This window comes from Hemiscyllium ocellatum, chromosome 8, assembly GCF_020745735.1.
Source record: "Hemiscyllium ocellatum isolate sHemOce1 chromosome 8, sHemOce1.pat.X.cur, whole genome shotgun sequence".
NCBI lineage: Eukaryota > Metazoa > Chordata > Chondrichthyes > Orectolobiformes > Hemiscylliidae > Hemiscyllium > Hemiscyllium ocellatum.
Window position 1 is genome coordinate 96,779,741 of NC_083408.1, and position 288,358 is coordinate 97,068,098.

At 41.0% G+C, this 288,358-nt stretch overlaps 2 protein-coding genes across 2 annotated transcripts; one reads left to right on the forward strand and one right to left on the reverse strand.

The window, feature by feature from the left end:
* Positions 1–40,425: 40,425 nt before the first annotated feature.
* si:dkey-288a3.2 (protein phosphatase 1 regulatory subunit 37) lies at positions 40,426–137,886 on the reverse strand. The gene is made up of 11 exons (XM_060828996.1): positions 137,784–137,886; positions 126,243–126,340; positions 95,774–95,819; positions 86,353–86,453; positions 83,452–83,571; positions 72,235–72,385; positions 71,411–71,566; positions 69,059–69,171; positions 50,513–50,654; positions 46,102–46,268; positions 40,426–40,563 (listed from the first exon to the last, which is right to left on the reverse strand). Exons 1-11 carry the CDS (start codon positions 137,884–137,886, stop codon positions 40,426–40,428), a joined length of 1,335 nt encoding a protein of 444 aa, XP_060684979.1.
* Positions 137,887–150,686: 12,800 nt separating this feature from the next.
* On the forward strand, positions 150,687–232,344 carry vrk1 (VRK serine/threonine kinase 1). Its single transcript, XM_060828562.1, has 13 exons — positions 150,687–150,803; positions 164,629–164,788; positions 175,889–175,944; positions 182,200–182,269; positions 182,927–183,014; positions 186,831–186,939; positions 188,489–188,581; positions 190,712–190,844; positions 201,936–202,056; positions 203,043–203,101; positions 204,802–204,980; positions 229,224–229,314; positions 232,157–232,344. Exons 2-13 carry the CDS (start codon positions 164,629–164,631, stop codon positions 232,273–232,275), a joined length of 1,278 nt encoding a protein of 425 aa, XP_060684545.1. The 5' UTR covers positions 150,687–150,803; the 3' UTR covers positions 232,276–232,344.
* The last annotated feature ends 56,014 nt before the right edge of the window (positions 232,345–288,358 follow it).

Here is a 288,358-nt window from a genome sequence, read left to right on the forward strand (position 1 = left end):
AATACCCCCAATTTCTGTGTTTACTTCCAATATCAGGTATTTGTTTTCTACATTGCAAATGATTTCACTTGCATTAGATTTGTTTATAGTGAATCATTACATATACTGTAGTGCATATATTTGAATATCTTGAATTAAGTGCCACATAATTTGCTGCAAATGTTGCAGGTAAACAATGAATGGATTATATTTACAATAACCAAATGATTCTAAGATCAGTTCTAAAATGAAGCAGAGCTCACCACCAAGGATCCGGACTATATTTATTCATTAAGAAAATACTTGTGCTTAATTTTTCTGACTTAGCACTGCAGAGCCAATGAAATAATTGTGTAGTACAGTTAATAATGTAATGCAAAAATTATGTGCACTAAAAGATCCTGAAAATGCACAGACACAAACACAGGTAATCTGTTTTAGTAGTGCTGCTTTAAAGGTAAATGTTGGCTATAAATAGGAAAATCAATACAGCAATGATTTTGCTCTGAACACAGGAGACAAGTGATGTCTCATCAGAGAGCTAGCAGTTCCAATAGCAGAGCTCTCCCTTTGGACTGCTCCAAAGATTATATGATCAAAGCTTTGTAATGGTGTTGATCTGATGGGGCTAATGTGAAATCCTATTTACACTATAAACTGAAAGTTGAAAATGGTAGAGACATATTAAAATAGATGAATTTCCAATTCAACCAGACTAGATTAAACTGTGCGTAAATGTGCTCAAATGTGCATGGGAATAGGTGGGAGAATGTGTGGAATCAGGATAACCGTTCACATAAACAAATATGCACTTCCTACAAGTTGAGCAAGATTAATTACAGAAGCACGAAAGTTGCAAGTTTTCTCGTTTGAAGGCCAAGGAGTGCATACCATATCACTTTTCTTCATTTTAGCAAGCTCCTACCTGATTCAACAAAAAATTTAACTCATTTGCCCAATAATTATTTCTGAAATTATGAAAAAAACATGAACTGCACCTAATTCCTGAATGCTTGAACTTTTCTTCACCTCCATGATTAACAATGCTGCACAGTCCCAGAACAGAGTGTGACCATTTGGACTATTGATGCTTGACCAGCACTTTTGAATTCAGTTAGCAATCCAGTTAGCTTCAGTTTCCTACTGTTTCTCCATATCCCTTTAACTTTTTCTAATCCTTCAATTATCAACCAATTGCTTTTTGAAGGCTATTATTATATTTGTACCCACCAGTCAACTTTCAAATCTGAACGTAAAAACATTTTCCCTCAGGCTTCCTCTGATTGTTTTGCTGACCACCTAAAATGACACCTCTCTGGATATTGACCTTTCATGATTGGAAATTGTTTCTCTTTTATTTGTTTCTATTAAAAGCCTTAATGGTTTTAAATATTTCTATCAAATCTTCCCTTAGCCTTTCCACACTGAGAACAACGTGAGATTTCTACATTAATCATAAATTCCTACAGTGTGAAAATAGGCCCTTTGGCCCAAAAGGTCCACATCGACCCACCGAAGAGTAACCCAATCAGACCCATTCCCCTGCCCTATCATCCTATGTTTTCTTCTGACCAATGCACCTAACCTACACTTCCCTGAACCTATGGGCAACTTAGTATGGCCAATCCACCTAACCTACACTTCTTTGGGTGTGGGGGGAAACCCACGCAGACACAGGGAGAATGTGCAAACTCCACACAGACAGCTGGAATCAAACCTGGATCCCTGGCGCTATGAAGCAGCAGTGTTAACCACTGAGCCACCGTGCCAACCCAAAAATATAATCCTTCATCCTTGGAACCATTATCAGAAAACTCTTTTGTACCCTCTCCAAAGTCTTCATATTTTTCCGAAAGCAGCAAATTTAGCAACCTTACTTTCAGACCTTTATCAAAATTATATAAAATGTAAAATGTTGATGGGTTAGCAATGATTCCTGGGACACGTATAATGAAAACAGATTGTAAACACAAATTATTCATTGGAGCACAGGGGGTTGAGGGGTGACTTTATAGAGGTTTTTTTAAATTATGAGGGGTATAGATATGGTAAATGGCAGCTATCTTTTCCCTAAGGTTGGGGATTCCAAGACTCAGGGGTATATTTTTAAGGTGAGACTAGAAAGATTTAAAAAAGGCACGAGGGACTTTTTTTTTTACACAGAGTGGTTTGTGTGTGGAATGAATTCCCAAGGAAGTAGTGGATGTGGGTTCAGTTATAACGTTTAAAAGACATTTAGATGAGTACGTGAATAAGAAATGTTTGGACGGAAATGGGTCAAGTGCAGGCAGGTAGGACTAGTTTAGTTTGGGATTAAACCAAAGGGTCAGTTTGTGCACTGTGTATATATATATAGTTCTATTAAGTGTTTTTAAAAGGAAGGTTTATAAGCCAAAAGATGGCTACAGTAAATTCAGTAGCTGTCTTAAACCCTTGATTTGATATGGAATGTCACTCTTGATGGGTGCCAAGGGAATTTCTCACAGCAACACTTCAAAGGGATGGATGGATGCTATTCAAAATAACTGAACTAGGATATCCTGTGGTAGACTATGGACAAAGTTGAAAGAAAGACAGTTTTGAGCAAAGGATATATTTATGTTTCATCCTCCTAAGAGTATGCAAACAAAGTGGTCAAGAACCAGTTGCACCTTCTGAGCCTGTGCACTAATTTGATTCCCGTTCTACTGTGCTAAATAGTGGTGTGAAGTGTCACATGAGCATGAGCAGGTAAAAAGAAATAAAGTCTTTCTGACTGGAGAATGCTAGTCAGTACACCCACTGTTGAAGACAACTGGAACAAACTTGAAAGATGTTTGGTACTCTACAACTAAACTCCTTTCAGATAACTGCAGAATAAAGAATCTTCAAAATCAGTGCTATTGAATTAATGGTTGCATCTTTTCATAATCTATTTATCATGGACAAGCCAAAGACTGACTGCTATACATTTTTCTTTTAACATTTTGGACTTCTCTCTTATTTCCATTTTGTGAATAACATTTTATTATCTTGTATTTTAGTAGCTGATAAACTTAACGGCCTGGTTAAATTGGCTTCCTGGGAAAAGATATCCACAAGGGAAGGGTTCCTTTTAATTTTAACATTGTTGCAACAAACTGAGGGAAGGGGCAAATAAAAACTTTCTTTCTCACCCGGGATCATAACAAATTAGGGACTCTCCCTCGGGAAGGATCACACTATTACTCATGCTACTCATTTTATCTTGCCAGCCAGAAAATAACCCATTTTTCCCTATGCTCTTTCCTGTCAGCTAGCTAATTGTTTAGCCATGCTATCTGCAATAACCTTTCAAGTTGTACCTTATCAAATGCCTAATGGAAATCTAATATTCACTGGTACACTTATCAGCAACATATAGTACATATTCACTACAAGCTAAACAATTAATTCTATTTCATCGAACAATACCAGATCTAGTATAGCCTGCTTTCTGATAGGCTCCAGAATATGCTGTTCCCAGAAACATTCTATGAAATCTAGATCTAGACTACCACTGACCAAACTACTTTTTGAATTTACTCGTAGATTAAAATCTCCCACAATTATCATTGTATCCTTTGGACATTCTCCCTTTTTCTTTCAGTTAAATTGCATATTACCATTCATTTAATGTTAGAGAACCTGTACATCAAGTGAACTATCACCTGTATCATTTCTCATTTCAACAGATGCCACTTCTACATTCTGGTTTAATTATATATCGTTATTTATTAACAGAGCCACTCCATCACCTTTTATGCACTGGTTATATTTCTTAAATGCCATGTACCCTTCAACATTCAGCTCGCAATTTATGTCTCTACAGTGGTTATCATATTGTAATTATTTACTTCTATTTGCATTATTATTTAATTATTTTAATCTGTTTTGTTTTTCATGTTAATTAAGACCCCTTAATTTTTGGCCCTTTATTATGTTTGTAATCCCTAACCTGATTTATTGATTCATTGTCAAATTTGTATTCGATCCATTTTATCATTGTTTATTATTTCCTATATTAATCACATTTTCTTTTGCATTGTTTTTCATCTTTAAACCATCAAATTTGCATGTGCCCCAGGTATGACCTCAGAGATGCGGCTTTTTAATTTGATGGCTAGCTTCTCCTACTGACTATGCAGCCAATCGATTCTTGCCTTGCCTAAATCATTGGTACATACAATGACCACAATGACAGGATTCTCATCCTTAAATTGTAAGTTTTTCTCCATCCCTACGCAGATGTTCTGAACTCTGGCACCAGGAGGTAATTGTACACAAAGGGCTTTGCTTTGTGCTGCAAAGTCATGTTTATCCAAAAACACAATTTTTCTTCCTGTAAATTATAAGTGGGCATTATATTACAATTTCTCTGTTTCTTTGACAGGGCATTTATTTTAGAATTTCATTAGGTCATATTACACAGTAGCCCATTCAAGCCACCATGCCTGTATTGTTAATGATAACCATGATATATTTGTTGTTAAATTGCTGTAAACTGGGAAATTCTGCTTTGTATTTGCAGAATCATTTAAGGTGTGAGATTAGGAATGCACTATAAAGCAAGCTGTAACTGTTAAGGCAAATGCAGCAAGGATCAATGATGTAGCTTCACAAACCATGAACAAGAGACTGCATATTTTTTCAGATCAATTAAAAATGAAGGTGAAATACTACTAAGTGCCAACACATAAATCTGTGAATTCTGCCAAGACATTGTATCAAGGGTTTAATTTTCAGAATGTCTCCTATGTTTGTTCTGGCATTGTAGCAACTCCCATTGTGTTGGTGATAAAGTTGCAAAATCTTAATTGTGTTCCTGTAAAACAATTAATACGGATAAAGAGTTATTAGTGAGAGGATTGCCGAAGGATCCATACCCCTAAGACAACAGTCACACTATCATCAAGGGCAAAAGGAAGTTGCTGAGCAATAAAGTACACAATTTTGCAAAAATTACTATAGTCCCTCCAGACGTGCCACTGAACTTCTAGCTTTAGTTCATTATCTTGGTTTATTCAAAGAAAATTCTCCATCAAAAGGGATTGATCATAAAATAGATCAGCATTCATTTTAATTGGGGGGGTTGTTATGGGGGTGGGTGGAAATGGGATGAATAAATTAGTGTGTCAGCACACCAAATTACACCCAAGTCCTTGAGATCTTACATTTTATAACAAGTAATGATATCACATAAACAAATTTGTGAATAGAAGCTGCAAATGTTTTCTATTTAGTTACTCCCTGCTGAGAAATTGGGATCTTGCTATCTCGTTCCCATCAAAGGGACATTGTGACTGAAAAATTCTTTGAAAAAAATATTTTTCAGGACCTTAGCGGTATGCCTGAGGTTCAAATCAATACTGTGTAGAAAAAATCGAGACTGAGAGCAAAGAGAGCGTGAAATTTAACAGAATGAGAAAGCTTCTGCCCTGAATGTTGGCTGCATAAACCGTTCATGAAAGTTTGTATAGCAGTAGCCATGGTCAGGATAATTTTATGAATTGGCATTCCTAGGGTAGAGCCCCACCCGCAGAGTGTGCATGTTGGGAATTCAGACAGACAGCGGAAATCTTGGTATGCATTCCCAGCTGGTGAAACCCCATGAATTCATAAAATTACCTCATAACCAACATATGATACCAATGTATGAGCACTTGACGCTCTGTATGAAATTCTTTTAACTGCATATGAACTCAATTGAAAAAATTAAACTGAACTACACAATGCTCTGTCAATAATAAAGACAAAGCTATTGCACAAATATAAAATAGAAAGATGCACACTATATCATTTAATGTTAACTCTGTTGTAGAATGAATTTTGTTGTCTAACATGTCACGAGAAACTGTTAGTCATAAGCGATGCAACTGGTGAGAGATCCTGATCTTTATTTTACCTTTACAAATGGCCAGATACACTGTCAGGCATAGCAATCAATGGTAATGCCCTTTTAAAACCATTCTTGGATCCAAGATCAGTGTGAGAACAGCAATAGAAATCTGGCATTTGTTTGAATGCTAGTCAGTAATTTCTCATGCAAATGTGAGCATTGATGAGAATAATATTTAATGCCTGCTGTTGTCATGAGTTTGGTGACTAGCCTTTTCGCCTCCAGATAAACACTAGGAAAAAAAATAAAGTGCACAGCTGTGAGCTGCCGATTCAAGGACAAACAACAATCCCACAATCCCCTGTGTTGGGAGTTGTGCCCACAGGTAGACATCAGGTGTGTGGCAAGCATTGTGACAGTAATTACTGCAGCCTCGAGTGCTGTCGGCAACTCTGTGGCCCTGCCACACCACCACCCCCTCCCCTAAGTCTGTCCAAGGCCATATGTAATGGCCAATGCCCATTAGCTGAAAGCCCCATAGGACAGCGCAGCACAATCTGTGCGTGTTGCAAATGCCCTGATAACAATAATGACAGGGCATGGCTGTCTAAAGCACTCAATTAGATGCTAATGCAGCAATGTGTCTGTATGCCACATTCCTCTTTCGAGACTCTAATAATCTTTAATCCTCGGACTACAGCCTATCTTTGAAAATACATACACCTTCTCTAGCACTTTTAAAACGGAAATGCTTCTTTTCAGTCTTAAAATAGAAATTATATGTGCATAACTGGCCATGGAATTCCTCATCTCAAGCAGTTCACAGTGCTCAGTGAATAAAAGCTTATTCTGTAGTAATTTAACAAAAACATTTCCAAACAAATTTTAAAAAATGTAACTGAGGTTGGGCTTAAGGAATCAAAATGAAATATGATAGATACATGTTATGCATCACACTTAGGATAACAGAATGAAATACAAATATAGGCCAGTGAAACACTCGATTAGCTACATGAGTAAAGCATTACTCTTTTAAGAATATCAATTGAACTTTAACATTTAAAGACTTCTGGAATCCCTATAAGAATATTTTATATCCTAGGTAACATAAAGACACAAAGGTTACGTTGAAAGGAATCCAGTCAGTTATTTTAATAGAGCGCTTGAACAGCCAAGTTAAAGTAGCTTGACAGCTTCTCTCTGAGTGGGGGAATAAAGAGAAAGATGGCTGGATTTTAACAGGGATAGATGTTGTCAGGATCTGGGCATGGGGTCTCGATCCGGGTCCATCTCGTGCTTCGGCTACCATTGTTTTCAATGCTCAAGCCAATTATACACTGGGGACAAGCCTTGCTGACCAGCTAGGGATGATGGACAGGTTCCCGACAGTAGAGGAGGTCAAACTACACCAGCAATAGCAGACAAGGCTACCATTCTGAACGTGACTGTAGTGGAGGTAGCTGTACCTTGTTTTTAAAAAAGCTGCAGTTGCATGGCCGTAGTCCAGGAGGAGCATTTTCCTTCGAGAGATGGCACATATCTACCGTGGTAGTTTGGTGGTCAATGGGTCTCTGACAAAGCAGTCACTCATGTGGGAGATCATCTTCGAGTAAAAAATGAGGTCTGCAGATGCTGGAGATCACAGCTGCAAATGTGTTGCTGGTCAAAGCACAGCAGGCCAGGCAGCATCTCAGGAATAGAGAATTCGACGTTTCGAGCATAAGCCCTTCATCAGGAATAAGAGAGAGAGCCAAGCAGGCTAAGATAAAAGGTAGGGAGGAGGGACTAGGGGGAGGGGCGATGGAGGTGGGATAGGTGGAAGGAGGTCAAGGTGAGGGTGATAGGCCGGAGTGGGGTGGGGGCGGAGAGGTCAGGAAGAGGATTGCAGGTTAGGAGGGCGGTGCTGAGTTGAGGGAACCGACTGAGACAAGGTGGGGGGAGGGGAAATGAGGAAACTGGAGAAATCTGAATTCATACCTTGTGGTTGGAGGGTTCCCAGGCGGAAGATGAGGCGCTCCTCCTCCAGCCGTCGTGTTGTTGTGTTCTGCCGGTGGAGGAGTCCAAGGACCTGCATGTCCTCGGTGGAGTGGGAGGGAGAGTTAAAGTGTTGAGCCACGGGGTGATTGGGTTGGTTGGTTCGGGCGGCCCGGAGGTGTTCTCTGAAGCGTTCCGCAAGTAAGCGGCCTGTCTCACCAATATAGAGGAGGCCACATCGGGTGCAGCGGATGCAATAGATGATGTGTGTGGAGGTACAGGTGAACTTGTGGCGGATATGGAAGGATCCCTTGGGGCCTTGGAGGGAAGTGAATGTGGAGGTGTGGGCGCAAGTTTTACAATTCCTGCGGTTGCAGGGGAAGGTGCCGGGGGTGGAGGTTGGGTTGGTGGGGGGTGTGGATCTGACGAGGGAGTCACGAAGGGAGTGGTCCTTGCATGTGGGAGATCACTTCACCTGTCCTGCTATTTGTTGAAGATTTTCTTGTTTTGTTATTTCTTCCAAAATACATTCCCTCACACTTATCAGGATTAAATTCCATCTACCAATGAGCTGTCCATTTGACCAATTCATTTAAATCTTCCTGTAACCCAAGACCTTCTTCCTTCCTGTCAACTACCTGACCAATCTTTATGTTGTCCACAAGCTTACCTATTATCCCCCACACATTCTCACCTATATGCTTATAATATATATATATCACAAACAATGAGAGATCCAACAATGATCCCTGGTAGGCCATCAAACACCAGCCTCCAGTTTCACAAAGTGTGCACCACCATGATGCCCCTACACCCTCTACTATGATGGCTCAGTCCAATGTGGGCTTCCCATGTGCCAAGTGAAAGTTCTCATCAGAGCCTTAATTGGCCATTTAATTAAATACTGTTAGCCTTAATTGGTTACCCACCATTTGCCATCAGACAGCTGATCTGTCAGAGTTTTTTCTCAACCCATGCTCCTTTCAAAATACTGCACTGAGCAGTGAATGCAGGAATGTTGGACATATCCTTTACTGGAGTTACGTTACAGTTAGCAGACTGGACAGGACAGTGGACAGTTTTATTCCTGATGAAGGGCTTTTGCCCGAAACGTCAATTTTGCTGCTCCTTGGATGCTGCCTGAACTGCTGTGCTCTTCCAGCACCACTAATCCAGATCCTGGACAGGATCATGACAGGAAACTAACAGGGAGGCTGTACAATCATTGTGTACAACTACCTTCCTCTTTTCTAGGGCCTGAACATTTCAATAATTGAGTCTAAAAACTCAGCAAGAGACTTACTGAGAGTCAGCAAAACCTTATTAGTAAAGTATGAAGAAGTAACGTTATGGGTGGCACGGTGGCTCAGTGGTTAGCACTGCTGCCTCACAGTGCCAGGGACTCAGGTTCAATTCCACCCTCAGGTGATTGTCGGTGTGGAGTTGCACATTCTCTTCATGTCTGCATGGGTTTCCTCCAGGTGCTCAGGTTTCCTCCCACAGTCTAAAGATGTGCAGGTTAAGTGGCTTGGCCATGCTAAATTGCCTTAAGTGTGCAGGCAAGGTGGATTAGCCATGGGTTTCAGAGACAGTGTAGGGGGGTTCACCTGAGTGCGATGCTCTTCAGAAAGTCAGTGTTAACTTGATGGGCTGCATGACCTGCTTCCACGCGGTAGGGTTTCTATGATGCTAAAGAGTCAACACAATCCTGATTGAGAGAATGAGAGTCATTACGATCCTTGCTAAAGTAATGTTTCAACATGGCACTTACTGACATTGTATGATGGGGAGAAAATCATCATTGTTCTTGATGAGCTAGCGTGGAGAATTGTAAGGTTGAGGTAGAATGGGTTATATGCTTCACTATGTAGTGGCACCAAACTGATGCGAATGCAGTTCATGATTCAGAGGTATTAATTACTTTCTTCCAAACAATAACCAATGTTACTACAATTCAAATCATACAAATTGATTGTGACACCGCTGTCCATTCTGGCACTTGAATGTACCATATATTATGAAAGCAACTCAGCTTTAAGTATGCTTATTCGTGATGCTGATAAATTATTCTGGGTTTCTTTGTACAGTGTTATCTCTTTCTATCTGCCAAGTGCAACATAAACTCTAGTAGAGGTTATACTTAACAATCCTGAACTCACAGCTCAGTGCAACACTCTAAAAGGAGAATGAGATATAACAGGGCTGTGCCAAATTTCTGACCTACAGTCCCTTTGTGTGCAACTCTTCACTGTGAACTTAACTTCCCTCCTATGTGTGATATCATTTTGTTTCATTGCATACATTTAAGTTTAGAGGACATTAAATGAGTGGCAATTGATAGCAAATTGCTTCCTATTGTCAGACCAAAACACTGACTATGTTGTTACTTCAGTGTGAGTATGATTGATACACTGGCAGTATTAACAATGCTTTACCCAATCTTTTGGTGTAAAACATCGAAACTTGGAGATGAGGTGAACCTTTATTAAGAGCAAGAGCTTAATTTAGAAGGTTTATGATATTATCACAACTCCTCGTTCAATCTCCGCCTGCGAATTACTCCTAATCATCAATGGTTTCAATCTTTTCCACAAAGAATTACAACACTCACAGAGGCCATTCTGTCCATGATGCTTGTACCTGCTGTTTATGAAGGATTTGCAATTATTCCCAATCCTATGCACTTTCTCCATCTGAAGTGTTCTCCTTCAAGTGTGAATCCAATTCCCTTCTTCGAGTTCTTATTGAATTTGCTTCATTCACCCCTTCAGATAATAACAATAAAGCTGCGCAACATTAAAACAAAATTGCTCATCCGAGCTCTAGTCCTGTTTACCATTATGATGCAAGATCTCAAGGCCTGTGACTATGTATTTTTTGCTACCCCTTCAGGTGTCTACAACAGCCCGAACCTGAAAGTGCAGATTCAGTTGTTTGTTGCGCGATCAGCACATCTGCCACCATCCCAAAAATTGACCAACGACAAACTATTGGGGGATGTCGAAAAACTTGTTGAGAAAGAATAGCAAATAGTTGGCAGTGACACTAATGTAATAATTCAGTCCTGAGCAATGCATAGTTTATGGCACCATCAGCGCCACTGTGCTGAATTACTGCGCTGTAATTCACTGCTAGTCGCCTCTTGTCCTCTTGTTTGTTCTGCAGTTTTGCTGGGAAGTTATTGCCAACCTTGTACATATTATAAAACAAAGCTGTCGAGAGCACATATTAACTGAGCATTTTGGATTACTGATGGCATTTACTAGAATACAGCAGTTGTTATTTAATTTGACTACACAAAGGATGCCAGCACAGGCCACAGTTAAGGGGAAAAAAAAGCTTTTTTTTATTATTTGATGTAAAAAAGGGGAAAAAAGTTAATTGATTTCATTACAACTGTGAGAACTTCATCTCTTTCTCCACATAACTTGTTATAATGCAAGTACATTTTAAAAAATAACTTAACCGATGCACTTCGGGAATTGAAACCTTTGTTCCTTGCATAAATATATTTCAAATGTTATAGAAACCTCAGTTGGCTTATTAGCCCAGCTGAGAGATTAATCTGTGGGCCAAATGAAGGGAGATTTGAGAGCAGGGCATTGAATAGCATATAAATATTTGATAAGGTAGCACTGGTGTAGATATATTTCAGTTCAAATGTCTTGTGTACACGTTTCTGATAAAACAAACAAAATAAATGTGTCGGCTGAAATCTTCATCACCTATTAACCTGCCACATCTATGAGACCTGTTCAGACACCCACTCCATGTGATAACAATTACTTCGTCTCCCTCCCATATTACAGTCATTGAGCCAGAGCCATATTGCACAGAAACAGGCCTTTTGACCCACCTTGTCTATACCAGCAAGCAACAAACTACACTAATCCCATTGAACTGCATTTTGATTATAACCTACTCTGCCCTGGCATTTTAAATGCTCATTTAGCATTCATCATTCTTACATTTTTAAGCATTGTTTTTATAAAATAGTGCCTAATTGAAAAGATTTCCACCAGAAAGCTACAGTCCTTCTTTTTGTGCCTTGGGTAGCTAAGAAAAATTCAGTAAATTGCTCTTGGTAACAGCATGGGAAACAACATTTGTGTAGCACCTTTCCAGGTATCAGCCATGACGTTGGGTCAGGCAGCATCCAAGGAGCAGCAGAGTAGACATTTCGGGCAGGATCCCGAGTCCTGATGAAGGGTCCTGCCTGAAGCATTGACTCTCCTGTTCCTCAGATGTTGCCTGAACTGCTGTGCTTTTCCAGCACCATGGTCTATTGACTCTGACTCTCCAGCATCTACAGTCCTCACTAATCAGTCTCTATCTCCAAATAGGTCATTACTTAGTTACTTGCACTAATACCATTGAAACAGGAAGTTTTGAATTTGTCATTCCATTTGAGAAACTCAGCATAAAAATTTAGGTTGACAATTCAGGGCAATTCTTAAGGAATGCTAAATTATCAGATGTACATTTTTGCTGATATATTCTCAAAATAATTATGTCTGCTATCTCAACTGAATATAAAAACAATCCCATGGGAGTTTCACCGAAGAGCAGGGGTGGTATCCCCAGTATCCTTGCAAATATTTATACTTCAATGAATATCACAAAAAACAGATAAACTGGTCAATATCTCCTTGCTGTTTGCAAGGGTTTAGCATGCTCAAATTGGCTAAGTTATGACACTGACTGCACATTAAAAGCATTTCATTGGCTATAACGTGCTCTGGGACCAGTGTTAGGCAAATTGCTATACAAATGCAAGTCTTTCATTTCTTTTTGCATTAATCTAAGAAAACATCACAAAGAAGAACATCAGACCATGTTTTATTGAGCCACATAAGAGATACTAAGATGTATAAACGAAGGTTTGGTCAAAGAAGTTTTAAGGAGCACCTTAAAGGAAGGGAGGTAAGATCTTGCAAAAGTATTTTGGGGCTTAGGACTTAAGCAATGCAAAGCATAGCTACCAATGGTGGAGCAAAGCAACTTGTAAATGTTGTTCTAAATAAGTTTCATCCACAGTCTCAATTTATAATATAATATTGAAAATTTGCAAACCTTTTAGATATAAGATTTTGCAACACAAAGGAGAATGGCTACAGCACAATGATGCTGCAGTTACAAGGAATAAACTGCTTGAAATAGGAATACCAGGTCGACAACACCTTCAGAGAGAAGTCAACCATCCCACTTTGTGAGTGAGAAAGTATTTTGAATTTAAAACAGAGGGTCACAGATAATTTGCCTGGAGCAATAACCTTTATTCTCTCTCTCTCTCTCTCTCTCTCTCCCTCTCCTGCTCTCTCTCTCTCTCTCTCTCTTTCTCTCTCTCTTTTCTCTGCCCCTGTCAAAGTTAAAGAGTTGAAAATTCAATGAAAAACCTCACCACTACAGGTATGGAGTTCCTAAGAGAGAATTCAAAACCTGTGGCAGTGTCTCCAGAGAAGTGAATTCAAACAACCATGATTGATTCAGTGAGATGCCCCAGTGCCAAAGGTTAATGTATAAGGTCACTATGACTATAGACCATCATTGTTGTGTATATGTAGATAGAATAATAATCATAGAATCCTTACAGAGGTGAAAGTAGCCATTTGGCCCATCAAGTCCACATCAACCCTCCAAATAGATAAGATATGGGTTTAATAAATGCGTCCTGTTTTACATTCGTTCTTTATTCTGATCAGTGGTGGAGTGGTCATTCATCGTGATATATAAGCAGCCAGAATTAGAAGAATGCAGAATTCCCAATGGGTTATGAGTTGAAGGATATCTCACTTTATCATATGGAGGCAAACACTATTACAATTTCCAAAATATAATTGTGATAGCATATTGTAGCTTGCCTGTTTTTTTCAAATTGTAATCACTGAGCAAGCTGCTTATGGATAGTTAATGGTTCTGAAGGAGTTTGTTTTCAGGTTACATTGATTTTCGGTGAGTCTTGTGATATCATAGAGTTATTAGGTGAAGCCAGTTAAACTCTGGCACAATTATCCTGGAGAGAGCAGATAAGTTTGGTAAGCTCCTGAGAGTCCTAAGGAATTATATTTAGCAAGTTGTCCTGCACTAAGTTATCCTGTTAAATGAGACAATGCCCCTTCTTTGTAGACTTATCAATAATTTATCTTCTAACATTGACCATGAGGTCAGCCCTAGACACTGTATATGGATAAAGAGAACTGGTGGCAGCAAACAACAAACTGGCAATCATCATATCTGAAAAAATGGCACCACTCTGATGCTATCAGAAGCCAAGTGCAGGCGTTGAAGGAGGTTGCAGATTGGTGGGTGTTTGCAAATTCTCAATTGTATAAGATTGTATACAACACTTGTTAGACCATAGATGGAGTTTTGTGAGTGGTTCTGGATGCCACACTATTGGAAAGATATAAACACATTAGAGAATGGTTCCAGGGATGAGAAACTTCAGTCATGAAGATAGGTTGAAGAGATTTGGTCTGTTCTCAATGCAGAAATGAAGGCAAAAGGGGGATCTGATATTTTTCAAAATCAGGAGACGTTGGACAGGCTAGGTAAGGAGAAACTGTTCTTGCTTATTAAAAGATTAAGAACAGGAAGACACAAGTTGGAAGTGATTTGCAAACATAGCAAAGGGGAAATGAGAAAAAAACTTTTTCGCACAAGTGGCTGAAGTTTGGAAAGCATTGCCTAAACGTTTGGCAGAATCAGATTCAATTGAAGCAATTAGGCAAGCTTAAAGAAAGCAAGACAATGACAATAAATCATGATGTTCATCTGTAGAGCCAGTGCATACATGATGGACCAAATGGCCTCCTTCGGTACCATAATTGCATTTCTGAGATTCAATTTAGAACAAAATTATGCACAATGAGTTCTTTTTATTTAAAATAGTTTTGGAACTCCTCTGAAATTTGCTGTGTGAAGTGTGATAAACACAACCATAAACCATAACAAAACACATTTAATCAAAATCTTTCATAACCTTAGGATTTTCAAAAGGGCTTTACTCAATGCATTTCTTTTGAAGAATAACCATTGTTGTAATCTAGGAAATGGGATAGCCAACATGTAAGCAGTAATGGCATTAGTGACCAGAACACATTCTTCCTCTCAGACCTGGCTAAGGAGTTAATTTTAGCCATATCACTAGGCAAAACATCCTAGATCTTCTTCAAACAGTGCAATAACAATGTTTTTTTTTCTGATTCCTTTCTCACCCTAAGACTATAAGATATAGGAACAGAATTAGACCATTCAGCCCATTGAGTCTGCTCTGTCATTCGATCATGATTGATAGGTTTCTCAACCCCATTCTCCTGCCTTCTCCCTGTAACCTTTGATCCCTTTACTAATCAAGAACTGACCTATCTCTTTGTTAAATACACTCAATGACTTAACCTGCACAGCGTTCAGTAGGAATGAATTCCACAGATTCACCGCCCTCTGGCCAAAGAACTTCTTTCTCATCTCAGTTTTTTTTCAGTTGTGCCTTTACTCTGTGGCTGTGCCCTTCGGTCCTAGTCTCTCCCACTAGTGAAAACATCTTCTCTACATCCATTCTATCCAGGCCCCTCAGTATTCTCATGTTGAGGATTGGATATGCAATAGTAAGCCAGTTGTGTCAATTGTTAGTTGTTTTCACTACCTCTTAATAATGCATGCTTGCCAATTCATTACTGCTTCATCATTTCTTCTTACCATTGATTTGAGAAGAAACATTGTTCAGTATATTCACATTTCAGAGACTAGGAGAAAATGAGGACTGCTGCTAGAGATCAGAGTCGAAACATGTGATGCTGAAAAAGCACAGCAGGTCAGGCAGCATCCGAGGAGCTGGAGAATCAACGTTTTGGGCATAGGCCCGCTATCAAGAGCGTGGCGAGGTGGAGGGAAGGGGGTTTGGAGACAAATAGGAGAAGTGGGGTGGGGTGGGGCTGGGGGGAAGGTAGCTGGGAAGGTGGAACCTTCACCCCCACCCCCCTCCCTCCCCACCCCCCCCCCCCACCTGCGTATCGGCACCATCCTCTGCTTTGACCTATCATCATCATCCCTCCCACCTGAGTCTACCTATTGCCTTCCCAGCTACCTCACCCCCAGCCCCACTTCCCCTCCTATTTATCTCTCAGCCCCATTTCCCTCTCCCTCCACATTCCTGATGAAGGGCGTATGCTTCTTGGATGCTGCCTGATCTGCTGTGCTTTTCCAGCGGCACATTTTTTGAAACATTTCAGAGACACTGAGTTTTTTGATCATTTAGGTGTCATCACTCCATGTTTCGCAGCCATGGAGAAACGTTAAAACATCAAATTGGAGCAAATGATATCCTATATGCTGCTTTTCTCCTTTTATTACTAAAATCAATTTAATTTGGTTGTAAGTACCTTTGCATACTTCAATTCTTCTAATTAATTTCAGTGTTATATTTAGCATTTTCCATAAACCCAATAAACACACATTTATGCACTTGCAATAGGGTTAGGGTTAGGATTCTGTCATTCTGGACAGTTACCTTTGTTTTGTAGACTTCTTAAATACCACCTTAAATTGAATATTACTGAGAAAAGACACAATATGTTCGCGCTTTTCAAATTGCACTAATTAGGACAGTTGCAAGAAATACTAATGTAAAGAGAAAAAAAGCCTTTTTATAGGGCATTTGGTTCTGCACTACTGTACAGCCTTGTTTGAAAATAAGCTAACTTAAAATGTTTGTGGGATTTGTGCAAGAGTAACGAGCTGCCAGTTGATAGATGAATTCTTGGATGGCTGTTCACAGCACACGCGCCAAAGACGAACTGAATGAGATCACGCAGGGCCCAAGAGCTTTTGCGTTCAACAACCATGTAGCAAAACAGAACAATGAAACCACATGGTCACACACGGGTTTTTTGCGATCATACCTTTGTTCGTACCTTGAATTTCATACGTACATTGAAGCAAAATTTTACGTACAGTCCTGTTCGTAAACCGATTTGTTCATGAACGGGGTCCTTCGTATGTCGAGGCGTGACTAATTACAGCTGGTGCAGAAATTGAACTCATGCTGTTGGCATCAGTCTGCAAAGCAAACCAGCCATCCAATCAACTGAGCATTGTTGATGACCTGGTAAATACTGCCCAAGTCATTTGTTCATGGAACAAGGTGGATTCTGAAATAGGGCATTTTGAAACCCTTAAGCTGATTAATGGCAACCCTGATTAGATCATTTCTGGCTATATATTGTACAAAGTCATCAATGGGCCTAAGATAGTCACTTTATATCTTGAAAACGTCAAGTTTACCTCAGATTTCCAAGAGGGATGCTAACTAAAAGGTTGGAGGCAATAGGTGAAGCTCGCTCTTTCCTACTGCTACCATGCACGACAAGTGGTGCTTACAATGAACGGGATGCTGCCTTCAAACCAAAAGAACATTCTGTATATCACACAAATGAACACTGTTGTATATGAATATCAATGCTGCTGTGATGCCAGTTATAGAACATAGAACATTAGAGGGCAGTACAGGCCCTTCGCCCCTCGATGTTGTGTCGAGCAGTCATACCAATCTGAAGCCCATCTAACCTACACTATTCCATGTAGGTCCATATGCTATGCAGGTCAGGTACTGGCAGATTATGTCAAAGAACTCTATGGACTTCAATAAAGTTTTCAACAAGGTTGCCCATGGGAGACTGGTTAGCAAGGTTAGATCTCATGGAATACGGGGAGAACTCGTCATTTGGATACAGAACTGGCTCAAAGGTAGAAGACAGAGGGTGGTGGTAGAAGGTTTTTTTCAGGCTGGAGGCCTGTGACCAGTACAGTGCCTCAAGGATTGGTGTTGGGTCCACTACTTTTCGTCATTTATATCAATGATTTGGATGTGAACATAGGAGCTATAGTTAGTAAGTTTGCAGATTACACCAAAATTGGAGGTTTAGTGGGCAGCAAAGAAGGTTACCTCAGATTACAATGGGATCTTGATCTAAGGGCCAATGGGCTGAGGAGTGGCAGATGGTACTTAAGTTAGACAAATGCAAGGTGTTGTATTTTGGGAAAGCAAATTTCAGCAGGACTTATACACTTAATGGTTAGGTCCTTGGGAGTGTTGCTGAACAAAGAGACCTTGAAGTGCAAGTTCATAGCTCCTTGAAAGTAGAATCACAGGTAGATAGGGCAGTGAAGAAGGCATTTGGTATGCTTTCCTTATTGGTCAGAGCATTGAGTACAGGAGTTGGGAGGTCATGGTGCAGCTGTACAGGAAGTTGGTTATGCCACTTTTGGAATATTGCATGCAATTCTGGTCTCCTTCCTATCAGAAGGATGCTGTGAAACTTGAAAGGATTCAGAAAAGATTGACAAGGATGTTACCAGGGTTGGAGGATTTGAGTTATAGGCTGGGGCTATTTTTCCTTGAGCATCAAGCGCTGACGGGTGACCTTATAGAGGCTTATAAAATCATGAGAGGCATGGATAGGATACATAGACAAAGTCTTTTCCCTGGGGTGGCAGAGTCCAGAACTGGAGGGCATAGGTCTATGGTGAGAGGGGAAAGGTATAAAAGGGACCTATAGGGCAACTTTTTCACGCAGAGGGTGGTGCATGCATGGAATGAGCTGCCAGAGAAAGTGGTGGAGGTTGGTACAATTGCAACATTTAAGAGGCATCTGGATGTGTATACGAATAGGAAGGATTTAGAGGGATATGGGACAAGTGCTGGCAAATGGGATTAGATCAGGTTGTGATATCTGGTCAGTGTGGATGGGTTGGACCGAAGGGACTGTTTAGTGCTGTACATCTCTATGACTCTATAAGCTGTTTACAGCAACACAGGTACTGACTATACTTCATCAGTCCACATATGCAGAATTCATACCAGTGTCCTACATTAAATGTGATTCTGTGATAGGACAACATTAGTTAAATAGTTCTGAGTATGCTCATAATTAAGTTAACAACCAATTTTAGATTGTCAATTTTGCTCACAGTGTGGCACACTTGATTTGACTGGTAGCTGCACATATTAATATATAAGGTACATTTTTTGTAAACAGAGAGAACATATATATAAATTGTACATGTTTCAGCTCACAAAGCAGGTAACAGCCATTCTCTAATTAATTTCTTGTCAAAATTAACCTGTCTGATTTAAAATTCAAACAAGGTTTGACAGTTAACTGTCAGTTGTCATCTAATTGGTGCATTATTCATGGCAATATCATGATCAATCAGAATACCACTTGTTAACCAATCAACACTCTGTTATATTGAATAATTATGTGATTGAGAAAGCTTGTTTTTCTTTTACATTGTTATTCTTAAGAATTATCCTGATGAGTGCAAGCTGAAAAATTTTAACGAAATGCATTTTCTTTCAGCAACATTAAATTCTGTATATTCAAATGACTACTAATAACTATTATTTTGGATAGCACGGTGGCACAGTGGTCAGCACTACTGCCTCATAACACCAGGTACCTGGGTTTGATTCCACCCTCAGGTCTGTTAAGAGCTTGCAATTCTCCGCATTTCTGCATGGGTTTCCTCTGGGTTCCTTGATTTGCTCTACTATCCAATGATGTGCAGGTTAGTGTGTTGGCCATGCTAAATTGCCCATAGTGCCCAGGGATGTGCAGGCTAGATAGATTAGTCATAGGAAATGTACAGTTGCAAAAAGGTTGAGGGGTGGGGATGTGTCTGAGTGGGATGTTCTTTAGAAAAGTTGGTGTGGCCTTGAAGGGCTGAATGGTCTGATTCCACACTGTATGGAATTCTATAATTTTTGTTGTTCTTGACATTCCTTTTCATACTAACAAATGTTGTCAAATTGCTCTCCGATCTTTGTAATCATTTATTTTTATGTCCATTTATTGTGATAGATATAGGATAGATGTCAGAGGTAGTTTCTTTACTCAGACAGTAGTAGGGGCATGGAACACACTAACTGCCACAGTTGTAGACTCGTCAACTTTACGGACATTTAAATGGTCATTGGATAGGCATATGGATGAAAATAGAATAGGATAGGTTAGGTGGGCTTCAGATTGGTTTCACAGGGCAGCGCAACATCGAGGGCCAAAGGGCCTGTATTGCGTTATAATGTTCAATGTTCTAACACAAAGTCAGGCCTCATTTTACTTCGTCTTCAGAATGATGGCATCCCCAACAGTGCAGCACACTTCAGTGATGCACTAGACAGTCAGCCTGGATTTAATGCTGTTCAGTGCAATCTTGAGACAAAATTGACAACAATGAACCAAAACTTCCACTCTACGCAGATGATGTGTTGACTCGAGGTAATTTGGATTCCTCAAATTGTCTCCAGTGATCTCACTAATATTTGCTATTTACAAATATCAAAAAGTATCCTGTTTATAGGGCATCTGATCAACAACAGAGTGCTATTTGGATAACAAATGAAAATGAACTGAGGGCAGTTATTAAATAATTATTATATAATATAATTATATCCATCTATGAGCTCAATACCAATGTATGCAATAAACCCACATATGTGGAGAGGTTTAAATAAGCCTGCACAATAGCTGCTTTTATATTTTAAGACCTGAAGGCAAATTTACTTCTGTCTTTTATGATGATTCACCACAGACCAACTTCCAGAAAAATTACAGCATTATAGAGAACTGAAAGTGTGGGCCTTCGAATACAGCATTCATTATGGCCATTTGTCACTGTGAAGTAAAAATGATGGGGTGAGCCTTTGTATTTGTTCTTCGGGTCTCAATAATGTGCAGTAGAATCCAGGAAGGTCTTCACATAGTCTCATAGTGTGACATGCCAAAAAGAGGAAACTAGCATTCAAATATTAATCTCTAAAAATTAACTAGAGTCATAGAGTCATATAGATGTGCAGCACGGAAACTGACCCTTCGGTCCAACCGGTCCACGCCGATCAGATATCCCAACCCAATGTAGTCCCACCTGCCAGCACTTGGCCCATATCCCTCCAAACCCTTCCTATTCATATACCCATCCAAATGCCTCTTAAATGTTGCAAATACACTAGCCTCCACCGCATCCTCTGGCAGCTCATTCCATACATGTACCACACTCTGCGTGAAAATGTTGCCCCTTAGGTCTCTTTTATATCTTTCCCCTCTCACCCTAAACCTATGCCCTCTAGTTCTGGACTCCCTGACCCCAGGGAAAAAACTTTTCTATTTATCCTATCCATGCTCCTCATAATTTTGTAAACCTCTATAAGGTCACCCCTCAGCCTTCAATGCTCCAGGTAAAACAGCCCCAGCTTGTTCAGCCTCTCTCTGTAACTGAAATCCTCCAACCCTGGCAATATCCTTGTAAATCTTTTCTGAACCCTTTCAAGTTTCATAACATCCTTCTGATAGGAAGGAGACCAGAACTGCATGCAATATTCCAACAGTGGCCTAACCAATGTCCTATACAGCCGCAACATAACCTCCCAACTACTGTAATCAATACTCTGACCAATAAAGGAAAGCATACCAAACACCTTCTTCACTATCCTATCTACCTACGACTCCAGTTTCAAGGAGCTATGAACCTGCACCTCAAGGTTTCTTTGTTCAGCAACACTCCCTAGGACCTTACCATTAAGTGTATAAGTCCTGCTAAGATTTGCTTTCCCAAAATGCAGCTCCTGGTGTTTATCTGAATTAGACACCATCTGCCACTTCTCAGCCCATTGGCCCATCTGGTCCAGATCCTGTTGTAATCTGAGGTAACCCTCTTCACTGTCCACTACACCTCCAATTTTGGTGTCATCTGCAAACTTACTAACTGCACCTCTTATGCTCATATCCAAATCATTTATGTAAATGACAAGAAGTAGAGAACCCAGCACTGATCCTTGTAGCACTCCACTGGCTACAGGCCTCCAGTCTGAAAAACAACCCTCCACTACCACCCTCTGTCTTCTATCTTTGAGCCAGTTCTGTATCCAAATGGCTAGTTCTACCTGTATTCCATGAGATCTAACCTTGCTAATCAGTCTCCCATGGGGAACCTTGTAGAACGCCTTGCTGAAGTCCATATAGATCACATCTACTGCTCTGTCCTCATCAACCTTCTTTGTTACTTCTCCAAAAAATCAATCAAGTTTGTGAGACATGATTTCCCACACACAAAGCCATTTTGACTATCCCGTATCAGTCCTTGCCTTTCCAAATACATGTGCATCCTGTCCCTCAGGATTCACTCCAACAACTTGCCCACCACTGAGGTCAGGCTCACCAGTCTACAGTTCCCTGGCTTGTCTTTACCACCCTTCTTAAACAGTGGCACCACGTTTTCTAACCTCCAGTCTTCTGGCACCTCACCTGTGACTATCGATGATATAAATATCTCAGCAAGAGGCCCATAAATCACTTCTCTAGCTTCCCACAGAGTTCTAGGGTACACCTGATCAGGTCCTGGGGATTTATCCACCTTTAACCATTTCAAGACATCCAACACTTCCTCCTCTGTAATCTGGACATTTTGCAAGATGTCACCATCTATTTCCCTGCAGTCTATATCTTCCGTACTCTTTTCCACAGTAAATACTGATGCAAAATATTCATTTAGTATCTCCCCCATTTTCTGTGCTCCATACAAAGGCTGCCTTGCTGATCTTTGAGGGGCCCTATTCTCTCCCTAGTTACCCTTTTGTCCTTAATATATTTGTAAAATTCCTTTGGATTCTCCTTAATTCTGTTTGCCAAAGCCATCTCATGTCTCCATTTTGCCCTCCTGATTTCCCTCTTAAGTATACTCCTACTTCCTTTATACTCTTTTAAGGATTCACTCGATCTATCCTGTCTATACCTGACATATGCTTCCTTCTTTTTCTTAACCAAACCCTCAATTTCTTTAGTCATCCAGCATTCCCTATAGCTACCAGCCTTTCCTTTCACCCTGACAGGAAGATACTTTCTCTGGATTCTTATTATCTCATTTCTGAAGGCTTCCCATTTTCCAGCCGTCCCTTTACCTGCAAATATCTGCCTCCAATCAGCTTTCAAAAGTTCTTGCCTAATACTGTCAAAATTGGTCTTTCTCCAATTTAGAACTTCAACTTTTACATCTGGTCTATCCTTTTCCATCACTATTTTAAATCTAATAGAATTATGGTCACCACCCCCAAGGTGCTCCCCCACTGACACCCCAGTCACCTGGCCTGCCTTATTTCCCAAGAGTAGGTCAAGTTTTACACCTTCTCTAGTAGGTACATCCACATACTGAATCAGAAAATTGTCTTGTACATACTTAAGAAATTTCTCTCCATCTAAGCCATTAACACTATGGCAGTCCCAGTTGATGTTTGGAAAGTTAAAATCCCCTACCATAATTACCTTCTTATTCTTACAGATAGCTGAGATGTCCTTACAAGTTTGTTTCTCAATTTCCCTCTAAATATTGGGGGGTCTATAATGCAATCCCAATAAGGTGATCATTCCTTTCTTATTTCTCAGTTCCATCCAAATAACTTCCCTGGATGTATTTCCGGGAATATCCTCCCTCAACACAGCTGTAATGCTATACCTTATCAAAAATGCCACTCCCCCTCCTCTCTTGCTTCCCTTTCTATCCTTCCTGTAGCATTTGTATCCTGGAACATTAAACTGCCAGTCCTGCCCATCCCTGAGCCATGTTTCTGTAATTGCTATAAAGAGCTTATTAGAATAACTAACTGTATTTTTAGGTTAGTGCAGTGATTGGAATGAGGTTGATCTTGTTGAATATGAGTTCTGTGATTGTGGCTGTTAACCTGGACCAATTAGGGAGTCCTGGCTCACAGATATAGATGGGAATGTCAGGGGTTCTGTTCACTCTGCCTCTGCGTTAGCTGGTCATAGTCCATGTACTATGCACATGCAAATAAATGGCGACTTGGTGACGGGACACCAGCCTCAATGGAGTTATTTCAGTTCGGAATGAGGTTAAGTAATTCTAGCTTTTGTTCAATCACAGCAGTTGGAAACATGACATTCTGACAAGCCAAACTATAATGTTGAAATTCAGCTGTCAACAATAAATGCCTAATAAAACAAGTCATCAATGAAACAATAATTTTGGTATATTCATCACCTGCATCTTTGCATGTACTTGAATTGAGCACCATATAATTTGAAGAGAAAAAATATGAGATCACACATTTTTTTTTCTCTCAGCTGTGTGTGAACGACTCCAAGCAGACTATATTTTGAAGAAGGTTAAGGAAATTCTCCCTGATATCATCAATAATATTTATACCCATGACAACATCACTAAAATAAATTAGCACCTCTTTGCTGTTTGTGTGAACTTACTGTGTGCAATCGATTTCTGTATTTTCTGCATGAGCAACAGGTTCTCTATTTTGATTTTAGAAAATGAGAGGTTGGTCTTATGAAGAGAGATGGAGAATTTAGGTCTATACTCTCCAGAATTTAGAAGATTGAAAAAAGATCTAATTGAGGTACATAAGATGCTAAAGGGGATTAACAAAGTATATGTGGAACAGATGTTTTCTTACGTGGGCCAATTTGGAAAACATAGCTTTAGGATAAGGGGTAGCAGATTTAAAACAGAGATGAGGAGGTCAATGTGGACTCGATGGGCCAAATGCTTCCACACTGTAGGGATTCTATGAATCAATGACGAGAATGTCTTCCCTCAAATGATTGTGAATCTGTGGAACTCACTACTCCAAAATATGGTGATGTTGGGACATTGAGTAAATAATGGAAGAGACAGACAGATTTTTAATTAGTAATGAGTACAAGTCTTACGGTCATTAGGCAGGAAAGTGGAGTTGAGGCCAAGATGAAATCAGCCATGATCGTATCAAATGGTAGAGGGCTTGAGGGCTTGAATTGTCTACATCTGTTTTTAGCTCTTATGATGAGAATGACTACACTTTAGAAAAATCCTTAATTGGCTGATAGTTTGGGAGACCAGGAGATTGTGAAATGTGCTACAGAAGCCACCAAGAACAGCTGGGTAAGAATCCAACTCATTGACTACAGTTCAGCATTCAACACTATTATCCCCTTGAGACTGATTACTAGACTTAGTGATCTCGGACTAAGCCCCACTCTCTGCAACTGGATCCTCAGTTTCCTGACCCACCAGCTACAATCAGTGAAGATTGGGGACAATATTTCATCCTCACTAACACTCTTCACTGGAGCGCCCCAGGGGTGCATACTTAGCCCCCTATTATGCTCACTCTATACCCATGACTATGTCGTCAAATACGAGGCTATTGCCATTTACAAGTTCACTGATGACACCACCATAGTCGGTCGAATCTCAGATGGCGATGAAACAGACCACAGAGGGGAGGTGGAAGGCGTGGAAAAATGGTGCACTGCGAACAACCTACCTCTCAATGCTAGCAAAACCAAGGAATTCGTTATTGACTTTCTGTAGGATGTTACTCATGCCCCCGTACACATTAACAGCACAGAGGTGGAACGAGTGGAGAGTGTCAAGCTCCTGGGAGTGGTCATCCACAACAAGCTTCCTTGGATTCTTCGTGTGGACGCACTGGTTACAAAGGACCAACAACATCTCTTCTTCCTCAGGCAGCTGAGGAAATTTGGCATGATGGCAAATACCCTTGCCAGATTTTATAGGTGTGCCATTGAGAGCATTCTGTCTGGATGTATCACTACCTGGTATGGCAACTGTACCATTCAAGATCGGAGACGGTTACAAAGTGTGGTGAACTTGGCCTGGGCAATCACAAAGGCCAACTTCCCAGCTATAGAATCCATCTACCAGGCCCGCTGTCAAGGAAAGGCCGTCAGCATTCTCAAAGATCCATCCCACCCTGGCAATGATTTTCTACAACCTCTACCATCGGGGAGAATTTACAAAAGTCTGAACACATGCACCAGCTGGTTTTGAAATAGTTTCTACCCTACTATTGTTAAATACTGAATGGACTCAAACTCTGAACATTCGTCTGTACCTGTATTTTTGTTTTTGCCGCTGTTTACCTATTACTTACTTATCTATGTGATCTGCCTGTATTGCTTGCAAGACAAAGCTTTTCACTGTGCCTCAGTACATGTGACAATAAATTCAATTCAATTCAATTCAATTCAATAAGTACAAGTCTTTCTTCTATCATAGATCTTCCAGTGCAGTTGAGGTGGTCATGCAATCTTGTGAATCTGTGTCTTTACTTACACACACACACACACACACACACACACACACACACACACACACACACACACACACGTCACCATCTTCAAGAGGTGACATCTGGGAAATCTGCTTCTATTTTTTTTGTTTACAGAACCGAAAATTTCAATATTGGTAAAATGCAGTGAGTTTCTTGTATTGTAATGAACTAAGTAAACATAAGTGACTTAAACCAATGTTTCACAATTATTTTGCAATAACACGGAGACTTGCGATCATAAAAAGGTATGTTTTCACTTAAGTCTGCAATTTCCATTTTTATAGTGATCTATAAACTCAACAATAAAATCAATTTAAAATTGAGCATTGGCATCAATGTACTTTGATTACTCAAAACTCAAAACTTATTTAAGTACAATACTGGAATACGAATAAATATGACTCCAGTAAAGCTATGGGGAGTCAACTGTGGCAACACTAAATGCCATTTGGTGGCGATGTGGAGAACAGTAGTTGCCAAAGCTTCAACAACACCACTACCAGGCATGTCATGGTACTGCGCTTGTTTGAAAGCAAATACCGTATTGTTCTCATTTTTTACCAACAGCCTCCTCTACAGTGTAACCAGATTGATATGTTTTTCTCCCTTTTCCTTTCTGTTTTCCTCTTGATTACATTTCAGAAATCACCAATTAGATGTTTGATGAGGGGTTTGCTTCCAGCAGAGTGTCTGTACTGAATGCGGAAATGCTCTTGTAACCTCTCGTAACATTAGAACCTAGGCAGAGATAACATATTATTGAAAGATTCGACTGGCATGTATTTCAGTTGGATTTTTATATGCAATAATTCAATTGCATGAATGGAAATATTTGGGCTACTAATAAGTTATTTGTTCACAACACAGAAACATGTTTTGAGGAGTTCACCATACTTTAAGAGATTGCCAGTAAGATGGTGTCTGAGACTTTTATACCCTTAGGTCACATGCTATGATACAGTGATGATAAGTATGCTTCTTAAAGGTATACCCACATACTTAATGTGCAACATGACATAACTACATTAAATCAAAATCCTATCTACTCTCTCAGGTTGATGAAAAAGATTAAAGAAGGACAAAGTCGTCACCCTAGGTATATTTGGGACAATACTGATCACACACATAGTAGCACTAAAAACAGATCATCAGCCCACTATTGCTTTGTGCTTGTAGAAACTTGCTGTGTGCAAATTGACACCTATGCAGAAATTCAGTAGTTCCTATAATTCAGATGTACTTCATTTTGGTAAAGCTTGTGATGCCATTTCATCACATAAATGCTATGCAAATGCTAGTCTTCCTTTATTTTGACCACTTACCACTTAATTACTGAATTTCTTGTACTGTAATGAACTAAGTAAATAGAAGTGACTTAAACCGATGTTTCACAATTATTTTGCAATAACATTGAAACTTGTGATCAGAAAAGGGTATGTTTTCACTTAGACTGCAATTTCCATTTTTATAGTGATCCCAAATTTTATCTTGCACCTGATCAAATCATATCCAAAAAATCCCACAAATGGTTCCTGTGAGAATGATGCAATGATAGTTCCTCAGTCACCCCAAATTATCCTGATAATAAACTTTTTTCAAGATAAATACGTTAAAGGTTCATTGAAATGACCCATAAATCTGACCTCTACAGATTGCTTCAAAAATATCATACCCTGCTGGATTTCTCAAGATCATTGGCCCTGGATACACAATTTATTTCCATATTCCAGTCACCAGCTAACTCTACATAGTCAGAAATTTGATAAAGACATACTGTGAAAAATTACAACTCCCAACAACTATAATATGACCCATGGTACAAGAAAGGTGCACATTAACATGGCATATATTTCATATAACTATTGGTGGTCCTGATATGCACTTACATGACAGGCTGTTTCTGATGCATAAACAGCTGATTAAGTTGATTTTTTTGAAACTATAATGTGCTGGGAGGGGTGGAGGGGGGAGAGAGAGAGAGAGAGAGAGAGAGAGAGAGAGAGAGCCTGAGCCTGAATAAGGTTTTACAGGATGTTGATGAAGTCATTTTTGGAGTACTTTGTACGTTTTGGTCTTTCTGCTATGGGAAGGATGTTTTTAATTTGGAGAGAGTGCAGAAAAGATTTGCAATGATATTACTGAGACGGGAAGGTTTGAGTTGTAAAGGGAGGTTGGATAGGCTGGGACTTCCTTCACTGGAACATAGGAGATTGAGAAGTGACTTTATTGATGTTTATAAAATCATAAGGGGCATAGATAGCAAAGGTCTTTTCCCTAGGGTAGGAGCGTTTAAAAAGTAGAGTGCATACTTTTAAGGTGAGAGGAGAAAGATTTAAAAGGGACCCGAGGGAACAACCTTTTCACACAGAGGGTGGCTTGTATGTGGAATGAACTGCCAGGGGAAGTGGTAGATGCAAGTACAGTTTTAATACTTAAAAGATAGGTATATGAATAGGAAAGCTTTAGAGGCATATGGGCTAGAAGCAGGCAAGTGTGACTAGTTTAGTTTGGGAAACTTGGTTGGCGTGGACTAGTTGGATCGAACATCTGTTTCCATGTTGTATGACTCTAAAGACACAAGCAGCACTTTCCTGTTTTTCAAAGAAGCAAATGGTTTCTTAGTGTGCCAAAAGTTTCTATGATTCCCTGATAAAAACATTATTTTGTCCACAGATATAACAAATGCCTCTGAAAATAACAATGACATTTTCAAAAAAATCACGAATCTAACAATCTTAAAAGACTTATCCATTTGTAACTTTCCACTGCACGTCACAAAATTCATGATATAGCGTGCCATGTTTCAAGAGGAACAAATATAGAACAGGAGCACTGACGCACCCTATTCATTGTGAATGCAAGAAAAAGAAAGGGAGGGAAGTGTTACTGGCAGGTCCATGTTGACTGACAGGTAAGGAGTGGGTAGGATATACATTTAAAATGATGACCTGCATCGTCACTCCTTGTCATGTGATCATCGTATCTCCAGGCTATTTACCTGGTATTATTCTAAGCAAATACATTTTTTTAACAACATCCTTACAAGCACGGCAGGAGCCACAAGACTTGAAATCCTTCATTAAATTTCCACGAACAAAACGAACGTTCTGACTGGCATCCCAAACAGCAATTAATCTGTGACTGAAGTCATTCAGTGTATATTTACTGTTTGTTCGATTCAAAATTTAACAGTAATGCCTTAGCTGAAGGGCTCTTGTGGTGCAATGCAATCACTATCTTTAGGCCAGAAAATCCAAGTTTAAGGCTGGCGACGGAGATGTGCTATTGTATGCCTGTAACTAGTTTTTCTTTTAAAATGCCTTAGCAGAAAAAAAGGATGCAGTGTGCATTTAATTACATAATGTTTATCTCCTTTTGAAATATTTTAACAACTGATGGACAATGTGCAGTGCACTGGACATTCAGTGTACCGTAGATGAGAGAAGGAAAGAAAGAAATGTAAATTGTGATCCTGCACCTTCCCTAATGCTTCTGCCCTCAATTTAGAGTCACAGAGCTGTAGAGCATGGAAACAGACCCTCCGGTCCAACTTGTCCATGCTAACCAGATATCCTAAATTAATCTAGTCCCATTTGGCCCATTTTCCTCTAAGCCCTTCCTATTCATATACCCATCCAGATGCCTTTTAAATATCGCTACTGTACCAGCCTCCACCACTTCCTCTAACAGCTCATTCCATACACACATGAAAAAGTTGCGCCTTAGGTCCCTTTTAACTCTTTCCCCTCTCACCTAAAGCTATGCTCTCTAGTTTTGGACTCCCTCACCCCAGGGAGAAGACTGTGTCTACTTACCCAACCATGCCCCTCATGATTTTATAAAACTCTTCAAGGTCACCCCTTAGCCTCCGACTCTCCAGGGAAAATAGCCTCCAACCCTGGCAACATCCTTGTAAATCTTTTCTGAACTTTTCAAGTTTCACAACATCCTTCCCATAGCAGGAAGACCAGAATTGCATGCAGCATTCCAATAGTGGCTTAACCAATGTCCTATACAGCCGCAACAGCCTATATCTCCCAACTCCTATACTCAATGCACTGACCAATAAAGGCAAGCATACAAAGCGCCTTCTTCAATATCCTGTCTACCTGGGACTCCACTTTCAAGGAACTATGAACCTACACTCCAAGGTCTCTTAGTTCAGCAACATTTCCAGAGCCTTACTATTAAGCGTATAAGTCCTGCCCTGATTTGCCTTTGCAAACTACAGCACTTCAAATTCATCTAAATTAAACTCTTAAATTTTTTGCATGACAGGCCTTGTGTGGTATTCATTCTACTCTGCTCCATTTTGCCCTGCCTCCAGGTCTTGTATGCAGTGATTGATAGTACAAAGGAAAATAAAACATTATACAATGAAGTGTGAGGAACGATTGGTTAATCTGAAAGAGTCAAGGAGATACTAACAAAATTTGCCATAATAGTTCAATACCATTTTCCTGAGTTGCTGAAATGGTCAGTTGGGACAGTGACTTAAAATCCATTGATATCATGCAGCCTTCCCAGGATACTTACTTTCTGACTCCGTGCACACTCAATAGGATAGAGATCCGACACCACTCCAAACCACCACATCTCCTGCACCTCTCCATATTTGCCTCAAACCAGCTGCCCTTGAAATCATTAGCCAAGCACTTAACAATTCCAAACTCATCTGTTCCAACATTCTTCTGTCCAGTATTCCCACCTTCAGATCATTCAACACTCTGCTGTCTCTGTCCTATCCAAACACAAGTTATAAGCACTCATCAACTTTGTCTTCACTGACCTCAAAAGAGTGGACCAAGGACAAAGGTTTCTCATTTTAATCTCTCCTCGGAAGATGATAATATGCTGTAACTCCAATTAGAATATTGAGTTGGATGTTTGTTCGAGTTATTTTATCAGTTTTAGAAGTGAACTTCTTTTTTTGACCTTTGCACTCACTGGTCTGATGCCTTTACCTTCTAACAAGATGGTGGCAAAGTAGGAAACTCCGCCAGAACTCCACTGCTCAACCTGTTCTTTCTCTTCTTTTTCATATTTTTCCCTCTCTCCTCCATTCTCTCAGCCTCGGATGCCTGGCCTCCAAATCCCAGCCTCTGAAGCAGGGACACTGGCGATCAGCAGCCAAAAGTGGGGACGCCAGCAGCCAGAGCATGGTGGTAGCTGCTCAGTGCGGAACAGAGGGGTTGCGGCCTGGTGCAGGGTTGTGGCTGAAGTAGCCAGACATGGACATATCAGCCCAGCACACAGCATGACAACTGCCGGTGATCAGACCACATAGAGGCGCTCTGCGCTGCTCTGCTGCAGAGAGCCTTTGGAGAGAGTCTGTGATGTTTGTCTTTTTAACTTCACTTCTTGGTTTATTCTGACCTATGGTTGTACTATGTATAACTGTAATGTAACATTTTTCCTTCATTTCTCTATTCTGTAACTAGGTACATTTGTACCTAAGATGGCGACTTATAAACTTTTCACTGTACTTATTTGAGTACATGTGACAATAAAGCTAATTCAATTCAATTCAACTCTGTTAATATGATCAACTGAAATCATGGGTGACACATGCCATGCTCATATGAGACTTCCTCTAACATCAGAAACAAGGAAAATTACCTTGTAATTGGTCCAAGGTCCAATGATGCTACTATTCAGTTCAGACCATGTTGTGAAATATAGTTTCCATTCAATGCATGTTCATCATCAAAAGGCACCTTTTTTTTTAAACTGAAATTCTCCAGGATTTCTTTCTTTCGGGTTTTCCTTACTCTGGGTAAGGCTTGGCTCTATCAATATAGGAAACCACCAATACATCATCCAAATCACCACCTCCATCGAGGTAGTCTCCATTGGCAGGCATTTTTACTGTAGAGGTCATCACAGCTGAAGTTTTTCCAGTCTTCACCTGATATCCAATCTTTAGTGGAATGCAATGAGGAATTGGCTAGCAGCTGACTTATGCCCTATCTTTGCCCAACTCAGAGGCACCTACACAATCCCAATAGTTGCTTTGCCTGAAACCAACTAAAGAACCACACACCACTTCCCTCAAGAAGAACAAGCACAGCAGATACATGGGAATTCCAACACATGCAAATTCTCTTCCAAGCCATTCACCATCTCCTGATTTAGAAACATAACACTGTTCCTTTACTGTTTCTGGATCAAAATTCTGAAATTCCTTTCTAAGAGCATTATGGGTCAACTTACAGCACATGGCCTACAGTAGATTCTAGAAGGCAGATCACCACTACCCCCTGAAGGGCAACTAGGGTCAAAAAATAAATGCTGGCCCATATCCCATGAATTTTTTAAAAAAATTCTATAACCATGTGGACTGTGTACTGCTGCCCAGTGAAGTTCACGTACAAATTGTACCACAAAGGATGATGAAGTGTGCCTTGTTAAGGACTGAAAGATGTCTCATTGAAAGGGGGTTCAGGTTTAAGAAGCTAAATGGCCTCAGTCTGTTCAATTGTTCCTGAAGGCTTTACAGTGAAAAGGCTCCTTTCAAACAAAACTGGGACCAAAACTCCTTTCTTTTGTAAATTCAGCAGAAAACGTAGATGTGAGTGGATGGTAACTGTGTTTTGAACAATCCATAAATTTTTGCGAGGAGTAATTTTGATAGATATTCTGGATCCGAGCTTGTTATTAGTCACTTAACTGAGACCTTGATGTAAGGAGTAAAAATTGATTTTTTTTTCTAAACCTGTCATGATAGCAGTGCCCGAGTTTCTGCATCTGGCTCAATGACAGGCAATTCAGAGAGATCAGACAAGACACTTCAAAGAGACGAAAAGTACAAGTATGGAGTCATATGCAGTACAGCCCCTCAGCGTCTCGGAACAAAGACAACTACAAACTGCACATGGTCACTACTAACTCCAAGAGACCAGCACAAGGCGCAGGATTCTACAGGAATGCACCAGAGATTGGTCCCAAGCGGGCACCATACTAATTATTACTGCTCTCACACACATGCTCTCAGGAGCTAATTAGACCTTTAATATGCAAATACATGCAACTGCATATTAAATCTGGATGACAGAAAAACAGCTGGCAAAGAGGTATAAAAAAAAATGTCCACCTTAGAAGAGTTTTTCTTTTATTGTTGAATAGCTGCGATATTTAATGAGGACTCTGAAAGAGTACATTAGTGATGGGTCAGGGGTTTGCATGATTGTTTTGTTTCCCAATCTCCCACCCTCCACTTCTCCTCTCTCTCACTTCTGACACTACTATTTGTGCCTGTCCCTGTTTGAAATGAGATTCCAGCTGGCAACGGGGAATGAGTACCTTTGTCTCCTAGAGCTCCTAGGTTGGGAGACAAAGTCATGGTCTTGCACTCACATCTCAGCAGTTCACACAGTGGTCCAGGCAGCAGTTATAGAGCAGCCCAGAGTCTTCCAGGCCCTTAATAGAAGGAATAGCATAGTGGTGCCCATTGTTCCTTATTTTGCACACACTGATGCAGCCCTGCACTCTGTACTATGCTGACACATTGCAGGGTTGATGCTGTGGGAGTGCTGTCAGAGGTTCAAGCTGAGATGTTACATCAAGTTCCCAGCTGTTCTCTCAACTGAACATAAACGATCCCACGGTACTGTTTTCATGTGGAGCGAAGTGCTGTGTAAAGGTAGTCCCTGGTTACAAATGGGTTCCATTCTAAATTATGTTTTTAAGGTTCAAAGTCAGAACACAATACATTACAATATAAAATAGCCACTCATACATACAAGCAAACATTCACATATCGGATTGTTAGAATAAATATTGTTTATCAATAATGGTGTATGTATAATGACCAAAACTAATCCCTGAATGGGATCTTTGTCATATGTATGAGTGTTCATAAGTCTGACATTTGTAAGTTGGTGACCTTTTGTATTTCTGGAAGTATGATGGACTGTCACTTTAAGAGTCTGATCATGTGATGCATTCATGATGTCATCAGCCACTTTGGGTGGGAACAACTGAATCTAACCTTGCAATCTCCATAATAAAGTTCTTGCTGTTAAACACTTCAGCCTCCTGGACCTCCTTGGAACAAAGTTTATAGGAGTTACTCCTGGTTCATCTTTCATAATAGTCCTGACTTAAAATCTTAACTCTATTTCTCTCCACAAATGTTGCCAGACCTGCTGAGTTTCCTCAACATTTTCTGTGTTTGCTTCAGATTTTCAGCATGCACAGCATTCTGCTCCTAATGGAAATGGGCACAAAATATATGACTTGGAAATCCAAGACTATATTTGTTTTTTTTTGCCATCTTTTTATATTTTTACACAAGATCAGATGGAAAACCTAGGGTACTATAACCCCAAAAACGTATGGGTCTGGTTTGGGTGAAAGGTTAAATAGCTATAAATCTGAAATAGGTACTCAACATATATCAAACTCCATGACCTCTGGTTTTATCAGAGGTGGGGTAAGTTTGATTGACGATCCCACTGACAGGAGGCAGTGTTATATTGTTATACTGTTGTTATTATAGTATTCCAAAATGATTTATTCACATGTATACATGTGTATCTGGGTTGCACATCATTTACTGCTGCTCTACAGCATATGTACCAAACCAACTTTGTAACATTTCATTACCCACATGGAACAATGTGAAAAATAGACTCAATGTAAAGTCCAGCATCTGTGTAAGAAAAACATGTAATTCAAACATACTAATGAGGAGCAGGAGTAGGCCCCTTAATTCTGACTCCACCATTCAATCAGGCCATAGCTAAGCTGCTTACCCAACAATCCCACCCAGCTCCTGAAAAGTTTTCACCCTTATTGCTTATTAGAGCCTTAGCTATCTCTGACTTTAAAATGTTCAAAGTCTCTGCTTCCACCATATTTGAGGAAACAGAGTGGAATCTGGAGAAACTTTGCAAGTCTGACAGCATCTGCAGAGAGAGAGACAGAGTTTATGTTTCACGTTTGGTATTACTCTTCCACACAATGTAACAGGCAGTATGGTTATTTCAATGAGATTGTGTTGCTGTCATTTAAGCAGTGACTGCTGATGTCCCTGGTCTCAAGAAAGTTGTCAGGTGAAAGGAGGCCAAGAAGTTTTGGTTCCATTAAGTACATTAAGTGACTTTACAATATTGCTTCTGTGTCAGGGGATCTGCAGTTTTCCCTCCACACTTACCATCTGCTCTGCTCCTGCCCTGCAAACAGAGATTCAGTACCACGATACTAACCTCTCCCATTACCAGACATTCCGTTCGTCTCTGGCTCACTCACTAGCCCCTCTCCTCCTCCATCTCCCTACAGAATCCCTCTGACCAAGACTGTGTCTCCCCACAATGTGAGAATCCCAGAATTGTTACGGTGCAGATGGATGTCACTTGGCTCATCACATCTGCACCTCACACTTCACATGCTAGATCCGGGGTTCTGTCCGATTTGAGCCCATCTCGTATCGGATTTGACTTGGTGCTGTGGCCTTCCCAACAAGCAGCCAGTGGCCTGAATAAAGCTGACTATTGTTCGAAAATCAACAGAGCAACATTGAAAAAAAATGAAGGGCTCTTTGGAAAACAAATAGTTCTTCCTTCCAATGTCAATCCATAAGACGTAGGAGCAAAAGTAGGCTATTCAACCCATTGAGTTCACAGTGCCATTCGATTAGATCATGGTTGACCTGATCATTCTCAACTTCGCTTTTCTGTCTTTTCCCTATAAGGTTTTATTCCCTCACTGATTAAGAAGCTGTCCCTCTCAGCCTTGGATATGCTTCACAACCCAGCCTCCACAGCCCTCTGTGGTCAAGAATTCCACAGATTGACCACTGTCTGAGAGAAGCAATTCCTCCTCAGCTCTGTCTTAAATTGGCACCCATTTTACTCTGAGATTATGACCTCTGGTCCTAGAATTCCCCACAAGGGGAAACAACCTTTCCATATCTACCCTGTCAGGTCCCCTAAGAACCTTGTATGTTTCAATAAGGTCACCTCTCCTTCTTCTCAATTCCAATGGGTACAGGCCCAATGAACTGAACATCCCATACCAGTGATCCTTCTCTGGGCTGTCCCCATTGCCAGTGTTTCTCTCCTGAGATAAGGGGCTCAGAACACTTCACCGTATTCCAGCTGTGTTCTGACAAATGGTTTCAACAAAACCCCCGACACTTATATTCCATTCCCTTTGAAATAAAGGCCAACATTTGATTTGCCTTACCTGTTATCTGCTGAATTTGAACACTAGTGTTTTGTGATTCGTTCATTAAGACGCCCAAATCTTTCTGTTCTGTAACATGCTGCAGTCTTTTTCTATTTAAATAGAAAATATTTTAAAAAATTCAATTTCTCTATTCCTTCTGCCACAATCTCAAAATTTCCCACATTGTATTCCATGTGCTAAGTTTTTGCCCTACTGATATCCCTCTTCTGATTCTTATCTTCCCATCTATTTTTGAGTCATCCATTACCTTGGCTGCAGTATATTCACTTCTCTCATCCAAGTCATTTATATATTTTGTAAATAATTGCCCCCAACATTAATCCCTGTGGCACTTTACTCGATACAGGTTGCCATCCTGAAAATACCCAGCTTAACCCAACTCTCTGTCTTCTAATAGTTAGCCAATCATCTCTCCATGCTGATATACTATGCTCAACACCATGGTTCTTAAACTATTAAGGAGAGAATCCCTACAGTGTGAAAGCAGGCCATTCAGCCCATCAAGTTCACACCAACCCTCCGAAGAGCATCCCACCCAGACCCAGCCTCCTACCCTATTCCTGTAACTCTACACTTCCCATAGCTAATTCACCCAGCCTGCATATGTCTGGACACTATGGACAATTTAGCATGGCCAATCCACATAACCTGCATATCTTTGGATTGTGGGGGGGAAACCAGAGCACCTGCAGACATGGGGAGAATGATTGATTGATTGATTGATTTGATTTATTGTCATGTGTACTTAAGTACAGTGATATGCTTTGTTTGTGAGCAGTACAGTAAGCAAGGACATACAGATCTTAGCATGATAAAAAACTTGGACAGAGTAAGGCATACAGGTTACACTGCACAGGACATGCAGTAGGCATGGTCAACATGAGCAAAATCAGCATTATTTGAAATTAGAGAGTCCATTCATCAGTCTAATAACAGCAAGGAAGAAACTGTTCTCAAACATGTGTGTGGGTGTATGCGTGCATGTGTGCGTGTGTGTGTGTGTATTCAAACTTCTGTATCTTCTGCCTGATGGAGGAGACTGTAGGAGAGCATTACCGGGGTAAGATGGGTCTTTGATGATGTTGGTAGCCTTTTCATTGCAACAATACGTATAAATGGAGTCTTCTGATGGGAGCTGAAAATGTGTTGCTGGTTAAAGCACAGCAGATTAGGCAGCATCCAAGGAACAGGAAATTTGATGTTTCGGGCCAGAGCCCTTCATCAGGAAACATTCCTGATGAAGGGCTCTGGCCCGAAACGTCGAATTTCCTGTTCCTTGGATGCTGCCTAACCTGCTGTGCTTTAACCAGCAACACATTTTCAGCTCTGATCTCCAGCATCTGCAGACCTCACTTTTTACTCTACTGATGGGAGGTTGACTTCTGAGATGGTCTGGGCTGTGCGCACAACCTTCTATAGTTTCTTACAGTCCTAGGCAGAGCAGTTGCCGTACCAGGCTTATGCACCTAGACAGTATGCACTGTAAAAATTGGTGAGGCCAGGCCAAATTATGGACAGGCCAAATTTCTTGAGCTGAGGAAGAAGAAACGTTTTTGTGCCTTCTCGATCGTCACATCCACGTGGGAAGCCCAGGACAGATTGTCAGTTATCTTCACTCCTCGAAACCTGACACTGTCAACACTTCACCTCAGCTCCGTTGTTGCAGATAGGGGCATGTTCTTCTCCTTTCTTCTGGAAGTCAATGATCAGTTCTTTAGTTTTGCCAACATTGAGAGAGATGTTGTTATCATTGCACCACGTCACCAAGCCTATCTCCTTCCTGTATCCTTTGAGGGCTTTAACGTTGAGTATTATAGTGGAGGAGGTGCAATTGTCTATCTTCACTGATTGCAGTCCATGGGTCAGGAAGCTTAGGATCCAGTTGCAGAGGGTGGAACTGAGACCTAAGTCGTGGAGTTTTGAGATCAGTCTAGAGGGGGTAATGGTGTTAAAGACGGAGCTGAGGTCAATGAGCAGGGGTCTGATATAGGTGTACTTTTTGTCCAGATGTTCCAAGGATGAGTGCAGGGCTGGGGAAATGGCATCCACTGTGGATCTATTTCATTGGCAGGTAAAATATAGGGGATTGAGGTAGGCTGGGAGACAAGAGTTGATGTAGGCCATGACCATCTTTTTGAAGCACTTCACAATTATGGCGGTCAGAGCCATTGGGCAGTAGTCATTAAGATTAGATTCCCTGGAATTTAGATTAGATTCCCTACAATGTAGAAACAGGACCTTCGGCCCGACAAGTCCACACCGACCATCCGAAGAGTAGCCCACCTAGACCCATTTCCCTCTGGCTAATGCACCTGACACTACGAGCAATTTAGCTTGGCCAATTCACCCAACCTGCACATCTTTGGACTGTGGGAGGAAACCGGAGCACCCAGAGGAAACTCATGCAGACATGGGGAGAATGTGCAAACTCCACACAGACAGTCGCTTAAGGCTGGAATTGAACCCGGGTCCCTGGTGCTGTGAGGCTACAGTGCTAACCACTGAGTCACCATGCCACCATAAGGCATAGGTACGGGGATGTGTGGTCTTCTTAAAGCAGTTGTGGGTTTCGACTTGTAGGAGGCAGAGGTTGAAGGTGTCATTGAGTATCTCCACCAGCTGGTCAGTACAGATCTAGGGACTTCGTCTGCACCCGTCGCTTTCCTTGGGTTGACAGACTAATTTGCAGCGGTGATGTTGATGAACATGTTCATCCAGGGCTGTCTGGGAAGGTAACACTGCGCTGCTGGCATTCTGCTTGAACCGAGCATAGAAAGCATTGAGTGCATCAGGGAGGGAGATGTCTTTGTCCATTATCTTGCTCTGTTTCATTCTGTATCCTGTTATGTTGTTTAGGCCTTGCCACATGTTGTGGGAGTCAGTAAGATTGATTTGTACCTCTAACTTTGTCCGAGTACTACCTATTGGCATTTCTGATGGCTTTGCGGAGGTTATATCTGGATCTCTTGTACTGATCTGGGTCATCTGAAATGAATGCTGCATGCCTGGTCTTTGACAAGGAGTGGATTTCCTGTTTCATCCAAGATTTCTGGTAGCGGCACACTCAGATTGACTTCTTCAGCATGTAGTCTTCCATGTATTTATTAATAGAGTCTGTTATAGTGGTGGTGTACTTGACTCAGTTTCCCACTGAGTACTTGAACATGACCCAGCTCATCGACTCCAAGCAGCCTGAGACCAGCATTGTATTTCTTTCTGTGAAGTGTCCTCCTGTTTCAGCTCTTGTTTGTGGGCTGGGAGGAACACAGTGCTGATTTTCCGAAGTTGGGCATGGGATGGAGCAGTTGCCATCTTGAATGGTTGTGTACCAGTGTTCCAGGATGTTCAGTCCTCTAGCTGGGCCGATGTGTTGGTGGTGTTTTGGCATCATCCACTTGAGGTTAGCTTGTTTGAAGTCGCTGGCCACGATGAATAAAGCCTCGGGGAATTTCATCTCTACAGTGTTTGTGGCAGTGAAAATTTCATCCTGAGCATTCTTCACATCTACCTGGAGTGGTATGTAGACTGCTGTCAGGATGGTGGAAGTGAACTCACCTGGTAGGTATTAGGGATGGCATTTTGCTGTGAGGTGTTCTAGGTCCAGGGAGCAATGGCTTGTCAGAGTCGCCACATCTGAGGACCAGGAGATGTTGATCAGGAAGCATACCCAAAGACATCATGCGGTTCACGTGACGTATAGAGACCTTCTCAGCTTGCAAGGCCTAGTCAGGTATGGCAGGAGTGAGCCAAGTCTACATGAAACAGATCACACAACAGTCTCAATTTGCACTTTGTGCAAACTCTACAGACAGTTGCCCAAGGCTGGAATCAAACTTGGGTGCCCTGGTGCTAAAGTGCTAACTACTCACTGTGCCACCCTATGGTATGTTATCAAACATCTCTGAAAATCCAAATATATTAGATCTTCTGCATCCTCTTTACTTATCCTGCTTCTTACCTCCACAAAGAATTCTTGCATATTTGTCAGACATGATCTCCACTCGGTGAAGCCATGCTGAATTTGTTGATCTTATTGTGTATATAGCGATTGAAGTCTCAGTTGCTGCTGAGTTGACGACATCACAGCACAGACATCGATTTAATCCAAAGTACTGTGTATTTGCTGACCTGACCAATGGCCTTGCATAATGTGGGACTGCCGCAGAAATAGTTAAAGATATATTCAACTGATCAAGCACTACCAGTTGAACCCTAGTTAATAGTCTACTTCCAGGTCTGTAAAGGAAGAATTCCATGTCTAACTAATTAAACCAATGTACAATTATAGTGGAGCAAAGCTGTCTTTTCATTTTTTTTCTGATCTCGTGAATTCACTTGGGGCTTTCTTTATTGGGTCAGCTTGATGTTTAACTGCTGGTAATATCCTAGCAGTCTTTGGGGAGGGCCACAAATCTAATTGTTCAGAGTTTAGGTTGCTTGGCAACTGCAAGTAGAGAAGTGTAATTACTTAAATTCAATAAGTCTTTTTTTTGTGTGTAACAGAAAGGACAGTGGTGGTCGACTGGTGTGTTCATTAAGACATAGGGTACAGCTGTGAGGAAACCACTGCAAATTAAAACATGTGTAATGATAGCTGTGAGACTCAGTCTCTCATGAGGTCTGTATACAGCTGTACAAATCTGAAGAAGAACAAAATATAGTCGGGGCCATATTTTGCAGATAAACATTTAGCCACCTCAGTTTGACAGACTGGGGTGTTTGTCATATTGGTAACACAATAAAGGAGATTGCAATCTTTTCTAACAGAAAAATGTGGAGATTGCTGAAAGCACATGGTCTAATTTTCAATCAATATTGTTGCTGCTGAACAACAAGACAATTTATTTTTAATAGCATTTAATTTCCCTTTTTTCGATCCCTCCTCTAAAACATGTGTACTTCTTTCAAGCCAAGATAATGTGGGCAAGCAAATTTTCAGTTGTGTGAACCTCAAAAAGCTATACCAGGGCAGACTGAGGAATATGCTCTTTGATTAATTTTCTTCTCACACTCTGTGCCTTGCTTTGAGGCACTGCAAACCCAAAACTGTACCCAAGTCCATCAAATCTAAACAGTCACCCGTAGCCCTTATTTTCAATACTATACAATTACAAGTAATTTGAGTTATCCTTGTGGGCAGAAAAAAATGCATTGTTAAAAACATACCCACCTTAAAGAGTAACTTAAGTAATTCATGTAAGGAAAATAGGTGTCACAGGTAGGTCTGCATGATGCTGAAATAGCCAAAGACGAGAGAGCAGTACTGGATGCAATTGGTAACAAATCCAACCAGTGCAGAGTAGCAACTGACCAAAGCTAATATATTGTTGAACCCCATAGCCAAAGCCTTCAACTATAAGATGGAGAAACTTGTAACCAAACTGCACTTACATTTTGAACACTGCCATCTCAAATAGAGCGAACTGGGTAGACCTTAGGATCCTTCTGGGTGGTTGACAACATATTGGAAGCTTTTAAGGATTTCCTCTGCTCCATATTAAAATCAGAAGGCTGGAACCATGAAGTCTTGTAAAACATCTCAGTAAAGGAACTTAGACCAATAGCACATGGACTGCAACAGTTAAAGGGGCAGCTCACCGCCACATTCTGAAGAGCAAATAGGTGCAGGTAACAAATGCTGGCCAAGATAGCAGTGTCCATATTCCATGAATGAACATAAATAAAATGCAGCTCCTTAAATAAATTGTAACACCAAGTTTTAACTCGTTTGAAATTTAAACAGGATATGGAATGTTGAAACAAGCCAGTGATCTAACATCAGGGACAGAAATTACCCCAGAAACTTGATTATCTAAGACTGTTGTATAGTTGTGGAAATGTACAACAATTACATAGTTTTGTGTAGCAATTTGGCATGCACACCATTGAGACCCCAAGGCATGGAAATCCATTTGAATCACATTTGACATTGCTACAGATGTTTGTAATTGATTCAGAGTAAGTACACTTTTGCATCAAAATTTATTATGCACTATCAGTCATTTCAATCCTTAAATTAAATCTGCTGTTGCTGGCTGGCTGCTACCTTGCCACTATTTAATCAAATGCAATATTTTAAAGAAATACTCCAGGATGATGCTGAAATTCAAAAGCATGTTGGACTGCACATATTTCCCCGCCTATTGATTTCTTTACATCACCGAAGAGATGTCAATAGCCCAGGCAGATCAAAAGAATATCATTCTTCAAAAGCCACATGCAGAAACACAACAAAATCTATGAAGGAACCTGCTATTGGGCAGTAAGGTTTGTTTGTGGTTCAAAAAATATGATCTATATTTCTACAGCATGTCTTGTGTACAGAAAAATCTTTTGAATTATTTTGCAGAACCACATAAACAGCAAATTTTTTTTTGAGTTACTCTTGAAGATATGGAAAATATTGTAACTTTCGTCATTTGACTAGACCAGTAAAATCAAATCTGTGTAAGGTAAGCTTCACTGTGAGATTTAAAACCTAAAGTGGCTCAAAGGGTGCTATGAAGTACTGTCATTTAAATTGTTCATCTCACCAAAACACTTCAATTCATCCACATTAAGACTCACTCTCAGCACATTATTCTAAATAAGTAGTGCCCAATGAGTACATAGCAAAGCACTTCAATAAGATAGATCAGTATTAATTGGGATGGATTTAACTGTAAAAGAATTAGTGAGGCTAATACTGTACATGATTCTTTATATGAAAATCGAACATTGTAAGTCAGTAATGGCATTTATGCAGTTAATGTGATAGTCAAGAGGTGTGGTCCAGCCACTTCAGGAGTTGAAAATAGCATTATGACATTTGGCTCATTCAAATACATTGAACAATGTGATATTTCTGTAGTTTGCTCATGAGTACCAACTAGTCTTACCAGTAACGTATGTGTTTCCCGTATATTAAACCTTTAATAGTTTACAAACTGCAAAGCAACTTATTTGATGTTGAAAGTTACTTTTATAAGTGCTAATAACCTGTTGCTTCAGGTTTTCATTTTTGTTGTAAATTTAAAAAGAAATATACAGGAGTACAGAATATGGAATATATGGCAAAGAAACTTTATGGGCTGAATCTTTTTTTTTGGCTAAGTCCAAGTTGCTCAGATTTATTGCAGAGTTCCTTGCTGCAAGGTCCAGTGAGTTCTCTTGCCTTGTTTTACCAAACTCATCTTATTAATTACCTACCACACCCCAACAGCATCTCTCACATCTCATTTCCATCCCATCTTACCTGGTGCCATTCCCAAAACAACTCACCATTCAGTAGGCATCTAATTATCACCAAAATCCCTTGCACCCATACCATCTTAAAAGCTCATTGTGCGCATGGTAAAGCACTTTCAGGTTGTCAGATGCAGGTTCAGGGTTCTTGTTGAATGTGAGGGATATCAAGCTTGTTTGGTGAGTATTTAAGGCTGAATATTAATCTAGCAAGTATTGCTTTTTACTTTTACTTTTTCATTCTATTTCTTTAGTTTCTTCTAACAATTTTTCCTTCTCTCACTTATTGTATTGGATTTGCCTTTGAATTCACTATCTTAACTGACAGTTCCTGATTCAGACTGTACTACGTATTAATGATTCTTCAAATTGATTGATTCAGGAGATACTCAATTGTTCGCCCTGTTCACCCATGCCCCAGATCTCCAGAGAGGACACTGCTGTTTTGGATGGTTGGATCTCAGGAATCTTCTGTATAACACCTCAGTGGATGTCTGTAGGCAAGTAAAAGTCTAATGTGTCATTTATTCATTGCTCAAAGCAAGATGTTTGGTGGCATTGGTTGTTCATTAAAAGTTAGTCATGACATGCAGAGAACTTCCTGATATACTTCAAACCCTTCCATGGGATCTTTAATGTCTACCTGACCAGACAGGAATAATTTAGGTCACACTTATTATTTCTTTTTTTCCGTGTGTTAAAGTTAATACAGTACCTGTGTCTGTGAGCAAAAATGACAGCTGGATGTTTCAGAAACAGGAGGAATGTAGGAACAAGGGTAAGCCACTCACCCCATCCAGCCACATAACTAGATTGTGGTTGATCTCAATATAAAGTTCCCATGCTGTCTCCCAATCCCTTTACAAATCATTCTGCTGTTACGTGCATTTCGTTAACACGAATTCGCTGTAACAAAATTGATGAACTGGGCACAGTGTTTCTAAAGCGCAAACTTTTAAAGCATGTATTGGTTATAATACATTATAATGTTCCAGCACCATTGGTTTAGTGTGATTTTCTAATAACACAAAATTACATGAGAGCAGAACTACCACCTTACAGCAGCACCGACTGTATGTCTTCAGCAGACAGAAACTTATGAATTTGAACCTTGAGCATGATCAATGGTTGAACTTCCACAGCCCTCAGGGTAGAGATTTCCAAAGATTCACCAGTCTCTGTGTAAAGAAAATAGCCTTCACCTCAGTTCTATATGACCCCTTATTCTGAGGCTCTGCCCTCTGGTTGTAGATTCTCCAGCTAAGGGGAGCATCATACCTACATCCATCCTGTCATGCTCTATAACAATTTTGCAAGTTTAAATGAGACCACCCCTTGTTCTTTAAAACCTGAAAGAACATAGGTCCCATTTCCTCAATCTCTGCTCATTAGATAATTAGATTAGATTCCCTACAGTATGGAAACATTCTCAGCATTATTCTGCTGAATCTCCATTGCACTCATTCTACTGCAAACAAGAACTATTGTTGGATTATGTTTTAATATATAAGATTCATACAGCATATTCTTCATATAACATAAGGGGATTCCTCAGTTTGCACTACATATCCTTACTTAACAAAGAATTTCTTTTGAGATGAATACGAAAACAAAAACAAATGTTAGAAGTTAGCAGCATAGAAGTGGACCATTTGGTCCTTTGTGTCTGGTCTGTTAATGTAGTCCTGTACCTCTATCTTCAAATATCTATCAACTGTTCCCTTAAAAGGTACAAAGGTCTGTATCTCAACTACTGTCTGTGATGAACCACTTCATTTTTCAACAACTCTTTATGTAAAGGTACCTCTTCAATACACTAACCTCATTTTCTTAGTAACAGGAATTGATAAACTATTATCTTTGGTTTCCCAAAATTTTAAAGTGGATTTTCTCTGGTAACACATAAGAACTGTATTTGTTTAAGTCTTCCTTTAGCCAACTTGTACCTTGGCATCATCCTGGAGAATTAATATTGAACATATTATGGTACACTTTATGGTAAGTGAGACTTGGCACTGGACATTCTGGCACAGAGGTAGGGCACTACATTGTGCTATAGACCCCAACATGCTTTTTTAAATCATCTTTGAATCAACGATCAACACAGTTTATATCAGATCACCAAGGCAGCTGGGACTTAAAACACCAAGCTCCTGGCCCAGGGTCTAACAATTTTCAAGTAACTTGCTCAGACATGGTACGACATATCTCCAGGGTGAGTTGATCTTGAACCCAGACCCCCAAGCTCAGAGATAGGAATGCTACCACTGCACAATACCCTACCTTGACTGTAAAAAGATACCTCAGTTGATAGACCCCAGCTGGAGTGCATAAAAGTGCCTGTCAGTTAAGAAAATGAATGGTTTGCCATTCAGCGTTTATGACAAAACAGTTTGTGTCCAATGTACACCACTGAAATTGGTATCTCTTGAAATGTGCCCAGCACAATTCCATCACTGTGAGAAGAGATGTAATTGGCAGAAAGAGATTTAATACTACAGTAACTCCATCAAAGGCCATATCATATTTTATAGGCATCTTTATCTTTGCATCTCATTAGGAATTTTACCAATATGCTGTGAGCTATTTCAATTTTGGCAAAGCTTTCATCACATAATTGGTCTCACTCTCTCCTTTATCCAGGTGGCATAAAGATATTGTTATTCAAGCTACTGTGAAGACAAGTGTGCTGAGTGAATTTGCAAAAGTAATAATTCACCTAAAGCAGTTACTCGCTGACCAACCCTTGCCTACTTACTGTCTCACCCATTGGTTCCTTGTCCAAATCCAGTCTGACCAATGAATGATTTAGTCTCAGTGCGAGAGATAGGGCCATCAGACCTCCAGTCCTAATTCTGTTCCTTCGTAGATCCAGTCTTAGAATCCCAGCACTCTCCACTATAAACTCAGCAGTGGTTACTGCACCTAGATATTGATAAAAAGAAAAATTAATGCAACTCATTCCCTATGAATAGATTCAGAATAGATTCAGAAAATTCAGAGTCTATTAATGTCATAACTAAAAAGCAAAAACCCATAAATGATGAAAATCTGAAGTAAAATAAGAGAAGGCTAGAGATATACAACAGGTCGGAAAGCATATCTTGAGAAAGCAGGAGACAGTCAATATTCTTGTTATAAAACCTTTTATTCTGCAATAAAACTTTACACCTGAGACATGAATAGTTTTCTTAGTATATTAACCTTATTTGCTGAGTATCTCCAGTGTTTCCTTTTTTAATCTCCAACAGGTCTCATTGCAGAGCTCATTGCAAATGACTCAACATGTTTATATGAAATTCCTCTGTTCAGTATTTTAAATAAAGCACTTAACCATTCATTTTAATCTAGGTAAAGCTGCACTTGCAATAATGAATAGAGTAAGTTAAAATGAACATGTTACCAAATCATGTGGAACAATTTCATAAAACCTACGCATATTGCTTGTTTGAAAGTTAAGATTAAGTAAGTCTGATAATGGGCTACAATATTTGTTTCTAGATGTAAGGTTCCAACATTAGGACTGGACAATTTTAGTTTTTCTGCAGTATTCCAAAGTGAAGCAACTTGATTCTAAACAGCACATCACCTATTGAACCATGTGTAGACAGATAATATTTAAACAAACAGGTTTACGCTTTAGGTGACATTAGTAATTAAACCCACTACAAACTGGCCAGAAAGCAAAACTTCCTTCTAGCTGCAGGGCCACTTGTCCGTACAGCCGCATGAATGTTCCTTTGCAAGTCATCTCTTTTATTTTATTAAGCATATGGGGGCCAAGCAAATAAAATGTAAAGGACCCATGCAATTCAATGCATCTGCCACATAACGTGAAAAACTTAAATTATAGGGCAGATTGGAGTCAGGATATAGTTTGTTCACACATCCTGACTAATTTGTCAGTGGTCAGATGTTTCTAGTCCAAAACTCACATCTTCAAACTTTTCATCAAAAAAGAGTATAAATATTTATACTAAGCATTTGTAAATAAGTGTGTTGCTCTTTCAACAGATTTTGGCCAGAATCATGTACAACATAGACTAATATATCATAGACCCAGAGAAATTAGGCAATGGGCTGAATCTTACAGTTTTTTGGCTTTTTACGAATCATGTTGAGTTGGGTGGAGTGAATCTTGCAGCAAAGCTCAATGCATTTTCTCTCATTATTTTATCAAACACGCTGCCATATTGCCATTTCCGCCCTATGGCACATACGGCATTCGATTTCCGCCTGCTCTTTCAATGTGCTGTCCCCAGAGCATCTCCACCTTTCACTGGAGATTGGAGAATTGAGTATCATGCCTGGTGCTCACACCACATTTAAATGGCTGTTACTAAGCACTGTTAGACCAGAGCCACCCTCCACTGACTTTTCCTCCAAACATGGCAAATGGGAAAATAGAATATGCAATATCCTAGAGCTCCTATTGGATGGAATGGTGCATGAGATGAGATTGTCTCTCCCCTGCCGGGAGCAGCATTAAAGGCCATGACACCAGTCCATGCCATTCTGGTCTGAAGTTGCCACACAGGTTAGACCAGCCATCAGCACTGTTGAAAGAAGTGAATGTCCATCATAAGTGCCATGTTCTTCTCTTCAATACCTCATGTTCACTCTATACCTACTACTGGATCCACCTCCAATGAAGGTTCGTGTATGACCACTCTCGCTAAAGCATATAACATCTTCCCCCACTCACTCTCACCTACCTCAATCTGCAACACCACTAACACTGCATGCCCTCTGTGTGGCCTACACACTCATTCACTCACTCAGGAAACCTCTCGACCATCAGCAACTTTAATAGCTGTGCCATGCACTTTCAATTTACATAATTCTTTAATCTCTCTCACACTCTCTCATTCCAAGAGAAAAATAGCTCATAATAGGGGAGAAATAGTCAGCTTGGGTGATGTGGTGCAGGTCATTCAACTCCTCACCCCTTGTTCAGAAGATGATCCTGACTCTGATCATTTCAAGCAGGGCCTGTACTGGTATTGGAAGTTGCTCTTGACTTATTGTGTTGGGTTCTGCTGAGTAGAGGTTACCCACCTTGACTGGAATGAGTCCTACTGACAACTGTGGCAAGCTTCTTGCCTTGTGTCTGCACTAAATGGCAAGATAGTCATAATATGTTCCTGATATCTCTGGGTGGGGGGCAATGGTGGGGGGTGGGGAGGAGGGGGGAACAAACAGGATGCCACAAGCATCCATGTAAACACAGAGCTGTGATGAGTGAAGAGCCTAAAGATGCACCTTGGTCCCTGCATTAACTGTGTGAATCTGAACATACAATTTTGATTGCGACAGCATTATGATGCTAGTTGTTGGTACAACCCAATTGCACCATTGAAGTATTAAAGATTCCTTTAAATGGGTTAGACATATAATGGTTCATAGAGGTTGGAATCTAACTTGGATGTATGCGGACGTGGCATGCATGTGGCCAGTGTCCGTGGAGTGAGTACCAAGATGTTGGTACCTGGTGTCCAACGTAGAGGTGTTTTGGAGGAAGTGGCGAGTTGAACCTGCCGAAAACCTGCTCTGGTTTTCCTAGTGGCTAGTTTGTATGGTAAGTTTGGTAAGTTCAACCGAGAACTTACCAATGCCTAGTGAGAATCTTGTATCACGATACGATGAAATGATCTCTACATCCAGATGGATCTTACCAAATAAGTTGCCTGAATCTACTACATATCTCACCACTGTTGAGTGCCTGATAAAATTCTGCTCCAACATCTAGACTATTTTCCTACATTGAGATGTAGGTAAGACTGCTAGATTCTTCTAGATCTATATTTGACTCTGTTTAAAATTCAACAGGAACATAGAGGCTCAGATTTTGCAGCAAGCGGCAAATGAAGCGGGGTTCTGACTGGCCTCAAAGAAAGCTAGACTGACAGATCTGGTGATCTCTGTGGTGGGAACTTTAATGTTGTACAGTTGACATTAATGTAACCTACTGAGGATTCTCAGTGTTGAATTGTACTTCACTCCTTGCAACCCAGGAGCATCAGTCAAGTCTCTGTGCATAACCCCAACGCAGCCCCGGAGATGTGAGAGACCAGGCGAAAAGCAGTGCCACAGCTTTGTCAAAATGTCTCCCACAAGATTCTCCTGAAGGTTGTGCATGTGAGAAGCCAAGTTCTTTTCCCTGCAGCTGGCAATAAGAGGTCACCCCGACTGATGAAAGCAACCTGGACAGAGGTGGTTTCAGACATCAGCACCTGAGGTTGGCTCAAATGGGCTTGGCTCCAATGCCACAAGAGGATGAAAGATCTGTGCTCTGCTAGGGTACATGCCATTGACTACTCAATGCTTCAAACTCCTGTGAATGTGAATTAGAATTGTAAGGTTGTTACGTCAGAGGACTGTCTCACAGGATGTTGGGTGCCACCAGATGCCTCTTGTGAAATCAATGTCTGTCAGTTTATTGCAGCTACCAATGGACCATAGTAGTACTGCCTCTCACACATCTGCCAGAGTTTATACTCAAGACATAAAAGGAGTTCCAACACTCTGGAGCTCACACACCATCAGGGCACTGAACTTTCCTCATAGCAAGGAGACCGTATACTGATAGCTTTTCACTGAAGGCTTATGTGAACAATGTAATACAAGGTGGCTTTTTGAATCAAGCTGAGTCAGTCCACTTGCCTTCCCCAGTAGGTTTGCTGACAGTGCTTGGGTAGGCTTGTTAGGCAAGTCGGACATCACCCCCAGTACCATCTTAACAACAATAACAAGCCAGTCAATATATGATTGAAACTTCTCATGAATTGATCAGCATACAGAGGCTTCATCATTATTTTCAGGGCCAGATCTTTCATTCAGCAATAGTTATTCTTAAAAAGCTTGTTACACCTAAGGAAACAAGGATTTCGGTTTTTTTAACACTGATATTCTCATCATGTTAATTGATTTCACTGAGTGCTGGCTCAGGGATTGACAGGGAGGGTTTGGGAGCTGGGGTGGTAGTGGTGGGGTCATTGTGGGGGTGTCATGGTGAACTGCCAGTGGCTAACAATGAATAGCAGATTGAAACTTCAGGATTCTTGTGTTAATGTGAGTTTGCGCTAAATCCTTAAGTTCAAGTCACATTTGGGGGATACTGATGGCACACACTGACAGATCATGATCAATATAACATTTCAAGAAATTACCTTCACAAGTTATTGCTGTTGACACCAGCCCTAGACGAATGACTGATCGATTAGCTATCAATGCTTCTTTAAGTCTATGGATTCCTTCATTGTTCAATGGATTATGACCTAAGTTCAGTGTCTCCAGACAAGTTAATTTAGGCTGAAAGGAAAACAATGAAGAGTGTTAAAACTGTGCCATACTTTCTATCGGACACAAGTGCTAATGATAAAGTCAGATCTATGGGCTTCATTGGTATGAAAGTACTCAGCAGGTCAGGTAGTGTTAAAAAGTATTGCTGTTGCTTTGGGCTATATCATAACTGTGAGAAAAATGTCTTAAACATTAACTCTGCAAAGTGTTCTGACAGTTTCTGCCTTTGGGAGCTGCCAAACTGTTTACATAGCTCACTGACAGCACTTAATGGTAGAAATCAGGTACTGCACTAGTTCGTCACTGAATCGACCAGTAAAGTGAAGATTTCAAAAACTCTGCTTTAGCCCAGGAGGGAAATCTCTGACTCCTGTCCATATAACGAGGAGGGAGGGAGCAAGGGGGAACAAACAGTCAGCAAAACCTTGAAGTCCAGAAAAATCCTATACGTGCACAGTTGGAAGTTTACAAGTTTTGTTTAAAATCCATATTGCAAGCTATAGTGGAAGAGTGTGGTGGGAATGAGATTTACCCAGTGCCTCAGGCTGGGAATCACTTCTGCACAAACAAGCTTATGAAACATGTAACATCAGGTAAAGAGCTCACTACAGGAGACAACACTTCAGTTATTATTGTCTCAACACGAACAAAACAACTCTGCTTACAGCATATAACAAACAACAAAATCAAACCTCCCCCTGAGTACACTGTAGTTCTGTTATGCCAATTCGCCCCCTCTTACTGTCAGACCTGGCAACTCCTCCCAGCTATCTTTTTCATGTCATCCGGGCTGTTTTGACACAAACACCCAAATATCATTTGAAGGATTCAGTTCAAAACCAAATTACTTTGTGAATTAAAAAGGTGTGAACGCAAGATATATTCATCTGAAATACATGCTTGACATTTTAGTGGAGGCAGTGGCACATTTAAAATAAATCTTTTATTCAACCCCCAATTCTCCTATTTTCTTCTCCTGAAGGCGGGTACAGTTTCATATACATTTTATAAATATAATATATATATTCAAGCGGGGGTATAGTTTCCCAGGTGCCATTGTCTCCATTAACACCATAATTTAAAGCTAAAGTCGGTCTGGAGCATCTGTGGGGAGAGTAAAACAAAGACCCAATGGTTCTTCTTTGGAACCTGAACATTGGTCTTAAAATGTTAACTCTGTTTCCCTTTCCACAGATACTGTGAGACCTGTTCAATTTCTCTTCCACCTTCTGCCTCTGTTACCTCAGCCAGGTCATGCTTGAGCATGGATCATAAATGGTAGCGATCAACAGTTGAGGACAACACCAGTGAGCATAATCTTCTCCTCAGCCAATGTCTATACATTAAGGCTTCTATATCAGGTACACTGGATAGCAAGTAAGACATTTTCCTATTTTCACTCCCTTAATGCAGTCATGTTTTTCTTTAAACCATTAACACAACTTATGTCAACCACTTCGTAAAGGATAACAGAACTGACCCTCAACATCCTTGTCCATGTAAATCACTACACCATGAACTAATTGATCATGATCTCCAACTATAGTTCTTATTCTTTGGTGGGTGTGGAACTAATGAAGACACCTTTTCTCCATAACAATAGCTAGCTCGGTCCATTATTGCTTGCATTATCCGCCGAGCAAAGGCTCACATTTAAATAATACCTTTCATGAGCATATTTAATGAATGAAACACTTTTAAAGTGCAGCCACTGTTCTGATGTAAGGAACAGAGCAGCTCATTTACACACCTTGAGCCCCCACAATTGGCAAATGTGATAATGTTTTAGTGATATAGTTGGGGGATATATATATTGGCTAACACAGCTTATATCAACCAATTCATGATTGATTGATTGGTTTGTGATGCAGCATGAAGGCAAGGTGTAAGTTCAATTCCAGCACTGAGTGAGGTTACCACGAAGGACTCTCCTTCTCAACCTTGTCCCTTGCCTGAAGTGTAGTGACCATGAGTTTAAACTACCACCAATCACCTCTCTCTAATGAAGGAGCAGCCCAATGTGACGATGGTGAGTTTGTGTTTATATATTGGGAGGAAAGTGAGTGTTGTTTACCTTTCCTTTTTCAAAATAGTACATAGGAATGTATAACATTTGCCCGAGCAGGCAGTGGAGCTTTGCTAGGACTTTTCATGTGAAAGACCACACCAACAAAGCAGCATGTATCAGTACTCCATTGAACACTGTGCCTACATTCTTTGCTTGAGTTTCTCGAGTAGGATTTAAACACACTAGCCTCTAATTCAGAGATGAGTGAGCTACCAACTGAGCCACAGCTGATAACATTTCACACATTATCTTGTACTATCTTGCAGACTGCTGGCACAGAGCTTCAGGTACTGGGAATACTATGCTTGCTTTGTGGGTTGTGTGATTCCTTATCCATTGAGGGGGCCATAACCTTTATCTGGAGTTGTCTTATCATGTGAAACTTTGGTTTGAGAATATTGAAGTGTTAAAAGTAATCCTGCCAGTTTGTTTCCCATGGCCAAATTCAAGAAAAACTTTGGAAAATCCCTTCGTCTACCATACACCAATACAGCAAACATGAAAATATACTAGCAAAAGGTAAATAACCAATGTGAAACCTACATACCGCAATGTCCTTCTCGCTCAGTAACTCTTAAGGAGAACAATTTCAGACGGAATGCAGCTTACATGATTTTCTTTACAGCCTGGCTATTTAGAAGTTTGTTTAGATGATATAATGATACATTAGCACAGTGTTTTTGTTTTCTTTAGGGAGGGGGAGAAGGGTAAACCAGACTTTTCTGTCTTGGGCATTAATTGGAAAAAAGAGGTTTTGAATAATTATTTTTGTGCACTAAATTACCACTCTAGAACTAATTACAGGCATCTAATTTGCATTAAACTGGTACATGTGGAATATTTTGCTTTTGCGAGCAACGTTTAGTCAGATTTACAGCCTGTTTTGAGTGCTTAACTTCTGAAAGCTGGGCTTGAGATTCAGAAATTTAGCTGGAATCGGAAGACTAGAAACAATCAAATAGTTACTGATTCAAAACATTCCAACGTTTACGTTATATATGCCGGGGAAGACGTTGGACTTTATCATAGCTCCTGCTGAATGACACAGTATTTATTTTAGTCACATAACCCCCTTCAAGGCTTAAAACCTCATTTCCTCCTGTTATGTCCTGGGGGCAATTTTAGCAGTCCTTAGTACCAGCAGGTGCCCTCGCCCGCCTGTGGTGGAGACTCATAAAACCATCCCTTCCACTATAAACAGAGCGCGCTTGATGAAATATATCAAAAAGAAACTGCAAATGCTGGAAATTAAAATGAAACCAGAAAATTCTGGAAACACAATGCAGAACCATCAGCACTCTGTTAACATTCCGGACAGAGCGTCTTCTCAGGATGCTAATCTGTCATATCAACACAATATCAGTCCAAAGTTACTGGAGTGTACACACCCAATTATTTTACATTTCCCCTCGTCCTTCAGTTTTATTATCTGAAAAGTGTGAGCTGGTGGTAATGCAATGAGGACAATGGATCTTCATGGGCCTTGGTGGATGGTGGATTCAATAGTCTATCTCCATAAATAATGAGATTTGTTTCTTTAATTGCCTGATGGAGGAAGATGATGAAGTCAAGTCAAATGAAGTCCAGAAAGAGAGAAAAAGAAATGAAAGACGAGATTGAGAAAGATGGAAAAGAAGATGGAAAGAAACATGGAAAATAGGAGCAGGAGAAGGCCATTCAGCCCTTTGAGCCTGTTCCACCATTCAATATGATGATGGCTGATCATCCATCTCAGTACCCTGTTCACACTTTCTTCCCATACTCTTTGATCTCTTTAGCCTTAAGCACAAAATCTAACTCCTTCTTGAAAATATTCAATATTTTGGCTTCAACCATGTTTTGTGAGGGAGAGTTTCTGAGGATTACCATTCTCTGGGTGAAGAGTAAGTATCTAAAAAAAAACACATATTTTAAATTTCAGTAATCTCTGGAAAAAATTGGGATCTGTTAGCATGAGATACCACAGTTCAAATGATTCCCAATTTACATGTATAGGTAGACTGATATTGCTGGAACTTAAATCACCTCATCAGAAAGGTTCTTACATTGCTAAGTACTAATCTTAACTTTCTGCAATGGGTTTAACGGGCCATTAAGCCATTTTTGCAAGGCTAACTGTAGAGCAGTACAAGTTGATAAGCAAATATGGCAATTTGTGAATTAGAGGATATCTCATCCTCACCAGGAGTTGCTCAAGAATAATTACATTGATGACATAGAATGAAGCTTTTCATCAGTGAAAGTTTCTTTGTAATCTGAATACAATTGATAATCATCATGCTAGCCATAAACTGTCAAACAGACTGGAAGAGTGTTCCATCAGTAAGATACACTGGAGAGCCATTTGTTCAATCCTTCTTGAATAACTAGTGAACTAGTACTTGCTGGGATTCTTGAAAGGTTTATGTTACACAGCTAGTGTAACGCTATTGATCTAGGCTCACTCATAACACTCATCATTAAGTTAGGCGATTGTTCCTGAGGCCACAGCAAGTAACACAGTACTGAGAGAATCTTATGCTGCATTGGTATCATCCTTAAAACTTCACAGATTTGTAATTTCAGGGCAGAAGATGGCCATTTGGCTTTTTGTTTCCATGTTGGCTCCATGTCTGTTCAAATATGAATAAAAAGATCTCATTGTGTTTGGGTGAAAAAGAAAAAGGTGCTGTCTTAACCAACATTTGCCGTTCAACTAACACAAATGACATTGACAAGCTGGCTATCTCATTGCTACTTATGGAATCTTACTCTATATTTGGCTACAAGATAAAAGTTCATAAGTATTTTCTTTCGCTGTGGATGGTCAGGGATGTGAAGTTTGCTTCATAAACTTATTTATTTTTTTAGATTCCCTCTAGCGTGGAAACAGGCCTTTCGGCCCAACAAGTCCACACTGACCCTCCAAAGAGTAACCCACCCAGTCCTATTTCCCTCTGACTAATGCACCTAACACTATGGGCAATTTAGCATGGCCAATTCACCTAACCTGCACATCTTTGGACTTGCTATTGGTGAGGCTACTGATGACAAAGGTTTCATTAAACTACACCTCACCATCACTATTAGCTGCTTCCACAGTTCCAGGCAGAATGCATTCTACTCCCATTCTCACCCACAGCCATGCATTCAATGTGGAGCATGACAGGCGGGAGTGGAATGCATAGATCAGGCTGGGAGCTCATTCCTGCAATGCAAAGATGTCAATTCCAGCTCCTTCAAAAGGCTCAAATACTGCTGGTTTGCAGTGCAACAGTCTCACTGCTTCAGTGCAGGGAAAGATCAATCACTCTACTTCTTACATACTTCAGCAATGATATCACTGCTTGGCTTCAGATTAAGATTTCCACAATTCAAAGCAAAATGTTTTTCAATTTGTATTTATTGGAGTCCAATGTTCTTGATTGCAATCTTCTACGTGAACAAACACTGATTACATCCAGAGCTCCTGAATGGCACAAAAAACTTTGTCGCATGTACAGTATCTCAGTTTTTCACAGTTAGTAGAATCCTGCTTCAGAGACAGAAAGTCAGGAGTTGGAGACCTATATCAGGATTGTTAATGCATAATGCAGGTGCAACAATGAATTTATTGCAAGCTTATTGTCAGAGGTGCCATTCTTCAGATGAGATATTAAACAGAGTTGCTGATTGTCTAAACTAAAACAAAGACAGCAGATGCTGGAGATCTGAAATTAAGACAGAAAGTGCTGGAGAAACTCATGGCACTCAAAACAATAACAGATACTGCTAAAAGTACTGAGTTTGTCCAGCACTTTCTGTCTTTATTGCTGGTTGTCTAATTCCGATCAATATTAAAAATCAAGTAACAGGGAGCTACTTTGACTCAAAATAACAGCCAAAAGTCATTCAACTCAGTGCTGTCTGTGATATATTTGGATTCTGGATCAGTGGTGCTGGAAGAGCACAGCAGTTCAGGCAGCATCCAAGGAGCAGCGAAATAGACGTTTCGGGCAAAATCCCTTCATCAGGAATAAAGGCAGAGAGCCTGAAAGGTGGAGAGATAAACTAGAGGAGGGTGGGGGTGGGGAGAAAGTAGCATAGAGTACAATAGGTGAGTGGGGGAGGGGATGAAGGTGATAGGTCAGGGAGGAGAGGGTGGAGTGGATAGGTGGAAAAGGAGATAGGCAGGTAGGACAAGTCCGGGCAAGTCATGGGGACAGTGCTGAGCTGGAAGTTTGGAACTTGGGTCTGGTTTGCCTGATTATTAGCTAAAAGACCCTTTACATTCAGCATTACTGATGTGATGATCAATAGACATTAAAACATGAGTATTCTCTTTCTGATTTTAATTCAATAAATAGCTAAGATTATTAAAGCCTCCAATCTATCCTCTCTGATTCATTATAATAGTTAAAAATCACACAACACCAGGTCATAGTCCAACAGGTTTATTTGGAAGCACTAACTTTTGGAGCGCTGCTGCTTCTTTGAAAGCTAGTGCTTCCAAATAAACCTGTTGGATGATAACCTGGTGTAGTGAGACTTTTAACTTTGTCCACCCCAGTGCAACACCTGCACTTCCAATTCATTATAATAGTTGGGTGTGCAACACATTAAAAAGCATTTAATTGCAATTCAAGAGTTTCTCCAGCAACACCTCACCTCATTTAGAGTTTAGATAAACTGTCCACGGATTTTGGTTCACTAGGAAAGTTTTCCATAGAATGTAGAAGCAGAGGACTTGATTAACCAAAAGACCTTAACTCATTTCAAAATGATCTTCTTATGAAAGAAAAACAGTAGCAATTAGGGCAAGACATATTTCCTGTTTTTGTCTTCTTAGTCACTCTAAAGTTCTTGCCACCAAGAAGCTAAATACAGTATGTGATGGTTTAATATATAATAACCTACAAATACTTAGTTACCACATGTCATTTCCAAATTTCACTCTCTGTTGTAACAAGATCTGCATTTTCATCACTATCTGAGGATAGAAATGTTTTCTGAATTCTTTACATAATTTCTTGCTAACAATTCTATTCTTTTGGTTTCACTCTTCAATAAGTGCAATCACCCTATCTTTTTTATGAAAAGCATTCATGATTTCAATCTTAGGTCACTTTGTCTCTTTTTCCAAGAGATAAATGAACCAATTTGATCATTTTTTGCTGGTGCTTTAATTTTTTTTCTGTAGATTGGAAATCATTAACTGTCTTTTCATACATTTTATTTGAATGAGACCAAAATTTGAATATGTAATGGAATGATATCTAAAGCAAAGCATAAATAACTTACAAATTCAAGAAAAAAAACATTTGTTCTGTAATGGTAATACATTGTGTAACTGTGATGATACCCTCTCTAAAAAAGATAGAAGCCTCCCATGTGTAGCACGCTGGGTGAAATTTTAAATCATCCACCCATTTACACAGAGTTTAAGAAAAATGTACTATTCTACTGCTGAGGTTAAATTTTGTATTTTAGAGATTAAATGTTTAATTGCTTTTAATTGCTATAAAGTTAAAAAAAGGTTAAGCCCATTCAGAACTCAATCTAGTGAGTCTGCTGGTCAGAACGATAGTTCCATTTGGCTTTTTGTTGACTGTGAGTGGTAGGATCAACTAAGAAGCAGCAAACATTCCAGGACAGATTTGCTTTTGCAATGCCTAGCCTGAGGAGCTTATTCCAAATTCAGACAGAAGCTGTTCACAACTTTTGGCAAGTAAGAAAAGAAAAACTCTCAGAAGGCTTCCATTAAAGTAATAATGTGCCATATTCCAGCTGATGGAAAACAATGTTTCATTCCCTTTCGCTCGTTATTTGACTTATTTGTTAAACAAATTCTCATAAAGTCTTAATTGAGCACATCTGCTGCATGTGATCATCACTCGCGGAGCACTGTAAGCGTGCTAATTATACAAACAGGAAAACACAGTGCTGCAAACTTAGATATAAGTAAACGTCGCCTGAGAGACCTTACATTTGAACTTAAACATAGAGTTACACCTGTAAAAAAATCTCTAATTCAGACATGTGCAAGTTGGGGTGTCCAGCAGTTGTGAAATAGGTACATAGACAGTTGTATTAATGTTGGCATTTCAGCGTTTTTCCAAATCCAGAGAAAAGTGGTGGTGGTGGTGGTGGTGGTGGTGGTGAGGTGGGATGGGGAGATTGTTGGACAGGGTTAAAGGAGCAATGGGGTGGACAGAATCAGATCAGGGCAACTATAATAGTAGCATCATGGTTAAGTCTGCTTCTTTTGTAAGGATACCTTTAACATAATATCTCAAAGATATATGCAGACAACGAAATGGAACACAATGGTGACCTAGCTCAATTTTCTCCATTTTCAGGGACAATTTAAGGAGATTGTAGAGGGGGCACCTCCAAGATAAAGCACCTTTACAGTTACCATTAGTTATCATCAGTTCCTTCCTGAAAACTGAAGACCCCTCTGATTAGCCTCCAACTGCGAGTGCCTATGGGCTGCACTTAACTGCACAGAGAACCTATCTCCATTCCAAATAAAGGGGTGTTCTTGTTGAAATTCCAAGGAGTGTCTCCTACTCAATGAGTTGCAAGTTCTGAACCCAGAAGCAGTTCCGACTCCCAGAGCCCACAAATTAATGGGCTTTTCCCCTAAATGCCAGGACCCTCCAACGGGATCTATTGGATCATGGGGAAGGTTCCTCATTATCATGAACCTGGCAAAAACTCGCAACACAATGGTAATCTGGGGAGCCCATGAGACAAAGGAGATTTGGTGAGTTGGCACTGGAGTGTCCAATGCTCTTCATCTGCATTATTTTCTCAGGATGGCTCACAGACCTTCATTCCTGATGCCTTATGTCTTTCAACTACTAGATCCTTGCCTCCAGTAACCAGGTCGAGGTTCCATGTTGGGACTCCACCTAGGTTGCTGAGCAGGTCAGTAAGTTTTATTATACCCCACCGGAACTGTCCCTCAGAATTATTGAGGCAAGGTGGGTAAGGAAGGTTCCAGCCTTGCAATTTTCTCCTTCAACCTAAGTCCAGCTAATATCATGGGCCATGTTTGTGACAGATAGATTCCTGCTGACACAGCCAGCACCTAATAGACTCCAAAGTCTCAGTCCAATTCTGAGGCCTTCTGCCGCACTCTCAGGAATGGAACATGAGAGTTGCTGAGCAGAGAAGAAACAGAAGGTAGGAATAAATCGGTTTTTCACAGATTGGAAGGTGGTGACAACTGAGTTACTGCAGTGATCAGCGCTTAGACACCAGCTATTTACAATATGGACCAATGGTTTGCATATGGAAATCAAATGTATTATTTCCAAGTTTGCTGATTACACAAAGATAAGTGGAATTGTGTATGCTAAGAGGTGAGGAGGAAGTAAAGAAGCTTCAAGATAGTAATTTGAATGAGTGGACAAATATTTGTAATATGTAATATAGGGAGTTAGTTAGCTCAGGGAGAAAGTGAGGACTGCAGATGCTGGAGATCAGAGTCAAAAAATGTGGTGCTGTAAAAGCCCAGCCCGGTCAGGCAGCATCTGAGGAACAGGAGAGTCAACGATTTGAGTATAAGCTCTTCATCAGGAGTGCTCTTCACCTGAGTTACTTTCTTAGGATAGGTCATAGACCTTCATTCCTGATGAAGAGTCTATGCTCGAAACACTGACTCTCCTGCTCCTCAGTTAGTTAGCTCAGTTAGCTGGACAGTTAGCTCACAATACAGAGTGACGCCAACAACATGTGCTCAGTTCTAGCAGTGGTTGAGGTTAGCATGGAGGAGCTGAAAATGTGTTGCTGGAAAAGCACAGCAGGTCAGGCAACATCCAAGGAGCAGGAGAGTCGATGTTTCGGACATGAGCCCTTCTTCAGGAATCCTGAAGAAGGGCTCATGCCCGAAACGTCGACTCTCCTGCTCCTTGGATGCTGCCTGACATACTGCGCTTTTCCAGCAACACATTTTCAGCTCCGATCTCCAGCATCTGCAGTCCTCACTTTCTCCTGTTACCATGGAGGACTCAATCTCTCCCCTCAGCTGAGGGGAGAGGACTCAACCTCTCCCCTCTCCTCTCAGGTTAAATCACCACCAGCCATCTCTCTCTCTCTCTTCACTACCTCCCTCTCTCTCTGACATGATTTGGAGGAAGTTAGTTACTTCTATCGGAAAAATGACAGCAGTGTTACTTAAATGGCAATAGATTGGGAAGTATTGACATAAAAAGGGAACTGGGAGTCCTTGTACACCTGTCACTAAAAGCAGGCATCCATGTGCTGCAAAAAGTTCAGAAAACAAGTGAAGCGTTGTTCTTCATTACAAGAGGGTTTGAGGACAGTCATACAGGAACTGTACTGTCCAAGTTGAGACCACACATGTAGTATTGTGTGCAATTTCGAATCCATAATTAAGAGAAGATGCACTTCCATACAGGGAATACAGAAAAGGCTCACCAGACTATTTCCAGGGATGGCAGATTTATCATTAGAGGAGAAATCAGATCACTGGATCTTAGAAGAATTAGAGGGGTTCTTATTGAAACATAAAATTCGGGCTTTATGAATTTGATGCAGGCATGATGTTTCCACTGGCTGGGGTGGAATCCAGAACAAAGAGTCATAATCTCAGGGTGTGCAGTGAGCCATTTTGATCTGATATGAGGAGAAATTGCTTCACTTTGACAGTGGTGAATACATGGAATTCCCTCCCACAGAAGGGCTGTAGATGCTGAATCACTGAAGGTATTTAAGAAATAAATAGATACCTTTCTGGGAAGAAAGGTGATGTATGGCATTGAGATGGAGGATTAGCTGTGATTCTGTTGATTGGCAGTGTGGGCTTAATGGTCTGAACAACCTACTCTGCTTTCATTTCCTGTGTTTCTCTCTTCCTAACTTAAGCCTCCATTGCCTCCCTCTAAAAGCAATGTTTTAATCTTGAATGAAGGAGTTGTCTTACTGGCCACCACAAAAATATATACTGGAACGGCAACTTCTATGAAATCAATGTCCCATGTCAGGATGCTGGGTTTGTTCCATAATGAAGGGGACCTTGGAAGTTGCATTGAGTCTGAAACCTACCCCAGAATAGAAATTGAACCCTGATCAACACAGGCCAATCAAGGAATTGAAGCTGCTGTGGCAATATAACTTTTTTGAGATAGAACACAGATGTTCTGCAAAGCAATCACCTCATCTATGTTTCATTTCCCCAATGTAGAGGAGACCACATTCTGATCAGTGCAAGAGGTAGCATGTAGCAATGAATAATGATGCTAGCTACCCCACCTTTCTTTCAGTCAGATCGTTGACCACAAATCCCTGCCACTCTTAATTATGCTATTAGCATATGTGGAAAAGATTTACAAGTTTTTACTCAATGGTTTGGCCACATTATGAGTATATCTTTCTTGGTCATCAGGTTCCTCAGTGCAACATGGATCCAAAGTCAGGGCGGCACGGCGGCTCAGTAGTTAACACTGCTGTCTCATAGCGCCAGGGACCCGGGTTCAATTCCCGCCTCGGGCAACTGTCTATGTGGAGTTTGCACATTCTCCCCATGTCTGCGTGGTTTTCTCCGGGTGCTCTGGTTTCTTCTCACAGTCCAAAGATGTGCAGGTCAGGTGAATTGGCCACGTTAAATTGCCTGTAGTGTTAGGTGGATTAGTCAGGGGTAAATATAGGGGGTGGGTTTCTCTTCGGAGGGTCGGTGTGGACTTGTTGGGCCAAAGGGCCTGTTTCCACACTGGAGGCATTCTAATCTAATCATAACTAGGGATACTACGCTCCTGCACTACTTTGCTATTGAATTTTAAACTAATCACAAAACCATGCTCTCTTGTATGAGCTCTGTATTTTCTGCTTCAAATATTTATTAAGTTTCGCTCGAAAGTTGCAAGGGAATCCCAGTCACCTGTTCTTAATTAAATGTTCAAACAATTCTGTATAAAAAAATTTCTCTTTTTTTAACAAACAGAAACAGAAGTTGCTGGAAACGTTCAGTGGGTCTGATAGTAACTGTGGACAGGAATCAGAGTTAATGTTTCAGGTCCAGTGACCCTTCCTCAGTACTGATGGTAGCTAGGGAAATGTTAGTTTTTTTTGTGCAGAAAATAGGTGGTGGTGAGGGGGCGAAGAAGTGAATGATAGAGCCCAAAGTGACAGAGGAACAGTTGGACAGAAAAAGGAGTGGACTATGGTCAGCCTAGGACAATGAATAACTATTAATAGGGACTACTTATGGTGAACAATGGGATTGTGTGTAATAGCAGACCATATGATAACAATGCCTAGTGACGTGTGTGTGTGTTGGGTAAGGGCGTGGGAGACAGTGCCTCAAGCCCTAAAATTGTTGAATTTGCTATTGAGTCCAGAAGGTTGTAGAGTTCAGAGTGGAGAGAGAGGTGCTGTTCTCCGAGCTTACAGCAAGCCTGAGACAGAGATGTTGGCCATGGAACACAATGGTGTATCAAAGTGGCAAGGATCTGTAAGCTCAGGGCCTTTTTTTGAGACAGAACTTGGGTGTTCTGCAAAGCAATCACCCAGGAGAAAGTGAGGACTGCAGATGCTGGAGATCAGAGCTGAAAATGTGTTGCTGGAAAAGCACAATAAGTCAGGCAGCATCCAAGGAGAAGGAGAATCGACGTTTCGGGCATGAGCCCTTCCTGAAACTTTGATCCTCCTTCTCCTTGGATGCTTCCTGACCTGCTGCACTTTTCCAGCAACACATTTTCAAAGCAATCACCCAGTCTACGTTTCATTTCCTCAATGCAGAGGAGACCACATTGCGAGCAACGAATGCAGAGACTAGATTGTGACAAGTGTGGGTAAAGTGCTACATCACCTGGAGGGTAATTTTGAGCCCTGGGATACTGAGGAGGGAGGAAGTGAACTTTCTGTAGTTTCAGAGGAAGGTGTTGTAGGGGATGTTGGCAATGAAGGAGAAGTGGTCCGGGGTGTCCTGAAGGGAATGGTTCCAAAGAAAACTGACAAGGGAAGGGATAGAATATGTATCTGCTGGTGGTATCCCACTGGAAGTGATGGTGATAGTGGCTAATGATCCTCTGGATCTGGATGCAGGTGGGATGGTGCAACTCTTTCATTATTATGGGGAGGAATAGAGGGGGTGAGGGTTGAAGTGTGGGAAATGGGTCAGACCCAGCTGTCAACTATAGTGCTGGGGAATCCTCGATTGAGGAAGAAGGTGGACATTTCGGAAGTTAGCATCATCAGGACAGATGCAACAGCGATGGAGGAACTAGGAAAATGGAATCAGGTTTTTACAGGAAGCAGGATGTGAGGATACATAGTCAAAGTGATTGTGTCCTTTTTTTTCTTTATTTCCTTCATGATGACTTACACAGCTGTCATCCAGAGGAAAGAGATATTTTTCTTCTCTTGAAACAGAGTAAATGCAAACAAAAACTTAAAAATTCAAGTTACTATAAATAATACCTGATCGTCTAAAGGGAGCAAATGGCATGACGGTAGGAGCTATACTTGTTCAACACATTCGTATATATATTACAACTGAGAATCTGAACTTAGGAGTAATCTTTGTCATAGATCACGTTCTTACTGTCAAAATGCTGGACATGCAACTTACCATTCAGCACAAGTCATTTCTATCTTCTTTTAGCTCCACCAAATAACAATGATTTGTCTGCAACAGCCAACGAATTAGTCTGCTAAACAAATGCAACTATTCTTCATCTTCTAGCTGTCCTCAAGTGCAAGAAACTGTACTGATATTTTTCATTACTTTTTGACTTTTATCAGACTTTTGCCTTTATTGCATTCTTATTGTTGTTAAGAGCTTTCTAAATTTCACACATGTAGGCGAGATATTAAGGTTAATATCAGTCTTGCAAACAGGTTGGGGCGAGTCCTTTCAGGCCCTATTAAGACTGAAGAAACATTATGAGAAAAAAATGATATGAAATAAATATATCCTTGCTTTAAAAAAGGATTCTTTAATAATACGAGAAACCTTGTCTGGCTCTTGCATTAGAAGCAGGAGGCATAACTGTTTATAAGGATAATAAATGCCTTGGTAACACTTTACAAGTGTCATCGTTTGAACTCAATTGACACTGCGAGCTAATTACAATAATCACAGCTTTAAGAATGTCTGCTTATCTCTCCTAATCACATAGTACAAGGTTGGCCTTTGACGCTTTTATATGAGGCATGTATTATTTAATCAAAATCTTCACAGGGAAATGGCACCCGCACGGAAGAGGGCTGCTCTTATTTTGTGTTTCTATGTGCAAGCCTTGCAATTTAATGTTAAAAAAAAATCAGTACTGGGTCTTTAATCTGTCTCCCTTCCACCTTATGTATTGTCAGATTACATGGTCGTTTTTACCTTATCAATGAATATTTTTAGCTGGGGAGCGGATACTGTCAGAGATTCTACATGAATGTCGAATAGCAGCAGGGGGTCTTCCAATATATCGTTGATGTGTTACTTTTTGGCAGTGGCGATATCACCAAAATTACAGTACTTACTGTTTAATTGCATGAGGTCAGAACCAGAGGCTTTATTTTTGCAAACAAGCAGGTTGTGTGATTAATCAATCAGGCTGTAGTGAACGGGCAGATCAAACTAGTTTGTACAATCCACAGAACTGGCATTGGAATATCAGTATGTGTCCAATTATTCATAAAGGAAATGAAACAAATTAGTTCAAAAATTTGAAGAATGAACATATTGACATTTGATTGTGCTTCATTTTTCTTGTCTTTCTGTTGATTTTGATCCTAGTTAGACTTGGAGCGAATCAGTGCTGAAACACACAAGCGTGTAGGACGAGATAAACAGTTTATGAATACAAGTGTATCGAATAAATACTGCAGAATTTCATGAAGGAAAATGCAGCTAAGTATTTCAATCATTAAGGAGAAATATAAGTAAGCAAAATCATTCCTTTGACAGATTTTGGGGTTTATTAAAAAGCAAATAATGCAAATTGATTGTTGGCAATCCTGTTGAAACTACACTTCTGAATCAACGGCCCAAACGTTGCTGTCAAAATAATGGTAGAATGAATAGCTGGCAGCATTATTTAAATGCAAATGTCTCAACAACTTCAGAAGAAAACAGATGCATGATTAAACCTGGAAGTGAAGAGTTTGTTGTTGGCAAAGAAACACTTCCCCATTAGCTTGGCGAAAATGCAACCTGCCCACTGTCTCAAATGCAATGAATGCTGCGAAGTTCCTGTAATTGCACAGTAAGCACAAAGGAAACTTGTCTCAGAAAGTTAAAGTCGTTTTTCTCAAGTCTCAGTGCCTGTTTCCCAAAATGTAAATGTTCACTACTACGGGTCAAACTCTGAAAATTAGTTGCAAACTACTTTCTGTTCCTTTCGTTTTCTCTTTTCAATCTAGTCTGTCTTTCCCTCTCATCAATTTATTTCTGCATCTTATTTGACAACAAATTCCCCATTCCTACAAAGCCACAATATGACTAGTTAAGGAAATACTTCAGGTGTGCTTGCCCAGTAAACTTAAAATTCCTGATGTCCTGTCAAGGGTCCTGCAATGTTTCCATCTCACACTTGCAGCTTTAAGCTAAATGGAGGGCAAGGTCAAGTTTAGTTAAAGATGGGTGCATAGATTCCTGATGAAGGGCTTATGCTCGAAACGTCGAATTCCCTATTCCTGAGATGCTGCCTGGCCTGCTGTGCTTTGACCAGCAACACATTTTCAGCTGTGATCTCCAGCATCTGCAGACCTCATTTTTTACTCGCCATTAATTAATAGCTTACAGAAATTTTGTGGCCATTCTGAATTTTCAAAGTGCTTTGTTCTGTATTATTTATTTTCACACTGGTTCAATGCAAGACATAAGGAATCATCTGCAAATATTGACAAAGCAAACTAATATTGTTCGAAACTGGCAGCTAATGTCAAAAGAAAACTCAGATTATTTGAAGTAATACTGAAAGATTAGAATAACACAACTTGTGGTTCATTGAGGAACACCCAGCAATGAAACAACTCTTTGAATGAATAAAACGCAAGTATTTCTGAGCCTGAAGTTAAATTAGACTCTGGAAGACAGCTTTATTTCCAGACACAGTTGTTACTTTACTGAGGAAAAGTCCAACTTGCTGTTTAACCAACACTTAGAATGAATGTTTTCAATTTATAAAATCATAATATAAATATGGATGAGGACGACCATTTGGACTATCATATTTTATCCATTTGGAAAAACACTCTGGTTCTTCACCATGATCTATTGAATTACTTCCAAATTGCTGCTTTGACAGTATAACTCAGGACATATTCCTGCCAGGATTTTCAGAAACTTATTACAATGCATGTTCTTTTCTTTTTCAGAAAGATCCCTGTTACTTTATCATGTGACATTGAACAAATCCTGTCTCACATTAGATCTCGCTCAAATATCACCTCTCTTTTCACTGCCCTCCATTGATATCACTATTCTCCAAAACATTCCCTTTAAACCCCTTGTCTACAGCTGTAAAACTCATGGCTTTGCCATACTCACTTCCAGAATGTTCAAGCTTCCTCTATCCCAACTGAATCACAATATATCTCCACCAACCCTTCTGGAACACCCTTTCCCTTGATTTCAACTGTTCCTGCTTTCAAAGGTGTTCATGAAAACCACCCTCTCAAATCAGCTTTGGTCACTTGCCTTAACTCTTCTCTCAATCAGTGTCTGAGTCCAGTGTTTCTTCTATAATATATTTTTTACTTTGCTATTTTAAGTTATGTTTGTTATGAGCACCATCCTGACTTGGAGTTACAGTCCATTGTTTCATTAATACTGAGTCAAACTCCCTTCCTAACACCACTGTAGATGTCTCTACACCCCAGGTTTAAGAAGACAGCTCATCACCATCTTGTCTAAGGCAATTCAGGGTGGACAACAAAGACTAGCCTAGCCAGCGATGCCCATATCCCATGGACAAATAAAGGAAAAGCTCTGAGAAGTTCAAAGATAGAGCCTGGTGAAATTATTAACTCAGGAAAAAATGGTTTGCCCAAAATAGTATATCTAATTTCAAAGAGGAATGCCAGATAGAGGGTTGTTTTTCAGACTAGAGACCTGTGACCAGCAGTGTTCCACAGGGATCAGTGTTGGGTCCACTTCTGTTTGTCATTAATATGTACGATTGGATGAGAATATAGGAGGCATGGTTAGTAACTTTGTGGATTACACCAAATTTGGTGATATAGTGGACAGTGAAGAAGATTCTCTAAGACTACAAAGAGATCTGGATCAATTGTGTTAATGGGCAGAGAAGTGGCAGACAGAGTTTAATTTGGATAAATGCAATGTATTGCATTTTGGTAAAATAAACAGGGGCAGCATTTATACAATTAATGGTAAGGCCCTGGGAAATGTTGTCGAAGAAAGAGACCTAGGGATTCAGGTACATAATTCTTTGAATTTTGCTTCACATTCCGAAACGGTGGCTAAGAAGGTGTTTAGCACACTTGCCTTTATTGCTCAGACCTTTTAATATAGGAATGGGGCATTATGTTGAGGTTCTACAGGAGATTGATGAGGCCTCTTCTGGAGTACTACATGCAGTTCTGGTCACTTTGCTATAGGTAAGATATTATTAAATTGGAAAGCGGTCAGAAAACATTTACCAACATGTTGCCAGGAATGGAGGGCTTGAATTATCTGGAGAGGATGGATAGACTGGGACTTTTTTCATTGAAGCATTGGAGGTTGAAGGGTGATCTTATAGAGGTTTATAAAATCATGAGGGGCATAGGTTAGGTGAATAGCAAAAAATGTTTTCCTAGGGTGGGGAGTTCAAAACTAGGGGGCATATTGTTAGGGAGAGAGAAAGATTTCAAAAGGACATAAGGAGCAACATTTTTTCACAGAATGGTTCATGTATGAAATGAACTGCCAAAGGAAGTGATAGATGCAGGTACAGTTACAACATTTATAAAGCATTTGGATAAGTACATGAATAGGAAACGTTTGGATGGATATGGGTCATGCATAGTCTAGTGGGAGTAATTTAGTTTGGAACATGGTTGGCATGGACTAGTTGGAACAAAAGGTCTGTTTCCATGCTGTATGACTATAATTCCATTATATACCTCCTCTCACTGCTTGCTTTCAGGTACTTTGAATTGTCCCCTTTGTCCATGAGAACAAACACCAATGTAGAATTTGATGTAAATCACCAGAGAGCAGTCAGGGCTTCAGTTCAAAATCTCATCTGAAAGACAGCATCTTGACAAAACATCTCTTTTTCGCTTCAAGTAATCCTGAGATTTAAATTCAGTGTTCAAAATTTAAGACACAGCAAGTAATCTCATCAATAAGCAGATCTATTGTATGCTGTCTATATACAGAATATCACCATTAATGTTAAAATGATAAACTTACGAGAATAGCAGCTAGGTGACTCATCCCTTTATGAGTTAGTTTGTTGTTCCAAAGTATAAGTGTTTTCAGCCCTTGCTTCTGTCTTTTTAGACCTTCACAGATATCTTTCAGTCCTAGAAACAAATGCAACTAGTTAACTCTCAGAACTGCCTTGTAACCTTTATGTTGTTTCTAAATCTTTCAAACGTGCCCTGATTCAGTTCTCAATCACTGTGAAATTTGGACACATGGGTACTCAAAAGGTGAAGACTACCAGTGAGGTACTTTCATGAAAAAATGGTACTGATCTATTTTAGGTGACCTTGAATGCACCTCCCACCACTCCTTCTGGCAGCACTTTGCTCCCATGATTCAGAAACTTTGTTTCACTGATATGTGCCATACGTGTGGTGACAAGCATAGAATCTGATGATGAAAGCTCATGGCACAGTGGTAGTGTCTCCATCTTTGAGTCAGCAGGCCTGAGATCAAATCCCACTCACTCCAGAGGCCTACAATCATACAAAAGTGTCAACAATTTGATGAATCCCACCTTGATATCAGGGATCTTGATAGATTCTGATGTAGGAAAGTTAAAGACTAAACATTGCTATACTGTGTCTCAGACTGTGAGGTATCATGCATCGTAGGTGTATACATTTGTTCCTGGAACTTTACACATTAACTATGTACCAGAGTTAGTAAATGTCCCAATTTCAACGCACTGGAAAATATAAATACAAACTGACCATAAATGCACTAAGGAAAAGGAATACTGTGAAAACAATCCTGTGTGAACTGTTGGCCTTGGCCCAGTGGCTGCATTCTCTTCACTGGAACATAGAAGGTTGAAAGATGATCTTCTGGAAGTTTATAAAATAAGGAGGGCTATAGATAGGGTTAATGGTAGTTGTTTTTTTCACTAGGATGGGGGAATTTCAAGGCTACAGGGACATTTTAAGATAAGAGGAGAGAGTTTTAAAAAGTCATGGGGGCAAATTTTTAATACATAGGATGGTTCGTGTGTGGAATGAACTTCCTGAGGAAGTGGTGGATGTGGGTACAAATACAACCTTTAAAAGACATTTGGATAATTCCATGAATAGAGTCATAGAGTCATAGAGATGTACAGCGCGGAAACAGACCCTTCGGTCTAACCCTTCCATGCCAACCAGATATCCCAAACCAAACTAGTCCCATCTGCCAGGACCCGGACCATATCTCTCCAAACCCTTCCTATTCATATACCCATCCAATTGCCTTTTAAATATTGCAATTGTACCAGCCTCTACCACACCCACTGGCAGCTCATTCCATACACGTACCACCCTCTGTGTGAAAAAGTTGCCCCTTAGGTATCTTTTATATCTTTCTCCTCTCACCCTAAACCTATGCCCTCTAGTTCTGGACTCCACGATCCCAGGGAAAAGACTTTGTCTATTTACCCTATCCATGCCCCTCATAATTTTGTAAACCTCTTTAAGGTCACCCCTCAGCCTCCGACGCTCCAGGGAAAACAGCTCCAACCTGTTCAGCTTCTCTCTATAGCTCAGATCCTCCAACCCTGGCAGGAAAGGTTTGGAGGGATTTGGACCAGGAGCAGGCAGTGAGGACTACTTTAGTTTGGGATTATATTCAGCATGAACTGGTTGAACCGAAGGGTGTATTTCTGTGCTGTGTGACTCAGAAGGTTCTAGGTTAAAGCCCTGATCCAAAGATGTGTGTGTGTAATTGAGACTGGTACAGAAAGAGTTGGAAACATATCATAATTAATTTCAGTGTAAACTATATTCCATTCAGGAAGAAGACCTAAGAAGACTTGTTCTACACTGTTAAATAAAATGTAATTTTTATGGTAACTTTTACAACCTCACAGAGTCGTACAGTGGCTTACAATAAATGTACATCCAAAACACTGAATTTCCATTACAACTATTTGATAATGGTGAGATAATTTATTTCAATGATTTTGATTAAGGGATAAATATTGATTGGGACATTAGGATAATCCCCCTGTTATTTTTCAAATAGTAGTGCAAAAGTCAGGGCCTCAGATTAACAATTTCAGTGTTAACACTTTTGACAATTAATTGGCACATCAGCCTGGATTTTATTGCTCAACTCTTTGGAATGGGACTTTCTCAGACCTGACTCGGATGTACAAGTGACCCCAAGCCACAAGTGACACGGTCAGTCAATTCCAATATTCCGTACTGGTCCTGGTTATTGCATAGCAAATGCACCCAAAAACAACAAATGATTGCGATACAGGCCAGTTTTAAAGTGGAATCAAAGTGACCAGAAAATGAAACATGTTCCAAGTTACTTAATCCATTGTTAAGATTCATTGTGTAGTGTACCACTCCTATTTACCTGTGTCGAAGATGCAATTGTTTTTAAGGTCTAACAGTCTTATGGTACAGTTAGATTGCAACAGCTCTCGCAGGTACATGGAGTCCTGAACGCTGTTCAGGTTGTTGTCTGCCAAGTAAAGTTCCTGTAGCATTTGGTTCACATTCAGGGCAGAAACTGTGGGAAGTCAGACAGGAAGCAACAGATTCAGCTGCATGAAATTAGCAAAATATGAAGATGAGTTCTCAAGAAGTCTGGGCATTGATATGAAATCTCACGAGGTCTAACCTGCTTGGATCTTACATTTCATAATACAATCACAGAAAATTCCATTCTGCATATTTCTAATGGAATCATTAACCCAAGGGTTAACAATTGCATTAAAATAACACAAAGAATTTTACGTGAGCACACTCAGTAGTGTGTTACTGGAGTTAATTATATTCCTTAATGTTCTACTTATTCTTTACATCCTGTGTAGAAGTCTGTACTTTTATGATTTGGTTTGATTTGAAGTTCTGAAAGATTGATATTTTAATGATAAAGATGCAAAAGGCTAATCCAAATGACACTCGTCTGATTTATAAGCCATTTCAGTGATATATCTCCCCCATCATAGCATTCCCTCCCACCAAGCCTCACAGCAAGAATGTTATTTTTACAGGCGGCATCAATATAAAATACTCCACATTAAAGGCTAGTTCCAGGAATAATCTCTTTAGTGAGAGTCCCAGCCCCAAAGTAATGCAGGCACCATTCTTCCAACATGGTCAAATGGTCCTTTTCTCACAGTACACTGTCTTTACAGCCTGTGAAAGCAAGAGTAAGAGGAGACAAAAATGTACCTAGTAGCATCAGAGGCCGCCCACTTAAACTGGCATTATCCAAACGTAAAACCCTCAGATGACTGTTGAACTTCAGGCCTTGTGCCACAGAGCGTGCATTGTGCTCCATCAAGGGAATGCCACAGGCCGCAAACTCTTTCAAACTGCTACTCTAAGGAAATAAAAATATCCTGTTTATTTAAACTGGCAAAATGGTCTGAATCCAGATTGTACATATTCTGGTTTAGCCCTAATTGGCAAACATAACAACTGTATAATCAGCAAATTGTTCGAAATCTGCCCATGATCTTCTGGTAAAATGGCAGCACAGTAAGATGCTCCAGCTGAAACTCGTTCATTCTGCGTAGTGGAGTGGGGGTTAGTGTCCCGCTGTGGGAGTGGGGGATAGTGTCCCGCTGTGGGAGTGGGGGTTAATGTCCCGCTGTGGGAGTGGAGGTTAGTGTCCCGCTGTGGGAGTGGGAGTTAGTGTCCCGCTGTGGGAGTGGGGGTTAGTGTCCCGCTGTGGGAGTAGGGGATAGTGTCCCGCTGTGGGAGTGGGGGTTAGTGTCCCACTGTGGGAGTGGGGGTTAGTGTCCCACTGTGGGAGTGGGGGTTAGTGTCCCGCTGTGGGAGTGGGGGTTAATGTCCCGCTGTGGGAGTGGAGGTTAGTGTCCCGCTGTGGGAGTGGGAGTTAGTGTCCCGCTGTGGGAGTGGGGGTTAGTGTCCCGCTGTGGGAGTAGGGGATAGTGTCCCGCTGTGGGAGTGGGGGTTAGTGTCCCACTGTGGGAGTGGGGGTTAGTGTCCCACTGTGGGAGTGGGAGTTAGTGTCCCGCTGTGAGAGTGGGGGTTAGTGTCCCGCTGTGGGAGTAGGGGATAGTGTCCCGCTGTGGGAGTAGGGGATAGTGTCCCACTGTGGGAGTGGGGGTTAGTGTCCCACTGTGGGAGTGGGGGTTAGTGCCCCGCTGTGGGAGTAGGGGATAGTGTCCCGCTGTGGGAGTGGGGGTTAGTGTCCCGCTGTGGGAGTAGGGGATAGTGTCCTGCTGTGGGAGTGGGGGTTAGTGTCCCACTGTGGGAGTGGGGGTTAGTGTCCCACTGTGGGAGTAGGGGATAGTGTCCCACTGTGGGAGTGGGGGATAGTGTCCCGCTGTGGGAGTAGGGGATAGTGTCCCGCTGTGGGAGTCGGGGATAGTGTCCCGCTGTGGGAGTAGGGGATAGTGTCCCGCTGTGGGAGTGGGGGTTAGTGTCCCACTGTGGGAGTGGGGGTTAGTGTCCCACTGTGGGAGTAGGGGATAGTGTCCCACTGTGGGAGTGGGGGTTAGTGCCCTGGTGCGGGAGTGGGGGATAGTGCCCCAGTGTGGGAGGGGGGGTTAGCACCCGCCTTGTGAGTGTGGGGGTTAGTGGCCCGGTGTGGGAGTGGGGGTTAGTGCCCCTGTGAGGGAGGGGGGGTTAGTGTCCCGCTGTAGGAGTGGGGGATAGAGCCCTGGTGCGGGAGTGGGGGTTAGTGCCCCGCTGTGGGAGGGGGGTTAGTGCCCCTGTGAGGGAGGGGGGGGTTAGTGTCCCGCTGTAGGAGTGGGGGATAGAGCCCCGGTGCGGGAGTGGGGGTTAGTGCCCCGGTGTGGGATTGGGGGATAGAGCCCCTGTGCGGGAGGGGGGGGTTAGTGCCCCGCTGTGGGAGTGGGGGATAGAGCCCCGGTGCGGGAGTGGGGGTTAGTGCCCGGCTGTGGGAGTGGGTGTTAGTGACCCCGTGCGGGAGTGGGGGATAGTGTTCCAGTGTGGGAGTGGGAGTTAGTGCCCCAGTATGGGAATGGATGTTAGTGTCCCGGTGCAGGACTGGGGGATAGTGCCCCGGTGTGAGAGTCGGGGGGTAGTGCCCTGGTGTGGGAGTGGGGATTAGTGCCCAAGTGTGGGAATAGGGCTCAGTGCCCTGGCATGGGAATGGGGGTTAGTGCCCTGGTGTGTGAGTGGGGGTTAGTGCCACAGTGGGGAGTGGTGATTAGTGCCCCGGGGTGCAACCGAGGTTTAGTGCCACTGTGTGGGATTGGGGATTAGTGCCTTGGTGTGAGAGTGGGGGCTACTGCTGCGGTATGGGAGTGGGGGTTAGTGCCCCGGTGCAGGATTGAGAGTTAGTGCCCATTGTGAGAGTGAGGGTTTTTGCCCCTGTGTGAGAGTGGGAGTTAGTGCCCACTTGAGGGAGGGGGGGTTAGTGTCCCGCTGTAGGAGTGGGGGATAGAGCCCCGGTGCGGGAGTGGGGGATAGAGCCCCGGTGCGGGAGTGGGGGTTAGCGCCCTGCTGTGGGAGTGGGTGTTAGTGACCCTGTGCGGGAGTGGGGGATAGTGTTCCAGTGTGGGAGTGGGAGTTAGTGCCCCAGTATGGGAGTGGGTGTTAGTGTCCCGGTGCAGGACTGGGGGATAGTGCCCCGGTGTGAGAGTCGGGGGGTAGTGCCCTGGTGTGGGAGTGGGGATTAGTGCCCAAGTGTGGGAATAGGGCTCAGTGCCCTGGCATGGGAATGGGGGTTAGTGCCCTGGTGTGTGAGTGGGGGTTAGTGCCACAGTGGGGAGTGGTGATTAGTGCCCCGGGGTGCAACCGAGGTTTAGTGCCACTGTGTGGGATTGGGGATTAGTGCCTTGGTGTGAGAGTGGGGGCTACTGCTGCGGTATGGGAGTGGGGGTTAGTGCCCCGGTGCAGGATTGGGAGTTAGTGCCCATTGTGAGAGTGAGGGTTTTTGCCCCTGTGTGAGAGTGGGAGTTAGTGCCCACTTTGGGAGTGGGGGTTAGTGCTCCAGTGTGGGAGTGGGGGTTAGTGCCCCTGTGCGGGAGTGGGAATTAATGCCCCACTGTGGGAGTTAGTGCCCTGCTGTGGGAGTGGGGTTTAGTGCCACCATGGGGGAGTGGGGGTTAGTGACCCCACGTGGGAGTGGGGGTTAGTGCCCGGTGTGGGAGTGGGGGTTAGTGCCCATTGGGAGTGTGGGTTAGGGCCCCCATGTGGGAGTGGAGGTTAGGGCCCTGGTGTGAGAGTGGGGGTTAGTGCCCACTGTGGGAGTGGGGTTTAGTGCCACCATGGTGGAGTGGAAGCTAGTGGCCCACTGTGAGAGTGGGGGTTAGTGCCCCGGTGTGTGAGTGGGGGTTAGTGCCCCGCTTTGGGAGTGGGGGTTAGTGCGCTGGTGTGGGAGTGGGGTTTAGTGCCACCATGGGGGAATGGGGGTTAGTTCCCGGCTTTGGGAGTGGGGGTTAGTGCCCCGGTGTGGGAGTGGGGTTTAGTGCCACCATGGGGGAATGGGGGTTAGTGCCCAGCTTTGGGAGTGGGAGTTAATGCTCTGGTGTGGGAGTGGGGGTTAGTGCCCTGCTGTGGGAGTGGGGGTTAGTGCCACCATGGGGGAATGGGGGTTAGTGCCCGGCTTTGGGAGTGGGAGTTAATGCTCTGGTGTGGGAGTGGCGGTTAGTGCCCACTGTGGGAGTGGGGTTTAGTGCCACCATGGTGGAGTGGAAGCTAGTGGCCCACTGTGAGAGTGGGGGTTAGTGCCCCGGTGTGTGAGTGGGGGTTAGTGCCCCGCTTTGGGAGTGGGGGTTAGTGCGCTGGTGTGGGAGTGGGGTTTAGTGCCACCATGGGGGAATGGGGGTTAGTTCCCAGCTTTGGGAGTGGGGGTTAGTGCCCCGGTGTGGGAGTGGGGTTTAGTGCCACCATGGGGGAATGGGGGTTAGTGCCCGGCTTTGGGAGTGGGAGTTAATGCTCTGGTGTGGGAGTGGGGGTTAGTGCCCTGCTGTGGGAGTGGGGTTTAGTGCCACCATGGGGGAATGGGGTTTAGTGCCCGGCTTTGGGAGTGGGAGTTAATGCTCTGGTGTGGGAGTGGGGGTTAGTGCCCCGCTTTGGGAGTGGGGGTTAGTGCCCCGGTGTGGGAGTGGGGTTTAGTGCCCAGGTGTGGGAGTGGGATATAGTGCCCCGGTGTGAGAGTGGGGGTTAGGACCCTGTTGTGTGAGTGGGGGTTAGTGCCCCGGTGTGGGAGTGGGGATTAATGCCCTGCTGTGGGAGTGGGGGTTAGTGGCCTTCTGTGGAAGTGGTGGTTAGTGCCCCGGTGCGGGAGTAGGGGTGAATGCCCTGTTGTGGGAGTAGTGGTTAGTGGCCTTCTGTAGGAGTGGTGGTTACTGCTCCAGTGTGGGAGTGGGGTTTAATGCCCCAGTGTGGGAGTGGAGGTTAGGGCCCTGGTGTGAGAGTGGGGGTTAGTGCCTGCTGTGGGAGTGGGGTTTAGTGCCACTGTGGGGTAGTGGGGGTTAATGCCCGCTGTGGAAGTGGGGTTTAGTGCCACCATGGGGGAGTGGGGGTTGGTGCCCCGGTATGGGAATGGGGGTTAATGCCCTGCTGTGGGAATGGGGTTTAGTGCCACTGTGGGGGTAATGGGGGTTAGTGCCCCACTTTGGGAGTGGAGGTTAGTGTCCCGGTGTGGGAGTGGGGTTTAGTGCCACTGTGGGGGTAATGGGGGTTAGTGCCCCACTTTGGGAGTGGGGGTTAGTGTCCCGGTGTGGGAGTGGGGTTTAGTGCCCAGGTGTGGGAGTGGGGTATAATGCCCCAGTGTGAGAGTGGGGGTTAGGGCCCTGGTATGGAAATGGGGATTAGTACCCCGGTGTGGGAGTGGGGGTTAATGCCCTGCTGTGGGAGTGGGGGTTAGTGGCCTTCTGTGGAAGTAGTCGTTAGTGCCCCGGTGTGTGAGTGGGGGTTTAGTGCCCGGTGTGGGAGTGGGGTTTAGTGCCCTGGTGTGGGCGTGGGGGTTAATGCCCCGGTGTGAGAATGGGGGTTAGTGCCCTGCTGTGGGAGTGGGGGTTAGTGCCCCGGTGTGGGAATGGGGGTTAGTGCCCTGCTGTGGTAATGGGGGTTAGTTGCCCGGTGTGGGATTGGGGGTTAATGCCCCCTTGTGGGAGTGGGGGTTCGTGCCCCGATGTTGGAGTGGGGGGTAGTGCCCTGCTGTGGGAGTGGGTATTAATGCCCAAGTGTGGGAATAGGGCTTAGTGTCCCGGTGTGGGAGTGGGGGTTTGTGCCCCCGTGTGGGAGTGGGGGTTTGTGCCCCCGTGTGGGAGTGGGGGTTAGTGCCCGGATGTGAGAGTGGGGGTTAGTGCCCGGATGTGAGAGTGGGGGTTAGTGCTCCAGTGTGGGAATGGGGATTAATGCCCCATTGTGGGAGTTAGTGCCTTGCTGTGGGAGTGGGGTTAGTGCAACCGTGGGGGAGTGGGGGTTAGTGCCCCACTTTGGTAGTGTGTGTTAGTGCCCCCATGTGGGAGTGGGGTTTAGTGCCCTGGTGTGGGAGTTGGGGTTAGTGCCCCGGTGTGGGAGTGGGGTTTAGTGTCACTGTGTGGGAGTGGAGATTAGTGCCCCGGTGTGGGAGTGGGGGTTAATGCCCCGGTGTGTGAGTGTGGGTATAGTGCCCAGTGTGGGAGTGGGCATTAATCCCCCGGTGTGAGAGTGGGGATTTGTGCCCGGTGTGGGAGTGGCGTTAGTGCCTGGTGTGGGAGTGCGGTTTAGTGCCCCGGTATCAGAGTAGGGATTTGGGCCCTGGTGTGGGAGTGGGGGATAGTGTCCCAGTGTGGGAGTGGGGGTTAGTGCCCTGCTGTGGGATTGGGGTTTAGTGCCACCGTGTGGGAGTGGGGTTTAGTGCTCCCACATGGGAGTGGTGGTTAGTGCCCCGGTGTGGGAGTGGGGTTTAGTGCCCCACTTTGGGAGTGGGAGTTAGTGCCCCAGTGCGAGAGTGGGGGTTAGTGCTCTCAAATGGGAGTGGGAGTTAGTGTCCCCGTGTGGGTGTGTGTTAATGCCCCGGTGTGTGAGTGGGGTTAATGCCCCGGTGTGTGAGTGGGGGTTAGTGCCCCAGTGTGGGAGTGGGGGGTTAGTGCCCCGCTATGGGAGTGGGGATAAGTGCCACCGTGGGGGAGTGGGGGATAGAGCCCCGGTGTGGGAGTGGGGGCTAGTGCCTGGTGTGGGAGTGGGGGCTATTGCCCTCGTGCGGGATTGGAAGTTAGTGTCTGGAGTGGGAGTGGGGATTAGTGCCCTGGTGTGGGAGTGTGGGTTAGTGCCACTGTGTGTGAGTGGGGGTTAGTGCCCCGGTGTGGGAGTAGGGGTTAATGCCATGTTGAGGGAGTGGGAGTTAGTGGCCTTCTGTAGGAGGGGTGGTTAGTGCCCCGGTGTGGAATTGGGGGTTTAATGCCCTCCTGGGGAAGTGGGGGTTAGTGACCTTCTGTGGAAGTGGAGGCAATTGCCCTGGTGCAGGTTAGTGTCCGGTGCGCGAGTGGAGGGTAGTGCCCCAGTGTGAGAGTGGTGGTTAGTGCCCCGGTGTGGGAGTAGGGGTTTGTGCCCAGTGTGGGAGTGGGGGTTTCTGCACGGTGTGGGAGTGGGGGTTAGTGCCCGGTGTGGGAGTGGGGGTTTGTGCCCAGTGTGGGAGTGGGGGTTTGTGCACGGTGTGGGAGTGGGGGTTAGTGCCCCAGTGTGGGAGTGGGGGTTAGTGCCCGGTGTGGGAGTGGGGGTTTGTGCCCAGTATGGGAGTGGGGGTTTGTGCACGGTGTGGGAGTGGGGGTAAGTGCCCGGTGTGGGAGTGGGGGTTAGTGCCCCAGTGTGAGAGTGGGGTTTGGGCCCTGGTATGGGAGTGGGGGTTAGTGGCCCAGTGTGGGAGTGGGAATTAATGCCCCGGTGTGGGAGTTAGTGCCCTGCTGTGGGAGTGGAGGTTAGTGCCCTGGCGTGAGAGTGGAGGTTAGGGCCCTAGTGTATGAGTGGGGATTAGTGCCCTGGTATGGGAATGGGAGTTAGTGCTCCGGTACGGGAGTGGGGGTTAGTGGCCTTCTGTAGGAGTGGTGGTTAGTGCCCCGGTGTGGAAGTGGGGGTTAATGCCTTGCTGTGGGAGTGGGGATTAGTGGCCTTCTGTAGGAGTGCGAGTTAATGCCCCGGTGTGTGAGTGTGGGTTTAGTGCCCCGGTATGGGAGTGGGGGTTAGTGCCCCGGTGTGGGAGTGGGGGTTAATGCCCCGGTGTGGGAGTGGGGGTTAGTGCCCCGGTGTGTGTGTGGGTTAGTGCCACTGTGTGGGAGTAGGGATTTGTGCCCCGGTGCGGGAGTGGGGGCTATTGCCCTGGTGTTGGAGTGGGCGTTAGTGTCCGGTATGGGAGTGGGGGTTAATGCCCCGGTGTGGGAGTGGGGGTTAGTGCCCCGGTGTGTGAGTGTGGGTTAGTGCCACTGTGTGGGAGTAGGGATTTGTGCCCCGGTGCGGGAGTGGGGGCTATTGCCCTGGTGTTGGAGTGGGCGTTAGTGTCCGGTATGTTAGTGGGGGTTTGTGCCCGTGTGGGAGTGGGCATTAGTGCCCCAGTGTGAGAGTTGGGATTAGTGCCCTGATGTGAGAGTGGGGGTTAGTGCCCCGGTGTGGGAGTGTGTGTTTGTGTCCGGTGCGGGAGTGGGCATTAGTGCCCGGTGTGGGAGTGGGGATTAGTGCCCCGGGGTGGGAGTGGGAGTTAGTGCCCTGGTGTGAGAGTAGGGATTAATGTCCCGGTGTGGGAGTGCGGTTAGTGCTCTGTTGTGGGAGCAGAGGCAGTGGCCAGCATTCAGACCACGTGGAGGCTGAGTGCCCTTGGAGAGAGATTGGGGATGTTTATCTTTTTAACTTTGCTTCTTGTTTTTCTGACCTATGGTTACACTGTGTACTGCTGCAATGTAACATCCCTCCTTCATTTCTCCATTATGTAACTATGGATTGTACTTAGGTACCTGTAACCTGAGATGGTGCCACATGTTGTTGACATTGTTACACTGTTATTAATCTTGTAACTGCAGAAGCTATACCAAGGTACATTTGTACCTAAGATTGCGATGTACATAGAACAATAAAGCTAATTCAACTCAATTGATGATCTCACCATACATGTGAACAATGGATGACAATTCTAAGATAGACAGAAGAAAGCATCTTTCAATATTGAGTCAGGGTGGTGGACAAAGAACTGAGCAGCAATCCCAAGATTCCCTCCTGATTACCCAATTGAAGATGGCAGTCAAGAAGACTGGTAAACCAGGAATCTTGCAAAAGTAGGTCAAGCATAATTTGGAAGTTCCAAGAGGCAACAGGGTCAAAGTTTAAATATTTCCCCCTTTAAATCCAGAATAGTGTTGGAGAACAAGGAGCAGCCCAGACTTGGAAGAACAGGGGTGCACGTTCATGTAGATTCAGAGAGCTCCAGGTGGAATAATTCAAGGCTGACTTCACAACTGGGAGGACTTTGAATTTGACTTGCTTGGAACTTTGCTTGACAAAATTGACAGACGTGAGACTTTGTGTAGGAGACAACCAAATTGCTGGAGGCGGTGAAAATGGGGAAGCTGCGGTGGACAGTTATTTTCTTAAGCGGTTGATGCTTGATGTGATAGAAGATGGATAAAGCAGCCAGGAGGAGGAGGGAATGGTATCAGTGCCAATGCTCCAGAAGTGGAATTCAACAGATTGGCAGCAGGATTAATCTGAGCATGATGGAGTCACAAATCACAATGCCAAACAAGATCGTTTCAGACTTGTTGAAGCTGACCTAGACAATACTTTCACCCATTCAGCATTTGATAACAGCCTAATTATACAGCTGCAACCCAGAAGTGAATGGTGAAGTGATGTAATTGCATAAACTGAGTGTGCATGGAAGATGAGAGTCTACTTAAGATTAGTCTCAAAGATGACTAGTGAAAAAAATGATGATTTGGAGTGAACTGAGGATGAATGTCATCATAATCCCAGAGGTGCACTGGATGCTCCCTCTTTGGAGTGGTGACTGGTGTTAAACTTAATCTGAGGACCACCATGCCTCAGGTGATGGACAGAGTTAAGAAGGTACCACCTTTATGGTGAACTGAGGATGCAGCATGAGGACAAATCAGAGGTGATCATTTGGGCATAGAAAAACAAAATGCAGTGAACTGCTTCAAGATAAATATGAGAACAACTGCAAATCAAAGAGTCACACTTGTGTGGTGAAAGGCTTTTAATAATGTCCCAATAGTAAAAGTAGCAAAAGTAAGATTCCATGGGATCAAAGGAGAGTTGGCAAATTGGATTCAAAACTGACTGTGTGGCAGGAATCACAGGGTAATGGTCAAGGAATATTTTTTTGTGACTGGAAGGTTATGTCCAGTGCTGTTCCATTCTGTTCAGTGTTGAGACCCTTGCTGTTTTTTGGCATTTATAAGTAATTTGGAGTTGAATGTAGGAGGGTTGATTTGTAAATTTGCGGATGATAAGAACATTAGTGCGGTGGTAAATCGTGGGAAGGATGGCTTTATCTTACAGGAGAATATAGATGCTCTGACCAGATGGGCTGTTCAGTAGCAAATGGATTTCAAAATGGAAATTGATGAGTGATTGGGCAGGCCAAACAGACAAGAGAATACTTGACAAACGGTAATACAGTGGGGGCCACTGAGGATCAGAGTGATATGTCCGTCTTCACCTTAAGATGGCAGAGAAAGTGGTTAAGACAGTGTATGGGATACTTGTCTTTATTATTAGCCATGATATAAGGTTTAAACACAGTGAGGTTATTCTGGAACTGTATAAATTAGGTCACAGCCAGAGTATTGTGTGCAGTTCTGGAATCCACATTATAGGGGGCATGCAGAGAAGATTTACCAAATGAAGTCTTAGTTATAAAGAGAGATTGGAGAGAATTGGGTTGGTTTCCTCAGAGCAGAGGAGATTGCAGAGCCATGATTCTGATTTATAAAATCATAAGGGGCATAACTTGAAGAGACAGGAAGAGATTCTTTTTCCTTTGTTGGAAGGATTAATGACTGGGGACATAGATTTAAGATAAGGGGAAGGAGGTTTAGATGGGATGTGAAGAAAAAGAATATCATCCAGAAGGGTGGTGGGAATCTGGACTCATTGCCTGTAAGGATAGTTGAAACTCTGAAGACATGTAAGAAGTATTTAGATATGCAGTTGCAATGCCAAGGCACACATGGCAATGGACTATGTGCTGGAAAATGGGCTGAGAATAGTTAAGTGGTTGTTTCTGACCAGCACAGAACTGAAGGGCTGAAGGGCCTTTTTCTATGCTGTAGACATCCTTGACTCACTGAGAGAAAAAGGGAGAGCAAAAAAGAAAGAAAGAAAATGAGAAAGAAAGCGATAGAGAAAGAAAAAGAAAGAGAATGAATTTGTGAACTGTATCAAAAGAATTGTTTTGCATTTATATGCACCTGTCACATCCAAAGAACATCCCAAAGCACTTCACAATTAATGAAGCATCTTGGAAGTGTCCGATAGAAATGGCAACCCATTTGCTAACAGCTGTCTCCCACAGCCAGTAATGATATTGATCAGATAAAAAATGTTGTTGTGATGTTGATTGAGGAATATTTATGGCCAAAACAACAAAGATAACTCTCTTTCTCATCTTTGAAATGATGCCAACGTTTCCTTAACATGTGTTGAGAGAGCTGTAGTTTGACATCTGATCTAAAAGCCAGTGCCTCGCGTGCTTTCTCAGTAGTTTATTGGAATTTCAGCCTTGACTTTTGTGCTTACATTCTTGATTTTTTTTTGTTTTATTCACTTATGGGATGTGGGCGTCATTGGCTGGGCCAGAACTTTGTTGTCTGTCTCTAATAGGCATTGAGAAGGTGGTGGTGAGCTGCCCTCTTGAACCGCAAAAGTCCACAAATTGATCTTGAATACATAATGTTCTGATGCAGAGACGTTTGTGCTATCAGCTGAGCCAGATCTAACAACACCCTAACATCATTGAGAACTAAGGGGGAACTAGTGAAGCAGTGTTATACTGTCATTTCTTCTATATTACACTTCAAGGATGCTTCACTGAGTATAAAGTACTTTGGAACATTCTATAGATGTTAGTGATGCATACAAAGGTAAAACATTTTTCTTTTCACAGTTCACAATTTCATTCTCTTCTGCTTTTCTTTCTTTCTTGGTCTTATTGTTGGCTTGTATTTGCCGCGAGAGAACCAGAAATTAATTTGAACAGGGATTGGTGAATGAGATGATCATATAGCATTATGATCATAGTGAGTGATGGAGCAGGACTTGAAGGGCCAAATGGCCTACTCCTACTCCTATTTTCTACATTTCTATGTAGTTAAGTGGGGTGGATGTCTTCAAGGATTGAATGAAAACTAAATGTGCTCGACAAGAATGACCAAATATATTCCACAAAACTGATCAAGAATTTTCTCTAAAAACATCACAAAAAATAAGAGAAATATAAAGTGCCATTACCTTCCTAATCAGCTGAGCTGCTGCCACCCAGCCTCCGCTTCCAATATGTTTGGTGAAGGAGATGTTGAGATGTACTGCTGAGTCATAGTATTCCATTATATCAAACAATGCTGAAGCCCCCTGTAATCAATTTATTGGCACATTAATCAGAGACGTGAATACTTTAAACATCTGTTTCTGCTGGACTATAACTTGCTTTATTGGGTTGTAAATTTGAGTTGCATTGTTCCTTATGGACATTGACACCAACTGGTAGTGCAGTGCCTTGTAAGAGCATAACAACTAGAATCAGTACAATGTAGAAGCAGGCTATTTGGTCCAATGAGTTCACACTGACCCTCCGAAGAGTATCCCACTCAGACTCAGCCACCTCCCCAATCCCAATAACCCAGCATTTCCCATGGCTAACCTACCTAACCTGTACATTCCTGGATACAGACAATGTAGCATGGCCAATCCACTTAACCTCCACAGTTTTGGATATTGGGAGGGAACCAGAGCACCTAGAGGAAACCCATGTAGACACAGGGAACTGTGTGCAAGTTCCACACAGACAGTTGTCCAAGGGTGGAACCTAACTCAGGTCTCTGGCACTATAAGCTACCAGTGCTAACCACTGTGCCACCAGGAGCAGGAGTTGGCAATTCAGCCCCTTGAGCCTGCTCTACCATTCAGTACAATCATGGCTGATCAGGAAATTCAAAGATGCAAATATTCATTTGTTCTGAGTTAGTTGATTTCAGGTAATGGAATTTAAATTTGGCAGGTTTCCATAGTGGGTGGTTGATCCATAAAGTAAGGGAAGTAGGAATAAGTAATTAAGCTTTTTGGGTTCTGTCATCTGTTTGCTGCCTTGGCAATTATTTCTTAACCCTTCTCCCAGTCCAACAGCAGACTATAATGGAAAGTGTGAATATTTCTCAGAGCTTTGCTAATAAAGCTGACTAAAGGAATAGTACTGGCATCAGCTGAAGGTTACTTGAATGGATGGAAGTCTTCTGTTAGAACACTTTCAACAGCCTTGCCCATAGAAAACAGCCTAGATTTTTAAATCTTAATTTCTCGTGCCGCTGAATGGCATAGATAGAATTTCTTAATAATCGTTCAAATAAGGTGGAGGTTATATGTAACAGTTCATTTTGCAATGAAGAATCAAGTATGCGATTGTAATTGGAATCTCTTCAATCCATGTCCTAAGAATGATTTAGGTAGGATTTACAGGCAATGTTCTGTGTATTAACTACACCTGTGGTGTCAAATAAAAATAAACTTATCTCTGTACAGCATGCTCCACCATGTGGAGCCTTGCTATATTGTGAAAACTCTTCCTGTAATTTTCATTTTCAAACATTTTGCCCTTGGGCTGTATACCTGTCATGGGACATACACTGTAAACATTAAGATTATTAAAATTGTATTCATTCACCTCAAATTCAAACAAGTTGAATTTTATCACACTTTCTATAATTTTCAGGTCCATGTGCTTTTACAAATTCTAAGAATAAAGTAGAGGGCCACCTGTGGTGTCAAATCTAATACATTCAGCCATCCATCAAAAACTCTTCATTTCAAAATAACTGGTTTCATCTCTAATATTACTTGTTTGGTCACTACTTACTTATTCACAGTCACAACTGTTTACATAATTTGGATTGCCAATTGTAATATTTCAAAATTTGTGATTGAAACTGACCTGATTATGAAGTTGTTATGAGGATGATACACGAAAGCTTTAAGAGACTTGGACAGGCTATTGAATTGGTTGAAGTGAGGAGGAATATCTTCACTAGGAGGATGGTAAATGTTTGGAATTCTCCATCAGCCAGTGGTCCATGGAAGCTCAGCATGTTCAAGATAGAATCAATAGATTTCTGAAGGCTCAGGGCATCAACGGATATGAAGGATAGTATAGAAAGTGGCACTGAGGCAGATGATCAGCCTTAATTGTATGGTAGAGCAGGTTAAAAAGGCTGAATGGTCTATTTGTGTTTCTATGTTCCCACGTCATTGCTTATCACGCTATGCACAGAATCACAGATATTTCAAGTTAAGCAATATGAATCAATAGCAGTCGCTTTAGAATATCTCACCAACAGAAACAAGTGATTTGCTCACAAAAATAAGACAAACTTTGGAGTTCCCTCAGCAGTTTCAACATCCAATGTCAGTACTTTTAGAATTTTTAAAGTTCATACCTAAGCTGTGGGCATCATGCACAAATGTAACTTTATGTCTCATGCTTACTTGCACTTAAGAAGCTGGCAGGGAGATTTTTTTTGAATCACTGCAGAATGTGAAGATAGCCCTCCCTTGTTGGAGAGACTAGACAGGGGGACATTGTATTAAACTAAGGAGTATCCTATTTTTGACAGAGATGAGGGATTTCTTTTCACTCAGAGGACCTCTGGTCCTTAAAATTCTCTTCCTAAGAGAGTAATAGAAACCAGGTCATTAAATATTTTTAAGGCTGGGTTAGATAGATTCTCAACCGACAACGGAGTCGGGTGCTGATAGACAGGAAAGTGGAATTGAGACCACTATCAGACCAACCATTTGTTGAGATAAAATGGTGGAATAGGTTGGAAGCCCCGAAAGGCCTATTCCCATCGCTAATTTTCATGCTTGTATACTCGCACAGTGTTGTTCGTTCCAAGACTTTGAACCAATAATGATAAACTATAATGGAGTGGAGATATATGTGTAAGTGTGGAAGAGGATGTGAAATTCTGTGGATTACTGAGGCAAGTCCTGACATGAAGGGCACAGTGGGAGATGAATGTTAAGCTGTGCTCATGCTGAATGAATTCACAGCAATGACTTCATTTTATTCCCTGTGGCAGATTTACCAGCGTTGGTCACAGGTTACAGCTCACTTACAGCAAATTCTACTGGTACCCTTACATTTTCATCCAGCTTCACCGACTCCAAGTTAATCAGTTTAAACTGCATCCGTTTGAAGATCTCTTCGAGGGCCTCACAACTCTCATAGTCTAACTTTTCACCTGGAAAACAAATATCTTTAGTTTTATTAAAGATGCAAGGGATAGACCTCTACAAAATATTATAAGGTTAATTCAAAACAAATATCCATGAGATGTTGTGATTCCTAAATTCCCCTTGTTATGGCTTCTGTAAACAAGGGCAATAAACTAATGTCAGTTAACGTCAAAATCTGAGGCAGCTTTATACACACAATGAAATGAATTGTAACTGCTCTAAACCAGGGCACTTTGCACCTCTTACTGTTGTTCGACAAATCACTGTCCTTTATTTAGACTGGACTGAAACTCAGACTCCAGGAGTAAAAAGACAATATTCTGGCATTGGCATTCAGGAACGATAATATAATGCATCAGTCTCAATTTAACCCTTTGTAAGGATCTGACTTAAGGAACAGAAGCTGTTGTATCTTAATCAACTGTACAGTACCAATTATTTGCGAGACCCTCTTTTTGTACGATATTCATTAAAGTAGATTTTCATCACTTCCTTCTTGATAGAGGTCTTTCTTCACTGTAATGGGAAGTAGGAGATCTTAACATTAAAAATTAACACAAGAACATTTCAATGCTTTTTGTCAGCCATCATCACAGCATCCAAAGTGTATATGAAGGCTATCTTTATCCTTTGGGCTGAGTGGATTGTGAACCTGGTCTTGGAGAAAGGGCTCACTGTGTGTAGGACCTACTTACAGGTGAGATCACGGCAGGATTTCATGTGACAGCCGGGAAAGGTGAGTTCAGCGGTTGTGCCCATCTCTCTCGGTCTGAAGGACAGCAGCCTCCAGTATGTTCTACTCCTTCTGATGGTCGGACTTCATCAGCTTGGCCCTGGAGGAGGTGATTGACAAAACCTTCACTGTGCTCCATGCCTATCTTGCCTTCTGGACTGTGGATCATATGCACAGTCACTTATGTAAGGAGGAGACTGGAGGCCATTGTTGTGACTAGCAGGAGGAACCATTCCCTGGAGAAGAAGGATTTTGTCACTGGCAGAGTGAAGTACTGCATCCTGCTGAGAGGGAGTCATCAGCATCTCTGCCCCCTCCCACCCAGTCACAAGCTGTGGATGTTGGAGGTCATGGTTCATGGCCTGTCAAGTCAGTTGCCTCGGGAGATGCAGTGAGTCCTCCAACTGCTGAACTACCATCTACTCCCCAGGGACAATGAAGACCACAATGTCGTCACTGTTAGGCTTAACGGGTCATCAGGTGGCAGTGAAGAGGGATTGATTTCCACATGGAGTAAGTCCTTATGGCTGGACGGTCTGACCATGGAGTTCTTCAGTGTATGCTGGTTCCTTGAGGAATGTTTTGCACCCAGAGAGTTGCTCCTTTTGTGGCAATGGGCCAGTCACTATTTACATAAAAACTGGCATCCAGTCTCCCTCCTCACGACATTTGTGCTCAGGTGTTGTCATTTCACAGCGGGCTAGATAACCCACCCTGACCAGCTGTGCACTTTTATGGGCCAGGGGATCCATAACAACATCCATCTGGCAAAACCAGGAGGAGGGGTCAAAGGGATCAGGTTGTAACATGACATGCAGTTCACCAGTTGCTTTATGACCAGCACTCGGCTCCTGGACGATAGCACTCGGAACAGTCCTGTCCAGCGATCTCAGCAAGCCAAGATTTTGGCCTCCAGCTCCTGTCAATTTGCCAGCCAGGATTCCTGGCTGAGGGGGATGCCACATGGAGGAGATGGGTGGAACCTAATCCACAATTCCCAGAGCTGCCTAGTCTGACGAGTGCCTTCCTGTCCACCATTTAGGAGAAGGTGTTTGACAGATTGAACCACGAGTATTTATTCAGGACTCTGCAAACACTCAGGTTCAGAATGCAGTCATCTGAATCTGACTTCTGGACACCACCGCGGAGTGTCTGATTAAAGGTAAAGGGTTCTTGACAGTGCCCCTTCTTTTTGTGAGATAAGCATGTCAGGGCTGCCCTTGTCTGGCCAGAAGTATTCCTTGTGCGTTGAGTCTTTCCTGTGCCTCTTGTGAAGGAGGTTGCAGAGTTGGCGCTGCACAGGCTGGGCACGGGAAGTGGTTCTTTCAGCTTATGCCGACAACATGCTCCTCACGTTCACAGACCGGCTTACCTGGGGAGGATGTGTGAGTGCCAGCTGATGTACTCAACAGTGTCTTCCACCAAAATCAAAAGTTCCCGGACCCCTGGTCAGTCTGTAATGAGTGGATGTCTTGCCAGAGGAGTTGTGGGGGTTTGGCTGGAAAACCACCCATTTCATCTATGTGGGGTCTACCTTAGCCTAGCTGAGGAATCCTGGCTAGCAAATTGGCAGGAGCTGGAGACCAATGTCTTGGCTCGCTGAAGCCGCAGGACAGGACTGCTCCAAGTGGTAGCTTACCAGAGTCTAGTGCTAGTCTTCATGCTGTGTTACCAGCATGTGTCCCTTTGACCCCACCTTTTGAGACAAGATGATGCACTGGATCATAGCAGAGGTTCTGAGTCTGTCCATTGAGGAGGATTGTCAGTCATTGGTGTGCCCAGATGGTGACGTTCTGCCTTCAGACCCTTCAGCAATCTCTTTATATTGAGTTTCCTCCCAGATGGTGCACCCTGGTGATGTGTTTTTTTTCTGCTGGGTGTGTGACCTCAATTACAACGCATTGCTCATGCTCATTGACCAGAAGGGTTTGCAGGTTACCCTCAGGATGATGCCTGTCTTTTACCATGACCTGATCAATATCTGGGGTCGAAGGTCAAGTCCCACCAAGCCTTCCCACCATCAGGTGTAGCAGCTATTGTCACTGCTTAGGAGTCTGCACCTCCACCATCGTTGGTTCAAGTGGCTGGCAGAAGGGAGAGCCATGACCATGGGGGTGACCAGAGTCAGGGATGTGCTGAGTGATGGAGGCCTGGGCTGGTTATTGCTGCAGGAATGAGCACATCTGGCTCACAGCCACTGCCATCCAACACCTTAAAACAGCAGCAATCGGTCCCAACGTCATGCACTAGTTGCAGAATGTTCAGGTGGAATCCTGTCTGTATGTACCTCTGTTCAGACAGAATTTCACATTGACCCTAGGGTCCTGAACCTCCCTCAGGAGCCTGCACCTCGCAACCTGAGCCGTCTCTTTACTGAAAAAAGTGTCGCTGGAAAAGCGCAGCAGGTCAGGCAGCATCCAAGGAGCAGGAGAATCGACACTTCGGGCATAAGCCCTTCTTCAGGAATGAGGAAGGTGTGCCAAGCAGGCTATGATAAAAGGTAGGGAGGAGGGACTTGAGGGAGGGGCATTGGGAATGCGATAGGTGGAAGGAGGTTAAGGTGAGGGTGATAGGCCAGAGAGGGGGTGGGGACGGAGACGTTGGGAAGAAGATTGCAGGTCAAGAAGGCGGTGCTGAGTCCAAGGGTTGGGACTGAGATAAGGTGGGGCGGGGGGGGAATGACAAAACTGGAGATATCTGCATTCATCCCTTGTGGTTGGAGGGTTCCTTGGCGGATGATGAGGCGTTCTGCCTCCAGGCGTCGTGTTGCCATGGTCTGGCAATGGAGGAGGCCAAGGACCTGCATGTCCTTAGTGGTGTGGGAGGGGGAGTTAAAGTGTTCAGCCACAGGGTGGTGTGTTAAAGTGGCAGGCAACTGGAACTCAGGGTCTTTTTTGAGGGCAGAACGTAGATGTTCTGTGAAGCTATCACCCAACCTACGCTTTGTTTTCCCAATGTAGAGCAGACCACATTGTGAGCAGTGAATGTAATAGATGTTTGCCATTACGTATCCCCCCAGTTAAACACTTAAAGCTAAGGGCCAGTCTAATCCTTACCGATAACTATTTTAAAATGTACAGAATTATGATCACTTTTTCTAAAATGTTCTCCCACTGAAATTTCAACCACACTTCCAAACTAATTCCCCAATACAGGGTCTAGTACGACCCATTCCTCAGTTGGACTGACTACATAATGATTCAGGATACCCTCCTGGATGGACACACCAAATTCTGGCCCCTCTACGCTTCTAGCACTAAAGGAGTCCCTGTCAATTCTGGGGAAGTTAAATCACCCAATGTCACAACGCTGTTATTTGTAAATCTTTCCATGATCTGCTTACATAACTGTTCCTCTATTTCCCACCAGCTACTAGGAAGCCTACAGTATAAACCTGCCATAGTGATTGCACCTTTTTTAATCCTTAGTTCGACCCAAATGACCTCGCTGGATGAGCCAGACAAGATGTCCTCTCTAAGTGCAGCGGTGAGATTGTCTTTAATCTGTGACACAACTCCTCAACCCCTTTTCCATCCCTTTCTGTCACACCTGCAAAATCTATAAAACATTACTAATGAAGGGCTTATTCCCAAAACGTTGATTCTCTTGTTCCTCAGATGCTGCCTGACTGGCTGTGTTTTTCCAGCACCACACTCACGACTGCAAAATCTAAACCCTTGAACATTGAGCTGCCAGTCCAACCCTTATCTCAACTTGGTTTCTGTAATGGCTACAATATTGTGGTTCCTTGTGCTAATCCAGACTCTAAGCTTATCGGCCTTATCTGTTATCCTTCTTGCATGAAAATAAATACACTTCCAAAATGTGTAATAAAAATGGAAAGAACTGCAGATGGTGTAAATCAGAAACTAAAGCAGAAATTGCTGGAAAAGCTCAGCAGGTATTACAGCATCTGAAGAGGGAAATCAGAGTTAACATTGCGAGTTTGAGGGACCCTTCCTCAAAACTGACTCAAAATGTTAATTCTAATTTCTCGCCACAGATGCTGCCAGACTTGTTAAGCTTTTCCAGCAATTTCTGTTTTTGTTGCCACCATGTTTATTAAACTGACCATGCCTGTTCTTCTGATTAGACTTATCTAACCTGACCCATGCCTGTTCTTCCTGTAGACTCTCCACCAACTTATCCCTTTACCTTTTCTGCTATTTCAATTTGACCAGCTCTGCCTTCATGCCCTCATAAATGTCTTTGTTTGGGTTTAAAGCATTAACCTTAGATCCACACTTTTCTCTCTCAAACGGAATGTGAAATTCAATATTATGATTATTGCTACCTAGTGGCACCTTTACTATAAAGTCATTAATTATTCCTGCCTCATTAACATTTCCTATATCTGGTTGGGTCTAAAACATGTTGGTCCAATAAACTACCATGACAGCCCTTTGCCAAATTGGTTTAATCGAACAATATGTAATTAAAATCATCCATGATTAACGGTGTACCTTTCTCACAAGTCTCAATGATTTCATTTTTCACATTGTCCTTCTGTGAGATTGCTAATAGGGGACCTAAAAATGTATAAAACACTCACAAATGACTTTCTGTTTTTGTTCTTTGTCATCTTGATTCTTCATTCTGATTTCAAGAGATAACGATCATATCCTTATATTGTAACAAAGCCATTCTTAATAACAGTGCTAAAACTCCGTCGTTACTTACAGAACTTCCCATCTTCCTAAATGTCATATATTCGCAAATATTTTTGTCCCAATATTTGCAGTAGAGCATAGAACATTACAGTGCAATACAGGCCCTTCAACCCTCAATGTTGTGTTGACCTTTGGAACCAATCTGAAGCCTATCTATCCTTCACTATTCCATTTTCATCCATGTGTTTATCCAATGACCATTTAAATGCCCTTGAAGTTGGCGAGTCTACTGTAGTTGCAGGCATGGCATTCTATGCCCTTACTACTCTCTGAGTAAGAAACTATCTCTGACATCTGTCCTATATCAATCACCCCGGAGAAGAAAGTGAAGACTGCAGATGCTGGAGATCAGAGTTGGAAGTGTGCTACTGGAAAAGCACAACAGGTCAGGCAGCATCCGAGGAGCAGGAGAGTCAACATTTCCGGCATAAGCCCTTCATCAGGAATGAGGCTTGTGGGTCGGGCTGAGAGATAAATGGGAGGGGGTTGGGGTTGGGGTTGGGATTGGGAGAAAGGTAGCTGGGAAAGTGATAGGTGGATGAAAGTGAGGGAGAAGGTGATAGGTCAGAGGGGGGAGTGATGGATAGCTCTGGAAGGCGGTGCCGAGTTGGAGGCTTTGGGCTGGGATAATGTGGGGGCTGGGGAAATGAGGAAGCTGAAATCCACATTTATCCTGTGTGGTTGCAGGGTTCCACGGCGGAATATGAGGTTTTCTTTCTCCAGGTGTTGGGTGGTAACAGTTTAGCGGTGGAGGAGGCCTAGGACCTACATGTCCTTGATGGACTCAGAGGGGGAGTTGAAGTGTTCAGCCACGGGGTGGTGGGGTTGGTGGTTGCAGGTGTCCCAGAGGTGTTCTCTCAAGCGATCTGCAAGAAGGCATCCTGTCTCCCCGATGTAGAGGAGACCACACTGGGTGCAATGGATGCAGTAGATGACATTGGTAGAGGTACAGGTCTGGTAGGCTTAAAAATAGATAATTCATCAGGGCCAGATGAAATATATCACATGCTGTGAGTAAGTCAATAAGGATGGCGCAGGAAAAGCACAGCACATCAGACAGCATCAGAGGAACAGGAGAATTATCATTTTTGGCATAAGCCCTTCATCAGGAATACTGTCGAGTGAGGCAAGTGAGGAAAAGCAGGGACACTAGCATTAATTTTCAATTTCTCTCTGGCCATAGGAAAGATGCCAGAGGATGAGAGGACAGCCAATGTGGTACCACTGTTCAAGAAGGGAGCCATAGATTAACACGGAAACTACAGGCCCATCAGTCTAAACTTGGTGGTGGGAAAACTTTGGAAACCAATTCTCAGGAGCATAATTAACCTGATGGGCTTGCTCATACTTCATCGGCAAAATGCTTTTTCTGAGGTCTCGCTATATTGTTGGTACCAACATGGACTTTGGGCATTGGATCATTCTCCATCCATTTCAAATTCCTCTCCAGGCCTGAGTGCATGTCCCAGCACTAGGTAGGGAACACAATCTTTTGGACCCTCACTCTTGGCTGCAAAGAACCATGTTATTCCCCATGGCCATGTTACCACTATGAACCTATTAACTCCTCCACCCATCAGAAAGGTTTCTTCTACCATGGTGTCATGGTCATTTTACTCAAATCTTCTGTCACCACTACTTTCATCTGTAAAGACTGCAAGAACCTCAAACATGTTGAACAATTGTAATGGTCAAAGCTACTCCACCATACTTTCTTTATGCCCTGACTTATCTTACTCAGTGTGCCTGTGTCTGACCGCACATCCACTAATATCATTTATTGTATCTGTTGCTCCCGATGCGGTCTGCTCTATATTGGGGAGACTGGGTGACTCCTAGCAGAGCGTTTTAGGGAACATCTCTGGGACACCCGCACCAATCAACCACACCGCCCCATGGCCCAACATTTCAACTCCCCCTCCTACTCTGCTGAAGACATGGAGGTCCTGGGCCTCCTTCACCGCCGTTCCCTCACCAGCAGAGGCCTGGAGGAAGAACGCCTCATCTTCTGCCTCGGAACACTTCAACCCCAGGCATCAATGTGGACTTCAACAGTTTCCTCATTTCCCCTTTCCCCACATTTACCTAGTTCCAAACTTCCAGCTCAGCACTGTCCCCATGACTTGTCCGGACTTGTCCTACCTGCCTATTTCCTTTTCCACCTATCCACTCCGCCCTCTCCTCCCTGACTTACGACTTTCATCCCCTCCCCCACTCACCTATTGTACTCTATGCTACTTTCTCCCCACCCCCACCCACCACTAGCTTATCTCTCCACGCTTCAGGCTTTCTGCCTTTATTCCTGATGAAGGGCTTTTGCCCGAAACATCGATTTCGCTGCTCCTTGGATGCTGCCTGAACTACTGTGCTCTTCCAGCACCACTAATCCAGAATCTGGTTTCCAGCATCTGGAGTCATTGTTTTTACCTCACTGACCAAGACAGAAGACCCTACTCTAAGGGATATTGACCTTCCCCTGAAATGAAATACCCAAGCAACCTCCCCGTGCAGTGTCTACTTTTAGCTTATAAGTTCTGGGTTGAAGAATTTGAGCTGCTAATACTTACTGTAGACCTGTTTGCCCTAGATTATACTGGCATCCAGGTATTCCCATGTCCTGTAGTCACAGCACATCATCCATCTGTCATCTTGACTGTATTAATTGACTAATGATTTTTACTCAGTTAATGTAGAATTGCTACACTCCACATCTCCCCAATAATTACACTCAGCAAACTTTATTAAAATTTTCAAAGCATACTGTTCCTGATAAAACACCTGCCATGTGAATGAGAAAAGAGCTAAATGCTAGCTTCCCAATTCCATTTTTTTTCTGTGATGTGTCACTTTTGATTTCTTTCTTCCCACAACGTATGGTCACAGACTAAGCCTTGACGTCAAACCCAGTCTCAAACCCAACCCAGCCCAGCTAAAACCCAGGCCAGCCTCAGCCCAAAAACCCAGCTCTGTCCCAACCCCAGTTCCTGGTCTGTGCTTGGCCCAGAGCCAACACATCTCCCAGATCTGCACTGGCAAGGTGTTTCCCAAGTCTCCCTTGCCTGTACACTGCTTCTTGGGTCCCCTCTACCTATACACTGTTTCTCAGGTCTCCCCTGCGAAATCCTCTGACATCCATTAATGATAGATAGATAGATAGATTCCTTACACTGTGGAAACAGGCCTGTAGCCCAAGTCTACACTGACCCTCTGAAGAGTAACCCTCTGACTAATGCACCTGTCACTATGGGCAATATAGCATGGCCAACTCATCTTCCCAGCACAACTTTGGACTGTGTGAGGAAACCAGAGCACCCGGAGGAAAGCCACGCAGACATGGGGAGAATGTGCAAACTCCACACAGACAGAACCTGGGACCTTGGTGCTGTGAGGCAGCAGTGCTAATCACTGAGCCACCGTGCCGCCTGTATTATATCTGTTAGCATAAGAGCTACCTCCCCCATCCCGTCTTTCATTTTACCTAAACTCTGGACACTTTTAATTGCCTTGTGTGGACTCCTGTGATTACTATTTTTACTACTGTGAGCCTTTTGTCAGTGTTTGCTGGGATCCTCAGTGTAGAACTCAAGGACCACCATCACCATTGTAAATATCACACTGGGGTCTAGGTGCTTTTGACGGATGAGCCCTGTAAACCATGCTTTGTGACATAATGAAGATTTATTGATTTATACAATAAATAGAGAGCAGGACTCCACAAGAACTTTCTTTCCTGAGGTCTCAGCTCCATGCTTTGGGGCATCAGCTGACATCATAGATGATAACTCTCTCCCCTCAATGGCATTAAACTCATTAGCCTCTTATGTTACTCAACAGGCAGTATTTCAAAGGAGATTTTAGTACACAATTTGCTAACCAGTACATGCGCAGTTAACAGAAAATACTGTTAAAAATATTAACTTACCGTTCAGATCTAAACATTTGATCCTATGATGTACCTCTGTAACCTTCTGGAAAACAAAAAAAAACTTGTATTTGTAAAGCTCTTTAAAGTCAATGGAGAACTTTTTAAAAATACAGTCACTGTCATAATGAAGGAATTTACCAGTGAATGTGTCTTCAACAAACAGTGATGGGTAATGGCTGTTCTTTTGTGCTATTGATGAGGGTTAAAATTGACTGACTCATTGAGAGTAACTTACCCACTCTGCTTCACATGATGCCATCAAATTTTTAACATCTACCTGAGAAAGCAGATCGGGCCTGTGTTTAACCTTTCACCCAAAAGATGCATCACTGCCCAGGCATAATTTTGGTTGAGAACTCCACTTAAAATTTTCTCGAGGGCTACATTTTAAAAATAATTCTCAAGGGCATTTTTTTTTGTTTTCATCCTCATTACTCTCATTATTATGTGATACACTAATTGATTAATGTTACCTTGCTAATTTGTGTTGACACAATGTGTTTCGCACAGAAACAAAATGTGAATAATTTATCAAAATCCCCAAAAATTATTAAAGCCACAGCACAGAAGGAAAACATTGACTTCCTAGACATCCTCAGTATTTAAAGTAATGCAAGACAATGCACCATAAGTTAGAAATAGAAGTTTATTTTCTCCCAATATAGGCAAAAGGTGGGCTACACCTGTACTCATTGACACTTAGAAGAATGAGAGACAATCTTATTGAAACATACAAGATTCTGGGGAACATTACCTGGTAGATACAGAGAGTTTGTTTCACATTGTGGGAGAGTCCAGCACCAAAGGATATTGTCAGCATAGCTTTGCAAAACAAAAGTAGAAACATTTGCAGTAATCTTCAAACAGAAGTACCAAGTGGATTTTGCATCTCACCCTCCTCCTGTGGTCCTCAGCATTGCAGATGCTAATTTTCACCCAAATCAATTCATTCCAATGTAATGTCAATAAATGTCTAGAGGCACAAAAGCTATGGACCCTACAATAGTACTGAAGACTTGTGCTCTACAACTTGCCGCACCCATACTCAAGCTGTTCCAGTATAGTTACGATAATGGCATCTACCCAACAATGTGGAAAATTGTCCAGGTATGTTGTGGACACAAAAAGCAAGATAAATCTAACCTAGCAAATCTCTTCCCATCAGTTTACTTTCAGTTATCAAGAAAGTGATAGAAGGTATCATCAATAGTGCTATTGAGCAGTATACGCTCAGCATAGACCTGCTCATTTGGGTTCTGCCAGGGCCATTCAGCTCCTGACCTCATTACAGCCTTGGTTTAAACTTGGACAAAAGAGCTTAATTCCAGAGATGAAGTGACAGTAACAGTCCTTGAAAATCAAGGCTGCATTCAACCAAATGTGGTATCAAGGAGCCTTAGCAGAGCTGGAATCAAAGGGGCAAACTCTCTGCTGGTTGAAATCATACCTGGTACAGAGGATGAAGGATATAGATACTAGGGATCTCTTATCTCAGCTCCAGGACGTCTCTTCAGGAGTTCCTCAGAGTAGCGTTCTAGACCCAACCATCTTCAGTGGTTTCATCAATTCCTTTCCTCGATCATAAGGCTCCTCAGATACCATCTTTAGTAGACCATCTTTAATTGCAAGAACATCTGGACAATATCTAGGCTTGGGCTTTCAAGTCACAAGTAACATTCATGCCATGCAAATACAAACAATGATTATCTCTAATTAGAGACAATCTAACCATCTCCCCTTGACCTTCAGTGGCATTACCATCACTGAATTCCCTACTAACAATATTCTGTAGGTTGTCATTGATCAGAAAGTCAGCTGGACTCATTATCAATGCAAGAGCTACATAGCCACAAGAGTAGGTCAAAGGTTAGGAATACTGCAACGTATAATTCAAAGCCTGTCCACCATCTGCAAGGCACAATTGGAATATTCCTCCTCACCTTCCCGGAATGGTGCAGCTCCATCAACACTCAAGAAGCTTGCCACCATCCAGGACAACACAGGCCACTTGATTTGCACTATACTCACAAGCATCCATTCCCTCGAGCATTAATGCTCTGTAACAGCAGTGTGTACTATCTAGAAGATACACTGCACACATTTGCTGAAGATCCTTAAAAACCATTTTACAAGCCCAAAACCACTTCCATTAGGAAGGACAAGGGCAGGAGATACATGGAAATACCACCACCTGCAAATTTCTCTCCAAGTCATTTGCCAGCCTGACTTGGAAATATATTGTTGTTCCTTCACCATCACTGCATCAAAATCCTGGAGTTGTCTCCCTAATGACACTGTGGGACTACCTACAGACATGGATTGCAGTGGTTCAAGAAGGCAGCTCACCATCACCCTCTCAAGGGTATCTAGGGACAGGTAATAAATACGGGCAAGCCAGTGACACCCACCTCCCGTGAGAGACTTAAAAAATCAGAGTAAGGAGTTGCCCATTTAAGACAGACATGAGGAAGAATTTATTGTATCAGAATTATTTTCCTCGGAGGACTGTAGAGTTGATTAAGTATATTCAGAGCTGAAGTTGACAGATATATAACCAGTAAGATTATGGACAAAGAGCAGGAATGTGGAGTTAATACAACATAAGAATTAGGAGCAGGAGTAGGCCATTTGGCCCTTTGAGTCTGCTCCGCCATTCAAATAAGATCGTGGCTGATCTTTTTATGGCCTCAACTCCACTCACCCGCCCTCTCACCATAACCCTTAACTCCCTTACTGTTCAAAGGATTATCTGTCTTAGCTTTAAAACACTTGCTGATGAAGCCACAATACTTCACTGGGCAGGGATTTCCATAGATTCACAAACCACTGGGTGTAGAAGTTCCTTCTCAATTTGGTCCTAAATCTCTCCCCAAAAGTTTGAGGCCACGGTCTCTTGTCACCTACCAGTGGAAACATCCTCTTATCTATTCCCTTCGTAATTTTATAAATGTTGATAAGATCCCCCCTCATTCTTCTACGTTCCAATGAATATAATCCCAATGCACTCAGTCTGTCCTCATAAGCCAACCCCCTCAACTCCGGAATCAATATAGTGAACCTACTCTGCTCCCACTCAAGTGCTAGTATATCATTTCTTAAATAAGGAGACCAAAAAAGCATGCAGTACTCCAGGTGTGGCCTCACCAGCACCCTATACAGCTGCAACATAACCTTCCTGCTTTTAAACTCAATTCCTTTAGCAATGAAGGACAAAATTCCATTTGCCTTCTTAATTACCTGTTGCACTTAAAACCAACCTTCTGTAATTCATGCAGTTGATAATGATCAGCCACGATCTATTGAATGGCAAGGTAGACTCAATGGGCTGAATTGCTTACTTCTGTTCCTACATCTAATGATCTTATACACAAAATGTCATCACTCATAACATACCCTGTACTGGTCAGGTCGCAGCTAATGTATTTGCTTTAATAATCAGAAAGCTGGAAATCTCTAAGTGGGCAGTCATAACCCTTTTTGCTGCATGTCAGATGTCAGTCTCAGATTTAAATTTATGCATTTTACAAATTGTGCAATTGAGACAGTGCTCATTATAAGATTATCCATTCCATTTTTTCCATTTGGTAGCTCCTGAACATGTGTAGCCCTCTTGTCTTCCTGCACATTGCATCCTCCCTGTCTTTCTCCACCTTCAACCTCCTAGTCTCCCTCCCTATACCACCTTGTGGCCTGTCCATCATAGAACATAGAACATAGATCATTACAGTGCAGTACAGGTCCGTCGGTCCTCGATGTTGCGCCAACCTGTCAAACCAATCTGAAGCCCATATCCCATTTCATTCTCGTCCATATGTCTATCCAATGACCATTTAAATGCCCTTAAAGTTGGCAAGTGTAAATCATTCTCCCTAATTCACTATTTTTTTCTCTCATTCCTTTTGTGGCCTCCTTGCCTCGCATTATCCCCCTTATGACTTGTTTGTCAACACCACTCTGTGGACTAAACTGATATGCAAGAGAAAATGAGGACTGCAGATGCTGGACATCAGAACTGAAAATGTGTTGCTGGAAAAGTGCAGCATGTCAGGCAGCATCCAAGGAGCAGGAGAATCGACGTTTCGAGCGTGAGCCCTTCTTCAGACAGCCACTGGGAAAAAGTAGACCTCTGGCTCCCCCTCAATACTGCATGGCAACGTTTGACCTTAAATATAAAATAGACTTTGAGTTCTTACCAGATGCTTAGCAAACATCTCTGTTGTAGAGTAAAAACCAGTTCCTGACAGGTGAGTAAGTTAGAAGAAATAAGACAGCACCTCCTCTCCCTCTTCCACTAATTCCCTTACTTATCCAACTCTCAACATTGCATTCAAAGTGACACTGAGATACCTCTATTCATATTATTGTGATGCTGTTCCTTTAACAAAGGTATGCTGTCCTTGGGTTTTTTTTTCCCAGAGAGGTCATAAAAGACACAGACTCCAAACAGTCTGGGGTTGAAGGGTTTCAGGGCCAATTTGTTTACAGCTAACAGATACTGCAACAGGCAGAAGGCTTTCAAGTTAAAAATGCACACATGTACAATGTAAGGGAAGTGGCCAGTTCTCCCAGCTCAGCTTTTCTCTCCTGAAGAAGGGCTTATGCCCAAATCGTCGATTCTCCTGCTCCTCAGATGCTACTCGGCCTACTGTGTTTTTCCAGCACCACATTTTTCAACTCTGGTACTCCAGCATCTGTAGTCCTCACTTTCTCCTGATCTTTTCACTGGTTTGGTTTGGTTTTTGGCAGTAGTGTAGAAAAAGCTACTGGACCCAAAGAAACAGGTTCAGGCTGGTACTCTGTCTTTTCTCCTCTAAGAACCTGTGTTTGATTTTACCTTTTGTGCCAAGGAATGTTTATGGGGATTGTTGCAAGTGTTTGGAATAGCATCATTAAGTTGAGATGATCAGTTGGATTTTGGGATAGGTTAAGTTATTCAGTATTCTGTTTTCTTTGTTGTGTGCTTCATTCAGTAATCTAGTAAAAAAATGTTTTGTTTAAAACTAAGTGGTTTGACCAGCTGCATTTCCCCTGGAATATCCACTTTACACCTGCTTAAAATAACGAGCAAAGATAGGGTTTGGGCTATCTTCTTGAAATGTTTTAAGGGATCTGGCTTGGTTCATAACAATATCTCTGAAACTAAAGAGTTTTCTCAGCCCCAGTTACAGAAAATCAGTTTACACTTGGTTTATTTAGTTAAATAACGTCAGTCGGTCTCAGGTAGGGAGCTTATATAGAGGGAGCTGAAGCCTGGATGAAATTTAGAGTCTGAATAGTAAATTGTAGTCAAATATTAAATGTAACAGACAAACAAAATTAGATTTTGCCACAGAGACTAAGAATCCCCTTACGTAATAATACACAACACTATTCTAAATTATTCTGTGTCCGAAATCACACTTAGATGCTTCCGAAGAGTTAGTATAATCCCAGGTTTAGAAACAGCAGTCTAAGGTAGTTTGCTTTTGATGAATTAAGTTCAGCTGTTCTCAAGTACACAGCTTGTATATCCCCTGTTTAAGCCTGGGTGAAATTTTAAATTTAAATAACAAATTACAGTTAAATATCAAATATGAAATACAAAAAGAGATGGATTTTTTGAAAGAAACTGAAATTTTCTTCCTCACACAACTCTCAACACTCTTCAAAGTCACACTTAGAATCATTTTTCTTCCAATTGATTTCACCAAAGGCAAATTAATTGGTAATTTGTTGATCTAATTTGCTGTATAAAAGCTGTCTTTCATGGTTTCTTGCCGAAAAAAAATTGCATGATTTTTTTTAAGCTGTGAAGTAATTTGGGTCTTTAATCTTAAATTCTATTATTCATTTCCTTCACTCTGCCCAAACAATTACTTTGAGTCTGGGACAAGAATTTCTCAATGGTGTGTGTGTTTTATATGCATAGTACCACTAACATGTAGAAACTGATATGCACTGTAATCTTTCTGTTTCGAAATACTTGTGGCCAAGAAAGCTTCTGGTTAATAAAATAATATTAAAATGCCTAAATATAAATGTGTTAACTGGAAAACACTGTAGATATGAATATTTAGCTGAAGCATAAAACAGGGAAAAAGTCTCCTTATTTATCCACCTATTTTATCCTCCAACTTTTTTCACTCCCAAAGTATTGTACTAAAATTATGGCATTTATTGTTGTCTGCCTATAATATTTCTGGATAGCTAGTGTTTCTGAGTAATAGATTTCTGAACTAGAGATACTACAATGTACGTACAATTTGATTTCCTGTAACTTTAAAGATGAGAAATAAGAGGAATGTATGGCTTAATTGGATCTGTATTCACTGGAGTTTAGAAGAATGGGAGAGAATCACAATGAAATGTATAACATTCTGATAGAGCTTGATGGACTGGATATAGTAATGATGTTCCTCCTGGCTGGAGCATCTAGAATAGGCAATGTGAAGCAAGCGAGTTAGGACTTAGATGAAGGGAAGTGCCATCACTCACACCATAACAAACCTGTGAAATTCTCTGCTGCATAAGACTATGGAGGCCAAGTCAGTGAGTGTAGTTAAGAAATGATAGCATTCTAGACACTAAAATCATCAAGGAGTTTGCGGGGGACGGGGGTGGAAGCACAGGAGTATGACATTGAGATAGAGGATCAGCCATGATCATATTGAACAACTAAGCATGCTCAATTGCCAACTCCAGCAACCATTTCCTAAGTTTCTATTGTAAAGTTACAATAGAAGATCGGGAGAACTCACTGGAGGTGTATAGTCAACCTGAAACACTGACTTCTCCACCTCCTGATGCTTGCCTGGCTTGCTGTGTTCTCCCAGCCTCCTGCTTGTCTACATCATCTATATAAAAGCCAGGGTCAAAGGGACGGTCTTGTGAGAATCAAATTTATGTAAGTGTCATGATATATTGCTTAATAGAAAAGGTCCGCAGTAATATAATTGAAGTCAGGATATTGAACTAACTGGAGAAATAGTTAAGATCGTAAGAAAATATAAATTCAGAGGAGCGAAAAAATTTTCAGCACATCTGTTGCATGCGTGCTGTAATACTAACTTATGGGATTATTCTGTACAGCGGCTCAGAAGAAACATCTTGTCAATTTGTCATGTCTCTTGTCCTGCCTCCACCCAGAACTTTCTTTTCATCCTAGCCTATCACTTCATACTCTCCAATTCTTTCAGCTTCTGCAAAGTCTGCTGATGGCTTGAGAAGCATTAAAGGTCTTGCAAAACATTCTTGTGCACATCCTTGTTATCCTTTTAATTGCCCCCCAACTTTAAATGTCACAGATGTCATTCCCAGACTGTTGTGAGTTTGCATCAGGAGTTAATAATTGTGTAAATGAAGTCATCTATAAAATTTAACCAATATATTCACTCACAAATCTTAGACTGACTAAATTAGAACCGGCTCCCAACAGAATCAAGACTTGTCTGTCTGATCTTTTATATTATGTAATGGCACTGTGATAAATAGTTTGTGGATTATTCAAATATTAATTCCATCCCTATGATTGCTATTTCTGATTCCTTAAGCTATCCCAGCTTCCATTTATTTCCTACAACCACAATAAAATGTCCCCTGATAATTCCTTTCAAACAAAGAGCACCCATTTGCTGTCTATTACTTGGGCAGCCACTTCCATATATGTTGGACATTTCAAGTACCTTAATTTTTGTTACTGTACAATACAAAATTAAGCTCTTCACTTCACCATGCCCTTTCAAATACAGCTCTCTACAGATCTATTTGAGGCTTTTTGTAACCTGAACGTGGAAACTATTATACATGAGGGTGGGGGGTAATGGTGTTATGTCGGAAAGGAGGGTGGAGCAGATAGGTGGGGAGTAAGTCGGACAGGTAGGAAAATTCAAGAGGGTGGATCTGGGATAAGATGAGGAAACTGGTGAAATCGACATTGATCCCATATGGTTGGACTCATCTTCTGCCTTGGGGCCATCACCATCATCCTCACCTTCAACTACCTATCGCATTCCCAACTTCCCTCCCTCGACCTCTACCCCATTTATCTCTCAGTCCCCTTGGGCCATCATCCCCATTCCTGGTAAAGAGCTCATGCTCGAAATGTTGACTCTCCTGCTCCTCGGATGCTGCCTGACTGGCTGTGCTTTTCCAACAGCACACATTTCGGTACAGCCATTTTAAAATGGTTGACTCTTCACTCACTCTGAGATGACATTGTAATTTAGTTCAAGGACAATTAGGGATGGGCAATAAATACTGATCTTGCCAGTGGTGCCCACTTCCCATGAAACAATAACAAAAAAAGGTTCTGTCCTGCATGAATAAAAAGCAATATATTGTGGAGCTGTATAACTAAATAATGCTACATTTATGCAGGTATTGATGTGAATGCTTGTAGTTGTGGAATTTTCAAGTATTTTATTTTCATCACTTACTACTCTCTGAAGGCAAAATTTCTCCTCTCCTCTCTTCTGTCATTCTGTGAATAACTTTAAATTTATGCCCCATAGTTATTGACCCTTAATGCTCAGAAAAATAGATCCTTTGTATCCACACACTCTACGAACTTCATAATACTGTTGTCCAGAAAATACCCAGTCTATCCCATCTTTCCTCATAACCAAAATTCTCCAGGCATGGAACCAACTTGACAAATCTCCTCTGCACCCTTTTTAATCTCTTGCATCCCTAGTGTAATGCACAAATCAGAAATGTACACAGTACTCCAGTTGTAGTCTATCCAGTGTTTTATACTGCATACCTACTCTGCTTTTATCCACCCTGCTTCAACCAATAAATGAAGGTATGTCAGTTTATCTTCAGAATTTTATCTTCAGGTCCTGTGACCTACAGGAATCTGTGATCAGCGCTCCAAGGTCCCTCTGTTACTCTACATTTCTCAGTATCCTACCATTTAATATTTATCCCCTGGTTTGTTTGCCCTTCCCAAATGACTTCACACTTCTATGGACTGAATTCCATTTGTCACATTCCTGAGAAGCTGACCAATCCACCAAAACCATGCCTCATCCTACAGCTTTGTGCCTATCAACCGTATAACCACTTTCTATATCATTTACAAACTTTATTTAATTATGTCCCCCACATTTAAGTAAAAATAATTGATACATATCATAAACAGCAAAGAGACCTATACTGAGCTTTGCCACAACCCCAACGGAAAAAAGCTTTCTGGCCATTTTGATTCCAACTTTTCACTTAGCTCAGATCACTTGGATTCTTACTTTTCAGTTTGCACCAAATGTTTTCAGCAAAAACTGAGCTCATCTTGTCAATCTGCACATCGCTGAGCAAGCAAGGTACATTGCCAGAGCACCCTAATTCAATTTGATATAAAATATGCAGTGTTTCTGTGGTGTCCCCACAATCTTTAATAACCTATGTTTTCTGTTTGTTTTAACTAACCCTTGATTTACCTTTCCTGGCTTCAGGACATTTCAACTTTATTACTTCCATATGACTAAAATAAAGCAGTACAAGCAATAATTCAGAAGTATTGCTGTGGGACAACACCAGAGCAGATTGGCACTCCACAGAGTTAATGTCAGACAGCAAGGCATCATTACGTGCCAATGTATTCAACAACTCAATAATTCACGATCATTCATGCCATCCTCCTGTTTATAAGTGTTGAAGATTTTAATCAAAACATGTTGACAAATGTCAACTTTCTGGGACTCTTCGTATATCCTCAGAAATAAAGGTGTTTATATGAAGGATGGCAACTATGTCAATGTTAACAACTTTACAATGGTGCTAATGATGTCAAAGTATATAGTAGAATTCACTGGTGCTATCAATTAAACTGAACCAGCATTCCCTTCAGGATAATTCCAACATTAGTTGACACTGTGTAAACCCAACTGACATTTTCCTTCTGCTGAAGTGCATATTGAAATATTAGTACAGAACCATAAAGTACTGTAAAGTATGCTTAAGTATTAGTGACTTAGCCTCTTCCACCTACAGAATGATCTCACGCCACTGTTTGTTCGACATACAAAGCAATATGTATTTTGACAGGAAAGGTCTCAACGTATAAATCTGTCAGATAAGTAGCCTCATTATCTGATTTGTAAAGCAATAATCCTCACTTTGCTGTCTGTTTAATTGACATATATGTATCTCCAATAACCTACAGACAACTACCTGTGGCAAGCACACAACAAGCTCATGAAGAATACTTTGAAGTTCCACATATTTCATTTCTGACACATTTTCCAAAGATCTATGAATTCCCTGAGTAATTCCCTGGAGCCTAATATGACAAACCTTTCTGTTTCCTGGGTTAGAAGTTCACGTATTAATGGACAGGTTGTGCATTAATTGAGTGAACCAGAGCATAATTACTGGTTTACCAACTTCTTACAAGGAGTCACATGTCGAGAAATTGTTTGCAATTTTGAGATCTTGTTAACTTAAGGAAATTATACATCCAAATAACGGATAGCTACCATTCATATAATATATTCTGAGGTTGGGTATAGTAGGGCTGAATGATATTAATTATGACCTCATTAATGTCCCTGTTCAGCAGCTTTGTGACACTTCTTTTCTTTTCAGTCTCTATTCGCTGGCAGCGCAGACTGAGATTGATGAATTAAGTGCCGCAACCAGGACAATTTTGTGTTGTGGACTCATGTCCATCGGGAACTGAATTGAGGCTCAGTTTAGATTGGCTTAATGTTACGGTTTTCCTAATGTGGTCTGCATTGACTCCACTGCCAGATCAGAATGACAATGAATCCCTAAACTTGTTTAGTAGAGTGAGCTTCAAAGAAATCTCATACAGAAAATGATGATTTAGTCAGTAAAATGCACGCCAGCATGCTATAAGCTGTAAAAATTAATTTCTCCACAGGGCTGAATATTTCTGCTTCAAAAGTCAATATATATGCAGGCACATACAGTAATAGCTCCTTTATTGCAATAATGCATGAATTATTTAAACAACATGACCTTTTTATCATGTATCCTTTGAAAGAAACACATTGAAGATGTAAATTTGAAGCTTATTATTATGCAAATATATTCATTGTTAACAATTAGCAATTAAACCTGCAGTGTCTACAAAGAGCAGAGCCAAAATTAGCAACTTAATTTATCATTACAAAATTAAAACGTACACAAAATTTTTAAATGGCCATCATAATATTTCTACTACTTTTCTGTGTTGTATGCAAAACCTCACACTAAACTGGAACCACCTTAGTACACAACATTTCTGTTAAGTCTTGTTTAATATGAATCTGTAGTCACTTGTCACAAATGTAATTAATATACTGTTCAGTTAAAAAGTGAATGTGCGCCACACAACATTTCTAAGGACATTTACTTCCTCCTGCAGTTTTAACTGTTTCTTCTTCCACTTGGATTTTCCACTACTCTCCAGCCATTATTATTATCCTACAGCTGTTTGCCCATAAACATTCATCTACTAGGGTAGAATAAGTTCACTCTTACATGCAATGGTGCGCAAACAACTCTGTCTGCAAATTTGACTACAGACTGACAAAATCTAGCTTCAGTTGCGGATCAGTCAAGATAACAATTAAGTGCAAGCCCCCTGCATTTGGAGTTCAATGATCTGTGACTAAAAATAGCAGTCATTTCTAGTATAGGGAAGCAATTTGTACTCAAGTTAATTTCGAAACATGTAACCACTTACTAGTGACTACTTCATAAATGACTATGTGAAACTGTGAGAATGGAACATTTCGTACAATCTCCATCTACGAACTTGAGCCTAACTCAAATGAAATATGGCTTCTGGGTTTATGACTTTAAAACTGTATTTTCAAATATAACTGTCGTCTTTTCGCAATTATTAATGTTGAACATCAAATTTAAATTAAATTTGCAACTGATAAGCCTCCTGGATAATCTTCAACTGCTCTCTAAAATATGGTTTATTTTGCTATTTTCAGAAGTTTATTTCAAACTGTGTCAAGCCTAACAGCCTGCAGGTGTTGCAGTTCCCAACAGTGACACCTACAGACAGCTGGTCTTAGCGCAATATTGAAACGACAAGAAAAGGAAACGCATATGTATTTAAAATTACATTCCTTCAAAGCAGGCATTTTTTTTCAAAATTCACTTTAAATATAACTAATTTCCAAAGTATACTTCAGATTCATACAAACTTTGAATAAAATCTGACCATAAGGTTTTTAGAAACCGCACAATTGTAGAAGTTTCTATCTCAGTGCCAAATATTGGTGCATAAAAGGGAATTAACACCAAATTAATTTACAGATGTTAAAAATATTAACATCATGAATATATAAGTCAGAAGTATTATAATTTTGAAAACAGGAAGCCGCCAGCTGCATATCCTTAAAATTATTTGAGGAGGTGTCTAAGTTAAAAATTAAGCGTTGTCCAATAGGGATTAATCAGCAGAAAGCCCATGATAAAGTTTAAAGAGCAGAGCTTCAAAAGAGGATCAAGAGTTGCATAATAAATGAAATCTGAACTGACAGTGGAATGTTTTACTGCATTGTGGGTGCTATACAAATGTCAGTCAATGTATTGAAAATGAACATGGCAATATTAAGTAAAACTTGTATTCTACAAAACACCGTATGACAGCATTCACTAAATACAACACCAACCACACATGCTGCGATTACTGTTAGCAAGCAGGTTGTAAATTACTACACCCATAAGATAAATGATTTACAAATACTATTTTATTTTCGAGTAGTTATGTAAAATTTATTGGGTCCATTCGATACTAATAGTGCTCAAAAGTTTGGGACTGATTATGTGGATGGGTTAATAAATGAAAATGCAAGACACAGAAGGCACACAAATGAATAAAGTACTAGGAACTCAACTGGCAAAAGTGGAAAATGAAGGTGTTTTTGTAACCTTAGAGTCATAGCTTTGTACAGCATAGAAACAGACACTACGGTCCAACTCGTCCATGCCAACCAGATATTCTAACCTAATCTAGCCCCATTTGCCAGTACATGGCCCATATCCCTCCAAACCCTTCCTATTCATGATGCCTTTTAAATGTTGCAATTGTACCAGCCTCCACCACTTCCTCTCGCAGCTCATTCCATACACACACCACAGTTTGTGTGAAAAAGTTGCCCTTACGTCCCTTTTTAATCTTTCTCCTCTCATCCTAAACCCTTTAGTTCTGGACTTGCCTATTTATCCTATCCATGTACCTCATGATTTTATAAACCTCGATAAGGTCACTCCTCAGCTTCCGACGCTCGAGGGAAAACAGCCCCACCCTATTCAGCCTCTCACAACAGTTTAAACCCTCTAACTTTGGAAACAAGCCTGTAAATCTTTTCTAAACCCTTTTAAGTTTCACAACATCCTTCCTCTAGAAGGAGATCAGAATTGCACAGAATATTCCCTATGTGGCCTAACCAATGTGTTGTACAGCGGCAACATAACCTTCAAATTCCTACACTCAATATTCTGACCAACAAAGGCAAGCTTGATTGATTTGCTTTTGATTTTATTGTCATACGTACTTTCAGTAAGAATACAGTAAAATACAGTGGAAAGCTTTCATTTGTCACCACAAAACTGTGCCATTTTGAATAATTTAATAAGGAAAAATAAGAAAGATATAGCTTCAATAGAGTCCATTAGTACTAAACCAGCTCATCACCGTCAACGACCCATCGCTATTTGCCCCTTTATCTTAATCAACTTTCAAATAGTTTAAAACATTATTGGACACATAACATTAGAATATTTAAATACTTAACAAAAACCGAAGGCACTACGGATGCTGGATATCAGAAACTAAAACAGAAATTGCTGGAAAAGCTCAGCAGTATCTGTGGAGAGAAAACAAAGTTAATGTTTTGGGTCCAGTTACTTCAGAAAGCTTAATATTTGAATAATTATATTTGCGTCATTCAAATTGCTGAAAATATGACCAATTGGAATTTGGGCAGCTACCTTGTAGACCATTATCAATGTCCATTCAACAGCTACACTTAGAAGGAGGCATTGTTCAAGAAAACTTCAGGTGTCAGCAGGAACCTGATGTAAAGATCTAAGATTGAGACAGCGATTCCTCTGTCTGTAGACACTGTTTTGAGGGGTGGTGATTCCTCTATTTAGGTAAACCATCTCCCACTTCTCTGTCAGGCAGTATATGGCTGAGGAGAAGTCAGCTGGTATTGCTCATGCTGCTGTTATTGGTGACTGCCCTGCCCTAATCCTTGGCACAGGATTCAAGGTAAACCTGCATTCGCTGCCCTGATGTTGGAGTGACACTGCCGTAGGGATGTATAGCTGAGGGAGAGGTGTTCAACAGGGTAATCTTTCCAAGAAGTTGACAATCAACTTTCAAACAGCAGAAGTCCCATCTGAGATACAAAGGGCTAAATCCTACGTTTTGTGGCTAAGTGTGAGTTGTGTTGAGATTTTTGGAGAAATTCTCATCAGGAGGTCTCATGGGATTTCTTACCCATATATTACCCTCTGTTTATTTTACCTACTTGTCTGTCAGCCTGAGTGTGTGTGCGCGCGCATGTGTTGAGGAGGGGGGAGGGTGGTAACAAGGGGATTAGAGCTTTAACTGATGATGTTATATGCCAAAATTTTACCTGTAACTGACAACATGTCTGGACCACTTAGATGCCTCAGTTAAGAAGGCACAACAATGCCTCTTCTTCCTCAGGTAGCTTAGGAAATTTGGCATGTCCATAAGGACCCTCACCAACTTTTACAGACGTCCCCAGTAATGCTCACCTACAACCTCTTCCATGAGGTAGAAGCTACAGAACACACACACCAACAGGTTCAAGAACAGTTTCTTCCCTGCCATTGTTAGACTGATGAATGGACTCTCTAACTTCAAATAATGTTGATCTTGTTATTGCTGATCTTGCTTTACACACCTCCTGTGCAGTGTAACCTATATGCCTCACTCTGTCCAAGTCTTTGATCTCTATGTCTTTGTTTGCTATTATCTGTCTGTACTGATCACAAAACAAAACTTTTCACTGTACTTGTGTACATTTGACTACAGTAAATCAAATCAAATCAAATTAGATGTAGCTAGTCTAATTATTGTGAAAAAATGACAATTTTCTTTAATATAGAAACCTGGCCCTTGTTTTCTAGCAACTGGGTCTGAAAGTGAGGAAAATTGGGAGATTTTGCATCTTTGGTAAAACTTTCAATTTTATGAAGACTGTGGGGTGGCACAGTGGCTCAGTGGTTAGCACCACTACCTCACAGCTCCAGGGACCTGGGTTTGAATCCAGCCTCAGGTGACTGTCTGTGTGGAGTTTGGACACTCTCCCTGTGTCTGCGTGGGTTTCGTCTGGATGCTCCATTTTCCTCCCCCAGTCCAAAGATGTGCAGGTTAGGTGGATTGGCCATGGGAAATGCAAGGATGGTGTGGGATGCTCTTCAGAGGGTCGGTTCGCACTTCATAGGGACTTCATAGGGACTCTATGAATAGCAGTACTTGATTTCCAGCACACTAACCTAATGAGTTATAATAACCTTTTCTTGGCTATATCGCCTCTAAACACCCTCTTCGAGGCCCTGTCATTCTTTTCCCAAAGACCAGTGGTCACCTGCAACTTGAAATTTTCCAGCAGAGGAACATCATAAACAGACAAGCAATTGGACAATTCCAAACATGAGCTTCTATTTACAGACAACAAAAGCAAACACAAAACAAGATGAACAGAGGCTGCATTTTGCCTGCACAATGCCAATCAAGTGATGGCATGATGACTATTTACAGTTCATGATGGTCCCCTGCAGCCAGCTAACATCGACTGGAATTAGCTGTCAGTCTGTACTGTTATATGGCCAGCACGGTATGCCAGGGACCCAGGTTTGAATCCCGCCTCAGGTGACTGTCTGTGTGGAGTTTGCACATTCTCCCTGTGTCTGCGAGGGTTTCCTCTGGATGCTCTGGTTTCCTCCCACAGTCTAAAGATGTGCAAGTGAGGTGAATTGGCCATGCTAAATTGCCCGTAGTGTTAGGTGCCTTAGCCGAGGTAAATATAGGTAGGGGAATAGGTCTGGGTGGATTACTCTTTGGAGGGTCGGTGTGGACTTTTTGGGCCGAAGGGCCTGTTTCCAAATAGTAGGGACTCTAAACTCTAATCTCCATCCTCACCCTTTAGCTCAAATCCTCTAACCCTAGCAACTTAGTGCAGCACGATAGCTCAATGGTTATCACTGTAGCCTCACACCACCAGGGACCCGGGTTCGATTCACACCTCAGACGACTGTGTGGTGTTTACACATTCTCTCCATGTCTGCGTGGATGTGCTCCAGTTTCCTCCAACAATCCAAAGATGTGCAGATCAGGTGAATTGGCTATGTTAAATTGCCCATAATGTTAAATGCATTAGTCAGGGCTAAATATAGGGTAGAGGAATGGGAGAGTTACTCTTCAGAGAGTTGGTGTGGTCCTGTTGGGCCAAAGGGCCTGTTTTCTGACTGTAGGGAATCTAATCTGATGCAGCTGAGCTCTGCCATGCACAGGTAGGCTTCATATATTTGTCCCTTCAATATCCTAATGTCCAGCAGACATGAATTCCATGCTTTTGCCCATCAAATTGATACTGACACTATCTGCCACAAGCATTGTCTTGAACATTTTCCAGTTGCATTTCACATCTGGGCAATGCCAAGTGATGACAAGCAATGCAGCACATGATGGAAACCACATGCACTGGGCTCCACCTGGTCACCAGGTAACAAAACTTCACCCTCCGCCAAGCTTCCATGTACCTCACGTTACCCCAATAATCCATTTCAAATCATGCCTGCCATGCGGAGATCCACCATGTTGATCTTCACCTCAAATAGTCCACCCCCACCCCCCACCTCAGCTCGGCCATTACACCTTATGCCTCTATGCTCCCCTTGCGAAGTCCACAGTGATGGATCATTGCCAGTAATCTTTATAGCCTATCATAACTTCTGACATTGTTCTACATACATCCCCACATAGTTTGACATTTTCCCAATCAGCGTTCTTATTCACACCTCGACAAACACCTCAGCTTTCTACCCCAAAGCTTTGAGTCCCTCACCCCTTTTCACCATGATGCCCTCACTGCTCCTACAGATCATCTTGAACCCACCTTAACAATAAACAGACAGACCCCCAAGACTGTATTTGCTCCAGACCTCTGATTGACTTTGACGAGCAGCCTCTTGTCATAACTGACCAGACCCCTGATTACTGTCTGTGCAGCTAACAACACACAATTCCCTGACTGTGGGCAAAGGCCCTCCAGGACTGACCACTGCCCATTTCCCAGACTTTTTTGGGTGCATTACCTCACCCTGAATATTCCAAACAGATGCCTGATCACATTCAAGCCCCTGGACAGTCAGTGAACTGTGTTTGTGACTGATGGTACCAGGCTGACAATGGTCCACCCCTTGATTGGGCTGAGGACCAGCAAACTCCACTCCCCTCACCTTCCCACCTTCCAACATAGCCATTTGGTTTAATAAATATGTCGTGTGTTTGCCACACAGGCAGCTGGCTCATTAGGTTGACGTCCCTATGTACCATGCAGCAAGGTGTTCCACCGCCACCCCACCCCACCAGCTTGCAACTGATATCTGTATGTGCACAAACAGCAAGTCACTACAGCAGTAATAAAGGCCTCGAGCTCTGAGTGAAGTGCACCTGACTAACAAGCATGGCAATGGGAAGGTACGCCAAGGCAAGGGAAGGAAAGGTGAGACATGGGTGATGGGAGAATGTAGGTGACGCTAAGTGAGATAGCATTAAGAGAGCAAGAAAAGCATTCTTGAGATGCAGGAGGAGAAAGTGGTCTGCAGATGCTGGAGATCAGAGCTGAAAATGTGTTGCTGGAAACACGCAGCAGGTCAGGCAGAATCCAAGGAACAGGAGATTCGACGTTTTGGGCATAAGCCCTTCTTCAGGAATGGCTTGAGATGCAGCCTGGTCCAGTCCATGAGCTCAGTGCCTCACTCTTTGAGCATTGTGCTCCTGCAGCAGCCTTTCAATGTTCATTACCATTCTACCCTGCACCAAGTCTCTTCTTCATGCTTCCATTTTACATAAGGATTCATGACTCCTTTCATGCAATTTTATATAAATACTAACTACCCACTCACACACACTGAAGCTGTAGTCATCCTGACCAATGCAGAAGAATGTAACTCCTTCACCTGTTTAACGACAGCTATTGTTGCAGAAGTACAAAGCACCATTTCAGTCTCATGACTGAATTGAATAATTTCTTCTTTGAGAATAAAACCAAATGGTTCTCTTAAAAAGACCAAGAGAAAAGTGAGTAGGGAAGAATTTCTAAACTGTTATTCAGGGGAATTTTTTTAATCACGCTCTTTCTCGGCTCAGCAAGGAAAGAAAATTGGGTCTGTTCTGGAAAATTTGTTGGATCAAGTTGACCAAGTGTCAGTGAGGAAACATTCAAGGAACATGGTTTAGCAAAGCAAGGATCATAAAGTAAAAATACTTAATTGGAGAAGAGCTAATTCAATAGGGTGGGCACAGAAATGGACCATGGAAACAATTTGACAGACAAAACTGTTCTGGAAGAATTGGTTGCTTACGGATATGCTGGTTATCGGTAGTGAGCTGTTGGTGGTGGCGGCAGTGGAACGTCTTGCTCTATGGTACGTGGTGGAGTTAGTTTGGGTACAATTGAGACAATTTTCCATAAATGGCAGATTTGTCACCATGTCAGAGTGTAGAGAGGTAGAGAGTAAGATAAAGCAGAAAATAAGTGCTGTTAAAGAGTGGGTGAGCAATACCTGCTCAATATTTCTTCTAGAAAGTTAAGATGTGACAGCCAAACGTTTTCCTTAGTGCTGTAACAATTCAATGGTACAATAGCTTGAAGCTCATAGAATAGAATTCCTGCAGGGTCTTCAGCCCAACAAGTCCACCCCTCCGAAGAGTAACCCACCCAGACTCATTCCCTCTACCCTATATTTGCCCCTGACTAATGCATCTAACTTACTTATCCCTGAACACTATGGGCAATTTTGCATGGTCAATTCACCTAACCTGCACATCTTTGGAACGTGGGAGAAAACCAGAGCATCTGGAGGAAACCCATGCAGACACGGGGAGAATGTTCTAACTCCACACAGTCACCTGAGGTTGGAATCGAACCTGGGTCCCTAGCGCTGTGAGGCAGCAGTGCTAACCACTGGGATCAGGATTGGTGTACGGAAGAGGGAAAAAGAAGCACTTTGTATTATTTGCCTCATAGTTAATGAAAACAGAAGCACTGAAATGATATGATTTGTTGTAAATTAAGCCTCTGTGCTGCTTATCCAGAAACAAAATGAAAAAAGCTTCTTATTCTCCCCAGTGACTCAACAGAAAGAGTTCTCAGCCTCGTCCCTGATGAAGGGTTCTTTCCTGAAAGGTTGATTCCCCTGCTTCTTGGATGCTGCCTGACTTGCTGTGCTTTTCCAGCACCCCCCGCTTGATTCTGATCTCCAGCATCTGCAGTCCTCACTTTCTCCTTGTAAGTACTCTCAGCCTATCCTCAGAAGTTCATGTTTCAGTCCAGGGACAGTGTTACAACAATAAACCTACATGATAGCCAGTTAGCTAATCTCAGTCATAGCACAGTAGGAGAACTAAAAATTACTTTAAATATCCAAATTAAGGAGAAGAGGATTGGCTGGGATTTTACTGATCGCAATCCAATTACATTGGGGCTGCATGGTGGCTCAGTGGTTAGCACTGCTGCCTCACATCACCAGGGTTCCAGGTTCAATTCCAGCCTCAGGAGACTGTCTGTGTGGAGTTTGCACATTCTCCCCATGCCTGCGTAGGTTTCGTCTGGATGCTCCGGTTTCCTCCCACTGTCCAAAGATGTGCAAGTCAGGTGAATTGGACATGCTAAATTGCCTGTAGTGTTAGGTGTATTAGTCAGAGGGAAATGGTGGGTTACTCTTCAGAGGGTTGGTGTGGACTAGTTGGGCCAAAGGGCTTGTTTCCACACTGTAGGGAATCTATCTAACCTAGAAAACCTAATCTAATCTACATCCAATCCAAGCTACTGTGGGGACAGTGGGTGTGACTCAAGTACATTTACATTGCCCTGTGCTCAAGGTACTTATCAACATCCATTGTTCAGGAATTCAAAATAAATAATGGTTACATCAGTAAAGGATTAGACAGCACCAAAAGTCACTTGGAGCCCAATCACGGAAAGAATTCAATGCCTTCATGAGAGGTGAGGTAGTGAGTAAAGAAACTGCTCAGCATTTGTTATGAAAACACTGCCCCTTTAAATTAGCAATATAGTCTCCTAACCTGTCACGTCATCTGAACAGTTGCATAGAGTTATTGCTGCACAATTAGCACTTTACATCCTCCTTTTTGCATAACTTTTATAGTGAAGAAACGGGCAATTTGGTCTGTATGATGTTGGCAAGCTTCTTTCCATATACTTCTTTATCTCACCCTATCAATATAATGTTCTGTAACTTCTGCTGTCTTTTTTCTCACTAGTTTCCTCTTAAGTGGATCTACACTAGTCTTCTCAGCTATCCTTTGTGGTAGTGAGTTCTTGCCACTCTGAGTAAAAATCCTCCTTCTAAATGATTATTAATGAATATATTATATTCACAGCCTCTAATGTTTGGTTTCCCCTAGATGAAAACAACTTCCATCAAACTTACAGTAAAAATTAGGAAGAACAGGTGGATACACCTCCTCCACGATAATCCTCAACACATGCACCCCACAAGGCTGCGTACTCAACTCCCTACTGTACTCCTTATAGTTTTAGCTTGTGTGGCCGAATTCTGCCCCAACTCCATTTACAGGTTTGTTGATGACACCACTATTGTAGGTCAAGCCTCAGACAATGATGAGACAGAGTACAGGAAACAGATTGAGTGCTTAGTGGTATGATGTAAAGTCAACAATCTCTCCATCAACGTCAGCAAAACAAAGAAGCTGATCATAGGCTCCAGGAAATGGAGTGGAGAGCATGCCCCTGTCTGCATCAATGGAGCCAAGATGGGGATGGTCGAGAATGTCAAGTTCCTAGGAGTTTTAATTACCAAACTTCTGTCCTGTTCTACCCACGTCAATGCGACAGTTCAAGAAAGCACAGCAATGCCTCTAATTCTCAGGAGGCTAAGGAAATTCAGCAAGTCCATAAAGACTCTGAACAATTTTTATAGATGCACCATTGAAATCATTCTATCTGATTGCATCACAGTGTGGTATGGCAAATGCTCTTCCCAAGACTGCAAGAAACTACAGAGAGTTGTGAACACAGCCCAGTCCATCACACAAACCAACCTTCTATCCATTGACTCCATCTATACTTCCCACTGCATCGGGAAAGCAACCATCATAATCAATGACCCCTCCCATCCCACTCTCTTCCATCAAGCATAAGATATATACGTTTGAATACATGTACAAACAGATTCAAGAACAGCTTCTTCCTCACTGTTGTCAGACTTATCAGTCTTTTTAATAGACCTGTCAAATATTTTTGACCACTCCCTCTCTGCACTTTCACTGTGGCTGCAGCACTATATTATACACTCTGTTCTGCCACCCTGATCTGCTATATATGGAATGCAAATCAACACTTTTCACTGTGTCTTGGTACATGTGACAACAATAAATCAAATCAAACTCTAGCATAATTTTAAAGACTTGGTGAAAAAGGAGCTCCATCCTATTCAAGGGGAGTAGTGAATGCAGGCAATTGAGGATCCTGGCCAATCAGACCCCTTCCAATTCAGGAGCACTAAGACCAATTGTACTTCCATGATAGTGATGCCTGCTGAGATCAACCTTCTTCACCTCCTGAACCTTGGTCTATTTGATTCAGTAGGCCAGTGGACAGTGCATTCATCAGTCAGCAAAGGTCTCTTAAGTATCTCTCACACTTCTCTCCATCATCTTTTGCACTTCCTGCTGTCCCAACCTGTCCAGAGTGCCAACCTGCCCAGCATTTCCCCAATGCCTTCACTGTGACAAGACATTACCTCCCTCAAAGCCAGATAGATCCTATACCACCATTCCCACACAGTCCTAAAAACCTTGCCTGATGTATCTATCACTGCCTTAAAAATGTTCAGTGGCCCCCACCAACCTCTGAAACAAAGTTTTCAAAAGTAGCACAACTCTCCGCAAGAAAAAAAATCTTACTTCATCTTCGTTCTAAAGAAGCCAACCCCTAATTTTTAATGTTTGGATTCACTGACAAGAAGAACCATCCTTTCCATTTTAACTTTGTCCAGGCCAATCAAGATATTATACACTGTAATCAATACATCCCTCACTCTTCTAAACTCCTGTGAAAACAAACTCAGTTAGTCAAATCTATCCTCATAAGATAACCTACTCATTCCAAGTATAAATCTAATAAACTTGCTCTGAGCTATCTTAATGCTCTCTGTATGAGAGTGAAAGAGAAGATGAAAAAAAGTGAAAGATAACAAGACTCAGTGCAGTGCAGGATAAATGTTGCAGAGCTCTGAATTAAGTGGAGTGAATGAAAGGGGAAAATGGGAAGCCAACAAGGACAGCACAAACATTGCTAACTGAATGCAAATAGTGTAATGTAGAGGTAAGATCTGAAGTCAAACTGAAGTATAAACACTATGCCAAATTTGCAGTCTCATTTAAACAGAAACATTGACCGGAGAGAGGAATGGAACCTATAGCAAGGGTGATGAGTGTATGGGGCAGAGGACACTTTTTTGTCTTTTAAATATTCTACTGAAGGAAGTCATGATTCAATCAAGTCTGAAATTGAAATAAGCTTTAGGCCATGAGGGAAAGAGGGAGACAAAGGATGAGAAAGGCTACAGAAGTAGAACTTGGTATCACCACCAAATGTGAAGAGGCTTACAATATCACTACAGATGAACAGATAGAAAGGGGGAAAATTATCATAGATTCTTAAAGAACTCCAGAAGTGAACACGCAGGGAACAGCAAGAGAAGACAGTGATAGATCATATTTGGACATTCACTGTCTCGATATTAAAACTGCAAAATAATTTGTCAGATTTTGGCTAATAGATTTGTGTTGAATTAAGTATATAAATGATTGCCCGCCCTTGACTCCTAAAAAGCCAAACTACCTCTGCCAATCTGGAATAATGTGGGGTTGTGATGAACTCATTCCTTAAGCCTAGTATCACCTTTTATCTTGATACAGAGATGATGTTTACTCAGGTCAAGTGTTTCCACACTGGATCTTCAGCCCTAAGTCCGTACCAGGTGTGAATGGCTGATGTTGCTTGTGTTATGCAAGGATCATGGTGTGGAGAAGAGTGGAAGACAAGTTGAGAATATGTGCAATCTGATGTGACATTGAAGCAGCTATTGCTTTACTTATTCCCAATTGAGTAGCCTTTTCTTTCATCAAAATGTGCAAAATTTGACTATAGGGAGAGGATGAACAGGCTAAGGCTGTTTTCCCTGGAGCATCGGAGGCTGAGGGGTGACCTTATAGAGGTTTATAAAATCATGAGGGGCATGGAAAGGATAAATAGTTAAAGATTTTCCCTGGGGTGGAGGAGTCCAGAATTAGAGGGCTAGGTTTAGGGTGAGAGGGGAAAGATATAAAAGACACCTAAGGGGCAACTTTTTCACACAGACAGTGGTACGTCTATGGAATGAGATGCCAGAGGAAGTAGTGGAGGCTGGTACAATTGCAACATTTAAAAGGCATCTGGATGGGTATATGAATAGGAAGGGTTTGGAGGAATATGGGTCAGGTGCTAGCAGGTGGGACTAGATTGCATGGTCGGCATGGACTAGTTGAACCAAAAGGTCTGTTTCCGTACTGTACATCTCTATGACTCTATGACTCTAATTTACCATTCTGATGAAGCAATGCGTTACATGTCATACATCACATCTAAATTAGCAAGACTTCTCTGGATAACTATGCTACAGCACTCAAAAGGTAAAATCTTTTTTGTGTTCTGCAAGATTCTGTTTTGTCTTAGCCAAGTGAAGTCTTTATGAGCTCAAGGTGAATACCATGTGTATCAGAATTGTGTTAAACATAATAATATGGATTTATTTTTCTTTCACACAGGAAATGTGGATAACAAAGTCTTATGTTTCTGATTTTAATGTTATTCCAGGTAACTCATGATGAAAGCAACATTTACTCAGCATCATTATTAACTCTGTCAATTCAAAAAAAAAATCAAGGAAAAGACAACTTAACAGTCAAGCTGCAAGGATGAAGAAAACCAAGATGGAATAAACCAAACAAGGAAGCAACTTATATTGAATTCCACAGTGACTACTTCAACCCTGATTATCTCATTAAACAAGGTGTTAATACTTCTCTTCAATCTGCAATCTGTATAATTTCATTTGAAATACAGTCTCTCCCAGCAGCTTTACTGTTTCTCATTTCACTTATTACATTATCTACTATTTTTTATCTCCCCAAAGATCCCACTCTTTAACTACTTGTGCTTAGCCTGTTATTGCCTAGTTCCCTCATTAGCACTTCCAAGTTAATATTAATACAGTGTGAACATTTTTTGTTACACTGAGCAATGAATTGACAGACAGTGGAGCAAGAAAACTGCTATTGGCTTGAATGTTCTTTTAAATCTACCCACAGTTTGTCAGGTTTTGTAAAGCGAATAAATAAAACTGCCTCGACCAGTTTTTGTTGGTAATAGGTGCATGATAGCCTGGCCATCCAATCAGATAATTTGAGAAGTGACCATTTTTCGTGCCAGGAGCTTCAAAAGATATGTCCTGAAATTAATATTTCAGAGCAAAATGCTATTTTCCTGCTGGCATTGATAGGCAAAACACAGCTCTGTGCATCATGGCATGAAAATATGTTTTAATTGGTTAGAATACTATGCATTTTCATGCTGCCAAATTAATCTTAATTCTTTTATTTGATTTTTCTTGCAGTAAGCATCAGATTGGCCTACACCTGGGTTAGAAGGCAACAGGTTGGAGCACTGAAAGTCTATCTAAATTTCAAGTGATTGTTGCCGGAATTACTTTCTTTTAATATAGAAGGATGCCTTACATTCACCTTGAATGTGTCCTCAAAAATGGGTCAGTACTTAGGCTGAATGCTAAGAAAAGGAAAGGGGTACACACTGGTGAAATCTTGAAAACTTAAAACTTACATAAACCATTATTCCACGCTTGGTATAGAAAACATCATGAACAAAGATCCACCTATTGCACATTATGGGGGATTAAATCTTATATTTTCTGAAGCTGTGTGTGACCATTTTGTGGATTCAAGCCGATAGAAGTCAAGGAGTAAATGATCCAACATGTCTCAGCACCAATACTCCATTGGTTCGGAGGTAAATCTGTGGAAGGTGGTTAAGATCAAAAGTGCTGAGCTCTTCCAACACATGTCATTCATGCAGTCAATAGAACAAAGAATATTTTGGAAGTGATGGGCATAAAGATGAGCAGTCACCAGACTTGAAATGTCAGCTCTGCTTTCTTCCCACAGATGCTGCCAGACAGGCTGAATTTCTCCAGTAATGTCTGTTTTTGATTTTGTTTCAGACCTCCAAAATCCACAGTTCAATGTTTTATTATCTTAGATTAAGTAAGATCATGTTTTAACATAAAAATTCAGTCCTTAGTTCTTCGCATTTAGTTTTTATTCTTTAGATCTTAGCTTATTGATAGTTTTATTTATTTATGCCTTTGGAGGAAAAGCACTTCATATGTTAAGAAGGTGTTTATATCAAATTGGAAAGAAATGGTGCACAGTAACTTAGTGTTTAGCACTGCTGCCTCACAGCACCAGAGTCCCAGGTTCAATTCCAACCTCGGGTGACCATCTGTGTGGAGTTGGCCATTTTCCCCGTGTCTGCATGGGTTTCCTCCGGGTGCTCCAGTTTCCTCCCATAGTCCAAAGATGTGCGGGTCAGGTGAATTGGCCAGGCTAAAATTGCCCATAGTGTTAGGTGCATTAGTCAGAGGGAAATAGGTCTGGGTCGGTTACTCTTCAGAGGGTCAGTGTGGACTAGTTGTGCTGAAGGGCCTGTTCCCACACTGTAGGGAATCTAATCTAATCTAATATGTCACTGAGATGCACTGATTTTCTAGAAATCAAGGGAGGTAAGATTAAATCAACTAATACAATTACAGACAAGAGAATGAATATGTTTACCAGTAGTGGAGGACTCAGAAAGAATGGATAGCAAATTTACAAAAATACTTTATTTTGAAGAGTAAAATGCTAAAATCATAAAAAGGTAATGCGATTAACTCTTTCATTCCAGCTCATGAGGACAGGAATGTATAAATTTAAGGGGAAAATTAGTAGTTACTAGATTATAAACCTTAAACCATTAAAAATACAAACAATCTAATGTTTCTAACTTGTCACTCATCTAAGGAATCTGAACTGAAATCAATTTAACCAATTTATATCAATCTCAGAGACTGCTGTCAATTGTAGTTATCAGCAAGCACTTAATATTGAATTATTGTGACACAATTGAACACCCTTTGCAACCTGCATTATTTATTTTGTCAATGATCCTTATTTAATTATTTGAATGCTGAATGCTTGATTATAATTGCTGTTAACTAATAATCTAATCCAAATCTAATGAATAATTGCTGATTGATGATTTTCTGTCTAATTCATTATTATGTGTGGAAAGAGTTAATTCATTCTGTATAGCTCATGACAGGATGTTGACAGTATGGGTTGTAAAATTATCAGATATGGTTGATGTAAAGCAGTTGAATGAATCAAATTTAGACACCATTAACTCCTAGGTATAAACTGAATGGTAAACCTAGATGGATCCTTGATGAGGAATTCAAATGGACTGGGATGGTTTGGAAGATGGGGGTGGGGAGGATACCCTGTAGGATTCATTTGATACCCTTGATGAATGTTTTTGTCAGGGTGTTAACTCCGATGTCCTTGCAGGTCCTCACTAAAGTTTCTGCCTGCTTTTACAGATGAATATTAAAGAGATCAGGGTGCTCAGCAAAAAAGAGTGAGCGGTTCTTTTTATGGGGAAGTGTGGGCTAAGGTCAGAAATGTTACAGAATGCAAAAGCAGGAAATTGTGGTAAGGAATGGCATGCAGCTTTGAAGTTCAGCTCAGAGTCAAACATTACATTGACATTGTATATGATTTGATAAGATTACATGTGTTACTAGGGAGAAGGTGTAATTGAGGATTAGGTGTTGACTTTCTGATTGGAGCTGTATTGTATCAGAATTGTGTGAAGGCCAGAAAGGATCATTATAATCTGTGGTAGGTTCAAAAGCATCTATTCCAATCCAACTGTAAAGAGCACAAAAGGTTTTTTTTTCCGATTTTCTACTCCCCTCAGTTCATGATTCCTGATGTGTTATTGTACTGAAGAAAAGAACCACCATGGCAAGGATAAATTAGCCCATATTTGAGAATTGACAGATGCCTCTTTTCATGTCAGCATGCGCTTTATCACTGGCAAATTTAGGCTACATGTTAACTGCAGACTGAAGACAGTCACTCTGTGGGATGAGTTCGCAACAGAATGAAAGCTAGCCATTATTCCATTTGCAGAAAATGTTCAAAACTGTCAGCAAATCAGGTAGCATTTGTGCACTGAACTTAAGAAAACTGGGGGAACTTTTTGATCCATGAACTCTGTCCAAAGGCCACATTTGTATTCATGACAGGAACTTCATTGTAATATCATGAATCCATTCTAATTAACAGGTCATAACTCAAAAACTAAGAGAAGTCAGTAAGCAAATTGGAGGTTGACTCACCCCTAAAATTATGCTGGGGTGGAGGGAGATTGCCCTCATTATATAAGCGACACCTAAGTTCCATCCCTTTATTTTTGCGTGTTTTTGCTAAAGGCAGAATCTCAGCTCATTATCTGCTGATGCCTTATCCTAAAGCTATCTCCTCTTGCAGTAATCCATCCACTGCCTTTCAGTCTCAGGGTCAGGTGAGCAAACAGAGAGGCCACTAGCTTACCCCACTAGCTGAGACCAAACACATGTGGTTGATATTATTCTGAACTGCATGTTAGCCACCTAGCCAACTGAGCTCACCGGACCCTTCCTATACCCATCACTACAAACAATAAAGTCAAAACAGTGATGTTAGTATCATAGTGCTCCTGATTATTTTTTTCTCAATAAGTATTAATCCACTTTTACAGGAATCATCGACTTAATTATCAACTACCTTCTCTTTGAGACCATTTCACGTATTGAGTATTGAGTCAGCCATGTCTCGGTTGATAATAATCTCAACTTTGGCGCTGAAGATTCTGATTTAGATTAGATTAGATTCCCTACAGTGTGGAAAGAGGCCCTTCAGCCCAACAAGTCCAACCAACCCTCCGCAGAGTAACCCACCCAGACCCATTTCCCTCTGACTAATGCACCTAACACTATGAGCAATTTAGAATGGCCAATTCATCTGAACTGGACATCTTTGGACTGTGGAAGGAAATCGGGGCACCCGGAGGAAACCTGTGCAGACATGGGGAGAATGTGCAACTCCACACAGACAGTCACCCAAGGCTGGAATTGAACCTGGGTCTCTGGCACTGTGAAGCAGCAGTGCTAACCACTGAGCCAACATGCTGCCCTAAGTGTAACACCAGGATTTCAAGTGTAACACCAAGACTTGAGCACAAAAATCAAAGTTGATGCTATAGTGGAATACTGAGAGAATTGATCAGAGATTCTGTCTTTCAGATAAGATATTGAACTATGGTCCATCTTTTTCCTCAGTTAGTCATAAAATATCCCAAGGCATTATTTTGAAGAAGCAAGATATTTGCGTCTTAGACAATGTTTGTTCTTCAACCAAAATCACGAAACAGATTCTCACATTACTCTTTATGGAAGCTTGCTGTGAGCAAACTGACTGCTGCATTTTGTATATATACACTTCAAAAGTATTTAATGTGCTATAAAACATTTTGGGATATCCCCAAAATGTCCAACACTTGGGTTGTGAAAGGTGCCATATAAATGTTTGTTTTTTTCCTTAAGGCTGCTATAAAGATTGGTGTCAGTTCCATTTTCTGTAAAGCCTTCTGCTCTCTAAGCTTTAAAATATTTTCCAATCAATGTAGGGCTACTTGACCTATTATTGACGACATAATTGTCAGTGGATTATACACCAATTTAACATAAGCCAACTTTACAAGAAACATAAACTGAGCAAGTCACTTTCTGAACTCTCATGCTGCAAGTACAGTGTCCAAAGGTACCAGGAGCAAGAAAATTGGTGGTAAAAATAGTTAAAAATAGCTCCAATTTATTCCACAATATCCATTTTTTTATAAATCTGCTTTACAGTGATAGCGAAGAAATATAACTTCAGAACTGGTTTCATGAATTTCAAGAAATAAAATTAAAATATGCATGGGCAATGACACACTTTTTAAAATCACAGGAAGCCCAATCACATTACACTATTTTAATGAGGAGACAGACAAATTACTGAAGTTGAGCAGAATCTTGGCTTTGTCAGTTGTCTCGTTCACTTGCTCAAAAGGTGGTGAGACAAACAAGCTGACACTTCAGAGAATGTTCCATGATATCTTCTTCTAATCACTTTAGAGGGCACCAGTGTGTCCTCCTCTAAGGCCAAATTCCCATGGTTAGAAGTTCCATTCAGCAGGAACTGCCTACCAATAAGACGGTGGCATTTCTCTCAGTCTACAGCATGACAGGGGAGGCCATAGTAAAAGAACAGCCAAGATTGTGAAGACCAAGTTCATTTGTTGGAGGAATGTGTGACTTCTGATGTTTTGGAATCTGGGGGACAGGAGCCATTGGGATCAAGGACAAGGATATAGTCTTCAACAGCCACCCCTCTCCCCTCTGTCCAGTCCCACAGTTATACAAAGTTAGTGCAGAGTGAGAGAGCCCTCTGTCACCCTGGCAGGCAAATTGTATTGGGTTGCCGGTCACATATGTCACCGTTCTCCCACGTGGAGCCTAAATAATTACAACCCAGGCAGAATTAGGCCCTTAAATAATTCTTAAGTGTCATGAATTAACCACTTAAGGGCCTCAATTGTGAGTGGCAAGGAAATGTGCCCACCCAGAACTTAATTCCAGTGGAGAGGGGGACTAGTGTTCCACCTAATCAAGTGAGCTTTCCACAACAAGACCCAACATCTCAGGGACTGGAAGATTCCGTATGTCACATAGATTAGTATGGTAAAAACAGAGGAGACGACCTGGGGGTTGCAGTGAAAGAGAGACTTACTAAGACTCTTGTAGAGATAGGAGGAAAACATTTTCGTATGCTACTTCTATGGTACTTTCACTCCACCCCCACCCCCTCTCATTTATCTCTCCACCCTGGAGGTTCCCCGTCTTTATTCCTGATGAAGGGCTTTTGCCCAAAACGTCGATTTTCCTGTTCCTCACATGCTGCCTGGCCTACTGTGCTTTTCCAGCACCACTTTAATCTAGACATAGATTAGTATGTCTGAACAAAGTTTACCTGCAGTTGTGTCAGCAATTTGTGAATAGGCTGTACACCAAGTTTCTCACAGCTTAATTTGTAGGATGCAATGATCTTATCCACTGTAAAACTGCCAGCTGCAACACAGAATAAATTGGATTAACAATTTGGTCATTCTTTAGTTAAAACTCACGCTAGACAGATAATGTAACAAGTTGACATCAGTACTGTAAAATCTTTGGTTTGATGTCAACTAAAGTACTTGCACTGTACTCTTCCTAGTTTTGTGTTGTAGCAGCCAACAGCAATGTAATTGTTCAGCTCATCTTAATTAAAATTACTTCCAACCTGGAACCACCTATTTACACTGCTTGAGTTGAACTGTTGTTCTACTGCTCCGGACAAAACTCTATGTACCATCATGCACCAAGTTCCTCTCTAATCATGTTAATATCTAGAGAATGTGGGCATCAGCATTGTCCAAATTGATCAGTGCAGAATCAACTCCAAATGAGTCAACACAGGGGATTTAAATCGATTCTAGGTAAATTTTAAAAGCAGTTCTATTGATCATACTTTCCTCAAAGCACATTTGGAAATTTTAGTTTCATGCTATACTGGAGATATACTGCTCCATGTGAATACTACCTCTATGAAATTTAATATTGCTTCTTTGAACTTGCAAGACAGTTTTAGCATTAAGAATTAGAATCTTTACAGCAATAGTAAAATTGCAACATAATTTGTCGTTCCCCTGACAAACAAGTATACAGTTTTGGATACTGTTGGGGGGATGAGTTTCCATGGGCATGCATTGGGGTGCAGGTTTCTGGCACAGAATCTGTCCTGTTGCACAGAAGGGAAGGGGAAGGGGGGGGGGGGAAATGGAGGAGAGTGTTAGTCACTGGGGACTCAATAGTTAGAGGGTCAGATAGAATGAAAGAAATTCATGGTTGGCATGTTGCCTTCCAGGTTCCAGGGTCTGTGATGTCTCGGATCGTGTTTTTGGGATCCTGAAGGGAGACGGTCACCAGCCCCAAATCATGGTCCACATAGGTACCAACGACATAGGTAGAAAGAGGGATAGGGATGTAAGGCAGGATTTCAGGGAGCTAGGGTGGAAGCTAAGAGCTAGAACAAACAGAGTTGTTATCTCTGGTTTGTTACCCGTGCCATGTGATAGTGAGGCGAGGAACAGGGACAGATGTCAGCTGAACACATCGCTGCAGGGATGGTGCAGGAGGGAAGGTTTCAGGTATATGGACAATTGGGGCTCATTCTGGGGAAGGTGGGACCTCTACAAACAGGCTAGTTTTCACTTGAACGAGAGGGGTACTGGATGGGAAATTTGCTGGTGCTATTCAGATGGATTTAAAATAGCTCAGCAGGGGGATATGAACCTGTGATGTAGTTCCAGTGCACAGGAGGATGTGAGTAGGGAGGACTGGGACAGGATTTCATTGTGACAGGAGTTTGCTGGCAGACAGCAAGCTTGTTTGAAGTGTGTCTACTTCAATGCCAGGAGTATCCGGAATAAGGTAAGTGAGCTTGCAGCATGGATAGATACCTGGGACTTCGATATTGTGGCCACTTCGGAAACATGGATGGAGCAGGGTCAGGAATGGATGTGCAGGTTTCAGGGTTTAGATCTTTCATTAAGATCAGGGAAGGTGGTAAAAGGGGGGAGGTGTGGCTTTGTTAGTCAAGGACTGTATAACGGTGGCTGAAAGAACTTTTGATGAGGGCTTGTCTAATGCGGTGGTATGGGCTGAAGTTAGAAACAGGAGAGGAGATGTCACCGCTAGGAGTTTTTTTTATAGGCCTCCACAAAGTTCCAGGCATGTGGAGGAGAGGATTGGCAAAACGATTCTGGGCAGGAGTGAAAGGAACAGGGTCATCATTATGGGAATCTTTAACTTCCCCAAAATTGACTAGAACTTATATAACTCTAGTACCTTTTGTCCAATGTATGCAGGAGGGTTTCCTGACACAGTATGTTGAAGGGCCGACAAGCGGGGCGGCCACACTGGATCTGGTACGTGGGAATGAACCAAGCCAGGTGTTTGATTTATTGGTAGGTGAGCACTTTGGAGAGAGTGACCACGTTTACTTTAGAGATGGAAAGGGATAGGTGCATGCCTCAAGTCTAGAGTTACAGATGGGGGAAGGACAATTATAATGCGAATAGGGCAGACTTCGGAGGCATAGAATGAGGTAGCAAAATGCAGGGCATGGGGACAATTGAAATGTGGAACTGATTTAAGGAACAGATATTGCGTGTCCTTGATAGGCATGTCCCTGTCAGACAGGGAGGAAGTGATAAGGTAAGGGAACATTGGTTTACGAAAAAAATTGTATCTCTTGTTAAGCGGAAGAAGGAGGTTTATGTGAAGTTGAGACAAGATGGTTCAGATGAGGCGAAGGAGAATTACAGATTAGCTAGGAAGAATTTAAAGAGACAGTTAAGAAGAGCAAGGAGGGGACATGAGCAGTCTTTAGCAGATAGAATAAAGGAGAACCCTAAAGCTTTCAAAAGATATGTGAGGAATAAAAGGATGACGAGGGTAGCAATAGGGCCAATCAAAGACAGTAGTGGGAAGTTGTGTGTGGGCCCTGTGGAGATCAGAGAGGGGCTAAATAAATATTTCTCATCTTTTCACTCAGGAAAAGGAGAATATTGCAGAGGAGAAGAATGAGATATAGGCTATTCGACTTAAAGGATTGATGATAGTAAGGAACAGATGTTATCAATTCTAGAAGATGTGGAAGTAGATAAGTTCCCTGGTTTGGATAGGATTCATCCAAGGATTCTCTGGGAAGCTAGGGAGGAGACAGTGGAGCCTTTGGCCTTGATTTTTGAGTCGTCATTATCTTCAGGTTTAGTACCAGAGGACTGGAGGATTGCAAATGTTGTGCCCTTGTTCAAGAAGGACAGTAGAGATGACCCAGGTAATTATAGACCAGTGAGCCTTACATCTGTTGTAGGAAAAGTTTTGGAAAGGATAACAAGCGATTGGATTTATAATCATCTAGCAAGCAACAGTTTGATTGGAGATCGTTAACATGGTTTCATCAAGGGCAGGTCGTGTCTCACAAACCTCTTTGAGTTTTTTGATAAGGTGACCAAGTATGTGGATGAGGGTAGAGCAGTTGACATGGTGTACATGGACTTTGATATGGTTCCACATGGTAGGCATTTGGAGAAAATGCAGAGGCATGGGATTAAGGGTGATTTAACAGTTTGGATTAGAAACTGGCTTTTTGTAAGAAGTCAGCGAGTGGTGATTGATGGAAAATATTCAGCCTGGAGTCTAGTTATTAGTGGTGTGCCACAAGGATCTGTTTTGGGACCACTGCTGTTTGTCATTTTTATAAATGACTTGGATGCAGGAAAAGGTGGATGGGTTAGTAAGTTTGCAGATAACACTAAATTCGGTGGATTAGTGGACAGTGTGGAAGAATGTTGCAAGTTGCAGGGCCACTTGGATAAACTGCAGAATTGGGCTGAGAGGTGTCAAATGGAGTTCAATGCAGATAAATGTAAGGTGATTCACTTTGGGAAGAATAACAGGAAGGCAGAGTACTGGGTCAATGGAAAGACTCTTGATAGTGTGGATGAGCAGACGGATCTTGGTGTCCATGTACACAGATCCCTGAAAGTTGCCACCCAGGTTGACAGTGCTGTTAAAGAAGGCGTACGGTGTGTTAGGTTTTATCGGTAGAGGGATTGAATTCCAGAGCCATGATGTCATGCTGCAACTACACAAAATGCTAATGTGGCCTCACTTGGAATATTGTGTACAATTCTGGTTACCCCATTACAGGAAGGATGTGGAAGCATTGAAAAGGTGCAGAGAAGAATTACCAGGATGTTACTGGGTCTGGAGGGAAGGTCTTATGAGGAAAGGCTGAGTGACATGGGTCTGTTCTCATTGGATAGAAGAAGGGGGATTTAATAGAGACATACAAGATGATCAGAGGATTAGATAGGGTGGACAGTAAGAGTCTCTTTCTAAGGATGATGACATCAGCTTGTATGAGGGGGCATTGCTGCAAATTGAGAGGTGACAGATTTAAGACAGATGTCAGAGGCAGACTCTTAACTCAGAGAGTGGTAAAGGTGTGGAATGTCCTGCTTGCCAATGTAGTTAACACAGCCACATTAGGGACACTTAAACAGTCCTTGTAGAAGAGTATGGATAATGATGGGATAGTGCAGGGGGATGAGCTTGGATTAGTTCACAGGTCGGCGCAATTTCGAAGGCTGAATGGCCTGTTCTGCGCTGTATTTTTCAATGTTCTAAATGCAACATTAAAAGTTTGTGTAAACAGCTGGAAAGACTCAGTATATCAAAAACATAAGTTGCTCAGAAACTGTGCAGGCCTGGCAGCATCTGTGGAAAGAAACTAAAGTTATCATTTCGGGTGCAGTAACCCTTCTTCAGAAAATATTTGTAACGATAAGTGGAAACAAATCCCAAACAGAGAGAAACACAGTGGGACAAAGGAGTGGGTAAAAGTCAGTCTGGGGGAATGAAGAGCTGTTAATGGGGTCTGTTAGTAGCTGTCAATGGGTTGTGTGTGGTAGCAGCCCAAGTGATGAAAAGGCATAGTATGAGGAGGTTATGCTAAATAAGCGGGAGAAGGCGTCTCAAGCCCCACAATTTATGAACTCAATTTTAAGTCCAGAAGGCTGTTGAGTTCCCAAACAGAAAATGAGGTGTTAGATAAAGCTTCCAAGCAATTCTTTTCCCAGTAATTTCTGTTTTGTTTCTGATTTCCAGCATCTGCAGTTCTTTCCTTTTTTTTAATTCAATACATCGGTTTGCAGCCTGGCTCACCCCCAAGAAATGAGCTAGGATAACTTATAGTTGACATTCTTTTGGTAGTAGGATTGCAGGGGTGATAATGCCTACCAGTAAAACTACAAGTGAAGACTTCAAATTATGTGATAAAGAAAGGAATAAAAAAAAGCACAATTATCAGGTACCGAAGTACCTCTGTTTTATGAACATTTCCAAAACATCACATGTAACAGTATTATATTAGAGTAGCTGAGATGATCAAATTCCATTTCTCATTAGTTTCTGTAAAGTCTAACATTGTTTTGAAGGTCACATTCCCTAAGTCTGTTCATTTCACCATGATGGTGAATCCATATGAAAAGTAAAACTTAAAAAGAAAGACAATTCTAAGTTGTTTTAATTTAATGACAAGCTAATGCATGTTGAGGATAAAATATATATTCTGCTCAAAGCAAGCAATAAGAGAGCAGCAAAGTTGCATACCTTACATTGTACATTTTAACAATTTCTATTGATTTCAGTGGGAAAGAAAAGGTATTGTGAATCTCTGCTGTAGCAGATTACCTCAACAAACTAATTAGTCCATTACTTTCATAACATACCCTGATTATATTGTTACGTTAACAATCCTATCAAGGGGAGCTAAAGTAAACCCCAGCATTGGAGTAATTCCTTTCATTACAGTACATTACACACTCACAAGGGGACCACAACCTTAATTATACATTTAATTTAGAAATACATTTTATGAGAAAACTGAGATACACCATGTAAATGGAATGATTTGGTCGGAAGTTCCCTTTAGTCCATAAACATGAGTCTCTTTCTTTCTTAAATAATTCATGAGTTTGGAAACAGCTGCAAAACAGGAATGTTATCTTCTCATCTTTCTTAAGGAACTTCTGAGTCAGTATTTAAAAAAAGTTAGAAAAATGGAACTTGGTTCAATGTTCAGCCAACATTCAGTAATAGTGTAATTTTGTGCAATTTGGGAGTCAAGCATTTTTCCCTTATGATGCCATGGTAAACGTTCCATTACATAGCATAAAATCATCTTGTAAAATAATTGAGAGCTAAGCTCCAATGGTCTTATAACAAAGATAGACTTATAACTAAAATTATATAATGAGGATGGGAGTAATTGGGAATACTTTAATTTAGAAGTTAATTTACAAATATGCATATTTATCAATTAGTGCGCTGAGTTTTGATTTAATTGTACTGAATTAATAAATTAATAAATGCCCAGATTTATAGATGAATAAATTAAGCAAATTGGTTTCTGATTAATTTTCTAAATTATTTAATCTCTAAACTATTTAATGCTGGTTATGAAATTGTTTTATACACCATGAAACCATAAGACTTTTGAAATCAAAGTTGTTCAGCCTTATATTATGGGTTTCTAGATCTCAAATCCCTGAGTGCATATTGCTACAAATTGCAGAGAATGGAACACCATTACTGCTGATCATGGACTAGGAGGAACGCTCATGCTGCAGGATGTTTCTTTTTAGTTCCACAGAGTTTCCACATCAACAGTCCCTGGTCAGGTACAGCATGGCATTGATTCAGAATGAAAATTGCTAAACAAGTCATGTAAAGCTGTTGTAACTCTTCAGAAGAATGTCACTTACCATGTCAAATTGGTTAGCCTCATGGAAGTTATGTCGTAGATTCAGAGTTGTACAACATGGAACCAGACCCTTTGGTCCAACTAATCCACGCCAACCATATTCCAAAACTAAACTAGTCCCACTTGCCTGCGTTTGTCCTGTATCCCACCAAACCCTTCCTATTCATGAGCTTATCCAAATGTCTTATAAATGTCGTAATTGTACTCGCATCCACCACTTCCTCCGACAGTCCATTCCACATATAAACCACTGTGTATAGGAAGTTGTCCCACATTTAAAAAAAAAATTTTCTCCTTTCGCATTAAAAAATGCTCCCTAGTTTGAACTCCCCGGCCCTAGGGAAAAGACCCTTGCTATACACCTTACTTACTGCCCCCGTTATTCTGACATTGCTAACTTAGTGCCTGTTTACAGGGCAGCTTTGTGCTTTCTTCCATATGAATTTAAGATCAGACAAACTCAGGGTCCTCCGAGAGGTTATCCAGTCCATAACCAAAATCCTAAAAGGAAGGGAAATTCCAGATTTGATCAACAGCTTATGAAGAATTAGCTCATATGATCCAAGAGGTATAAGGCAATGGCCAGAAAAGAAGAGAAGAGCTAGACCAGAAGTCAGCAGTGGTGGCAATCAACCATTGATGAGTATTATCGTCCACCTTGGAAATTCCGTGTCATTGGTTTTATGGGTCCTTGTGTGGCTGATGGGATCAATACTAGAGCTACATCAATCTCCTGGAAGATGATTTCCAAGAGATTGACTTGTGCCATAGCCTTGATGTCACTGGCATTCCTTTTCCTAGTTCCTTTTCAGTAACTCCTCCTGCCAAAGGGTGTTCCTCTAAGTAGATGCCTTGTGCAGGACATGTTTTTACATGGGAATGCTACTTGAACGTCAGCAAATACATGGTCTTTGACAGAAGGCAGATCCAATAATGTTCTTCATGGAAGAAAACTATCATCCTTACTTGGTCTGGGCTACATGTGACTCCAGACCCACAGCAATGTGGTTGGCTCTTAACTGCCTTCTGGGCAACGAGGGATGGGCAATAAATACTGGTCTAGCCAGTGATGTTCTCCTCCCTTGAACAAATAAAAATAAATCCAGGTTACTTCTTTGAATTGAATCCTTACAGTGTGCAAGCAGACTATTCAGCCCATCAAGTCCATACAACCCCTCCAAAGAGAAGTCCACATAGACCCACCCCCCTATCTTATCCCTTAACCCTGCAATTCCCATCACTAATGCACCTAGCCTGCACATCCTGGACACTATGGGCAATTTAGCAGGGCCAATCCACCTAACAGGCACATTTTTGGGGGTATGGGAGGAAACTGGAGCACCCAGAGAAAATCTATGCAGACACTGGGGGAACGTGCAAAATCTACATAGACAGCGGCTCATGGGTGGAATCAATCCCAGGCCACTGGTGCTGTGAGACAGTAGTGTCGATCGCTTCGATAAATGGGGATCTCACTACTACTGCAAACTTCATCTGCCGGGTTATAGCTGTCGCTATTAGATGAGTATCTTCCACCTGGATCACCAATGGGACGGACTTGCACTTTGTCTGGTTCCTGTCCTCTGACATTACCATTATAGGTGGCCCTGCTAGGACTGCTAGGTTCCCCCCAGTTATGGAGGAGAAAATTGGTTACAACAACAATTTATATTCACACAGTGCCTTTAATGTAACAAAACAGTCCGAATGGCTTCACAGGAGAATATACAAAGCAAAGTATGCCACAGAGCCATGTCAGGAGGTCTTAGGTCAGAGAATCAAAAGCTTGGATAAAGTGGTATGATTTAAGAAAGTTAAAAATCACACAACACCAGGTTATAGTCCAACAGGTTTAATTGGAAGCACACTAGCTTTCTGAGCGACGCCCCTTCATCAATCACCTGATGAAGGAGCCTCCCTCCGAAAGCTAGTGTGCTTCCAATTAAACCTGTTGGACTATAACCTGGTGTTGTGTGATTTTTAATTTTGTACACCCCAGTCCAACACCGGCATCTCCAAATCATGACTTAAGACAAGATTTCAAAGAGAAAAATGAGCCAGAAAGAGAAAATGTGTGGGGAAAGAGGTCCAGAGTCTACGGCCCAAGTAACTGAAGGCACAGACACAAATAACGGAGTTGTTATACTTGGAAATGCACAAGAGACCAGAGTTTGAGGAGTGAAGGTACTTCAAAAATACAAAGGGAAGGACAGGAGAAAGAATTCCTGGAGAAAATGACCCATTAGCCTGAAAAGGAAATGCCCAAAAACAGCACATTCCTGTTACAGCACAGAAAGAAACTGCCCTAACATTCTGTCAGAGCTGAAACAAAGGACACAAAGGTTAAGAGTACTTAATTGAATCGCTGTACCACCAATACCCTTTGTCAAGATTTCACATAATTTCTGCAGTTTTGCAATGTTGTTATTATGAAAGAATATTTGATGCAGAGTTAACAGTTATTACTTTGATTATACAAGTCTCATTATAATAGTTATTTATCACAGTCTAAGTGGAGGTTTAGTTGATGTGGTGGTACACAGAAGATCTTAATGCACAAGATGGATTTTAATTTTATGATGATTGTATGTATTATAATTTTTCAGTGTTTTACAGCACTGTAGTGTAGCTTTGAGATTGCTTACTGTTTTACCATATGTTTAAATGCTTATTTATATTTTTCAGAGCAAATCAGTGTTGATTCCTTGTCTGTTGATATTGTTTTTATTTCATTAGAAAAATATTATGGGTGAAATTTTCCTTTCCCTGGTGTGGTGTGGGAAATGGAAAGAAAGTTGAGAAAATATATGAAAAACGTTAGCATCTTGGCATTGGGAAGAAGTTTTGCAATTTTATCCTTAGGTTTTAAATGATGACTTCAGAATCTCACCAGTAAACAGTCTCTAACTTGTTTCCATTGTATTTGAACAAAATGCAAAGAACAGGCCCTTTGGCCTAACAACACTGTGCTGACACATGATGCCCTTCTAAACTAAAAACCTTTTGCCTCTATGCTGTCCATATCCCTCCATTCATTTAACTGTCAAGATGCCTCTTAAACGTTACTATTGCATCTGCCTCCACTACCTCTTCTGGTGGTGCATTGCAGGCACTTAACACCCTCTGTGTAAAAAAGATGCTTCTCACATCTACTTTAAATGTAACTGTTTTTACCTTAATCCTATATCTCCTAGTAAAATGACATCTCTAATCTGGGAACAAAGACTCTATCAATTCTATCCATGCCTCTCATAATTTTGTAAATTTTTCTCAGGTAATCCCTCATTTACATCTCATTACTAGCCTGACTTCCATTTATTTCTACACCATTTCTAAATCTCTTTTCCTTTCCTGAAAAACTAGATGCCACATATTCCTGATACAAAATCAAAATGGGTTAGGGTTAGGTGGGTGCGATTCGCTGATTTTTTTGCACCGACCATTGTCCAGCAGTTTATGTCGTACACTGCCTCACACACTCCAATGCCACGATTCCCCCTCAATCATACATCCACATACAATGGCAATGCTTCACCACATCACCATGACCACTCTTGGACTAACTTTCACATCATTCCAACTCCTTCACACTTTAATTTGGAGTTCAGAGGCACCTATGACTTACACGCTTCTGCCAGGACACTTTGCCCACAGGAACACACATTAAACTCATGCAACTGCACAGGATGAATTTTATGGATCTTGGCTTGCTTTGTTACTGTGTTAGTGCTCTCAGTTCACACTTAATTGGAGGCTGCCAATTTCTGTGACTTGCATTGCTTTTTAGGACACAGATTCTTCTGTGCTTAGTTATAGGCTGCCAGACTCTGGCTTGCAATTGTTTTTCCACAGAGAGACTGAGAGGCATGATAGGGAGCACTGAGCTGTCAAGCAGGTGGAGCTGCAGCATGTGCCAGTAGTTTACTTGGGAAGCTACTGTTTGCATGTTATTCAAGCAAATTACGATGTTTGAAATTCAAAGGGGAGCAGCCTTAATGGGGTCAAGGAGGACTATGGTCAGACAGGGGTTATGGTCACAGTCAGTCAAGAGCTTGTTTAACTCCAGTCCAAGGAGCTTTGTATGGGTTGAGTTTTTTTTTAATCATTAAAGAGGACTTTTTTTTACACTGAAACTGAGCGGGATGTTTGAATTCTGGACAATAGACCGAAGTCAATCAGTTAGTTCCAGAGTATGGTGATGGTTCCCTTCTCCTCTCAGGTCCTTCAATTCACACATTGCTGCTGTTTCTTTATTGCTGCTATCCTACTTATAAGACATTACCCCAAGAGTGCACATCAACAGAAATGACTGAAGAGGAACCTCTATACACTAAGGCCTGTTTCAGCCTTCAGAGATAACTGGGGAGTACAAAAATAATCTTGTAGATAGGATAAAAGAAGGATTTAGGGTGGAATATTTCTCGTTATTGTATAAGAACAAATTGTTCACAATGTTTACATATCTGATTGCAGGGGTGTAAAGGTTGATGATTTTCTCGATATATCAGAGAGACATGGGACAGATATCAGACAGACATGAGACAGAGCCAAGACACCATATCAGACAGAATACTGTTTAGCCAGTCTAAGACTACGATTGTTTGAATAAGTTAACCTACATACCTGAGTCCTCCAGTTTTCTATATAGTGAATTAACTACAGCATTACTGCCATTAGATCTCCAAAAGTAGGAACACACACTGTTGCTTTCCCTTGCACAGGTACAGCACCTACCTGGCTTTCTTTAGGAAACCTTTCTGGTCTTCTTCCTTTCCATCTGTCTCAGATATCGATGCACATTTTTGGCTTGATGGTTGAAAGGTTCTACCCAGCTATCTCAGCCTTTGTAATGATGCCGATGCTCCCTTCCTCAAAGTTTCTCCTTACTCCAATTAGAATGTTTAGTTTCTTCCACATTTTCATTGTGCCTCATCCTTGTATGAAACTCACCTCCTGGGTCCTCAATTTACACAGTACCAAATCCTAGTTACACATTCTTAGGATTGCTAACATTAACAATTGCTTCCTATCACATCACTGTTCTCACACCTTTCTTACTGTGGTTAAGTGCTTTCATCAAATAAACCTTCTACAATTCCTTTGTTCTCTCTATTTGTTACCCTAATCCAATCTCCATACCTTCAGTAAAATCCTTGTACTTCTCTGTTTCAAATAGCTTTAGCCGAGGACTCCCGTACCTATTGCCAAATCCTCCAGTGGCTTCGTTGTCGACTGTGATCATGGTTAATCTTTTCTGACATAAGGCCTCCAAACTTTGTTGAAGGCATTCTTTTCAAACAGGTATTTAATTACTGATCACACCCTCTCCCTCAATCTAAATTATTATAGTATAAATACTTTGCACATTTACATGAAGTTTATCAGTTGCTGGTTAAAGCACAGCAGCACAGGCAGCATCCAAGGAACAGGAAATTCGACGTTTCGGGCATAAACCCTTCATCAGGAAATTCCTGATGAAGGGCTTATGCCCGAAACGTTGAATTTCCTGTTCCTTGGATGCTGCCTGACCTGCTGCGCTTTAACCAGCAACACATTTTCAGCTCTGATCTCCAGCATCTGCAGACCTCACTTTTTACATGAAGTTTATCAGTGCCTGGTTAAAGGAATTTTACAGAATCTGAATAGTATTGTCCAATATTGTGAACACTGATATTTTGTTGATGTGAACAATTCCACCTTCCCTTGGTCTCCACATTCAGCAACATGTTGATAGAATAATTCATTGCGTTGAACCTCCCTGCCTTCCTGAAATGGGATTAAACTGTGTCCCCTCCATTGACCACTTTCTCACTGCACAAATGCAATATGTAACAGGGTTTTTCCTTCCTCTCTGATGTTTGTAGAGTGCCTGAACTGGAATACCACAAGGATGCTGCCTGGTGTGTAACATTCCTACCAATGGGACACCGCCGGTAACTGGGACAAAGCATGTGTCCAATTTATCCCATTGCAGCATGCAATTTCACAGAGTTTTGGAAACTCTCCACGGATGCCAGTTTGAGAACACTGCTCTATTAGCATAACAAAAATCTGTTGGTTTCTCCTGAGGATGTTTAGTACAAGCACAGAATATAATGGAACATTACAGACAGCAAACAAGCTACACCAACCAATGTGACTAATTGTGTGCTGGACATTCAAAACCTTAATTCTCCAGGGTATTCAAACACTCATCATAATAATATAGAAATAAATTAAAAATATTAATAGCGCTGCTTGTGACTAGTTACACATGGTTGCTGCTTATCTAACTTGCTGTCCCACAACAAAATGTTGTTTGTAGCACAAATAAAATGAACAAATCAACACATAACCACTCAAGATTGTGAGATTATGGCCTAATGCAATAGGGGTCCAAAGTTCCTCATATGTTTTCTGTTAACATAATAGACAGTGCTAGTAAAATTTAATTTTTTCACACACTCATCCACCCTAAGACAATTCGGAAAGTCATGCACTTTGTCGATAATTTTGAGACCCTCTCCACTGGAAATTTATGGCACATAGCCATGGTCCCCGATTAATGTACTTTAATAATAGCATATTAATTGAAATACACCCCAAACAAACTGTACTTCAAATTGTGGACTGACATGCTACAGGCACAGAAGAAGCATGTATCACAAAATGTTGTTATTTGCTTCTTAAGTAACTCATAATTTGAGTTTTGTAAAGAAACACAAAAAAATAAAGTTAGCAGGATGACGGTGACAAGATTTTATTTAAGATGAACACAATAGAAATCTCCAACCCTAATTCCCTAAACTCATTCTTGATGTACTATGAACATATAGAGATATCAAAAGCTAATAATTATTCACAATGGCCATACTGTCTCAAAGCAAATAAACCAGTCAGTACAGTAATATAAAACCACAGCAGTGTTAGCAATGAATAATTCATTCATTCCTATTTTCAACAGTTTTGTCACTTTAGACTCAAAATACAGTAGATGTGATCTTGATCAATTTTCAGTAGCTTCGTAATTAAGGCTGTTGATTTGAACCTCAATAAAATGGAAAATGCTTGGTAAACTTTACTGAAATGCAATGTTTTAACAAAGTTTTTCTAAGCAAAATCTTACAATGGCATAATGCGTTTATGACCAGGACAAAAGAAATTACAGACGATTAAGTATTTTGACCTATAGTCACCTGGTATAATGGAGAGAAACCTAGGCCTCAGTTTACTCACAGCAAAATCACATAAATTGTACGACAAATAACCAGATGATCTGTTTTGAATGTATTGATTGAGGAATAACTTTAGGGATTCAATGATTCTATGATTCCAAATGTTAGTCGGGATATGAAAACTTATCTAGTCTTCCTTGAAACGTGCTCTTGAATTGTTTTTGCACACAATTGAAAGGGCAGGCAGAGTCTTGGTTCATCATACCACTTATAATTCAGCACTTTGTGCAGTAAAGCACTTCCTTTGATCTAAATTCTCAGCCTTTATTCTATGCAGAAGTGTGACTTGAATCCCTACCAGCTGACTTGTTAAAATTTCTTTCAGAGGATGTCAACATTGTGATAAAGGGAAGTATTATTTACCAATCCTTAATTATGTCTAAACAAGTGAACTCAGAGCAGAAGTAGGACATTTGGCTCCTTCAGCCTGCTCGACTATTTAATAAGATCATCATTGATCTGTTTGTGTTCCAAATTTGTTATGATCCATACCAAGCCTCCTTTAAATATGTCAAGGAAATAGTCTCGACCCTAATTTTTATCATATTTAAAGACAAGTGTAAAATGTTGTGTTCCAGATAAAATTTAATTGTTCGTGCTACTTGACTTTAAGCAAAACACACTTTATTCTTACACCAAGTTAAAGGACTAACAAAAAAAGAAGAATTGATAAAACTTCAACTGTATTACAGGGCAGCATGGTGGCTCAGTGGTTAGCACTGCTGCTTCACAGCACTAGGATCCCAGGTTAGATTCCAGCTATGGGCGACTGTCTGTGTGCAGTTTGCACATTCGCCCTGTGTCTGCGTGGTTTCCTTCCACAATCCAAAGATGTGTAGGTTTTGTGAATTGGCCATGCTAAATTGCTCATAGTACTAGGTGCATTAGTCAGAGGATAATCAGTCTGGATGAGTTACTCTTTGGAGGGTTGGTGTGGACTGGTTGGGCCGAAGGACCTGTTTCCACACTGAAGGAAATCTAATCTATTAGAAAACTTAAAATAATAGATTATTTAATGACTAAACAGCAACTGTTCGAATGTAGTAACATCACACAAACACAGTCTTGGCAAAGGCAATACCAGAACAATAGATTGTCTGACATGTAATATTTTTCCAGTGCAGGAGAAAAGAATGCCAGAAGAAAATTCTGACAGAGAGAGGGGGGGCTCCAGATTTTTGCTGTGGTTGAGAAAAATGTATAACAGCTTCCACAGACAACTTCAAAACCCCAACAACTCCTGAAAGTTGAACTAAAACTACTGAAAGTTTTGCAATTAGGATATTGTGTACAGTTCTGGTCGCCACATTATCAAAAGGATGTGGATGCTTTGGAGAGGATGCAGAGAAGGTTTACGAGGATGGTGCCTGGTATGGAAGGTGCTAGCTATGAAGAGAGGTTGAGTAGGTTAGGTTTATTTTCACTAGAAAAAAAGGAGATTGAGGGGGGAACCTGATTGAGGTTTACAAAATCATGAGGGATATAGACAGGGTGGATAGAGGCAAACTTTTTCCCAGGGTGAAGGATTCAATAACCAGAGGTCATGCTTTCAAGATGAGAGGTGGAAAGTTTAAGGGGGATACATGCAGCAAGTACTTCACACAGAGGGTGGTGGGCATTTGGAACGCGTTGCCAGAAGAGGTGGTAGAGGCAGGCATGGTAGATTAATTTAAGATGCGTCTGGACAGATGCATGAATAGGTGGAGTGCAGAGGGATACAAATGCTTAGGAATTGACTGACAGGTTTAGACAGTACATTTGGATCAGCTCAGGCTTGCAGGCCCTGTTCCTGGGCTGTAAATCTTCTTTGTTCTTTGTTCTTTTAAAGCTACTGGCTTTGTGGGAGCCTGACTCCAGCCTTTCATGCTGCTTCTATTGTTCTAACTTTAAATAAAAAACCCAATCCTCCAATCCTCACAATTTTATTCCTTGGCTTAACAAGAATCTATTTAGTTTTCTTAAAAATATCATTTGATTTGCCTCCAACACCTTCTGAGGCAAAGACTTGCGAAGTTGCATAACCCTCAAAGAGAAAAAAAAGTCGTCATCTCTGTCCAAAAAGGATGACCTCTAGTTCTGGACTCATCCACAAGAGAAAACCTTATGTCACGTTAACCTACTCTTTCACATCAACCATTCTGGATCTTAGTTACTTCAACCAAGTCACTCCTCACTCTTCGAAACTCCAATGAAACAAAATCAGTCTGTCCAACCCTTATTCATAAGGCAACACACTCATTCCAGGTATCAACCTAGAAGACCTTCCTCTGAACTGTCTCGAACACATTTACATTTTTCCTTAAATAAGGAGACCAAAACTGTACACAATATTTTATATGTAATCCTGCCAATGCCTTTTAACTGAAACATAACATCCTTACTTTTATGTACAATTTTTCTCTTGACGAAGGATAGTATTCCATTAAGTTACTCAGTTACTTGTTTTACTTATATACTTGAGGTGCTGGTGTTGGACTGGGATGGACAAAGTCATAGGTCACATGAGACCAGGTTATAGACCAACAGGTTTATTTGAAATCACAAGCGTTCAGCACAATGCTCATTTATTAGATGAAGTGTCTGTTTTACTTATATAATAACATTTTTTGGCTTATGTACTACAACTCCTAGATCCCTCTGCACTTCAGGATTCTGCAGTCATTCTCTGCTTAAATAATACTGTGCCTTTTTATTCTTTCTACCAAGTGAATAACTTCAGATTTTCCCACATAAACTTCATCCTTTGCCCTCAACCAGTCTACATCTGGGTACATCCTATTTGTGTCCTTTTCACAATATACTTTCCTTCTTTTTTTGTCATCTGAAAATTAAACTGTCATGTTTTAGGTCTCTTCATCCAAATCATTGGCATAAACTGTAAAAAAGTGAAGGCCTAGCATAGACTCCTGAGAAACTGCACTGCTCACATACCAAACAGAAAAGAAAGACCCATTTATGCATGTTCTCTGTTTTCTGCCAACCAGCTAAACTTCTATCTGTCCTCATATGTTACTCCTACTTTCCACAGCAACCTTTTATACTGAATCTCATCAAATATCTTCCGGAAATTGTCCTTCAGGAGGAGGAGAGCTGCCTTTGTAAACTATTGCAGTGCATCTGGTGCAGGCACACCTACCACGCTGTCAGAAAGAGAATTCCAGGATTTTCATCCAGCGAGAGGGAAGGAATGGTGAAATGTTTCAACATCATGATGTTACATGGCTTTGAGGTGAACTTGCAACTGGTGGCACAGTGGCACTGCTGCCTCACAGCACCTGAGACCCGGGTTCAATTCCTGCCTCAGGCAACTGTCTGTGTGGAGTTTGCACATTTTCCCTGTGTCTGCGTGGATTTGCTTCGGTTTCCTCACACAGTCCAAAAATGTGCAGGTTAGGTGAATTGGCCATGCTAAATTGCCCATAGAGTTAGGTGAAGGGGTAAATGCATGGGAATGGTTCTGGGTGGGTTGCTCTTCGGAGGATTAGTGTGGACTTGTTGGGCCGAAGGGCCTGTTTCTACACTGTAAGTAATCTAATCTAATCTAAAATTTGCTACTCACCATTTTGGGTGGTAGAGGCCATCCATGTTTGGAAGGTGCTGTTGAAACAACTTTGTGAAAATCGACAATGCATGTTATATGTAGTACATACATATAGAGTCATAGAGATGTACAGTTCTGGACTCCCCGATCCCAGGGAAAAGACTTTGTCTATTTATCCTATCCATGCCCCTCATAATTTTGTAAACATCTATAAGGTAAACCCTCAGCCTCCAACGCACCAGGGAAAACAGCCCCAGCCTGTTCAGCCCTCTCCCTACAGCTCAAATCCTCCAACCCTGGCAACATCCTTGTAAATCTTTTCTGAACCCTTTCAAGTTTCACAACATCTTTCCGATAGGAAGACCAGAATTGCATGTAATATTCCAACAGTGGTCTAACCAATGTCCTGTACAGCCACAACATGACCTCCCAACTCCTGTACTCAATACTCTGACCAATAAAGGAAAGCATACCAAACACCTTCTTCACTATCCTATCTACCTGCGACTCCACTTTCAAGGAGCTATGAACCTGCACTCCAAGGTCTCTTTGTTCAGCAACACTCCTTAGGACCTTACCATTAAGCATATAAGTCTTGCTAAGATTTGCTTTCCCAAAATGCAGCACCTCGCATTTATCTGAATTAAACTCCATCTGCCACTTCTCAGCCCATTAGTCCATCTGGTCCAGACCCTGTTATAATCTGAGGTAACCATCTTCGCTGTCCACTACACCTCCAATTTTGGTGTCATCTGCAAACTTACTAACTGTACCTCTTATGCGCGCATCCAAATCATTTATGTAAATGACAAAAAGTAGAGGGCCCAGCACCGATCCTTGTGGCACTCCACTGGTCACAGGCCTCCAGTCTGAAAAAGAAACCCTCCACCACCACTCTCTGTCTTCTACCTTTGAGCCAGTTCTGTATCCAAATGGCTAGTTCTCCCTGTATTGCATGAGATCTAACCTTGCTAATCAGTCTCCCATGGGGAACCTTGTCGAACGCCTTACTTAAGTCCATATAGATCACATCTACTGCTCTGCCCTCATCAATCTTCTTTGTTACTTCTTCAAAAAACTCTATCAAGTTTGTGAGACATGATTTCCCACGCACAAAGCCATGTTGATTATCCCTAATCAGTCCTTGCCTTTCCAAATACATGTACATCCTGTCCCTCAGGATTCCCTTCAAGAACTTGCCCACCAATGAGGTCAGGCTCACCGGTCTATAGTTCCCTGGCTTGTCTTTACTGCCCTTCTTAAACAGTGGCACGTTTGCCAACCTCCAGTCGTCCAGCACCTCACCTGTGACTATCGATTATTCAAATATCTCAGCAAGAGGCCAAGCAATCACTTCTCTATATAGATGTGATCTTGATCAATTTTCAATAACTTTATAACTCTGGTTATTGAATTCAGTCTTAATAACGGGGAAAATTCTTAGCTAACTTTATTGAACAGGGATGTTTTAACAAGGTTTTTTTCAGCCAAACCTTACAATCATATAATTCCATTGTGTATCAGTAGTGCCAAGTAGAGGGTGTTGATAAGTGAGATGCTGTGTCATGGATAGTATCAAGCTCCTTGAGTGTTGTTGGTGTTACCACTCATCCAGGTAAGTGGGGAGTGTTTCAATGTAGTCCTGACTTGTGCTTTGTAGATTTTGGACAGTGCTTGGGCAGAGGGGGTGAGCACATGCCTCTGCATTTCTAGCTTCTGACCTGTTCTTGTCGTCACCATATTGATAATGCTGATCCAGTTCAGTTTATGATCAATTATAATACGAATACCTTTTATGGTGGGAGTGCAATTGAATGTCATGGGCTGATGACTAGATTTTCACTTTTGGAGATATTCACTGGCTGATGCTTCCATGATATAAATTGTACATGTGAATTATTATTCAAGTTAGTATCAATAGTTAACTCGATCTTCATCCAAGCTGAGGATCTGTATTCCCAACACTTTTTGAAAATGCATCTCTTTTATCACACCTTGAGGCCTTCCTCTGTGTTAAAGACAGTATATAAATGCAATTTGTTGTAGTTTCCTATATTACACAAGTGACTATACTTCAAAAGTGCTTTGGTGGCTTTAAAGCACTTTGAGATACTGAGTGGTCATGACAGGTGCTACCTAAATGTAAATCTTCATTTTCATAAAAAATGTCTGATTAGAATTCTCTTAGCATTTCTTGATGGGTTATAATATGGAGGTTAAATCTTAGTTGGACATGTTCAAGCAATAATGTCCCGTACTCACCAGCTTCCCATGGATTCCAGGGTTCTGCTGATCCAGACACAATGTTTCCTCCCGATGGGAAACAGACATGTTTTGTTTGTTTAGCTTTCAATCTGTTATTTAAACTCGTGTCCTGTTGACCAGGAGAGATATCTTTGGTATCCGCATTGTTAGTGAGTACAGGTGTTTGCAGCTCTCCCTTGTAGGCATTTTCTGTTGCACTCATCTCATTGCTCATAACCTGATGTGAAAACACAGTCACAGGTTCTCTAGTTTCACAGAACTGTCCATGTGATATCTTTCCCTGTAGTTTAATAATTTAATAAGAAACTACATGAACCTGTCTACAGAGCTAGAGATTTTCATATTCACTTTGGCTTTCTCATAAATTGCTGGTGCAAATTATTTTTCTTCCATGAAGTAAATATTTAATTACAGTTTTATGTGCTTCATACCTCATAATCATGTTTGCTTTCCTGAATGTTTGAGATTATAAAAATATTGCTGACATATCCAGAGTTATCCAAATGTGCATAAGTTGCATGAAATTGTACCAAATACATCTCTTTGCCAATAAATAAAATGTAAGGAATATATTAAAGATACAATATTTGATCAAAAATAGATCAGCGCTACTTACCTCTCTGTATGATCCAAGATTAGAAATTTTCCTTCCTTATTTTCCTCCCCCCGGATGAATATCAGCAATACTTGATCTACTTCTCTAACCTGTCCATGGTCAGCAGTAATTGGTTACATGACCAAACAGCTAGACTGAGAAGACAGGGCTGGTCTCAGAAGTAGCAGTTAACTAGATGATGATACCTATGGGTATTCCATTATACACTTCCGTTAAAAATGTTTCACAGATAATTTTGTATTTTCTAAAACTTTTACTTTAAACACTTGGGGAAAATCATTGAGAGGAAACATGGTCTTTGAATTAAAATGCCAAGAGGAAATGACAATGTAGAGTAGGGTCATTTGATCTATTTGCCTTCATGGACTCTGCAAGAATCTGCCACGGGACACTGGGGATAAATGTAGATTTTACATTTAATCCATGGTCTCATTCATTTACCCATATCTCAAATTGCTGGTATGAACACATCTTTACTGAGGCACAAGTCTGTGTTTTACAATGTGAAAATAGGCCATTCAGTCCATTGTTTCTATGCCAGAGATCAAACTCCTACATACTGAATGTTGTGATGACTGCCATCTTTACTATCTTTTCATGCAGTGAATTCCAGATTCACGCGATGCTTGGGATTAAAACATTTCCTTATTCTCCTCAAAGCACACACTTCAAATCTATGTCAAAGCCTAAAGAACTGCGGATGTTGTAAATCAGAAAAGGAAAAAGAAACTTGACGCAAAACGTTAACTTGATTTCTCTTCACAGATGCTGCCAGACCTTCTAAGCTTTTTCCAGCAATTTCTGTTTTTGTTCTTTAAATCTATGTCCCCTTGTCATTGATCACTCTACTAAAGAGAATTTTTTTTCCCTGTATATTTTATCAATCTCGCTCCATAATTTTTGTATAACTCTGTCAGGTTCACCCTTCTGCCTTCTTTGCTCTTAGAAAAACAAAACAGCTAACTATTCTGTCTCCATGGCTGAAACGTTCCAACCCTGGGCAACATCTTGGTGAATCTTCTCTGCATCTTCTCTAATGCAATCACATGTCTATCCTATACTGTGAACTGAACTGCATACCTTATTCCATGTGTGGCCTAAGTCACATCCTGTATAAGCTTGCTCTTATGTTCAATAGCTCAACGATAATTGCAGTATCCCATATGCTTTCTTAACTACCTAATCGAACTATCCTGTGGCCTTCAAGGATCTTTGGATGTGCTCAAAGTTTTTCTGATCACATGTACTTCCTAGGGCCATACCATTCATCATGTCCTCCCAAATGCCTCACCTCATACTGTTCAGGATGAAATTCCATTTGCCTTTGTTCTGTCAGCCCACATATACCATTCTGCAGTCTAAGGCTTTTCTCCTTTCTGTTGAGCAGACCATCAATTCCCATGTCATCAATGCACTTACTGATTAAACCTACTATATTCCAGATCCTTAATGTACACTATAAACTGCAAGGAACCTGGAGCAAACCAGCATTCAACACAAATTTCCAGTCACAAAGGCTATCACACTACAGCACCTGCCATTAAGCCAATTTTGAATCCAATTTGCTGACTTTCACTGGATCCCATGTGCTCTTACTTTCTTGACCAATCTTCTTGTGAGACCTTGCCAAAAGCCTTACGGACGTCCATGTAGACTGCATCCACTGCACTAAATTAGATTAGCTGATGGCCTAGTGGTATAAGAGTCATAGAGATGTACAGCATGGAAACAGACCCTTTGGTCCAACTTGTCCATGCCGACCTGATATCCCAACCCAATCTAGTCCCACCTGCCAGCACCTGGCCGATATCCCTCTAAACCCTTCCTATTCATATACACATCCAGATGCCTTTTATATGTTGGAATTGTACCAGCCTCCACCACTTCCTCTGGCAGCTCATTCCATACACATACTCTGAATGAAAAAGTTACCCCTTAGGTCTCTTTTATATCTTTTCTCTCTCATCCTAAACCTATGCTCTCTAGTTCTGGACTTTCCCATTCCAAGGGAAGACACATTTCCACTTATCCTATCCATGCCCCTATAAGATTACCCCTCAGCCTCTGACAATCCAGGCAAAACAGACCCAGCCTGTTCAGCCTCTCCCTATAGCTCAAATCCTCCAACCCTGGCAACATCCTGATAAATCATTTCTAAACTCTTTCAGGTTTCACAACATCCTTCTGATAAGGAGACCAAAATTGCTCACAATATTCCAAAAGAGGCCTAACCAATATCCTAAACAGCCGCAACATGACCTCCCAACTCCTGTACTTAATACTCTGACCAATAAAGGAAAGCATACCAAACTCCTTCTTCACTATCCTATTTATCTGCGACTCCACTTTCAAGGAGCTATGAACCTGCACTCCAAGGTCTCTTTGTTCAGCAACACTCCCAAGGACCTTACCATTAAGTGTATAAGTCCTGCTAAGATTTGATTTCCCAAAATGCTGCACTTTGCATTTATCTAAATTAAACTCCATCTGCCACTTCTCAGCCCATTAGTCCATCTGGTCCAGACCCTGTTATAATCTGAGGTAACCATCTTCGCTGTCCACTACACCTCCAATTTTGGTGTCATCTGCAAACTTACTAACTGTACCTCTTATGCGCGCATCCAAATCATTTATATAAAATGAAACGTAGTGGATCCAGCAACGATCCTTGTGGCACTCCACTGGTCACAGGCCTCCAGTCTGAAAAACAAGCCTCCACCACCACTCTCTGTCTTCTACCTTTGAGCCAGTTCTGTATCCAAATGGCTAGTTCTCCCTGTATTCTGTGGAGATCTAACCTTGCTAACCAGTCTCCCATGTCAAACCTTGCTAACTCCTTACTGAAGTCCATATAGATCACGTCCACACTCTGCCCTCATCAATCATTTTTGTTGCTTCTTCAAAAAACTCTATCAAGTTTGTGAGACATGATTTCCCACACACAACACCATGTTGACTAGAACTAATCAGTCCTTGCCTTTCCAAATACATGTACATCTGGTCCCTCAGGATTCCCTCCAACAACCTGCCCACCACTGGTCTATAGTTCCCTGGCTTGTCCTTACCACCTTGTTAAACAGTGGCACCACTATTATTGTTGGACTACTAATTTAGAGAACCAGGTAATATTCTGGAACCTGATTCAAATCACATCATGGCAGATGTTATGATTTGAATTCAATAATAATTTGGAAATAATAATCTGATGATGAAATGAAATCATTGTTGATTGTCAAGAAGAACCCATCACATACGCTAATGTCCTTTAGGGAAGGAAATCTGCCATCCTTACCTGGTCTGGACTACACATGATTCCAGAGTCACTGCAATGTGGTTGACTTTTCACTCCCCTCTGGGCAATTGGGAATGGGCAATTACAAATGGGCAATGAATGCTGGCCCAGCCAGAGATGTTCACATTCTGTGGATGAATTAAAAAACCCTCATCTGCACATCTATTCACCTCTTCAAAAAACTCAATCAAACTTGCTCAGCATGATCATCCCTTGACAAACCCATCCCATCCTTGTTTAATCCTTGTCTCTTCAAGTGGGGATTAATCTGTCCCTCTGAATTTTCTCCAACAGTTCCTCCACCACAGACGTTAGACCACTGGCCTATACTTCCCTGGTTTATCCCTACCACATTATGGTTACACGTTATCCATCCATCAGTTTTTTCCTGAGGAAGGGCTTATGTCCAAAATGTCGATTCTCCTGCTCCTTGGATGCTGTCTGACCTGCTGTGCTTTTGCAGAACCACAGCTTCTGCGTCTAGAGAGGATTTAATGTCAGGATCCTTGCAATCTTCTCCATCATCTTCCACAGCAACCTGGGATACCTCTCATCCGGTTTTGTGGTCTCAGTGTTAAAAATGCTAATAACACCTTCTTGTCAATTGCAGTTTGTTCAAATATATTCATCCAAAAATGTACAAATGGCTTTATCCAAGATTGTGGTTACAAAAATGAAACTTGTTAAACTAGAAAATATAACATTATAAGTTAACTTAACTTTAAAGGCCTAATTATCAGACTAAGTTGGAACACCCCTACATTGAGCTGCAAGTGAGCTATCTTAAACAATGAACACAGAATAAGAGAACATGGATATAATGTAATATTAAAAATGATTTTAAAATCTTCCCTTGGTATATTATAAGATATCTCATTATAAATTTGGGATTAAAGTAAAATATTTCTGAAAGTCAGGTCCGCTTTGGAGATGAAGTGGGACTCTTCAGTAGGAGTTGGTGAGTATTAAGTTGTTGTTGGAGAGTTGATTGACAGGCCATGGCCCCGCCTCCCGCCCCCACACCTTCTCACCGCGGATTGGGCAGAAGGCGTGGACCATTTCTGTCCAATGGGATGTCTCTTTACTCAGAGCAGGCGCTGACCAATGAGAAGGGTCGTTGGTGTGATCTGGCGCGGGGGGGCCGGGAAGTTTGCAGTTTGTGCGCCAATTTCGGAGAAAGAGACAGACAGTGCAGGGACTAGAGGGAAGATCTTCATCAGCAGCAGTGGCGGTGAGTGTGACATGATGGAGAGCCCAGAACCGGCACAGGGCACAGGGCACAGGGGAGAGGGAAGAGGGAAGGCTTACAGTAAACTGGCCGCCAGCTCACGGTGCTCGCTCCGCGTTCACCTTCCCATCCCTGCTCAAGCGGCATCCGTATTAATCCATCCTCCTCCACCCCCACATTAACCCCATCCCATTGAACCTCACTCCTTCCCCCTGAGCCACACAACTCCCCACCCCACCCCACAGACATTCCCGCCCCCACACACACCCCATCTTCCCATGCACCCCTTCCCCCACTTTGCTCTGACTAGATATCATAAATTAATCTTGTCCTACTCACCAGGTTTTGGTCCATTTTCCTCTAAACTCTTCCAATTCATATACCAATCTTGATGCCTTTTATAAGTTGTGATTGCTGATAAATGTGTTGCTGGTTAAAGCACAGCAGGTTAGGCAGCATCCAAGGAACAGGAAATTCGACGTTTCGGGCCAGAGCCCTTCATCAGGAATGTTGTGATTGTACCAGCCACCTCATCTATTTCTGGCAGCTCATTCCATACATGCATCACACTCTCTGTGAACAATTTGCCTTTTGGGTCCATTTTTATGTCTTTCCCCATTCTCCTTAAATCAATGCGCTCTAGTTTTGAACTTGCCTGCTCCAGGGAAAAGATCTTGTCTATTTATCCTATCCATGCTCCTCATGATTGTATAAACTTCTATAATGTCACTCCTCATCCTCTGACAATCCAGGAAAAATCAACCAGCCTATTCAGCTTCTCCCTCCAACCCAAAAGAAGAATATGGATTTTACAACTGAAATTCCCCAACTAAGCACCTCAGAATTGATATTAGTACATAGCGATTGGATTTTCATTTGTAGCTGAAGTACACATTCGGATTTAGTTTTCAATAATATTTTGTAAACTTTTAGAGAATGTGGATTTTGTTGGTCTTCCTCACTTACCTCAAATTGAGTGGTTTGCTAGGCCATTGCACAGGGCAGTTGGAAGTCAACCCGAAGACAGGAGTCTGGAGTCACATGTAGACCAGGTATAGAGAGATTGGAGAAAGTGAGGACTGCAGGTGCTGGAGATCAGAATCGAGAGTGTGGTGCTGAAAAGCACAGCAGGCCAGGCAGCATCCGAGGAGCAGGAGAATCGCGCTTCGGCATCAGGAATGAGCTGATGAAGGGCTTATGCCCGAAATGTCAGTTCTCTTGAACCCTTTTCGAGTTTCACAAAATCCTTTCATAGGGACACTAGAACTAAACACATCACAAAAGTGTCTGAACCAATGTCCTGTCCTGCTGCAACATAACCTCTCAGCCCTATACTCAATTCACTAACGAGCATACCAAAAGCTACTTTCACAATCCTGTCTACCTAACACTCCATTTTAAAGGAACTATAAACCTGCACTCCAAGGTCTTTGTCTGGCAACACACTCAGGATCCTAGCATCAAATGTATATGTCCTGCCTGATTTGCCTTTCCAAAACATCACACCTCATTTTTCTAACTTAAACTCCATTTGGCATTCCTCAGCCTATTGGCCCATTTGATCAAGATCCCATTCTACTCTGACTTGTAACCTTCTTCACTGTAATAGAATCAGAGATGTACAACACGGAAACAGACCATTCGGTCCAACTCTTCCGTGCCGACCAGATATCCCACCTAATCTAGTCCCGTTTGCTAGCATTTGGCCCATTTCCCTCCAAACCGTTCCGATTCATATACCCATCCAGACGTCGTTTAAATGTTGCAATTGTACCAGCCTCCACCACGTTCTCTGGCAACTCATTCCATATAAGTACCACCCTCTGATTTGCATCTTAGGTCTCTTTTTAAAACTTTCCCCTCTCACTCTAAAGCTATTCCCTCTAGTTCTAGACTCCTTTACCCCAAGGAAGTGACTTTATTTATATATCCTATCCATCGCCCTCATGATTTTATAAACCTCTGAGGTCAACCCTCAGCTTTCAACACCCCAGGGAAAACAGCCCCAGCCTATTCGGCCTCTCCCTATAGCTCAAATCCTCCAACACTGGCAACACCCTTGTAATTATTTTCTGAGCCCTTTCAAGTTTTGCAACATTAATCCAATAGGAAGAAGACCAGAATTGCACGCAATATTCCAAAAGTGGTCTAACCAACGTCCTGTACATTCTTAACATGACTTCCCAACTCCGATACTCAGTGCTCTGACCAATAAAGGAAATCGTATCAAACACCGTCTTCACTATCCTATCTACTTGCGACTCCACTTTCAAGGAGTTATGAACCTGCACTCCAAGGTCTTTGTTCAGCAGCACTCCCTAAGACCTTATCATTTAGTGTATAAGTCCTGCTAAGATTTGCTTTCCCAAAATACAACACTTCGTATTTATAAACTCCATCTTCACTCTTCAGCCCATTGGCCCATCTGATCCATTACACTTCCAATTTTGTTGTCCTCTGCAAACCTATTCACCATACCTCCTATGTTTGCATCCAAATCATTTATCCAAATGACAAAAAGCAGTGGACCCAGCATTGATCCTTGTAGCACACTGCTGGTCACAGGCCTTCAGTCTGAAAAGCAACCCTCCACCACTACCTTTTGTGTTCTACCTTCTGTGACCAAATAACTAGTTCTTCCTGAATTCCATGTCATCTAATCTTGCTAACCAGTCTACCATGGGGATTGTCAAATGCCTTATTGAAGTCAATATAGATCATATCCACTTTTCTGCCCTCATCAATCCTCTTCATTACTACTACAAAAAACTTGCAATTTTACTATTGGTGGTAAAGTGTCAGTTATACTTCCAGTGATAGGTAAACCTTTTAAAAGCAAGGTTTAATGGACCTTATCAAGTTGAAAGGAAATTGAGGTGAACTATTTGATAAGGTGTCCAGACAGACAAAGAAATCTGTGTCATGTGCGTATACTCAAAAGGTAAATAGAATGCAAAAACAAAGTTTGTTCGCTGAGCTGGAAGGTTTGTTTTCAGATGTTTCATCCCCATACTAGGTAACATCATCATCAAGCCTTCAGTGGAGCACTGGTGGTATGGCCTGCTTTTTATTTGTGTGTTTAGGTTTCCTTGGGTTGCTTATGTCATTTCCTGGGATGGTGCCATTTCCCAATCTTTTTCTCGGAATGGCAAATGGGAAGCAAGTCAATGTGTTTGTTGATAGAGTTCCTCTTGGAGTGCCATGCTACTAGGAATTCTCGTGCGTGTCTCAATTTGGCTTGTCCTAGGATGGGTGTGTTGTCCCAGTCAAAGTGGTGTCACCTGTATGTAAAGACACAACCAGAACTCCATCAATAAACTAGACTAGACTTACAGTGTAAAAAATGAGGTCTGCAGATGCTGGAGATCACAGCTGCAAATGTGTTGCTGGTCAAAGCACAGCAGGTTAGGCAGCATCTCAGGAATAGAGAATTCGACGTTTCGAGCATAAGCCCTTCATCAGGAATAAGAGAGAGAGTTTCGAGCATAAGCCCTTCATCAGGAATAAGAGAGAGAGTTTCGAGCATAAGCCCTTCATCAGGAATAAGAGAGAGAGGTTTCGAGCATAAGCCCTTCATCAGGAATAAGAGAGAGAGCTTTCGAGCATAAGCCCTTCATCAGGAATAAGAGAGAGAGTTTTAGTGTGGACTTACAGTGTGGAAACAGGCCCTTCGGCCCAACAAGTCCACACCGACTCGCCGAAGCGCAACCCACCCATACCCCTTACCTAACACTACGGGGAATTTAGCATGGCCAATTCACCTGACCCGCACATCTTTGGACTGTGGGAGGAAACCGGAGCACCCGGAGGAAACCCACGCAGACACGGGGAGAACGTGCAAACTCCACACAGTCAGTCGCCTGAGGCGGGAATTGAACCCAGGTCCCTGGCGCTGTGAGGCAGCAGTGCTAACCACTGTGCCACCGTGCTGCCCCTAAGTGCCACCGTGCTGCCCCTTGACTTGGATCCCATTTACTGTCCCCTGAGAAAAAGAACAGGAAATGACATCACAGGAAATGATGGCATCAACTCAAGGAAACAGAAACACAAATAAAAAGGGGGCCATACCACCAGTGCTTCACCGGAGGCTCACTGATGATGTTATCTATTATGGTGGTGAAATGTCTGAAAGCAAGCCTTCCAGCTCAGCAAGCAAACTTTCTTCCAGAACCTCAATTTGAGCGACAAATATTCTCAACTTGCTAAAGGTAATTCTGGAATTTCCCATACCACTGGCAAAAACAACAGTACTATGGTTCTGGAGATTGAGTGGATTTAATCGAAAATCTGTGCCAAATTTTAGCAGTGTGGCTGCTCCACTCACTGGATTGTTAAAGGAAAGAAGTTTCAGTGGACAACTAACTGTCAGAAGGCATTTGACAGCCTGAAAGCTGCATTACCCACTGCCATAGCGATAGCCATGCATTATTACACAAAGCCATTCAAGATGGCTATTGATGTGGGTGTCTGTGCTGTGCTCTTTCAGGAAGGCGACGAGATGATAGAAAGACCTTTTGGATATTTCTCCAGGAAATTGAACATTCATCAGAAATGTTCAATAGTTGAGCAAAAGATTTTGAGCTTGTTGTTGACATAACAACATTTCAATGTTTGTTACCAGTAATGTATCTGAGCTGTCAATGTATTGCTGGAAAAGCGCAGCAGGTCAGGCAGCATTCGAGGAACAGGAGAATCGACGTTCGGGCATAAGCCGATCTGAGGCAATTATGTACACCGATCATAACTCACTATAGTTTGTGGACACATTTAAGAATAAAAATTCTAGATTGTTTAGATGGAGCTTGCAATTGCAGCCATTTGAATTGAAAATTGTGCATGGAGCAGGACGATAAAGCGTGATTGCTGATGCATTGTTGAGATTTGAATGAGAAACTGAGGTGTGCCGTAGTAGTAGTAACAGTAAAACGGTTTGAAACTACATAGTGCATGTTTGCATGATTATTGTCAGTGTAATGTGAATGGGTGTTGTAGTGTACTAACAATTTAAGATTGAGAGATTTTAAAGTGAAGCCAGCTTTGGATATCGATGGTCCGTTTTTTAAGGGAGGGAGCGGTATGATGATGCTGCTTCTTTAACAGTTTTCTGTTATCCTTAGTTTGTTCAGTGTTTTTCAAGACCCAGATTCTGAAATGTCTGACTTAATCTCCTTGAAGAAGCTTTTAAGTATATAAAAAAACTTGAACAATGAAATGGGAGTGGCCAGTTCTCCCAGCTCAGCATTACTCTGGCTTGGTTTGGCTTAGGTTGGGTTTTAACAGTCTGTTTGTTCAGAACAAACAGTCAGTTTTGAGGCTATTGGTCAAAGCAGCAGTTACGTGGAAGAAGGTGTTCCATGCTCAATCTCTCTGCCATCTGTAACAAGAATCTGGGTTTGATTTTTCCTTTTTTTACAAAAGGGTGTTTATGGGGATTGTTGCATGTATTTGGAATAGTATGATTCAGTTGGGATAATCTGTTGGGTTTTTCTGAGAGGTTAAGCTCTATGTTCTGTTCTCTTTCGTGTTTCATTTGGCATTCTTGCAAATAAGTTTTTTTTTAAAACTCAGTGGTTGGGCCAACTGCATCACTCCTGGAATATCCGATTTATACCTTTAAAACAGTTAGCAAAGTTTGGATCTAGGGCTACTTTCTTGAAATATTTTGAAGGGGTCTGGCCTGATCCATAACAGCAGATATCCTAAAATAATCCAGTCCTAATTGTCAGCATTTGGCCGATATCCCTCCAAACCCTTTCTATTCAAAAACCCATCAGATACCTTTAAAATATTGTAATTGTACCAGCCGCCTCCGCTTCACTTGACAGTTCATTCTAGATGTGCACATTAGGTCCCTTTTATATCTTAGACCAATGCCCTCTAGTTTTGGACTCCCCTATCTTTGGGAAAAGGCCTTGGACAATTCATAATTGGCCTCTCATGATTTTATAAATCTCTATAAAGTCACCCTTCAGTCTTCAAACTCAAGGGAAAATAGCCCCAGCTTATTCAGCCTCACCCTGGGAGAGAGAAAAAAAATAAAGAGAGCCTCCTTGTCACGCAGCGGTAGTGTCCATAATAGTGGGCCAAGAGACCCGGGTTCAAGCCCCACCTTCGGAGGTATGTAATAACATCTCTGAATAGGTTGATTCACAAAATAGGTTAATTTTTTTAAAATTAAAAGTATAAGGAATCAAAGATGGCTCTTGTGGCTCCCTACTTCCTGAACCAAGAGGCTCAAGTTCATGTCCCGCCTGCTTCAGCAGTGTGTAATAACGTCCTTGAACAGTTTGAATTGAAAATATCCAGAAGAACGAGGGACAGGACTATTATGGCACAGTGATAGTATCCCTGCCTCTGAACAAGGAGGTCCAGGAACAAGTCTCTTTTGGTCCAGATTTGTGTAATAGCGTTTCTGAATTAGAAAATGTTTTGACAAGTGAGGGGTGATCTTTTAGAAACATGGTTTCTGAGGAGGGGTTAGGGTGTGGGGATTATGTTCAACATTTTTCTACTAGTTTAGAATCTTGAATTATGGGATATAAATACAGAATAAAGGGACAATCATTTAAAGCCGAGAAGCAAAGGAATTTGTTTCAGAGAGTAATGAATGCCTAAAATTCTGTAGTATCTTGCTGATATATTTGTATCATCGATAGTCTCAGGTGAGGTGCAGGAAGAATGGAGGTTGGCTAAGGTGGTGCCACTGTTGAAGAAGGGCGGTAAAGACAAGCCAGGGAACTGTAGATCGGTGAGCCTGACCTCAGTGGTGGGCAAGTTGTTGGAGGGAATCCTGAGGGACAGGATGTACATGTATATGGAAAGGCAAGGACTGATTAGGGATAGTCAACATGGCTTTGTGCGTGGGAAATCATGTCTCACAAACTTGATTTGAGTTTTTTTGAAGAAGTAACAAAGAAGATTGATGAGGGCAGAGCAGTAGATGTGATCAGTATGGACTTCAGTAAGGCGTTCGACAAGGTTCCCTATGGGAGACTGATCAGCAAGGTTAGGTCTCATGCAATAAAGGGAGAACTAGCCATTTGGATACAGAACTGGCTCAAAGGTAGAAGACAGAGGGTGGTGGTGGAGGGTTGTTTTACAGACTGGAGGCCTGTGACCAGTGGAGTGCCACAAGGATCGGTGCTGGGCCCTCTACTTTTTGTCTTTTACATAAATGATTTGGTTGCAAGCACAAGAGGTACAGTTCGTAAGTTTGCAGATGACACCAAAATTGGAGGTGTAGTGGACAGTGAAGAGGGTTACCTCAGATTACAGCAAGATCTTGACCAGATGGGCCAATGACCTGAGAAGTGGCAGATAGAGTTTAATTCAGATAAATGCGAGGTGCTGCATTTTGGGAAGCAAATCTTAGCAGGACTTTCCACTTAATGGTAAGGTCCTAGGGAGTGTTGCTGAACAAAGAGACTTTGGAGTGCAGGTTCATAGCTCTTTGAAAGTGGAGTTGCAGGTAGGTAGGATAGTGAAGAAGGTGTTTGGTATGCTTTCCTTTATTGGTCAGAGTATTGAGTACAGGAGTTGGGAGGTCATGTTGCGGCTGTACAGGACATTGGTTAGGCCACTGTTGGAATATTGTGTGCAATTCTGGTCTCCTTCCTATTGGAAAGATGTCGTGAAACTTGAAAGGGTTCAGAAAAGATTTACAAGGATGTTGCCAGGGTTGGAGGATCTGAGCTATATGGAGAGGGCTGAACAGGCTGGGGCTGTTTTCCCTGGAGCATTGGAGGCTGAGGGGTGACCTTATAGAGGTTTACAAAATTATGAGGGGCATGGAAAGGATAAATAGACAAAGTTTTTTTCCCTGGGATCGAGGAGTCCAGAAGTAGAGGGCATAGGTTTAGGGTGAGAGGGGAAAGATATAAAAGAGACCAAAGGGGCAACCTTTTCACGCAGAGGGTGGTATGTGTATGGAATGAGCTGCCAGAGGATGTGGTGGAGGCTGGTACAATTGCAACATTTAAGAGACATTTGGATGGGTATATGAATAGGAAGAGTTTGGAGGGATATGGGCCGGGTGCTGACAGGTGGGATTAGATTGGGTTGGGATATCTGGTTGGCATGGACAGGTTGGACTGAAGGGTCTGTTTCCATGCTTTACATCTCTATGACTCTATGCAAGTTGTGCAAACTAGATCACAAAGTATTTTAAGAGGAAGTAAGTAGGGTTTTGATATATTTGGGGATTGTGGGCTTTGAGCTGGCACAAAAGAGGAGTTGAGGCCTGGGACAGATCAGCCATTATCTTGTTTAATGTAGACAAGCAGGCCAGGTGGCATCGGGAGTGGAGAAGTCAACATTCCAGGTGTAACCCTTCAGGACGGGGTGGGTGTGAGGAGAGCTGCAGAGGCAGGGTGAGGTGAGGAAAGGTGGAGATAGGTCAAGGGTAGGACCTGGTTGATCAATGGGACAGATGAATCTGTTAGGTAGCTGAGAAGAATGATATGGAGGAGGGCAGCCTGGGAAGGGAGGTTATTTGAAATTGGAGGACTCAATGTTGAGTCCTCGGGGCTGTAGACTGCCCAAGGGAAGATGAGGTGTATCTTGTTGAATGGCACAATAGGCTTTAGGGGCATGCTGTTGCCCTTATTTGTTATGTTCTTATCTCACTGACAGAAATATAAATGAATGCTCCTGGAAAGGACTGACACTGGTGATGAGAGACTGAGAGTTGATGCTTTTTGATAGTTTGGACCTGTCAGCTAATAGATTTCCACTTTGAGAAGTTTAGATTCTCCTTCAATATGGAAAACAGCTGAAGCTCTTATGCATTGTGAAAGTACACCCTATTCCTAAATTTTATTTAATATTTAAGAAAAATACCAGATGGTATTCTTTACTTATACTGCTTTCTCTGATCTTAATCTGTAAATATTGCTTAACACTGCTTTTGTATCCTAATTTGGTGAGCAGTTTGTAATCGTGAGACAAAAGAGCGTTACATCATAAAGCCTTAACTGACCATGTCATTCATGGTGTGATGTCACTTCAAGAGGCATTAAATTTAAAGACTTGCAGGGAGTAAGTTGATCTGTGAAATCTACAACTGTATTTTGCTAAACACAATTACAAGCCACTAATGCTTTTAGGGCCATGTTTTCTTTACAAATCATTAGCATTTTGGTTTATGATGCGCTGTCCTTGATAGCTATAATATATTGCAAGACTGAAAAAGTAATTGTATTTGTGTAACTTCATAAACTATGATAGTGAAATTAAATGACCTAATCACTCTCATCTTGTCTTAACTCCTTTTATATGTAGCTTTTCTGTTGCTCGTATCTTCTGTAAATGCCAATGTTATGGTTCCTGGATTGTGTGTCCCGCGGTACTAAAACGCAACTCGTAGAGCAGAATTGTTATGAGGTGAGCTGCTCAGAAATAAGAATTGAGAGAAGTGACATTTTGTTGACATATGCTTCATTAAGCTTTATACTTTTGTAACACAAAGCTTATTGTTCAAATATGATCAGTCAGCCATCTACAAATGAAATACTTTAAATAGTTTTGTTTAAGATAACTTGTGTGTATCTAGCATCAACGTCTTGGCATCCTGGCTGGCATATGTTATCTGTATTTGGTTGCCCTGTAAAGGTGATTGTGGTCACCTGATTAAACTCATAGCTGAAAATGTGTTGCTGGAAAAGCGCAGCAGGTCAGGCAGCATCCAAGGAACAGGAGATTCGACATTTCGGGCATAAGCCCTTCTTCAGGAATGGCTGTTCCTTGGATGCTTCCTGACCTGCTGCGCTTTTCCAACAACACATTTTCAGCTCTGATCTCCAGCATCTGCAGTCCTCACTTTCTTCTCGATGATTAAACTCATAAGTAGCTTTCTTTATGGTGGCTTAATACAGCTAAGTAACTTGCTCAGCTGTTTCAGAAAGCATTTTAGAGTTCACCATATTCTTGTAGGCTTAGAGCCATAGGCTATAGTCTATTAGGGCTGTAGACCTTGTTCCATATACATTAGTGAACCAACTGATTCTTATGATAGTCCAAAGACTTCAAGATCATGAAATGTAGTTGCAAAAGAAAGTCTGGAAATATATTTTCTGTTGTGTGGGTGTTGAACACTTGTTCACTATTATTATTCCAGGTTGCTTGTCCAACTATACCACTGCAGTAACTTAATTGATCAGGAATCATGGTCACCAAAGCTCAGTCTTTGAGGCCGAATTTGTTATCATATCAATGATGTTTTTGATGTACGTCACTTTAGAGTGAAGGAGGAAATGTTGGTAGGATTACATTTCCAAAGTCTCAAGGTGGCAGGAAACAAAAACGTTTGTGTAGGATTGTTCACTGTATCAATGTATTCTCAAGGGTACATCTGCAAATGTGATTGTAGTTGGTTGTAATGTATGAAACCCATAAACTTATTGCCAATGAAATGGCCTTTTAGTGACTTTGTTTTCAGCTCAGCAATAGTAACCTAGAGTCTTTGGATGTCTTCCTGCTTTTTCCAGAAAGGGCCTTAGGATCTTTTCCATCCACCTGAGAGAGCATACAAGATCTGGATTTAATGTTTTGTTCAAGAGATTTCATTTCAGATACTAAGAAAAGAGTAGTGGCATTGAGTTAGAGCTACTATCTAGGGAACAGTGTGGACAGTAGATATCATGAAATGTTTGCCTGGTATACAATGTACTGACATTCAATGTTAACATAAAAACATATTGTATCTTCCATGACCCAAAATAATTATTTTGAAGTATAGTAATGTTTGACAAATATATTTGCTTCCTTGAAGATATAACTGATACAGTGGATAAAGGTGAAACAGTAGATCCAGTATATTTGATGTCTGAATGCATTTGATAAACAAAGTGCCTTGTTCATGGTTTTTGCACAAAATGAGAGCTTATAGTGTTGGGAGTAAAATATAAGCTCGGTTAGCGTATTGATTAAGTGACTGGAAACTGTTGGGATGGGGAGGTGTTATCAAGTTGTCAAATGTCAAATACTGGAATGCTAAAGGAATCTGTGCTGGAGCATCAATTATTTCAAATTTACACGAATGACTTAGATGAAGGAACAGGCTATGACAGTCGGTTTGCTAAAGATATATAAGTAGGGAAACAATTTGTAAGCGAAATAGAGGTTCCAAACAAATATCGGTAGGTTAAGTGAGTGACCAAACATTTGGTTAATAGAGTATAATGTGAAAAAATGCAAGGTTGTCCATTTTGTCAAGAAAATAGAAGTACAGAATATTATTTAAATGGAGACTAACTGCAGAATGCTGTCACAGAGCGATCCATGCACGTGAATTCCAAAAGGATTGCATGCACATGGAGCAAGTAGTTAGGAAGACAAACAATTCTAACGAAGCCAGGCAAGAAAGTAGAGTTAAGGACAAAAATCATATCATTTATAATCTTATTGAATGGCAGTCTGGGTTCAATGGATGTAATGTTTATTTTATGGTTAATGCTAATGTATGAAATGTGACAGTTAAGTTGCACAGTGACATCCAGCAAACAGGGATGTAATAAATAACAGTTAATCTATTTTGTTTTGCTCAAGGGATAAATGCTTTCCACAACACCGAAATAACAACCCCTGCTCTTCAAGTAGTGCCTTGGCACCTTGTACATCACCTGAAGAGGAAGACAGGGCCTTAATATAACTCCTTCTGCAAAAGCCAGCACCACCTTCAAAATCCAAATTATCATCAACAGTCTCAAGTGTAATTTGAACCCACGATCTTCTAACTAAGAGGCAAGAATTTTTTTAGAGGGGATAGACTGAAACTCTCAATGTCTTGAATGATAGGGAAAGGAGCAGCATAGGAAGGCAAAAACCATTTCCTACGAATTGTGAAGGAATCACTTTGTGTTAAAGGAATAAATGGGAAATCAAAGCTGGAAATAATGCTTATTGTTAAAATTTGTCGACGATAATCTGACATTTTATTTCTTTAGTGAATGAGCACAAATAATTAAGCATTGTCTTGCCATACCTTTCAGTTTGGACAGGACTGTCCAAATCCTAGAGGATCAGAAAATTCGAAAAATGACTCCATTCTACACAATGTTAACTCCGGAATTATAAAATTGTAGACCAATGAGCATTGGGAAATTGTTGATAGGTATTATGAGGCACAATATAAGTAGTTATTTTGTGGGATATGAGTTCATTGTAGATTATCAACATTACTTTGACAGCACCAACTAGTCTAGACCGATTTTTGGAAGGAGGCAGTAAACTTCGAAAAAGCATTTGATTTGACAATGGTTATCCATTACATTGCAAGAGATTGCTAAAGCAACATATGTGCTGGAAATCTGAAATGGAAGCTGAAACATCTGGCATTCTTGACATCAGGTTGCACCTGTGGAGTGAAATGTAAAGTTAACATTTCATTGGTTGATCAAAAATATTCAAGGCCCAACAAACTTTAAGCAAGTCCTGAAGTAAGGAATGGGAAAAGGTGGCAACAAAGCAGAAGATCCGTGATAGAGTGGGAACTAGGGGAATTTAATGACAAAAATGAAGTTACAAGGCAAAAGGAAATGCTGACAGCCTAATAAGAAACAAGAGATGAGTCTAGAATAAGTGTAAATGTGTATTATAGAATTTTCACCAAAAGCTGTTGTCAAATAAAGTGGAAACATGTGTCACAAACAATAGGTGAGGTACTGTTCCTTGTGCTATCATAGAGTCATGCAACATGGCGATGGACCCCTCGGATGACCTAGTCCATGCTGATCATGTTCCCAAACTAAACGAGTCCCAACTGTCTGAATTTGGCCCATAGCTCTTCAAACCTTTTCTATTCATGGATGTAGGTTTGCTCACAGAGCTGGCACCTTTCAGCTCAGCGAGCAAACCTACATCCAGAACCTCAACCTGAGCTACAAATCTTCTCAAAACTCGCTTTCCTATATTCATGTACTTATCCAAATGTCTTTTAAAAATTATAACTACGTGCACATACCACATCCACTGGTAGTTCATTCCACACACTCACCACCCTATATAAAAAAGTTGCCCTTCATGTGTCATTTTAAAAACTTTTTTGCACTCTCAAACTCAAAATAGTCCTAGCCTATTTCTACACCTCAAATCCTCATCCCTGGCAACATCCTGGTAAATATTTTCTGGCTCCTCTCCAGTTTAATCATATCCCTCCTATTACAGGACAACCGGAACTGCACACACTACTCCAGGAAAAGCCACACCAATGTCATGACGTTCCAATTCAAAAGTCTGAATGTTGAAGACAAACCTGCTCAATGCCTTCTTCACCAGACTGTCTGCCTATGGCACAAATTTCAGAGAATTAATTACCTGAGACCTTGTTGCAAGTAAATTTGCTGCTGTTCTGCCCTACATCACAGTGGTCCCTACATTACAGTGGTCACTACACTGGAGAAACAATGTCAATTGTCAAGTAGTTTGCAATTTCCTGATACTCTGAAAGGTGTTGAACAAATGCCAGTTTTGTTGTACAGTATTCCATCAAGTATGGACTTCATTTATAAAACTTATGGAGGGGAGAAAAATTGTTTTCTTCTGAAGGAATGGAATTTCCTGCGCACCAGAGGTTTAAAAAGCAAATGACATACTGAGTTACTGATGTATCTATTAACAGTCATCCTGTCTTAGGAAGGTTGTTGGAATTTAATTATCTCTTGGCCTAGAAATTATTTGTAATTAACATCATCTTTCTGCTTACAATGTTTTAACTGTTTGAGGATTTGCTTGGTTACTCTCAAAGTCTTCACTTCTGCAAAGAAAGGTGTTAATTATTCTTCTGCCTTTAAGTTTTCTGAAGGTATTCACACGAAGTTTTTAAAAATTTCAGATGCCTCCCAAACGTGTTGCAGCTGTCAGAACAAGGGCTCCACCCAAGAGAAAGATGGCAGAGGAACTTAAACCAGGGGAAGTGCTGACTGATACTGCCAAGAAGCAATGGAAAATTGGGAAGCCAATCGGCAAGGGTGGATTTGGCCTCCTGTACCTGGGTAAATATAGACAATGGGCCTCTAGCCTCTCATTTGAGAGGTAACGTATGCTAACTGTCATGTTGGCTCATCCCATGCCTGATGCATAATGTTTAACAGCTCACTGTCTGATAATTATAAAGGCAGTTTCTGTTTCTAGTGAGGGTCAAGGAGCTCAAGTACTCGTTGCAAGCGAATTTCTCCGTCCGGGCTTAAAGGATGATCATCCAGTGATGTTTGATTTAAAGGTAGTTTATTGCTAAGTGGATAATGGCAGTTTTCTGTTTATAGTATGTCAGGACTTTACAAATTGAAACCGTTTTCTTCACGTCTAAGTCAGTTCCATTTGGTATAATAAGAAAATTATAATCAACTTGTATTCGTAAAGCTCCTTCAACATAATAAAACATCCCAAGTTTTAACGAGCATCTTGCACGCAAATATACAAATTGTGAGCAGAGGTAAGCTGTTTGTTTCTCGAGCATTCTCTATGATTTATTAAGATAATGCCTGATCTTCTGTTTTGACATTGATGTTGTTGTCCATCCCCAATAACTTTGTTTCTGCTATCTAACAACCCATCTTAAAAATACTAGAATCTTGCTTTCACTTCCTTCTGATACAGTTCCATAGTAGAATAACCGTTTGAGGGGGAAAGAAAACTCTACACATCTATGTTTAAGGTAGTAACCTTTAATTTAAAAATAACCTAGTTCTGGACAGTCCACAAGAGGAAAGCATCCTTTCCATTTCTATCTGGCAAGATCATTCAGGATCAATGCTCACTCTTCTCAGCTCTTCAATAAGGGTGTTACATTAACTTTTTTCCAGTCCTCTGGAAGCATCCAGTGATTCATGAAAGATCGCCACCAATAGCTTCATAATCTCCTCGGATATCTCCTGCAGACCCTGTAACATGGTCCATCCGGTTCAAGTGATTTATTCACCTTGGACCTTACAAAGTTGATTCAAAGTACCTGCTTAGTTCCGGTACCATTTCTTTGTGCCCCATTGCCACTCCTTCAGCCTTATTTTCCTACTGTCCAATGCACACTTTTGCCTCTTATCATTTATATATCTAAAAGCACTCTTGCAGTCTCTTCTATTATTTATTAGCTTGTCCTATTCATCATCTCTTGCCTTATTGCTTTCTCAGTTGTCTTGTGCTTGTTTTAGGAGGTTTCTCCCACTAATTTTCACCACACGTTAGCTTTTTCTTTTGCTTTTATGCTGTCCCTTACTTCCCTTGTCAGCCACTGTTGCCTCGTGCTCCTTTGAGTATGTTCTTTTTCTTCCTTGAGTTAAATTTCTGCTAAGACAGCCAGGAACTCCTGCCATTGCTGTTGCACTATTTTCCTTGAAAGGCTCCCTTGCGATGAACTGACCAGCTCCTTCCTCGTGTCTTTGTAGTTACCTTTACTCAATTGTAATACTGTTAGATCTGATTCTCCCTTCAGTTTTCCCTCAAGCTGAAGTGTGAATTCTATCATAATTATGGTCACTATAAGCTCGGGTTTCTTCACCTTAAGTTCCCCAATCAGGTCTGCCTCATTCAATGTCACCATACCCAGATTTGTCTGTACCCTCATGGGCTCTCCCTCAAGCTGTCCAGGAAAAACAAAACTCCAGATATTCCACAAATCCCTTTCCTTGGGATCCATACCTACCTGATTTTTTTCCAATCAGTCTGCATATTGAATACTCCTATGATTATTTCAATAGTGTCTATCTTACCTGTCTTTTCTATCTCCTGATTTATTTTCTGTTTCCATGCTGACAACTGTGGGGGCTTGTACATAACTCCCATTTTGTCTTTATTTCTTTGCGGTTCATTAACTCTACCAACATAGGTTCCACCTGTTCAGATTCAATATCATTTATCACTGCCAATTAAATTTCATTTTTTTTTTAACTAACAAGGCAGCCCTCTCCCCTCTGCCCATCTACCTGTCCTTTTGGTATGATGTGCATCCTTGGATATTTAGTTCCTAGCTCTAAAGCCCTTGTAGCCATGTCTCTCATATCCACAAATACCTGGCAGTTTCAATTTGTGCTGCAGGCTCATTTATTTTATATCTTATGCTGTGTGCCTTTGAGTACAACACCTTCACTCCCGCTTTGACTGCCCCCTTCTCATAGTTGTGCCCTCATCTGTGCCTAAAGTTAGATTCCTGAACCTTTCCGTACTTTGTTGTATTACTTATTCTGAAAACTTGAATAACCTCTGAGTCCTAACCCCCCCCCCCCCCGAACTTTTTCCATAATTTTCCATGCAACTGAACTCCCCTCCACACTTCAGTTTAAAGCCCTATCAGCAGTCCTAGTTATGTTATTTACTAGGACTCTGGTCCCAGCATGATTCATGTGGACCTTTTCACAACAGAACCGCTTCCTTCTTCCCCAGTGCTGGTGCCAATGATCAATTAATTCAAACCTGTTTCTCCCAGACGAATCTTTGAGCCTGATGTTAATTGCTGATTGTATATAGATTTACTCGTGGCTTAGATTGTCATCATGGATAATCACATTTTTGATTCTGCTTTTTAATTTCGCCTCTAGCTGCTCATATTCCCTCAGCAAAATATCTTTCCAGTTATATCTGTATGGGCCACAACAGCTGGATCTTTCCCCTCCCACACCAAGTTTGTCTGCAGTCCAGATGAGTTGCAGACCAACTTGGAATGGGTTAGGAAAGATCTAGTTTTTGTGGTCCACACAGATATAGCTGGAAAGATGTTCTGCTGAGAGAATATAGTCCACCTGAATCATGCTGGGATCCAGAGTGGGCACCAGGCAGGCAACGCAGTCTTCAGGACTCTTCATTCTGGTCACAGGGGTCTTTCTATTCCCCTGACTATACTATCCTCGATTACAGCTACATTTCTCTCTTTACACCCCACTGCCCCCCGAACGGATCCCAATACCATGGTGCTATGGTCAGTTTACTCATCCTTCATACAGCTCCAGATGTCATCTACACCAGGAGGAAGAACTTTAAAGCTGTTAGAAAAGCTCAAGGACTGGAGTCTCCATCAGCATGATACTTCTACCTGCCTTGCTTGTGTGTTGTCCCTGGCCACTAACCAAATTTGAGGTAATTAATCAAGTGGTGTGATTACCTGCTGAAACAGGTTTCAGATTGTTCCTTTTCTGCTGTGTCACAGTATTTGAGTCTCAGACTCCAGGTCATCACCTCTGAGTGAGGCGTCCTTAAGTAAACTATGCTTGCTGCAGATATGTCACTACAATCCACAATGGGTTCTACCAGCTCCCACAGCATGCAGATTCAATACATTATCTGGCCATGCAATTCTGTTTTGTTCACTTAGTTAGAATTTGTTTTTTTTTTAATTTCCTATTGGCCCTTTTGTTTGTAACCTGTAGATACTTGCCTATTTACCTTTGATGTGAAAGTTACCAATAATAGTCAAATTAGAAATTATAACCAGCCAGTGAACTTGTAGTTTTCCTGTAATGTCACACTCTCTTGTGTTGGGTTCCCAATGCTGGGCTTCTATTTATTCTATTAAAAAACAGAATCATACAAAATTATAAGCCCAAAAAGCACTCTTCCCCTCTGCACTGAATTCGCATGCCTCCAGATTTTCTGAACCATATTTTCACTCAGACTGTTTCACATTCTGAATGTGATGTCTCCTACTTAACTGTGTGCAATTTACTGGTTTGAGATACCCAAAAGACCAAAATTAAATTAGTAGTAATATTTTGGGGGCTCATTGAGATTACAATGATAGGAAGGGGGAAAGTTGCAAAGTGATCTGCAGACAAATGAGAATTTTAAATTAATTTCAGTATCGCTTATGTTAGGATGAGATGTGAAGGCTCAGTTAGGGTGCTTGAGGATTACAAGGTAGCCAGGAAAGACCTAAAGAGTGAACTCAGAAGAGCCAGGAGGAAACATGAGAAATTGTTGGCGAATAGGATCAGGGTGAACCCTAAGGCTTTCTATAGCTATTTAAGGAATAAAAGAATGATGAGAGTAAGATTAGGGCCAATCAAAGATTATAGTGGGAAGTTGTGTGTGGAGTCAGAGGACATGGGGAAGCACTAAATGAATATTTTTCAACAGTATTCACTGTAGAAAATGACAATGCTGTCAAGGAGAATACTGAGATACAGGCAACTAGACTAGGTGGGATTAAGATTCACAAGGAAGAGGTATTAGAATTCCTGCAGAGTGTGAAAATAGATAAGTCCTCTGGGCTGGACGGGAATTTTCCTAGGATCTTCTGGGAAGCCAGGGAGGAGATTGCCGAGCTTTTGACATTGATCTTTAAATCGTCATTGTCTACAGGAATAGTGCCAGAAGACTGGAGGATAGCAAATGTGGTTCCCCTGTTCAAGAAGGGGAGTAGAGACAATCCTGGTAATTACAGACCAGTGAGCCTTACTTCAGTTCCTGGTCAAGTGTTGGAAAAGGTTATAAGAGATAGGATTTATAATCACCTCAAAAAGAATAATTTGATTTGCGATAGTCAGCACGGTTTTGTGAAGGGTAGTTTGTGCCTCACAAACCTTAGAGTTCTTTGAGAAGGTGACCAAACAGGTAGATGAGAGTAAACCAGTTGATGTGGTGTATATGGATTTCAGCAAGGCGTTCGATAAGGTTCCCCACAGTAGGCTGTTGTATAAAATGCGGAGGAATGGGATTGTGGGAGATAAAGCAGTTTGGATCAGTAATTGGCTTGCTGAAAGAAGACAGTGGTGGTTGATGGGAAATGTTCATCCTGGAGTCCAGTTACCAGTGATGTACCGCAAGGGTTTGTGTTGGTTCACTGCTGTTGGTCATTTTTATAAACGACCTGGATGAGGGTGTGGAAGTGTGGGTTGGTAAATTTGCAGATGACACTAAGGTTGGTGGAGTTGTGGATAGTGACAAAGGATGGTGTAGATAGATAAGCTGCAGAGCTGGGCTGAGAGGTGGCAAATGGAGTATAATGCGGACAGGTGTGAGGTGATTCACTTTGGTCGGAGTAACCAGAATGCAAAGTACTGGGCTAATGGTAAGATTCTTGGTAGTGTAGATGAGTAGAGAGATCTCGGTGTTCAGGTACACAGATCCTTGAAAGTTGTCACCCAGGTTGACAGGGTTGTTAAGACGGCATACAGTGTTTTAGCTTTTATTAATAGCGGGATCGAGTTCCGGAACCATGAGATTATGCTACAGCTGTACAAAACTCTGGAGTATTGTGTACCGTTCTGGTCACCGCATAAAAAGAAGGATGTGGAAACTTTAGAAAGGGTGCAGAGGAAATTTACTAGGATGTTGCCTGGTATGGAGGGAAGGTTTTACAAGTAAAGGCTGAGGGACTTGAGGCTATTTTCATTGGAGAGAAAAAGGTTGAGAGGTGACTTAATAGAGACATATAAGATAATCAGAGGGTTAGATAGGGTGGACAGGGACAGCCTTTTTCCAAGTATGGTGACGGCGAGCACGAGGGGGCTTAGCTTTAAATTGAGGGGTGATAGATATAGGACAGATGTCAGAGGTAGTTTCTTTGCTCAGAGAGTAGTAAGGGTATGGAATGCTTTGCCTGCAATGGTAGTAGATTCGCCAACTTTAAGTGCATTTAAATCGTCATTGGACAAACATATGGACATTCATGGAATAGTGTAGGTTAGATGGGCTTCAGATTGATATGACTGGTTGGTGCAACATCGAGGGCCAAAGGGCCTGTACAGCACTGTGATGTTCTATGTATCCTTGATCAGGTCCACAAAGGCCACATCTGAACTTTTCTTGACAGCAGAACTTCGAATCCTGGCAGAAATGGATGAATGGTAACATTGTAAGCATTATCTTAAAATTAACTTTCAGTTTGAGATGAGCTTGCTGCAATTCTCATATGAAGGAGGAAGGCATCTTTGCTGTTTGCTAACAATGTATATTAGTCTGTTCTATTCCTGCGGTGAACATTAGAGTTGATTGTACTTTTTTGCAAATATTATCTCCTGTAGCTTGTGAACTCTTGCTTAACAATAATCTTTTCTAGCTTAGATAAGGGATGAAAAATTAATTAGAAAGCATTGAAATGATCATTGACAGCAGTTTGGTGAGATCCATGAACTTGGTCATCTCGATTCCAGATATAAATACAGGAACTACTTTATTGAAGGTTGGCTGAGCGTTAGGAATGTTGGGCATGCCTATTCTTCTTCCGTGACCAGTGCTCACACTTCACTTACTAATGTGGTGATCCATATACCAATACTGTCTTGATGAGTCACTGCCATTCTTTGAGGTTCTCTGAAATTGGCAAAGTTAACAACTATCAATACTTGGTATGTTAGATCAGTAAGCATTACATATTAAGCATTAGCATGTGATTTTACTAACTACTGACTGGGTGTTTAGAAACAGTGCAGTTTGTAATTGTATTTTCTAGGAACCTAAAACAAATTATGCATTTAAATAGGTAACACAATTATACATTCTCCTGAAGTTAATCAGTAGTTTAATGTACTAGCCCCCTCATTTTTTAAATTTGTTTTATTTATAAAGTTGTCATTAATGTAGTTAACAATCAAAATAATTCTTAAATGTTGAACTACCTCGCATCTGAAAATTCATTGTAATTTTAAAACTTGTTTGACTTGTGTTTGATTCCTTGGTTAGGTAGTTTAAACAATGAAGAAAGCAAATAAACCTGACTTTTAAAATGGGAAATAAATGAGTCTGACTTAATCAGCTTGGTAACTAAAGAATACGGAAGTAAATGACATGACTATAGTATGAGATGTATTTGGGAAATATAGTTGTGGAGCTCAACTTAGGATTAGGCAGAGGATATGAATGTATAAAGTAGGAACAGAAGTTGGCCATTCAGCCTCTTCCAGTCTCCTCATCATATCAAGATGTTGGTTGATCTGAGTATGGCCTCAATTCCACTTTCCTACCTACAGGGTCTGGGAGAATGTGTGTTTCAGCAGCACAATTTGGCTATAATGTTTCTGAAGAATTAGGGAACGATATTTTTGAGAATGCTTACCTCCATTAGCAATTCCAGCGGGGATTCTCCATTAGCAATAGTACAATTCCAGCAGGGATTCTGTGTATGTGCTGATGTCAGTGCCAAAATCTCCGTGCTGATCTGTGCATGCGCCAGTGTTTGTGCCTTTCTGCACATGTGCTGTGCCCCGCATGCATGGTATCGGTGTCGATCTTTGTTCCATTCTGTGCAAACGTGATGTCATTGCCAGTCTTCATGCTGTCCTGTGAATGCACTGGTGTCAGCTGCCAACAGAGCAGCTTCCTGTGCAAGCTACTGTACAGCAGCAGCTTTCTTAATTTTTTTTATATCTACGGTGTTTACTTTTGGTTCATTAATACATATGATTTCAACCTTCATTCAGACTGTGCTATACTTGGCATTAGATTTTTGAGCGATCGTGAGTGATATTTAATGTTGGTCTGCATCTAACCCCACTTTTCCCATAGGCTCCATTATTTCTACTATGCAATTTTCTATTAAGTGAGGTTTCATTGGAACGCAACTATGGTGTTATAGGAAACTATCTGTATTCCCAATACCCTTTGACTACCTCATTCATCAAGAAGCTAGTTACCTTTGCCTCAAAAATATCCAAGGACTTTCTTCCTCAAAGGCAATGGAAGAAAACTATGACTGAGAAAAAGTCTCTTTCATCTCCATCTTACATGGGTCCTCCCTTATTTTTAAGCCAGTTCTCCTAGGTCTAATCTCTCCCACAAGCAAAATTATCCTTTTAGCATACATTCTGGCCAGTCCCCTCAGTATCTTCAATTATTTCAATAGGATCACTTCTCGTTCTTCTAAACTCAAGTAGATACTAGCTCATTTTTCCTGTCCAATCATTCCTCATAAGATGTCCCCCATGAATGCAGCCATGCCCTCACATTTGCATTTCAGTTGAGTGAACTCTGAACTATTTCTATAATTTGTTGTTTAAAAACTGCACACAGTACTCCAGATGTGGCCTCATCACTCATACACTGTAGCATAGCATCCTTCCTTCTGTGTTCCCTTGGAACAAATGACAATGTTTCATTAACCTTCTAATCAATGAAAGGTAGTTACCATACATTAATTATTCCCCAAACTGAAGACTGTTGACTCCCTGTGGGCATTCATTTGTCTCATTGTATTGGATGAGGTGATTGAGCATTGCTTTAGAACAGCTCACATTTGTACCTTTAGCAAAGGAAAAACAGTGATGCAGCATTTGTTATGAAAATAATACATCAAAAGATAGCTGAATGTGGAATCAGATTCTGTCATTGAATTCCTCATGTTGGCATAGCCATAGAGATGTACAGCACGGAAACAGACCCTTTGCTCCATACTGACCAGATATCCCAACCTAATCTAGTTCCATTTGTCACCACTTGGCCCGTATCCCTCCAAACTCTTCGTATTCAAGTACCATCCAGTGGCCTCTTAAATATTGCGATTGTACCAGCCTCCACTTCCTCTGGCAGCTCATTCCATACAAGCACCTTCCTCTGCATGAAATATTTGCCCCTTAGATCTCTTTTATATCTTTCCCCTCTCACCCTAAACCTATGCCCTTTAGTTCTGGACTCCCTCACTCCAGGGAAAAGACTTTGTCTATTTATCCCATTTGCCCCTCATTATTCTATAAACCTCGATAAGGTCATCCCTCAGTCTTTGCTCCAGGGAAAACCGTTCCAGACTATTTAGCCCCTCCTTGTAGCTCAAATCCTCCAACCCTGGCAGTATCCTTGTAAATTTTTGAACCCTTTCAAGTTTAGCAACATTCTTCCAATCTTTTATATGTGCTTTGTGAAAAGGTCTGAAGGAACTTGTCGACCTTCTTTCCTGATTACAAAAAGCCAGATTTCTACGAAATTGAAAGCATCAGTAAATGGTCGATGTATAAAATGAGATGCAAGTCAAATTTCAAAGCATAGCTATTTGTATATTGCATTCTGCATGCTGCAGCTCAATAATGCAATTTGCTAATCTCACAGAGACAAGTGACGATTATTCACTCTGATAGTGTGGACCATACTAAAAGTTGTTATTGTTGTCACATCTGTTTATGCTGTTGTTGTTGATTTGCCCCAGTCTAGTGCATATGGTCACTGTCATCCAATAATATGAGGTTTAAGTATTTTCCACTGGGAATGTAGGAATAAATAATTTGTTCCTTTTCTCATGTTGCAACAAACACGTGTGATTTGCATGTTGATTCCTTTTGTAATTCCTCTAAATTCAGATGACTAATAAAAGTCTAAACGTCGGAAAAATGGCCAGAAGGAGTTTGAGTCAAATCATTTTGTTTCATGGTTTTGGGGAATGTTTTCCCATTCTCGTTAAACAAAATACTATAAAATATGCGTGTGTTATTTTAAGAGACTGTAAAAATTGCTTCAGCTACAGTGTTAACTGGATTTCTTTAGTTTGTTTGGTCATGCCATCCTACTACTTGAGACATTGACATGAATATTAGTTACCAAATTTGCTACAGGAGCCTAATTTGCTTTAGGTCTGTCATTCCTGATGAAGGACCTTTGCCTGAAACGTCGATTTTCCTGCTCCTTGGATGTTACACCACTCTCTAAGCCAGACTTAGTAATCCTGGGACCTTCAAGCTGACTTGACAATAATTGAACTTTCTCTTTCTCTTCTCCCAAATGGTAGTCACTTGGTTCCACAGGGTATGATAATTAACATGCTATAATGTAATATGTGAAGTTATTTTGATTTGGAATGGGTTGTAAGAATATAAGAAATTTGAAGAGGCGTTGGCCCTTCGGCCCGATATAATTGCCATAAGATGTCTTTACTCAAATGCACAATTCCTTTGCAATAAAGGTAAATGTACTTTCTGCTTTTCTATTCCAAGCTCTAGCTGTATATTAATTTTGATTCTTGTATAGAGAACCAATATTTTACAATGTTTCTCCATTTAAAAATATAGTTGATTATTCCTACCAAAGTTGGTGATTTCACTCCTTTGCATTTCTATTTTCTTTCATGCTCACTTAACCCCACTATTCGTTTGCAACTTCTTTGTGTCTCAACAGCTTTCTTTTCAACTAAGTTTGTATCACAGCATTGTATCCTGTTCCCTCATCAGTAATTGGAATGTTTTCGGTCTCAAATACTTAGAATGTGTGATCCTTGTGGCACTTCACTAGGTTTCCACCAACTTGAAAATGAACAGCTTAATTATATTCCCTGGTTTCTGTCTACATATAATCATGCTAATCTCCTGTGCTCTACTTTGAATATGACCATTTGTGTATTGCTTTACTGAATGCTTTTTTAAGAATCTCAAGTATGTTACATTCACTATCTTGTTAGTTAAAGCCTCAAAACTCTAAAACAGATTTTGTCGAGCATGATTTCCCTTTCATAAATACATGTTGAGTTCACCCAGTGATATCCGTCTTCCGATTACTATTATCAGGCTAATTGTTCCGTTGTTTCCCTTTTGTTTCTCTCTATCCTCTTTTTGAGTAACAAGTTTCCTTTTTATCAATTCCCAGACAGCACTCTAGGACCTTGATTTCTGAAAGATCAATGTATTCGCTATTCCTGTAACAATGTTTCTTAAAGCCCTAGTTTATGGGTCTTCAAGGCAAGGGGATTTATCAGTTTTTAGCAATTTATCAATTTGTTTCATACTATTGATTTAATACTGCTAAGTATTCCTGCTACTTGTTTTTCCCTCTTTCCAGATTTTTGTCTTCTGTTATAAAGATAGAAAAGAACATTTTTCTGACATCTGTTCTGTTCCCTTTTTCCCCATGAAAATGTTTCCTTACCCTGCTTCTAAGGTTTCACATCTGTTTTTAACTAGTTTCTTCCCTTTTTCATACCTGTGGAAGCTTTAACAATCAGGTACTCACTATTGCTAGTCTATTCCATATTAAATGTTTTCTTCCTTTCTACTTATTGGTTATGTATTGCCTCTGGAATCCTCCTACTCCTCAGGCTTACTACTCTTGTTATTCTAATAAGCCTTTTTAAGTCCAATATTATCTTTAACTTTTCTGTTAGTTGTGATTGAGCCACGTTTTGATGAAATTACGGAACTGATATTTCAGTTGACTGAAATTAGGTCCATATTTCAACTTTGTTTTGTTTTTAGCTGATGAAAATTCTGACAAAGCAGTTGGAAATTGTGCCTCATATGTCATTAAAGTGGTAAGTACAAGCACACTTGCACCTTTTATGCTGACATGTGAATTATATTGAAATACACTAGTATGCTTAACTTCTGTCATTTCTTCTTGAGGCTGTCAAATGCTGTGTTTAGTTAGACCATGCCATGCCATGCCTCGTGGGAAAATATGTGCAGAAAACTAAATCTGACCTCCAAGCACTGGGCTGCACACAACAACTTTGAGACCCTGAAGGAAAGGTAAATGGTTGATTCTGTTGAATGGTTCCCAAAGTAGACTGTCAAAAGACATTTTTGGTAGTGTACCTCCTAGCCAGAGTTGTCATACAAGCACCGTGATTTAGCTTGGATGTTGGTGAGAAAGATCCTTCCTGTTATATCATTCACATACATGCAAATTCTCAGTGCCATTGCATGCTCTTCTCAGGCCACTTGATGGGGAAAGAGGTTGCTGCCTGTCTCCTGGAATTTGTATTGTGAAGAACATCTGTGTAGAAATGTATAACTTTTTGACATGGTTCATTATGAGCTGCTCTGTAACTCAAAGCTCTTCTGTATGAAGTGATCCCAGAGGCGTGCATGAGACAAATATCAGCTGCTGCTGAAAGGTCATCAAATTGGCTAGAAGTGCAATTTGGTCTACCAATAATTTGTTAGCATTCCTGTAGAAAGAGCTTTCCATGACGGTTTCAAACTGGAGCATTCCAAAGCCCAACACTATATATTGAGGGGCACTCCAAACTTTATGGACCAATTGTCAGAAAGACCGAAAAGCAAAATGGTGCAAATGCTGGAAATCTGAAAGAAAAACAGAAATTGCTGGTGAAATTCGGCAGGTCTAGCAGCATCTGTGGAGAGAGAGGAAAAACAACCAACATTAAGGGAAGGCAATGACATCGTGGTATTATCGTTGGACTATTAATCCAGAGACCCAGATAATGTTATGGGGACCTGGGTTTGAATCCTGCCATGGCAGATGGTTGAATTTAAATTCAATAAAAATAATCTGAAATTGAGTCTAATGATGACCATGAATCCATTGTAAGTTGTAAAACAAAAGCTCATCTGGTTCACTGATGTCCTTTTTAGGGAAGGAAACTGCCACCCTTACGTGGTCTGGCCTACATGTGACTCCAGACCCACAGCAATATGGTTGACTCTCAACTGTCCTCTGGGCAATTAGAGATGGGCGATAAATTCTGGCCTAGACAGCGGCGCTCTCATCCTGTGAATGAGTGACAAAAAAAAGTCTGACCTGTTGAGTTTCTCTTCTCTTTCCATGCCACAAAGGTTCAATGAGGAAAAGAGAGAATTTAATGCTCCCCTACGTTGGGACATGTGTAAACATTCCCTGGTTGTATTTATTAGTAAATGTGTTCTGTGAATGTAAATAGCATGTTAATACATCTAGAATTCTATGTGTTATATTGGACTTAATTGGATCTATATTGCACTGTGAACTGCTATACTTGAATTGCACTGTAATATGCCTTAACAAATGCTGTAAGTTCTTCAGAAGAATGTTCTGCTTGTATCAAACATCTGGTTACTAGTTAATCTGAACAATCCAGATTGCTTTGAGAAAAACTGATTTTTGACAGTGGAACCGCAGAAAAGTGTCCTCTTTTTAAAAAAAAAAGTTTAAGATTTGAAGCTTTAAGACCTGGTCTGAAAATGAGTAGATTTGTCTTTCAAATTGGGTAATACTTGAATTTTGTGCAAGTTTACTCCCTGGATTTGGCAGGCTGTATCATGGAGCATATAATCCTTGCAAGGCTGGATTATGTATCTGTCTATCCATTTATTTGATTTGTACATCTCAAGGATAGAATTGATCAGTTGTGATTGTGATAATGTGAAACAGACATTTTGAAAAAAAAAACAAGGCTGCTTAGAATTTTGCTGTAATTTTTTCTTTCAATAATCCCACATATTGTGGGACTTGCACTAAAAGAGAAGCAGGAACCCCTACGTTATTGCTACCATTGTGCCTCTGCTGTCCGCCTGCCTGCCTGAGAGTTGTTTTATCAACCTTGAACTGTATTGCTGTGCTGGCTCAATGAACAGATCTTGTTTATAAACCAGCACCCATAAAATTGGGCTGCTACCACATAAATATTAGTGTAAAGATTGTTTCTTTTTCTTTGTTTTGCTTCACGATGAAGTCTAAATTAAAGTCATCTCAGAGGCTTGGTTCAGGCATGCAGGAGTCATTATTTTCTAAATGCTAACTGTACAGTTTAACAGATGAGAAATATTCTGGGATTGGCCATCTCCTGCAGCAATTCTCAGGTTTTTTTTCCTTACTTTTCTCTGGATTGTCCCTCATGCTTAGAACCCTGCAAGCACAATGTGATTTCAGTTAATTTTCTTTTGGATGAGTTATTTAGTTCATTTTCATCCCAGGATTAATTAATATTGAGAGGGGGTTGGCCTGGTAGAATCTATTACTGTAGCAGCTTGTATAGGGCAGAGGGGTAAGACAGTTGTTAAAAGCAAATTACTGCGGATGCTGGAATCTGAAACCAAAAGAGAAAATGCTGGAAAATCTCAGCAGGTCTGGCAGCATCTGTGAAGAGAGAAAAGGACTGACGTTTCGAGTCTAACTGACCCTTTGTTATAAGATCTGACAAAGGGTCAGTTAGACTCGAAACGTCAGCTCTTTTCTCTTCTTACAGATGCTGCCAGACCTGCTGAGATTTTCCAGCATTTTCTCTTTTGGTTTAAGACAGTTGTTGTAGGGTTAAAGCATGTGGCTGGTAAAGCCAGGGAAATTGCCCATCAGAAGATTCCGTCTCTACTAAATGTTTGAAATGCCAGGGCTGGCTCTAGAGTTTTTAGTAGACCGTTAATACATTGAGTACAATTACCTGTTCTGTTGTAGGCATTTGGGACATTTGGACAAGTAGTATCAGACTGTGATGTTGCATTGATGACGTTGGATCATGTGATGTTTGCAAATGTATTATCTTTTTTATGGTTGGCTCCCCTGTACTTAGGAATCTTTATTAAGGTTTAGTGCCAGCATCTGTTAAAGAGGGGAAACAGAGGGCAGAAAGAAAAGGAGGCCATGCTCCTCTTTTCTCCCCTCAGTCCTCAATCTCCCTTGCTCTTGATTCCACAGTTAGCTTCTACCTCTTCCCCCAACCTGGAAACACTGCTTCAGAATGTGAAGGCAGGGTTAACCGAGGCTTTCAAAAGAGAATTAGATCAGTATTGAAACCTAAAATTGGCTATGCGATGAAGGTAGCAAAGTCCCACGAGGCAAAATACTTTGACAGACAGCCAACGTAGGTAGAATGTTCTCTAATGCTGTAATCATTCTGATCCAATGTATATTTTTACCATTGCTTCATATGCTAAAGCAATTTTTCCTTGGTGAAGAAAATAAACAGTTGTTACTTTGACTTGATTAATTTTCCCTTGGGCATTCCCGCCTTTAATGCCTCAATTGACTTCTAACCCATTGAATTAGCATTGAGACAATATCTTTGACTAAATGATGCTATTCTGTTGTTTTTACCTGTTTGATTAGGAGTTACTGAAAAATGTGCTAGTAGGACATTTTGTAATTCCTGTCAAATCAGATACAAAGTGTTCTGATAAGGCTAGGTTTGAAAATTAGACACATCGCTTTCATAAATTAGTAAAATGGTCATTTAAAACTAATGCTAAAATCTCTTTCAGTGAATGTTTTTTGGAAAGTTGTGTTTTGGTTGTTTTTGAGTAGTGTGGTAGTAGAAATCATCTGGTTTGTTATGCTGTGCAATTCTTCTGGGCCTCATCAAATGGATTGCTGTAATGGCACCATAGCCACTTTATCATTCATCAATTATAATATCAGCACCAATTTTATCTTTAAAATTTTATGTCAGATAATGTTCGGCAATGGATAAAACGCTCTTCAATTCATTTACCACTGCATTTTCAAAAGTTATAATTATTTATCTTTGGCTACATTTCTGCACCTACTGATCTACTCACTTCCATATTTAATGTTCTAATCTCCTTCAAGACAATTACTGTCACACTGGCCATCTCACTGATCGCTTATTTCAAATCGTTTAAGTTCACTGAATACAAACTTGAATGACTTTGGCTTTCAGCTGGTTTAATCCTGTCGCAACCGGGATCTGGCTGGACCACGTAAAGCACTGTCAGATTCTGCTCTTATCTGCCAAAGGTGAATGATTTCTGATCATTCTGGAAACAAGTATCAGCTTCTGTTCTCTAGTGTGTACAACCTTTAAAACTGCTCCCCTATTTCATTGGCCCTTGCCTGCAACAACTAATGTGAGATACTCAGAACTTTGTTGGACGAATAGTTACTTAAAACACTTCAACTGTCTGTGCTGGTTCACCTCCTCACCACCTTCACCAGGCTAAAGCCCCCAAATCACTGCTGCCTATCGCTGACATTTTTGTTGTTTCTATGCTGTTTCTCTGGAACCCTCCATGCTCACCTTGTCTGAGATGAGTCGTTAATGAGACAAACCACCTTGCCCTTATCCTTATTGCTGATGACCCAACTTCCATTCCTGAAATTTCTCAAATGTATATGATTTTCTGTACTCTTTAATACCTCCAAATAAGCTTCCACCTTTGTTATAGTGCAGAATGAGCTCTTACCAAAGTCAAAATTACATCTTAAATAGCTTTGCTGTTAGTAAATCCATTCTTTCATCCCCTTTGTCTATAACCTTTGGCATGGTTAACGATTCCACTCCCCTCTATTGTCTTTCTTTCATCTCTGAATTGGGTTAAATTGTATACTTATGATTCCATTTCTTGTATATCAATTTATAGCCATAGCTATAATAGCTTACATTCCGAATTCCTTGTGGTTGTTTTTCGATTCCTCAAGGCACTAACCTTGTCCCATTCCTATATCTCATGTATGTGTAGTTCCTTCAAAGCAAGTTCATACCATCCATTTTCACTCTATGCTGGTCAACCCTATCTCATCATTATGTCTCGATTCTCCTCTGACTATCTGTCACATTGCTTTATGCAACTCACTACACTAAGTGGACATTTCCTCCAAGTAAACACTTCAATATTGGGAAGACTGAAGCCTGTATTCGGTGTGTCAGTCTCTCTTTCAAATGTCCAGCGCCTACCACTGACTGCCTCTCTCCTTGACAATTGGGTCTGTGGCTGAACTGGGCTGTTTGCTTGATTGAGGTAATACTTGATCCTGCAGTGAACTGTATACAATATATATACACCATGATGCGAACTATCTGTTTTCACCATTATCCAACTTGGTCTCAACTCATCTACTAACACTATGTCTTTGTTGCCTGGAGTCTTGACTGGTTCTGACCTATCTTCTACATTCAACCCGCCATAAACTTGATGTCATCCAAATCTTTGTTTCCTAACTTGCAATAATTCTTGCTCATCTATCTGACTTGTGCTTGCTGACCTACATAAGTTCATGGTTAAGCAATGCTCAATTTATATTTCTCGTTTTTATTTTCTAATCCTACCTTCCTATCTCCATTCTCTTTCAGCCATATCAGTTGCTGAGATTTTTGCTATCCTTGAATTCTGGGCTCTCGAGCATCCTTAATTTCAAACAGTAAATTGAGTAATCACTCATAAGTATGCCTAAGTCCTAAGCTCTGCGATTGTCTAAAAAAATCCATCTCATTGATGAAACTCAGAATCATGGAGATGTACAGCACAGAAACAGAACCTTCGGTCCAACTCGTCCATGCCAACCAGATATTCCAACCTAATCTAGTCCCACTTGCCAGCACCTGACCCATATCCCTTCAAACTCTTACCATTCGTATACCCATCCAGATACAATTGCAACATTTAAAAGGTATCAGCCTCCACCACTTCCTCTGGCACCTTATTCCATACACACACCACCCTTTGCATGAAAAGGTTACCCCTTAGATCTCTTTTGTATCTTTCCCCTCTCACCCTATGCCCTCTAGTTCTGGACTCCTCCACCCAAGGAAAATACCTTCTCTATTTGCCATATCCATGCCCCTCATGATTTTATAAATCTAGTTAAGGTCATCCCACAGCTTCCGATGCTCCAGTAAAAACAGCCCCAGCCTTTTCAGCCTCTACCTGTAGCTTAAATCCTCCAACCTTGAAAACATCCTTAAATATTTTCTGAACCCTGATAATTTGACTGAATGTCTCTGGATTATTATTGAAATGTAAATTTAAAAAAAGCTGGAACTGTTATACAGAATATTATGATTTCAATCATACACAGTTTATAGAATCCTAATGTGTGTCTCTTCTGTTTTTAGGAACCCAGCACCAATGGACCACTTTTTTCAGAACTCAAGTTTTATATGAGAGCAGCAAAACCAGAGCTAAGTGAGTTCAAGTATATTGCATGCGAAAGATCAGTTGTCATGTAGTGTGGAAATATCTGACCTTCCTAAAACTAACCTGTGAACAAATTAGATCTATGACAATGGATTTGTTTGTAAGTGCTAAATATTCATTACATAAGCATATTTAGTGGAAATGCTGGTGATTGTTTGGTTTACTGCATCAATCCTGTACCCATTGATTCTGTATTTATGAATGTTTTGTTTAAATAATTGCTCGTGTCCATACATAGTAATTTTAAAACTTTTGGTGCTAATCTGAGTGCAACGCAGAAACTGTAGCATTTACTTTAGTCATCAGCTGGGTTTATTTGAAAATATGACAATCATCTATATCCAAGTTCTAACATGCTCTCTATTGATCACTTCCTTATCTATGGATGCCCGTTGCTGATCTTTTCAATAATAATTGCTGACAGACTGGCAGTGTGGCATTTAGTATGAAGTGCTGTTGTTGCTCAGACGTATTCTAGTCAAATAACTTTGTATCTATCTCCAAAATATATTTTCCTATTTTCCTAAGACTGTTCAAGGCTATGAGAAGTATGATTGTGCTTCTCTTGGATAATAGCGTCATAATGTATTTGATGTAGATTATTTTATCCAAACTCTCTTTGTGACTGTTTTTTTCTTTCCATAGTTCATAGCTGGATAGCATCCCGCAAATTAAGTTATCTTGGTGTACCCAAGTATTGGGGCTCAGGACTATATGATAAAGGAGGCAACAGGTAAGCTTGTATGCAGCCTATCATGCATTGCAGGTCAGTGGAGGTGTATTTTGACTCTAGAATATGCATTAATCCCCAGAGTTTTTGCAGTGAATTGATTTTCTTCAATTTTGTGGCCTTCGGAGCTCCATCAAGCTGAAAGCACATGTTGTTTCAAATTGAAGCTTTATTGTCTTTAGAGCATTTACTATTAACTGCTGCTGCTTCCAATTGTAAAATAAGATTAATTTCTGTGAATGGCCACTGTGTGGCACATCCTTGCTCCCAACTTTGACAAAGCCTGCTTCCTGACTAACTTGCATACTGCTACACTATTTTCCAAATTGCTGGAAATTGGTCATTGTCCCTTGAGGCTGAGACTCCTTCTTATGCCTTGCTTTCCTACTTTTATCACTTTTTTTTTAAAGTTACCTTTGATCAAGCTTTTGATTGCCTGAGCTAACTTTTCCTAGTGTGACTAAATATCATACTTCATTATATAATGCTCCTGTGAAATGCCTTGGGGCACTTCATTATGTTAAGTCATGTGGATAAAAGTTGCTGTTGAAATATCTTACAGATTCCAGTTTGAGAAGCTAAATATAATTCAGGAAAGTACATGTTCATGTAAATTTTCTCACACTCATGCGTTGCTTTTCAAGGGGACACTGCTTGTATACTTGTCCAAACTGATTGGAACCAATCAAATCGATTGTGACATACTTTGTAATACAAAGTTAAAATGTGAAAGAAATGGATTAAATTGCATGTCTGTGGTGTCCTGTTGAATTGAATTTGAGATCATTAAAATGTTTTATATTGTTTCAGTATATGTTCAAAGGGCTTTGGAGATAGTGGGCAGCACGGTAGTCGGTGGTTACCACTGCTGCCTCACAGCACCAGGGTCCCAGATTCGATTCCAGCATTGGGTGACTGTCTGTGTGGAGTTTGCACATTCTCCCTGTGTCTGCCTGGGTTTGCTCCAGTTTCCTCCCACAATCCCAGGATGTGCACGTTAGATGGATTGGTCATGCTAAATTGCGCCATAGTGTTAGATCAATTAGTCAGAGGGAAATGGGTCTGTGTGGGTAATTCTTCGGAGGGTTTGTGTGGACTGGATTGGCCGAAGGGCCTGTTTCCACACAGTTGGTAATATATAATGTTATATATATATATAACTGGAGTTAGTTGCTTTTACGATATTACTTAGGTAGTTGAAGATTGGGATAGGTCAGCACACACTAATAGATCGGGAGATAGGAACAGGAATGGGCAGTTCAGGCCCTTGAGCCTGTTCCATTCAGGTCAACAGAGAAAACTCCTGGTGGGGGCTTCGTTTGGTTTAATGTAATTTAAATTAAGCATTAGCACAGGGAAAATGACCAAGTCCTGTGGCAGTTTGTTGAATAGTTACTATAAATCTGTTCTTCCTTTATTCTAATTTATCTCTGTTGATAAATAAATAGTGACAGATTTGTCACATGTATTCAGTTATTGGACAAAAATTACTCACCCTAGTTAAGTCATGTTACATACCAGTCGGAGTGTGGTGCTGGAAAGGCACAGCAGTTCAGGCAGCATCCGAAGAGCAGGAAAATTGGCGCTTCGGGCAAAAGCCCTTCATGTTGCATACTAGTGGGGATGGTTAACATTTAAAAGAAAATTTTAACATCTTGATTTAAACAGTAGCTCATTGCCACAAGACTACTTTTTCTAAACAAAAGAATCTTCATTATATACATATAAACCTTAAATAAAGCAAATACAATTAATTTCTAATATGTACTTGTATACAATGTTGTTGTGCACTCAAATTTACTGAAATTCCCTCATTAGTTCTCATGGGATGCATCAATCTAAAAGTTCAGGGAAAAATAGCCCCTGTGTACACTGCAGTCCTCTGGAAACTTAGCTTTAATTCCCCTTGGTTCCAACTATTCTTCAAGGCAAAAGTTTAATTTGTCTTAATAGACTGGATGCACAATTGTTTTCGTTCTGGCTACTTGAAAGCTAAGATGTTTCAATTACTGCCTTCAAACTAGGCAGCCATCAGGTGTCTGTTCCCTCACAACATTCAAACTGAGGTTAATCTTCACCTGCATTTCACAGTTTGAATCATATTTGTTTATAGTGCAGGTACCTAAGTAAAAGTAACTATGTCTTAGTAAGCTGAAAGTCACATGGGCTGCAGCTAATGTTTCCAATAAACATTCAAATAAATTGAAACCAGAGTGCATCCCTTAGCATCATTCTTCTCCACATTGAAACCCCCTGAGTTGGCTACTCAAACTAACTTTGATTGATTAATTATCCATAATTTGCTTCAATAGATCAAATAAGGCATTATAAACTGGTTTCTCAATAGTGAAGTCTTCGCTGAATGCATTTAAACTAATTTTGTCTTACTCTAAATTAAAAGTATCTCTCTGGGCTGCGGTTCTTGCAAGCATTGCAAATATTGTCTCTAGCTCTTTGACCAATAAGCTAGATGGATTTTTTTATGGTCATGTTTCTAATTGTTATCTTCTTAAGCAAACATGGGCTCGATCTTTTAAGACTTAATAGCCTCTTAGTTTACTTTAATTTCATTTACTCCAATTCCTGTTGTTAAAACATTTGATTCCCACACCTAAATCTATACTAAAACACACAACCAAGTACTGGGTATTCCTAACAATATGACAGAAGGTCTACTGCAGGCCCCTATCAAGAATTTACAGACAACTTGCTTAAGAGTTTTATTTTGGAGTGGAGTCACAGTCATCTTTGAGTAGATCTTAGGACAGAATTCAAATAGTGTTAAAGGTATTTGACAATGCAGTCAATTAAGCTGGACCTGACTGCAATTCAGGAAAATATTTTTAATTAAAAAGCTTATATTTTGGTGACAGCCTCCAGCCGCTTAACAATTACTTAGGTTTCAGACTAAATATTTAGTGAGTGTTGAGGTGGTCCCTTGCTTAGCAGGTCATGCATTTGACTGGGTTATGTTATGTTCAGCACTGGTTGACTTTGCTATATGATGCTATGTTTCTGTGTGAACCATCCTTTCCTAAACATAGCATTGGTTGCTTTCAGTGCAACTCTTTTTTTCAAATAGGGGGCTGCAAACATTATCTTTGCGGTGTGAATAAGGGCTCACCATGTGCATGCCCTCTCTTGTTTTCCATTATTTCAAATTTACATATTATGAATCTGCCAGATTGCACTTGGAAATACTGGTGAAGCACCATTAGATATCTGGGTTCTTGCATAAAAATCCAAAAGAAAATCATATATCCTGCTCTGAAGAAGAGTGATGAGATCCAAACTGTTGACTCTTCTTTCTCTCTGCAGATGCTGTCAGACCTGCTGAGTTTGTGCACTTGATTATTTTTGTTGCAATTGTATCCTTTTTTTTCCCCTTATGCTATCTTGCTACTGTCCTTTTTACAGGCCAATTTGCCTATTTATGCAACTGAGCAAGTAGGTAATTAACCATTATCTGAGAGACCAGGCAGCGCTCTCATTTGGAGGCAGGCACTTAATTATATACTTTTAAGAGCGACATTCTGTAACAAGGCCAAGCGAGGAGGCAAAGTTTAGCCAAACTGGGAGTCGAATCTGTGCTGTTGGTGTAATTCTTAACCACACACTGGCTATCTAGCCACTTGAGCTAATTGTCCTTCAATTGTCCTTGATATGGCACAATAGATTTTAGTTTAAATTGCAACGCAATTCTTCAAATTTTATCCGGAAACACATTATTTGAACAGGTTCAATTATTTCAAAAAATGCCGATCACAAATGAATATTGGATATGTATTACTTAAGATTGAACTTCTCTTTTGAATTTAGTTATAGATTTATGGTGATGGATCGGTTTGGATCTGATCTTCAGAAAATATTTGAGCAAAATCATAGGATTTTCCCAAAGAAATTTGTGCTGCAATTGGGTCTTCGCTTGGTAAGTTATAATGTTCATTATCTGAAATGTTGTATTGTGGCAACATCTGTTTTAAGTCTTTCTTTATTCAATAAGGAACACTTTGATAGTAAATTGGAACTTTGTACAATATAATACTCCAAAGTGTTGTGTTCTATCTTTACTTTGAAATAACGATTTTTAGCCTGTTAGTTTCAGACTTAATATTTAGTGAATGTTGAGGTGGTCCTATTTAGGTGGTCCCATCCTCAGTAGCAGTGTGGAAGCTGCAGTTGGCTGTCTTTTCTATGATAATCCAAATACTAATGGCTACTTAGAAAGGTATTCCAGTAAAGAACTACTAAGTTTGCTTGGAAGAAAACTAATTACAAACTTGTATGACATGAGGTTCCAAATCATTGTCTTTATGGGCCACTTATTCACTTGCAATGGAGTCTCTTGCCCATGTAAGAATAATTGCAGTACAGAACATCAACCACAACTCTAAATTAAAATCTAATTTTCTGTAATTAAATTTGCATAAAAGCATTCCCTGCAAGCTACACTGTAGACTATAGTTTAAAATTAATTTTGTCTAATTGAAAACATCTTGCACAGTAATGTGTGTTATGACAAAAATAAACTTTCACTAGACCCTCCTGGGCGAAATGGCCAAGGTTCAAGCACTGCATGTGACTCATGGGCTTCTATTTAGATATTCGAGGCCTTGGAGAGTTGATTTGGATGAATTGTTCACACTATTAATGATTTTATAACAATCTAAATTATTATAAAGCTGAACAGTGTGATTAGCCATTCCTGTTATTGTCTTTTCAAACTGGTATTGTTTATGATTCACTCTAATCATCCACTGGGGTTTGCCAGGTAAAATGAGGCTGACACATTGATAGTTGTTGCAATTGCCTTTTGTGTTTCAAGAAAGCTCATGATAAAGGATGTTAAAACTTCCTGTCCACATGTTTGCGAGTTGTCGTATATTTTATTTTCCATCTAGTACTGACCTGCACTGCAGCTTTTCCAAATTCAGTCTCAAACATCATCTTTTGTTTTTGCTATTATTCATACATGTGAAAAATTGTGCTTTTGTTTTTGTTAAAAACTTCAGGACTGTCAGATTTCTGATGAGCTATAATCTGATTGAGACCACTCCACTATTCAAAGGGCCTCCTACTTTCCTATATGTATGGAGCAAACATGTTCTACTTCCACAATATATGCAGAAAGAAAATAATCTGAGATGAGAAGTGACTTTCACAAAAACCGTTTGATCACAAGTGCAGTTGCATTGAATTCTAAAGTGCAGAATGATTTAAGATTCTAGATGCCATTTTCATAAACCTTCCTTAACAAGGTGAAACCAATGGGAAGATTTTTGTGTGTTGAGAAGTTGTCTTCATAAAATAAACAAGACAATTTAGTATTTCACCCTTCAGATATACAACTTAAGTACATATGTAGGCATTCTACTGCATGAATGAAACCGTTTCATTTGCACAATTCTTCCAAAATGCTATCAGGTCCTTATGATTCCTGTCTATTGCTGTTTAACTCTATTGTTTTTTTTTGATAGATTGACATTCTAGAATACATCCATGACCATGAGTACGTGCATGGGGACATCAAAGCTTCAAATCTTCTCCTCAGTTACAAGAATCCCAATGAGGTTCTTTTTGTTTTGCTAATTATTTAGTGCACACATGAATTGTTTGAAGTATGTAAAAACAAAAGGAAGTTGGCCTTTTTTTTCCTTACTTTACCACCAGATATGGTGTTATTTTCTAACAAATCATAAAATTATTTTGCGTTTAAGAGTGAGCATTGGTCTGTTGTTGTGTTAGTTCAGCCATTGAAGAATTATCTCTTGATCGTAACTGATTTGGTTTTATTAGTTATTGTTAGTGGCAGAGCATTAGAGCTCCCTTGATGTCGGAGGAAATTATTGTCTCACCTTTGGTTTATAAAAGTCATTGACAACCTAAAGACATCCAGAACCAATGCAATATTTCAGATATATAAATGGGCTGAATATATGCAAGGTCATTCATTCTTTCTGCAAATCAAAATGATAATTTACTAATTTGTTCTTCTGTCATTCAATTGAATGCTGCTTAAATCTCCTGTAAGTTATTGACCTGGACTATAATAAAGTCTCTCTTTGGACTTTGCTGATCCCTAGGGAACTGTGATCTTGTTTGGAAGCTTCTTTTTAATCAGGGTAGATAAGGAGCTGCCTTCTAACATTTTGTCACTTAGCTTGCTCACAAAGATACAGGCAAAAATGCTAAGTACATGAAGCCCTGACCAGAACTGGAAGAATGCTAGAAAAAAAATTGAATACGTTAGAATGCATATCTATATGTTCCAGATTAGAGCTCAATGGGTAAAATTCATCTGCTGTAAGAATTATCTGATTCATTGTTTCACCCCTAAGGTAGCGTAGGTGCTTTGCAAAAGGAAGCAGTACATATTAACAACTCCCAAAATTATTTCAATAATACACTATTTTACTTAGTAGATTTGTGTTGTACCACAGGCAATTTTGTTCAGTCCAAATAACTCAGTATGCATTTATGTTTTTCTGAAATGTTTCATTCACTTATGAATGAAAATTACTGTTTCAAAAAAAAACAAACTCAGGATATGGCTGGGGTTTAAAAGTTCCAACAAAATTGGGAAATTACCTGTTTCCTCCTTCACTGACCTGTAACACTCACGGAAACAATTATATTCTGAAATGATCATTAATCCCTATGGAAACTGATATTTTCAGGACTTAAACACTTCTGTTGATACTGAGAATTAAAGCAGTAAGTACAGACAAAAGTGGATTTTTTAAATCCCAATGGTGAAGGTCAGTCACTTCCTTCTAGTTCATTGAATTAGTCTACATAGGCACTAAACTAGTTTAAGCTTTTCAGGAGTTAAATTTATTGGTTCAGCAAACTCTTTATTACCTGAGGCAAGTTTGATATTACTACAGCATAGTAGTAACATTATTACAGAGGTGTTTAGTAAGCAGTCACAAGTTACAAAAGTTAACTCTGCTCTTTGAAACATTTTCAATCTTCAAGGTGTTATCACATTTATGAAGCTGTGTATTTTAATGTAATTTAAGATCATTTTCAATTTGTAGAGTTGAAGTTTTATTGTTTTCTTGTTGCTGTCCTGTGGAGAGAATTGGATGGGTGGGCTGATATGTTTGTGTGTCAAAACCAGCGTAGCTAACAGTTGGATCAATGGAAAATAGCACCATGCAGCATCCCATTCACTGAGGAGACAAGCTCCGGTTTTGCATAATGCATCAAAATTCCTTGCCAACCGTAGCAGCTAATTTACTGGGAGCTTTATTATTTATGTTCCTAACTGCTGTTTAATACGTATGTGTTTGTACTTTGGTCCACACTCTACACATAATTATGTTGTACATTGAGAGGAACTTCTAAAGAATGATTGTCACGGAGGTGATTAAATGTCATGCTTCCAGCATATGCCCTGGGCATGCTCATAACATGAATATATGGGAAAGAAAGGAAAGCATTGCAATGAACGTAAGCAAATAAAATACTCGGAATATTCACATATGGTAAAATAGTAAATAACTTTCTCTTTAAACTATCTCTATTCATCAAGTCTTAACAACTTGTTAATATCTCTGACTCTGCTCTGCCCCAAACTTCATTATTTAGTTAGCATGAGAGTGATTTCTTGGGGATCCCAAAGATTTGTGATCTTGCTAGATTATTTTATGGTCCAGTATCCAGTCTGATTTTGTTTGTAATTTAAACTTTCTTAGGTATATTTAGTTGATTATGGCCTTGCATATAGATACTGTCCAGAAGGAGTACACAAAGAATACAAAGAAGATCCAAAGCGTTGCCATGATGGTACTCTTGAGTTTACAAGTATTGATGCACATAAAGGAGCAGGTATGTGTGAACAAATTTTGAGAATGTATTTAATTATGTTTGAACCATCTTGCTCATTCAGAAGCATGTACTGAGCTGCCAATACTCATCTGGTTACGGCTTATTTATTCCAAATTGTTCTGCAATGGAACTAACTGGGATTTGATTATACCCTTTTTTGAGTTCTCACATTACCTGATTTCTCTAGAGGAGGCATGATCTCTTTGCTTCTTGAAAGTTATGGACCAGTTATGTGAGGTTGCTTATTAGATAGTTGTCTTCTGTCACTGACTTGAGATTAATTAGATTACTGACAGTGTGGAAACAGGCCCTTCGGCCCAATAAGTCCACACCGACCCTTTGAAGAGTAACCCGCCCAGATCCATTCTCCTACATTTACCCCATTCACCTAACACTACAGGCAATTCACAGGCATGGCCAATTCACCTAACCTGCACATTTTTTGGACTGTGGGAGGAAACCGGAGCACCCGGAGGAAACCCACGCTGATACGGGGAGAATGTGTAAACTCCACACACAGTTGCCCGAGACAGGAATTGAACCCGAGTCTCTGGCGCTGTGAGGCAGCAATGCTAACCACTGTGCCGTCCATACCTGTACTGTTTTGGGTATCTCTCATTTTGCTTTGCAGGGTTGTCTCATGTATTTTCTGTGATTGCTGTCTGCCTAATTAAATGAAGTATGACATTTCCAGAGCCCACTATTTATTAAAATTAGTTGGGTTTTTTCAATCAACCCTAGTCCTGCCCCACACAGTTTTATAGTTCATGTCCCATGCTTGCTTGAAGATAGTGTAGTTGTAAGGTCCATCTCTTTTTTTTTTGTTTTCTCAACCTTATTTCTATTGAACTATTAACTACTAACTTCCTTCCTAGTTCTCATGTTAACTAATAATGTTTAGTGAATCCTGCTTCCTGCTTTCAGGTCAGTTGTTAATACCTCTCTCCCCAGAGAATCAACTATTGAAGCTATCTTCCTTGCAAACTATTGCTCCATTCCCAGCATCTCTCTCTAGTACATTGTTTTTTTTCTGGTTGGCAAGAAGAAACAAGTACCACAAGTTTAGCTCCTCATGACCTTCTATGTTTACAATCTGTTGATGATTTGGATACTAGGATCATAAGGACTACAGCCAGATTTGCAGATCACACTAAAATAGGTGGGGAGGTAAGTTGCAATGAAATAAATTTACAAGCGGACATGGATGGGTTAGGTCAATAGGCCAAAAATTGACAGATGAGACTCAACATGTATAAGTGAGGTTTTCCATTTTGCTCAGAGGAATAGCAAGGCAACGTATTATCTAAATGGAGAGAAACTTCAGAATGCTTTGGTACAGAGATCTGGGTGGCTTTGTGCATGAATCATAGAAAACTGGTATGCAGGTACGATAGGTAATAAGGAAGGGAAATTAAATTCTGACATTTATCACTAACTGCCTACTGTGTCAAAGTAGAGAAGTGTTGCTGAGATTACACAAGGTATTACTGAAACTGTACCTGGATTATTATATACAACATTGGTATATAAACATGAAGAATGTAGTTGCATTGGAAACAGTTCAGAGGAAGATTGATTCCAGAAGTGAGGGGTTTATCTTAAGAGCGATTGAGTAGTTTAGCCTTATGTTCTCAGGACTTCTGAAGAAGAAAAGGAAATCTAATTGAGGTATGTAAGATGCTAAAGGGGATTGACAAAGGAGACATCAAGAGGATATTTCCACATCTAGCGATAGAGGTAGGTCATAGTTTTAAGCTAAGGGATTACAGTTTTAAATCAGTTGAGCAGAAACTACTTCGGGTTGCACAGTGGCTCAGTGGGTAGCACTGTTGCCTCAGCACCAAGGACTCTGGTTTGATTCCCACCTCAGTCGACTGTGTGGAGTTTGCACATTCTCCCTATGTCTGCGTGGATTTCCTGCAGGTGTTGCAGTTTTCTCCCACAATTCAAAGATGTGCAGGTCAGGTGAATTGGCCATGCTAATTTATCCATAGTGTTAAGCACATTAGTCAGGGGTAAATGTAGGGTTGGGGAATGGGTCTGGGTGGATTACTTTTCGGAAGGTCAGTATGGATTTATTGGGCCAAATGATTTGTTTCTGTACTGTAGGGAATTTAATCTATTGAACGGTCATGAATCTGTGGAATTCACTACTTAGAATGTGGTAGATGCAAGACATTGAGTAAATGGAAGGAGGAGGTAGACAGACAGATTTTTAATGAATAAGGGGTTGAAACGGTATAAAGAGCAGACAAAAAAGTGGAGCTGAGACCAAGCTGAGATTAAAGTTGAGAGTGTGGTGCTGGAAAAGCACAGCAGGTCAGGTAGCATCCGAGGAACATGAGAATCGATGTTTCAGGTATAAGCCCTTCATCAGGAGTGAGGATTGTAGGTCGGATCTGAGAGGTAAATGCAAGGGGGTTAGGGTTGGGGGGAGGTAGCTGGGAAAGCGATAGGTTGAGGAAGGTGAGGGAGGAGGTGACAGGTCAGGCGAGACAGTGATGGACGGGTTCAGAGAGTGGTGCCGAGTTGGAGGCTTGGGACTGGGATAATGTGGGTGGAGGGGAAATGAGGAAGCTGTAGAAATCCACATTTATCCCGTGTGGTTGCAGGGTCCCAAGGCGGAATATGAGGTGGCACTCCTCCAGGTGTCGGGTGGTAACAGTTTGGCGGTGCAGATGGCCCAGGACCTGCATGTCCTTGATGGGAGGGGGACTGGAAGTGTTCAGCCACAGGACGGTGAGTTTGGTGGGTGCCGGTGTCCCAGAGATGTTCTCTGAAATGATCTGCAAGAAGGCGTCCTGTCTCCCCAATGTAGAGGAGACCACACCGGGTGCAAGGGATGCAGTAGATTACATTGGTTTCCTCTAACTACTGCTTCCCTTCCATCTGGTGTGGTCTCCTTTACATTGGGGAGACAGGAAGCTGCCTTGTGGATCATCCCAGAGAACATCTCCGGGGCACCCATGCCCAACAAGCCCACCACCCTTTGGTTGAGCACTTCACCTCCCCCTCCCACTCTGCCAAGGACATGCAGGTCCTGGGCCTCCTCCACCGCCAAACTGTTACCACCCGACACCTGGAGGAGGAACACCTCATTCCGCCTTGGGACCCTGCAACCACACAGATAAATGTGGATTTCAACAGCTTCCTCATTTTCCCCTCCCTCCACATTATCCCAGTTCCAAGCCCCCAACTCGGCACCACCCTCTGGAATATCCATCACTGCCCCCTCTGACCTATCACCTTCATCCACCTATCACTTTCCCAGCTACGTCCCTCACCCCACCCCCTCCCATTTTTTTCTCTCCGTGCAATTCCTGATGAAAGGCTTATGCCTGAAACGTTGATTCTCCTGCTCCTTGGATGCTGCTAGACCTACTGTGCTTTTCCAACACCACACTCTCGACTCTGATCTCCAGCATCTGCAGTCCTCACTTTTGCCAAGCTGAGATCAGCCATGATCATATCAACTGGTAGGGGAGGCCTGTTGAGCTGAATTGCTACTCTCACGTGTTCTTTTGTCACATTTTAATCCAGGCTTATTTTGTCTGGAAATCCATGTTTGCATCTGTGGAATTAGATGTTGCCTGACAGTTGAAAGTTATGATTTGCGTGATTGTGACAGTGAATTATCTTTTCTCATTCTTGCCATTTTCTTAGCCTTCTTCATGAATGAACAGTCTATACTCCTGCAGTAGCTGGGTGGGCTCTTGTGTAGTTTCATTCTTTGGGCAGTCAGAAAATCAGCTACAGTGACTTTTCTTCCCCATCCAACGTATCGCCTCTTTTAAAAAAAAGTCAAGCATTTACACTTAAACCACTTTTATTTCTAAACTGCATTCTTTTGATTTTGTAGCTGTACTGGATCAGCTTAGCCAGGGAAGCATGTAGTTCTGGAGCATAAATCTTCAATACTATTGCCAGCATGTACCAGAAGGTTTTGATGAAATACCACATCAAAGTTTATTGCAGAGAATAAGAATTCACAATGTTGGGGATAATATGTTGCCATGGATAAAAGATTGAGGTAAAATTGGCTAGCTGAAAGAATTGGCATAAATGGGTCCTTTTCTAGTTAGATGTAACAAATAGTGTGTCTCAGGAATCAATGTTGAGAACAGCAAATAATTGGGAAAACGAGAATAACGGTGTAGTTTATTACAGGGATAATTGAATATCTAAGTAGGGAGGTTGTACTTCGGCTGTAAAGGATATTAGTGAACCATGTCTGACATATGTACAATATTGGTGTGCTTGTATAAGGAAAGTTGTAATTGCTTTGGAAGCATTTCAGAAAAGATTTATTCGACAAATACCTGGAATAGGCAAGTTGTCTTATGAGGGTAGGTTAGACGGGCTACATTTGTATCTACTGCAGTTTGGAGAAGTACAAGGTGACTTTGTTACAACGTATCTGGAAGTCTCGACTGGTGCATGAGGAAAGGATACTTTTGAGAGAATTTAGAAGTGGAGGCCAACGTTTAAAAACAGTGTATGTTTGAAATTTATTCATGCCAAACATCCTCTGTTTGGAGCACACTTCCACACAAGGTGATGAAAGCAGTCTTGGAATATTTTCTCAGGTGAGAATGGGGTTGAGGTCAAGAATAAAATTAAGAAGTCATTGGATTGGCCAGCAATATGGATTAATCGAGTCAACCATGACGTTATTGAATTGTGGAGCATTTCCAAGGTATCGAATAAATTACTTATGCTCTCAATTCATATATGCATATGTTGTCAGGACTCTTTGCTTTTGTGAATCCTTTGCCTTCAGCTGTTCCTTGATATCACATGAAAGGAAATATGTTGGTTGGAGAAGGGCATCTGGAGGAGGCAGAGATGGATCATCCACTCAATACTTATGGCTGAAAAGTGATGCAAATGAATCAGCATTATCCTTTGCTCTGATGTGCCATATTTCTGCCATCATTAAAAATGTTCATAGCTGTGGAATTTTCTTCTCCTTTGAGTTGTTTAATTATGTCTCTGGTTTAATTAACCAGTAGCTTACCTTAACATCACTTCTCTTGACCACTCTGCTGTTTGCAAATTATCTGACGGCTTGCTTGCCATCCTATTACCAAATAGGAGGAGTTTCCTTCAATTGAAATTTGAGAACATTTAAACCATTGTCTTTGGTCCCAACTTGAACCTTGATCCCTAGTTAATGGCTCCATCATTCTTTTTGGCAACTGTCTAAGAAAGATCTAGACTATTGGCAACACTTATGCTATTTCTGTCCCAGAAATGAGCATCTAACCGCCTCTCCAAGCTATCACCAGAGGCCCTTGTTTCCACTTCTATGCATTGCTCAGCTCCTCTACTACTGAAGCCCTCATTCATCCTTTTGTCACATCCCCATTTACACTCCCAGCCAATCTCTCATATTCTACTGTCCATAACTTTTCCTGAATCTTAACTCTCACCAAGTTCCATTTCTGTCTGACCTACTTGGGCTCCTGCTTAACTAATATCTATTGAAATTCCAGTACTTGCATTTGGATCTTCAATGGTTTGCTGATCCAGATCCATGTAATCTTTTTCAGTCATACAATTCTGCAAAATGTGTTCATTTTATTTTCCTCTTGAACATCTCTAATTTTTATAACGCCTCCTACTATATCTTCAGATACCAAAGTTGTGAACTTGGGAAGTCTCTCTCAAAACCTCTGGCTTTCCTTGTTCAAAGCATTCTTAGAATCTACCTGTTTGACAGAGTGTTTGGTCAAATATCTCCTATTGGCAGGATGTCAGTTTTTAAAAATGAATTGAAGTTAAATATGCCTTTCGTGATTTATTATGTTAAAGACAGTGTATAATACAAGTGGTTGTTGTATTTCATTGATATCAAAAGTAAGGAGGCACAGCACTTGAAGAAAACACCTGTAACTATTAAAATAATTACTGAAGTTTATCGATGACTATCATGTCTTTTTTAAATCATGCTAATTGGGCTATGATTTTATTTCCATATGGTTAAAAAGATTCCACTTAGAACATATTGCTATATGATTGTGGATCCCAGTTCCATTCTTATAAGATTAAGTTAGAATCTGTTTAATCTTAATTGATGTGGTATTTATGCTTTTTAAAGAAAAAAAGTTAAGGGTTCCAATTTGAATATGTTAAATGATGCATTCCATGACAATCCCTTGACAAGGATTTGAGGTTTATATCCAGTCGATCTATTTAATAAATTGTTTGGCCTTGCTGAAGAGCCAGATCAGAAAGGTGTCCCTTTATATTCAGAATGTGCATGATTTAAGAAAAAAAACCTTTTCAACTTGAACAACACATCTTGCAGAATTATCTTTCTTTCTATTGGCAAACTTCTTTGGGTTCATAAGGGACTCTGGCTGCTTTGGAACAGTCTGGCTGTGAACATCAGACAAAGTGTTAGGAAAAAGTCCCAACTGCAACATCCTGTTAAATCCTAAAATTGGCTGCCATGTATTCTGTTTTTGGCTTGTTCTGGTCTGGACAAGACTGGAATTGTGGCTGTTTGTGCTAGACAAGATATGATTTTAATGTCCATACTGCTTATTATGCACTTGTTTTTAGTTCCATGAAATCTGCTGGAACTATTGTATTTGGTTGGTTTGCTTTATATTTATTTGTCCTTGCTGACTGTTCTATTCAAATTTATAATTCTTCAATACTGATTTCAAGAGATTAAAATTGTGACATGCTATTTTTTCAATTTAAAGCTAAGTACTGTTGTAAATTTCAAAACTTTTTTAAAACCAGTTACCATATAGGGAAAACTAAATTAAGCTGCAGATGATTTGTGAAATTTGATGAATTGTGAATACTACATTGGCCATGTTAAAGTAACAAATTGATAATATTGTACTTGAACTTGGAATATTTTTGTAGAATTGTGCATACTCCAGGACTGAATAGGAAATATTAAAATTGATTGCTTGGATCAGGTGTGCATTTATCTCGAGTCAAGTAATAGAATAATTTGTAATATGCAGTGTGAATTGCACAGTGAGAGTAAATGGCACTTTAATGAATGTAGTCAGCTGTTAGAATGACCTTCCACCAGAGGCTGAGTGACCCTTAACTAACTTGCCATTTATCTCCGGATAATCTCATTCACATGACATTCTGCTTATTAATAATTGGCCTATCACTACAGCTTGGTAACAGTCTTTAATATTATCATGCAAGGTTTGATTCTAATCATCAGTGAGAAAGTTAACTAAACACTTTATCACATTAAACTATAACCTTTATACTGAACAGACACAAATTATCCATGTCTTTGTATGGATTGGAAAATTTATTTGGTCAGTTTAACCATGTGGAGTTGTGGATAATCTGGTATTCTTTTCATGTACTTTACAAAGTATATGAAATGTATTTTAAACATAGCCTAGATCCTACAAATATGGCATTGGACAATAAAGTTTATCAGATTAAATCAGAAGTTGTTTACTTCTCATTTTGAAATCCTGCATTCTTCCGAAGAGTTACACCTGCTGTGTCTCCTTTCACTAATCTGCTAATTAATTGAAAGAACAAGTGTATATATTTCCAAATTGACCAATGGACACTCAACTATTGAAGCAGAAGCACTGTAGACTACAATAGTTTTTTAGAAGAAAAATGGTCTGGATGAAATTGATTTCAGTCAAGATTATTTGTAAAATAGAATCAAAGAACTGAAAACCTACTCAATTTTAATGATTGTAGACCCTTTCCACTACATTGATTCAAGACCATAAGACATAGGAGTGGAAGTAAGGCCATTCGGCCCATCGAGTCCACTCCGCTTTTTCAATCATGGCTGATTGGCATTTCAACTCCACTTACCCGCATTCTCCCTGTAGCCCTTAATTCCTTGAGACATCAAAAATCTATCAATCTCTGCCTTGAAGACATTTAGCATCCCAGCCTCCACTGCACTCTGCGGCAATGAATTCCACAGGCGCATCACTCTCTGGCTGAAGAAATGTCTCCGCATTTCTGTTCTGAACTGACCCCCTGTAATTTTAAGGCTGTGTCCACGGGTCCTAGTCTCCTCGCCCCAAGCCATGTATTATCTTGTAAGTTTCTATTAAGTCTCCCCTTAATCTTCTAAACTCCAATGAATACAATCCCAGGATCCTCAGCCGTTCCTCGTATGTTAGACCAGCCATTCCAGGGATCATCCGTGTGAATCTCTGCTGGACACGTTCCAGTGCCAATATGTCCTTCCTGAGGTGTGGGGACCAAAGCTGGACGCAGTAGTCCAAATGGGGCCTAACCAGAGCTTTATAAAGTCTCAGTAGCACAACGGTGCTTTTATATTCCAACCCTCTTGAGATAAATGACAACATTGCATTCGCTTTCTTAATCACGGACTCAACCTGCATGTTTACCTTTAGAGAATCCTCATTTCATAGCAACCAGGAGACAACTGACCTCCTACCAACTAATTAACTTCTACTGAAATGTTACCCAAAGTGTTGGTGATAGTAGATATTAATTTTAGTATATTATCATAGTCACTCAAACTATTGAATAAGTGTTGGTAGCCATTGTACTTCTCTGTGCTATCTTCCATAGTTGTACATATGAATGTCCTTATTATCCAAGTCTTTGAATTTGAAGGGAACTCTGCACTTTATGAATGTTATTTTCAAATAACAATGTGCAAGTTGGAACCCTTCTGGAGGAAGCAGTGCTCTTTGCCTGCTAGATTGTGAGCAAGACTTGCAATGTTTTTAATTTTGAAGGGCATGTAAAGTTTAAGTTGCTTCTTGAAATTATTAAACAGTAATTTATAACAAAAACAGAAATTTGCTCGAACAGAGGGTCACTGAATTCAAAACATTAACTCTGCTTTCTCTCCGTAGATGTTGTCAGACCTGCTGAGTTTCTCCAATTTTTTTTATTTCTAGCATCTGTAATCATCTTTTTGTTTAGTAATTTGTTATATTTGTGAACATCTCCAGGATATGACTGCAGATGCTGGAAACCAGATTCTGGATCATTGGTGCTGGAAGAGCACAGCAGTTCAGGCAGCATCCAACGAGCAGCGAAATCGACGTTTCGGGCAAAAGCCCTTCATCAAGAATAATTTATTCCTGATGAAGGGCTTTTGTCCGAAACGTCGATTTCGCTGCTTGTTGGATGCTGCCTGAACTGCTGTGCTCTTCCAGCACCACTGATCCAGAATCTGGTTTCCAGCATCTGCAGTCATTGTTTTTACCTAGTTGATTTTAACCCTACTGCGAATCCTCTTGCAAGGATGCCTGCCTTGAAGAAGTTTTCCTCCTCTCTCTACAAGAATCTCAGGGAGTCCCTCTCCCACTGCAACTCCCAGGTCATTTCCTCTGCCCTGAAGCTCTTCAACCATGTCGTGAAACAAACTCGGTACCGCAGCCACATTTGCTTCCTCAGTGCCTGCCTCCGTAACCAACTCATCCCACACGGACTCCGAACCACCTTTAAACCAGCAGAGTTTGGACCCGAACAGGACAAACAGTACAGACTACAGATTCAAAAACACCAGCAACAGTTCTCTTTCAGGATCCTCCATTCCACACTTGCAGCAACGCGCCGGCACCTAACCTCCCCTTTATTCCTGATGAAGGGCTTTTGCCCGAAATGTCGATTTCGCTGCTCGTTGGATGCTGCCTGAACTGCTGTGCTCTTCCAGCACCACTGATCCAGAATCTCCAGGATATTCACCACCTTTATCCTGACAGTAGAACCAGTGGTTTTAAACATACAAACACTTCCTGTAAAATGTAATTTTCTTGTTCGAAACATTTTTGTACTAATCCAGTAATTCAGTATGGTGACAATCAGAATCAGAATCTCTATATAATTTGAGTTATTTTATCATAGTTTGGGTTTATCAGCAGATCAATGCAAATGTGTCAATACCTTTTAATTTTGAGTCAAGGATTGAGGATAGCTCTGGATTGCAAACTCAGTGATTTGGTTATTTCTTCACATGCTTAATATTATGACAATAAAAGCAGTCGTCACCAACTGAAACATTTCTATGAAAAGGGTCAGGCAATTCAAATGTGCTAAAAATGATTTCATTTATTTTGTAGCAGTTTTTTTAAGATTAGATTACTTAGTTTGTGGAAACAGGCCCTTCGGCCCAACAAGTCCATACCGACCCTCCGAAGAACAACCCACCCAGACCCATTCCCCTACATTTACCCCTTCACCTAACACTACGGCAATTTAGCATGGCCAATTCACCGAAGCACCCGGAGGAAACCCATGCACACGCGGGGAGAATGTGCAAACTCCACACGCACAATTGCCTGAGGTGGGAATTGAACCCAGGTCTCTGGCGCTGTGAGGCAGCACTAACAGTGGTCAGTGCCACCGTGCCGCCCACATTTTTGTGTGACTCAGCAAAAGCCTGGTTCTCTAATGATGCCAAACTTAGCCAAGTATCTTTCTTTGTCTCTCTCTCTCTCTCTCTCTCTCTCTCTCTCTCTCTCTCTCTCTCTCTCTCTCATTATTTGGCACTCATTGCATTAAGTTAATAATATCATGAATTTTGTGTTGGAATCTGGTGATTCCATGCAACAGTCTGTGTACATTAAGTAATCATCCAAAGTTTTTGGTATAGATCACATTATGCCCTCATTTTTAGTATGTTTTTATTAATATTTACAACATTGTACTACATTGCTAAATATCATTATTCTACTGTAATTTCAACATAATTTTACATCATTCTACAGCTTTTTGTACCAAATCAGAATCTCCCTTAACACCTGAAACCAGCCGCCCAATCATTTTACTTCAATGCATGACCTCAGTTAGCATCTCTTAATAGCAAGCCTTACATCTGTGGCTTGCCCTAACAATTTACGAACAGCACTAGCTGTTACAACTACTCAAACTGTCCCTTTGCAGTTAAGTTTAATGAAATTCAATTAACTTATTAGCTATGTTGTATTTAAATGCAAATTTCATTTCCAGTGAACTCTTAAAATAACATTTGACATCCTTGTTCACTGAAGGGATGTTGATTTTATTCATATGAATTGAAAGACTTTTTTGCTGAATATTTCAGTTGTCTATCTTTTACATGTTATTGAACAATGTGTTCAACTTTAGCTGCTTCCAGACGTGGTGACCTTGAAATCTTGGGATATTGCATGTTGCAGTGGCTCAGTGGGAGACTTCCATGGGAGGATAATCTTAAGGATGCCAACTATGTCAGAGATGAAAAAATCAAGTAAGAACTTGTTGGATTCCATCTGTAACTTGCTTATGCAGTTCTCCATAAGCATTAACTTGGCTTTATCTTTCTTGTGGTAATGGAGTGACTCTTCACTGTACCCTACTATATTTAAATTTCTTTCTCCACTATTGTTATTCTGTACATCTACAGTACTCCGTTGCTCCTGGCAATTAGTGTAATAGGATAATCTTAAGGATTCCAACTATGTCAGAGATGGAAAATTCAAGAACCAAATGAATGCCATCTTGAACTTAAGAGGACACAACAAAAAATAGTGAAAGAATTAGGAATTCGACATAATCAAGAATGTCTTGACAATGCAAAATCTAAATCATTCAAAAATTGTGGGAATAGACAGGAAACTTAAGTTAATGTCACAATCAGATCACTATAAAACAGGCTTGGTTTGAATGCTCCGAATAGGCGTTACAGATTACTGTAGCCAAGGACCACGAGCAGAATGACCCAATCTGTTTCTAGTATTGATATTTCTATGCATCTACCCAATCTGAAATCCTCTTGATAGCATTTTGGCCTCTTGCACCTCGCCTATTTATTTCTACCCAGATTGAGGCAGTTTGCTTTGTTAAAGGGATTGTACCAATTTAAATTGGTATAAAGTGATGTATAAATTGGCTGGTAAATAAAGGGATATAACCTGAAGTTCAAATTTATTGTAGACGCAATTCAGACTTTATTGTAATGGGTGACTAGTCAAAGTTTTCCCTCCTTCATGCCTTAAAGGTGATGACTACTGTGACTTTTCTATGAGTGATAAAGAACTGATGCGTTTTGATCATGTAAAGCTTGAACACTGAGGATTATTCTCCATTTTCCAAAGTCATGGAATTGCAAATGTCATCCTACACTTCATCTTAATTTCTGATTTGGGACTGTTCCTCATGTCTTGAAAGAGGTAGTACTGTGAACATAAATTGAAATTTTATTTAATATATATATATTTTAATTTCCTATATTAGATACAAAGGAGACATTCCAGGTTTAATAGAGAAATGCTTTCCTTGCAAAAGTAAGCCAGGTATGAAATTCAAACTTTGTTTATAATTAGATAAAAGTCAAATGCTATGGATGCTGGAAATCTGAAATGAAAAGAATGCTGGAGAAACTGAGCATGTCTGGCAGCATATAGGGAGAGAGAAACAGAGGAGTCACGCTGGTCTTGAAAGTTACCTCAGTTTCTCTCTCCACAGATATGGTCAGTCCTGCTGAATTTCTCCACCACTTTGTAGTGGGTAACAAATGGGGGCTTGGGTAGGTGTTAATGGTGGAATTGATGACTGACTCAATTTACTCCTTAGTAGATCAATCAGTTTTCATAAACTACATTTTAAATCTCCCTTTCCATTCACCTGTACTTGATTGAACTTGATTCAATGATCACAATTTTATCCAACAATGTTTGTTACAACTGACACTGTGGTGTTCGTTTGCTACTTCACACATTGTCAGTTATCACAATTTGACATAATTGTGATTATCTTGAGAGTAACGTTCTAACCTTGCTATGTTAATAATGCTAGTGTACTTGTTTTCAGCAATATTGAGAATTTGCCTGCTCATTGGGGAGGGAATGAACTCTCAAGATGTCACCACCCCATATCATGGTATTCAGATAGGGGAATTGAAGTTGGACATGATGGCTTTGACCTAGAAGAATTTTGGTTTGGGGCAATTGAAACAAATTAATACCAGTCTTGGTTGAGACTCTTAACCTGATGTGGTCAAAATTGGGACCTTTCTGATGTACCTTTACTCTGTGTTTTGAGAAATTACTGCCTTTGGTTTTGTTGTGAATAACCTCATAGCACTGTATCTGCTGAGTAATTGTCGTTTATATTGTACAGAATTATGGGATTTTTAAAAAAAACTATGCATAAGATGAGGGCATAATGGGGCATTTATTTTCCCTCCCTGTTATTCGTAAGTGGTTGTGAGCTATTACCTTGAATCTCTCCTGTCCATATACTGTAGGTTGACCCAGAATACTGTTCAGGAACATATTCCACAATTTTGACCCAGTAGTCCACATTGCAGAAGGGTCTACTCCAGAGGAAAATCAGGTGTTCCTTTCGGCTGCTTGTAGAATGCTATTGCTATTTGAATGTAAATTTGGGTGACTGCTGTAGAAGTGGGGTTGAGAATGGGAGCCCTTCCTTTGCCTTATGAGCAAAACCTAATCAAAGATGAATTCCTCTAAGTTTAGCAGAATGCTGAACTACCATTTCAAGGAGTCTTAAAAATATGGACCTCTGTCTTTAAGCTTATTTTTTATGTATTTGCTTGTAAAACTCAAGATATAGTGTCTGATGTTAGATGTGACTGTGTTTGGACAACACTTTCCGAAAAATCCCAAGTGCGATGAGCATTAACCTAACCGCCTAATTGTGATCGTAAAGTGCTCGCTTACATTTGCTTGAAGGGACAAATGTACTTTGCAAGCCTCACTGATCTTGAATTACACCAAACAACAATTTAAAAGGATAATGATGCCCTGTTTTGAACTAAGCAAAAGCATAGATGTTAATAGTTTCCTGATGCATTTGCGATGGCAACACCTTGGACAATCTGCCGCCGTTTTTCATGCAGTATCAATTGTTGCTCCCTTTTACATTTGAAATGTGTGCATCTGAGTACATGATAATAAGGTTCAACAGCGCTCCTTGCAGCAGTATTCCAGTTCAATATTACAAGCACTAAATATTTATTTCTTTAATGCAGCTGAGATGACAAAGTATTTTGAAGATGTACTATCTCTGGGGTACAAAGATAGACCCCAGTACCAGAGGCTGAGAGACATCCTCAAGCAAGGATTTAAATCTATCGGCTGCATAGATGATGGTGTTTTGGTTTCAGGAGCATCTTCCAATGGTGATGCACCAACAACATCCAAACAACAGGTACATTTTCTTTTGTAATGTTTTTTGCTCTAAAGCTTTGTGTTGACAATTGTGTAACAGTTAAAACAGCAAGGGGTAAGGAGGGAGGAAGCAGATTGGTATGTAGTTTTATTTAAAGTTATAAAAGAATAGGATCATTTGGATAAAAACTGATTCCAGCAGGTGAATGGTCACACTAAATATCAGGAATATGTATTGGGCAAGAGAAACTTTCATGTACTGCTCTAGGGCTTGACTGTGCTTTCAAGGTCATTGGTTGATGCAGAAATTAACTCAAAAATCAAGATCAATTTGTCTAGGTGTTCAAAAGAAAATGCAAGAAAGAAGTTGAGGACAGTATGACTGTAAAAGTGCATGCTGGCTGCATTCCCTGTTATTGAGCATTCAAAATTAGAAAATCTTTTGACTAGTTCTTGGCACATGCTGAGCTTTGTTCAAAAAGTGAATGCAATTTTCCTGATTCATAATTTTAATACAATTCTAATTTGAGTTCCAGCTTGCTGCACTGAGAACTGGGTATCTCATTTGAATTGGTTCTGTTAAAACTCGAAGGAAAAGATACGTGGGTGGAACCAGTTTTATTTGCTCCTAATTAGTTCTCATTTGTCGCAGCAGTATTTCTACAGTCTGAGACACTTGTGGGACGAGGGCATCACTGGCTGGCCACTATTTTGTAGCCGGTCCCTAGTTGCCCTTGAGAAGGTGGTAGTGAGCTGCCACCTTGAACCACTGCAGTCCATATTCTGTAGGTTGGCCTACAGTGCCCTGAGGGAGGCAATTCCAGGATTTTGACTCAGTGGCAGTTGCTTCATTTTTGGAAGTGTGGAAGAATATTAATCTGTTCAAATGAGTTTTAGAATGTTTGAGCACTAGACAGGCCGCTTACTTGCGGAACGCTTCAGAGAACACCTCTGGGCCGCCCGAACCAACCAACCCAATCACCCCGTGGCTCAACACTTTAACTCCCCCGCCCACTCCACCGAGGACATGCAGGTCCTTGGACTCCTCCACCGGCAGAACACAACTACACGACGGCTGGAGGAGGAGCGCCTCATCTTCCGCCTGGGAACCCTCCAACCACAAGGTATGAATTCAGATTTCTCCAGCTTCCTCATTTCCCCTCCCCCCACCTTGTCTCAGTCGGTTCCCTCAACTCAGCACCGCCCTCCTAACCTGCAATCCTCTTCCTGACCTCTCCGCCCCCACCCCACTCCGGCCTATCACCCTCACCTTGACCTCCTTCCACCTATCCCACCTCCATCGCCCCTCCCCCTAGTCCCTCCTCCCTACCTTTTATCTCAGCCTGCTTGGCTCTCTCTCTCTTATTCCTGATGAAGGGCTTATGCTCGAAACGTCGAATTCTCTATTCCTGAGATGCTGCCTAACCTGCTGTGCTTTGACCAGCAACACATTTGCAGCTGAGCACTAAGATGGAAAAGTAAAACTATTTGGGTAAGCAGTGTATCTGATCCTAACATATGCAAAACTATACGTTTAGTGTGCAATTTTAGTCAAGCTTAGTTACTTGCAGTGAAACAGAAAATGTTGTAACGTATCCAAGTATTCTGTAATACATTGGAAATGATTTCATTGAATTCATTTTATTGGATTGATAGTTTTGTTCATTTTTAAGGTGAAAGACTTTTCTGGATTCTGTCTTGGGACATTAGGATATTTCATTGGTTTAAACAGGGTTAGGTAACTGGAACATTTCCAACAGATATTAAAATTGTTTAGAAGCTGAAGGTCCTGGGCCGCCTCCATCACCAAACCCTAACCACCTGACGCCAGGAGGAAGAACTCCTCAACTTCCACCTTGGGACCCTGCAACCACACAGAATTAATGTGGATTTGACCAGTTTCCTGATTTCCCTTCCCTCCACCTTATTCCAGTTCCAAGCCTCCAACTCAACCCCCGCCCTCTTGACCTTTCCATCGTCCTTCCCATCTATCTGCTCCACCCTCCTCTCAGATGTATCACCTTCTCCCCCACCTTCATCAACCTTTCACATTCTAGGCTATCTTCCCCAGTCCCTGACCCATAAGCCTCAATCCTGATGACAGGCTTATGCCCAAAACATCGATTCTCCTCCTTGGATATTACCTGATCTCCTGTGCTTGTCCAGCACCACACTGTCGACATGAAAATTGTTCAGCCAAATTTTTACTCTGCGCTCTTAGGATGTACAATTTCAAAGAAGAGTAGTTGAGTGGCATGATTAATATAATTTGTAAATGAACCTTGCTGAAACTGTTTCTTTGGTTGTTGTCACGTAGCTATTGTCACATAGGGTGCTTTACAACAGCAGTTATAGTTCAAAACAGTATCATTGTTCTCAGATCCTTTAAAGTGTGATAAAAATGTTAAGTGTTTATTTCATGTCTAAATGCACTAATGCAATTTGAAGAAATTTCGAATGAAGTTTGAATAAACTCCTTTTGCACTTTAACTCGGAAGACCAGTTTTGGTCCATTTTTACAATGGATGTATCATCTTTGGCAAGGAAACAGAAACAGGAGACGTACAGAAGAAACAAGTTAAAAGCAGGAGCAGGACTTTGACCCTTTCAAACCTACTCTGTAATCAAATAAGTTCATGGTTGATCTGATTGTGACCCCAAATCCACATGCCTGTCTAACCTTTCACTCCCTTGCTTAACAAGAATATCTGTGTTTGCCTCAAGTATTCAAAGACCTTCCTTCCACCATCTTGTGACCTTCAGAGAATTTTATTGCCTCAACTCAGATTTTTAAACTGACTTCTAGTGCTAGATTCTCCCATAAGAGCTAGTCTCCCCATTTCATCTGAAACGCTTCAGAATTTGTTTCAACCAAGTCACCTTACTCTTGTTAACTCGAGTGTATGCAAGCCAAGCCTCACCCAGCCTTTCCTCCTAATACCCTCACCCTTCCGTTAATCCTGCTTTGAACTTTGAACCAACATATTTACATCCTTAAATAAATTGGCCAATATGGTGCACGATACTCGCAGATGCAGCTTCATCAGTGCCGTGTATAACTGCAGCTTAAAATTCCAACTGTTGTGTTCTATTCCCCTTGCAATAAATGACACATTGCATTAGGTTTCCTAATTACTTGTTGTGCCTGCAAATTAACATATTGCTGTTTGTGCATGAGGACACCCAGATTCCTCAACATCTGAACTCTGCAATCTCTCTTCATTATATTATGTGCTCCTTTCTCATTCTTAAAAAATACAAGTTGGATCATATAAAATCATCATGGAACTATGAAAGGGAAATCATGTTTGATAAACCTAGAGTTTGTCCTGACGAAGTATCTAGAAACTTAGCTAGATAAGTAATCGATGTGTATTTGGGTATTCAGAACGCTTTTGATAAAGATCCACATCAGAGGCTATTGTGTATGCCAATTCTTAATTCAGGCTTTGATCTCTCAAGACAAGGAGCAAAGTAGGAACAAATGGGTCATTTTCAGGCTGCAAGGCATTGATAAAAGAGATACCACAAGATTAAATACTTGGGACCCCAGCTGTATGGTTAACTTAAAATTGGTGTTAACTTAGAGGATTAGCCATGATTGTTTTGAATGGTAGGCTGGGCACAATAGCGGAATAACTTGTTCTGTGATTTTGAATAGCTTGTAACATTTTCCCCATGACAAAAGTTAAGCTAACTTGCTATAATTTCATGTTTTCTGTCTTTCCTCCTTTTTTGAATAGTTATATTTACTACCTTCAAATCTACTGAGACTGACCCTGAATTAAGAGAGTTTTGGAAAACTAAAACTAGTATTTTGATTATCTCATGAGCAGTTCCTTTTAAAGCCCCAGTATAAGTTCCTCAGCATTGTCAGTCTGCAGCCTTAACAGTTTGCTGAGTATAATTTTGGTGATTACCATTTTCCTGAGTTCCTCCAAACTTTCTGATTTGGCGCTGCATCTAAGTTGTTATTTATATCCTGTTTGCTGAAGACTGGTACAAAAATCTTGATCTATTCACTTGTTATTTTCTTTTTTTCCATTAATTTTTTTGATTTGTTTTCAATAGGACCAACCCTCACTTTGTTTGCTCTTTTCCTTTTAAATATTTGTGTAAACTCTTATCTTTTTTTATATTTCTCACTAGCTTTCTCTAATACACTCTTTTTTCCATTTAGCTATTATTTTGGTAGCTTTTTCATGTTTTTATATTCTTTCGAATCTTCTGTCAACCATCCCTTCGCACGGAATCATGCCTTTTCTTTTAATTTGATGCTCTTTATACACTTCTAATCCATCTCAAATGGTGAGTCCCTCCATTTGAACTTTTCTTACAGCTGGTATTTTTGTATTCTGTAGATTCTGAAATATCCTCTTAAATGTCTGCTGCTGCATCTGCATTGATCTGCTCTTGAACCTAATTTGCCAATTTGTTTAGCCAGCTGTGTTTTCATGCCCTCAGAATTCTCCTTCTTTAAAGTTTAAAGAAGTCTTGGATCCGACTGACTGTATGGAGTTTGCACGTTCTCCCCGTGTCTGCGTGGGTTTCCTCCGGCTGCTTCGGTTTCCTCCCACAGTCTAAAGATGTACGGGTCAGGTGAATTGGCCATGCTAAATTGCCCGTAGTGTTAGGTAAGGGGTATGGGTGGGTTGTGCTCCGGCGGGTCAGTGTAGACTTGTTGGGCCGAAGGGCCTGTTTCCGCACTGTAAGTAATCTAATCTAATCACTCCTTTTCCCCTCGATTTGAATGTAGCATTGTCATATTATGGCTGTTGCAACCTAAAGATGCCTTCACCGAAATCACAAATTAATCCTGTCTGTGCAATACCAGGCCTAGTATGTAGGCACTAAAAAACTGGGTAAATGTTCGAAGCGGGAAAAACAGTCAGTGCAGGGATGCTCTTCGTTCCCCTGAAAAGCAAGTCTACTGGTTTGGATACTGTTGGAGGGACACCTTACTAGGGACATGCATTGGGGTGCAGGTTTCTGGCACAGAGTCTGTCCCTGTTGCACAAAAGGGAAGGGGTGAAAGGAGGAAAGTGTTAGTCATTGGGGACTCGATAGTTAAAGGTCACATAGAAGGTTTGTTGAGAGCGAAAGGGACTCTCAGTTGGTGTGTTGCCTCACAGGTTCCAAGGTCCGTGATGTCTCAGATCGTGTCTTTGGGTTCCTGAAGGGAGGGGGTGACCAGCCCCAAGTCATGGTCCACATAGGTAGAAAGAGGGATAGGGATGTAAGGCAGGATTTCAGGGAGCCAAAGTGGAAGCTGAGACCTAGAACAAAGAGTTGTTATCTGTGGTTTATTACCCGCGCCACATGATAGCAAGGCAAGGAATAGGGAGAGATATCAATTAAACATGTGACTGCAAGGATGGTGCGAAAGGGAGCATTTTAGCTTTATGGATAATTGGGGCTCATTCTGGGGAATGTGGCACCTCTACAAACAGGACAGTCTTCACTTGAACCAGAGGGGTATTAATATCCTGGGTGGGAAATTTGCTAGTGCTATTCAGATGGGTTTAAATTAGCTCAGCAGGGGAATGGGAACTTATGGTGTAGTTCCAGTGCATAAGAGGATGTGAGAGGGAGGGTATGGACAAGATTTCACGGTCACAGGAATGTGCTGTCAGACAGCTAGCTGGTTTGAAGTATGTCTACTTCAATGCCAGGAATATCCGGAATAAGGTAGGTGAGCTTGCAGCATGAATAGGTACCTGGGACTATGATGTTGAGGCCATTTCGGAGATATGGATAGAGCAGAGTCGGGAATGAATAATGCAGATTCCAGGATTTAGATCTTTCATTAAGATCAGGGAAAGTGGTAAAAGATGGGGAAGTGTGGCTTTGTTCGTAAAGGACAGTATAACGATGACTGAGAGGCCTTTTGATGCGGACTCATCTACTGAGGTTGTATGGGCTGAGGTTAGAAACAGGAGAGGAGAGGTCGCACTGCTGGGAGTTTTTTTTAAAAGGCCTCCGCAAAGTTCCAGGGATGTGGAGGAAAGGATTGGCAGAAGAATTCTGGGTAGGAGTGAAAGGAACAAGGTGATCAATATGGGGGGCTTTAACTTGCCTAACATTGACTGGAAATGCTCTAACTCCAGCACATTGGATGGATCAGTGTTTGTCCAATGTGTGCCGGCAGGGTTTCCTGACACAGTATGTCGAAGGGCCGACAAAAGAGGAGGCCACACTGGACCTGGTACTTGGTAATAAGGAGAAAGTGAGGACTGCAGATGCTGGAGGTCAGAGCTGAAAAATGTGTTTCCACCTATCGCATTCCCAGCGCCCCTCCCCCAAGTCCCTCCTCCCTACTTTTATCTTGGCCTGCTTGGCACACCTCCTCATTCCTGATGAAGGGCTTATGCCCAAAACGTCGATTCTCCTCCTCCTTGGATGCTGCCCAACCTGCTGCGCTTTTCCAGCAACACATTTTTCAGCTCATACTTGGTAATGAACCAGGCTAGGTGTTTGATTTATTGGTAGGTGAGCACTTTGGAGAGAGTGACCATAATTTGGTTATGTTTGGTTTAGCGATGGAAAGGGATAGGTTCATGCCAAGAATTATAGAAAGGGGAAGTGCAATTATAATGCAATTATGCAAGACTTTGGAGGCAGAGAATGAGGTAGCAAAATGCAGGGCATGGGGGCAATTGAAATGAGGAGCTGGTTTTAGGAACAGAAATTGCATGTCCTTGATGTATATGTCCCTGTCAGGCAGGGAGGAAGTGAGAAGGTAAGGGAACTGTAAAAAAAAAATTTAAGAAATTGTATCTCTTGTTAAACGGAAGAGGGAGGCTTATGTGACAATGAGACAAGATGTTCAGACGAGGAGATAGAGAGTTACAGATGAACTAGGCAGTCTTTAAACACAGTTAAGAAGAGCAAGGAGGGGACATGAGCAGTTTTTAGCAGGTCAAAAAAAGGAGAACCCTAAAGCTTTTTACAGGTATTTGAGGAATAAAAGGATAGAAATAGGGCCAGTCAAAGACAGTAGTGGGAAGTTGTGTGTCGACCCTATGGAGATCAGAGAGGTGCTAAATGAATATTTGTCATCTGTTTGACAAAGGAGAATATTGCAGAGGAGAAGACTGAGATACAGGCCATTAGATTAGAAAGGAATGAGGTTAGTAAGGAACAGGTGTTATCAATTCTAGAAGGTGTGAAAGTAGATAAGTCCCCTGGGCTGGATGGGATTTATCCGAGGATTCTCTGGGAAGTTAGGGAGCAGATGGCAGAGCCTTTGGCCTTTATCTTTGAGTCATCATTGACTGCTGGTTTAGTACCAGAGGACTGGAGGATTGCAAATGTTGTACCCTTGTTCAAGAAGGACAGTAAATATGACCCAGGTAATTATAGACCAGTGAGCCTTGCGTCTGTTGTAGATAAAGTTTTGGAAAGAATTATAAAAGATAGGATTTATAATCATCTAGCAAGCAGCAGTTTGATTGGAGATAGTCAACATGGTTTCATCAAGGGCAGGTCGTGTCTCACAAACCTCAGTGAGTTTCTTTGAGAAGATGACCAACAAGTGTGTGGATGAGGGTAGGCAGTTGACATAGTGTACATGGACTTCAGTAAAGGCTTTGATAAGGTTCCACATGGTAGGCTTTTGGAGAAAATGCAGAGGCATGGGATTGAGGATTATTTAGCATTTTGGATTAGAAACTAGCTTTTCTGTAAGAAGGCAGTGAGTGGTGGTTGATGGAAAATATTCAGCCTGGAGTCTGGTTACTAGTGGTGTGCCACAAGGATATGTTTTGGGACCACTACTGTTTGTTATTTTTATAAATGACTTGGATGTAGGCATAGGTGGATTGGTTAATAAGTCTGCAGATGACGCTAAAGTTGGTGGAGTGGTGGACAGTGTGGAAAAATGTTGCAGGTTTCAGGGGGACTTATATAAACTGCAGAATTGGGCTGTGAGGTGGCAAATGGAATTAAATGCAGATAAATGTGAGGTGATTCACTTTGGGAAGAATAACAGGAAGGTAGAATACTGGGTGAATGGAAAGATTCTTGGTAATGTGAATGTGTGGAGCTATCCTGGTGTCTATGTACATAGGTCCCTGAAAGTTGCCACCCAGGTTGATAGTGCTATTAAGAAGGCATACGGTGTGTTAGGTTTTATTGGTAGAGGGATTGAGTTCCAGAGTCATGATGTCGAGCTGCAACTGAACAAAATGCTAGCACGACCTCACTTGGAATATTGTGTACAGTTCTGGTCACCCCATTACAGGAAGGATGTGGAAGCATTGGAAAAGTTACAGAGGTGATTTACCAGGATGTTGCCAAGTCTAGAGGGAAGGTCTTATGAGGAACGGCTGATGGACTTTGGTCTGTTCCCGTTGGAGAGAAGGCAGCTAAAAGGGGATTTGATAGAGACATACAAGATGATCAGTGGATTAGATAGAGTAGACAGTGAGAGTCTTTTTCCAAGGATGATGATGTCAGCTTGTACAAGGGGGCATAGCTGCAAATTGAGGGGCGATAGCTTTAAAACAGATGTCAGTGGCAGGTTCTTTACTGAGAGTGGTAAAGGCATGGAATGCCAATGTAGTTAACTCAGCCACATTAGGGGCATTTAGGTAAGCATATAGATGATGATGGGATAATGTAGGGGGAATGGGTTTAGATTAGTTCACAGGTTGGCGCAACATCAAAGACCGAAGGGCCTGTTCTGCGCTGTACTGTTCTATATAACTATGTAATGCTCTCTGATCACCTCCAAAAACTATTCCAAAATCATTTCGTTGCCCCAAAATCTTTCTTCGAGAAGGTGACCAAGCAGGTGGATGAGTGTAAAGCGGTTGATGTGTATATGGATTTCAGTAAGGTGTTTTCTAAGGTTCCACACAGTAGGCTATTGCACAGAATATGGAGACTATGGTATTGCGGGTGATTTAGCAGTTTGGATCAGATATTGGTTAGCTGAAAGAAGACAGAGGGTAGTGGTTGATGGGAAATAATCATGCTGGAGTTCAATTACTAGTGCTTTACTGCAAGGATGTGTTTTGGGTCCACTGCTGTTTGTCATTTTTATACATGAACAGGCTGAGGGCATAGAAAGATTGGTTAGTAAATTTGCAGATGACACTAAGGTCGGTGGAGTTGTGGACAGTCACGAAGGATGTTGTAGGATACAGAGGGACATTAATAAGCTGCAGAGCTGGGCTGAGAAGTGGCAAACTGTGTTTAATGTGGAAAAGTGTGAGGTGATTCACTTTGGAAGGAGGAATAAAGAGTACTGGGCTAATAGTAAGATTCTTGGTCGTGTAAATGAGCAGAGAGATCTTGGTGTCCAGGTACATAGGTCCTTGAAAGTTGCCACCCAGGTTGATTGGGTTGTTAAGAAGGCTTACAGTGTGTTAGCTTTTATTGATAGAAAAATTGAGTTTTGGAACCATGTGGTCATGCAACTGTGCAAAACTCTAGTGCGGCCGCACTTGGTGTATTGCATACAGTTCTGGTCACTGGAGCATAGAGACAATGTGAAAGCTTTAGAAAAGGTTCAGAGGAGATTTACTAGGATGCTGCCTAGTATGGAGGGAGGGTCTTATGAGGAAAAGCTGAGGGACTTGAGGCAGTTTTCGTTAAAGAGAAGGTTGAGAGGTGACTTCATTGAGACATATAAGATAATCAGAGGGTTAGATCGGTTGGACAATGAGCCTTTTTTCCTTGAATGGCAATGGCTAGCACAAGGCGACATAGCTTTAAATTGAGGTGTGATAGATATAAGACAGTTATCAGAGATCTTTACTCAGTAATCAGTGCGTAGAATGCACTGCCTGCAACAATTGGAGACTTGCCATATTTAAGGGCATTTAAATGGTCATTGGATAGGCATGTGGACAAGAATGGAATAGTGTAGGTTACGTGGGCTTCAAATTGGTTTCACAGGTCAGTGCAGCATCAAGGGTCGAAGAGCCTGTACTGCACTGTTATGTTCTATGAAGTCCTCAACTAGGCTACCTTTGCCTGACTAACTTCCAGTCGATACACAAAAAAAATTCCCAGTATTTTTGTCATGCCTTTCTTTCAGGCTTTCGTTATTCTTCCTTTGTGCTCCATCTTACCATGTGGTTATTGTGAAGAGGCCTGTACATCATTACTATAAATGACTGCTTACCTCTCATTGAAATCACTTCAAACTGTTCCCACATTGTGGTTTCCGAAACTTGGATCATCTCTTCCTATTGTACTGATGCCATCACTAGCTAATCCAGCAATTCCTCTGTCTTTCCTCATTTCCATTCATTATTAAATGTCATACATTCTTCAAGATTCTGAACACAGTTCAAGTCATTCTGCAGCCATGTCTTTACTCTGGTTACCAGATTGTACTTAAGTTTTTGCTTACACTCTCAGTTCCCCTGTTTTGGTTTGATTGCCATGTGCATTCAGATACAGTGGCTTTTAGTTTTATCATTTTTCTCTTTGTAATTCCTGGTCTTTATTTATTGGTTGAATCATACATCGTATCCTCCCTCCCTTTTGGTGACGGTGGATATGTCATTTTCCATATGGGTATCTTTTTCTTTGGTGTTGATTTATACTCTTGGATTGATAGCATCTTCCCAAATTTGATCCCTTGTCTCCAATATTTTTAGACTCTCTCTATTTCTCTCATTCAGCAATTAGTAGGATCACCAGCACCTGCATGGTTCAGGTGGAGACCATTCCATCTGTACAGATCCGACTTTCCCTCTGAATGTTCCCAAATTTTGAATGTCTGTGAATTCTAAAAGCCATGTCCTTTTTCGGTGTTTCTGATTATTTGACACTTAGGTGAAATACAGTTTTTAAAAACTTACAGGTTTGTGCTTTGCTGACATTTAATGCAAAAGAACAAGTTTGATTTGCTGGAAATGAGCTGAGGTTGATGCTTGGATTAAGTTATAATTGGGTAGATTTTGTTTTGACTGGCTGCATTTAAAAGCCATGAGAGAGTCCACTGCAAGTATTCGGCTGATTATTCCCAAATAAACTGGGTGAAGAGTAGAAGGGAAGTGCTTATTGGCACAAAATAATTGGCCCATTTAGATTGAAGCTATTTGAGTAATTGATAAAGATCAGCTAAGGACCAACATTTCAGAGGCTGTCATTTAAACTACAGCAGATTCTGCAACATGTCAGTATGAATGAAGCAGCTGACTATTGGAGAAAGATAACTGCCCAGACCAGTTCCATCAGCGTATATCATGTATGCAAGTAATCCTTTGTTACACTCAATAGACAGTAACTTTTCAAAAAGGTTTAGTTCCTCATTTGACTTTTCTGCTTCTACCTGGTTACATCAGAACCATTTCTTCTGGAATCTATCAGGGAAAGCGAAGCTCTACATAATTTCATGCACAGTGCTCAGCAACTGTAACTTATTGGTTTGTGGATGACAACTTTCTTTTCTGTAGCACTAATTGTGTAGAAAAATGATACGCCAAAATATAAACAAATAATAGATGAGAAAGCAAGGTATTAGAAGAGCTGGCCAAATGCTTGGTTAGAGAATTGGGTTTTAAAACCAATTTTCAGGGAGGATAGAGAGATGGTGAGATTTTAGACAAGGAATCCAGGGCAACCAATGACTGGGCAATGTACCTTAATGTATAAGATAGCTGCTCAAAGAAATGCAAAGTTATTGCGTTGGAATTGGTGCATAAAGGTATAGAGTGATAGAGATGCTAGAGGCGTTAGACACGAGTTTAATGAACATAAACGGGTTAATTAAGTATATTCAAGGCTGAGATAGCAGGTTTTAATCAGTAAGAGGAAAAGGCAGGAAAACATAATTGAGGATGATCAGATGAACCATTATCTTATTGAATAGCAGAGCAGACTTGTGCTGAGTGGCTTACTTCTGCTGTTGCATGTTACGGTCATCCTAAATATGATGAGGGTGGAATACTAGGAGATGGTGTGGCTCATTAAAGACAGATTAATGCATGAAAAACATGTTGCTGGAAAAGCTCAGCAGGAGAATCGACGTTTCGGGCATAAGTCCTTCTTCAGGAATGAGGAAGGTGTGCCAAGTAGGCTAAGATAAAAGGTAAGGAGGAGGTACTTGGGGGAGGGGCGTTGGGAATGCGATAGGTGGAAGGAGGTTAAGGTGAGGGTGATAGGCCAGAGAGGGGGTGGGGGTGGAGAGGTTGGGAAGAAGATTGCAGGTCAAGAAGGCAGTGCTGAGTCCGAGGGTTGGGACTGAGATAAGGTGGGGAGAGGGGAAATGAGGAAGCTGGAGAAATCTGCATTCACCCCTTGTGGTTGGAGGGTTCCTAGGCGGAAGATGAGGCGCTCTTCCTCCAGGCGTCGTGTTGCCACGGTCTGGCGATGGTGGAGGCCAAGGACCTGCATGTCCTTGGTGGAGTGGGAGGGGTCTTAAAGTGTTCAGCCTCAGGGTGGTTGGGTTGGTTGGTGCAGGTGTCCCAGAGGTGTTCTCTGAAACATTCTGCAAATAGGCGGCCTGTCTCCTCAATGTAGAGGAGGCCACACTGGGTGCAGCGGATGCAGTAAATGATGTGTGTGGAGGTGCAGGTGAATTTGTGATGGATATGGAAGGATCCCTTGGGGCCTTGGAGGGAAGTGAGGGGGGAGGTGTGGCGCAAGTTTTGCATTTCTTGTGGTTGCAGGGGAAGGTGCTGGGAGTGGAGGTTGGGTTGGTGGGGGGTGTGGACCTGACCAGGGAATCGTGGAGGGAGTGGTCTTTCCAGAATGCCAATAGGGGAGGGGGAGGGAAATATATCCTTGGTGGTGGGGTCTGTTTGGAGGTGGCAGAGATGATGAAGGATGATGCGATGTATCTGGAGGTTGTTGGGGTGGTAGGTGAGGACCAGTGGGGTTCTGCCCTGGTGGCGATTGGAGGGGCGGGGCTCAAGGGCGGAGGAGCGGGAAGTGGAGGAGATGCAGTGGAGAGCATTGTCAACCATGTCTGAGGGGAAATTGCGGTCTTTGAAGAAGGAGGCCATCTGGGTTGTTCGGTATTGGAATTGGTCCTCCTGGGAGCAGATACAGCAGAGGTGAAGGAATTGGGAATATGGGATGGCATTTTTCCAGGGGGCAGGGTGGAAGAGGTGTAATCTAGGTAGCTGTGGGAGTCGGTCGGTTTACAGTGAATGTCTGTGTTGAGTCGGTCGCTCGAGATAGAAATGGAGAGGTCTAGGAAGGAGAGAGAGGAGTCCAAGATGGTCCAGGTCAGTTTGAGGTCAGGGTGGAAGGTAAAGTGGATGAACTGTTCAACTTCCTCGTGGGAGCACAAGGCAGCGCCGATACAGTCATCGATGTAGGGGAGGAAAAGGTGGGGTGTGGTGCCAGTGTAGCTGCGGAAGATGGGCTGTTCCACATATCTGATGAAGAGGCAAGCATAGCTGGGGCCCATGCGGGTGCCCATGGATACTCCTTTGGTTTGGAGGAAGTGGGAGGATTGGAAAGAGAAGTTGTTCAGATGAGGATCAGTTCGATCAGTCGACTCCTCCCTCCCCTTCCTAGACCTCTCCATTTCTATCTCGGGTGACCGACTCAACACGGACATTCACTATAAACCGACTGACTCCCACAGCTACCTAGCTTACACCTCCTCCCACCCTGCCCCCTGTAAAAACGCCATCCCATATTCCCAATTCCTTCGCCTCCACCGTATCTGGTCCCAGGAGGACCAATTCCAATACTGAACAACCCAGATGGCCTCCTTCTTCAAAGACCGCAATTTCTCCTCAGACATGGTTGACGATGTTCTCCACTGCATCTCCTCCACTTCCCGCTCCTCCGCTGTTGAACCCCGCCCCTTCAATCGCCACCAGGGCAGAACCCCACTGGTCCTCACCTACCATCCCAACAACCTCCAGATACATCGTATCATCCTTTGTCATTTTCGCCACCTCCAAACAGATCCCACCACCAAGGATATCTTTCCCTCCCCTCCCCTATCAGCATTCCGGAAAGACCACTCCCTCCGCAACTCCCTTGTCAGATCCACACCCCTCACCAACCCAACCTCCACTTCCAGCACCTTCCCCTGCAATCGCAAGAAATGCAAAACTTGCGCCCGCACCTCCCCCCTCACTTCCCTCCAAGGCCCCAAGGGATCTTTCTATATCCATCACAAATTCACCTGCACCTCCACACACATCATTTACTGCATCCGCTGCACCCGATGTGGCCACCTCTACATTGGAGAGACAGGCCGCCTACTTGCGGAATGTTTCAGAGAACACCTCTGGGACACCCGCACCAACCAACCCAACCGGCCTGTGGCTGAACACTTTAACTCGCCCTCCCACTCCGCCAAGGACATGCAGGTTCTTGGCCTCCTCCATCACCAGACCATGGCAACGTGACGCCTGGAGGAAGAGGGCCTCATCTTCCACCTAGGAGCGCTCCAACCACAAGGGATGAATGCAGATTTCTCCAGCTTCCTCATTTCCCCTCTCCCCCCCCCCCCCCCCCCAACTTTATCTCAGTCCCAACCCTCGGACTCAGCACCGTCTCCTTGATCAGCAATCTTCTTCCTGACCTCTCCGTCCAACCCCCTCTCCAGCCTATCACCCTCACTTTAACCTCCTTCCACCTATCGCATTCCCAACACCCCTCCCCCAAGTCCCTCCTCCCTACCTTTTATCTTAGCCTGCTTGGCACACCCTTCTCCTTCCTGAAGAAGGACTTATGCCCGAAACGTTGATTCTCCTGCTCCTTGGATGCTGCCTGACCTGCTGTGCTTTTCCAGCAACACATTTTTCAGCTCTGATCTCCAGCATCTGCAGTCCTCACTTTCTCCTAGATTAATGCATGAGCACATCTTGATGACCAGCACTGTTATAGTTAAATTAAATGGTGGGTGGTCAACCAGAAATCGTTGGAATAATTGATTGGTAGATGTATGGATGAGGATTTCATCAATTGATGAGGTGATGCAAAAGTTACAAGAACAAAATGTTCATTGTACTTTTAGTAAAAAATGAGGTCTGCAGATGCTGGAGATCACAGCTGCAAATGTGTTGCTGGTCAAAGCACAGCAGGCCAGGCAGCATCTCAGGAATAGAGAATTCGACGTTTCGAGCATAAGCCCTTCATCAGGAATGACCCATTTCATTTTCTTGCTGCATATAACTTGTTTAAAAAACAGCATAGCCATAGTGCTGAAATGAGCAGAAAATCTATTGCCAAGAATGCCCCAATGTGGAGTGGTTAGCCTGGATATCTATGATGGAGCTTGAATTCTCTACCTTTTGGGGAGGCATGATACCAGTTGAACTAAACACTCATTTTATTGGAATGTGCTAATAACGCAGAAGCACTAACTTTGTATTGTTGATGAACCAGGTAAATGTGGTAGTATTGAAAATATCTTCCACCTGGGCATAACTGATCAAACATTTCTTACAACCGTATAAAAAAAGGTAAGTGTTAAATATTGTGGTCTTAATGTGTTTGAAGTATCTGAACGTTTTTTTTTGGCGAACAAAAATTCCCTTTAAAGGGACTCATAAGTTCTGTGGAATGTTTGAGATAGAAGGTTGTTTTTATAGATGATATAATTGCCTTTATTGGTATCACTGTGGTAATGAGGGGGAAGACAATTATCCAAAATTCCCATTTCTTAAGGTTTTCCAGTGATTCCTTTTGGAAAATATGCATTTACTAAACTGGATTGTGAAAGATTTACCACCAATCTGCCAGCACATGCTGTCTTGGCTCACATGTACAGATGACCATTTGAATGTGACATGCAAGTGTCTTGCTAACGCTTGCTTACAAAGCCTTCCAGGAAATCGAAAAGGGAATAGTAACTGAGTAAAACTGTTAAGTGAAAAATGAGAATTTCTGAAGTAGTGTGAAATCTTGATTAAGGGTTTACTTTTGAGATTACAGTTTTTAATCTCGGGTTGTATATGTCTGTAATTGTTCTACAGTAGAACAAAGTGATGGATTAAATAGCACTTTGAAAATTTTATAACTCTTGGTTGACCTGCTACCTCATGATTTTGATGACATATGGTAATATCAGTGTCTGAATGCTACTAATCAGAGCTGCAGACAGGCAGGGGAGGATGTACCTCGTACACTTAATCAGTGTAGTTTACATATGGAACTTGCCGCTCGGGATCTGCCCTGTGCCAGCTGAGGGTTATGTGCCCACTGCAGTTATTGTGTGTAATTATCAAACCAATCTGTTCAGCGCAGCAGGGTTTAGATGGTAATGATGAGGCAGAGATGAAGGGAAAAGATGCACACTACTCTTTGGTGGCTGTGAATCCTAGCTGTTGATTCATTACTGCACATCGAAAGGAAAACTCTTAGCAACCTGCTGTTACACTTTCAATGTAAAATCAGCCATTGCAGATATGAGCCATTGTGGCCTGTTGATTACATCTAGCAGCTATTGGCCAAGATGGTAGTGCACAAAACAACGACATAAGCCCTTAAAACAAGAGAAAAAAAGCCAAATTTCATTAACAGCTACATAAAATCCTTTTTTCCATAAGCAGTTGGGAAGCTGCAACATCTTCATAAATGAAATGCAATATTAAGTAGCAGTCAGCATGTTAAAATAATTACTGTGATTAGAGTATAGGCTAGTTGTTGCTTAACATTTTAAAATTTGTTCAGAATTATGATGAAATGATGAAATAGAATGTAGAATTTCCTGGACAATATCCAACATCTAAAATGGAAATTGAAGAATCTCAAAAATTTGTTGAAACATGGAAGAGAATTAGCTATATTCAGTTTCTTGATTTCTTGGGCCAGCTTGTATGAATAGTGATCCTTGTACTGATTCTTTGGCTGAGCTTGCCATTTGGCTATGGGAAAACAATTAGCTAAACAATGATCTGCCATAGTATTTGACTAATTGCAGCTTAAATCTTGTCTTTATCCTTTTTATTGTCTGCTTATCTAGGCTGTTGTCCAAAGCTTATAGAGCAAATTTGAGGCTTTTTTTAAAAACAAGTAACTTGGATTATCACTTGTATCTGTTACTACTGCACAATTGTTGGGATGTCAAAGACTTTTGTTGCCTCAGGCAGTTTCAAATGGGTACACATTTGTGTATATGTTTATTTTGTTCTAAATGTTTCTTTAATCAACAAATTAGACTATGCAATCGGCACTGTGAAATGTGCTAATATTCCTATGGTATTTGTCATTTAACTAACTGCTTGCTATCTTATAGATGGTTGTTAAACATTGATTATGTAAACTTTATTACTGAATATTTTGACTTTTAATTAAGCAATGAAAGTTGTGTCAATTTGTATTTTATTTAAACTGGCTATCTACACATCCATGAATAATCAATTATATTAGTTTTCCAATGGTAATAATTAAATCAAAATTTTATAATGAACTTGAGGTAAAATTGTTCTTTTGCCTCATGGTGTTATCTCATGCCAAGACAATGTGTTTTAAGCAATGTTTTGAATTTGTGTAGTGCCTTCAGTGTAGAAAAAAGTCAATAAAGAACTTCAGTGTGTAATCTGAAAAAGGATGCTGAGTTAGATGAAGAAAAGATTGAGTGGCAACGAAAAACTTAGCTGAATTGATGGCTCTAATTAAATGTCCTAAGTAAGGAGAGAGAGAGAGAGGTTGATGGAATTTTTAAAGCATTAAATCTTGCCAGCTGAAGGCTTGCAATGGACAAAGTGAGTGTCTGCAGATGTACCACGAGTTTGAAGACTAGCGTTTTGAGTTGAATGATGTTATTGTTTTTGAAGTAGGAAGGGCAGCACCATAAAGTGATTTGAATGTAAGGAGGAGAATTTTAAACAACTTTATACCTGCATGCTTGTATGCAACTACAGAATGCAGTCCTTTGAAGAAGTCTAGCTAGTAGTTCCATCAATGTAAGTTTCCATAACCTTTTATGGCTGGGTTGAACAGTTGCAATTTTCAATTCTTTGTTAGATCTCTGTACTACTTAATTTAAAAAAAATACATGACTTAAGTAACCAAATATGTCCAATCTCTAAGTGCTTTTTCAGTTGCCACTTTGGCATAGAATTAAGTGTCTTTTTAAACTATATGTATTTTGAAAATTATCTGTATTTCAATTAAATGAAATTTCAACTGACTTTCTAAATAATTAAGTTAAAAGAAAGTTGAGCATTTATTTTCAGCGTGTCGCTCTCTCCCTTTTCCACACTCCACTAGATGAATTAATAAATTTGAATGTAGAAAGAAAATACTCTTGGCTGTTGGGTTGTTTGATTATAGAGTAATCCATCAGAATGGCTTCCTTTTCAGAATGTGTATTTATAAGATTGTGAAACAATCCGTTGTGTATCACATTGAATAATTTAGAGATGCCTATTGTGCTAGATTGTTTTGCAATTAGTTAGCAAATCCAGAGTATACAACCTCTCCAACCTACTCCATCCATGGTGTCTGTATGATTTATTGATTGAGTGTCCTTCCACAATCTGATGTCCTTTTGTAGCAAATTCTATTATCTGTCCTAGAGTAACAAAGATGAGCTGTATTAAATATCTCTAAACCGGTTTGAAGATTTTATATACCCTTGCGTCAATCTTCTGACTTTAACACATTTTGAAAAAAACTGAAGCTATTTCATAGAAATGCCACCATACAGAAATGAGCATTGAAAGAGGAATTTGATAGCTTGTACATTGCTAGGTTTTAAGGATCATAGTAGAAGTGAGAGGATGAGCAGTTTTGGGAGGGAATTCTCTTGTATGGAGACTAATTGGCTGCTGAAGGTTTTGCAGGGTGATGAAGAAAGGGCAAAGTGAGATTCCTGAACAACTTCATACCTGGTGTGTGGAGCAATAAACAAAACCATTGCTGGTTATGATTGGCAAGGTAAGAGGAACAAAGGGATTGAACATTAGAGAACAAAATTTGCACAGAAATCAACTCTGCAATTATGGAATACAAAGTTGAGAAGGGTTTGTTTTGATCACTCAGTAAAAGTACTTGTAACTTTGACTGGGTTCATTTAAGTGCAGGTGGCATGGGGGAAAAGCTCTTCGAAGAAATTTGAGTGTTGAGTTGCTGAACAGGTAGGTAAATAGGAGATAGCAACGTATCCAATTTCTTTTTAAAAGAAAGAGATCGCACAGAAACAAGTGAGTCAGCAGTTTACAGAGATGTGATGAAATTGCAAGGGCCAGGACTGAGGGAAAGGAACTTCTTAGAATGTAAGCTAACGTAGGGAACCAGGAATGAAAGTTGATTTACTTTTATATTTTACATTGCAAGTTTTCTGTATATCAGTATTATATTCAGTTAGCTTGAAATATTTTTTGATATCATCTACAAAGCACTTGTTGCCTTAAATTCGTCTTGACACCATATGCAGTAACTTTATTGTTCATTATCTTTCTGATGTTCATTCTGTCACTGAATTGGACATTCATTCATGAATGTGTCAGTTATGATGTATCAAAAATTTTCATATAAAATGTCTTAAAATTGAAGTAACATTAACTGGTCCTGTTCAAAAAAGGAAACAATTTTTCCTAACTGTATTTCTGAGCTTTATATTGGGGCATATTTATTTGTTTGTGAGCTGGAGTGAAAGTCTGTCAAAATACTTCCACGGTGTATCAGAATAAATATTTGTACAGAGCCATGCACACATTGGATGTTGCTTCTGGCAGGAAAAGAATATTCTTGAGATAAAGAATATTGAAAAAGGTGGCTTGAACAAGGATAAAGTTCAATGACCAACCAAATTTGGAGAACCTTATTAAAGATTGATATCTAAGATGACACTTTGTGAACTTTGCCTGTTGAGTTTTTGCTACAGGATTTATTTCATATTATGATAAGGAGTTCAATGTTTTAGACACTAGATATGAAAACCCTGGTTGTTTTCTATTTGAAGTCATTAATGTTTTTGATTTCTGTCCTTCTTGTGATCGTGTGTGTCCAGCAACAAATTCATTTGAACATCCTGTGTGGTGCGCTTGGAAACAAAGGTTCATCCAGTTACTCCTGCAAATAACCTGAATCACTGAAAAGAAACTTGCATTTATAAAGGGCTTTTAAGATCCCAAAGTGCTTTACAACCACTGAAGTACATTATTGAAGTGCAGCCAAATTCTGTTGTTGGAATTGCTGCAGCCAGTTTGCACACATCAATGTTCCACAAAGAATTGAGATAACCAAGTAATCCTTTAATAGTAGTTGTTGGAAAAGCTCAGCAGGTCTAGCAGCATCTGTGAAGAGAAATAGAGGTCTGGTGAATCTTGCTCAGAACTGGTCACCGCACCCGAAATGTTAACCTTGATTTCTGTTCGCAATTGCTGCGAGACCTGCTGAGCTTTTCCAGCAACTTATGTTTTTGTTTCAGATTGACAGCATCTGCAGTTCTTTTGGTTTTTAATCTGTTAATCGTGTAAGTTGGGCCTAAGTATTAGCCAGGGCATGAGCGAAGAATCATCTTGCTCTTAAAAATTGTGCCACAAGATTGTTTATAGCCGCGTGAGATGGCAGACTGCGCCACATTTCAAATATGGATCCAAGTAATGGCATCTTTTAGCCTGTGGTTACATTTATACTCTTGAGTGCTTGAGAACATTGGTGTTTCTTTTTTTTTACAACATGTTGCAGTGGTTGGATCCGTTTCATCTAAAAATATTGAAGGAGATGCCTTGAGACCACATCCAAGTTTGTTGCAGCAATTGAACTGAACCTGCTTCTTATTTGAGAACTTGTTGTGCTGATTTTTTTTTTTGCATTTGTCTCCTCTGGTTAAAATTGTATAAATCAGTGTTGTTCAGTGTTCTATCAGTTATTTATTTTAAAACAATCCTACCTCCAGCAAATGATGAGCAGTGATTTTTGAGCCACTATTAAAAGTTCAGTTTATTCATGTTAGGTATAATGTTGCAGTTTTCTTTGGACTTTGCAAACAAACAGCCATGTGTGTTTTTAGTTCCAACCAAAATGCACCCTTTGTTGGGGCTTATACCGAAACTGCAGTAAGAGTGCTGCTGTAGGTAAACATCAGGTGAGATTATTCATAAGACACTTGATGCACTGATTACAATACAAAATAAAGAAAAATGAAAATGTGGTCTTTACAGTGATTATAAAGATGTCAAACTATAGCGATGAAGCAGATTTGTTGCGTTTTACATTACTTGTATGAACTGAACTTCTGAGCATTGAATGCTTGCCGGTGAAAATGCCTGAATTTGATACAAATCATTGTTTTGAAGAAGAATTTTTAGATTATCTAATGTACGCATGGTTACCTTCACTCTTTGAACATAGACTATTCTCCTCGACCAAGTTACTTCTTGCAGCTTGCTAGATCAGTTGGAACTTGATGTTTTCCACCTTACTGACTCATTGCTTTTTTCAAATGTTTGATACCAAAATACGTACTGTTGCAGTGAGTCTAATGAGCTGCTGAATCCATGTCTTTGTTCCCCTTACTTGAATATTCTCCCGGCTACTTCTCTACCTTTTCACGCTAGATAAACTTGACCTTGACTTTTGTCCATATCTAAGAAGCTCCAAGACCCATTCGTCTATCACCCATTTCTAGTTGATTTGCATTGGCTCCCTCCCAAGCAATATTTTGATTTTAACATTGTTATCGTTAGTTTTAAAGCCTTTAAAGATTTTGCCCTTCCATAATACTATATCTTTCACCCTATTATTCTGATTTCTGCACTTCTCTCTTTATAGAGTCACAGAGATGTCCAACACAGAAACGGATCTTTCGGTCCAACCCGTCCATGCTGACCAGATATCCCAATCCAATCCAGTTCCACCTGCCAGCACTTGGCCCATATCCCTCCAAACCCTTCCTATTTTTAAATGTTGCAATTGTACCAGCTTCCACCATTTCCTCTGGCAGCTCATTTCATACACGTACCATCCTCTACATGAAAAGGTTGCCCCTTAGGTCTCTTTTTATATCTTTTCTCTCTCACCCTAAACCTATGCCCTCCAGTTCTGGACTCCCCCCACCCCAGGGAAAAGACTTTGTCTATTCATCCTATCCATTCCCCTCATAATTTTGTAAACCTCTATAAGGTCACCCCTCGGCTTCCGACGCTCCAGGGAAAACAGCCCTAGCCTATTCAGCCTCTCCCTATAGCTCAAATCATCCAACTTGGCAACATCCTTGTAAATCTTTTCTGAACCCTTTCAAGTTTCACAACATCTTTATGCAATATTCCAACAGTTGCCTAACTAATGTCCTGTACAGCTGTAACATGACCTCCCAGCTCCTGTACTCAATATGCTGATCAATAAAGGAAGACATACCAAATGCCACCTTCACTATCCTATCTACCTGTGACTCCACTTTCAAAGAGTTATGAACCTGCACTGCAAGGTCTCTTTGTTCAGCAACATTCCCTAGGACCTTACTGTTAAGTGTATAAGTCCTGCTAAGATTTGTTCTCTCAAAATGCGACATCTCCCATTTATCTGAATTAAACTCCATCTGCCACTTCTCAGCCCATTGACCCATCTGATCAAGATTCCTTTGCAATCTGATGTAACCTTCGCTGTCCACTTCACCTCCAATTTGGTGTCCTCTGCAAACTTACTAACTATACCTCATGCTCACATCCAAATCATTTATATAAATGATAAAAAGAGTTAGACCCGGCACTGATCCTGGTGGCACTCCTTTGGTCACAGGCCTCCAGTTGAAAAATAACCCTCCACCACAACCTTCTACCTTCTCCCTTTTGAGCCAGTCCTGTATCCAAATGGCTAGTTCTCCCTGTATCCCTTGAGATCTAACCATGCTAATCAGTCTCCCATGGGGAACCTTGTCAAACGCCTTATTGAAGTCCATATTGATGACATCTCTGTCCTCATCAATCCTTCTTCAAAAAACTCAATCAAGTTTGTGAGACATGATTTCCCATGCACAAAGCCATGTTGACTATCCCTTGCCTTTCCAAATAAATGTATATCTTGTTCCTCAGCATTGCATCCAACATTTCTAGCCTGTGTATTCCTGAGTTTAATTGTTCTACTGTTGGTGAATTGTCTTCAGTCGTCTGTGCTGTAATCTCTTGAATTCCAATCATAAACATCTCCAATTCTGCTGCTGTTCCCTCCTCAACTTCCCTCTGTGATCAAGCATTCGTTTTCTGCATTAAAATCTCCATCGGTGGCTCATTAAAAACAAAATTATTTTAAAAAAGTAAAGTCACCATGGTCTTACCAAACTATACTGCTGCGGTCTCGTTGAGTTTGTGTTTGTCCAGATCTGAATGTGTGTCAGCTGCTCTTCTTGCCAGATTTCCAGCCATTTTGCTCAGGAAGCTGGTAATGTGGCCCAGCAATTAAAATTGGCCAGATCTGCTTGGTGGTGCTACTCAAATACATGATTTTCTCATTTTGTTCCCACTCTGGGACTAAAATTAAGCTCTTAATGTCGAAATCTTCTAGGAGAAAGTGAGGACTGCAGATCCTGAAGAAGGGCTCATGCCCGAAACGTCGATTCTCCTGCTCCTTGGATGCTGCACTTTTCCAGCAACACATTTTCAGCTCTTAATGTCGAAACCAATAGGTTTGAGAAAATGAAAACATGGTTTAGCGATCTGCTGTAATCTTTCTCATTCTAACCAGATTATTTAAAGCTTTTGTTTGGAATTAAAATCCTGCTACCAAGCTGCGTGACTCATTTTCTTAACAATCTAATTATTTAACGTAATGGACTACTAGGCTCTAGTGCTGTGGTGATCTCCCTATCTCTCGATATCAGGAGTCCTGGCTTCAGGTCTGACCAGCACTTGGTGTGTAATAATATCTCTGAACAGGTTAAGTAGAAAAAACTGAAATGTTGCATATCATTAGCCTCCATCACATCTTCGTCAAGTGTAGCTTTATTCCTGCTTGTAAAACTGTTTTTAATCTACCCATCAGTGTGCTTATCATTTTGTATATCATCATGAACCTCCTATAGCAGGAGAGCTTTGATCTTTTGAGTTGAATTTGAAAATCAATGTGATATGCTTTGGAAGTTTTATTAATGTATGTTCTAATGTATGTTCTAACTTTGAGGACAGTAGCTGCTTTTGTTAGGAGTAAGTGTAAGAGCTTTCTTATTTAGACTTCAGTTTGGCATAAGCTCCAGCTCTTTTGGTGGTCACTACACTACCCAAGATTCCATCTTGTGTTACTACTTTCAAACTTTTGAGCCCCTGTACTAATTTTCTAGAAAATGGCTCATCCACAGATCGATCTGTTTGTCGGAGAGTTGTCTAATTAATTTAATGTCATAAAGACAGTGACTAAAGTTTTGCTGACAATGATTGATCTCCAGCAATATCTTTCTTTTTTTTTAAAGAAACGATGTGCTTCAAAGACTGTTGATCATGAAGGCAATGCCTCTGATTCTGAGTTAAAGGGTGGAAAAAGAATGCGAAAATCCCCAAGAGGTAAGAACACAATCAAACTGGGGTGTTAAGGCAGTCAAGACCCTTTTGAATTGTCAGCTGGACATATCAGTTAACATCTAAATCTTGGTGGCAAAAGTGAGGACTGCAGATGCTGGAAAGCAGAGTTTAGATTAGAGTGGTGCTGGAAAAGCACAGCAGGTCAGGCAGCATCAGAGGAGCAGGAAAATCGATGTTTCGGGTAAAAACCCTTTATCATTCCTGATCTAAACTCGATTTTCCTGCTCCTCAGATGCTGCCTGACCTGCTGTGCTTTTCCAGCACCACTCTGATCTAAACGTCTAAATCTTGCTCCCTTATCACATTTGGTAAAAAAAAGTCCCTACAAATCCAGCATAATGTTCTGTCTTTTTGCCCTAGTTTTTGTTAAAGATGCTTTTAATGCAACAAAAAATAAAACACAGTTGAAGAGGAAACTTTTTGTCCCCAGTTTAAACTGCAAGGTTAGTTTGGAGAAACTGTGATCGTTGTCCCTGGAGCCCAACACATTGAGGACTGATCTGATAGAGCTGTACAAGATTGTTGGCTTTAGATGGGTAAGAAGTAGACAAAAAGCTGAGTCAGCGTTAAAGAACACACATTAAAGATTTTTGGCAAGAGATACAGGGGGTGTTTGTTTGTTTGCATAGGGAGTGGTAACGATCTTGCGACCTAGGAAACTGTTGGAATTGGAAACCATTATTACTTTCACATGGAATGGAGTTTGGCTGCAGAGGGATTTACTTATGAGTTGAATGGCCTGTATGCATTGGATTTCAGGAGAATGAGAGGTGACCTTACTGAAACGAGTTTCTTGGGGGAATCGATAGGATACTTGCAGGAGGGGTTATTTCTCCATGTAGGTGTATTTAGAACCAGAGTATCAAAGTGAAGAGTCTACTATTTAAGTCAGATGAGAAGTAGATTTTTACATGATAAATGCATGGAATTCTTGACCGTAAAGGTCTGTCAAGGCTGGGCTATTAAGTATATTCAAGGCTAAGACTGACAGATTTCTAATTCATAATGGAATTGAGAGTTGATAGGAAAGTGAAGGGGACTCAGGTTGAATGGCTACTTCTGCTCTGCATCTGATGGTAATTGAGAGAAATAACAGGTACAGGTACCATGTAATTGGAGTAGAACAATGGAGCTGATTTGAATCTGAGGTGTGGGATCTGGGATAGGAATTTGCATGGATTCCAGGCCAGGTGACCACCTACTGTGTCATCATTGATTCATAAGCATAGACTGACTGACTATTTATATAGACTAACTTGCAATGTACATAAATACGTAATTTGATTTCTTGCTGTTCAGTAAATTCTTCCATGTCCAAATTAAAATCTTAAGTTTTTGATGCTTATTATTTTCTTTGTTTTAAGAGTGATTTTTCTAAGTTTTTGCAGTTACCACCTATGGAAAATCTGACATTATTGCAGTAAAAAACTTAAGGAGACTGTACAAAATTTAATAAACATGTGTAGATTCCATCTGTGCATTTTCTGAGATTCATGTTGAATTTAATAATCCTTGTGGTTCATTGAAGTTTGCATATTTAATGTGTGGTACTTAGAAGTTGAGGATTTGAAAGGTTTTTAAAGCTTATAGTAAGCCATCACAAAATTTAAGAAGACCGTGCAGACATATTGCTCAGTTGTCTGTTAATGGCAGATGTGAAGCAATAGACAATTGATGGGCTTTTTACAATGGGGATGTACTCTTCTATATTAAAAAAGTTAAAGTACATAGCTGGTGAATTAAACTACAGAACTGTAAAACCAAACATTACACTTAAACCAAACTGAAAACCATGCATTGTATTCTTTATATTCTGCAGAATGACAAACTGTCATCAAGAGCTAGGTAAGGTTCTAAAAAGTGCAAGTTTCATTCTCGCAATTAGAATTTCCATTCAGAGGAGAATTTCTTTATTGTTCTTGCCTTTGAGCTGCACTAATATTCATTAGTAATTGAAAGAAAGAAGAATAATGAGCTGGATTTTGAGATTGACATGAATCAATAGCACTTGCTGCTGACCACAAAGCACGCTGCATACAAAAATCTGTCTTGCCTTATGCCCCAACTTAAGTTTTAACCTGGTCCCAAGTCATACGGACTCCAACACTTTCAGAAAGGTGATCTCATCAAGTACAGTAAGCAACCGGTCACATTGAAATGTTCTCAGAGCAAACCAGGAAGTGAAAAACACTGAAATCTTCCACTTATTTTTAAATATTATAGCTAGCTAACAAATGTTTTAAACATTCAAATAGAATTGATTTGCAGCTAACTTTAAATGTGAACTTTAAAAGAATTATGTATTTAGTTTGCTATTACTAAATGAGGGGCTGAATGGAGGGAACGGGAGGAGGTCTGAATAGTGCATTCTTTGGAGAAACACAGGACTACTGACAGCAATTTCAGGATTTCAAATTTTACTCCACCTGGTGTACTTCCGAAATTGCTGCCAGTTAGAGGATTGATAACAGTATTGGCAGTTTTGTTTCAAAATCAGGGCCAGTGTCCTTGGCAAGTTTCAGGTTTGGGGCTGATATTTAGTGATGGTTTAAAGTCTTGACTAATGAAGAAATCAACCTTCATATATTCTGTAAATGTTTATGTCGCCAATTTATTTTTCTTTTCATCTTGTTGATTTTAGTTGGCCATGTTTGCTTTTTTTTCACTTTAAGTAGTGGCTCTACTTTAATTTTCAACTGTTCCTGTTACCTCGGTTGTTTTGTTGTGTAAAGTGAGAGAGCAGCAACAAAATAACTGTCTTTGTCTTTGAAAAATCTACAGAAATATTTGTCTCTAGTAAGATGTGATGTCTTTCTATTTAAAGCCAAGAAGTCGGAAGCAAGAAGGAATTTGAAGAAAGTAGAGATGGTTGAAATGGGCACTCAAACTTCTCCCTCAGTTTTGACCGGCCATGGGAAAAGAAAACACCTAAGTAAATGTTAAAAAAAAAGCAATCTTATTATGATTGTCCTCTGCTTTACTTTTTATTAAAGTCTGATTCTTTACAATGAAGTTGTTCTGAAAATTAGTCTTTTTTTAAGAAAAAGATCTCATTTTTATGTTGACTTTTATGTGCTGTGCTTTGTGTTGCTGAAATAAAAATTGAAACATTTTTTAAGTTTGATTTTCTTGAAACACAATCCAGGAGTAAGTTATTGGTACCTTTCTGCTGCTTTTCTGTTAACTAAATTAACATATTAATGTACAATATCATGAAGTTTCAACATGTAACATTGCAAGTCCTGAGAAATATTAGAAGTGAAAGAAGCAAGTTTTGCTAGATGGACAAATGGGGTGTTCCATGAAAGAATAGTAGCTACTCATGCTCATGATTTCCCAGGATATCAGGCAATGATTTAGCATGTCACTGGATACCAGGTTATTTTATCTGATAAAATCTAGAAGATTTCATTATATCTTTATTTATAGTTTGTAGCTTGGAGTTTACTGTGAACGTGTTATTTTTAAAGAAGAAATACATTGTAAACTTAAATTTGAATTATTAGTGATATGAATATGTAAACATATTTTCCTTACATTCTGATCACTTAAGAATATGACTTATTCAGCTTTTGTAAAAAGCAACTGGTTAAATGTTCTACACAAAATAAAGAACCTTCCTATGAAAATTTGTGCCAGGCAAGCTATATTGTATATCCTATTTACTGATTACATTAAGTTTTAGTGTAAATGACCATAAAGACCTTATGATGTCGGAGCTGAAGGAGGCTGCTCCACCATTCAATGAGACTGTGGCCGATTTTAAGAATCCTCAACTCCGCTTTTGCCCCTTGTCTTCATGGCATGTGGTCTCCTTACTGTTTTAAAACTGTGTCCATCTCTGCCCTAAATGCATGAAATAAAAATTAATTGGTACAGTTTTCAGTTGTTAAACAATTTCACAGATTGACATTTGTTTTGAGAACTACTTGATTTGTAGGTTACCTGGAACAGGTACCAAGCCTGAAATATTGTAGTGTAGACAATGACTGCATTGTAATGATTTAGAGTTTTGTGTACTCTACAGAGCTTTTAAACACTTTAGAAATCTGAGCATGAGTATTATTGCAACTTTTGACAAACCCAAGAATTCTAAGTACTCTATTTTATAGAAGAGTATTATCATAAAAACTGGTTTCTGAAATCACTGAACTCTTAAAAGCAGCACCTTTTGCAAGTCTGAAGATGAATTAATTGTGATGACATCCAGTTTCTCAGCACTTCTCTGCAATATGCAGTATTACTTACCTTGATGCCAGTTATTCTCCCTTGTTTCCTTACCTTGACAATTAGAGATTTATTACTTGAAAGGAATAAAGTTTGTGCTGTGTTCTTAATAAATAAGGTGAAGATAAGAAGTTGATCTTTATTCTTCTGGTGAAGGAAATTTTGGCACATCGTCCCAAGATTTGACAATCAAAGGAGACTCATTGATATTTTGTTCACATACAAGCACATTTTGTGCAGTTTCTAATCTCTGTGCCCAGGTGTGTGGAATTCTGTATTGATATTTATTGCAGGAGCAATACTGTCGTTTAGAGAACTCATCTCTTTACCTGCACTCAAATGAAGAATTGTACTTTGTGGTTCACTGAAACGTTCTAATTTTTAATAAGGTTAATTCTAAAAGTGCGTTGAAAGTTGTCAGTTGTTCTCAGTTTGATATTTGTTCCATTGGCTCAAATTAAGACAACTATACTTCAATAATAGAGATCCTTTGGCATCATACCTACTGTAAGCAGAGTTTTTTTTCTTGAAAAGACCTACCTTTGGAGGAAGAAAGAACATACAATTTTGATTAAGCAGCGCACAAGAAATGTTCTGTTCACTTGCCTCCTTCCACTCCCAACCTTTTACTCGAGGGTGTTATTGCATTGATGCAAAAGTGGTCTGAGACTGGTGTGAGTGGGTCATAAGTAACAGGGATTTCATGTGCTTTTGCCTGGATTATTTTGTTGTTTCCCTTTCTTGCATCCAAATGCCCTGGTGATATATGTAGATAGAAAGAGACAATTAGCAAAGTAAACGTGAACTACTGAGAGGGCTGCAGATGTGAAAAATTGTTGGAGCAATTCAGCAGGTCTGTTTGGAGAGAGAAATATTTCTCATTCCAAGACCAATATGACTGCTCCCTTAAATTAAAGGGTTTTTTAAAAAATGGGAATTTTTTTTAATGCTGCAGAAAAAGGGGATAGCAGAAGATTTAGAACAGATGGTATGGGTGCCTCAATGAAAGTCAAAGGAAGTGCTAATGTTAGTAGAGAATGGCTATTAGTAATGAGTTGCTGGTAGGTGTCAATAGCAGAAAATAAGTCTGCTCTACCAGCAGCAAACATTTCAGTCAGAACAGAGGAGAGTTGTAATCAAAGTAGAGGATGTTTGTAGGCTGAAGTTGTTGAACACTTGATTCCTGAAAGCTATAAAATGCCTTCAGGAATCAAGAAGAAAAGAGAATCAAGGAGAAAATTAGTTGCTGTTCATCCAGCTGGCATTGAACTTTGCTGGAACATTGCAGCTGGCCTAAGACGCAGATGTTGGTCTAATCACATACTGATGCATTGAAATGGTAAAAGGCAGCAAAGTCAGGATTGTTTTTTGCAGATAGAGCAAAGATGTTCAACAAAGCAATCACCTAGTCAGCATTTGGTCTCAAAGTACACAAGATCACACTGTAAGCAGCAGATGCATTAGACTGGATTGAAAAATATACATGTTTCGATTTTAAACTGAGGAATGAGGTGGTAAAGGGACTAGTATTACATCTGTGCTTAGACAGGAAGGTGCTGTTTAAGGAGTGTGGGAGGTTGTTGAGGTTATGGAAGCGATCTAAAGAACCACAATGTCATGCCGGGGATGGTCCTTGCTGAATGCTGATGAGATTGGATGATGTGTTGATGACATCTTGCTGAAGGTGATGGAAATAAAAGTGTGTGACCTCTTGAGGGGACAGGATACACTTGCAAATGAGGACAAGGAGGACCTTATTGTTATCATTGTTCTACGTGGGATGGGGAAGGGGTGAGGAATGAAGGCAGGAAATGGGTCAGATTTATTGAGCACTGGTGGGAATTCGTCCTTTTTAAGCATAAAGGAACGCACATGAAAATCACTCCTATGGAAAGTGGCACCATTAGAAAAGCTGTGTTGAAAACCAAAAAATTGGGAGATTGGAATGGTTTCCTTACAAGAAGTAGGGTGTGAGGAAGTGTACGTGAAAGTGAGGACTGGAGATCGGAGTCAAGGTTAAAGTGGTGCTGGAAAAACATAGGTCAGGCAGCATCCGAGGAGCAGGAAAATCGATGTTTCGGGCAAAAGCCCTTCATCAAGGATGAGGCAGGGAGCCCCTGGCGTAGAGAGATAAATGGGATGAGGTGGGGCTGGGGCGAAGGTAGCTAAGAGTGCAATAGGTGGTTGGAGGTGGGGATGAAGGTGATAGGTTGACGAGGAGGATGGAGTGGATAGGTGGGAAAGAAGATTGGCAGAACAGGTCATGAGGATAGTGCTGAACTGGCAGGTTGGAACTGGGGGGAGGGGAAATGAAACTGGTGAAGTCTACATTGATGCCCTGGTGTTGAATTGTTCTGAGGCAGAAGATGAAGTGTTCTTCCTCCAGGCATCAGGCGGTGAGGGAGTGGTGATGGAGGAGGCCAGAACCTGCATGTCCTCAGCAGAGGGGGAGTTGAAATGTTTGGGCCCGGGGTGCTGGGGTTTATTGGTGCGGGTGTCCCAGGATGTTCCCCAAAGCGCTTTGCGAGAAGGTGTCCAGTCTGCCCAATGTAAAGGAGACCGCATCGGATACAATAAGTGACATTGGTGGATGTGCGGGTGAAACTTTGGATGTGGAAAGCTCCTTTGGGGCCTTGGATGAAGGTGAGGGAGGAGGTGTGAGCACCGGTTTTGCAATCCCTGTGTTGGCAGGGGAAGGTGCCAAGAGGGGAGGGTGGGTTGTTGTGGGGTGTGGACCTAACCAGGTAGTTACGGAGGGAACAGTCTTTGCGGAAAGTGGATAAGGGTGGGGAGGGAAATATATCCCTGGTGGTGGGGTCCAGTTGTAGGTGGTGGAAATGTCGGCACATGATGCGGTTTATGCGGAGGTTGGTGGGGTGGAAGGTGAGTACCAGGGGGGTTCTGTCCTTGTTGTGGTTGGAGGGGTGGGGCGGAGGTGCAGTGATGTGGATGAGATGCATTGGGGGGCATTTTCAAACACGTGGGAAGAGAAATTATGGTCTTTAAAGAAGGAGGCCATCTACAGAGAAAATAGGAGTGGGTTAATCTGTAATGGATGTTAGTTCATTACCCCAAAAATAGAAACTGAGAAGTCAACAAAGTGAAGAGTCAAAGATGGAGGTGCGAGATGCATGGTCTTTGGAAGCAGATTTGATTATTTTTTCCAAATCTGGGTGAGTGAAGAAAGTTACACTGGTGCATTGGAGGAAGTTGTGGGAGGGAACTGGAGCAGGACTGGAACATGGATTGCACCACAAAGAGACAGTCAGGCAAGTACCACAGCCAGGGCACTCCTTTACTTGGGGATGACTTAAAGTAGAAATTGATCAAAAATTGTGAATAAGCAAAGCAGAGGAAAGTGATAGTAAGTGTGGAATGTTCAGACTTTCTTTCAAGGAAGCAGCAGAGAGCCTATGCCATTATGATGGGTGGAGGTGATTTAGCTGGAAATTGTAGAACTGATGCAAACAGTCAGAAGAATTGTGAAAGTAGTTAAGAAGAGACTCTGAAGAGGAGAAAAAAAACAGCCAAGCTACGAGGAAATGATGTCTGCCAGGACAGCGGGGAATTATGAGGTGGAAAACTTTGCAGAACTGATGAGTTCCATGCCAGTCCTCTGTAAAAGTAAATTGAAACCATGTGCAGTAAGACAGAGCTGGCATCAGACACTGAGGAATCTCTACATTACTATATTTAGCACTCCATTTGCCTTTTGCTTTGAATCATCTTAAGCATCTGTTCGCTTGTTACCTCCTCCCTTTTTCTACAACATAAAGTCCAATTATGGACTGAATAAAAGATTTGTTTTTTTTGGTTTAGTTAGGGCATGATGATCTTCCCTTTGTTCATCACTCTTCTTTGGAACTGGAATGTGCAGGAAGAGTCTTATTGGATTCAGTGTTAATTCTCATTTTATACAGAAGCATCCAGGTGTGTTGAGTTTCTCCCCAACACTTCATACTTAAATAAAATTTAGTAAGATGTGAGGGAAAGCGCTAGTTTAGTATGCACATTGAGATTGTCATCGTTTACTCAGTATACTTTGCCTACAGCCTGTTCTATTGTGTGCTGTAGAATGCATTGAATAAAATGTTTTGAGTCATAGCCTAGTTCTCAAGCTGTTTCTAGCCTCATCTGCATGCATGGATTTGTGATTAGCATAGGCTCAACTTTTTGTATATAGCAATACTAAGTTTTGTTAGGTTTCTTTGTGAACTAGTTGGCCTGTGTGTGTTTACGAGCAAATACTAATAGGGCCGTCTTTGGTAAGGGCAGGCATCACAAAAAGTTTGAGTGATAAACTCAACTTGTACTCCCTCCATGATAAATTCTTTCATCTCCAAAGCAGCATTCCTTATTTTTTTCCCCATCCCTGTATAATTAGTTTCTCTGAAGCTAACTGGTCCAAAAATCATTTTACTAAGTCTTATTAAAATGCTCGGTCTTATACTAATATATCTCCTAATTACCACTTTCCCCATTTGCTACACCTGCGGTACAGCTGATTCTGTTATTCTTTGCTTCTAAGTCTGAAACAGATTTATGTTTGAATGGGCCATTTCCTCTTCGAGTCTGCTATGCCATTTGATAAGACCATGGCTCATGTGGTTATGGCTTCAACTGCACTTCTTCATCTGCAATTCATAACCCTTGAGTCGCTGGTCCTTCAAAAATATGATTCAGTTTTGGGAGATCAGTCAAATTGTATTAAATAAATAATTTTACCATGAAAATGAAACAACTGCTAAATGCTGAAGATCTCAAACAAAACAAACTGTTGGAGAGATTCCACATCAGTGGAGAGAAAGCAGCGGTAACATCTAGTGACCCTTCAGAACTGCAATAATTGTAAAAAATGATCTCAGAAGCAAATATTTGCACCTACCCAGCTCCCATTCCCCACCCCATAACTTATTCCACCAGTGCGCTGAGTCAAACAAACTGAAATGACAGCTCCTGATCTTCTCCACTGCCCATTTACAGGGTGCAAACCCACCAATTGTTGTCGTAGTTGCATGCACAGCCACATCAAGCAGGATCAGTTGTCAATGTAAACCAGCCTTGAAACATATTATTGTTTCACAAGGCATCTAATACTTTTCACATGCATGATGTTAGCTTGGTTGGCAGGCATGTAGCTCAGAGGCAACATGGTTCCTGGTGCATTATTTGTCTATTACTGAATGGACTGTGGGAATTGAAACACAATACTCTAGTGAATACATTAATAAGTATATTTTATATCTGAGAAATTATTAATGTACACATTTGTGTTAAACTGTAATGGGAGTGTGACAAATCAACAGCAAAATTGGTAGGTTTTAAGGGCCAGGGTGAAAGAAGGAGAAAGTTGATTACTATGAGAAAGCAAATGAAAACCTAACTTGAAAGTTTGAAACACAAAACACATAATACCAAGTGTTTTGTTGTAACTGAGGCAAGTTGTATTTGTTAGTTACATGCAAGACAGGCAGAATGATATATCATTTTTCCTATTGTTAAATATAGGAGTGTGATAAGCATTATAAAGGGATGCTTTATATGAAGAAATTTATGAAGAAATTACTTCAATCAGAATAAAATGTGCTGTAAATATCATTTTGAATAAGTGCCACTAAACTCTGAGGAAACGTTGTAGAAATGTATGGGTAGGATGGTGTGGGATGACCTTTTGGAGGTTTATAAAATAATGAGGGGTATAGATAAGGTGAGTGGCTGGTGTCTTTTTCCTAGGGTGTGGGATTTCAAGATTGGGGGAGGGGGGCATATTTTAATCGTGATAGGAGAAAAGAGTTTAAAAAGACATGAGGGGCAGTTTTTTTTCTTACACAGAGAGTGGTTCATGTATGGAATGAACTTCTAGCGGAAGTGGTGGATGTGGATACAGTTACGCTTAAAGACATTCAGATAAGGACTTGAATAAGTAATATTTGGAGAGAAATAGGTCAAGTTTAGGCAGGTGGGACTAGTTTAGTTTGGAATTCTGGTTGGACCGAAGGGTCTGTTTCCGTGCTGGATGACTATGATTCTTTGAGATTCTGAAGACTTGACTTTCAGAAAATAGCCAAGCCCCTGTGAGATAATATAAAAGACACATAAATGAACAGTGAACCTGAAGCTCTCATAGAGGGACAGTTTAAAAAAAAGTGATCAGACACTTTTTTTAAAAAAAATGATTGTGTGAATGTACATTGGGCAATGAAAGCCTATTCAATAGTCCAGAGACACTCAGGTCTTAAAAAGTCAACACACACAAATACAGAGAAAAAATCAGGAAGAAATAGATCAGCCATTTTAGAAAACAAAAGTCAAGGTTACCAATTTTTAAGGATGAAACCAAGACCTTCTAGAGTTTGAGTATGCTGATAGAATCAAAGAGATGGAAACACTCTTTGTCTAACACGTCCTTACTGACCAGATATTCTAAATAAATCTAGTCCCATTTTCCAACATTTGCCATATCCCTCTCAAACCTTCCTAATCATATAATCATCCAGATGCCTTTTGAATGTTGTAATTGGACCAGCCTCCACCACTTCTTCTGGCTGTTAATTGCATACACGCACCACTCTCTGAATGAAAATGTTTCCCTTAAAGTCCCTTTTAAATCTTTTGCCTCTGATCTACTGTATCTGTTGCACCTTATGTGGTCTCCTCTGCATCGGTGGGACAGGATGTCAACTTGCAGATTGTTTCAGAGAACACTGCTGGGGCACCCGCACCCATCAACCCCACTGCCCCATGGCTGAACACTTCTACGCATGTCCTGGACCTCCTCCATCGACAAACCCTAACCACCTGACACCTGGACAAAGTGCGCCTCATCTTACGCAATGAGACCCTGCAACCTCACAGGATCAATGTGGATTTCACCAGGTTCATCTGTTCCCCTCCCTTCACGTTATCCCAGTCCCAAGCCTCCAAACCAGCCCTGCCCTCTCGATCCCATTGCCTTTCCCATCTATTCACTCCACCCTCCTCTCTGACCTATCACCTGCAGTTGTAAATGGTGTAGTGACAGGATGTAGTCAATCTATCGGGAAGGTTTCTCACACAATGAAACAAAGGGATCATTTAAAGTGTGTCTGCTTTAACGCAAGGAGTGTCAGATGTAAGAGTGACAAATTTAGAGTATGGATCAGTACTTGGGGCTATGATGTTGTGGTCATAATGGAGATGTGGGTTTCACAGAGGCAGGAACTGTTGCTTGATGTTCCAGGATTTAGAACATTTAAAAAGAACAGGGAGGGTGGAAAAAGAGGAGAGGGTGTAGCATTGCTAATCAGAGAGTGCATCACAGCTACAGAAACAAATGTCTACTGAATCAGTACAGGTGGAAGTTAGGAACAGCAAGGGAACAGCCATCTCACTGGGGCGTTTCTACAGACCCCCTAATAGCAGTAGAGAGATCGAAGAACTCGTAGGCTGCCAGATTTTGGAAAAATGCAGATGTAGCAGGGTTCTTGTTCTGGGTGATTGCAACTTTCCCAATATTGACTGGAACCTCCTTGGTGCAGATGCTTTGGATGGAGCCATTTTTGTCAGGTGTATTTAGGAGGGTTTCCTTCCTCAGTATGTAGACAGACCGATGAGGGGAGAGGCCATTTTGGATTTGGTGCTCAGCAACGAGCCAGGACAGGTGTCAGGTCTTGCAGTGGGAGAACACTTTGGTGACAGTGATCACAACTGCGTCACATTTACCATAGCATTGGAGAGGGAAAGGAGCAGTCACCAAGGGAAGATATTTAATTGGGGAAAAGGAAATTATGTTTTAGACAGGAGTTGGGAAGTACAGACTGGGAGCAATTGTTCCACAAAAAGGGCACAACAGACATGTGGAGACTATTTAAGGGGCAGTTGTTGCGAGTGATGCACAAATTTGTTCCTCTGAGACAGGTAAGAAGGGGTAAGGTTAAGGAACCTTGGATGACGAGAACAGAGGAGCTTCTTGTCAAAAGGAAGAAGGCAGCTTATGTTAGGTGGAGGAAGCAAGGATCTAGCACAGCTTTAAAGGTTTACACTCTTGCTAGAAAGGAGCTCAGAAATGGACTGAGGAGAGCTAGGAGGGGGCACGGAAAAGGCTTGGCAAGAAGGATTAGGGAGAATCCAAAGGCATTTTACTCATACGTGAGGAATAAGAGAATGATCAGGGAGAAGGATGGGCCAATCAGAGATAGCGTAGGGATTTGCACATGGAGTCTGATCAGAAAGGGGAAGCCCTAAATGAGTGTTTTGCTTCGGTTTTCACTAAGGAAAGGGACCTTGTTGTGAATGAGAACTTCGAGGAGCTGGGATACAGGCTTGAACAGATCAAGATTGATGAAGTTGATGTGCTGGAAATTTTGGCGAACATTAAGTTTGATAAGTCCCCAGGGCCTGGCCAGATTTATCCTAGGCTGCTCTGGGAAGTGAGAAAGGAGGTTGCTAAGCCACTGGCGAGGATATTTTCCTCTTCACTCTCCATGGGAGTCGTACCGGAGGATTGGAAGGAGGCAAATGTTGTTCCTCTTTTCAAGAAAGGTAATAGGGAAATCCCTGGCAATTACAGACCAGTCAGTCTTTCGAGTGTGATCAGCAAAGTTTTGGAAAGAATTCTGAGGGATAGGATTTATGACTATTTGGCAAAGCTTAGTGTGATTAAAGGCAGCCAGCATGGCTTTCAGAGGGGCAGGTCATGCCTCACAAATCTTATTGAATTCTCTGAGGAGGTGACAAGACAGGTCGACGAAGGTCGAGCAGTGGATGTAGTGTATATGGACTTCAGCAAGGCATTTGATAAGGTTTGCCATGGTAGGCTCATTCATAAAGTCAGGCATTATGGGATACAGGGAGATTTGGCTATCTGAATTCAGAATTGGTTAAAGGCAGAGTGTGGTTGTAGATGGAAAGTATTCTGCTTGGAGGTCAGTGTTGAGTGCGGTCCCGCAGGGCTTTGTTCTTGGGCCTCTGTTCTTTGTAGTTTTTATAAATGACTTGGATGAGGAGGTTGAGAGTTGGGTTAGTAAATTTGCAGATGACACAAAGGTTGGAGGTTTGTTGATAGTATTGAGGGCTATTGTAGGCTGCAGCGCAACATAGACAGGATGCAGAGCTGGACTGAGAAATGGCAGACGGAGTTCAACCTGGATAAAAGTGAAGTGATGCATTTTGGAAGGTCAAACTCAAATGCTGAATATAGGATTAAAGACAGGATTTTTGGCAGTGTGGAGGAACAGAGGGATCTTGGAGTTTAAGTACATAGATCCTTCAAAATTGCCACGCGAGTGGATAGGGTTGTTCAGAAAGCATATGGTGTTTTGGCTTTCATTAACAGAGGGATTGAGTTTAAGAGCCGCGAGGTTTGCTACAGCTCTATAAGTCTCTGGTGAGACCACACTTGGTATATTGTGTCCAGTTCTGGTCGCCCTACTATAGGAAAGATATAGAGTGCAAAGAAGGTTTACCAGGATGTTGCCTGGACTGGAGGGCTTGCCTTATGAAGAGAGGTTGACTAAGCTTTGACTTTTGTCTCTGGAGAGAAGGAGGAAGAAAGGTGACCTGATCAAGGTATATTATTTTAATAAACAATACACAGTTTTAAAAAAAACAGTTAATGTTGACAGCTGTATACAAAAAAACAGCCATTTTACAAGGGAGAGCAACAGCAAAGCCAAGCCTCAAACCATACCATTGAACCCTACCCACCCTCCGGCTTCCCTAACCACTCTTCATACCTTCCAGCTGATCGAGTCATACAAGATAATGAGAAGCATGGATAGAGACCATAGCCAGAGACGTTTCAGCAGGGCAGGATTGACTGGCACGAGGGGTCATAGTTTTTAAGATATTAGGAGAAAGGTCTAGAGGGGACATCAGAGGAACATCCTTTACACAGAGAATTGTGAATGCTTGGAATGCATTGCCAGCGGTGGTGGTAAACACAAAGTCACTAGGGACACTTAAGGAGCTGCTGGACATGCACATGGCTAGCAGTGAATTCAGGGGTGTGTAGGTTAAGTTATTTTATTTTATATTTGGATTAATCCTTGGTACAACATTGTGGCCAAAGGGCCTGTTCTGTGCTGTACTTTTCTATGTTCTCCCCCATCTTCATCTACCTATCACATTCTCAGCTACCTTCCCTGCCCCCCCAGACCTAACCCCCCCACCCTTCCCATTTATCTCTCAGAACCCTGGCCCTCAAGCCTCATACCTGATGAAGGGCATATGTCCAAAACTTCAATTTTCTTGCTCCGCGGATGCTGCCTGACTGGCTGTGCTTTTCCAGCACCGCACTCCCGACTCTGATTCCCAACTTCTGCTGTCCTCACCTTCTCCCCCTTTTCAAGAATTGGTTACATGTGATGGCAGGAGCAATTTGCAGCTTTGTTGTCTGGTGGGCAATTGAAGCCCTTAAATGGATCACTGAAGGTTGCTATCAGAAAGCTAAGTTAACTTTGTATAAACACGCATTATAGTGGGCAGTGGAAACTCTCCTTTGTTCCTCATTATTTTTAAGGTGTAAATGCAAGTAAAATGCAACTTTAATTACAGAGGACGACAGTGTAAATTGCATTGAAAGGAATTTTCATAAAGGGCAAGTTTTTTGTTAGAAAAACAAAGATAATGTTTAAGAAATCTTTCTTCTAAGAAAAAAAGATCATGGTTCATTTTGGGAGGCAACAGAAAACAAGTGGAGTCCATTGTATATAAAAATTGTGGGAAATGGCTGCTGATCTATTAACACCCAGGATTATGCTGAATGAAGAATTCATTCCAAGAAGTATTTCCCCAGCCCCCAAGTTCTTTTCTTTTTTAAACATGTCACAGTAAAATACAAACACTGCATTTACGTAACCTGGAGGAACCCTTGCTGTTCACTTGCAGTTGTCCCCCAGGGATTTGCCACTTTCATCAGCAGTTATATTTGACTTTTTATACCTGACATTGGACTTTCACTTGACTTTCTCCCAAGGCATAACAACAACAACCCACCATCTGTCATTGGCTGGTCCAATGGAAGCTTTCTCAGGCCAAATTTAATACTGTGTGGTCAGAATTGGCAGCGAGATTGCAATTTTGTTTAATTAGGGACTCTGAAACCTATTATTTGATCCCCATCTAGCAGATGGCAGGCTGCTGTTCCATTCCCTGCTCTCAACACAATCTGGTCAGTCAAGATGGAAAATGAGATATTCATATCAGACCACCTTTAACTCTGGCCAAATTGGACTTGCATTTCTAGTGTTCATTAGGTTGAGGGTCGATAGAACTGCACAATGGCTCGCTTTTCGCTTTGCATCTGTTGAGACATCCAATTATGCCAGCAACACAGGATGACAAGCAACCTCAGGTAACTACTCTCAGTGGGATATTATGATTCAATTTTTGCATTATATCTTCATTCAATCAGCATTCTTTCCTCAGTATACTGACTTACCTGCCTTAAGGATCAGCATTTTTGTGAAATTCTTTATGCACTGTCATACCAAAATCCCAATCCCTTTCGAATCAAGCCCTTTTTTCCCCAAAGACGCGTCTAACCTTCTTTGAATATAATATTTTCTCACAGCAAACTTAGTGCAAAATGAATAGCTTCGAGCTTCAAATAAAAACAAGTTAATTTTTTCAAATCTGAGCAACCTGAACAATGAAGGCAGCAGAAAAATAAACAGGGAATTATACACTTGCTAGCCTGAATCAGCAGTAGGGGAAATGCTGGCATACATTATAGAAGACGTAATAGCAGAGCACTTTGAAAACAGCGGACAGAATCAGCATGGATTTACAAAAGGAAAATTACATTTGACAAATCTACTGGAACTTTTCAAGACTGTAACGAGTCGGGTCGATAGTGGGAGCCAGTGAATGTGGTTTACTTGGGCTTTCAGAAGGTCCCACGTGAAAGGTTAGAATGTAAAGCTCGAGTGCATAGGATTAGAGTACTGAACTGGCATGTATAAAGAACTGACTTACAAACAGGGATCACAGTGTAAGAATAAATAGGCCTTTTTGTCTGAGTGGCAGCCAGTTATTGTTGGGGTACCACAGAGATCTAAGTTTCACAATGTATATTTATCATTTAGATGACAGAGCTAAAGGTAATATCTTCAAGTTTTCAGACAACACAAAGTTGTTGAAGACAGAAGCTCTTCAGACCTCCTTCCACCTATCACATCTCCATCGCCCCTCCCCCAAGTTCCTCCTCCCTACCTTTTATCTTAGCCTGCCTGGCACCCTCTCCTCATTCCTGATGAAGGGCTCTGGCCCGAAACGTCGAATTTCCTGTTCCTTGGATGCTGCCTGACCTGCTGTGCTTTAACCAGCAACACATTTTCAGCTCTGATCTCCAGCATCTGCAGACCTCACTTTTTACTCAAAGAACCAAAAGCTGCCTGGTTTTGAGATAAGAAGTTTTGTTTTGTAAATCTTAATCAGGGATTTTATTGAACCAGTATTGTGGAAGGGAAGGTAAAAGATAAGTTAGAGGAAGGAGCTGTAAACAGTTGTTAGTTAATTATTCTCTGTTATACTTTAAGAAATAACGTTGTTAATTTTTTACTTTAAATCATTCTTTGCCTCGCGAATGTTCAGATTACTGCTGGGGATAAATCTTTTCTGTGTTGCTACTTTATATTAAGCAGGAGAGTCTACCCTATGTCATAACAGTTTTCAATTCTCCCCTCCTTTCCCAGGAAATTAAACAACAACACTTTCCAACTTGAAAGTCCAAATGTCTTCCTGGCTCTCTGACTGCATCTCTGGTCTCCATTTTAACATCCCTTCACCAACCTGTCTTTGAATGCTCTGTGGATGTATTATTCTTCACACATTATCTGCTGAAGTTAGTATTGGCAAGCCACCAGCCTCACTACATGATCATGGCTGGTCTACAACTCAGAATCCAACTCAGGACTGCACTCTGGGAGCTCAGAGTCCCCTCTGACTTCCATGCTGTCGCTCAGACACTTTGCGCGCACAGCCATCCCGTGTATATATACAGAGTGCTTGGACAAAGGTACACCATATGGCTCTTCATTTCTCAACACTCATTCATATTGAGCTTATTTGGAGGCTGCCTGGCTGTGGATTGAAGAGCTGTTTAGGCAGAAGGAAGGAAGGGTCAGTAGTTACGGAGGAAGAAGTGTGTGAGAGATGTTGATTGGCAATTCTGCATCCATTACTGAGATTGGTAGTCTGTGAGCAGTGGTGAGGTTTTTGTGCAGTGACAGTGTGAAATGTAAAGAGAGAAGATGGTGGCATGGAGCCTTGTGGATTGCAAAAGGCGATTGACATTTTTCCTGCACTGCAATGATTGGGGACAGTACTGCATGGCTATAGTTAGCTTCTTTGGCTTCCTCTGGTGGTCCACTATAGAGAGGACAATCCTTTTCTTTATCAACACACCCACCAAAGTGTCCTGTTCTCGAACTGAAAAGCAAGGTGCCAGTTTCTCTTTCTCAGCCATTTCAGTTCCCTAAGAGGACAGTGTGAAGGCCAGTCGCTGTTTTGCAGCATCTGAAAGGGTTTTCAATGGCTTGTACACCTGAAGGTCCCAGCAATGACAGGAACCTTATTTCTCTTGCCAAATGATTGGAGGAGAATGGCTGAAGAGTCCAATTGTATAATTACTGAGGAGAGGAGTGGAGGCTGGTGTGAAAACGGTCACTGTGAGCTATAACATGACACCTGTCCAGCCCAGCAATGGGGAAATTCAGCTTTTTGTTGCAAATCTGGGCATTTGTTTAGCTCAGTTGGCTGGATTGTTGATTTATAGAGTGGTATGATGCTAACAAAGTGGATTCGATTCCCATCACTGGTTTGAAGTTACCATGAAAGATTCTCCTTCTCAACATCTTCCCTCTTCAATCACCACCGGTTGCTTCTCTGTAATGAGAGAGCAGTCCCTGTAGTCTGGTAAGGCTATGGCAATACAACAACAGCAATTTCAACTCCTGATGAGATTAAAAATTACCGACTTACTTTTTGACAAATGCTGAGATTCCTAGACTGGGAACTTGCAACAAACTTGTCCAGGAATCATGAAATCTGGCAACAGACAAGGTCCATGCCCCCTTTTCCAGCAGTATTCTGAAGTTAAATGTTCAGCAGACACTTTGAAAGTTGTTAGGCATGGGAGGTTTTTAAAGTAAATGAGGGGATACAGTGCAAGGTGGTTGCACTGTCAGAGAGGTGGTGGTAAGGTCTGAATGTTTAGGGTTCCAAGTGAGAAAATGTGTGCTTATGGTGGGGATTCAGGTCCAGTCTGGTAAAATAAACAAGGGCAAGACTTATACAATTAATGACAGGGCTCTGTGTAGTGAAGTAGAACAGAGAGAGCTAATGTTTCTGGTACATTCTGGTAATTCTTTGAAAATTTGCATCATGTGGACAGGGTGGTTAGGAAGGTGTTTAGCTTTCAGTCCTCAGACCTCTGAGTGTAGAGTTGAGACGTCATGTTCAGGTTGTACAGGACATTGACGAGGCCTCTTCTGTGTGCAGTTCTGGCCACTCTGCAGTAGGAAGGGTGTTATTAAAGTGGAGAGGGTTCAGAAAATATTTATCAGCATTTTGCTGGGAATAGAGAGTTTGAGTTACAAAAGTAGGCTGGATAGGCAGGGGCATTTTTTACTGAATTATAAGAGACTTATAGAAGTTTATTAAATCGTGAGGTGCATAGATATAGTAAATGGCAAGGGTCTTTTCCCGAGGATGGGGGATTTCAAAGCAGAGGATATATTTTTCAGGATATGAAGGGCAACTTTTTTAAACAGAGACTAGTTAGTCTGTGGAATGAACTGCCAGAGGAAGTGTTGGATGTAGGTAGAGTTGCAACGTTTAAAAAGCTTTTGGATAAGCCCATAAATAGAATAATTTTGGAAGATATGGTTCAAAAGCACATGAGTGGAACTAGTTTAGTTTGGGAATATGGCATGGACTAGCTGGACCAATGAGTCTATTCGCTTGCTGTATGGCTCTATGACTTATACGGTCTGGTGAGGTCAGGTCCAGGGCAGAGGAGTGAGGTCAGTGTTGGGTCAGAGGTGGGAGATTGTTGTTGGGCCAGAGCATGCCAGGGCCCAGGCGGGTGCAACTAAGGACTCAGAAGTGAGTCAGGGTTTAGTTTAATAATTACTCAGAAGTTAGAGCATGACTTTAGTACTCTAATCTTAGCTAATATATGATTAAACTCAAGTGAGTCAGAACTCTCTGAACTCTTCAAGGTTAAGAGACTTTTTCAGAGGGCTCCAGATGCAGGATTTAGAATTCCCACAGAGTAAGCTGCATTGTGATTTACGCATGAATACAAAGTGTAAATCCAGTCTTCGTTGCAGGAATGACTACCTAGCCATCAGAATGTCTGGGTCTACACTTTTTCAGTAAGATCAACATGCATTCTTTGAAATTCCAAAGACTGTAGACTCAACCTGCTCAATGTATCCTTATGGGATAACCCCTTCATCCAGGAATCAAGCTAATGAACTGCCTCCATTGCAAATCCATTGTTCCTTGAAGGTAAAAGGGATTAGGGGCAATGGATTGCCACCTTGCTGCAGTGGAGATGCTAGGGTTTTCTGTTAATCTTGACAACAAGGTCATCAGATCTTCCCAATGGTAAGGCTGGTAGAGAAGAACCAGACAAAGCCCAAAATAAAACAAGTCCTCAATGGCAATCCAGGCGGTGGATGGTGGATGAAGGCTACAGCAGTAGGGAGATCCTCAGGAACTGAGGATCTACATTCTTCCAAGGACCATGTGCCTACTGAAGTATAACAGCATTCCATGTTAAAATATGTCCCACAGAAGGTGTCTACTCAGAGGAATTCAACCCTCCAAACTCCTTTACCAATCCGACCTAGGACAAGTTCTGGTCCATCCTTCCATTAAGAAAAATGGAGAAATGCTCCCAAACCTGGAACATTTCCCTTACCTGGGAAATTACCACTTATTCAAGGTTGGCTTTGATGTGGAAATCCAACATAGTTATCTAATCTATGAGCGCTACCTTCAAATACCTAAGGATGGGAAATTTTGATAACCATTACATCTGTGCTGATGCCAAGATCCTTGTGTATGAAGCAATCATCTTTCTGACTCTTCGGTATGGCTCTGAAACTTGAACTATGTACAGATATCACCTCAAGGTCCTCAAAAAGTATGATCAATGCTTCTTGAGATAGATTCTCCACAAAAGCTGGGAGAACAGTGCACTAACATCAGCGTCCTTGAATCAGTTAACAGCACCATCTTCGAGATCATCCAAACCCAACTCTGTTGGGTCACCCATGTTCTCAGGATGCCTGAGTTCCTACTACCAAAGCAAATCATCTTCACCTAACTCAAGGAAGGCAATTGAATGAGAGGAACCGAAAGGAATTGTTTCAAAGGCTTCTTGAAGGCCTCCCTCAAGAAATGCAATGTTGTTGTCACTGCATGGGAGACACTCATTGAGAGGAAACCAACTTGGAGGAAACTCTTGTGGGAAAGCACACAATACTTCGAGAGCACATGTTTGTAAGAAGAAGTATGGAGAAATAACTGGATAAAGGAATGCCAATGATATCAAAATCTGTGTCTTATGATCCTGTCCTCACTAGCTACCTGATGAATGAGCTGTGTTCCAAAAGCTAGTACTTCCAAACAAACCTGTTGGACGATCACCTAGTATTGTGTGATTTTTAACAATGATCTCTATTCAAAAACCAATTCCACCTCCCGGAAACACCTGTGGTTAGAGATGCAGCTCCATATCGAAGTTATCAGCTATGCAAGGACACATTGGACCTATTACCTTTGACCAGTGAGGTGGAATTCCCTAGGTGGATAATCATATTTGTTAGTGAGTGATTGCTGATGATTCCTCCTCCCATTCACCCCGTCTAACTTACATTTCTTTCTCAAAGCTTGCATTATCCATTCCACAATCCTTTACTCTCCTAATGGAGATGAATTGATATGTCTCCTGTTTAATTAGGTTCTAGATCCTGTGTTTTCCTTGTTAAGATGTCAGCACCTTGCACCACTAGCAAGTTGCCATCAGGATCTTTAAAGCAAAGTGGGGGATTTGAAGACTAGGGGGCATATTTTAAGGTACACATTTTGAAGGTGAGAGGAGACAGATTTAACAAAGACCTGAGGGGCATATTTTTTACACAGACTGTGGTTTGCATGTGGAATGAACTTCCTGAGGGTGTAGTATATGTGGGTGCAATCAACATTTAAAAGACATGAACTGGAAAAGTTTGGAGGAAGGTCAGGAGCAGACAGGTGGGACTAGTTTAGTTTGGGTTATGTTTAGCATGGACTAGTTGGACTGAAGGGTATGTATCCATGCTGTATGACTCTATGGCTATGATTGTAACTATAACAATGGTATAAAAATGCAACAGCAAGTCTGACAAGATGCTTTGGCAAGACAATTTGGGCCAATGTCAAACTTTTGTTTTGTTAAATATAATGGGTGGAATCTTATCGGGTTCTGAGCAACATGTGCGTGATTTGTAGCAGAATCGGGCAAAAGCCCTCAAGACCTATCTTGACGTTGGGAGTATCTCATTTCATCTCTTAGGTTTTTGCTGGGTAATGTGATGAGATTCTCTCCAGGCAGCAGCAAATTGCGAGTCAGGGGTTGCCATCAGGATTATAGGATGCTTTATGCCTTTTTAATGGCACAACTAATCTCATTAATATTCAACTTCACATCTTAACAAATGTCAAGATTAGTGTGGTGCTGGAAAAGCACAGCAGGGCAGGCAGAATCTGAGGAGCTGGAAAATCAACGTTTCGGGCAGGACCCCTTCATCAGGAGTGATTCCTGATGAAGGGCTTTTGCCCGAAATGTCAATTTTCCATCTCCTCAGATGCTGCCTAATCTGCTGTGCTTTTCCAGCACCACACTAATCTTGACTCTAATCTCAGCATTTTGCCATCTTAACAAATGTGCCAAGCAGACTATATATCGAGAATTCTCAGCATGGTAGTCAGAGAGGGTACCTAGCAACTTCAGCTTGGCACTGCTCCAAATGCCATCCAAACTGGGCACTGACATTTCAGGACATGCTCCATGGGTACCAGCCACATGCAATCCATGTTCACAGACATTGGCATCCAACATGTGGTACCATCTAAGAACATGCATGGCACATCTGAGATCCACTTTCAGGACACTTATGTACATCTGTCCAACAGGTTAGCCTGCAGCAGCAACTTTCATTGCAATGTTGCTACAAGGAAACTGCAAGTTCAAACACTGGCATCCAGCTCATGCACTGGACTAGGCTGCATCTCTGGGAATTTTGTTCACTATTCTGGAGCTCGCTCACTCTGAGCTTACCTGAATGATTGTAACATCCCTGCCAAGCATTGCCATTGAGCAATTTTACCTCCTCATCCAGAATGGCTGGGCTCATATTACTTCCGCCACTACCCCTCCCCCCTTCACCGCCACAATGTATATTACTTCCTTTGGTGACATCACCAATGAAACCATCACCATACCCACTTCAGAGATAGTCTCTGCCCCCACTCCTAACTCCAGCTCTACACCAGGTCCTAGACTCCAGCCTTGCCAAGTTTTTACCATTGCCCCAGATCTCCCCCCTCACTGAGGATGAATGATCAGTCCTCAGTAAAGGTCTCACCTTAATCCCACTACACTCCTGGATCAATGCGATCCATAGGCATTGCAACATCAAATTTTTCTTCTGCCACCTCCAGCTCCATGTTTACTTTTCCCATCAGGACACCGCCCCCACCCCCCACACCACCCTCTGAGGATGCCTTCTCCCACCTCAAACATACCCCATCCACTTGGACACCCCTTGACCTCTTCATCTACAACTGCTGTCTTGAGATTGACTGTCTTAACCTGTCCATCCCTCTCACCCTTGCAACACACAGCCCTCCACACCGTCTGTTCCAAATCCAACCCAACCATCAAACCAGCAGACAAGGGCAGCACAGTGTTAGTTTGGTGCACTGACCTCTACACTGCTGAAGCCAAGCACCAACTCGCGGACATCCCCTCCCACTGCCCCTCGATCACGATCTCACCTCCCATCACCAAACCATCATCTCCCAGTCCATCCATAGCCTCGTCAACTCAGGGGATCTCCCATCCACAACCTCCAACCTCATAGTCTGGGAACCTGGTTCTACTTCTTACCTAAAATCCACAAACCCGAACTGCCCCAGTTGGCCCATTGTCTTAGCCTGCTCCTCCCCCACCGAACTTATCTCTACGTACCTTGACACTGTTCTGACTCTCTTGAACCAGGATCTTCCCACATATGATTGGGACACCACCCATACCCTCCACCTTCTCCATGGCTTTTGTTTTCCTAGACCCCAACATCTCATCTTTACCATGGACATTCACTCCCTGTACATATCCCTCCCCCATGGTGAAGGCCTCCAAGCCCTCCCTTTCTGCCTCTCTGCTGTCCCAACCAGTACCCTTCCACTGACACTCTCATTTGATTAGCTGAACTGGTCCTCACCCTCAATAAGTTCTCCTTCAAATCCACCCACTTCCTTCAGACCAAAGAGGTGGCAGCTATGCCTGCCTGTTCATTGGGTTCATGGAACAGTCCATCTTCCACAGTTACACTGGCACCATTCCACACCTTTTCCTCCATTACACTCATGACTGTATCGGCTCCACCTTGTGCTCCCACGAGAACATTGCACAGTTCACCAATTTAATGAACACCTTCCACCCTGAAATCAAGTTCATCTGGGTCATCTTGGACATCTCCATCTCCTTCCTGGACCCCTCTGTCTCCATTTCTGGCGACTGACTCAACACAGACATTTACTTCAAACCCACAGCTACCGACTCCCACAGCTACCTGGACTACACATCCTCCCACCCCTACCCCTCCTTTAAAAATGCTTTCCCTTACTCCTAATTCTTCAGCCTCTGCTCCTAGGAGGAGCAATTCCACTCCAAAACATCCTAGATGGCCTCTTATTTCAAGGGCTGCAATTTCCCCTCCCACATAGTCAACAATGCTCTCCAGTGCATCTCCTCTACTTCCTGCACCTCTGCCCTTGAATCCCACGCCTCCAACCACAACAAGGACAGAACCACCGATCCTCACTTTCCACCCTACCAACCTCTGAATGCAGTGCATCATCCTCCGCCATTTCCACCACTCACAGCTAGACCCCACCACCTGAGATATATTTCCCTCCCCACTTCTATCAGCATTCCGCAGCAGAATTCCCTCCATGACCGTCGTTAGATCCACGCCAACCACCAACCCAAGCCCAATCCCAGCACCTTTGTTTGCCATTGCAAGAGGTGTAAAACCTGCGCCCACACCTCCCCCCTCACCTCCATCCAAGGCCCCAAAAGATCCCTCCATATCCAACAGAGATTTTCCAGCATATCCAATCACCTCATCGACTGTATCCGTTGCTTCCGATGTGGTCGCCACTACACTGGGGAGACAGGACGCCAACTCGCAGAACATTTGAGAATATCTCTGGGACACACACACACCAGCGGCTGACCACTTCAACTCCCCCTCCCGTTCCACTGAGGAAATGCAAATCCTGGGCATTTTCCACTGCCAAATCCTCGTCTTCCAACACCTGTAAGAAGAGCGCCTCATCGTCCACCTTGGGACCCTCCAACCACATGGCATCAATGTCGATTTCACCAGTATCCTCATCTCCCATCCTCCCACCTCATCCCAGATCCAAACTTCCAACTTGGCACCACTTTCTTGAACTCTCCTACCTGTCCATCTTCCTTCCCACCTATCTGCTCCACCTTCCGCTCTGACCTATTACCATCTCCCCCCACATGCATCTACCTATCCCTTCCCAGATACCTTCCTGCCCCCCACCCCCTCCCCACACCTCTCCCATCCCCATTCCAGATGAAGGGCAAATGCCCGAATCGTCCACTCTCGTGTTCCTCAGATGCTGCCTGACCTGTTGTTCTTTTCCAGCGTCACACTTATCAGCTATGACCTCCAGCATCTGCAGTCCTCACTTTCTCCTTTAATACGAGATAATGAGAGGCATAGATAGAGTCGATAGCCAGAGACTATTTCCCAGGGCAGAAATGACTAACACGAGGGGTCATAGTTTTAAGCTGGTTGGAGGAAAGTATAGAGGGGATGTCAGAGGCGGGTTCTTTACATAGAGAGTTGTGAGAGCATGGAATGCGTTGCCAGCAGCAGTTGTGGAGGTAGGGTCATTGGGGACATTTAAGAGACTCTTGGACATGCATATGGTCACAGAAATTTGAGGGTGCATACATGAGAATCAGTGGTCAGCACAATATCGTGGGCTGAAGGGCCTGTTCTGTGCTGTACTGTTCTATGTTCTATGTTCTACGTTCTATTACTTCTGTCTTGCCTTGCGGGGTAGTGCAGGCACAAAGACAGGACGTTTGTCAGCGTTATCAGCAGGCCTCATTCAGGTCAGTTGGGATAGTCTTCGCTGAGGGCATCCATGCACAGCAGGTCAAGAGCAGTCTCCAAAACATGGCTTGAACGTGGTCAGTGAGGAGCTGGGGTGGTCAGAATCAAGATTCTCTCCAGATAAGGGGTGAGGAGTTTGGTGTTGGTAACCAAGCACCTGCATAGCAGGGAGGCAAATTTCTATGCCTGGGGCAAATATCAGGAATAGTGCAGGGTAGCTCCAGGTGAACAACATGTTGACTGAATCCTCTCTTTTAGAAATGCCCCACGTTCAAGGAATGTCAGTCTTTTGAGTGGCAAGTTATTCAAGGAATGGTGAGTGCTACAATGAGGCTAGATAATACACCATGAGGTAGACTCAGCAGTTAATGAGCTGTGTTTGATAAGAGATGGTGAGAAACTTCACATGACCTCGCTGCAAGAATCCCTCCAACAAGCTCTACCTACCTTGCACTTGGCCAATAAAATGTAAGATTCAGTCCAAAGTCAGTGATAAAAGAAAAACATCCTTTATCTGTAGGTCTCAGTCTGTCGATCCTCATGGAAAGCTGAATTCCCAATCAAGGATCAGCAAATTCAATTTTGTTCCTTTGAAGATTTTTTTTTCTTGGAAATAAAGTTATAAAAGAAACTGATGACAGTATTTTTTGAAATCAAAAATGGCTGGAATTGTGCAATGCAATTGGCAAAATGTCAGCCAGAATCTCGAGTAATAAATGTGGGATCAGTCACCATTAGGTCGTAGACTTGAGTGTAGCTGATGTTATTTTCTCTTCTGGCAGTAGCTGGGCACTGCAGCACAATAGTTTAGCTCCTTAGTGTTTTTTTTAACTGGTCTATTGAACATTAAGTTGCCATAGGTTCAGATATTTAAGAAAAAGACAGCACCTACAGGGCCCTCTAACCCTATAGAGTTCTGATCACTTGAGGATAGTTTAATAGAATTTTTTTTATTGATTGAATGCATGCTTATCAACCATGCATCCTCATTTATTATTGTCTGAATGACATGTTGACTGAATCCTCTCTTTTTTCCTGTCACAAGTCTAGCCATGTGTTGTGCATGAACCATTTGGCTAGATTGAAGACCTGAAAAAGCAGTTATGTAGTGTTCTGTCGACAGATAATTTACTGGGAAGAATATTGATGAAATTACATCTTGATAGTGCAGTTCGAAAGCAGGGTGAAAAATTATGTGACCTTGAGTCTGATAACATTGACTATGTTCTCATAAGCTGGAATCCAGGCTCTCTCTCTTGTCAGGTACATCACTTTATATTGTTTTATCTCTTGATGGCAGAGAGTGGAGGATAAATGGAGTGCCAAGGTTCAGTCACTCTTTACTCTTTAACAGAAATGGACTGTGCTGAATGACCTTTTCGGTTCAATCGAATTGGACTGACTGAGCAGATGCAATAATTAAATCCTCCAGGGACTGTGTGAACATTTCTAGACCATGTCCAAAAATGACAGGCTCAATTTTTTTCCAGTTTATTCAAGAAACAGCTATTAAGTATGTAGTATCCCTTTCACGTTAGCTTACACAGGCTGATTTTTTTTAACGTTGTACAGCACAATTGTCATGATCATGCTTTCAGCTACAGCTCAACTACATTATGTTCTTAATTTTTACTTTACTGAATATTTAACAATTAAAGTTTGCAATTTTAAAAAAAAGTTCTGGTTACATTATGCAAATTGATCATTTGGGTTAGATTTCTCCCACTCTGTGTAAATGTGAAGAATCATCCAATCTTTGGCTATTAGTATAGATTGTAGATTTATTCAGGGAGCTCAGTATCTCCCTATGAAATTACAACAGTTATATTTCTGTTGAAAACATCATGGAAATGTTTATTGTCATTTTTTTTATGGCATGTTCCTCCCATTTTCTTACACAGATTGGTTCCTATGAATACAAGCTGTTGTTTACTACCTCAACAACAACATGCACTTACATAGTCTCTTTCAGTTAAAGGCTTTCACAGGACATTATCGAATTACCTTTGACACCAAATCTCTTGAGGTATTCGAGCAGGTGACCAAACAGGCAGGTTTGAAGGAACAAAACTAGAGAGGCAGAGAGGTTCAGTGAGGGAATTTCAGAGCTTGGGACTTGGTGAAACTAAAGGCAGTGCCCAAGAAACCAGAAGAGAGGAGTACAGAAATTTCAGAGGTTTACTGAGATGGAGATTTAAAAGATAGGGATCTGTGAGGCTATGGTGGTGGGGTGGGGAGGGATAGATGGTAATGGAACAGTGAGCCAGTGTTGGCTGATGAGTGGAGAGGGGGGGCTGGTGAATCAGGACTTCACAACAGTTGGGCAGCAGAGTTTTGAATGAGTTCATATCCAAGGGAGATAGCATGAAGAACATTACTAAAATGATCACTATTCGTGTAAAGCCTGAACCAAAGGGTGATATAACCATGGCCATGGTGCAAAAACTACACAGCCACTCAGATGGTCTGTGCATCCTCTGCTCGCGCCAATCAGTGTACATTCTGATTGACTTCTGGTTCCGGAGGTCTCTGCACACAGCTCGGGTTATGGAACAATGTTCAAAAACATGAACCACGACTTTCGAGCTAGACAAAATCTACCTATTAACACACCAAGATGTCAACTATATACTGGATAAACTTGGGTATCATGGGAGAAGCTAGAGTGTATTTGTGCAATGCAACACAAAAATTATATTCCTCTCTTGTGCAAATATATGTGATGACAGACAATCTATTTATTATTGCCATTTTATCAATTGAATGCTATATTGAAAATGCACTTATTCCAATTCCACATTTTCATTTTAAAAATTGGGTATAACTATTTTGACGATAACGTTTTCCGTAAGGCTTAGACAAACCCTCTTGATATAGGTAATATAGGGTGAAATGCCTATTCAGTATTAATTTTGAGAGCCAAAATCCATTCGTATTGGCTGAGAGAGCATTTCTCTTTCATATATAGAAACCTATGACCATTATAATGCATCCGAAACCATAATTGTTCACAAAAATAAAACACATGGATGATGGAAATCTGAAATAAAATATAAAGTGCTGGAGAATCTCAGCAAGTCTGGCAGCGTGTTTGAAAAGAGAAACCGAGTTAATCTTTCAACTCGAGTGTGTCTCCTCGTCATAACAACAAAATTCAGAATCTTGTTAGTCAATAGGATCATGGCTGGTCCAATATTCCTCATGTCTGTTTTCCTGTCTTTTCTCCGTAACCTTTGACTCCCTTTCTGATCAAGAGTTTATCCATCCCAGCCTTAAGTATGTAAGGACCCTGCCCCATATCACTCTCTGTAGTAAAGAGTTCCAAAGTTGACAATCCTCTGCGAAAGGAAATTCCTTCTCATCTCAGATTTACGTTGATGCTCCTTTATCTCATCTCATGGCATGATCCAAGAGCAGCGACCACCCTCCACCATTCAATCACCGAAACTGGTATCACCACATTATTATGGATGATCATGAATCAACTCAGAAACCACATGAGACTTAAGGACTTCACTTCAGTGCTTAGAAACACCTTTGACTTGTATGATCTTGGAAGGATGCTTCACACAGAGCAACAGACAGCCATCTAATACATAGGATGGTCTCTTACAGAGAAACACAAAAAAAAAGAACAAGAGTAATCCCTGAAAATTTAATGCTCAATGTTAATTCTGTTTCTCTGTCCCCAGATGCTGCCAGACATGCTGTGGTTCTAGCACTTTATGTTTTAATTCTGTTTACCTAAAATGCCACTATTATTTTCTCTCTTTTTCAGCATTATATGTTAGGAATCTTAGTAAAATGCACAGTTAGATTGAGATTTAGTGCTCTATGCACTCAGTGTGAGGGCAGTATCTTCAGGGGGCTCCTGAATCACCACCATCATCAATAAGAAAACTCACAGATGAAGCTCCAAACTACCTCTTAGCTGTCCATAAAGCTTCTCAGTGAATATCGAGCCTCAATTCTGTGTCCTGCCCTGTTAATACATCCCCAAACAAATTACAAAAATAAATCTCTCATTCATAAAAAGACCCATTGATTACAATCCTTCTACTACAGAATGCCTTTTGACAACAAGCATTTTGTTTATATGCACAATCCCTTATGACAACAAAGGTTGGAATTTATAATTCTATGTCAAAGAGTCTATAATAATTTGGAGATGTATTGACAGGTACTAGTTCTGAACAAGGGTCACTGGACCTGAAGCATTACCTCTGCTTTCTCTTCACAGATGCTGCCAGACTTGCTGAGTTTCTCCAGCAATTTCTGTTTTTGTTTCTGATTTCCAGCATTGGTAGTTCTTTGTTTTTGTTTGTAATGGTAGGTATCCTGTTGTGATGATGGAAGGTTGTGAATACAGCCATGCAGCACTAATGTAATAATGATACCCCTCAGGATTATGTCAACAGAAAAAGCATAATTTGTGTAATATTTTTTCAACTATCCACACTTTTTCTTTCAAATATTTAGACGTTTCAATGTCGCGATGCGTGGTAGCTCCTTTTTACTATCCTTCTTGAAATGCCTCTTTTCTTTTTATTCAGTCATGGGACATTGGCATCACTGGCTGGTGAGCTGCCTTCTTGAACCACTGCAGTCAACGTGTTGCAGGTATATCTACAATGTCCTTAGGAAGGGAATTCCAGGATTTTGACCCAGCAACAGTGAAGGAATGGCGATACACTTCCAAGTCAGGATTTAAACTTCGTTTAATTCACCTTGACTGTTTCAATGACTCACAGTAGTTACAATGGGTTTATGCATGTTTATGCAAAGTTCATGCCCAAACAGCACCTTACCTCTCCCACTCCGCATCTCACCTCTGCAAACCGAACCTGGGATCATATCCAGAGAGATACCTTACCTCACCAAAGAGATCTGGCTACCTAAAGCAAATTCATGAAATTCAGACATGCTCCTACTTGTTTGTGACATGTTTCAGACATTCGTGACACCAAAATCACATGACTGGAGACAAGTGTTAATTTAAATCAGCAGCTGAGTCCAAGAATCATGCATACATGAAATATAACCTGGCCCATTCCTGCCCCTGCAAAATGATAGCTGCCATGTTGACGGTGGCAAGACTTCTGACTTTCAGGCTCATCAATAACTTGACAACGAAAATACATCAGTAGTGAAAAGCTACGGTATTTTTCTCTCTCCACTTTAGTTGCCTGTACCGCTGAGTATTTCTAAGACTGTCTTTCTTTTTCCTTCAATTTTCTGCATCTGTGGCATTTGTGTGAGGCTTTCCCATCATGTGAAAATATTTAAAGGCTTATAATAATGATAAGCTTCAGGATTACATGCAGTTTTGCCTAGTAAAACTTTTCATTCTCGTAATTAGCCAATTTCAGTATCAAAGTTAATTTCTTGTACAAGTTGAATGCAATTCTAGCTATTATTTTGACATCTGTGTAACATAATACCTTACCCAGTAGCAAAAAAAAAGGCCCAATCCAATATTTTAGTCTAACATGAAGCATTTTGGCCTTTTTTCTGAGTCAGTTCTACAATAGATTTTACAATTAATGCTTGAAAGAATTCATAGCCAATGACTAAAGCACACAAGGAAAGTGACTGTGATTGAGGAAGAGCTCATACAAAAGAAGCAAAATTAGATCTATAAGATCCTTGTAAGTGCATATTCACATTGTGCAGTATGTCAGAAGGCTGCGTTTCAATTCTGTTTAGTGTGTGCAGATAGCAAGTGAATATCCAAATAAACTCTGGACAGGTCAATCTCTCTGCATATTCTGACACAGTGGTGGGAAAATGTTTTCTAAGATTTATCATAAACTACACCAAAAGCCTCTGTATTAATTTGAATGTTAGAATGGTAAAAATGACAAATAATCACAAACTATTTCTTGAATCACAGAAATATGGAACAACGAAGAAAAGGTATTGTTGATGCATATTTTGCCATTGCAGAAATGATTTTATCATAGAGTTGAAGAGCTTGAGGAGCTGTGCATTAATCTTTTTGTTGCTAAGTAAATGTACATTTTGAGAAAACTAAATGCAGACTGAGATGCAAGCAAAAGGATGGATGATCCATGGATTGATGCATTCAGACCCCAAGGGAAGTTACTGATACCCATCTGAAACAGCAGATAAGAAACACAAGCATGTGTCATTCGTAAAGCAGTGTGAGGAGAGGGCTTAACCTTTTGGAACCCCAGGATCATTTCTTCAACAAAAAAAAGAATTGTTTGTGATTTTTCATTTATTCAGAACAGAAATTGTGAATTAATAAAAAAATACTATTATCTCATGCATTCTTAATCATTCTTTACAAAATTCAGCTGAAGCAATGCAAAGAAAATCCATCCAGCAGCTGTTATAAGATCGAAGACGTGTATACTTTGAAAGCTGTAAAGGAAATTAAGTACAGAGAGGATTAATGGACTCAAGATGAAGAGGCTGGGGGCTCTGTGTGATGCACAGCAAATGATTCCTGAAGGTCAGTTTGAACAGACATTGGTGTATATGCGATAATATCAGTTTTTTGTATTCCTAAAGATTTTATTTTGTGTGTAACCCTGCGTGTTCACTGAAAATAGGGATGTTGCTATGGTAAAATGGCACATTTTACAGTTTGATGGCATTATGCGCAGTTACCAATCAGATATGACTTCAGTTAACTATAATATCTAATCTGCCATAGAAGAATCTAAGAATTCTAAGTTCAGAATACTGCTGAGCTACGTCTTAATTGTACTCCCATAGATACCAACACGGTTTGCATCCAGTCCCCCAGCCTTTGTAGTGGTGTGTTGTTGGTTCTTTTTTTATATTAAATTAGTGCTTCCATTGATTAATGACATGGCATTCAGCAAGGTGAGGAATAACGATACTGGGAAAGGCCACAGTGTGGCCACCTAGGCGAAAGTGAGGACTGCAGATGCTGGAGATTAGAGACAAGAGTGTGGTGCTGGAAAAGCACAGCAGGTCAGACAGCATCTGAGGAGCAGGAGAATCGTGGCTTCAGGCAAAATCTCTTCATCAGGAAAAGACACAATGTGGCCAGCTATTGAACAATTTTAATTTTGTGCCCAAGTTAGGGAGATCATGAGACAAATACAGCATAAAGTCTCCTTTACTTTTTCAAAGAGTACTTTAACTCCAATCTCCGAAAAACATTGCATATTGTGACAGAGTAACTCTTGTAGTTCCCACCCAAATATGTTGTGCTCAGTTTCAACATATATGCCAAACTTTTACAATTAGTGCAGATGTAATAGTGAGGGAGTGCATGTGCATAACTCTTAATACCCTATAAAGTGGTTTAACATGATATTCATTTTCAATAGTCAATCATCATGTTTATTTATATAATCTATATGAATATAATATATTATACTTTCTGGATTTAGATTTCAAAATAGAGGCAGATGGGGACAGATCAGTTCTGAAAGGATATAACCAATATGGTTACGGGACATGCATTAACAAAGCTGTCTAGAGTGAAAGACCTACAAAAAGTTACACCTAAAGAAGAAAAGAGAACTTTAAACACAACCGTACAAAGGGAAAGAGGCAAGTCTGGGTGGTGAACTTTGATCTCCTTTAACTACAAAGAGAATGAGGAACTGACAACACCACTGCACATCAGAAAGCCACACTCTATGGATTTTGCCACAAGCTGCAGACACATTTGCGTCTTTCTCTTTGAAGAATACACAAAGACAGGAGTTAAAGAAGATCTAATTTCAACTTTACTGACAGATGCTTTGAGACTGAATGTCCTTTTGTGTGTCAAGCAAGCGAAGCTGTTTACTATGTTTACCAGCCTGGATTTAAGTGTTGGTCTATTATGAAGGCGACAAACAAAAAATCTATCTACTAGTCACCTCTGTGCTGCAGGTAAAAAGGTTCTCTTGCTCTGATCAGCCAGCTGGAAGACAACAGAAAACAGGACAACAAAGGACACTCTCTCATCATGAATGCTGGAAATTACATACAGTCAAAAGCAATCAGAATATAGAATTTCAATCAGCTTTTTTAAACTGAGATTTATGGGCAGGTAGAATAAATACATAAAGAGAATTAATTTAGTTTTGACTTCGAAGCAGAAGATTCAAAGTTTTAGTTCAGAAGAATCCAGAGTTCAGTTCAGAAAATAGAATAGTTTTTTTTAATCAGATGAATTAAGTCAATGCAAGGGAACCAACCCAGCTTAAGTATGACATGTTATAGTGCAGATCTTGTAAATCAGGAGACTTAGAATCTTGAAATTGACTGCTGGAATACCGATGTCATTGCTATCAATAACCTTTATGGCAATAGCTGTAACGTTCAAATAAATGTTCTTTGCAAACAATACAGATACTGGTGTATTTATTAACCTTTTTGAACTCACCTCTTATTTCTAATCTACATATATGTTGTATTACTAATTGGTTCTAGTTTATTATTTAATGAGACCACTCTTTGTTAATTCAAGGATACCTGAGTTAAATTGGATCCTTTTAAAACATAAGGTCAGTTGTGACTGGGAGAAAATATCAACAAGTCTATTTTTAAATGGGTCTATTTTTAAATTAATCTTGCTGCTGAGGGGGTGGATGAACAAAAAAGAGGAGCCATTTGATTCCTCCTCATTCGGAAGGTTAACAATTTGGAGCTTCCCATTTGGTACCATAACACGTTGGGGAACCTCACCTCAGGTCTGGGTACAACAAATGTTTAAACTGAGGTTTATGACAGGCAGGATCAATACACAAAGGCAATTCAAAACAGAAGCTTCAAAGTTTTAGTTCAGAAGAATCCAGAGTTTAGTTCAGTTAATAGATTACTTTATTTTAGCAGATGAATCATGTCAATACAAAGGAACCAGTCACCTTAAGTATGACATGCTATAGTGCAGATCTTGTAAGGCAGGAGAATTTGGAGAGAAATCTTCAAACTGTTGGAATTAAAGATGTTTAAGTCATTGAAATTAAGAGACTTAGAAAAGCCAGCACTGCAGACTTGGAAACAAATTGTAAAATTGTCTCTGTAGTTCAAAGAAAAGAAACTGGAGAAAGCCAGTTAAATAAATATTTTAAAAACTGAGCTAGGAGTTGAAATAATTGCACAGAGCCTGATATCCCTTCACAAAGTCATCATTTATTGGTGCATTGAGAGTACTTGACACTGATCCAGCTCTCTCAGAGGGAGTTCTCCGAGTGAACAGGATATCTGACAATTCTGTTCATACCTGTCAGCCACGCCTCCCTGAGTAGACCAGTTTAACAACCCCAATGAGGGAACTCTGATTCTATAAGGTCCACCTGGCTGACCTTATTACAATCACTTAGAGGAGTGATATTTCTCCAAGATTGAGTCTTCGTAATTGATGGTGTTGTGAGCCTGGTGGAAACTTTGTTTTGATTTTGGATGCAAGTTTGCTTGCTGAGCTGAAAGGTTCATTTCCAGATGTTTCATTACCTTACCAGGTAACATCTTCAGTGGAGCTCATGTGAAACAATGCTGAAACTTTCTGCTTTCTATTTATATGTTTGGGTTTCTTTGGGTTGGTGATGTCATTTCCTTTGGTGATGTTATTTTCTGTGGTGAAGTCACTTCCTGTTCCTTTTTTCAGGGGGTGGTAGATGGGGTCTAACTCGATGCATTTGTTGATAGAGTTCTGGTTGGAGTGCATGTCTTTGTTTGGCTTACCCTAGGATGGATGTGTTGTCCTAGTCGAAGTGGTGTCCTTCCTCATCCATATGTGAGGATACTAGTGAGAGAGGGTCATGTCTTTTTGTGGCTAGTTGGTGTTCATGTATCCTGGTGGCTAGTTTTCTGCCTGTTTGTCCAATGTATTATTTGTTACAGTCCTTGCATGGTATTTTGCAAACAAACAGACAAAACATGTCCAGAAATCCTAGTCACACTCCCCTACATCAAAGACATCTTAGAAATGACTGCCAGACTACTCAGACCTTTTAGCATCATGGTAGCCCACAAATCCACCAACACATTAAAATAGCAGCTAATGAACTTGAAAGACTCTATACAGACAACAAGCAAAACTAATATCATTTACAAAATACTGTGCAAGGACTATAACAAACAATACATTGGACAAACAAGCAGAAAACCAGCCACCAGGATACACGAACATCAACTAGCCTCAAAAAGACATGACCCTCTCTCACTAGTATCCTCACATACGGATGAGGAAGGACACCACTTCAACTGGGACAACACATCCATCCTACAACAAGCCAAACAAAGACACACACGAGAATTCCTAGAAGCATGGCATTCCAATCAGAACTCTATCTACAAACACATAGAATTAGACCCCCATCTACCACCCCCTGAGAAAAGGAACAGGAAGTGACTTTACCATAGGAAATAACATCACCAAAGGAAATGACATCACCAACCCAAAGAAACACAAACATATAAATAGAAAGCAGGAAGTTTCAGCATTGCTTCTCATGAGGTCCACTGAAGATGTTCTAGGAGAAAGTGAGGACTGCAGATCAGAGCTGAAAATGTGTTGCTGGAAAAGCGCAGCAGGTCAGCCAGCATCCAAGGAGCAGGAGAATCCTGAAGAAGGGCTCATGCCCAAAACGTCGATTCTCCTGGTCCTTGGATGCTGCCTGACCTGCTGCGTTTTTCCAGCAACACATTTTCACCACTGAAGATGTTACAGAGTAAGGTAATGAAACGTCTGGAAATGAACCTTTCAGCTCAGTGAGCAAACCTACATCCAAAACCTCAACATAACCTACAAATCTTCTCAAAACTCACTTTGTTTTGATGTTTGTACTAAAATTTCTAACTGTCTTTATATAGCTTTATTTATGTATTTCTTTTGTTTAACTGTCCTACGTTCTATTATTCAAGAACATCTGCAGCCTCTTATTAATATGTTTCATTGATGAACCAGAACAATGATAAACTGCAAAACAAAGAACTATGAAGCTCAATTTCAGTTTGAAATCTGACATATTTATTATTACCATTATCTGGGATCATAACAGTGGTTAAGAAGCCAACCTGTCTTTGACTTCTTGATCAAAATAGGGTTGAAAATGGACCTGAAACAAAACAAAGAACTGTGAATAAAATCAAAATTGCTGGAGAAGCTCAGCAGATCAGTTCTGAAGAAGGGTCAGAAATGTTAAGTCTGCTTTCTGTCCACAGATGCTGCCAGACCTGTTGAGTTTCTCCTGAAATTGCTTGTTTTATGTTGGAAATAGGCTTGACCTTGTTTGCATCACACACAGCATGTTGTTTTTTTCACTTCCAACTGATTCTACTTTTAAATCCAGGTATCTAATATTTAAAATAGTTATAGTCCCATGCATTACCAATCTTACATTAATTTTTCTTAATTGTTCCATTTTGTGAATATATGTCGATGGTGTTATATGAGCTGACTTACAAGAATTATTGGGTCTACACTGTACAGGTGTTGATTGGATCATTACAACTGAACAAGTGAAATATTAACAAAGATTGTCAGAGTTAGTCATTTGTTATTTTAAAATAAAAGATATTTTGGCTAGCGTTCATGTTATTAAAATAAATTTCTTGAATATTTTGAAATTCTTTGACAAATGGAGTCCTAAGAATATGGGATTATCAAATCCCACAATTATTCATACCTTAACAAAAACAAGAAGTCATACAATACTTTTTGCAGAGTTTCTTTGAAGTTAAACTAAGGTTAAAATAGCACAGACAGGAATTTAGCATGAACTCATTCAACGCTAAAAATAATGCAGAGGAAATTAAGGTCTCTACTGAGAACTTTACAAATACTCTGCTATCCCCATTGTATATTCTGAACCTAAATGTGCACTGTTGAAAGGGCACTTGTTTGTCCTCATTGGAATAGCATTCCGAAAGTCAAGCCCAGTTATTCCAGGAGTCATTAGAAAAGTTGAAGATTTTGTAAAGTATGCAAAGTTCACTAATTAACCTTTATTTTAGACCCGGGTTGATAGAAAGCATGGACTAGGATTCTGTACTTACCAAAAATAATGATTTATTACAATTAAATTGATCTTAACTACAGAAACAGTTATAATCAATCAACATATAATTCTATGTTAAAACTCTTAAGTCACTGAAAAACTCCCCAGCTACACACACATGCAGATAGGCAAACACAGGAAAGGAAACATGGGCGAAGGGGAAGACCAGGAAAGCAATTCAGTGGAACATAGAAACAGGTGTGGGCCATTCAGCTCCTTGAGCCTGTTCTGCCATTCAATGAGATCATGGTTCATTTGTGGCTTAATTACATTTAGCTGCCTTTTGCCCTATCGCTTAATTACCTTTGTTTAACAAAAGTTTTGCAGTCCCTCTCCACAGGATTTGCTGAGATGATCTTGTGCTGATCAAAATGTTGCTCCTCAATGTTCTTGATCCAGATACTTCCACTTGTTTGCAAAAGGCACAGGGTAACTGGTAAATACTTATGAAGGTATTTGACATATCAATTACAAGTCACAACTTATGGCAACTGGAATGGGAAAATAAGTTGGCTACCTTCAGGTATGAGCTGCCTTTTACTGCAGTATAAAAGCAGCTCCTTCTCCTCCAAAGGTCCGATGGCTTTTGCCAAAACATTCACATCCCCAACCTATTCAGATACCTGGTTATTGACAGGCAAGAGTCCTTTGTCATTGATAACTGGTCACTAGACCACAGACCATCAGTTACTTGTCACACAAAGCTCCATTCATACGCATGCATTGGTTCCTCTGCAAACTACGTTTGCACTCCTCCTTAAGGAACCAGCTGTGTAAACAATACTTACAATGAAGGTCAAGTTACTTCTTTGAAGAAAAAGTGAAGCAATCCCTCAACAAAACTTTTTTTCGTTAAACAGTTATTTTCTCACTTGAGTTCCTGATCAAACATATCACAAAATAAAAAAGATACAGTCTGGATATATTATGTTAGTGAAATTTTTAAATTTTTGTTTCAAAATGTGTTTGTTTATGAGAAGTTGCTAGTTAGGCCAATATTTATTGTACATCTGTAACTTTCCTGGAGAAGGTGGTGCTGAGCTGCCTTCTTGAATTGCTGCAGTCTCTCAGTGAGTTCCAGGAGTTCATTTATTCATAAAAGATTATTTTAATAGTGGTAATGACAAAAGCCAGCTACCAAGACTTGGCTGGAATAATGCCAGGTTCACAGATTTCGATCACTTCAGTTTGAATTTTCCCGTTCAAAGACTCCAGGTGTAGGAGGTCTGCCCACTAACAGCTACCCGGCAATTCATACCTGCAGTTCTATTGAAGGGGCAGCATCACCTAGTTGCTGCCAGTATGTCACCTGACCCACGTGATGCCTGCTATTCTTGCTGGATGCCAGACCTCAGGTGAGTGATGGTGAAAGGGAGGCAGGGGGTGATGATTGGAGAGGTGTTAGTAGCATGGCCAGGGACAACAGTCTGCCTGTGTTCCTGCAACTCACCAGTGAGTGTTTGAAAACAAGTGATCTCCCTCTGAGAGGTTTGTTTATCATGTCCCCCTCCAAGGTAAGCATGCTGCCAGCCACTGCATTAATAACAAGCAATGGAATGAGCACCTGAAATGGATATTAACTGACTTCTACCAACATGAATAGACCTAATTAAATTAATAATTCAATCAGACTCACCAGTGGAAGGCGCTAAATTCCAACCATTGTTTGTTTTGTTTATTTGTTCATTTGTGGGATGTGGGTGTCACTGGCTGGCCAGCATTTATTGCCCTTGAGAAGTTGGTGGATGTACTGTCTTCTTGAACCTGCTGCTGTCCACCTGTTGTGAATTGACCCACAAATCCATGAAGGAGGGAATTCTGGAATTTTGACCCAGCAACAGTGAAAGAACTTTCCACATCAAGATGGTGAGTGAATGTGATGGTGTTCCATATATCTGTTGCCCTTGTCCTTCTAGATGGAAGTGGTTGTTGTTTGGAAGATGCTGTCTGAGGAGCTTTGGTGAATTTCTGCAGTGCATCTATTTGTCAGTAACCATAATAACATCATTATCTCTGTCTTGGGTTTCCTATGGAATAAACATCCCATTTAATGTTGTGCTGAACCTACTTCCTCCTCTGTAACATTACGCATCTCAGTCCATTTTCTGCTGAAACCCTCATTTATTCCATTGTCCTCTCCATACTTGACTATTCCAAGAGTTTCTTGAGCAGTCTGCTGTGATCCATAAAATTCAATTCATCCAAAACTCTGCTCCCACTACTTTATCGCAGTTCCACTAGCCTGCATTTGAAATGCTGAGGAAATGAGAGCCAACTTTAAAGTCTACATCTTTGTTTCTAAATCCCCTCATGGCCTCATCCCTCCCTATTCTGGCCTGGCCCTATGACACAACTCGAACTCTGTGCTCCATCGATGATGCTGGCTTCAAGTGAGTCATCCTCCCCATTGCCTTAACTCCAGCTCTGATTTTAGTGCTTTCAATAACCTAGCCCATGCTCAGAAAATCCCATTCTAAATCATATGCTTCTTCATTTATCTTCAGTTGAAATATCTTCTTCACTTATCCAGCTTAAAACCCATTACTTTGATGAGGTTTTTGACTTGAATCTATTTTGTTTGGTCTCATCACCCATCTGCTAAGCGAGTTGGAATGTTTTATTCTGTTTTAAATGTGCACTATGAATGTAAATTATTGATAAAATAGATTTATTTCTGTGTTAAAGTTAGGTCAAATCATTTCCCGGGTTACTCCTAGATCGTCTCTTAATATTAGCACTTCCAATCCTTAATCTTCCCAAAACATTTCAAACCAACCATATAAGACTCATGCATTTAATCACTATTCCGTTATCTATCTATTTCCACACATAACTTTTATGCTCCAGTAATATATCTGTGATCCTCATGTTAATGTAAATATTTAAGTTTATCTGCATTAGAGTACTACATGTCGCACTTACTAATTTTATTTCTTAGAGTTTTAACACATCAACTCCCTCACAGGTATAACTACTTTTTTTCTTCATTCCCAATTTCGATTCTCTCCTGTGCCCTATTCTCCGTTTTTTTTTGCTTCCATTTAATTTTGTATATTTTGCAATGGAAGTGAACTGTATTTCACTCTGTGGCTTATCCTTTGTTGGACCATCTCAGTTTAAACTTTTGACAAAATGACAACCCAAATCTCATTCTTAGAAGGAACACATTTATTGGGAATTGGGATTAAGCTGTAGAGCTCATTAGCTGCTGGTGTGGACAGATTGAGCCAAATCACCTCCCGCTGAGCCATAAATTTTGATGGTTCTGTGACTGTTTAGGTCATGTTCTTATATGTTGCCTCACTGCTTGCAACAGCAATCCTCTCTATCCACATTCCATTGGAACACAATTCACATTTCTTTCTGTTCCTCTTGATGTGTTCTGCAAGTACGTGTAATTCTGCAAAGTCCTATACACTACAAATACTGACAGTTGACTGAACTACAGGCAGATTTATGTCATTTGTTCTTCTTACATTTCACAAACTCCGATTCTGATGGGAAACTCAGAACAGACTTGGCTATTTTCGATTACTCTCTGCCCTGCTGAATAGGCTTCATAACATGGGCACTTAACTTGGACTTTGCAGTCATTAACAAGACCATAACATAACAGATTTGAATCTTTATAACAGACTTCAGATAAAAACATTTCACTAGCTGAGTAGTAATGTATGTGTACGCCACTTGTTAGAAATTGAAGTGTTTCATTTGTCACCACATAGGCCACAGAGGTCAGCTAATTTCTATCCTGCTGTTTTTGCCATTGTCTGGTGGAGTAGCAGTTACCCTGGGAAGGTTAATGCAGATATAGAGTAAAAGAAATTGCTGTTGTGCGATTGTGAGGGAAGGGGATGGTTAGGCAGTGACCCTTAGTGAGGGCACTGGTGGCCTGAGGAGAGCAGTGGAATGCCTTAAAAGAGGTCACGGTCAGATGTGGTTAGGATCAGCCATTTACTGGTTGTGTATTTATTCTATGGGATTGAATAATTTCACAGCTCAGTGATGCTATTATTCATTGCTGTGCATCACCATTTAATTCTTTGCTGTGCTGGGCCTGGCCCAGAGTGCAATCAAAGCATAACGTGATGGCCTGCCTTCTGGCAAAACATTAATTTGTTACATTATGGAGCAGTGGGATCATTTCCCAGCTGACAAGATGCTGGTTTGTTCGGTCAACTACTTGGTTCATTATACCAAACTGAGGCAAGAATTTAGGATAGAAGGTGGGGAATGGGGTTGGGTGGAGGGTGAGAAAAGGTGGTGCTTGCTGTGGATTAATTAATTCAGAAGTAGAAGACGCGTTAACCTCTCCTGCTCTATGTATCTCCAGTGGCCAGCTCAGAAAGCCATTAGTAGATGCTAATGATGGGCACAATTCTTAAATAGCAACTGACCCACAGGGATAGTGTTTGTAAAAGAAAAGTGAAATGAAATGAAATCAAGCTCTGCTTTTCTTCCCCAATTGATCCTGTTTTTTGTGTAAGTTGGTTATTTGACCAGAACAAGAACAACATATTGCATTTGTATGGCACCTTCATCACTCTGAAATGTTGCAAAGCATTCACTGCAGTATTGTGATATAAATACTTTAACATTAAGTAAAATCAACATTGTGCTTCCTCGCATGGTATTAGGAGAGCTGGCCAAAGGTGTAGTGATTATGACAAGGTCAGCCAGGTGGGCCTTATAGAATGAGATCCCTGATTAAGGCTGTTAATCTGGTCCAATGGGGAGCCCTGGCTGTCAGATAAGTACAGGAGTGTCAGAGATTCTGTTCACTCTGGGACCTGGCTTTGAGAGAGTTCGGTCAGTGTCAAGGACTCTCTGTGTGTATATAAAAGGATGACATAGTGAAGCGATACCAACTTTTGTGAAGTTATTTCAAAAACATTGATTTCAAGGAAAAGCAAAAACAGAGTGAGATTAATTGAGAGAACTCCAATGCATGGGGCATGCCAGCTGTAGGCACAGCCACCCATAGTGAAGTGGTGGAAATGAGAGATATGCACAACAGCCACATTGGAAAGGAGTGGAAATTCCAGGAGAGGGGTGGCAGGAGTAATGGTATTACACTGAAGGAGCTAAACTGCTAAAATAGTTGTGGCAGGGAGTAAGTCCAGAAAGGGATTTGAATAAAGAATGAGAACTCTAAAACTGAGGTGTTGCAAGAATAAGAGCCAATGTACCTCAGTGATGGGTGAATGGGTTGTGGTGTAAGCACAAGATGAGTTCAAGTTCACAAAGAGCACAAGGCAAGAGTTTAGTCATAACCAGGAATTACATCAGAGACAAGCTTGATTCTACTTTGAGCTTGCATTCCAAAATCAATGATCAGTGACCTGAAGGCAACATATTGTTTTTTTTCACCCAACTCAAAGTCTGAACGCCTAGTAGAGAGTCTTAATCACCATTGGGTTGAGTTAAGACAAAACAAGCTGCAAGTGAAACCTGAGATCTTGCAGTTTGAGTCTTTTAGGGAATTGGAGGCAGTTCAGAGGATGTTCACTAGGCCTTTTCCTGGGGTGAAATGTTTGCATTATGAGGAAGTGTTGAGCAGATTAGGCCTGTACTCATCAAGAGTTTTGAAGAGAGAAAGGTAATCTTACTGAAACATATGAGATTCTGGGTGTGTCAGCAGCTGGGATAGATGGATGGATGGATGGAGAGATAGATAGATAAATAGACAGACAGACAGACAGACAGATGATATTTTGTCTCCTAGTAGAATCATGATTTGGGACCCATTTTAGAAATTTTAGAAGGAGATGAAGAGGAATTTCTTCTCTTGGAATATTATAAATCTTTGAAAATCCTTTCCCCAAATAGAACCCCAGACTAGATCATTGGAAATATTCATGACGGTAATAGACAGTATTCTGACTGCTTCTTCGGAAGTCAAGAGTTAGTGGGGATCAGGCAGGACGTTCCAGTGAGGCTGTGACTAGGTCAGCCATGATCTTTCTGAATGGCGGAATGGGCTGATGGAGCCATGTGATCTTCTTCTGCCCCTGACTGTTATTTTCATGTGTCTTGCCCAACATCATGCTAGATGGGATCTTTAGTCTAAGGAAGACATGAGGGATTCTGATTTGAAATTATCTTCAATCTAGTTCTGCTCCACCTTTCAAGCTTTGACAGATGCTAGGTCCTTTCTGCTGCATCTATTGTGAATTGATTATTGTAGGTGTGGCTCTGAGGAAATTGGTCCTCTGCATTTTAACAATGACAGGATTCCACCGAAATACTGTAAATTATACAGTGAAGCTAATAGCATTCCTATTGTCCTGAACTGGTTGATTTGTCAGCTGTTCCGCCATGCACCTGTTCTATTTATTTCAACAGAAATAATGTTCCTGAATAGAGGGGGAGAGTTGATTAAATTTCTAACACAAATGACTGAAAACTATATTAATGATTTTTGCGAACTGTACTTCTTACCAGGATAAGAGTATCATCTATCGTACTGGCACTTGTGAACAGAATGACTTGCCTGCCACCTCATCACACTTTTCACCCACCAGTGCTTGTAATGACACTCTTATCCTAGTATTAGCATACAGAATATCACCCATTACTGTGCATTACTGACTTCAGTCAGGCAAAGGACTCATTACTCTCTTGCGCCTGCATTTTTTTTAATGTATTGATGAAAAATCCTCCCTAACACATTATGACTGACTCTCTACAGGGCTTGTAGTTATTGCTACAGTGACCACACATCCAGCCAACACTGACATTAACTTGGCCATTTTGCAAGTGTCATCTCCATCTGCCCTGAATTTGATTTTTGGTGGACCCTCTTCAGGGAGACACCCACAGCTGCCATCGCCTAAGTAGTTTTCTGCTGAGAAATGGGCAATTCACAACTTCAAGTGTTGTGTGCAGGAGCAGATTTTCCTTTCTCAAAGCAGTTGCTTGTGAAAGTACTGGATTGTCATGAAAAATAAAATTCTCTTCATCGCTAATGCCCTTCAGGGAAGGAGGCCTTTATGACCTTACCCTGTCTGACCTCAAAGTGGCATCAGCCCCTCAGCACTGCAGTTGACTCTTCCTTCGGTGTGAAATAGCTTACTCATTTATACCAAAATCTATTGCAATGTGTGTGTGTACCTTCACTGCACAGACTGCAGTATGACAAGAAGGTGGCTTACCACTGCCATCTCAAAGCCAGCGACAAATGGGTAATGGGTACTAGTGTTATCAATGACACTCATGGCCCCTTCAATGAATAAATAAAGTCAGAAAAAAAAGAGGAAATGTGTTTCCCAGTAATCGTAACATATGAATAGTGAAACATAATTTATTTTAGAAGTAGTTAGTTAGATTTTATGAACTTGTGCCAGTCGGTTTGGATGTGGATGGCTTGTACAATTCAGTGTGTGGCCTTCCCACCACCTGAAATATTATGAAATATTATGCGGTGTGGTGAACAAATCTGGTGATCTCCCCATCCTTGCAGCCCTTAGGTGACCAGCTATGTGGAAAGGTATCATTTTCAGCTGTACATAACTTGTATTGGGCAAGGAAGGGTGTCAGAGCTCCTTTGCCAACCACCCATGTATTCCCAACAGAGATGTGAGACAACTCAATAAAAGCCAAATGAACTGCTAACTCTGGATTTCAGAAACAACTTCAGAAATTGCTGGAAAAGCTCAGCAAGACATCTGTCAAGAGAAATCAGAGTTAACATTTTGAGTCCAGTGACTCTTCTTCAGAACATTCTGAGGAAGGGTCACTAGACTCGAAACATTTACTCTGATTTATCTTTGCAGATGTTGCCAGGCTTGCTGAGCTTTTCCAGGAACTTCTGGTTTTGTCATGAGACTCCTCAATTTCTCCTTCCCCACACATCAACTCCCTCCTCCCCTCCACCCTATCCATACCAAAATCACATTTCGGCTTTTACCTTTCACTTATCTTCTCAAAATTGCTTCTTCAATTCCCTCAACCCACCTTCACTGGGCCCTGTTAGTCTGACCTTGGCTAAATCCAGACCTCGACCCCACCGTTTCTTGGTTCCTGCTTGCAGTAACGATCTCCATAGGGCACTGCCCACAGTCGCAGCAGTGCATACAATTCCTACCCAGCATTTCTGGGACCTTAGTGCTGCTGGCCATTTTGACAATCCAGGAGACCATTGAGGCTGTACTATCTGTTCCTGAGAAAAAGCAAAACTGCCCTCCAATCCATAACCAGCTAAGTGCCTATTTAATGACAGCAACAACAGCCATTGTTCCCCTAACTTCACTTGACAAAGCAGCAGTGCTCTGAAAGCTTGTGATTTCAAAAATACCTGTTGGACTGTAATCTGGCATCATGTGACTTCTGGCTTTGTCCACCCCAGTACAACACCAGCACTTCACATCATTCATCCCCTTGGCTGTCTCTCCAGCATCTTTTTAGTCACAGATGGGTTGGGGAGAAGTCCATAAAGAACATGGAACCCATTTAAAATTCAATCCAATGTGACTGTGGTATCAGCAGAATATTGCAAATTCAACAAATCTGGAAGAAGAATACTGTATAGTGGAGATACTCAGCAACGTCGGCATCATCTGTGTCAAGAAATGGAGTTAATACTGTTTCAGTTTCATGACCTTTCATCAGAGAAACCTGACTGTTCTTATTGTGACTTCAGTAACAGTGTTTACTTACTTGACTTTGAATCCTACTTGGTCTGTAGATATGGTAGTGTGCTGGCTATGGTACAAAGAAGGTTCTGAAGAAGGGTCACCGGACCCGAAATTGTGCTTTCTTTCCATGCGTGCTGACACACCTGCTGAGTTTCTCCAACAGTTTCAATTTTTGTTTCCTCCAAGTTCCTCTCCAAATTACATTGTATCCTGGCAAATCCTGTCAAATACTGTCAGCCACCTTGAATTCTCTACCTTGAGACATAGCCTTCCCACAAAGATCATACTCACTATCATAACTCAAAGATCATACCCACTATCATCTTCTCAGCGCAACCATGGTTAAATTTAAATCTATATTCATAGCAGCTGAGCAAAGAGAAAACCCTTGTAAAGGTAACATATAGAAGGGAGAAGTGGAAACTTAAACCAAAAGTTATTGAAGAGAGGGGATTGTTCTGATCGACTGGGGCATAGCCCCATTAGTCAGGATAATGTGGGAGATCTGCATTGCATCAAGTTTTCTGCTTAATGCTGCATTCGGTTGGTGTCTCACCATTCTTTTCATCCACCAGTGCTTGTAATGACACTATCACAGTAAGAAATAGTTTCCGCATGCATTAACATATAGAATGTGTTAACATTTTGCAGTTTTGCTGTCGTCACTCATCACTTTATGAGAAAGAAATGGGCAAAATAAAGAAAAATATGCTTAAAATGGTACTATTTTGATAGAGTGAATACCATGGATTGTACAAAATGGTTGCTGATCTAAGTTTGACAGAATTGAAAATATCTTGTCTTATATCTTACAAATAAAATATGCCGGTGATGTGTAAATTAATTTCTTATTTAATGTTGTGGTCACAGGCTTGAACTAACTCACTGAGTGAGCTATGTCTGCTGGTATTACCTGTGTTGATTTTTAACCGGTAGTGTGCAGACTAGTAATTTAAAGCTAGGAGAACAAAAGAAGAATAGTGTTTTTAATATTGCTTTACAGGAAGCTTCGGGATAGTAATTTACCAGCAGTCATTTAAACTAAAGTCATAGAGTAGGCAAAGCAATTGTTTAAAAAACAGTTGTTTAAAATTGCACTCTCTTTTTCCAGGCAGTTTCTGAGGAAAGGTCACTTGACCCAAACGTTAACTGTGAATTTTTTGTCACAGATGCTGCCAACCTGCTGAGTTTTTCCAGCGATTTCTATTTTTGTTTTTGATTTCTTAGCACAACCAGGAATGGTTAAATTTAACTCGACATTCATAGCAGCTAAGCAAAGAGAAAACCCTTGTAAAGGTGAAGAATAGAGAAAGGAAATTTAAACCAAAACCATCCGCAGCTCTGTCGATTTCTATGGTTCTCCTGCCCTGGAGAATGGAGGGGAGACATTTTCTAATCAACCTGTTCAGAAATGTTATTTTACACCACAGGAGCAAGTGGGCCATGAACCTAGTCCACCTGGCTCAGAGATGGAGACACTACAACTGCATTACCACTCAAAGAGCCCTCGTAATGAAAGTAAATAATGATATGGTCAGACAGTCCATCCAGCTTGCCCCAGCGCATGCATGTGCACAAACACACACACAATCCTCTCCCTAAAGAGCAGATTCTCCAGTCAGTACCATTTTGCTGTTTATAGGAGTTTGCTGTGCATTACTTATGCACTAACTGTGATGGGCATTTTACTTCATTTCCTGCAAAGCGCTTTGAGGTATCAGTTGGTCACAAAATGTGCTACATAAATCCAAGTCCTTGGATTGTCCACAGATTTGTGATGGACTCCCTTCCGAGTTATAGCAAGATGGACCCAGGCCGGTCACGTGGCCAGAATGCTTTGTAGTCAGATGATTGTTACAGAAATATTGAATATTTTCATGAGTATGGATAAAAGTTCAAAATGTGGAAGCCAAGTTTAAATCTAGCAATTTGCAAACTGTGGAGCTGAAGCAGGCAGTATTCATACAGTCAGACCCTAGACAATCAACTTTCCATTGAGACCAGACTGGAGCTGCCTGGTCAGGCACTAACAGCCTTTTTGTTGAAGAACGAACCATTGTTCCCACCTCCAGAGAAGCTGCTTTGATTAAAGGATGCTACCTGGACTTGGTAGCACCCAGTTCAGCAGGAGGGAAGAACATAGCGTGACAAGGGCAGCACTTGATGATTGAAGATTTAAATCCATGTTCTGTGAGCTACAATTATGGAAAGTAGACACCTCATTGAAACTTTGTGCCCCGGCCCAGTGCTAGTATTGGACACAGGCCACAGAATCTTTAGAAGTATGTGAAAAGGGGGATAAATTGGACAACATGAAGCTCAAGCTCACCCTCTGCTTTTGCATCTTCTTTAACAATGTCTCCAGAGAGCATCTTTGACTGGCAACCGAACTTCACAGCATCTCCAGCTCCTTGTTCCTCATGGTGAACATTATCAGACTGACCAGACACTGAAGAACATCTCAATGAGATGACCTGAAGACCAGAACCAACCCTAGATGAGAAGGGAAGCCCAAATCAATGACTGCATATCCTGAAATATCAGGCAACCCTTAAAGATTAAGGAACAGCCTGTACCGGCCTTATTGAACAAGTATTATCAGCTGTTTCAAACAAACGGTTCAAATACAGTGCTCAGGACCTATGGATAGGGTGTAGCAAATCCTCAGATAGTTAGTATAGATTTGAGATGGTTTCCTTAGAGATTTATGTCTGTGTACTGAAGAGACTTGTGAAGAGATTGATAGGGTTTAATAGAAAAGTAACATAGTAGACCAAGATTAATATTGCTTCTTCTTGATGAAGTGTTCAGTTAAGTTATATTAGACCTTCCCCTGAACCTTGCCCTTTTGTCTGTCTCATTGAGTAATGTGCTTGAGTTAAAAAGGGATTACTGCAAACTTGTCAAACGTTTACCCACAATTTGCTGCTAGAGACGTATATCATGTTGGGTGGGCTCTCAAGATAGTCAAAGAGTGAGCATGACAAAGACATTCTGAATGCTTTGCTTAGGCGAAATAAAAGGAATGGTCTATATTTGAGACAAAGACAAAATGCATGGAGAGAAATTTTGGAACCTACAGCTTGCAAAAACTCAATTGTCTCACTTTGAAGCAGTATCTGCCAGTCATAGAACAGCCTTATCAGTTATTCACTGGAACCCTGCACTCCAGATGATGCACATTGCCACCTCCTTAGACAACTTACAACTTTAAACTAACTCCGCCGGGGCATGGGAACCTGGACTGTAGCTTTAGGGTACAGGACCTTGAGTGTAGGGAGGTTATGAATAATGCAGCGATCTCGAAGGAGGGTGCCTGTAAACAGAAGGGTGGATTGAAGTGTGTATACTTCAATGCCAGAATTATAAGAAATAAGGTAGGTGAACTTGCAGCGTGGGTTGGTACCTGGGACTTCGATGTTGTGGCCATTACAGAGACGTGGGTAGAACAGGGACAAGAATGGCTGTTGCAGGTTCCAGGTTTTAAATGTTTTAGTAGGATCAGACATAGGCGTAAAAAAGGGGGAGGTGTGGCATTACTTGTCAAAGATAGTATTACAGCAGTGGAATGGACGATGGAAGAGGACTTGCCATCTGAGGTAGTTTGGGCTGAGGTTAGAAATAGGAAAGGTGAGGTCACCCTGTTAGGTGTTTTCTACAGGCCTCCTAATAGTCCTAGAGAAGTAGAGGATAATATTGCGAGGATGATTCAGGAAAAGAGTGAAGGTAGCAGGGTGGTTGTTATGGGGGACTTTAACTTCCCAGATATTGACTGGGAGAGCTATAGCTCGAGTTCATTAGATGGGTCGGTGTTTGTCCAATGTGTGCAGGAGGGTTTCCTGACACAATATGTAGACAGGCCAACAAGAGGTGAGGCTATACTGGATTTGGTTCTAGGTAATGAAACAGGCCAGGTGTTAGACTTGGAGGTAGGTGAGCACTTCGGGGACAGTGACCACAACTCGGTGACTTTTACTTTAGTGATGGAGAGGGATAAGTGTGCGCCGCAGGGCAAGAGTTATAGCTGGGGGCAGGGAAATTATGATGCAGTGAGGCATGACTTAGGATGTGTGGATTGGAAAAACAGGCTTCAAGAGAAGAACACTAATGAGATGTGGGGATTGTTCAAGGAGCAGCTACCACGTGTCCTCGATAAGTATGTACCAGTCAGGCATGGTGTAAAGGGCCTTGTGAGGCAGCCGTGGTTTAGTAAGGAATTGGAATCCCTTGTGAAAGCGAAGAAGGCGGCATATGTAAAGATGAGGCATGAAGGTTCAGTTGGGGCGATAGAGAGTTATAAGGTAGCCAGGAAGGATCTAAAGAGAGAGCTAAGAGATGCGAGAAGGGGACATGAAAAGTCTTTAGCTGGTAGGATTAGGGAAAACCCAAAGGCTTTCTATAGGTATGTCAGGAATAAAAGGATGACTAGGGTAGGTATCGGTCCAGTCAAGGATAGTAGTGGGAAGTTGTGTGTGGAGGTGGAGGAGATTGGAGAGACACTAAATCAATACTTTTCATCAGTATTCACTCAGGAACAGGACACTGTTGCTGATGTGAATATGGAGTCACAAATGATTAGAATGGATGGCCTGGAAATATGCAAGGAAGAGGTTCTGGGAATATTGGAGAGGATGAAAATAGATAAGTCTCCTGGGCCTGATGGCATTTACCCTAGGATCCTATGGGAAGCTAGGGAGGAGATAGCAGAGCCATTAGCCTGGAGTTTTATGTCGTCATTGTCAACGGGAATAGTACCAGAGGACTGGAGGATAGCGAATGTGGTCCCCTTGTTCAAGAAAGGGAGTAGGGATAGCCCTAGTAACTATAGGCCAGTGAGTCTGACTTCAGTGGTGGGCAAAGTCTTAGAGAGAATGGTAAGGGATAAGATTTATGAACATCTGGATAGGAATAACGTGATCAAGGATAGCCAGCATGGTTTTGTGAAGGGCAGGTCGTGCCTCACAAACCTTATTGAGTTCTTTGAGAAGGTGACTAAGGAAGTGGACGAGGGTAAAGCAGTAGATGTTGTGTATATGGATTTTAGTAAGGCGTTCGATAAGGTTCCCCATGGTAGGCTAATGCTAAAACTACGGAGGTATGGCATTGAGGATACATTAGAGGTTTGGATTAGGAATTGGCTGGCTGGAAGGAGACAGAGGGTAGTAGTTGATGGACTATGTTCATCTTGGAGTGCAGTTACTAGCGGTGTACCACAAGGATCTGTTTTGGGACCATTGCTTTTTGTTATCTTTATAAATGATCTAGAGGAAGGGCTTGAAAGCTGGTTAAGCAAGTTTGCGGATGACACAAAAGTCGGTGGAGTTGTGGATAGTGAGGAAGGAAGTGGTAGGTTACAGCGGGATATAGATAAGTTGCAGAGCTGGGCAGAAATGTGGCAAATGGAATTCAATGTAGCTAAGTGTGAAGTCATTCACTTTGGTAGGAGTAACAAGAAGATGGATTACTGGGCTAATGGTAGGCTACTTGGTAGTGTGGATGAGCAGAGGGATCTTGGTGTCCATGTACACAGATCTCTGAAAGTTGCCACCCAGGTAAATAGTGCTGTGAGGAAGGCATATGGTGTACTGGGCTTTATTGGTAGAGGAATTGAGTTCCGGAGTCCTGAGGTCATGTTGCAACTGTATAAGACTCTGGTGCGGCCTCATCTGGAGTATTGTGTGCAGTTTTGGTCACCATACTATAGGAAGGATGTGGAGGCATTGGAACGAGTGCAGAGGAGGTTTACCAGGATGTTGCCTGGAATGGTAGGAAAATCTTATGAGGAAAGGCTGAGGCACTTGGGGCTGTTCTCATTGGAGAAGAGAAGGTTTAGGGGAGATTTGATAGAGGTGTATAAGATGATTAGGGGTTTAGATAGGGTCGACACTGAGAACCTTTTACCGCTAATGGAGTCAGGTGTTACTAGGGGACACAGCTTTAAATTAAGGGGTGGTAGGTATAGGACAGATGTTAGGGGTAGATTCTTTACACAGCGGGTTGTGAGTTCATGGAATGCCCTGCCAGTAGCAGTGGTGAACTCTCCTTCTTTATGGTCATTTAAGCGGGCATTGGATAGGCATTTGGAAGTTATTGGGCTAGTGTAGGTTAGGTAGGATTCGGTCGGCGCAACATCGAGGGCCGAAGGGCCTGTACTGCGCTGTATCTTTCTATGTTCTATGTCGAATCTGTATTAGAAATGCTGTAACATTTCACTTTCAATGTAGTTAATGCGCATTATAATTTGTTATAAACAATGATTACAGGCATTATAAAACATTTTCTTTACATTTATTAAGTACATTATCTGATTTTTTGCATACTCAACTGATGTGTCCCTCAAGTCTCCCCAGAATGGAAAAAAATCAGTATTCTAATTGCCTGCAGGAAATTATCCTTCTCTGAGGCACACGAATGAAAAAGGATGCAGGTTCAATTCTTAACCTATGCTGAGTTGGTTGATTAAAGCCCAAGTGTCAGGAGGGATCTATTACTTAACAGAAGGAGAATTATGCCTGTTTCTTAGTCCTAGATAACAGGCCTTTCTGGAACTGTGTATATATCTGGCAAAGGGCAGGAATAAAATGTGATCACGGCACAGCTTAATGTTGAGGTTCACTCATAATCAATTGGAAAATGCCAAATACTATTTCCTCTAGAAAGGGACCAGTCAACACTTCCAATTAGAAGTGGAAAGAAAACTGGGAAACAAAAATCTAAACCCAGAGCTCATGTCAATTTGAAGTGAAGAAAATGAACTAAGAATTGATCACACAAATTGTGTCAGAATTTCACTCACCAAGGAAAAAGTAAATTTGATGAAGTTAAATGAATACTTCTATTTAACCACAAAACTGCAATAATGCTGAATATGTATTTCTGTCCAAAAATTGGATATTCTCAATTCAAAATAAAGTAAATTTATTAAATTCATAGAAAGGAGCAAGTATAAAAATAAGGATAAGCTAAATCAATATTTGAAAACTCATGAAATCAAGCAAGCCATAGATAGTATTTGAAAAGGCAAAGCCCCAAGGACCAAAATGAATATCTATAGCCTTTATTGACTGTGCTTCATAATATCTCTCCCAGTATTTGATGCAAATATGTAGTTGAAGCAAATCTCAAGTTTAAAACAGCGGGGATAAATAATTTTTTAAAAATATATTTTTAAATATTTAAAATCCTGAATATAGAGGTTTGTTTTTTTAAATACCAAGAAAGTTACTTTAAAAAATGACACATTGAAATTATAACATGGAAATAGGTCCTACCATTGTGCTTGTGTTTATCCTTAAGATAAACAGCAGTTGTTACTCTGTTCCAATATCACTTTAATTCTCTTTTCCTTCAACCGTCTATCTAACCCATTCTTCAGTCATTAACTCTGCAAGAGTATTCTGCAGTCTCTCAATCCAGTTTTTATAATCCTTCATAACTTTAAACAATTTTATCATATCACTGCATTATGCCCTCTATTATAATAAAAACAGCTCCCATTTTTCAGGTTTTTTTGCATATATGAGTCTCCCTATGCTGCAGAGAATTGCTGTTAATCCGTAATGTACCATTTGTATTGCATTAAGCTTCCATTGTATAGCCTAAACCTGCACTTAACATTCCAACTTTGGTTCTGATTATGCATTATATCAATTGACTATCCCTCACCTTTGTTTCATTTTGTTAAGATATCATATTTAATTAATATTTATATGGGCCATTGCCACTGTGAGTGCTGCCTGGACTATCTTATGAATCTGAACCTCCTTCCATTCAAAATGAAATAATTATTTCTTTCTGATGCTGAGTTCCGAATACCACATTGTCTCAGATTCCAATATCTTATTGATATCCCCTTGAAGTTTTCTTTGAATATTATAATTCCTTTGTAGAAAAATTAATGGATGCAGAGTCTTTAGATATTTTTCAAGAAGAGGTAGATAGTTTCTTGATTACTGAGGGGATGAGGGGATCAGAGATATGCAGGATTGTAGAGTTGAGGTTAAAATCAGATCAGCCATGATATTATTGAACAGCAGAGCAGGTCAATGGACCAAGTGAGGACTGCAGATGCTGGAGAGTCAGAGTCGAGAGTGTGGTGTTAGAAAAGCACAGCAGGTCAGGCAGCATCTGAGGAGAAGGAGAATCGACATTTCGGGCATAAGCCCTTCATCAGGAATGTAGAGGGGGAAGGGGGCAGAGATAAATAGGGGTGGGGTGGGGTGGGGTGTATTGGGGCTGTGGGGAAGGTAGGTGGGAAGGTGAGAGGTGGATGCAGTTGGGAGGTAAATGTGATAGGTTGGAGGGTGGAGTGGAAGGAAAATGGGCAGGTAGGACAGGTCAAGAGGACAGTGTGGAGTTAGAGGTTTAAATCTGGGATAAGGTGGGAAAATTTGGGAACTCATGAAATCGATGTTGATGCCATGAGGTTGTAGAGTCTTGAGGCAGAAGATGAGGTGTCCTTCCTTGAGTTGGTGGTTAGCTTTGATTTGACGGTAGAGGAGACTCACGATTTACATCCATGGGGTGTGTGAGGGGGACTTGAAGTGGTTTGCCAGAAGGTGGTGGGATTTTTTTGGTACGAGTGGACCAGAGATGTTCCCTGAAATGCTCCACCAGTTGGCGTTCAGTCTTCCCAAGAAAGGGTTCAGAAAAGATTTACAAGGATGTTGCCAGGGTTGGAGGATTTGAGCTATAGGGAGAGGTTGAACAGGCTAGGGCTGAAATTCCCTGGAGTGTCGGAGGCTGAGGGGTGACCTTATAGATGTTTATAAAATCATGAGGGGCACGGATAGGATTAATAGACAAAACCTTTTCCCTGGGGTGGGGGAGTCCAGAACTAGACAGCATAGGTTTAGGGTGAGAGGGGAAAGATTTAAAAGGGACCTAAGGGGCAACGTTTTCATGCAGAGGGTGATGCATGTATGGAATGAGCTGCCAGAGGTAGTGGTGGAGGCACATGGTATTCCATGTGACACCCTAAACCCCTAGACCACTTCACATGCTAACCCTTCATGTACCTGGCACTGTAACCCCTCAGTTACCTGGAATCCAAATCTCCCTCCAACACACCTGGCAATCTACCACATCATTCACCTGGCACCTTGCCCCACTAGCTTACCTGACAATCTATCCCCCAAATCTATTGCCACCAAAATCTGCACTCCCTTGATATCATCACTTCTAGTCAAATCAAATTTGGAAATTTCCAAGAATTCTTTCCCACTGTGCTCCCTGGGGCTTTTCTCACCCAATTCTGTGCTGCCCACCTCATCACATATGTACCTGCCTCCACCGTGCTGATTTCTCATACAATCTTACCCTCAGCTGTGGCATAAGTGTTGAAATGTTGGAGCGTGAAAATGAATTCAATCAGGAGGAATCTAGAAAGGTCCTTGCCAACACATTCGGTGTAAGAGAAATAAACAATTATTTGGTTCACAAATTGAACAAAATACAGCGTAATCCTATTCCATGCAATGGTGTTGACACAATCTTGAAAGTAATACCAGTCAGAGCAGTATTATTGATAACATCAAGAACAAACCAGGAAACAAGAAGTGAATAGTAGTCAGAGTTATGATCAGGTTGGCCAACATCTGTGTTGTCCAGCACTGTCCAGAAACGGAAGATTAATCTGTTCGATGTTGCTGATAGCAACCTGGGATGAAAGTAGAATTGGAACTCTACATTCTCAATGGCTTGTATCCATTCACTTTCATCTTCTGCTCACAGGTGCACTTTACAATATCCAGCATGGCACCTACTGGCATTAACTGGTGAGGCAAGATACAACTACAGCAATCCCAGCCTTTAGAGAAAGGCAAACTACTGTATTCAAGCTGCAGCTAAATGTCACGTGGTCAGATGCCATGCAGTCAAGCGTAGGCATGAACAAATGCCATAGGTACCCTATGGTCTACTCAAACTTCTTTGCAATCTAGAAATTATACCAGTCACCTAATTAAGTTATGAAAAATGTATAAAAGTGTTAAGGTTTAAGATCTTGCATAACTCAAATACTGTTAGATGTCTGAAATGTTCATTTCCAGTTCTCTTAGATTCATCATGGAAAATTGTATTTTCTTCATAAATAAGAAGTACAATCTATATTTAATTCATGTCAGAAAATAATTATGCTTATCTACTTTTCTGATCAGATGAGGCGTCAAAAAGGAATTCTTTTTCTAACCACCTTTTTTTGACTATCAAATCCAATTCATATATATAAATTCAATTACCTGAATGAACAGCTAAGAGATAATTGACTGAAAAGGGTCCTCAATATTTGACTGGAGACAACTGAGTTTGACTGAGGATACTTTAATAATACTTTGATGAGTGATTCATACGTTCACCCCAACTTATAAGGAATAACCTTTGTTCCAGTTTATTGCATTTACTCTCTTCAGCCTTAGCTATTATTAATCATGGCACTTTACCTAAGGTTCTCAACTTTTATAAAATACATGTTCAGTAAGAACATAGTTTCAGCTGCCTAATATTTGTATATTTTTCACAGCACCATTTCTCTTGAAATCAGTTCTGATTTAGCTACTTTCCTGATCTTTACTCCTATATTCCAGCATCTACATCAAGCCCTGTAACCCTTTACTATCACATCCCCAATTATTATTCAGCATTTCCTTCTCGACTTACCTTCTCACCCTTGTGTTTGGCCCATACAATGCTGGTTGATTGTCCTTTCCATCTCTATTCATATCAATCATTAGTTTTGGTCTTGGCAGGTAGTTTTACAACAGGATAGCCCCCTCCCCCTCTCCCCCACCCCATCACTATTCTTCTACATCTATCCAGATTGTAGCGGTGGACTAGAAATGAAACATCCTGGCTTGTTGATGTCAGTCACTCAATTCATCTATGGCCTGCAAGTCCTGGAATGAACTCAAGGGTCTGACTCTCAGGCAGTGGTATTACTGCCTGAGCCATAGACTGATTCCTAGTGATCCCAAACCTGAGACACCCAATTCCACTGTCAATACAATCCATTCTTTCACCGGAAGCCACATCACGTGACATTCTTTATTACGTACCTTTGCAAGTTCCAATGAACACAGGACTTGGTGATATTTCCAAACTCAGAAACACCATTCCCCAATGTTGTACATGTTACACTGTCCCAGGAAAATGTCTCCTGGAAGATTGGACTTTTATTTCAGGATATCGGGTTTTTTGTTTGGAAGACGGGAAAAAATTCTGGCTGTAAGAGCTGCTCCTTTTTTTGAGGTATTTTAGGTGTTGGAGGTGGTTTCCTTGAATTCCAGGAGCAGCAATTACTGTTTTATATGCTGTTGCATTGTTTTGGAACTTTGGAAAAAAAAAAGTCAAAACAACAGCAGTTTTAAAAGAGAGAAGAACAGACAAAGGAAGCACATGGTGAGGACAGTGCAGGAGAGAGAGAGAGAACCCGCACAGTTACTGCCTTTGCTGTTTGAATTCATGTATTCGTGGACATCAGAGTGCATCTGGGAAAATTAACCAACAGTGAAATTCACAACTAACCTTGGAGGAATTGTTGGGCGAAGTTCACATCACAGAATCAGATAAGTTAATTGTTGCTTTAAGTCTATCCAAAAAAAAGGCTGCAGTAGTAAGTATAATGGATTCTTTCTTGATTATATGTTTTTGGAGATAAGTCTCTTGATTAAACTTAAAATATAAGCCATAGCTATTAATTTAACCTGGAGCAGTGTTTGTAGAGGAATAAGACAGTGTTATTTTCTGGGTCTGTAGATTGTGAAGGAGCAAAAATGGCCTTTGCAGTGATATGTACTTCTTGTCAGGTGTGGGAGTTTAAAGACAGTTTAAGGGTTACTGCGGATTATATCTGCCATAAATGCTGTTGGATGAGAATCTAATCAGATCGATTGGGTCGATTGGAGAGACAGACAGAAGTGATGAGGAATTTGCAACAGCAACAGTATGTGATGGATGGCAGTTATAGGAAGGGGAGAAAGTCTCAGATACAGTCACATAGATGGCTTAACTCCAGGAAGGGTGAGAGAGGTCGGCACCTAAGGCAGGAGTCTTTTGTGGACATACCCATTTCAAACAGGTATGCTGTTTTGGAAAATGTAGGGGGTGATGGATTCTCAGGGGAACGTAGCACAAACAGCCAAGTTTCTGGTATTGAGACTGACTCTAACGCAACAAGGGGTACGTTGGCTTCCAAGAAACCAATTGTGTTAGGGGATTCTGTAGTCAGAGGTACAGACAGACGGTTCTGTGACCAGCAGAGAAAAAGCAGAATGGTGTGTTGTTTCCCTGGTGCCAGGATCAAGGATGTCTCAGAGAGGGTGCAGAATGTTCTCACGGAGGAGAGGGGCCAGCAGGAGGTCACTATCCACACTGGAACCAATGACGTTGGAAGTGAAAAGGTTGAGACTCTGAAGGGAGATTACATAGAGTTAGGTAGAAATTTAAAAAAGGAGATCCTCAAGGGTAGTAATATCTGGATTACCCCCAGTGCTACGAGCTAGTGAGGGGAGGAATAGGAGAATAGAGCAGATGAATGCATGGCTGAGGAGTTAGGATATGGGAGAATGATTCACATTTTTGGATCATTGGAATCTCTTTTGGGGTAGAAGTGACCTGTACAAGAAGGACAGATTGCACCTAAATTGGAAGGGGACTAATATACTGGCAGGGAAATTTGGGAGAATTTAAACTAGTAAGGTGGGGGGATGGACCCAGGGAGATAGTGAGGAAAAAGATTGGTCTGAGATGGGTACAG

Excerpts from the sequence above, each read along its gene's own strand:
- si:dkey-288a3.2 (XM_060828996.1), bottom strand. The coding sequence starts at position 137,886 with ATGATCACAGTCGACAACGAAGCCACTGGAGGATTTGGCAATAGGTAC. Across the intron at positions 72,386-83,451 it reads CAGCTCAGCTGATTAGGAAG|AGTAGCAGTTTGAAAGAGTT; the intron begins GTAATGGCACTT and ends TTATTTCCTTAG. Across the intron at positions 69,172-71,410 it reads CAATTGCATCTTCGACACAG|GACTGAAAGATATCTGTGAA; the intron begins GTAAATAGGAGT and ends ATTTGTTTCTAG.
- vrk1 (XM_060828562.1), top strand. The coding sequence starts at position 164,629 with ATGCCTCCCAAACGTGTTGCAGCTGTCAGAACAAGGGCTCCACCCAAG. Across the intron at positions 188,582-190,711 it reads GTTACAAGAATCCCAATGAG|GTATATTTAGTTGATTATGG; the intron begins GTTCTTTTTGTT and ends AAACTTTCTTAG. Across the intron at positions 202,057-203,042 it reads GTCAGAGATGAAAAAATCAA|ATACAAAGGAGACATTCCAG; the intron begins GTAAGAACTTGT and ends TTCCTATATTAG.